Below are 276,054 nucleotides of genomic sequence, written 5' to 3' on the forward strand. Positions count from 1 at the left end.
GTGCTTTCCCAACACTGGTCCTTCTTGCAAGGCTCAGACTGCAAGGACTTGCTGCAGTGCCTGTATCCCCCCACATTCAACCCACAGGGCACTGACCCACTTGGCCCAGGAGTGCCTGCACCCAAAAATGGGAGGAAGCCCTGTGCTCCTCTTGTGCCCTTCAGAGTTGGTGCCCTGATGCTGGCTAGCACAGCTCCAGGAGTGCCCCACATCCACCCCCCACAGTGTGCTCTCAGCCCCTGCACCCCATGGCCCTCAGGGAACCAGAGGGGACAACCCCAGTCACCCATCTGCCTGCACCCTCCTGCTTTCCAGCAACACCCAGCCTGGCACAGCCACTTCACAGGGCCATAGCTCCAGGTGCTCAGCAGCTCTGCAGCCCCTGTGCCGCAGCAGATGACCGAGATGGGCACGTCTTAGGAACGCTGGGGTGGCACCAGAACTGGAGAAGCAGGGAGACATGCTGGATGGGGACAAAGATAGGCTCAGTGCCACCAACAGTTCTGTCCTCTTGGCACACTGCCATGCATGTGTACAAGGTGGCAGCGTGCAAAGGGGCATGCCTCGAGCCCATTAACCACACTGAGAGTCTGGAGCTAAATTTTTCCCCCAGTGCCAGCCCTTCAAGGCTCCCAAGTCCCAACCATGGAGCAGTGCCTTCCCCACAAATGCAGCAAAGAAGGGATGACCCCTTCCAACCCAAGGGAGCACAAGGAAGAGCATGTGGGGTGCAAGGACACATCTGTTCTACTCTCTCCTGTTGTGTGAGGGATGCCATGAGCCCCTCACAGCCTGGCCCCATGTAGGCCCCCTTGCCCCAGTCTGAATTACATTGTTGAGCCAAGCGGGAGGAGAGCCAGGGTGTGGAGAAACCCAAGCCGAGAGTTTCCCGCAGGGCAGCTTCCTGCTGCCAGAACAGCCCCGGCTACCGCAGCTCACTCTGAGCCATCGCAGCGTCTCTCCTGGTGGCGACAGGCCCCAGCAGAGCTGGAGGGCCAGTGAGTGTGAGCGGTCCCCGGCCGTTCCAGTGCAGAGTCGCCCGGCAGAACAAAATGCCACCTTACGGGTGAGCGTGCCAGAACAGGGACGGATGATCCCCTCACCCCGCTTCAGGCACCCCCCACACCTCGCTGCCCCGGTGCGCTTACAAACCGCCCTTGTCCTAGACTTTGCTCAGCCGGCAGCTAACGGGGACAGAAGGGCTCGGAGGCGAGGCGGAGACGAGATAAGGGGCTCCGGGATGGGACGGCAAACCCCAAGGAATTTGGGGCTCAGGGGACAAATCACACCTTATGGCAAAGGAGACAAAATCGCTGGCACTTCTGTCCCGCGCCACCCCAACCGTGCAGCCGCTCCGGGGCACCGCAGCCCGAGAGAGGGGGTCTCAGAACCTGGAGGTCGCAGCCCCGTACCCGCCGTCGCCCCCTCCCCTCCGCAGGACGCCCGGTCCGTACCCGCTCTCCGTTGCCGCTCCGCTCCGCTCTGCTCCGCCGGTGCTCTACCGCCAGCAGCCGCACGGAGCCGGGGCTGCCCGCCCCTCGGCAGCGCCTGGGCAGCGAGCCCTCCCCCGGCCCCCCGCCCCCGCGGGGCGCCCCCGGCCCCGCACGCCCCGCAGCCGCTGCCTCTCAAGGTCGTTTCGGATTAAGGTCACGCCGCTCCCGAGGCGGAGCGGGAGTGGGGGGGGCAGATAAAGAAGGCAGCGGAGGGGCCGGCAGGGTTGGGAGCACCCTGCGGCGCCTCTCATTTGGAGTCGAGTCCCCATTCTTATCCTCAGGTTGAGCCTGTCTGTCCCCAGACCCGCTTGCACCCGTAGGGATCCAAAGTGGGGCAGCTTTAGGGCAGGCCGAGCTGGGGGCAAAGCGTGAGGGGCAGGGACTAAACTTTCGGGTGGGTGATGCTCTTAACAGACCTGGACGCCGGAGGAGTGCAGCAGCGCTTGCAAAGACGCTTCAGAGAGCCAAGTGCTCTCTCCCTGGCACGCTCGCTGCCTTCCTGCAAAGCAAAACAGAGCAGCATCCCTCCACACTACCTGTCCCAGAAGAGATGCGGCGCCACAGGGACGCAGCCAGCTCCCGCTGGGAAAAGGCCACTCTTTCGCGCTCATATGCTCAAGACGGCACATCCCGCCTTTCCTCCCATCTGCAATAAACCCCCACCGCGCCGCTTGCCCCCACTCCCCCCGAGAGACCAGACCAGGACCAATCTGTGCTGGCTGGGGTTTTATTATTTATTAATCAGAATTGAAAAAAAAATAAACCAAACAAGCATTTTCATACCCTGGCAAGGTCAGGGTGAAAAGGAGGGAAAAGGCAATGGTTATAAAACAGGAACCCGAGGGCAAGGAAGAGGCTGTGCCCGTGTTATGCAAGGCTGTGAGAGGAGGAGGGAAGGGAAATGATGGGATTTAAGACACTGTTGGCACGACACTGCAGATGATCAGCAAAATGGGCTACTCAAAGAGGGGGGAGAAATTAAGTAGCTGCCCAGGCTTGCCTGTAGCCAAGAGCAGGCACTGCTGCCGCAGAGCCTGGGAGCTCCTCCACTGCTTCCGAGAGCCCGCTGCGGCCGCATTAGCCCCTCAGCACAGGGGGGCAGGTAAGTGGCTGCTGGTCCAGTTTAATTGCAATGAGGCCTTGGCAGATGCCAAGGCAGGTTTCAAAGCTGAAATGGATGCACCTGGCTGGCAGAGAGGAGCTGGAGGAGGGGGGAAGGGATGGGACAGGACTGAGAGGCGCGTGGCAAGCAGCAGCGGGTGCAGAAGGCAGCATACCTGGAGCCATCAGGCGGCAGGAGATCAGTTGGTGGCCTGACCACCACCTCAAGGCAGGTGCCCTCACACTGAGCTCCATGTGATAATCCAGCCAGCAGCCTTTCCAGTCTAGATGAGAGGCCAGCTTCTGACCGCTGTTCAGCTGTGGGAGTGAACTATTTACAGCACAAGAGGTACAATCCTGCTGTCTTCTCCTTCCCCAGAGCTCTGGGAAGCAACCTTGTGACACATGGGTTCATTGCAAGTAATCCACCCCTCCTCTTGGGGCAAGCACTGCAGTGGCGTGGCTGCAGACACTTCCTCCATGCCAAAGGAAAGGAAGAGAGAAGCTCACTGTGCCAGACAGATGCAGAGCCAGGAGCAAGAATGTGCTGGCAGGGAAAAAAGCTGTCCCTGGAGTACCTGCAGCTGAGTAGCAGTATTAGGAGGGGATAAAACAACTGGATCAGCTTTTATTCAGTTCACTCATCTAAACAGACATGTAAACAAGAACTGACAAGGAACTGGAAGGACGTGGTGCACATACCCGCTGTTGTGCAGCACTTGGGCAGAGGCTGAGTTTGCTGGAAGAGTGGACATCTGCACTACCCCCTGCCTGGAGGTAGGGGAAGAGATGCCACCCAAGCCTCCTGGAGAGACTGGGATCTACACAGATTGTTTTTATTGATTTTTTTTTTTTAAGCTGTAGTATCAGCATTTGCTGGTGTTGGGATCCCCAGAGGTTTGCTGCACTGCCACAGAGCAGCCCTTTGGCTGGGTGGGATGGTCCGACAGGCCAGCAGTCAGCTGGTGTGCCCAGTTTGTTGCAGAAGAGGTCACCTGTTCCTGGTTCTTTGTAAACCTGAGCTGTTTCTTCCCCAGTGCCCCACCTCCCCCAGCAGTCATTGCGGAGGAAGAGGGATGCCCCGTGGGTCAGTGACTTGACCCTCTTGCAGGTTCTTGACGAGCTGAGCCAGCCAGCGTTTTGTGGTGGTGTCATCCTTCAGGACCTGGGCGAAGGTGGTGTCCTTCAGCTGGTCAGGAAGGCACTGCCTGAGAGCTTCACGTGCCCTACATCAAGAGACAAGAAACGGGGCCCAACAAATAAACTCACAGGGGCAAAAGGGGAGAAAACCCCACTGGGGACACAGTGTTCCTTTGCCTGGAGGTCTCCCTGCCAGAGCCAGCCAAGGAAAGCACTGAGCAGCAGCACTGTAGCAGGTGGCACTCAGCCAGCCAGCACAGCTCCCACCCCTCACACTAAACCCCGCCAAGCAGCCCCCGCACCCCGATACCCAGCAGCAAAGTGATGTGATGCTAGGAGAGACTGAGGCAACAAATACACACCCAGCAGCTTTGGGCAGAGCTACTGGTCAGCAGGAGATCAATTTGTATTCTCTCAACTGAATTTCATCTACTGCTAACAGCCTGTCTTGATGCAGAAGAGGCAGAATATTGTGTACCTTCCACCTCAGGCCCTCCTTTGTATCATGTCCAAGCTACATATGAACTCAGGCAGTAGTAACCTGCATAGCTGGAATTTACACAATCCCCCAACAGTCACTGTTTCTCCCATGCACCATAAAAGCTCCTGTGACTAGCAAGAAAAAAATCAAAGCAAAAACCCCACTCGTCTTCCACACTGAGCTAAAGCTGACAGACCAGGAACCTTGATTCCCCCCAGGTAGGCACTGTGGAGAAGAACTGAAGAACTGTGCTTCCAAGGGCACAGGAGAAGCCCTTGCCCAAACTCCTAAAATGTTTACCTGGGGTTATCAGAAAGGCGAAGGTAGCAGCGGACAACATGTTTCAGCAGCCGTGCCGATGGCTCCTTGGAGAGCTGCAGGACCATTTTACCCTGTTTGACAGAGGCCAGTGCCACCAGTTAAAGTCTTTAAAAGAACAGCTTCACAATCAACAGAGACTGGGAAAGATCGTTAAATCACTTACTCTGGCTTCCCGTGCAGCACAGCCCATTACCTTTTATCTAGATACCCCTGCAGGGAGCCTGGTGCTGCTTGCCAAGATGCCTTTGACAATAGCAGCTTGCCATGACTTGGAAAGGGTTCTCCCAGCAGCTCGAGGAAAGCTCATTTCATTTCTGTTTACTTTTTACCTTCTAGGACTACTTAGCAACCCTTTGTGAGATTAAAGACAACCTGGGGTTTCCCCCTCATGGAAGACAGACACATTCCAAACACTGTGATACGCTCAGGCTGAGTGACACCATAAGGTGTGGTCCTAAGCTCTGCAACACCCCCTGTTCTCATATGCATTCCCTTAATTTCAACATCCTTTTAGGACAATAGCAATACCCTGGAAAGCCAGGCCATAGGACTGGGCTCACCCACACTTGTAGTAAGGTCCTTATCTGGTCTTAGCATGCATCCAAGCAGTGTATTTTTTCTTTCTGCTACATCCCTTGTGAAGCTGTTTCAGGGAAGCAAGGCATAGACAGATCTTCCTGGCCCAGTCTCTGTTTCTCACACTAAGTAGGACTTTGCACATGGCTGCACCTTTGAACATGCCCAGCTGAGCAAATTCGCACACCTGCTCTGAAGAATTTAACAGACTGTAGGCTTGTATGTAGGAGTCAATCACATCTGCCCAACAAGTTGTTTTTTTTCCTGTAAACTACATTGGCTAGCACTAACCATTTTCCCCATTAGCCAAATTCACCTGTATTTGGATATCCTGGATGTTAGCAATTAGCAGGTCCCCTCCATCTGCCCTTTTGCAAGCTTCCTGTTCTTAGCAACTCCCCAGGATTTCCAATTATTTCTTAAAAATAAAAACCACAATGTCCTCAGAGAGCTCCTGGATGGAAAATACTAACTTGCTCTTTTAAAAGTATATAATACTTGTGTGACATCTTACTCCGTTATCAGCAGACATGGACGTAAATCATCACCCTCATTAGACAGGAGTACACTATCCTGATTTTTGAAATAGACAATGAAAAAAGTCTGTTAACATTTTCATCTTTCTCTCTAGCACTATGGAATATTGATCCTGCCAGTGCTTCACGCAGTGCTGGGACTACACAGGCTAACACAGCTTTACACACTCACATCCTTCTGTGTTCAAGGAAGAATTCATGTCTGGGAATGGCATGGTCTCCTTCCCTCCCCTATCTCAGAGTTTCTAATTGCATCCTTCACTTTGCCCTCAAGTCAGATGTACTTTCATCAAAGCTGATCTTCTTGAATGCAAAAATCACATCACATTGGATGTTAGGGACATCAGCTCAAAATCACTCTTATTTTGTTGTTTGTGGGTGAATAGGAGGCAATGTGGGCAAATAGGAGACAATTTGCAAAAACAGACAAGTAAATATCCCTAATGAAAATATTAACATTTAGTCACAGAACCAGCATTGCAAAGTGCCTAACTTACTGCTGCATTTTTTTCTCCCAAAATCACCCTTTAAAAAGCAAACAGACAAAAAAGCATGGCAATAACTATTCCAGGGTAGATTTGTATTCCCCTTGGCAAACTCAAAGATAAAGTTCAAGCTGGGGTTATTATTCCTGGGATGAATAAATTTTCAGTACTCAAACTCATCCTTTAGAGGGATCACAGAACAGGCAGAACTTGTTTGCTCTCTTTGTATTATAACACAAAAATTAGAGTACATGAAGAAGCTAGTAGGAACCAGATTCAGAAAGGAAAAAAATTAGGGTGGCATTCCAGACAGCAAGCAGGAAACCCATGAAACCCCTTGGTCAAAGACACTGTAGGTGCAAAAACTTTCCATGGGTTCAAGGGGTGGATGAGACAAACACTGGGGGTTACTACATAGAAACCCCACAAGTGGCCCCAGAAATCCAAAGCTGAAAGTAGCTGGCAGCTGTGGGACTGTTATTAAGACAAGTATGATATATACTTGCCCTGCTCTTTCAATGTGTTGTGAGAGACAGGGATGGGACATAGAAGATCCATGATCTGAAGTGTGTGATCATTCTTACATAAAATTTAATCAATTCATGTCCATCAACAAATGGAAACACCCACAACTCTGGAATATCTTTTTCTTCTCTTAAGAGGTTTACCTGTTTTACCTTGGGGACTTAGTATATCACAACTAATATGTGTTCTCTTGACATGCAAACCAGAAGTATACAAAGGAAACATGGAAGCAGAGCTACAGTGCCACAAACAATTAGCCCAACAATGATTTGCCTCCCTCATCCTGTGCTCCAGCCAGCCAGCAGTAAAGTAGCTGCTGAAGAGGCTGGCTGCTATAGCATATTTTTTTCTTTTTTAGATATAAATACTTGAAAAACAAATAATTTTACCAGTATCATGGCAACGTGGGAAAACCGCTCGTAAGTCTGACAGATATATGCCAGCCCTGTGTCATCCAGGAGGATTTTCTGAAGAATAAATGTAGCAACCTAGAATGGGGAGAAAGCAGAAAACAAAGCATATAAACAACTTATCTACCCTGAAAAGGGACAGCCTTTGTGTGGTGCTCTTTTCAAGTCAGCCCGAGAGTTGAAAAGTCTTCCAGCAGGCAGCAAATGTTTTGCTCAGTGAAAGTTAGAAGCCAAAATGAAATGCAGGACAGTACACAATGCCTGGCATCTCTGACTAAAGAAAAGAGATGGACACAAAGCTGAGTGTACAAGATGACTGGATTCAGGTTGCATGAGATGCCAACTACTACCAGGCCACTCAGGCAGCCTCAGGTCTTGGTATGTTTGGTTTTTGAGGAGGTAAAAACTCCACCCAGACTTGTCCCAGCATTTGTAAGAGCAGAGAAGCCAGCTCTGCAGGGCACTGACTGCCTGGTCAGTCAGAGATGAACAATGATGTGTCTTTATTAAAGCAAAAAAAAAAAGGTACCGTTTTGGAGAGCTCACTGCCAGACTCCATAATACGTAAGCACAGGGGGATAATTTCTGTTGTCAATAAGAAATTTATCACTTCTTGCTCATCAGTTTTCACCAAGGCCCCTTGAAATAAAAACAAAATCCAAAATCAGTAAATGATGAACTGTTTCAAAATAATTACACCTTTCAAGGAGGGCCTGTGCTCTGCCCTCCCCAGAAACCATTCAGTCTGAATGCCACGCAGAGAACTGTCATCCTAGACATGTTGTAGCACATAGCTGGAGAAGAAATCATTTTGGCAGGGTAAAAGTAATCAGTGTAAAAGTAGTGTGTTTGGGAGTTGTTTATTTTTCAGAAAGGGGATGCACTCTTGACTCTCCCTCAGTGGTAACACAAACACAAAAGGATCATGGCACTCACAGAAACCTCTGTGAGGAAGAAATCCATTTTAAGACATTTTAAGACTCTTTATGCATTGAGAGAAAAATTATTTGGGCAGAAAGAAGAAAGTAAAAAATAACAAGATAAGGGGAAGACAGGGAAAATACACCCAAGTCAATCAATGACAGAAAACCAGAAAAAGCCCAGCCTTCACTCACCCATCCCATTGCCTAGCTGGGAGGGCTGAGAGTGAAAGTACAACAAGTCTGCAGGTACTTGCACTCAAAGAAACATATTTTTGGCAATGCATTTAGACTTTGGTGGGTTTTTATAAGTGAGAAGGAAGAGGAGTCTGCCTTCACAATGGAAAAAAAGCAGCTCCTTCTCTTACTACTACAGGACTTGGAAAATCCCAGTAACAAGAGACCTCTGACTTTGGCCATGCAGGTCTCTATGCCCACAGCATGAGCTGCTCTAACTCAGTAAGAGATCAGTGCTCCAGCGTTAGTCTGGCTGCTCACCAATGACTCCGAGGCTTGTGAGCCGCAGGTACTCAAACGGACGCGTCTTGCTGACTGTGTGCAGGAAGGGGTACAGGAAGAGCGGAATATGAGCTGCCAGAAAAGCTGATCTGTAGGAAAGCGAGAACACACAATGTTAACAACAAGGGAAACAAAGTAAGCACACAATCTGGCATTACCACATAGAGCTTCAGACTATTCCTAGTGGACCCCATTGCTACTGCTCCTCAAAAGTGGGTGGGTAACATTTAATTTTCTGATGGGAAGGCACAAAGCAAATCCTGCACTGGGCACAGCACAAAACCTAACACCTGATCTGTCAATTATCTGCATTCCTGCCTCAGCTGACCAGGAACTGAGCCCATCCTGTTGTTTTTATTACATCCTCCTGCCACCCAGACCCTCTGTTTTGTACATTCACTGCTGCAATTCACCTTGCAGGCTCCCAATGGCAAGGACTGTCAGCTGCAATGCCTGTGAAAAGCACCTCTCAGAAACACAGACTGGCTGAGTTTTAGGCATCACCAGAGTTTAAATGTGCACTAACACCTTTCCCCAAGAGTCCTCACACTGCCTTCTGGCAGTAGTGAAAAATAAAAATTGCAGGAAGAATGCTGGAGATTGCTTTGCTAACAGAGGGAAGCTCTCTTGCACAATCATACAAAATACTTCTTCCATTTTTAGTTTTAAAACTTTACATGTAAAGGTGAGTCATGTAAAACTACCCTATTTCTTTGGATATCATCTCATGGGGAGTTGCTGTTTAACACTGCTTTGCAGCAGCTCAAAACCAACTTCAGCTATGCTGCTGCTCAGCAGTAACAGAAGCATGAGATTGTGGATCTCTGGGTAGTTTCCTTCTGAGTTCTTGCTACTGATTTTGGCTGAACCAACATCATATTTTTCCCTACTGACATCTGCTGGGCACAGATTGAGAAAACATGAAGTCAGACACTGGCTGAGGACTCCAAAAATGGCTCTGCTATTGCTCCCTTGCCTCACACTTGCTGGGAAAGACAGTTCTGTTCATTCCACCCTTTCAGCAGCTGGTCAAAAAAACAGTAAGCTGAAATTTAAGGTTTTTTTTGACTTCACAGAATATTCTGAGTTGAAAGAGACCCATAAGGATCATAGAGTCCAGCTCTTAAGTAAATGGCCCATATGGGGACAGAACCCACAACCTATGGGGATAGAACCCACAACTTTGGCATTACTGATATTGTGCTCTAACCAAGCTCCTTGCCTAAATAATTGTAAGCTCAAGGATCCTGGCACACAGCACTCAACACAAAGGTAGCCTTAGCTCTGGCTGACCTCCCAGAAGCTGCCACAACCCAATGTTCTGAGAATTTGCAAGATCACAGGATGATCCAGGGAATGCAATGCATTTAGGACCATACAGGTGTCATCCTGATAATCCATGCAAACAAGTAAAAGCAGCAGGCAGCTGCCTATCTATCAGCTCTGTTGTCTTACTTCTCTCAAGTTAAAGAAAAAAAAAAAAAAAGAAAGGAGCTAAAGTGCTTCTAAAGTCAAACACATGGGCTGAGGTGTCAATATCAACACCTCAGAAAACTCACACAACTTGGAAACACTTACCTCGTTTCAGGGTGTGATGCAACACACTGTAGTAGAGCTAAAGCATTGCAGACTCTGTTGGACTGATGGGCTGTCAAAGTCGGAGGGTTGATTGATGGATAAATATTTACAATTTCCTACAAATTAACAGAGAGTGGAAAGTTAAAGGAGAAAAATATCAGAAAGCTACACCAAAGCACTTGCCTGGCAAGGAAGTGCAGTATCAGCAGATAACAGTGAAAGCAGATAGCTCTGCTTTCACAAAGTTACTTTCAATTTACATGGCAGCCACCGTGCTGCCCAGGCAAGGGCAGAGCTGGGTCAGAGTCAATTTGACATGGAGTCACAGGAGTGCATTCAAACATTAATCTGCTCCTCCCACCAAAACAAAGATCATACTCCCAAGCAATGGCAATAAGAAATCCCACTAGTTCCTCCCCAGATCCACCTCATGGATGCACAAGTTCTGCAGCACAGAATAAAGACACAGACAGCCCAACCCACCTGAAGGAGTGCTGCGATCGTGCCAAACGAGTGCCACAGCATTGGGGCGAGGTCAGGCACAGACTCGCGCTTCTTGCTCAGCTCCAGCAGTGCATTCTCCCGTGTCTCGGGGCTGGACAGCTCGTTGATCCATTGGTAGATCTTTTCACGGTCAACCTGAGCCAGTGCTGTTGGCACAGGCTGGGAGGGAGACAGGAAAGCTTCAGTCCAAACATTTTATCCAGTTCTCAGCCAAACCATTCCCACAACCTGACAGAAAAAGAAACTCCTGAGAGGGCGGGACCTAAAGCTCTATTAAGATGTCCTGGACATGGATCCATCCCTTCCTTAGATTAGTCTTAGTATTTCACCTATTTGAAATTCAAAGGCTTTATTTCCTGTCCTGAATTGTTAAGACAATCTCTCTTAATCCCCTTGTCAAGCAGTACCTTTGTAACTTCATTCAGCACTGAGAGCCAAGCTGCTGCCCATCTGTGCCAATAGAGCTCCTGGGAAGCAACATACATTTCAGCCAGCTATCATTTGCTCCACCTGCATTTAGCATGCATTTATTTCATGCTTCAAGTGCAAGATTTCACAGATTAAGGCAGAGGTTACCTTCTTCTCTCCACAAACACCCATGATATTGGAAACTGCCAATGAGATTCACCCAATACACGTGAGAAAAATATTCATACAAACACTAGAAAAATTTTCACTACTTGACCATGAGCATGACGCTGGCCACAGGCAGTAACAGCTGCTGTTACCAATGGCTTGTATTGATACCAGGTACATTGTTCACATGCATGGAGCTAAAAGGGAATTTTTCAAGAATTAATTTGTGCAAGATCTCAAGATGATATGATTCCTGTTCAAAATAAGCCCAGAGAAGGGTAGATCTGTATTCCTGGCCAAGACACATTTTCTACTACTCAAGGGAAATTAAAATTTTGCTCCTGCCTCTCTTGAGGGAAAGAACAGTATCAGGGAAAGAACAGTATCAAGATCAACAAGCTCTTAACACAAAAAAAATGAGGAAGAAGAGGGAAAAGAGGGACCATATCATAATTTCTGTGGAGAAGGCAAGGCACAAGCCCTTCACTGAAACTTTGTCTCCTGCCTCTGCTGGCACAAGCAGCACTTGGTGCAAACAAATGCTTTGCAGGTTTCCTAAGGAGAGAGTTTGGTGACTGAGATACAACATTTTGAGGAAGACAAAAACCATCACTAAAACCTGTGTGAACATTTCCAAAACCACGTCAGAACCTTTTCAAACACTGCTGCAGTGGTTGTTATTGAAGCTAAGCACAGTCCTGTTGGTACTTGCTGCCCCTGAGCCAGCCCAACCAGCATGCAACCAGCTCTCCATCCCACTGTGCACGGTGATCCCAGCTGGGATTTCTTTATTTTGTAACCCCAACTGAAACTCTTCATGCACTCCCCACAACAGATGCAAGCAGAGCCCATACCACACTGACAGCAACGCTGTCACCAAGCAGCTCACCACCGAGAACCGAACAGCTCAAGAACCGAACAGTGGCTGCAGTGAAACCTGCAGTCCCAGAAGGAATGCAGGAGGGACGGAGAGAGACTTCTCAACCTTTGCCAGACACTAACAGCTTTCTTTCTCTATGCCTGCAAAGGTTTCCCTCCTCTGTTTATCCCCATTTTATTTCCACAATCACATCCAAAGAGATTCTTCCCCAGCTGTGGGATTTCTCTCTGCTCCATCCACCTCCATTGTATTATTTAACTTAAATGTTCATACATAAGCCAATGTGGTGTTATCAGTCCCTGTACTCTAGGGCTCAAATGCTTTTTTAGCTGTTCATATTTCCTCCTGACCTCTTTTTTCTCACTGTCATGGTTTAGGGATGGTATTCTCCAAGTTAGTATTCCCACTGAAACCACTCCAAACCACTTGCCACTCACTCTCTCTCTCCTTCCCCTCCCAGTCCCCCTGCTCCAAGATGGAAAGGGGAATTGGGGGCACAAAAGGTAAAGATCACAGGTTGAGATAGCAACAATTTACTGGAAAAAGCAATGAGATAAGAAAACTAACTAATATTAGTGACAGAGGGTACAAGAAAAGAGAAGTTATTGCTCATCCCACAAATCCCCCCTACAATACCAACTGCTTCCTGGGCCACGTTGGCCCAAACTCAAATCAAATCCTTCCTTCCTCTCTGAAAAATGATGTGAGGTGGTTCAGAATAATCTCTGGAGCCTAGCTATGCTCCTTCCCATCTAATGCAAAAATTAACTCTGTTCTGGCCAGAACAAGGACACTTACCTACTCAATTTATAATTTTTTTCCCCAGAATCTCAAACTAAATTAGTGATCCTGCCAAGTTTCTTGTGCCCCTGCAACTGTGAGTGCAATTGCAATGCTAACTTCTACAATGAAGCTCAAAAAGAACAGGAGAATGAACAGAGCTCACTTGTTTTTATGTGGGATGGTGGATTGACAAGCAGTGTAGCAACAATGTTGTTATAATGGTGTTATCTAAAGCTTCCATCTATTTTTCTAGACTCACTGGAAGTTTCAGTTCCTGTAAGCTTAAATACATCGACCCCTTAAAAGCACAATCATGTGCTTGTGATCCCTAGAGAACACTAAGTAGATTTTCCACACAATTAAGTATCTGATGTCCAATATCTGCCTTAGCTAGAACAAACTGCTTTTCATAGGCTCTACAGTTGCTCTTTTTGTTTTAGTTTATATGGAAAGACATATTTTTTCCCTAATTCCCTATTTCATTATTGTTTCTTCTTTTCCCTCTAAGACCCAAAATTCTGGAGAACAAGGGCCACACAAATCCTGCAAGCTCTAGGACAGAACCACACCAGGCAGACTTTCTTTTGCACACAGGGAGAACAAAGCTTATCAACAGTATTAGATCAGAAAAATCTTGGAACACCTTTTCTCCTTCTTGGAGAAAAGATATCTCTAACGCTCACATAACAAATTGATTTAGGCAAAAGGCTTTCTCCTCCTAATTGAGCAGTTGCTGCTAGGCACACTGGTAAAAGTCCTGGTCAGCCAAAGTCTAAGCTCACTGACTGTGGTAGGAAACATTTCAATACAGAACTACCAGCTAGCATAAACTATGCATAAATTAAATATACATTCAAGTGAGTCCTAAAATAAAGTTGCTCTCTATTCTGAATTTTTTTTTTTTTTGGTTAAAATTGTCTTTAAAAAGGAGAGGTAACTAGAACACAGACAGAGGATTAATGGGAGATACACATAATGGGAGTCCTTCATGCATTTCAACAAACACTAAAGAATTACAGTGCTATAAAAATGTAAATGCTGATTAAGAAAGTTTACCTGATCTGGCACACCATTCCATGTTCTGGAGAACAGTACTTCAAATCAGAAGTATTTGACAGCACTCCAAGAACCAGTTAAAGTCACAAGCATTTAAACAAAGAGGAGAAACTTAAAGATTTCTTTATCTCCTGTTCATCAAAACTTTACTTACTCATTAGCTCGGCAGCCCAACCGGACCCTTGATCTAAGTTCATTTGAAACAGCTCTATCTGCTGGTTTTGCAATACACCTCCCACACTCAGTACACACAAGACTCAATCAGCTCTAGGAAGTCTTACACATGCAATGAACAAGCATTTGGAGGAGTGAAAACCAAAACACAAACCAAAATGTGGGACATACAAAGCAATAACCAAATCCTTCAAACCTGGCTTCCACCTTTGAACCCACCCAGGCCTAGGTACTCTTCCACTCCTGCCAGACTGATCATCAGGCACCATATCCAATCTTGGCAGCTTCCTGAGGAGGAAGAGGGCAAGCACCAGCTATGGCCAGTACTGCACTGCAATGGGGCAAAAGGGAAGTAGGAGCAGGCAGCACCTGCTGCCCTGAGGGGCTTTTCACTGTCTGCTCTTTCCCTCTGCAGTCAAGACCAGCAGTAAAACAGCTCCCCAGAGGGCAGAGGAAGTTGCTGGGCACGTAGGAGGTGTCGCAGATAAGTGTTTTAAGGTCACCAAAAGATCTACTCTGAACCCTTTGCCTCAGCGGGAAGGTCTTCCTTATCCCTTCTTATCCCAGCTTCTCCTGTCCTTATCCTTTTCGTCCCTGCTCTTCCCCCTCCACACTCAGTGAATAATTTTTTGGATTTATTTTGGTTGTAGATTAATCAATTTTAGACTTTTGTTTGCTTTTCCTCCATGTGCTTTTTAAAAAGTAGAGCAAACCTTATCAACAAAATTTGTCACGCTTCTGCTTTTGTATTAAACCTGCTCTTGCCGACACCTTTGCTAGTAGTTCTTTAAGGAACCTTAAACCACTGATTGGCTACAGGAGGCATTCAGGCGCAAGGAGGGAGCACGGCAGGCAAGGGGGAAGGAGCGGAAAGCCCTACGTGAGGCACACGAGGCAGAGCCGGGTCACCCAGCACCGAAACCCCCAGGCCCTGGACGAGCCACGCCACAGCAGAGCCCGCACGGCCGGCACGGAGCAGCCGGAGTTCGGCAGCTGCCAAACGGACCGCGCCGGTGATGCCGAGGGGACGGAGCTCACCGGGGCTCCGCCACCCCGCGGCCTCAAGTTCCCCCCGCAGCCACAAGCGGCCGCGCCCCCGCTCCCCGCACGGCCCGCGCAACGGGGCCCCATCCCTAGCGCCGTCCCGTCGGCGCCCGGCGGGGCGCGGAGCCACGCGCTCACCGCGGCCGTGGCCAGGCTGTGCATGGTCGGACGGTGGGAGCGGAGCCGCTGACGCCTCACGCCGCCGTCACCGCCATGGACTCGGCGCCGCCGCGACCTCTCACCCGCCGCGCGGGGGACGCCGGGACGGGGCCGGGCGGGGCCGGTCCGGCGCCGGCGCCTGCGCGCGGAGCGGGCGCGCGCGGGGCGCGCCGGGAAGGCGCTGCCGCGCTGACGTGAGCGGGCGCGCGTTGCGCGCTGTCTCGCGCTGCTGCGGCCGGTTCCCGCCATCCGCCGCCGCCGCCCCCTTCCCCCGCCCCCCCTCCCCCCGGGCCTCGCCCCGGGCCCCGCGGGACGCGCCGGAACGCGCCGGAACGCAGGTACCGGGGATCGACTCCTACCCGCTCCCGCCGGCCGTGTGCCCCTCCCGCCGCGCCGCGACCGCCTGCCCTCAGAGCAGTGCTCACCGTGTCCCTGTATGGGCGAGCGGCGGAAGCGGAGCGGGGCCAGGCCCGGGAAGAGCCGGGAGCACCGCCGGGCCGGGCCGGGTGTGGCGGCGCCTGAGCGCGGGATGCCTGGGGAACCTCCCCGGCAGCGCCTCCCGGGCTGCGCGCAGGGGCCGCTCCATTCATTCCTTCGGGGTTTTATCGGGAATACGCTTCGCCGTGCTTTCCGGAGCGCTTGGGGCTGTGTCTCTCGCCCCCGGGCTCGTGGCTTTCCCGGGCTGAGGACAGCGGGGGAAGCCGGAGACCCCCGTCCCGGCTCTGCCAGGTGGTTGCGGGTCCCGCGCCGTCCGAAACGAGCTCGTTTTCTTAATTTGGAGGGTTCCTCCAAAACTTTGTTTCCCATCTCATACTGGCTTTCCTCGGGCGCTTTTTTTCCCCCCCTTACCTTAAATCCATTGAAGTTAAGGGATTTTAAGGACTTTTGTGTCTGGAATTCTGTCTGCTCGCCTTTCAGCAGTCGGTGCACTGCTGTTCATACTGGGAGAGATTTTATTAATCTAAGTTGCCTTCACTGCTGTCCAGCTCTTCCTCACTGTGTTTAAAAGCAGTGAAACGGTTCTACTAAACTTCTACGGAAAGTTCAAGCCACACTTCCGTCTTCCTTTAGCCATTATTTGGCCCGCCAAGTTATACATTTCTCCTTTTTAACAGGTTTTTAAGGTGGAGCAGACTTACTGTTGTTAGCTCTTTTCTGTGAGAAAGCATGGCTCTGTTAAAGGTGCACGGACCTGTCCGGATGCGCAGCATGCAGACTGGGATTACGAAATGGAAAGAAGGGAGCTTTGAAATTGTGGAGAAGGACAACAAAGTGAATCTAGTAGTTCACTACAATGTTGGAGGAATTCCAACAACGTTTCAGGTATGCCAGACATTAAGGCTTTTGTTTTAACAGTGCATGGATTGTGCTCTCTTGTGAACAGCTGTCCTCTTCAAGGCTATTAAGTGTCCTGCAGACTTCCCTCTGTCTCTGTTTCTTGTTCCTCGTTTCCTGAACACTAATCCCTTTGTATAACTCTCCAGTAAATTATTGACACGTATTGTTAAAGGATCTACCAAGGTTGGCATTGAGATACCACTGAATGGGAAGCACCAAAAAAGCAGAAAAAAGTTACAGAAGTATAGAGCATCATGGTTCACGTTTTAGATTTTTGGAACCTGTAACCTTTCTCTTACTAGCACATTTGCATTCTCTAGAGGAGAAGTTCCTGACCATTTTATACTAGCTGTTTCCCCAGCTGAGGTGTAATGATGTTAATATGCCTAATGTTCAGACTTTGCTGAACATTACTTGTTACAGTTGTAGGTTTTTAATGCAGAGGCAGATCACTGTTAAAGATTCTCTTGAAATATTCAGCCAAATTTCTTCTCATTCTATAGTTGTTTTCAGGTCAGTCTTCCTAGATTTTGTGCAAAATGCCCCAAATCAAAAGCAGAGTGCTTTTTCTATAAGAAATATATACCTGTTTTAAAAATATGTAAATGATACAAGAGCAGTTGGAGGAAAAAAAAAATCCCAGCTTATTTAGCAACTTTGCAGCAGCCTAAACTGATCTATATGTTGGCTTCTGCTTTTTCACACCACTGTTGTTTTTTGTCAATAATGTTCACCAGGCTGTTCTCTGAGCCATTTATTTCTGTGTGCAGGTGCTATGAAAAAAAGTTAGTTTCTTTTTGAAAGGTTAGGTTTTTGCTGCCTAAGTGTCCTTAAAAGTCTCAGCAAAGAGTCTGGCAGCTGGTGTTGCCTGGAAATCAAGGCTGTCAGGAAATCATTAGTTATAGATTGTTCCCACCTGTGTTACTGTAGACTTGGAAAGAGTCTCTGCCTTCTCACATGTGCTGCTGTGGCTGCAGGTTTGGTGTAATCCACTGTTGGACAATGTTGCTCCTGAGGAGCACTCAGTAGAAAAGCAAGTTTCAGAAAGCTTATCCAGGACTCTAGAGACTGTTGAGCAATAGTGATACTGTCCTTACAGTTCTGTCAGCTGCCAAGGTCACAGATTGTATTAATTCTATGAGGTTTACTGTTTCCTTGAAGTGGAGCAAGGAGAAGTATTTTGGTGGGAATCTCTCTTATCCTGTCTTTTTGAAATATTTTGTTTGAATTTGTAAGTATTTTGGGCTTTTAAAGTTGGATTTATGCTTATAGTCACTTTCTTGTTTTCAGTTAAGCCATAACATTAAAACTGTGACCTTACGACCAAATGGCAGAAAACTGTGCTGCCTGATGCTAACACTAAAGGATACCAGCTTTCTGACAATTGATAAGGTACCTTTTAAAGATGCAAATGAAATGCGGATGTATTTGGATGCAGTCCATCAAGACAGGGTTCATACTGGTAAGTGCAATTGTTGTAAATCATGTTATAACATTATGGAGAGGTGTTGTGTTCTCTTTTTCCCATCTTATCATGGTTTAACCATATCAAACAACAGCTAAGCCCCAAGCATCTGCTCACTCAGTCTTCCCAGTGGGGTTGGGAATAAAATGAGAAAGTGAAAATGAGGAAACTTGTGGGTAGAGACAAAGACAATTTAGTAAGTAAAGCAAGAGCTGTACACACAAGCAAAACAAATGAGGAGTTCACTCACCACTCCCTGTGGACAAGCAAGTGTTCAGCCATCTCCCAGAAAGCAGTACTCTACCTGTGTAATGGTGACTTGAGAAGACAAACACCATCACTGTGCCTCCCTTACTTCTTCCCCAGCTTTATGCACTGAGCACAATGCCACATGGTGTGGGATATCCCTGTAGTCATTTGGGGTCAGCTGTCCTGTCTGTGTCCCCTCCTGGCTTTCTGTGCAGCCCCTGCTTCCGGAGGGGTGATGTGAGCAGCAGAAAAGGCCTTGACTCTTTGTGAGCAGAGCTCAGCAATAACTATAACATCTCTGTTATCAGCACTATTTCCAGGACAAATCCAAAACAGCCTTATCATCGCTACTGTGAAGAAAATTAACTCTGCTCCAGCCAAAACCAGCATACAGCTTCAGCACATTTTGTCCTTGTGTTCCTGGCTTTCTTTGCACTCATGTAAATGCTTCTTTCTGGCTTCAAACCCCAATTTTGTTTTATACCTTTCTCATGCTGAGCAATAATCTGAGATTAACATACAGGATTTGTTTGTGTTGTGTTGGTATTTGAAAGGCTGTTAATCGTCCATACACACTCTCTTCTTTTTTTATTTTACTTACTTTATTTTGCTTTTTTTTAAGGATAGGAAGTTTGCTGCCAAGTGGCTAAATGACCAGTATGAGGGATATCCATAAACACGTGCTTATGTCTGTGCATTCAGAATATTGTAGTCTGTTGGCAAGAAATCTGGCTTGCCCTTTCCAAAATCAACTCCAGCTAAACGTTTTGCAAATAAAAATCCCAGTCAGTTAAATGACAATAAGCTTGAATATTGTCTACTTTTTCTGTCAGCTGGGAAACCCTCACAAGGTTCTGGCAGTTTTGGAGGTGTGCTGGGCAGCAGGACCACACAGAAGGAAGCTAACAGGCAATTCTCTTACATAGAGAACCAGGTTTGTTAAACTGTACAAATTTTTCCTCTCCAATTTTATTCTGTTCCTCCCTTCCTCTCATTCTCTTTACTATATGTTGTAATGGCACTGTAAATACTTTACATCCAAAGTGTAATCTAGAGAGCTTGGAGTAGATGAGTATGGAGTGGTTGGCAATGCTGCATCTTGTTTGTGAGGAGACATCTGTATGAGTAAGAAAGGTCAGTGTCTGGCTATGGAAGTCAGACTGCTCTTCATATATGAGCTTTTAGGCATAGAAGAAGTAGAAATAGAAGGAGAGTACTTGACTGAGACTTGCTTTTCACGTAGTTCTGAATCTCCCTTTGTTTTATGCCAAACACCTTACATGTGTGGGACCCTGTGTTAGTCAGCATAGGTCTTAATGGGTGTAGCAGACTTCAGCCAAATGTGTACATTGAAAAGCAGAAGATCCAGGTTTATGTCAGAATAAAGTTACTGAATTTGTGGCATTCTGCTCACATTTTTGTGTCAATTTCACGGACTTTCCCCCAGAAGTTGTTTTCCTTCAAAATCTTTCTCCCCAGATTTCATGGTGTATCTACTAGCTTTAATTTACTTTGTTATCTCTGTGAATATACTTATATTACTGCCCTGAGGGAGACTATTTCTGACATTGTCCCAAAACAAATTCTACATGTTACCTTAAAGGCAATCTCACTCTAAAAACTTGAGGCTGTATATACAGTGGTGAGATTAGACATGTTCGGTCTTCAAGTCTAAAATTGACAACATTCCTCAGTCGAACAATTATTACCTCTTTCCATTGCATCACATATAGGGCTTGTTTGGCCCAAGGCAGTCAGGGCACTGTTTTAATTATGTGGGTTTCAGTACAGCTTTTTAATATTTTTAATTGTAATACCACCCAGGATTGATCTGGGGATAGTTAGGAATCACGCCTTGGGTTTTTTAAATGTCAAAGCTTGTAAAGGAGATTTTAAAAACTTAAGTTCAACTGAATTAGCATTGGAAAATGAGAAGGGAAAGTGGTTCCTGCAGTAAAGTTTAATGTTTATGACTTGTATGACTCAGTCAAAATTTTACCTATGTCTAATTAGTGTTTAAACTCTCTGAATGTCTTACATGTAGTATCTCTCCACTTCTGGATGCTACATTGTAGCAAATAAAAAGTGGTGGAAATCATAGATTAGACTAAAGATGGTCCTGTTTTTTCACTCTTGGGTTTTCTCCCTGGGCCACTCTGCTTGGGCTTTGCAGACTCCTCCCAAAAGAGTGACTGCGGAGAGTAAGGAGGAAAATACATTCCGCAAAGTGCTGGGTACTCCAACAAGAGGCTCTATTAAGAATTCTGCTGGAGCTGGAACACCAAGCAACAGGGTGAACATTTCAGCGTCTCCTGCATCATCAGTCCCTCACAGGACAGGCTTGTTGGAGAATCGGTAGGAGGGTTTTCTTCTTACTATGATACTGTAAAAATTCAAGTCTGTAGAGCTACAGGTGGAACTCAGTACACTGAGACATTAGAAGGGGATATAAATCTTCGTCTAGTTTTGCTGTTACTTCTAACAGGATGTTAATACATGCTTTTATAGCCTCTGTCTGGTACTGGCACTAGAGCTTTTAGTACAGCTTAAGAGTTGGGCAGACCATGTGCTTCTCTGTATGCTATAAAAGTGGAGATTGTAGAAGATAGGTCCAAAATGCATGGAAAGCATTGAGGAATTATGTTCAGTTGGAAGAGGGTCATTTACTAACCTTTCAGAAAGAATGACCACAAATTTTCCTGTCACCAGTGAAAAGAGGAAAAGAATGCAACCCCCTGGTTCAGAAATGAGTGAAGATTATCCCAAAGAAAATGATTCTTCAACGTAAGTAACACTTGTTTCTGATTTTAAATTGCTTTACAATTTCCATTTGTAAAGGTATATTTTTCTGAAAAGAATGCTCTCAGACACATGGACCAGGCCAGCCAGCTTTTGAATTCATTGGGTACTTGAAATGATGTATGTGTTCAGGGTTAGTAAGGGAAATCCAAACTACTCCAGCAGTTGATTTGCATGAACTGACATATGCAAATTTTGTGTCATCAATATTTTGTTGATTATGTCAGTCAGAGCTGCATGTGGACTATATGTGCTTTGACCCTTTTCAAAACAAAACTGATAAAAGGGAATTGCCATTTGAAGAAGCAGCTACATGTGTTTGGAGTCAGATTTAATTGTAAGAGAGCTTTTTTAAATGAATTGGTTAAACTTATATGAGAGTGAAATTCTACTGTTTGTGGTCAAGTATTAAAAGTTGATAGGAGAGAAATGCTTTAAAACAAGTTGTAAATATTGAACAGGAGTATCCCATATCTTCCATAACTGCACTGCCTTCCACTCTTCTCTCTGTAGGAATAATAAAGCCTTGAGTGATCCAGCATGGAAGTACTTGAATAGTAGCAGAGAGAAACAGTTGAACCTGAAGCAGGCTGAGGAGAATAGAACATCAGGTAAAAAATGAACATAAAGCCAAATGATACCTAGCCTTGACCAGTACGATTCTGCCCCTTTGGTACAATTTCAGCAAGTTGCTGCAGAGTTGTTTTTTCCTAATCTGCTATGCAATTAACTTTGTTGCTTCCTCCAGAGCCATACATGAGATGCAAATAACCTGCCTTCATTTTCAAAGCCTATCCTGCTCTAGTGTGGCCTTGACCTTTATTCTTCGGTGCTGATGCCAGCCCATGAGCCAGCTTGCTTGAAAATTCCAACAAGCAGCTTCAAACTGTTACAAGCTGCCCTTTCACTTGGGAGGGGATTTCTGTAAACTCCTTTTTTCTTGCTTTCTTACATATTTTTCAAACTTCCCATTGCTCTTAATGCCCGTGTGAACTGTAGGCTGGTTTTTGTGATTAAGATGTCTACTGTTTGCTTTTACGTCTTTATCTGTTCCCTAGAACTTACAGGGGGAGCTCATTGGGGCCAGAACTTTTGTCCTGTTTCTACCAAAGTTCTGTTGGATACTGCTGTGGGACAAGGCTTTACAGACAATACAGAAATACTGACAATATGTAGATAAGCTAGTAAGCAGCACTGTTCTTCAGTTTTATGAATAAATACTTAGCCTCTTTCCTCTTAAAGAGGAATGCATTCAAGATCTTGTTTTTATGGGGGAATGTTGGTGGATGCATTCTTTTTTTAGTGCATCTCTGATGGCACAAATGTGTTGCTGGAACAGCTGGTAAGGTGAATGTTCACCTGTGAATGGAAATCTGGTTTTATCTTCAGAGTCAAAATTAGTCTGTGTATCCCTGCAAGTTCTTGCAAACTTCTTTCATATATCTGCTTTTCTGAAAATCGCATGGCTCAAACAACTTCAAGCTGGAAAAGAATCAAACATTTATTCATTATTCAAACTAAATTACACTGAGAATGACTGTAATAGGTGGGTTTTTGACTCTTAAAAGCATTTTTTTAATGTGGCAGCATCTGAGGCATTAGACTCAGGATCTGTCGCAATGATATCATAGCAATGAAACAATCCTATTTTGCCCCAATAATATAGTAATTTACTGTGGGAATTGGGAGTGGGAAGAGAAGCTGTTTTCACTTCTGCATATTTACCTTGAATTTTGAGAGCAGTGCATTGGAAATCAGGAGTTTTCTGTACATGTGTCTTGTCTCCCTTAACAAGAGGTAGATATTTATTAACTTTCATGTAGTAAAGATAATGACTTTTTAATATTTCATATTGCACTTTGAGTTTGATGGAGACTGAATTGAATACCAGAAACTCCATCATGCCTTTACTTACATATCATTAATATTCACATTAGTACTTCTAAGCATATGTATTAGTCGTCTCTCAACCAATTCTAGAAACCAGTATTTGAGGATTTTTAAACCTTTTGACTAAATACTTTCAAACAAGTTGTTTATTGTAAAAATAGCTGTGTAACCTGGAACAAAATGTCCTATCTTTTCTTTTAAAGGTGTTTTACCACTGCAGTCGTCATCTTTTTATGGTAGTCGATCCTCTTCAAAAGAGTACTCCACTGGCAGTTCCTCCCTGGACAGGTAGGGCTGATTCACTAGAATGAACTGCAAACAGCAGTTGTTTCACAGGAATTAAGCTCTTCAGTTTCCTGTGTGTTGATGACATGGTGCTTAGATGCATAACATGGTGGGGTTTTTTTCCTTCAGGAGCACAGTCCAGTTCTTCAGTGTGTCTTTAACTGCCCTGCTTACATCTACAAACTCTAGTTACTGCTTGCAATAGAAAGACTTTGTAAAATCACTCGAGTCTGTTATAGTTGTTGTGAATAACTCTAGATGGTTCAAATTCTATATAAACTCTGGTAGTTAAGTCTGAACCCTTGCTTCATTTTTCCCAAGTAGATAAATGGCATACAATTCTGTATTTCAATAGCAGTATTTTAGCAAATACTAAATCTGCTGAGCTTGGGATTCTTCTTTGTCAGGTGCTGTGCAGTCAGACTCAAGGTCTCCACCCTAGATAGATGAGATACAAGATCAAGGGAGAAAAGAAGCATTGTCCATGTTTAAATGTTAGGAATCGAGGTCCACAGTTGGTGATTAGGTTACAAGAACAAGAGATTGAAAATGAAGAGACTGGCCCTGATGTGAATTTTAAGTATATCTTGGGAGCAGTGATCTCATACTATGTAATCATTCTTCCTCTCATCATACAGTGTGGAGAATTATTAAATGTTTATAAGACCAAAGACTTGGTTGTACTGCATGTACACCAGTGGGTATAAGAAAATTTATCCAAGCTAAGAATTTAACACTTCTGGAAAAAAGTGTTCTCTGTCACACCTCTTTTTCACTGTGATGCATTCCAGTTATCTTGTATGGCTTTACCAGTCCTTGTCTTCTATAGTGCTGCGATTCCAGTGTCATGGACTACAGCTCTTTAAGGCAGATCATTACAAATCTTACCCTTCTTATTCTTTTATGTTTCTAGGTCTAGTGTGTCCAGCCAGACCCCTTCAGCAAAAAGAAGCCTGGGATTCCTTTCTCAGCCTGCCCCTCTTTCTGTTAAAAAAATGAGATCTAATCAAGATTACACAGGATGGAACAAACCCCGAGTGCCCCTTTCCACCCATCCTCAGCAACAGTTGCAAGGGTAAATTTAATTTTCGTTATCTAGTGTGCATACTTTGATCATCAGAACATGCACATTCTTGTTGTAATTATTTAATTAAAAAATAATCCTGAAATTAATGAACACTGAGGGAGGGAACACTTTTCTTAGTTTGGAGGATATGTATTCTTGAATTCACATCCTGGGAGTTTCAGAGACATAATAATTTCAGGTAATTCATGTTCCTTTAATGATGATTCATTTCTCTGTCTTTGTGTATATATATATATATATATAATATACATGTGTGCACATTTTTTTAAAGTTTGATTGTAGAAACCTATGGGTGTTTTCCTGATAAATGCTGCTTCCCATGAGTTTTCAGTTTAGGCTGAAGGGCTGGGGAACAGCTCCAGTAAGATGCTCTTTGGGAAGTGGCTGGGGTGAATATCCTGTGTGTTAGTAGTGCTGTGTTTAACTCTGGCAGCAGGTTTGCACATTGACCATTAGACACAAAGTATTCAATTTTTTTTTTTTTTCAGGTTTTCAAACTTGGGAAACACCTGCTATATGAATGCCATTCTACAGTCCTTGTTTTCAATTCAGTCTTTTGCTAATGATTTGCTCAAACAGGGTATCCCATGGAAAAAAATTCCACTCAATGCACTTATCAGGTAAAATTCACATTCTGTGAAAGCTGTTTTTCTCCTTCTTTACTGAGAAATTGGTTTGGTAATACTGAAGCACCCTTGTAGAGGGTCATTTGCCTGTATAGATAATAAAAGAAATCCTAGAGCTGTCTGTATTTTGGAGCTTTACTTTTGAAATAGGAAATCAGCTCTTAAAACTTATAATATTGAGTTACAGGCATTCTTTCACTGTATTTCTAGTGGTGGAGTGAAATACTTCAGAAGAAAATGTAAGAAATTGCAAAATAAATTAGATGCAGAAAAGTTTCTTTTAAAAACTTTTCCACATAGAGTTTAGGCTGATCACTAACTTCACCTGATATGTGGGGGCTTATGCCTTTTGTTCGGTAGCTGTGGAAAGTGTTCAAGTTTTGCATACTTAATCTTTCTCTAAATTCAGCCATTTGGGATTTTTTATTATATTTTCTCTTGTGCATTTCATTTCTTTTCTGTCACTAAATAAGATGTGGGATTATCAGAACCATTTGTGTTTCTGTTCCATCATTTTTTATATCTTTTGAGGTAATTTTTTATTTTTGGTGTGTCATCTTGAACTCTTTCTACACTGCTTGGGATCAGAGGTTGTTCCATGTGCCTCTTGAAATGTCCTTTCTCTAATTTTTATAGAAAGACTTCTGAAGGTTGTGCTCCATATACCTAATGGGCAGTGTGTGATCCTGTACAAGTCAGAGTTGATACTCAAAGCATCTACTTTGTCTTCTCTTGGTTTGGCTATATCATCTAACCTGGTGACTGTTTTTCTGGTTGATCAGTGATTGCTTATCAACTGTGCTGTGGTTTCCTAACGTGCTTCACTGAGCAGCTGTAGAGGGCTGGGACAGCACACGCCGTTCTTGGAGTTGGGCAGAGTAGCAGAAACTTGTCAAGCTGCAGTAAACTGATCAGATTCTTGGGGTTAACTGAGTATTAGTTGTTGGGTTTGGGATGCAAGGGGATTATACAGGTTTTCCCTGTCTTTGGGTTGGGTTTTTTTTTGTGTCACAGAATGTGACATCTTCCTATCACCTTCCTGTGTATATAGCTTGACTGAAATTTGTGCTTGGAATATATTTGGTGTGTATGTCCTGTGAAATTATAAAGCAGTTGTAAAAAATAACTAAATCACAGTAGCTGAGAGGCACAAGTAAAGTCAATTTCAAAAGTTTTGTAGCAAAGCTAACAGAAGCACTAACTTGAACCAAGGAACTCCTCATGGCTCTTTGCTACAGCTTTTTTCTCTGTTAAAATGTTTTTACTGTTGAGAGATGTAAGGCTTGATAATTAGTGGAAGTTTAAAAATAAAACATAAATAGAAACCATTCTGACCATTCAAGTTGAATTTAGTGATTTTGTGTTGCTTATTTTGGTACTGTGTGATATCATATCTCCTATCAGTACAAATGTTTTCAAAAAGCATTATGAGGTTTTTTCCTCATTGTAAAAGAGGATAAATAAGTTTTTAGACCTTTATAAGGCTTTTCTCTTTACCTTAAAAGATTGTGGATTGGGTTTTTTTGTTCATTTGAGTGCTGTTTGATGATGGCTTCAAATGAGATCCCAAAATACTTGAAATGGAGAAGGTTAATTATATGTGGGATATTTTCATACAGAACCCCTGAACCACTTACCACAGGAGAGAAGCTTTTAGGAAGTCTTAAAATAAGGTATCATGAGCTCCATTATGTTTCTCTAAAGTCCTGGAAGACCAACCAGTGTTTCATTGCCTTGACTTCTGCAGACGTTTTGCCCATCTGCTTGCTAAAAAAGATGTCTGCAGCCCTGAGGTTAAGAAAGAGCTGCTCAAGAAGGTGAAAAGTGCCATTTCAGCTACTGCAGAGAGATTTTCTGGGTACATGCAGAATGTAAGTATCATTGTCTGGAAACAGTTATGTGTAATTTGTCCAGTGCTAGGGCTGTGTTGAACAACTGTCAAGCTTCAGCTGTGTTTGACAGTGACTTTTGGTTGAATGGCAGTGATTGTTAGAGCAGAACTGCCTCAGTATTACTGAATGCACTGAACTGAATGTAATTCCCTAGTCTGTGTGTGTTTGAGAAAAATACTGAATGAAGTTGTACAAAGCCATTTCATTGCATTTGCCCTGTTTCTAGGATGCACATGAGTTCTTGAGCCAGTGTCTGGATCAGCTGAAGGAAGACATGGAAAAGTTAAACAAAACTTGGAAGTGTGAACCAGTCCCTAATGAGGATAACTCACCAGGACGTGCTTCTGATGACCTCTCAGCCACCAAAGTTTATACGTGTCCCGTTATCAGTAACTTAGAGTTTGAGGTTCAGCATTCTATCATTTGCAAAATGTAAGTGTGCTTGACAGCTCTTTTCACACTTATCTTAAAAGACTAGGAAGTGTTCCCATCTCACGTGACTTCATCTGCAGGTTGTAACCAGAACAAAGAACTGTGTTTTATCCAAGGCTAGATATTTAGAAAAATAGGCTCTTGTCTAGAAATTCTGTAAACCTCACAGCATGCTGTCTGCTGCTGCAGGCCTTCTTTAGTTTCATACCACCTAGTTCTTCATTGCATGTCCAATGAAAAGCCTTTGTGCTTTGCTCTTTGTGTACCAAATGTATGGGAATAGAGAGAAAAGGGAGTTTCAGCCAAGTAATATTTACTCTTAAAGGAAAAAGGGGATGCCACATTTTTAATTTGATCTTTCTAAGGGCTTCCAGGAAATGGCATTTTCGTCTGTCTCTCTGCATTCTTGTAGAAAAAGATGTCAACTGATATGTTCGGGCATTCATTGTGCGTGACCCTTGCAGCAGATGTGTTCAGCCATAGCAGTCACTTTGATTTTCTGTATACCTGATCATTTGCCTCTCCAAAGCAATCTGTGCATTTTTGTACTTACCCTTACATAAATGTCTCAATTTTTATAGCATCAAAAAGAAATTGCAAGTTCCAACTTTGTCCTGAGCATCAAACAGTTCCATTTTGATGAGTAAAAATAGGATGATCAAGAAGTATATGTTTACTGGGAAGTCACTTTACTCTAAACCATGCAGTGTTCATTAATTTCAAGTTTATTTTTCATCAGACTTGCACAAGCATGTTTCTTTTTTAGGTGTGGTGAAACAGTCACTAAACGAGAACAGTTTAATGACCTCTCCATTGACCTTCCTCGAAGGAAGAAATTCCTTCCTTCCCGATCAATCCAGGATTCTCTTGACCTCTTTTTTCGGGTATGTACTTTGAGGGGGGTTTTTATGCATTGTGGAGTGTGTGTAGGTTATGCACCATATGGAAATTCAGATTGTACAGCTGATTATTAGTTTCTATGACAGGGGGGTTTTTATGCATTGTGGAGTGTGTGTAGGTTATGCACCATATGGAAATTCAGATTGTACAGCTGATTATTAGTTTCTATGACAGTGGTTTGCAGGCATGTGAGATAACATTGCACTTTTTTGAGGTTTGTCCATTAACAGCATATGGAAGTTTATATTGTAAAATGCTGTGCAGAAATTAAATTATGTAAAATAGGTAAACTTCCCAATTTTGTGATGGAAGAGTTGAGGTGTAAAGAAATACAGTGGAGAGGAGGGAGGCTGTCCGATTGGGATAATCACTCAGGAAGTGCTACCTCTCCTGGGCTAGGATGTTTCAACAGCTTGTGTACAAGCCTTAATTAGCATGGAGGATAAAGATCGTGCAGGTACAATAATTAAAAAAAATAAATAGTTGTAATATGTGGATGCTTACTTTGTAAGTAGAGCTTCAAGGTGAAGCTTCTAAAAGCTTAAAATGAGCCGTATGTCTGTGAATTGGTGTTGTATTTTGTCATATCTTGAGAGAAACCTTTTTTTTTCCTCTCTGTATAGATAGTACTTTCAACAGAGAGAATAGCTGACATGTTTTTTCTTCTAGAAGCTGATGGAGGTCTTATGATTAAAAAAAAAAATCTAAAATTGTAATGTTTTAATTTGACTTCACTTAAGGTAAAGGGCTGTAGGAATGTGTGATGGGCAAGTTATGTAGTATCAGGAAAGGAATGCTTCCCCTTTTGATGTCTGTTCACAACTCTACTCTAATGTAGGATACCCTTGGTAAGTTTAGATGAGGATACCTTTTGAGGAGCAAAGCAGAGGTTTTGAACAAGAGGGAGAAAATTTCATGGCACTACATCCACTGAAGATTATTAGGGTAAAAAAAAAAAGACAACAAACAAGTCCTGTGTATGGGAGAGAAAACTGTTAACCTCACAATATTTCCCCCTCTCTTTGGAAGCTATTTTGTATCATAATGGTAGCTAATTCACTGGTCTCCAGTAGACTTGCAAGAAGAATTCCACCTGTATTAGTGGATATGATGTGAAATTTTAAGGTCTGCTGCCTGTCCTCTTACTAAATTCCTCTTAGTAGATCACCTTGAAGGTGATTATAATTTTGAGTGGTTACTGCTGTTTTGAAGAGTTTGTGTGACAGATGCGATGTATTTTTTGACGAGATCTATTTGATTTCTCTTTTGTTCCTCAAGTAATTTCTCTGCTCCCTTAAACAGGCAGAGGAGATTGAGTATTCCTGTGAGAAGTGCAATGGGAAGTCTGCTGTTGTCACACACAAGTTCAACAGGCTTCCCAGGTAAATGTTGACACCTGTTCCTCTCCTTCCTGGAAGCATATGTTACAAAAGTGCAGGCAAAAATCCCTCAAAGAGTAAGGCTGGGAAAATGAGCAGGACAGCGTGTACAGTGGTCAGTGTGTGAAAGAGGTGCACCTACAGTGGGTCTTCATGCTGTTCTTCAGTTTCACTCTAAAGAAGCCCTTGGAAACCCTCAGCAGTACTACTGTCTTCCTCCCTATCCCTACACAAGGAGAACTAAGTTTTCCCCTTCCCCTTGTGGTTTCTGGGATGTGAACGAATCAGATACAGAAAATATTTTCTGGAATTTTAATATTGTACAAGCTGAGTGATGAACAGGGTCATAATGACCTGTGTCTCGCAGATAAGAGATGGTCAGCATTTGCCTACCACCCCAAAGTAATAATCTGGTTTGGTCAGGTGAATGCCTTTGGAAAAAATGCTTACTTGTTTTTTTAATAGGTTTTCTTCAACTTCTGTCTTGAGATGAACATTTTTCCTTCTCTCATCTCTCTCAGGGTCCTGATTCTTCATCTGAAACGATACAGCTTCAATGTAGCATTGTCTCTTAATCACAAAGTCGGGCAGCAGGTGGTTATTCCAAGATACTTAACCCTGCTTTCCCACTGTACAGAAAGCACCAGGCTGCCACTGACGCTGGGGTGGAGCGTCCATTCTGCCATGTAAGTGTGCAACTTTGGTCCCTGCTCTCTTAATCATGTATACCACAAGGTAGGCACTTGTCAGATCTTCTCCAGAGGATGTCTGGGGAAGGAAACATTACAGTTATGCAGCCTCAGATGTGTGCTGCTGGTTTGTAATGCTGCTGTCATGAGAACATGTTTGGAAAGGAAGCATGATAGAAGTAGTAGGAAGAGATAGTTGGGCATTATCTAGGGAATATTTGGTAAGATAATATTCTTCACTGTCCTTGAAAATAACTTTATATTATTTTTAAGAAGACTTCTGCTAGTAATTTTTAAAATGTAGGCCTCTCAGTCCAAAGTAATCTAGATTACCTTTCCCTTCAGAGCACTCTAACTCTGCTTAGAAGACAAAACATCCTACCTTCTTCTGCTAATTTCCACTTGTACCTCCTGTGCTGTCATTCATTTTTCATTGTCTTTCCTGTGCCACTGCAATATCTGAGCACTTTGCATGCTGAAAATACTCTCTCCTTTTCCCTGTGACTGTCATTTCTGTACAGCTGCCTGATGTGAGACACAGAGATTAAACGTGCCAGTTGTCACATAGGAAGCATGTGGCAGAATGAGGAACAAGAAGCCCTTAGGTCTCTTGTAGCCTCTGCTGAGTGACATAGCCAGGGTATCCATAGTGAGCTAGGACACATCTGGTGCATATGTTCAGCAGTGTGGCAGGTGTTTTGCCAAATGTTTAGTGGTGTTTTGAGATGTAAGTGTATGTTTCCCATGAGTTTGTTTTAACAGTAGACATCTCAAACACAACAAAGCTTATGCTAACCAGACCAGCAATACTTGAAAATAGGTTGGAAATAGTTCCCAATGTTTGGGGTTTTTTTCAGTCATGGAAACCATTGTGATTGACCAAGGAGTGGAAGGGGGAACTTGGCTGGAGAAAAGCAGCCTTGGTTTAGGGGGAAGATTAGAAAAGATTTCTGCAGTGGCTACCAGCTGTTTGATAGATGTGTAGTGATAGTGATGGACTTTGAGGAGCCCATGAAAGGATTAAATGGAGCAGGAAGTTGGTTCAGAGGAATCTAAGTAAGGCAGGAGAAATTAAGATGTGGGATATGCCAGAAAACCGGCTGATCCAGACAATAGCAGGAGACTGTGGTTTGGGAGCAGGAACTGAAGTAAGTGCTGGTGGGAATAAAATATAAAGGAATGAGTTGTCTTGACATGGGAGCTGAGAGCCTTTAATTTGTGAGCTGGTCCCTAAGGGTGCATCGCCAAGAAGTGACTCAAGTTTAAAGGATTGTACATGGTTTTGAACAACTGTTGTTTATTTATAGTGTGATGAAGTTATTACTGTAAATCTAAGCAATTAGCAAGTACATAATGGTATTCTGCTTGTTCTTTTGGTCATGGATTTGCATGCATAGCAGACAAGTAAATACTTATTTTTTAAAGACTGTAACTACTGCAATAAATTATTTTGCTCTTTTAATAGTTCCCGTCCATTGAAAGCCTCCCAAATGGTGAATTCCTGTACTGTAAGCACTTCCACACCTTGTAGGTGAGTTATAGCTCTGAAATATCCATGTCCAATGGCCTGGAGTTTTGTGGTGTAATTTCTAAGGCATTTTTAGATTTTCTAGTTCTTTCCTGGTTTTTATGTTGTAAATTATTTCAGCTATTGTCTTTTTTCATATCTGAGTTTTATTGGTATTACATGGTAGCTGAAATTAACATCAGTGGTGCAATTTGCCTAGTTTAAGAAGCAAAATGATTTCTACTTCTGCAATCTAGCTCTTTGTTCTGACTCTAGAGAGCCAAAATGGATGTTTTGGGAACAGGTGGTTGATTCCTTAAGTTTATTTGCAAAGATGAGACAGCCAGTTTTTGATACTGTGAAAAATATGATATCACACTGGATGGTTTTGCATTGAGGGATGCTTAAAGACCAGGTTTACTAATAAAACAGAAATCGTGACTTCTCCAGACTCCTTTGTCTTCTGTTGTAAAGAAGCAAAAATTTATCTTAATGGAAGAGCAAACAGGAGAAATTAAAAATTTGGTGCATTTTTTTTACTTTATGTGGGTGATGTTGTGAGAAGCCCTATGTCCAGCTTAAAAAACTCAAGTCAAATGATTTATGCCAAATTCTATTTGTTAATGTGGTCTTGTCTCAAATGAGTTCAGTCTAGGATTGCAAGGTAATAAAGTGCAGAATTCTTCAAAAGCAAGAGCCACACACTTACTTAGTTTTTAGTGTTGTAAGCTATTATTGCAGGCTTCAAGTAGACATGTTAGTTAACCCAAAAAAATAAAGCTTTTCTGAAAACCTTGTCTGCCATATTAATAAATTGTCATTGTCAGTTGTTGCAGTTTGTTCCCCAGTTGAACAGTGTGAAAGCACTGCTTCAACAGTTACTTTGAGTTGGGTTTGTACAATGCTACAATGCTGTGAAGTTTTATAGCCATTTTTTTAATTTACAGAAAATACACTTTCAAGTCAAAGAGCTCTGCAGCACTCTGTGTAGATTCTGACAGCGATGATGAGCCATTGAAACGCTCTGTTGCCCATAGCCAAAGGTTGTGTAACATACAGAGTAGAGATCAGCAACAACTGCAAGAAGAGCCAGAAAAGGTGAGGAAAAAACCCACAAACTTTCATGTACTAGATCCTGTATGTGCTCATGTCTGCTGTGTGCTTTTTTTAGCATAAACTGAGTGACATTGATGTCAGATGAGGTTTTTTTCCTCCTAATTAGCACTGCAATGCTGGAAGGGAGTGCTTTGCTAATTGACCTCTCTCTACAGTTGTCTTGGGTTCCCACTGGGAACAGAAGTAATTGCATTGCAGTTGAACTTGAGTTTTCAGGTTATGGATACCAGCTGCTTAGCAGTTTGGGCAGTCCTTTGGGTAAATTCCACTGATAATGTTCCAGGGCTGAAGTATAATGTGCTGTCAATAATAAAGTATGCAGTAAAGCCTTTGATTAAATTAGATCCAGTACAAGTTGGACTAAGCAAAATATTCATTTGAGAGAATTTCATGCACATCTAATCCATGTCCTCGTTCGAGTGTGGCTTTTAAATGCTTTTAGAATCTGAAGCCAACAGTCTTTGTAGGCGGACACATAGAAGTGTGAAGAGACCAAGTTCATTGATGTAATGGCACAGTTAATTTCAAATTGCCTTTGAGCTTTTCCTTGCGATTAGTGTTAATGTTGCCAAGATGCTTTTTTTGCCTCTGACAGGCCAGTGTATTAGCAGGTAGATGAGTTGTGTAGGAAGAAATGATGACCTAGAAGGGAATAGAAGCAGTTTAGAGGATTCTCTTGCAGTACCACTTTCTTCTGTTAAGAGTGCTGCAGGCCTCGTGCATAGGACAAGTTTCCTGCATCTCTGCTTCTATAAAGCTTTTGCTTTCCTAAAGTTTTTGACAATGCTCATAGGGATATTTTAATCAAGCAGAGGTTTGTGTCCTTGATTATGATATTGAGGGACAGGTGTAAATGTGGATGAATAGCAGTAGTGACAAGAGGAAGATATCTACAGTTTCTGATCTGATGGGAAAATCAAAGCAAGGGAGGATCCTGACCCAGTATTTAATAAATGGCCGATACTGAGTATAACATTTTTAGAAGATCCAGAGCTAGGCAGAGCTGCCAGGCTGATGAAGCTCAGAACTACAGATAAGAATGATCTTGACAAATCTGAGAAACTGCATAAAAATAGGAGAGGTTGTTCAGTAGGAACAGGCTAAAGGTGCTAATCTTATCAGGATTAATTGACTATAAATGTGGGATAGGAGCAGCTGGGAAAGCAGTAGGCCTTCAGAAAGGTCATGAAAGGTGACAATCACAAGGTCAGGCAGGTTGAAAGCAGAAGTATCTAGACAGAACCATAGCCTACATACACATTGTGTGAAGTAACCCTCCTTATTTTCCTCAGAATTGAGCTTTAGCTGGAGTTCTGTATCCATCTTTGGTCTCTGGACTGAAAAGAGTTATAGATTAACTGGAGGGGGTCCAGAGGAGAGGAACATGAATACTCAGAGGTCTATAAAAGGAAGATTTTAAGAGAAAGAGCCAGGCAAGTGCTCTTCAGTTTGGTCTTCAGTTTAAAGAAAAATATAAGCAAGGTTTGTGTCTTCAAAGAAGGGGAAGAAGTTAATAGAAAAACTTGAGTTGTTTCCTGTGCCTGTGGTGGATAGAACAAGAAGTAATAGACTAAATTGCAGACAGTAATTTTTAGATTAAATATTAGGGAACACTTCCTGATGGTCGGGATATGTAGGGATGGAACGGATTACTGTGGGAAAACGCAGAAAACCCTTTGCTGAAGGTCTTGTGAGTGCTGTCCTGCATGGCACATCTATGCCTGGCTGCAGCTGGGGGAAGGAAACAAGCTTGTCTTTGAAGTCCCTCTTATGTACAGAAAAGGTATTTCAAACTGTCCTAACTGATTCTTCCTGGAGTTTTGTTTGTGAGGAAGAGTAGGTAGTTCCTACTGCTCAAGCCCTGTAAGTGCAGAAATTGTGGGAATAAAGCATACAAATTGGAATAACAAATTAATTACAGGCTTTACAGCCTGTTGTGGGAAAGAGACACTAGTGGTGATGATTCACATAAATTATTTTATTCTGTGGCCATGCATATTGGCCACTTCTCAACAACAGGCCTGACCAGCTATGTGTTACCATTAATCAGGTTCTCTGACCTTCTCAGTGTTGTCCTGGTCCTGGTTTTTGGAAGTGGCAGTACTGTTGCTGCACCATTTCTCTTGGTATGATTCTCAGAAGAGCTGTGGATAGGGTTTCATTAAGGGCTTGGTCTGGCAAGTGCATCCCTTGCCAGACGCTCCTTGCAAAATGTCCCTGCTGTGTGGGAGAACAACTGGAACAGCATCTGTATATGGCACTGGGTGGTAGGACAAAGAGCACTTACCCAGCTAAACAGGGCACAGCTGCAATTCCTGTGATCTCTGCTTCTGCAGATGAAGGACTTCTTAAAAATGCTTGCTTAAAGCAGCCTTAGAGCCTAAGCTATTTAAAATCTATGCAAATAATGTCTAGTAGAAAAGTTGTATTCTAATAATGCACAGATGCTGCCAAGTCTTTAAAGTCCATCCACTAAATTAGTGGTAGTAGTTGGCAGAGAGCCTGGAACTAGGGTTTGCTGAAGAGCTAAACCAGTTTTCATGTTGGTAGCCTACAGGTGCAGAGAGAGAAAAATCAGAAAGCTTAAAAAGGTATTCTGCTGTATTTATCCAGTGCATAAATACCTGTGAGGAGGTTTAAATTTGGCACTTCTAATTCTTGGAGGACAACACATCTAGAACAAGCAGTTTAGTTAGCTAATTCATTCTATCAAACAACTAATTCATTACTTGTTTGATAAGGCAGTTTTAATACAAAATGCTTGCTGTATTTGAGTAAAAAGCAGCAGTAAAAATATTATTTTGTTCATTTTAACAAAGTTCTGGGATTCAACCTAATGCAGTTTGCAGTAAGATTTGGATATGTACATTTTAATAGAAACTATCTTACCCCATTTTTAACATAATATATGAAAAGAAATTCTAAGTATATGATAAATAGTGTAATTGTGTAAACATGCATACATGGAGGTTAACCTCCTGATTAATAGTTAATGTCAAAATGATTGAAATTACTATATTATTTGCAAATTACGATGGTGTAGGAGTTGATGAGCATCAGCTTTAGGAAAATAAACTATAAAAAGGAAAATTGAGATTAAGATTAAGGTGTTTTTTCTTTCTTCCAAATGAAAATTATTGTTTTCCTTGGGAAAGAATAATTCCCCCTTTCCCTGTTTAACTGTTTTCTTACTTGGTTTGCAACTCTTGCCCTCCTCCCTCTACTCACATCAAGGTTTCATATGGCAAATCTGCAGCACAAAATCTAATTTTAATTGCTCTTCATACCAGCTCAATTTTAGTTTCTGTTCCTCCATCCCTATATTTGAGTTCACTTACTCTCCTGTTGCTGCTTCATCCTTTGTTAACAAACTTGCCGTTTCCCTGCTTATATCTCAGCACTGATTTGCCAGGGGCTTGAGAATTCATCAGAACCTAAAGGGGAAACATATTTTGAAGGAAAGGAAGGAGAAGGGAAGAATTATCTTGTGTATGTTAATCCACAAAGCCTGTAAAAACTGGTTGTGGTGTGTATATATATATATATATATATATATATATATATATGGGTTTTGTTTTGGTTTTTTTTTTTTTTGTTTTTTTTTTTTTTTTTTTTTTTTTTTTCTTTTTTTTTGGTTTGGTTTGGTTTTTTTTTGGTTTGGTTTGGTTTTTTTTTTTTGGTGGAGTAAGTGTAGCTATAAAGGCTGTATCTCCATTGAGTCTCATGAAACTATGTTGAATTTTGACAGTGCCAAGCTCCCACTCCCTGGGGTTAATAAAAATAAATCTCCATGGAATTGTAAAACTTAATCATGACTCCATTCATCTCTAGGGTTCAAAAAGAAGTAAAATGGAGAGTGATAAACCTGAGCTGGGTAATGCTGGTTTTGATGGAATGAGTGAAGATGAGCTCCTAGCAGCTGTCTTAGAGATTAGCAAAAGGGAAGCTTCTCTCTCTCTGAGCCATGATGAAGATAAGCCCACAAGCAGCCCTGACACTGGTTTTGGAGATGATGAAATTCAGGAATTGCCAGAAAACCTGGAATCTATGGAGATGGAGAAGCCCAAAACAGTATTAGACTCAGGTAAGGCAAAGCAGCCATCTTAACTGGACTGTAGTGGGCTAAAGCAGGTTACTGATAACATCAGGTTGGTAATGGCTGGTGGTAGGAACTGGATGAAAGTGCACTGCTGAAACTGTCTTGACTTGCTCAGAGTTTTAGGACCTTAAACTTTATAATTTTCCCATGTATAAAGCATTTAATTCATCAAACTGTGAAAATGTATTTTCTTGTAAGTCTGTCACCTCCATGATTAAAAGTTAACTTCCATTTTATTCCACTCTTGATTAGCACATGCTTCCACAGGTTCCTGTGCCAGATAATTCAATTTCCTAATATTTGGCCATGTCTAGAACTGACTCTTCCATGAGCAGAAAGTATTTTCATTTCTGTAGCTGTTGTAGCCTAGGCAGCACAGTAGCAGTGTTCTCATGGCATAAGACTAGAATGCTTTCATAAATGCAGCTATTTTGTCACTAGTTACAAATGAATTTGACTGTATCTGTGTATTTTTTCTAAAGCTTTTTATGTGAGAGTAGATTTGTAAGCTTAAGAGACTCAAGTGAATTGTGGCCTCTGACAGAGAGATGTGGTTAAGTACAAGGAGGCTCAGTGTGGGGAAGTTGTGTCTTCCTTTAGCCAGGTGAAGGAAATATAAGTGGTTTATCATTTATTGTGTGCTACATGCTTTCCTTCAGGTTTTTAATTGCACTAGCATGGAAAAAGAGACCAACAATACACTCGTGTCCTCTAAGACCCAGGAGGTTAACTAACAACAGAATACCCCACTGTTACCAAAAATGACACTTGTTTCAATGGATAGCTCTTGACAGCCTTGATGGTGGAAGGCTATAAGAACAATATTGTGTATGTGATCAGCCTGCTTTGTGCCCTCCTTTTTATGCAGTAATGTTGCTTACGGTGTTGTGAAATAGAGTTGTGATAGAATGTGGCCACATAAATGTATTTCTGTCCAGGTTTTCTTTGGAAAATACATTGTAATGATTTGAAGGCTTTTTTGTGACTCTTAAGCAAAAAGTATGTGTTTAATATAAGTTCTGTATTTCTTCTTATACTGGAAGTTTTCAAAGCTCATGTAATACATTCTGAGTTTTTTTTTTTTCATCTTGAAAGGATTAGACTGATGGATTATGGTTCTAGTGCTGTTGGTCTTGTGTTTAAGGGTTCACAGATACTGAGACTGCATTGTATTATCCTTGTTAATAACTAATCAGCAGATGTTGAAGTCTGCGCAGGACAAAACCATGAAGTTTTACATGCTGCTGCCTGATAGCTGTTGGAGCAGGTCCTGACACTTTCTTAGATGCAAACAAGAATCAAAGTGTCCTGCAACTGCAGGAGTGTAGGCAGCAGTTGAATGAATGTTCATTTCAGATGTTCCATAAAGCACTTCTGCCATTATGTTTACTTCAGAGGTGAACTAAAAAGTTATCATCTTCATGCGCCTTTAAAGCTGTACGTGGTGCTCACAAGATGGAGGCTCTTAGCTGAAGCGAAAGGTAGCACATTTACACAGTGCTTAAGATTTGTGCTTTTTTTTAATCTTGCATTTGGTTTGGCTTTTATTGTGGCTTCATCTGTAGTACTCTGAGGTATAATATGCAATGCAAATTTTTATAATCCATGCTTTCTTACAGAGAAATTCAGATTCATGTCTGGAGAAACCTAGTGGTGTGTGGCTTCTGTAGTTAAACTTATTGTTTCTGAGTGAACATAAAAGGCTAAGAAGATAATAAGTTCAGGGATTAATCAAATGGTTCGTTGTGCACCAGTTAAAATGAGTATAAGACTGCACTTGGGAGCTTTTTCCATTTGACTCTTATGTGGGTGTTTTATGGCAGGTGAGCTCCCTGTCAATAGATGTCACTATGCTGCAAGGATTGTGGTGATTTAAAGAGGACTTAGCTGGTAACAAACAGAAGACCCATAAAAGTATAAACTGTACTTTGTGATTCCTCAGGTCCTGCCAATTTCACTGAGATAACTAAAGATTTTGATGAGAATAAGGAAAACAAAACTCCAGAAGGCTCCCAAGGGGAGGTTGACTGGCTGCAGCAGTACGATATGGAGAGAGAGAGGGAAGAGCAAGAGCTTCAGCAGGCACTGGCTCAAAGCCTTCAAGAGCAAGTAAGAAATAATTTGCTTCCTTAAGTTGTCTTCTCCAACACTGGTTTCCTGAAAGCTAAAGGAAAAACTTGCATTCAGGCAGTAACTGCAAAGGAATTACTCTGCTTTTTTTGAGATAACTAGATGGAAAAATGTTTGAGTTTCTTCTAGCTCTGGTGTCAGTAGAGCAATGACACTGGATACATCTCGGCACATTTTGAATGTGCTTTGAAAACTGTGCATCTCATCACAGACCCACAGATTTCTCAGAGCTCCCCGTGCACTTTTGTGCACTGGTTTGTCACATTATATTAAAAACTATGATAACCTCAACTAAACTCTTCCTCTCTGACATCAAGATCCCAGCCCACCTTTAGCTTCTCTGGCAGTTTCTTGCAGTGTGTCCTGTCAAGACTCAGTGAAAGAGGCAGGTTTCAAAGCCAAGGTTAAGAATGACCATGTCAGGTCAGGCTAAAGATGAGTCTATCCTGGGTGTGTTTCTGGTGCTAGTGAGTAGGGGATGCTTAGTGAAGAATGTAGGAACTGAGCATCTATGTGATCCTTCTCTATTAGTAAAGTAGAAAAAGGATCCCAAATAATTTTATTGAAAACAAGTCCTTTAAATTAGGCTTGGAAAGAATGGGGTTCTTGAGTTGTGTGCTAACTGTCTGTATTCCCCTTGAATTGCAAGACCTGTAACTGATTTCTACAAGTTTAACCAAGCAGCAGAGAATAAACCAAGCACTTAGCCAGGTCTTCCTTTAAATAGGTGCCCTTGTCTGCTCTCTATTAATACCAAAGTTGTCATGGTTTTCCTTATGAGATCTGATGTTTCCATGGCTCTTGGATTTTTTTCCTCTCCCATTGCTCATTATGAGGTGCTGGTTGATATGTTCCATGCCAGATGTAGCTTTGATTCATCAATGCTGAGTAGTTAACAAAGATTCCCAAATCCTTTAGAAGTAGTGAGATAAAAGGCCTCATACTAGTAATGTAAAACTGCCCTTTTAGTGTGTTTCTGCTACAGTTCTGAAGCAAAAATCTGCTATTCTAATGATTTGGGCATGGAAATTCGGTAGCTGTGGTTATCTTGATTTGAAATACATAGTTGGGGTGCTGCATCCAGGTGTGCTGAAAGCACTCAAACCCTAAATTAAGAAGCCAGCTCATTAAATATTATTGACTGGCTTGCCGTAGCTCTGGGCTTTCAAGAGTAGTGGGAGGAACAGGGGCATGATATTATCCAAACATTTGAAGTTTGTTGACTTGAGGTTTCTTTGCTGCTTGGTCATGGTGATATTTTTAATACCTGGTTGTTTAGTGATGTCATTTTGCATCCTGCCTTTGTGGATTGCACCTGTTAGATACAACCACTGGCTCCACTTTCAAATAGCTTAAAAATAACAAAATCTGTCAGGATTTAATGACTGTGTCCTCAGCTGGCTTTGGTCAGAAGTAGACTAAATTTTGCTGAAGTGTGAGGAGCTTTGTGTGTAAGTGACAGCTTTCCTGAGCACAGGGTTACAAATTCATTCAGATGCTTTTCAAATTAATGATCCAGGGAAAGCATTTGGTGTTACTGGAGACTCGCTCTGCTGCATACCAAACTTCAGGAGCTTTGACAAGCCTTAATGAAGGTTTGTCCCAGGTTCTGTTGCACGGGAACATTGGACTCTCGGTGGTTGCAAACATTCCTTCGCAGAACCTTTAATTTACAATGTCAAGTTTGTTGTAGAAACCAGAGCAGCACAGTTTCAATGGAAAAAGAGCACCACAAGAATTTTAAACAGTGAAATGTCTCAATGAGCTAAGTTTTGTTCTCTCCCCATTAGGAGGCACGAGAGCAGAAAGAGGATGATGACCTCAAACGAGCCACGGAATTAAGTCTACAAGGTGAAACTTATTTAAGTTCTTCCAGTATGTTGCTTTTAAGAGAAAATTGATATGTGTGTATGAGTGCAGCTCCTGCCTGTCAGTAAGACAGCTGGGATTCATGTTCTTTTGGTGTGTGCTTTGTTGTGTTTGGCGCTCAAGGTCAGTTTTTCTTGTTCTTGGTTGTGGAAGCAAATGCCAGGAAAAACTTAAGCTGAAAAATTACTTACTTCAGTCTCTTGAGCTTTTAGTTAGATATAGAGATATATAGAGAGATATGTGTAATATATTATAAGCAACACACATAATATACATTAATGAATAATATTAATTTAGAGAAAGCACAGTGGATCTTGAAACTTTGCATTCCCAGCAAAGCCAGCATGCTAATGGCCCTAGTCAGAACATAAGGATTATTTGTTACTTGCTTTGCTATTTTAGGGCTGATTAATGAATGCCCTAGCCTTGCCTGGAAAAATGAATCAGTGCTGTTTCTATCAGATACAGAATGGGAGGGGGACAGACCTCACTGCAGGGTATAGCTGTTGGGGGTGAGGAAGGAAACCCAAAATGTGCTATCTGTCTCCTCCAAGTCCAGACAGTGCTGTAAGCCTCCTCAGGCACTGTTTAACATTTGTGTGAGGCTGGCATGCAAGTGATTTCATACAGTCTGGCAGAGCAAAGCATAACTGAGAGAAAATTCCTGCTCCAAAGAGGGGAGAGGGAGGGATAATAAAGTATTGTGTTAAGATACTTGTAGTTGCTCAGGGCCTTTTAAAGTCCCTCAGTTGTTACTGGATGAACCTGTGTCAGCTCCTGAAGAGAAGTAGGGAGAATGCTGCTTAGGCATCCCTCACCCTGAGCTCTGGCAGACTAAGTGACCAGTCCTTCTTGGGTTTTCCTTGATTCATATCCAGGAAGAATTCAAGGCTTTCATCCCCTTGATTCGCAGTTGCTTGGCTTAAACACGAGCATTTCCTTGCTACTGTCTTGTTTGTAAGGAATCAGGAAGCAGCTGTTCAAGGAGATGTACATCATCTTGAATGCAGAGCTGGTCATATTTGTCTTATGAGGGATCCCAGTGATGCCATGAGCAGAGAACCAGTAGTCATCATGACACCATTGGTGAAGTGGCCTTGAGAAATTCTTGTGGCAGGTGCTTCATGCACAGACCTACCAAAGTGGCTGTGTTTCTAGGCTCTAGTCTACCCTACAGCCCAAATGAGTGTGGAAAGCAGCAGCAAAGGATTCCCAGTTAAGTAAGGAGTCATCTGTAAACTTCACAAGAAGATTATACTAATCCAGTGACTGATGATTTAACAGGACAAACTGTGAGAATCTCTTTGGCAAAACAACTCCATCACAGTTGGCGTGATAGTCTCTTGAAAACAGATGAGAAAAAATTCCTGAGCAGTGTCCTGTTAATCTCAACTTCTCATCCACCTGGGACTCCATAGCTTTAATTTAACTGGTGAAAGCATAGCTACTTCTCCTAATGAGAACTGTACGAAATCTTAAATTAGTTGGGTAGCTGCAGAACCCCGGGAAGTTTGGAACAGCATGTACAGGGAGCAGTGGTGCCTTCCGGCTCTCTACAGAAAGCTGCGTGCATTTTGCTCAGCCAAGCAAACTGGAAGTTCCTGTGGTGAGGAGCCTTCTTACCATTGAAAACAATGAAAAGATGCCTGCTGCCAGGAGTAGCATTTTGATGCCAGATTTAATTCAAAATTGCACTTTGTTAATGCAACTTATAGTTAAAACTGTAATTCATAGCTTCTCGTTGCAGGAACTCACAGCTCACTGACCAGACTGGCTGTCCTTCTTTTGCTGTCTGTCCTGTCTGCAGCCCACTGGTGCTCCAGAGCCAATTGGGTGTTAACTGCTCTTTTATTACCCAGCTGTCATTGCCATAGTGCCCTTCTGGGGAAGTATGAGAGAGACGGGTGCTAAAATTAATTCCAAGATACTTAACTGTTGTTCTGACAAGTTGGAAAAGGACAAGAGCTTTTATTTGGAAATTGCAGTATCCCCTTGTTTTCCTTAAAAATGAAGCTTGAAATTTTTTTACGCCTGTTTGTGTGGGTAGATATACCTCAACCTGCTGTAAATTCGTGTGTGGTCCACAGCTTCTCATGCAGTTATCATTGTTTCCTTGCTATCTAGAGTTTAACAGCTCTCTCCTGGACAGTGTTGGCTCTGATGAAGACTCTGGGAATGAGGATGTTCTGGACATGGAGTATTCAGAAGCTGAAGCAGAGGAGCTGAAAAGAAATGCTGAGGTGTGATCCATGATTTCAAAAGCCAGCTGAGAAATATAGCTGTTCTTTATAGTCTTGAAGGTAGTTTTACAGAGCAGGTGTAGAGGCTAGAAAGGTATTTTATGTTCTAAAGTGAAAACATGGAAAAATTCTATATGTAAGTCTTACTGTGTTACTTTAATTACAAAAAAAAAAAAAAAAAAACCAAAGCAAAGCAAACAAAACCCCCCCCCCCAAAAAAAAAAAATTAAAAATCAGCTGCAGAGACCTGAGTTACTCTAAGATACTCTCTTTAACAGTATTGTCAGTGAATTCTAGAAGTAACATTTCCTGGTCAAGAGAGTATTAAAAAATAACTCATCAAAAGCCATTGAATAGAAAGAGCATGTTTCCTGTATGTAAACAGGGTGTTGTCCACTGACATTACAGTTGCAGGATGAGAATTTGGGCTACATATCTGGTATTAGCAGTTGAATCTGTGTACCATTATTAATGGTATGTCTTTGATATTTCAGAAGTAAGCTTGGTGTTCCTTTTTGGCTTTTCTGTTTATTTGCTGGATTAATTCTGACATCAGTGGAAGTTTCTCAGGAAGTGGTTGTTTGGAAAACTTTGCAGTGTAGAGCTCATGTCAGCATCTGTTCTGAGGTCAGAGAGGCTCCTTGGCGTGCTCTTTGGCTTGCTGATAGATTAAATACACATTTCCCACTTCTGGAAGGACTCCTTGTTTGGTGTGAACCAGGGTGTCTGTTTCTGTAATCCTTCATTGGTTTGCAGCTTTGAATACAGTAGCCAAAGTTGATATCTCAGGTATAATTCATCTTGTCCATAAGCTATGTGGGGGGAAAAAAGAATGCCTGAAAGCTTTAATTGTACTTTTTTTTTTTTTTCCCCAGACAGGAGAGCTTCCTCACTCCTATCGTCTCATCAGCATTGTCAGCCATATTGGAAGCACATCATCTTCAGGTAAAAGATGCCACATTTTATTCTTCATCTCTTACCTAGCTTGAAAAATTTGTAATACAGAATTGCCATAGAATAATTATTTATAGGGAAGAATTCAGCCAGCAAAGCAAATCTTCTGTCATGACTTGCTGATGAGGGAGCAGGCTGGGGGATATCATGGTGCCTGACAACAGCACACAGGAAACTTACAGTTTATGGACTCTGTAGAATTGCTTGTGCTTGTTACCAGCTGATTGAGGGACCGGGATCTTAAGGGTCTTTTAGCATTTAAATCTGACATTAAATCTGACACCAATGTCAGATTTAATGCTAGGTAGCCAGGGTACCTAGCTAACCAGTTCACTGGCTGAAGTGTAGCATAGAAAGATGTGCAGAGAAGTTATGTCTGCCCCATTCCCAGAAGTGTTCAAAGCCAGGTTGGATAAAGCTCTGGGCAGCCTACTGTAGTGGAAGGTGTCCCTGCCCATGGCAGGCAGTTTGGAACAGGGTGACGTTTGAGGTCCCTTCCAACCCAAACCATTCTGTGATTCTGTTGTTAAGGTCATTATATCAGTGATGTCTATGATATCAAGAAGCAGTCCTGGTTCACGTACAATGACCTGGAAGTCTCTAGAACTCTAGAGACCACCGTTCAGTGTGACAGAGACCGAAGCGGATACATCTTCTTCTACATGCACAAGTAGGTGTCTTGGGGAATGTTGGTCCTAGAAATTACCTGCTGCTTGTGAGGAAGGGGGCTTCTCTTCTTCCTCTGGTCCTCTGCTCGGATGAAAATGTCTCCAGAATGACAAAATTAAAGTGCTCGGAGTTCAGAGGTGTGGGATTGTATGTCAATAATACATACATGTTTTAACAAGTACATTAAATTGTACTTTAAGAATGGGATTCAGTGTCTCAGTGCATGTGTTCCACCAGGAATCATAATGGAGCTTGGGTTTTTCCCTTAAGTGCTGTGATATTTGTAAATGCTCTTGCCCCTGTTGTTGCAGCCATGGTCATCTCATGACACAGCCAAAATGAGATTTGTAGGTAGAAATGTTTTCAGGCACACAGAACTGAAGAAAGTTTGTGTCCTCATCTTGTGTGCTGCTGCTTGGAGATGTGAGATTAGACATATCTCTTTGCCAGAATTTGTAATGCTTGAGTTTGTGGAGTAAATCCAGTTGCTGATTCCCTCAGGGCTATCTTACGTAATGATTTGTTGTTGTACAAAATTTTCACTGTTGGTCTTTCCTTCTGTTCTAGAGATATCTTCGATGAGTTACTAGAAACAGAAAAAAATGCACAGCCACTTAGCATGGAAGTAGGAAGATCAGTTCGTCAGCCTCTGTGAAGAGTAAAACACCTTGTTCCTCCTGAGGAGCAAGGAAGATTCTGAACTTGTGCCAGCCATGCAGGAGTAACAAACAGCTCAGGGCCAAAACATGAGACAAAAGGTAGAAATACGGGACGCTCGGTTTGTTGAACCATCTGTGCAAGTCCTGGGCCTGAACTTTGTGTTTAAACCTTGACATCCAGAGCGCCCCTCCTGTGGTGAAATTTTCAATGTTTCTCAAATGATTTTGTCAGCATGGAGCCTTAAAGAGTTGTAACAAGCCACAAGACTACAGCTGCTCATAAACTGGTTTAAAAAATAGTGCAAAAAGAGACTCGACTTCAAAAGCCCATTCACCTGTGAGATGTGAGTGGCGAAAATTTACATATCACTTGGCGCTTTTGTTTCTTTTCTCCAAGAGCAATTTAAGCAATAGATTGTAACCTGGCGTGTGTTGTGTTAGTAATATTCACTGGAAAGCCAGATCACTGAGCAGGCTCTTGCCAGTCATCTGGCTAACAGGCATTTTGGAATCACTCAAGCTGATGCGTTGTGACATTCATGGGTTTGCAAGCACTCTGCGATTTACGTGCGGTTCCAGGAAACAAACTGTCGGTGCTGTGGAATGTATTGATACCTGGTGGCAGCTCTGTTGTTTTTTTACACCATTCACTGTCATCCTCATTTAGACGTGAGATTATACATGTGATTTCTTTTGTTTTACAAGTTCTGTTATTTCATTGCATTTTCTCCACGAGGTCGTTGCATCAGTGCCGTGTGGAGAGGCGAGATCTCTCGTTGGGTGTGCTGTGTTTCACGCTGGAGTTGTATTGCTTAGAGCTGCTCCGATGTGACTCTGGGAGAGATGAGTACCTGGAGCAAACAGAGCAGTGGCAGGAGGTGAGCGACAGTTCTGGGAGGGAAAGGATGTTCTGGCATTACCCTTCCTGTGCAGCACCTGGCACTTGCACTGCTCTGTGGTTGAACCGTGGTCTTGCCACGGTCTTGTGTTACCCCAGGGTAAGAGGCTTTGTACTGCAGCCATGTCTCCATTCTCCTCTTTGAGGAGTGCAAGAGTGCTCAAACTGTGAAACTAAACCAGGTGGAAAGCTTTCAGAAGGCCCTTGCTCAGCATTAACAGAACATGGTTAGGAAGAAGTGATGCTATCTGGCTGGGTTTAGAAGCATGATGCTCCTTTTATAGCTTGTTTCAGCAATGGGGGGAGAAGTCTATTAAGTTCTTTTTTTTTTTTCAGCACCTTTGCACTAATTAGGCAGGGGCAGATGTTTCCTTTCACTGACAGGTACTCATTTCAGAGAAGTTGTTGCTGTAAGCAGAGTAGTTGCTCTTGTTTTGGCCTCTAGTTCTGATTTTTCAGCCTGAGTTTTAGAGATTAAAGACTTCTTTAAGGAAAAAAAGGAAGAAAATCACCTTTTTTGCCATTGAGATAGTTTCTGAGCTTTTTAAACTATCATTAGGAGTTTCTCAGGAATAAATTGGCTGCAGCAAAGCAGACAAAACCATCGATTTGGGAGACAGCAGGCACCTTTCACGGGCACTTCCACACTGGAGTTTATCTCGGCAGGGTGTGTCACTGCCATCAGGGGCCTCTTCCCACTTGTGTGCAGCAGCAGCAAGTGACAGCATTGGTGTCCTCCCCACCCCGAGCACTTGGGGGACCCTGGTGTGGTGAAGACTGACGTCCCTCCCAGTCCCAGGTGGGACGAGCCCAGGGGCCCTGGTCACGGTGGCATCTTCCTGGTCTCTGAGCCAGCAGCAAAGGCTGGGTTGTAGACATGCCAGAGTGTTTATCTGGTGAGATGCAGCCCAAAGGGGGGTGTTAATTTATTACAAAGCATTATACTTTTCTATTCTCAATACTAATTTTGGTCGAATTCTGGGCGACGGGAAGAGGTGGTGACGTGGGAGTTGTCCTTTGAACTGATCGCCCTGCAAATGTGATGGACTGCTCCGTCCAGAGGGCAAACCTGTTTTCCCCAAGCACATCCTATGCTTGTGCTGTAAATAACTGGTATACCTGTAGTATCAGAAGTCAGCTCTGCTTTTTTGGGTGGCAAGGTTGTTTTTACAAGGCGCTGCACTCCAGCTAATTTATAATAAAAGCAAACATAGCCTGATTTTTCAGTGCAGTAACTTTTGTTTAAAACCAATTTTGTTTGGATCAAGGTGCAAAAGCTGATGCTTGAAAACAGTGTTCCTTGTTTTCTGAAAAGTTCTTGCTTGTTATTCTAGTCATTAAGAATTTGCACACATATACTATAATTTAAGCTTTTTTGTTTGGCATACAGCAGCTCAGTTGCACCTTCACCCGGGCAGGAGTGTCCACAGAGCCCCTTCCTTGCAGAAGCCAGCTTTTTCCCTGCCCAAGAGCAGGGGGGAGGATAAGGTGTGTAATTCTCAAGAGATGTGCTGCCCACCAGTTGTGTCATTCCCACTGCTCACGCTGTTGCAGCAGCAAGTTCAGTAAGCCCTTCCATGTGGGATACCTGTCCTTGGGTATAGGTAGGTGAAGCTTAGTCGTGGGCCCTGAAGGTGTACTAGCTCTTCCTCAGTTAAACATTTACCCACTTCTGAATCAACCTAGTTTAGTACAAGTGTGATTCAGCAGAGAAACTCAAGGAACTCCCATCCCTCTGTTCCTTTTGTTGCTTCATTGTCTGACTGCGATAATTTGGTCTTGATTTACACCTCTAATCTGAGAGGGGCAGAACTTTCGTGTCACTGAACTGGAGCTTGTGTACAGGTCCCTGGGGAGCCCTGGCCAGCAGGGCTGCACAAAGGGCCTTTGCAAAGCAAGGACTTTTCCCAACTGGAGCAGCAGAGTGGGACTGATGGGAGGAGAGCGCGGAGTTCTGCAACACCTGTGGCCTCAGCCTCGCCTTGCCCCTGCTCCGTGCAGCACAGATAAGATCGCTCGTGCATCTTCCTTCCTGTCCTGCATCTGAGGAAGGGCTGATTGCCAGCTCAGCACTTCCTGCTTCAGTTCACCCTGGCATGAGGCAGGTGGGGAACATCTTGGGGCTGGGAAAAACTCATCTGCTTTGTTTTAATGGAGCTAATTATCCCTGTAATTGCCCGCCAAAGAGAGAAAAAGGGGTGCAGGACCCCTGGCAGCTTCTGTCCATGTGGTTTGCTGCCAGACTCTGGCCTTGCTTCCTGCTGGCTTCTGCCTGCACCCTGACTTTCTGGTTCTTTACACTGTTGATGTGGAGCAGTGCTTTTCTCTGTGTTTTAGCAGACCTGTTCCTCTCTATTCTTTACAGTTTTTGCTCTTGGGTTCCCCCTGCCCGTTTTTAAATGATGTGTAGATAGATTTTTGTGAAATTAAAACCTCTTTATTAACCCTCTATTGATTTGGAATCTTATTTCTGCTGGCTCTTGATGGGCACTGCACCTCCACCTCCCCTTTTGTATTGGGACTTTGCTCGGTTGCCTGGGAACATCCTGTGTGTGCTTAGTGCCCCTCAGCACATGTCCATCCTGGCTCCACTGTGAGAGGTATATCCCCATGGGGGACACCTCAGTGCCTCTCAGCATCCCTGTAGAGCCCAAGTAGAAGGGAGATGCCCTCCTCCCCTCCTGGGTCCAAGGACAAGTAATCCGTGGTGTCTGTCCCCACAGGCAGTGTCCCCTCATTTACCTTTGGTACCACACGTATTTACTGCAGTTCAAGTGATAAGGCAGGGAGTGGCTCCAGCTGTATACTGGACCTTTAGCCCGGAGCTGCAGGTGCCTGGATGGGAGAGTCCTGGCTCCCTGGGCATGCCCAGCCTGTGCATCACCTCTGAGCACAGCAAGGTCAAAGGAAGGCCTCAGGGAAAAGGAGTTGAGGGTCCTCCCTTGTGCTGCTGGTGCCCAGTGAAGACATGTGTCTGTGTGCTAGCTCTTAACCAAGTAACGTGCACACCTGGGGCTGGGCCTTGGGGTTGGAGGGGAGAGACCACAGCCCTGTTTTTCAAACTTATTTTATTTACTAAAGAGCTGGGATTGTCCCTGTGCCCAGGCTCCTACCCTAGAAGAGTCCTTTGTCCTTCTTGAGCTTCTGTTGTTTCCACAAGGGCAGGCTGCTGAAGGCAGAGCGGCTCATGCCAAAAACAGCCTGGAAGTCCGCATTGGAGAGGTGGTCCTGGGGCCAGAGAAAGGAGGCTGAGCTGAAGAACTGGGAGGGGCTTTCCCTGTCTCTCCCTCCAGCATCCCCCTGGCCTCATCTTACCTCCTTCCTGCTGGGATCCACACCCCGGGGCAGGTCCTCGGCTGCGGTGTTCACCAGCACATCCAAGGGGAAGGTCTCCAGTTTGGCGGGGACAAGGGTGGTGGAGGCAGTGAAGACCTCTTGCCTGGATGTGAGCACCTGAATGGGGGGTGCAGAGTCACATCAGGGCCTGGCCCAGGGATGGAGGCACCAGGCTGGCTCCAGGTGTCTGCTCACTGAGGATCTGTGCTTGCAGCTCCTCCTATCACCTGCCAAGGGGACAGGAGGGCTTTCTGTGCCCCCACCCAGCCCAGCTGCCTTTCTCCTTGTGCCACTTACTGAGGTGAGCTGCCCAAGGCTGCTCTCATCACCCAGCTCAGCTCTCAGCGTCTCATAGGATTTCTTGTCCTGGGAAGGAGACAAAAGTGCTCAGCCCCTCAGCATGCCCAGGGGTCAGGCCAGCTGCTGCCCGCACCCTGGAGATGCTCCTGGGGCCAGACCCACAATCTGGTCCCTTCTGCAAAGGGACTCCCTGGTCTTTCAAGCTGCGCCCCCCATGACTCACGTCCCAGTTGAGAGGGTCCCAGGCCAGGAACCAGCCGGTGAAGGTGGGGGGCTCATAACCCTGCTTCACCACAATGATGGGGGTGTCAAGGTCACGCCCACTGGGGTGGCTCCGCAGGTACTCCTGTGCCATCACTGCTGCCGCCTCCTTCTCTGACTCATTGGCGCCTTTCCCAAGCCAGAGGAAAACCTGCAATAAAGTTACTGTGTTCACTGCTGGGGTGAGATGGAGCCCTCTGGGGCCCTGGTTGGAGGCACATGGCCTCTGTCCATGGGGAAGGACTCTGGGAGTCCATCCTCAGCATTCCCTCGAACAAGAAGGCCGGAAAAAAGCATTGTGGGACCACATATAGGCAGGTTTCCAGCCTCCCATCCCACCAACTGTGGCTGATGCAGGTCCTCCAACCACAGGAACATCAACTTGTGGGATCAAAGGCCTGTCCCATGCTCCACGCTCCCCTAGCTCACCTGGTCCCAGGTGTCTAGTAGGTAAACATCACTCTCCTCCAGGTCATCCTGGGTGAAGTCTATGATCTCTGTGGCCAAGAAGGTGCCTGTCTTGTTGGAGCACTCAAAGAGTCGGGGGGGCACAGAGGGGTTCTCCTCCTGCAGCCTGAGAGGGGTCAACATGATGGGAATGAGGCTCACCCTGCTGGGGGACTGGTGGCCCATCTTACCCCTGGCCATGGGTAGGGACAAGACTGGTACCTCTTGCTACTGGCATACTGGGACTTGCCCCCCAAGGCCAGCCAGAACTCAGGTGTCTCCTGTCCTTCTGCAATCACTGGCTTCTCCATCTTGGAGATTATGTCAGCCACAGTCTTGGCCATCTCACGTTCATCCCCACTGCAGCCCTGCCAGGCAAGCACAGCTGCTCCATGACTGGCCCAGGCCAAAGAGGAGGAAGAGGAGGTGGGGACAGTTGTCTTGGAGGTGATGACACCCGTGCCAGTGCCCAGCAGTACCCACCTTCCCATACCAGAGGTAGCAGCAGCTGGGGGTTTTGAGCACAAAGACATCATTGGAGTTGAGGGACGAGGCACGGACAGGCACCTCGAAGGCCTTGGTGTTGTACTCATTGGTGCCATGCACTTGGAAGAGGCGGGTGGAGGGTGTGGGCTCTGTGCTGCCTGCCCGTGACGTGCCACCCTGGGGGACAGGGACAGGAGGTCACCACTGCTACCACAAGCTCACTCACCTGCCCATGCCCCAACATCCCTGTGCTCACCGCATACACCACCATCTTGCCCTTGAAGATGGCCATCAGATGGGCCGGCTCCTTGCCCATGGTGACGCGGATCTGCACGGGCTCGTTGTTGTACTTCTGGTCCAGGGCGACGGCTTGGTAGGCAGAGGCGGCCAGCTCATCTGTGCTGGCTTGGCGGCCCTGGGCAGGGCAGAGGGGGCTCAGCACCCATCACAGCCCCCCTTGCCCTCTTGAGAAGTTCTGTTCCCAAGGGGCAGAGCACCCCCAATCCAGGGAGGTACAGCCCTGTTCCCCACCCATGGGGCAGTGACCTGGAGGTCTCACCTGCCAGATGTAGATGATGCGGTTCACCTTGGGCCCCACAAAATAGGTGTAGAGCACCAAGTAGCAATCCCCGCCATAGAAATGGCCCAGCCACTTCTTCTCTACAGGCACCAGCTCATTGTTCTCCACACGCCAGACCTGGTGGGACAGGGATATACTGCTGTCAGAGCTGGTGCATCCTCCTGCCCTGCAGACCCTGGACCCCACAGCATCCCCTGGTATACCAAAGGTGGTACCCGAGAGGGTCATACATTCTTCCATGGCCACCCTACCTCTACTTCTCCAGATCCATCATCCACCATCTTCTGCTGGGCAGCCATCTGGGGCTTGGCGTGCAGCGTGGTAGCGTCAAACTTCACCTGCTCCACCTTGGCTGTGGGGAAGGGCAGAGGCGTGAGCCAAATCCCTTCGGGTCACAGGAGCTCCCCACAGCCTGTCCATCCCAATCCAAGAAGTCCTTCCACGTTGGAAAGAGACACTCACCCACTTTGCCCACAGTGTGGGTCTTGCCCAACCCACTGGTCTGGTTGGGAACAGTCCATTTTTGGAAGAGCTGCCTGAAGATGGCCGACTCGGACCCATCATTCTCTGTTTCCACACTGGTGCTGTCTGGATAGTTCTTGGCTTTGATGAAGCCCTGGTGGGATCCAAACACAGAGTGTGGGCATGGAGTGCCTGGCACTCCAGGGAGCAGTCAGGCTATCGCATAACAAGCCCCTAACCCAGCACCCACCAGTGCCCTGCTCATCGCCTGCTGCTTCTCCTCCTTGTTGGCATTCTTGCCCTTCCAGACGAAGATCTTGATACCTCCTTGATCAAGAATGTAGCAGTCCTGGAAGAAGGAGCAACAACAGAAATTAGGACTTCAGGCAACTCCACCAAATTCAGCCTTTGAAGGATTAAAGCTGCCAAGGAAACTGGGCACCCCCAAGCATCCTGTGGGTAACAGACCTCGTGCAGGAGCATGTCTTGAGTTAGGGGTCGAACTGCCACTTCCTGTATGACCAGGTTTCCACTGGCGTTGGAGACACTGACAGGAGAAAAAGAGATGAAAAAAGGCTTAGAAACTGGGTTGGAAAACCCCTTCCCCATTACAGGGTTTAGTGGGGCTGTCCCCTCCCCATCCCCTTCCCCAACCAGATCACGACACAGGTAGTACCCAGGGGCCCTCTGGCTGTGCCATGGTGGCAAACTAGTTTGCAGCTTGCCCTGCCAGGCAGCTCACTCATGGCCACAAGGAGGGACAGAGGGGTCAGATGTTATGGGGCCACTGAGGCACATTGCCACAGCAACCAAAGGTGATGCTTGCACGAGCATCTCTATCGGGTACCAGTCCTCTTGGCAACTGGGATTCCTCTTGCTCCAATGGCACCCAAAGGACTTATCCCCACCCCTGCTGTAGCTTTGACCCTTCTTGGTGTCTGTCCATGGGGCTGGGAGTTGTGGGACATAGCAGAGATGGCTGCTGGCTCCCTCTGACACCATGGAAAATGCCCCGTGCATAACCCACCCCCTACAACTCACTGGTAGAGCTTGAGGGAGGATTTGAGTGTCTGGTCCACTTTGACATCAGGGATGGCCGGCTGGATGTCCCTCTTCTCACCCAGCACATGCTTAAGGACCTTCATGAGTTCTGGTGAGGCATCCTCATCCTCACCATCCACTACGCCCACCTTGGCACGGCCCCCACGTTCCCGGTCCCGGATATCCTTGGCCAGGGTCATCGCCTGCAGCCAGGGGAGAAGGGATAAGCCCACATGAGGGAGGGGGTGGCTGGTGACCTCCCTTCCTCCAGGAGGGGACCTTGGGACCCCCTGGCCATACCCTCAGCCTCTCGTTTCGGTTGCTCTCAGGGCCATTCCATTGGATGATGAGCTGGCCCAGGTCCAGCAGGAATACGTCTCCTCTGTTGAAGCTTTTCCAGCTCATCTCCACCTGCAGCAGGACGGATTGAGAAGGGTGGGTGTCAAGCAGCAGAATGCCTGGATCCCCATGGCTCTGCAGCCTCTCTCACTCAGGAACATAGGCCTCCAGCCTATATTCCTCCTCGCTACCCTGAGAGGGGCTTTCTGGGGAGCAGTTGCAAGGCAAGGCAGCATCATCCCACACCCACTGTGTGCCCTGCTTGAAGGCAGCTGTGTCTGGGGGGAGCTCTGGCCTGATTCCAATCCAGACTCCAACACATCCCATGACTCACCTCTCCTGCCACCACATTCTTCTTGCCCTTCACATGCAGCAGTCGCTGGACGTGGTAGGTGTTTGTCTCCACATGCTTCATGCCTGAGGCCACCCCGCCCTTCTTATAGCTGGGAGGGGACAGACATGGTGTCAGCCCTGGGTCCCCCTCCTCAAACCACTGGGGTCTCCCTCCCACCTCTGTGCACAGGGAGGTGTTCGGGGTACACACACGTGGTAACAGATAGATGGAGCCCAGCTCCAGATCCTCCTTCTTCCTCCCCCACCTCACTGAGACAGAGCTGTCCCCATCCCCACTGGGGATGTCTCCACAGGACCCCTCCCCACTGTCACCCACCACAGGAACAGGTCCCCAGGGGTGACCGACATACACGAGTCCCTGCTTGAAGTAGGCGCGGAAGGTCTCGCTCTCATGTCCCTGGGCCTCGCGGTGCTGCACGGCCACGGAGCCCAGGTGATCATCCATCTGGGTGGTGTAGATCGCGGCCGCCCCCTGCTCATCCTGGCTTGACTCCTTGCCCAGCCAGTAGTGGATGTCGTAGCTGAAGTTGCTCCCGGACTTGCGCGTCTGCAGGACACCGGTCCCCGCTAGAAGAGCCCCTGTGTCCCCAGGCCATGCTGGCCACAGACATCCATCCCTGCACCCAGCCCCCTGAGGGCAGAGCCCATTCCCAGTTCCTGTGTGACCCCTGACTGCCCTACCGACAGCAGGACGTAGCAATCCCCCTCGTAGAAGTTGCCATAGCTTTTGGTGGGCACAGGCACCATCTCCATGTTCTGCAGAAGGAAGGGAGACATCAGCCCTGGTGGGGAAACCCCCAGCCCAGCCCCATGCACCCCACTGCCCCCAGCACCAGGACCTGCTGGGTTTAGCCCTGGATGCTGCACTGAGAGCCCCAAACCCAAGTACTGAGGACACAAAGGGAAGATCTTCCCTCACAGAGACCCCCTTCCCCCAAGGCAGCGACAATGATGTGTCCCCATTCTCACCTCAATTCGCCATATCTGGATGCCCGGCGTGGTCTTGTTCAGGGTCCTGGAGACTTTGGCGCTGAGCTCCACCATGGTGACAGGTACCACAGGGACCTGCCAGCATTGGCAACACCCTCGTTAATGGCAGGCAGTGTCATTAAGAGCTGGGACACAGCCAACCTGCTGTGCCATCTGCTTCCCTGCTTGCTCTGCAGAAAGGCCAGCTGTAAACCCATCCTGTACAGAGCTGCACAGGGCAAGGGGACCCCAGCACCACGGTATCAGGTCTGTGGGCACACAGGTGGGGCTGCCATCCCCTCAGCTTGGTTGGCACCGCAGCTAATGAGTCCGTACCAGGGTGCAGGTTGGGAAGGTGCAGGGTCCTATAAGTGCCCCAGTGCTCTGCCCTGCCTCCAAGCATAGGACATGCAGTGCAGGGCACCCACAGCACAGCAGCTGCAGCTGGGTGACACTGCTGCACGGTGGCCTGTTCCTCCCCAGGACCAGCAGGAACTGGCCCTGCTCAGCCTTGTCCTGGCACGGCTTGGCATGAAATGGAACAGCATGACATGGCCACTGCTTACACACACAACACACATAGATACACACAAACTCACTGCCTGCTTCAGACTCCCTGCTTCCAAAACCCCCAGCAGATCCATGCCTCACCAGGGAGGGCACATCCTGGCTCCACAGGGGTGCTGAGTGCCAGTGCTGCCAAGGTTGTCCACAGCCATCTCTGCCAGGCTGATAGTGCTCCCCTCAAGCAGGCAGAGGGGTGAGTCAGGCAAAGCCACCCTGTGCTCCCTGGCTAGAGGCTGGCAGGGAATCCTAGCATTGCCCAGATGGGAGGTCTCTGCTTCCCAGCCCTGTGAGACCCCACCTGGCCCCACTGTGCTGCCCCACAAGCACCCACATCCCCTACCTCAGTCCCAGGGGAAGCATCTCCCATAGCACAGCCCCAAGATGGGGCTCAGGTGGATCCCCAAGCCCATCCCCAGGTTAACCTGATGCCAGGAGTGATGGTGGCCATAAGACATGCTGTCCACCCCATGCCCACCCTCCCCTCAACCTACCCCAACCCCTCACCTTCCCTGCAGAGCTGGGTGCACAGGTGAGCGTACCTAGGCGGAATGCTCAAGTGCCAGCACCCAGGAGACCTTTGTTCCCTCATGTCTCAGCCTTTGCTCACCATATAAGGGCAGGGACAGCCCAGAGTCAAGGTCCCCACAGCCCTCCAGGACTTTATGGCACCTAAGAGCCCCGTTACTCATGGGGTGTTTCCCCCCAGATGCTATTGCACCCTGCCCACAGGCTGGCTCTGCCCAGGGTGGTTCCTCTGCCCTCCCCAGGCCTCTTCCCCTCTTGGCCCCTGGTACTGAGTCCATGCTGATTTTTTTTTCTTTTGCACTCCACCAAGAAGTTCTATAAAGTGATAGCGATGGGCTGGACCAAGACACGTAGGCATCAGCCACAAGCAGAGGTGCCTTGATGCCATGGGGATGGTCTCTGTTCCTCATTCCCCAGACCCTAAAATCCCCAAACCCTCCCAGACATGGAGCACTAAGACCATGGAAATGGGGGTTTTTTTGTGCCTCCTCCCCCAAAAAAGGTTCCATGAAGTGACAGCAATGCAGCATCATCTTCCTGGGGCATCTCCGTCCCACCCCCTAACTGGCACATCACCACCCTGACTACGGGACTGTCCCCAGGCTGTTTCACACCCCAGCTGGAAGCCAGATCCCTGGTCACTCCTGGCTTTGCCTCCCTGCCTTCGGAGTCTCCACAGCCCCAAGATCCTCTTGGGAATGGAAAGGGGGTACAGACATGGGACATGGGGCTGGGGCCTGGGGAGACAGGACAGGACATGAAGTGGTGGCACGGCTAAGCCCTATGCTCTGTCCTATGCCCCTGGAACCCAGTCCCAAGGGTTGGTATCTGATGATGCCCTTGATGTTGGCAGAGAGAAGGGACTGAAGTGGCTCCCAGTCCCAAAGGTGGTCATAGGGAACGACCACGGCATCCACAAAAGTGGGAGAGGCAGGTGTCAGCAGCAGACAGGTCCCCGGGTCTCCTGTCCTGCTCTTAAGTCTTCCCCAGCCCTGCAGGATTGCTGCAGCTTTATCTTGGCTGCCCTGCTGAGCCAGCAGTCCTGGCCAGCAGCGCTGCGGGCATCCTGCAATCCTGGCCTGGCCTGGGCTGCAGCGAGCCCCAAATCCTGCCTGACAGTCCCCCCTGCAAGGATCCCCAAAATGATGAGACAGGCTGAACCAGAGCAGGGGCTGTGTTAGCCGCAAACAAGGGGGTGTTCTGATGCCACAGGGGTGGGCTCTGCTCTGCCCTCCACTCCCTTGGCTCCCAAACCCTCCAAACCCTGCCATCCAGCTCCTACCTCCTGCACCCCCCACGAATGTCCCCGCGGAGCCCTTACCTGGCTGCAGAACCCCCAGTGGGGCTGAGTTTGGGGTGGGGTGGAACACCCGGGTGGCCGCTGTCACCCTCTGCTCAGTGGCCGTGTCCCAGGGCAGAGTCTGTCAGTGTGGCACAGGGGTAGGGGACCCCTCGCAGGCCCCAGCGGGCTCACCCCCTCTCTGGGCCCCCCAGCCGGGCCACTAATGAACTCAGTAATTAGTGCAGCCATCAGGGAGGACAGAGATTTCATTAATGAGGGGAGGCACAGGGCCAATGAGGGCATGGGGGAGGGGGGCAGCTAAGAGACATTCTCCCCAGGAACCCAGTGCCTTCATGTTGGCAGCAGACCGCCTGGGATGGCAGGGAGGGGGTCACAAGTTGTCCCCCAGGTTCCCCCCAGTCTATATGTGGAAGGCCTGACACCTTATTTGGAGCAAACTCATTTGAAGTCTCAAAGCTGGGAGGGGGGCACAGGCCATGTTGGTAAATTTACCCTCTCCTTGTTAAGGGGCAGGATACCCATCCCTGTGGCACCAGGGGCCTTTTCCCAGGAGGAAGGGGGAGGGAGTTTGGATGGAGGTGCCAGGGCAGCCTGGGGGGGCTGTCCTCCAGTGTGAGGGTGTCCCCTTGGCACCAGGCAAGGGGTGGCACCTCAACCCTGCAGTCCGAGGGTGCTTCTCTGGCACTGACCTACAGCATGCCCCTCTCCCAGGGGACTCAGGGGATCCCGGGGGCTCCGTGTCCCCCTCACTGTGTGCAGCCCTAGCGACACACACGTGATGTGTACCCGTGCCCACACATACACACACTCAGGACTACACTTTCCAAGATGGTTTGACAGCTTTAATCACATGAAGGCACTTGGATCTGGTACCCCAGCCCTCCCCAGACCCCCATGCTGCCTCTGCATCCCCCAGACCTCCCAAGGGTGCCCAGGGCAGGGCCATACTCCTCGGACGCCGCAGCACCCACAGGCACTCGCTGGGCAGCGGCTGTGCTGGCGCCCTTTGACTTGTCTAATATAAAGTGCTGAGTTCAACCCTCCTGGCAGGGCAGGATGAGGCCTGGGGCTGGCAGGGATCCAGGGAGCTGTGCTGCACCAGCCCCCAGCACAGGGCAGCGGGTGTAGGTGGGGCTGGGGGGCCCCTGCTTACCCCCGGGAGGAGGGCAGTGCCGGCAGGAGCCGGCTGAACAGCACCGGAAAGCTAAAACCCTTCACACCCACCCCCCAAATACTGCCCCACTCCCTCACTCCCTTTGCTGGCACAGCGGTAAAAAGGCACCCATGATTTTTTGGGAAACCATTGCTTTTCCCTCTAAAAAGATATGAGGCATTGTCCATATTGTGACATTAAAAAAGGCCTGGCTGAGCTCAGCCCCCCCCAGAAAAACCCTCCCTGAGAGCCCCCAGATCCTCAAAGCTGGGGGACACCCTGGCACAAGTCCAACCCCACGGGGGTCAGGGTAACCCCAGGCTATAGGGGAGGCTGCAGTGTCCCCCACCCCCTCCCAGCTGGGGGACTGGGGCTGGGGTAAGGCTGGGAGGGGCACATTAAGGCTGGTATGAGGGTCCCTCTCTCCCAGGACTAGCAGCCTTTGGTGAAGCTGCAGATGGATATGGATTGGAGGGTGTGCCCCCCCCCACCACCACGGGAGGGGACTCTTCTGTTGGTGACTGGAGTGGCTCCCAGTGACACAGTATAACTGGAGAGGGGGGAGGCCACCTCACCCCCAAAATGAGAAGAAACCGAAGTTGGAGGGGGTGAGTAAGGACCCCCCCACCCCGAGGCACTCCCCTTGCAGGGCTAAGGGGGAACAGAGACTCGGTGTCCCAAGGCACGTGGGAGGCATTTGTGCCCAGGGGCTCAGCCCTGAGGCTGGGCTGCCCCTGCAAAACACAACCCCTAGGTGGGAGCAGCAGGCATGAAGAGAGGCAAGGACATGCCCCCCACGAGGTGGTCAGCTGCACCCAGGGCAGAGTTAAGGGTATGGTGACAGCCCTATGCACCAAGGCCAGTAAGACTCCCTGCGTTTTTTGGAGGGTGACAAGGTGTTACCTGTCCTGTAGCCTCGGCAGATAGAGGCCAAGGGCTGCCAGCCTCCCAGCAGGCAGTCTGGATGGAGGGATCCAGTCCTCCCAAAGGCAGTGGAAAGCAGCAGCTGCTGACCCCACCCCCCCTCCCCAGTCGGGGACAGAGGGGAAAAGGACCTGAGAACCGTTTTGTGGAGGGGGGACACAGGTTGGGGGGGAAGGAGGCAGGAGCTGGACAGTGGGGGAGGATGGGACCCCCTCAATAGGTCCTCAGCACAGCAAGGCCGTGGATCACCCATGGCCCCCCCTCTCTGAGAAGGGGGGCACCCAGCTTCCTGGTGGGGGCACCCACATCTCCCACCACCAGCAGGCACGGAGGGCACCCGCACCCACCGGGGCTGGGGAGGATGATGCGGGGCACACCGGGACCCTCCCTCCCCCAAAATAAGGCACCTGGCTCCCCCGGTGGTGCCCCTTCGCAGCACCCGGAGGGTGGAGGGGCCATTAGCTGTTAGTCCGCTGCTTCTTGAGCACTGCATACACGTCCTCCACCTTGCTGAGCCTCTCGAAGAAGGGCAGCAGGTCCAGCAGTTCCGTGTCTGCCATGTTATCGAACCAGGAGGCCACCGGCACCTGCAGGTGGCACAGGGGACAGAATGGCACAGGGGACAACGCTGAGAGAGGGTCCCTCACCACATGACCTCCACACGCCGCCCGGCCTTGCCCTGCGCGTACGTACAGCATTATCAGGGTGGAAGATGTAGGATGCGGGCGAGTTGTCCACGATGATGATTCGGCGCAGGTCACGGCCCAGGCGGCTTAGGTCCTTCACATAGTTGCCGCGATGGAAAACACAGGATTCCCGGAAAAGGCGCGCCCGGAAAGCCCCCCATTTATCCAGCAGATCAGCCACAGGGTCTGCATACTACAGGCACAGGAGGGGGATTATTATGACACATCACACCACCCTGCCCAACGCACAGTGACAATGGCATCCAGCTCTCCACTGGTGCCAGGTCTCACTGTGCCTCAGTTTCCCTGGGCAGTGCCTTGCAGGGACAGGTAGGGAGGCTGCCCAGTACTGGTGCTGCCTGTGGGTACACAGGGGACAAGAGGCCAGTGATGCCTGCAGGTGGGCATGCAAGGGAGCTGTGCCACTCTAGGGGTGTCTGGGAAGGGCTGGGCGATGCCAGGGCAGGTCAGGGGCACCCACCTTGGCCAGGCTGGCAGTGAAGAGCACACACTCGAAGAGCTCGCCCATGCGCTGTAGGAACTCGTCCACGTGCGGCCGCTTGAGCACGTACACCTGCGGGCACGGACAGAGGGCAGCGCGCTGCTGGCACCGGCCGCGGCTCACCCAGCGCCCCCATGTCCTCCCCAGGGGACGCCTGCGACTCCACACCCAGCCAGCGAGCAGCTCCCTGGCCACACCTCTCGGGAGCTGCCCGTGTGGGCTGGGGGATGCCACAGCCCCACAGGAATGTCCAGGGTGAAGTGTCTGGCCGGCTCCAGAGCCAAGTAACCGAGAACAGGCTGACTGCCCAGACCACAGCCTATCCTGGATTACTTGAAACTGGGGCTGGCCACTGCAGGAGGGCAGCATGCCAGGACACCCCTCACCTCCCTGCCCTGCAAAGGAGAGGGGCACCCACCTCTGCCCTGCAATGTGCCAAAGCTGGCACCTGATACTCCCATTACCCCTTGGTGCAGAGCACTGGGATGGCTTCCAGTCCTCGGGGAAGTGGAACAATGCCCCCCTCCCACCAGGCACCCACCCTGCTGTTACCTGGTGCATGATGCCATCGATTTCCACAGGAATGATGAAGTCTGCGTTGTTCACTGGCTGGGGAAGGGCACACCAGGATGAGCACTGGGCATGCCAGGCACCCCCTGCCCAAATGCTGCCTGCTCTATGCTCACTACGCACCCCTGCCAGCCCAGCAGCCCCCTCACAGGGACACCCCAACCGACCCAGCCAGGCTGTGCTGGGTGCTGGGCATCACTTTGTGGGAAAAGGGTAGCAGAGCGGGTAGGGGAGCATGTGGGGGAGAGGTGTGGGGTGGGCCAGGGTATCCCCCACCTTGAAGGAGCTGTGTACCAGGGTCTCATCCAGGTCGATGACCACGCAGAGCTTGCTGGCGTCCTGTGGCTTGATCTCGGGCAGCAGGTGCTTGACAGCAGCCTGCAGCAGGGGGACACGGGTCAGCAGGGTATCCACAGGGTGGCCAGAGGGGGCACTGGGAGAAGTGACTGTTCACCCCCCCAGTCCTGGCCACACTGGGGAGGAGCAGGGGATGGTAGCCCATTGTTCCAAGCTGGGGTGTGGGGTTACCTTGGGCAGTGCCCCGTTCTCCTCCACCAGCAGCGGTGCGCCGGTGGTGCCAGTGCAGGGCTCCCCTTCATCGCGGCACAGGCAGCAGAAGAGGGACTGGAGAATGCTGCGGCTTCGAGGCTTCTTGGCAGGGGTCTGGGTACCTGCGGGAGGGCAGAAGGGGGTGAGGGGTACCCCGGGGTACTCCCAGCACAGCGCTGGGGGCGAGGTGAGCCATGTTTGGGTGTTGTCCCAGAGCCCCCGTGCCCTTATCAGACCCCGACACCCATCCGGTCGGCCTTCCTGCCCTGCCAAGCAACGGTGCCAGGGCAGCGTCGCTGACACGAGCGCTTGGTGACCACCCAGTCCCTCACCCGGCACATCCCATTCCACGAGTGGCCCCCGTGGGCCCCCCTGCGTGGCCAGAGACCCTACAGCAGGGCGCTGGGCTGAGCGCGGGGGCAGCCGTGGGTTCGGGGCTGTCCCGCCCGGGGGGCACAGCCCCACTCGGGGGGGCGGGGGGGGACATGGGGGCGGGGTCTCTCCGAGGAAGGCGGGGCTTACGCCCGTTCTTTTCCCCGCCTCCAGACAACTCCCTCGTCTCATTGGCCGACTCGAGTGCACCGGAGGCGAGAGGCCAATCAGGACGAAGCGCCCGCCCCTGGGCGCCGTTCCCGCAGCCCCCATTGGCGGAGCGAAGGGAAACTGAGGCAGAGGGGTTGCCCCTGCTCACCCCGTGCCCCAGGGGCAGCGCGACGGCTCCAGCGGTCCTACCGCTCCCGGGGCCGGGTCCTGCCGCGGCCCGGGCCGGGGCGCACCCCGCCCTGGCTGTGCCCCTCTTCAGACGAGCCAGGGCCCCGAGCCCTGTAGTGGGGAGCCCGTAGAGCAGGAGCTCCCCCCACTGGGGACGGGGCCCGTTCCCACGTTTGCTCCTCCCGGCCCTGGTAGCTTCCCAGTCGGGGAACACGAGCATCGGCCCCCGACAAACCCCCTTCGCGGGGTGAAGGGGACGCGGGGAACGGGATGCTGGCATGCAGCAGGGCGCTCGGCTCCCTTCCTGCCTCAGTTTCCCCGCCGGCGCTGAGCGCACCTCTCGCCCGGCTCCGGAGGAAACAGCGCAGATAATCCGAGCAACGCCCCGAGCCTTCCAGGGCACCGTCGGGCTCCGAGGGCCCGGACCGCGGCCCCCCGCGCCCGGGCGGGTGCAGACAGCCCCGCTCGCTCCGAGCTGCAGCCCCAGCGCATCTCCCCAGCCCTCGGCAGCGGGATGCAGGGGGGCGGGCTGAGGCGGCGCGCAGCTCATCACACCCTCCGGGAGCAGCCCCCACAGGCCCCCAACCCCCCAGGGACCTCCCCTTCTCCCGCACAGGAAGGGGGTGAAGGGGAGTGAAATCCCCCTCCGCGTTACCTTTCTCCTGAAGCGGGGCGCTCCCCTCCTCCCTGCTAACCTGGGCGATGATGGACTGGTGCTCCATGGGCTCCGGGGAGGGGGGGTGGGAGGGGGCGGCCCCCCCGGCGCGGCCCCCGGGGGGGGAGGCGGGGCGGGGGCCGGCGGCGGCGCGGGGCGGCGGGCGCGGGAGCGGCGCCGCGGAGGAAACTTTGTTACAACATGGAGTTTCCTCCGCCCGGGCTGGGGCTGCAAACATGGATCCCGGGCGCGGTTTCAAGGAACCCCTTAAAAGGGCAACGACGGCGGGGGGGGGGGGGCCCTCCTCCTTCTCCCTCCTCCTCCTCCCTCCTCCCGGCACCCGCGCCGCCCGGGAAGAGTGGGGGTCCCTAGGAGGGACACCCCCCTTGTTTCATGGTGACCGTGCAGCGATCCCCGACACGCCGCCGGGCTGTCCCACACTCCCCCGCCCCGAGTGAGAGACCATGGAGAGGGGATCAATCCTGCTGTCGCCCCGCATCCAGCTGGCAGCCCGGGGATCCCTCTGCAGCTGCCCCCGGCATATGTCCACGTCCCGCCATGCTGGGTGTCCCCTGGAGCAGGACCCTGAACTAGCGGCTCAAGGCTGGGGGGTCCCCATTACCCCCCGAGGGCACATCCCGCATTGCCTGCCCTGGCCAGCCGTGCGGGACAACGGGTGCTGGGGGGCTGCACCAATAGCCGCCGCTTTTTTCTATCGTTCTTTCTCCTGCGATCCCCCAATTATTTGGCCAATTAGTAAGTCCTATATTATCAATGCATATATTTTCCCCTACGATTCCTTCCCTCCTGCCTTCGGCGGGGAAACGGGGCTGTTTCCAGGCGCTTTCTGAAATGCGACTCTTGACAGGAGCTTGTGGATGGCACAAGTCTCTCAGAGGAAATCCGCCCCCCAAGCCCCTCGAGTGTAGCCTCCTCCAGCCCCCTCCCCTCGCCAGCCCTGCGGGGCTCTGCCGGGGCAGCCTCTCACCGCCGTGCCCCCCAACCCCGCCCAGGCAGCGTCCGGCCCTGGAGGGGCCATGTCCCGGTCACCACCGTCGCCACCTCGGTGGCAGGAGATGCTGTGCGCTCTGTCAGCGCTGCCTCGAGGGTGCAGCAGGTTGGAAATTTCCCATCTGAGCTCATTTGAAATCTTTCCACCTCTCCCACCTGCGGTTTGGGAGCTTCGGGAGGTGAGATCGCCTCTTCTGGCCCAGTAGGGACGTGACACGTGCACAGAGGTGACCGCGCTGGGGAATGGGGTCCGGGACTGGGAGGTGCCCCCACAGGGAACTGCGATGCTGCGGGGCTGCCGGAGCTCTGGCACTACAAAAGCCGATTTCCACCTGCAGTTCCCGCACTCTCAGCTCCACGCGGAACATCCCGGCACCACGTGCCCCTGCGGAGCCGTGGCAGGGACTGTTGGGAACAGGGACACTACATCCTGCCACCCTCTCCGCCGGTTCTGACGGCAGGCAGATGTCGTGCTTCAGTTTCTCTGCCCGTCCTCAGTACGGCAGCCGCCTCCCACATCGGGCAGCCACCGCTGTCTCCTGGCCCAGCAGGAGGAAAAGGAAGAACGAGGCTGTGATTCCTCTGGTCTCTATTTTGGGCTGATCTCTGTGCTCCTTTAGCCCAGGTGGAACTGGGTAGGTAGGATGTCTGCCTCGTCCCCAGCATCTGGCTGGGCTGGGCTGCTGGGGGATGCTGCTTTCTGTGGGGACAGCTGCAGAAGCCACACACTTGTCCCCTGCAGGACCCCTGTCCCTTCGGCTACATCCTCCTCTCCTCCTCCTCCTCCCTCCCTGATGAGTCCAGACAGGCCCTGTTAATTCTCCAGTTAATGCAATTAGAAAAGTCTCCGGGCCAATGCCTGCAGCGATAGCTGGAGCACCACTTCCAGTTCCACTGCCTGCCTGGGGGCAGATTGAGCTGGGGAGCTCAGGGAGACGCTGTCCCTGTCTTGGGGCTGTGGGACAAGCCCAGGCCAGGAGTAGGCAGAGCCCAGCTGGGCTGTTTGGGCTGCAGGGTACGGGCACAAGGCAGAAAAGCATCAGGCTACACTCAACCGGGCACTCAGGGACCCTTCTGTCCCACCCCACTGCTCCTGTACTGGGGTCCTGGATGATTCCCCCTATTCTCCAACCCAGCGCTGGCCTTGGGAGCTCTGCCCCACAGCCAAGGGACCACAGAGAGAGGTCTTGGAGCAGGACACTTCCTCCTAAGGGTAGGCTGGAGGCAGGTGTCCCTGGGCTGAGGGTGCTCTGGGTTGCAGGCTCCAGCTGGAGAACACCAAATCCCACAGGCATAACCCTGCAGACCCCAGTCCCTCCAGCCTTTTGCCTGCTGAGGACCATCCCGATGCCCCCCGTGCCCCTTGGTGACCTCGCCCCAAGGCTTGTACCCCCGGGCAGGTGCACCCCGAGCTAGGGGCGTCTCCTGCTGCTCTTCCTGTGGCTCGGGCCGGCTGCGCCCCCGGAGGAGGGGGGAGTCCCCGCCTTTCAGTGGGCCCCACCGCGCTGGCCCCTCCTTCAAGCAGCCAGAGGCCGGGCCAACGCGGAGGCGGGGGGGAGGCACCGCCCCACCCCGTCCGCCATCGCCCTTTTAAGGAAGGGGACATTCTTCACATAAACAAGCGCGGCCCCCGGGAGCGGAGCGGGGGGGGGTGTCCCTTCCCGGAGTGGGGGGCACGGCCTGGGAGGGGTGTCCGGCCCCCAAAATTCCACCTCCACCAGCCGGCCGGCGGGGTTCGGAAGTGGGATTTTGGGGTGGGGGGGGGTCCTGGGGAGAGGGGGGAGCCTTGAAACAGCCAGGGAGCGTCTCGCAAGTGCGGACCGCGGCGGGGGCCGAAGCGCGCTGGGACCCCCCCACCCGCGGTGCGGGGCCGCGGAGGGCCCGAGTGGCTTCGCATCCGCATCCGGCGGTACCGGCAGGCGGGAAACGGGGCATCCGGGGCGGAGAGGGCACGGAGGGGCCCCCCACGGCCCCGCTCCCCCCGGGGGCATGCAGAAAGCTGGCGCTGAGCCCCCCGCGCGGACACGGCCACGCGCTGGCAACCCCGGCCGCTCTCCCGGCCAGGGCAAAGGGGCCGCCCTCGGGGTACGGGAGAGCCCAGGGGGTCCCCGCCCCACACCGGGGCCACGCAGCAACAGCAGCGAGGCCGAGGCCAGGTTACAAACACGCCGTTTATCAGCCATCCTCCTCCCCCCAAGTTTCGGAGCCCCCGTGGGGATGGGGCCGGTCCCGGGGCTGGCCCCACTGGCGGCGGGCGGTGCGGGGTGGTTAGCGGTCCCCGGCGGTAATTAGCGGGTCCCCAGCGGTGATTAGCGGTCCCGGGAGCCGGCGGTTCCTGGCGATAATGAGCAGGGGAAGTCTCCGATGCGACTCATTCACTGAAGCGACTGTGCCAATGGATGGGGGAATCTCCCGCTGTCATCCCACTCCCGTCACATCGAGCCTGGACCAGCACCCCGGAATTGGCGGGGGTTGGGGGTGGGAAGAAGCGCTGAGCTCTAAGATCTTGGGGGGAGGGCTGCCTGTCTGTTAACCCTTTCCTTGCTGGGTGCATCTCTGGCTAAAACATGCCCGGACTTGGAGTGGCAGCAAATCTGTGTCCAGGAGGCCGCGCTGGGCAGGGACGTGGGGGATAACAAGCAAGGATGGGATCTGTCACCGTGTCTCTGTCGGGTCGAGGGCGAGACCAAAATTGAACCGGCTGTGGTGGCCTCGGGCCAAGAACCGGGCTCCATGTGCGATAGTGCACGTCCAGATCTGCAGGGGCAAAGAGGACAGGTCGATGAGCGCCCACCAGGGACACTGTCCCGCCCCTATCCCGCGGTGCTAGCCCTACCAGGTAGGCGACGAAAGCCACGTAGGCAGCCAGTAGCAGGCTCAGGGGAATGTGGTACTCCAGGCCACGCAGTGTTGGCAAAAAGTCCACCACGAAGTATACATTGATGGCGCAGACCAGCCCCGTTGTGAGGGTCATCAGCACCTTCCCCGGGCTGTGAACAGGGCAGAGGGAATCAGTGCCAATGCAGGGCCCCCATCCTTTGGGCCACTGGGCACAGAGGGCTGGGGGAACTGAGTTTGTAGGTGAACCAGACCCGAAATGGGACATTTCTGCACCCCACAGCTATATTTCACCCCGTGATGGGACTCTAGGTGTGGATTTTGGCCACTTTCCAAATCCAGGGCTGGCAGTGCCAGGAGGATGCTGAGGATTCAGGGGCTCCCCAAGGAACCAGATGTGTCATTGGGAGGAGGATGATGAGGGTAGTGATGGGGTCTGTTCCACTCTGGCTACCCTGGGCAGGTGGGAATGAACATACCCCTCCAATGTCCGTACACTAATTGCCCCATGGCAGGGTTTGGGGGGGCAGGAGGGGCCAAAGGGAAGGTGCCTGCAGCCAGAGCTCCCTACTCTGCCTCCTGTGTGGCTCCCCATGCCCTAGCACTCACAGGCTGTTGCTGAAATCCTGCATGAGCGGGCGCAGGCTGGTGAAAGTGAGGACAGGCAGGACGGCAAAAGGCAGCTGAAAGGAGAGCAGGATGAGGACATCATGGCTGCCAGGCTGGGGTGTTTGGGGGGCAGGTGATGCCCTCCCACCTCCTTACCAGGATGCTCTGCAGGACGTTGAGCAGGTCGTTCATGCCTGTGAGGTGGCTGACATCCTTGAAAGCAGCCACGAAGACAGTGGGCAGGATGGCAAAGGAGCGGGTGAAGAGCACCCGGGTGAAGCGGGACCAGCGGAGCTGCAGGAAGCCCTGGAACACGGCAGAACCTGCACTCTCGCTGTGCCTGCGGCGCCGTGTCAGGGCGAGCCCCGAAACCCTGGCTGGGAGGAACATGGGGGCATCTCCCCCTCCTTTGTGCCAGGGCACTGAGCGAGCTCTTGCAGGGCTGCCGGGCCCCACTAGGTGTCAGCTCCGACTCGTTAAGAGAGGATCTTATTAATGAGGGAAACATTGCGTAGGGCACCCACAGGGTGCAGTGGGTGGACACTGTCTCCATCCCACCTCCGGGGGAATAGGGACACTGGTGCTAGCAAGCTGCCACCCTGCAGGAATGGTGGGCAATTAACTCTTCCAAATACTCCTGGGGGGAATGTGCTGCCCATAGAACTCCTCCACCCAGGGCCCACCTGTGATTTCCCTGCTCTCAGCCCCTCCCTCTGGGGCAAGGGCCAGCATCCCTATCTCTCACCTCCATGACGAACTGCCCTGCATAAGTCCCGGTCATTGTGGAGCTCTGTCCTGCTGCCAGGATCCCGATGCCCCAGATGTACAGTGCCAGTGCCCCGAAATAGCAGCCCAGGATGACACCCTGTGTAGAGACACTCCAGTGGGCACCCTAAAGTGTCCCCTACCTCAGAAATTCCCATCAGCTCCCAGCCTTCTAGTGGAGTTATAACTGCTCCCAGCCCCAGGGGTCGATGGGGAGAGTGATATATCCCCCACATGGGAAGGGATGCTCACTGGACACAGCCTGGTGGCACTCACCCCCTGGTAGATATCCACAGACACTGTCTTGTTGTTGGTGGGGAAGATGCCGGCATAGTGACTGATGCTGCTGTTGACACACTTGTTGTGCTGTAAGGCAGAGTGTGACAGCCACCCAGCAGCTCCCACAGACACAGGGGATTCCCACACATCACCTCTCAGGGAATGAGAATATGCCAGGGGATGCTCGTCCCACCCATGTCCACAGCTGGGCACAGCCGTCATCTCCCTGTGGCCATGAGGTGGCACTCACCACGTCCTCATTTCGCTGGTGGTAGAAAGCCTCGCCGAAGACAGCCATGACAAAGAGGTTGATGAGGAAGGAGACAAAGAGGGCCAGGCAGGACTCGGTCAGGAAATACATATTGGCCTCCTGCACTGCCTCCTTCTTGGACCGGTCGATCAGCCGTGTCTGGGCATGGCCAGTGACATAGGTGTCATGGGGTCACGTGAGCACCCCTGTCCCACAGCCAGGACCATCTGGTCCCCACCAAGTGTACCCTGAGGCACCCTGGCAGAACAGTGCCCACGGCAGTGCCTTGATCTCACCTTGACCAAGGAGGAGTGGAGGAAGATGTTATGGGGCATAATGATGGCGCCGATGATGCCCATGGCCTGCAGCAGCTCCTTTCGCCCACAGCCTGGGCAGCTGGGCAGGAAAATGCCCTTCAGCACCTCCACCTGCCTTGGCCTCACCACCACGTACTGGGAAAGTGAGAAGGGGCACTGTGAGCTGCCAACCCCCTACTACAGGCTGGTAGCTGTGGGGACACCATATGGTGGGGTCCCTTGCCAGCCTCGCAGGAAAAGGGTTGTCCCCAGCTCCCCCCTTACCTCATAGCCAAAGGTCAGGGCCATGATGGTGATGAGGAGGCCGAAGAAAGCCTCCAGTTTGCGAAGTCCTAGACAGGTCAAGAGATGGGGTGGAAAAGAGCAGGGGACACTGGTGCCACATGGGCACCAGGGCTGCCTGGGTGACAGTACCCCCAGCCCTCATCCTGGCACTCACCGTACTTATCGAGGAAGAGGAAGAAGAGGGTGTCCACGATGGTGATAAGGACCCCACCCCAGAGGGGGATGCTGCAGGATGGCCAGGGCAGGATTAGATACATGGCCCTCTGTGGAGTAGGGCCATGGGGGAGGCTGGAGGTCCCTGGGGGGAGGCTCACCGGCCAGCTGAGAGCAGGCTGAAAGCAATGGCTGTCCCGATCACCTCCTGCATGTCAGAGCCGATGATGGCAATCTCAATCATGAGCCAGAGCAGCACACGGGGCACCTGGAGGGGACAGGGCACCATGAGGTGCCTGAGCCCACAGCGGTCCGTAGCTCTGGGCAAGGTGGCACAGCATCCTGGGTGCAAATCCCTGTCTCCAGGCTAGAGCAGGCCACCTAGAGCAGCATGGGGACCCCGGAAGACCCCTCTCAGCTTCTTTCACAACACAAAATCAGGATGAAAGATGAGTGCTAAATCCGAGCCTGTTCCCTCCCTCCTCATCCCTGCCCCAGTGAGAGCTGAGGATAGGACCCATCTGTCTAGATAGGGGGGTTTGAGGGAGGCGGGGCAGAGGGATGTGTCCAACCCTCCTTTTGGGGACCTGGGGACCTGTCATTCAGCCAGTGTCTCCTTGCTCAGGATCTTGACACTTATATGGGACCCCTAACCCCTGTCATGTGATCCCTCCTCTCGAGCCCCCACCACTTTCTGCCCCAGCACGCACAGGCTTTCCCGCGTCTCGGCTTCGCGTTGCCGCCCCGACGCCTGGGCTCACTCCCGCGGGGGACGCTCTCATGTGTCCCCAGGTCAGACCGGGACACTGAAGCAGCTGCTTACCACCTCTCACCCTGGGCTCCTGTACTGCAGGGGCGTGGGCACTAGGTGGGGGACACCGGGGCTTGGCAGGGGGGGCTTTGAGGAGCCCCTGGGAGAGGCAGGTCTCTCACAGCATCTTCCTCCTCCTCTCCAGCCCTGCAAGTCCCTGCTAGGACTGTCACCAGCCCAAGCACAGGGTCCGCCCCAGAATGTCACCCCCAGGGGCCTCCCCGTGGTTGCTCACCTTGGGGTAATAGAGATAGCAAATCTCGCCCAGGTCCTTCCCGGTCACCACGCCTAGACGGATGGCGAGGCGCTGGCACAGCAGCCCCAGGACGGTGGCCCACAGCAGCACCCACAGCAGCTGGGGAGCAGCAGGAGGGAGGGAGGCAGCAGGGACTGGGTAGTGGGCAAGATCCAGCCGCCCGGGGGTCCCCAGTTCAACCAGGGTTGCAGGGAAGAGAGGGGGTGCAGGTGCTCTGCTAGCCCAGTCAGAGGGGTGCCCCCCTGGCACCCCTGGGTGTCCTCACCCTGTGCCGAGGGCCCCCCTTGCCCTTCCTGCTCCCGGGCTGGGGAAGCCAGCTGCCAGGGGCAGCCGTTGGCGCTGGAGAGGTTACGAAACCCCCGCCTGCTCCCTGAGCCCGGAGCCGGGCTCACCTTGAATCCCGCCAGTGCCCCGCTCTGCAGGTCTGACTCCACGTTGCCTGGGTCCAAGTAGGCGATGCTCATGAGGAAGCCGGGACCGGTGAAAGCCCAGAGTTTCCTAAAGCTGAACCCAGGCTGGGACAAGGCAGCAGGTCAGAGCGAAGAGCTCCCGTTCAAAACCAGCGTCTCCTAATTGCACATCCAGCCCCCTTTAGCCCAGTGCTGCCCGCATGGGTGTGTTCAGCACATGGAGGTCATTTTCCTGACAGTTTTGGAGAGGAAACTGCTGCCCCCAGCCTCTTCCTGTTAGCAGCAGTGCTGGAGGGGCAGTGAGCCCGGTCTGACCCAATGGACAGTGATGTGCAGGGGGGTCCCAGGGCTGTCAGGCACTATTAATTGCATTCCATGGGATTCCACTGCTGTCCCCTGCTTTTGCAACTCCTCCTGACTAGGGAATACCATTCCTTCTCCTTCTCTGTTCCACTGCTCTGAGACCAAACAAGGATGGGGGGTGAGGGCTGGTGGGGTGCGAGCAGCCTTGGGGAGGCCCACTGGGCTCATCCGTGGGTGGCCCAGGAGGTGGTGTCTGAGCAGGGGGTGATCCTTATGGCTGGGTAGCACCTTGCTCCATTGTCTCAGTTTCTCCATTTGGAAAACTTTAAGTATGGAAACACTCAACCTAGGGGCTGTGACTTGCCTGAGCTGGGTCTGGGGGGCTGGAGGCATGTCCCCACGGTATGTCCAAGACACATATTCCGCACTGCAGTGGCCCTTTGCCTCCCCACCTCCAGCTCCCTGCACCACTGTCCTGCTGCCCTGCCCTCCCTGAGACAGCCTTGCAGCACCTACCCCACTGCCCTTGGGGATGCTGATGAGCTCATCCAGGTAGGTCTGGTCCTGAGTGCCAGGGCGCTGTGGGGGCATGGGGCCTCCATTCACGGACCTGGTGAGGCCTGGGGGGACAAGGAAGAGGAGGGGAGGTGGCAGCCTGCCAGGGGGACAAGGACACTGGTGGGCTGGCAGCCCTGGCACCGGCTTCCTTCAGTCCCACCTGACCCTGCCTAATGAACCCCATGAGGGAAAAGCACCAGTTTTCCGGGGGGGAGTGGGGGGTGGGGGGCATGAGGATGGCTATATGGGATCTATCAAAGACTGCCCAAAGGGATCAGATGCCACTTCCAGCTCAGGTGTCCCTAAAATCCCTGGTCTGAGCCCCGTCTTCACCAGTCCAAGACCCAAGTGCCTTTCTGGGCAGCAGGGAAAGGAGGGGACCCTAGTCCAGCTCCTGCTGCTGGATGGGCATAGAGTGAGGACAAGAAGCTGGTACTGGTCCTGGTCCCCCTTTGCAGTCCACCTACAACCTGGGAATTGGTTGAATCACATTCCCAGGCTTGAAGGAACAGGGGATGGGACAGGTGGGGAATCCAGGACAGGTTGGGGGGGGATGGTGCCCACTGAAAGATGGAGCACAGCCAGGGGTCTCAGGGTGGAGGGGAGGGGGTCTAGGGCATGAAAGGAGACACAAGGCGACCCAAGAAGTGTTGTGAGGCTCACCTGGCTCCAGTGATGCCATGTGTGGACCCGATCCAGCCACAGTGCTGAGGCTTCCTGAATTCAGCTCTGAGTGCAGCGCCTGCTGCCCAGCTTTTAAAGGACCCCCCCCCGCAGTTGTGTCATCCCTCCCCCTCCTCAGGAGGAGAGGAGGAGGATAGGAGAAGGAAGTGCTCCTTCCCTACCCTTATGAGCACACACAGTCTCGGTTCCCCCCCCCTCCCACCAGTGCCAGGAGGCCCCTTCCCTCCCCTTTGCCTCACACACGTGCAAACACGAGGCACCCTCACCGGGGCGTGGGAACATGGGGGGGATCGGGACCAGTACCAGCCTATCACTGTCCATCACATGCCAAAGTTCTGCTTGGGTGACTGGGGGACAGGGGACAGTGTCCCACAGAGCAAGAAGGGAGGGCTGGCCCCACGGGAGTAGGGGAAATGCCATAGAAGTGGGAGTGAGGAGGAAGCAGGCACGTGTTGCATAAGGAGATAAAAATGCAGCCTGAGCTGCTGGGGGAAGCACCCAGCCAGGCAGGCTCTGTGCACAGGGTGCACAGGGTGCTCACATCACCCTTGGGTGCAGGGACCTTCACGCCAAAGATGGAGTGCCAGTGTTGCCACTGTCAAGTTGTGCCAACAAAAGTGGCCAGCCTTCTGCCAGCCTTCTGCCAGCCAGGCTGTGTCCCACAGGGAGATGGGCAAGGGGTGTCCCCCAGGAACACGTGGGGTGGTGGCAGGCGCAGGGATGTGAGCCTGGCCCTACTCTGTATGCCCCAGGCACCCCCCATCCCCTAAGCAAGGGCTAGAACAGCTGGGAGAGGGACAGGGTCCCACCCAGAAGGCATGGTGGGGTTTCAGCACACAGCTCAGCTCCACCTGCCCTCCCTGAGCCTCAGTTTCCCCAAAGCAAGCAAGACTGGACAGGCAGTGCTGGCTGCTTTATTTGCTGTTAGCTGGAGGGTGACCAAATGGGGAGCTGGGGAAGGGGCTGGCAGCTCCAGTGGAGCCAAAGGGGCTCCCAATGGGCCGCTGGTGGGCGAAGAATTCCGCAGCAAAGGAGATGGTGTCATGTGGCTGCTGGAGAAGCAATGCCTGGAGGAAGTCAGACAGCAGTGCGCGGACCTCGGGGTGCTGCTGGAGGTAGGCAGCATGGGATAGTTGCAGCTCATCCTGCAGTGGGGTGACAGGATGGGTGGGGTGGGCATGAACACACATTTCCCCCCTGGGCACTGTGCCAGGGTGAGGGCGACAGGAGCCTGGGTCCTCTCCCACACTTCAGAAGGCGTGAGGAAGGATGTTGGTCTGCCTGCCCCCTCAGTGTGCCTCCTGGGCACACCAGGGGAGACCCTGCTGGAGACTGGCACAGCCCCATGTCCCCTTGTCCCCATGTCCACCCATCTTACCTTCCTGTCCAGGAAACAGGAGTAGAGCTCCATGTCCTCCTCCCAGTCCAGGGGTTCTTTGGGGAAGGGGAGCTGGGGCTTAAACCTACCTGGCAGCAGAAAGGCAGGGCAGGGTGTTCCCCCTTGATTTCCAGACAGTGGGGAAGGGCTGCCTGTGCTGCGGGGGCACAAGCCTCCCCTGCTCAATACCTGACTTGCTGAGGATGGACTCATCCTGTAGAAGCATCAGCACTGGAGAGCCAATCTGCAACAGCTGAGCCAAACGCCTGAGAGGGAAAGAAGAGCCCTTGACCTCCCCATGCTGGGTCCCACCAGACTGGCAGGGCTGGGGTGCCTCTGACCAGACCCCTTCCCTTACCCGTTGGGGAGGAAGCTGCTGTGCCACACAGTGGGGGCGCCTGTGCTGGCGTGCACGGCTCGCTCGATCACAAACACCTCAGTCTCTGCCGAGCCCACTGCCTGCCGCTGGATGCCCAGGGCAGACTGGGGGCGGTACGGCCAGGGTTCAGCCTTGTCTCAGAGTCCCCTCTGCCCCCAGCTGCCATCCCCATGTGTTCCCCCATGCTGTCAACCACATTCTGCCCACTCCCACTTCCCACATCCCCCCCTGGTATCCCCAACCTGACCCAGACCACGCCCATCCCACAGGCCCTCCTGGCTGGCGGCTCACATAGCTGGCGGTGCAGAGGTCGCCCTCGGTGTTGATGGCTGGGAAGACAAGGTCGTGGGGCATTGTCTGCCGGCGTGCCAGCACCCGCAGCAGCAGGAGGCTGGCACCCTCCAGCAGCCGCGCCCGCAGCTTGGCCCGGCTGTATGAGAAGCTCTGGCACTGTGGCTCTGCCTGCAGAGAGACCTGGCTACCTCATGGGACAGCCACAGCTCCAACATCCAGGGACAGCAACTCCCAGAGCCTGGGCACCCCTGGTGAGACAGGCCAGCTGTGCTGCCCCCTCCCAGGATGTGACCCTGCCCTCAACCTCACCTCTCCCTCCTGCAGCGTCTTTGTGACCGTCATCCCGTGCTCGTGGCTCAAGATGTGGGTCGTCTTCTCTGTGGGGTGTGGTCTGAGCTGTGGCAGGGGTGGGAGGCACAGGGTGGAGGGTAGAGCCAGGGCACCCCTCCTCTGAGGTGGCGACCCCAGCACCGCTGTCAGTCGGGGTACCATACCAGATGCATTGTGGGAAACTCCCCACCCCAGCTGCCACACAGAGGAGGGGATGGGGACCAGGCTGGTGGGCCAGAGCTGGAGTCTAAGCATGACAAGGGACACCAGGCTACCCACAGCAACCTTGCAGGGGGCACAGCCCCCAGGAGGGAACCACTGCAGGGCACACCCCAGGGCAGCGGGTGGGACACAGGGACGGGGACATGCCACCACCATATCAGTCACCTCCAGGCACTCCTGCTCCTCCTGCTCCAGGGTCTCCAGCTGCCAGGTCACATAGGCTGGCAGAGCAAAGCCATGATCAACCAATCCCGTTAGCACTGTCCCCATTCCCAGCCCCGGGGGCTGGTGGACAGGATGTTCCAGCCCTGGGGAGGAAGGAACCCCCCAAAAGCCACCCCTGGCTCACCTTTGAGGGTGCTGGAGGCAGGCACACCATCCTGCTTGCCTCGGAACCTGGTTTGCACCAGGATGCAGGTCTGCACCGGCTCACCTTCCCGCTGGTAGGGTGCCCACTGGGCTGCCATGCACCACTGGCCCTCTGCCTTGTCCCTCGGTGAGGCCCCCACAGCCACCACTGACAGCGTCTCCGCAAAGAGGCACCGCTCCAGCTCCTTCAGCCCTGCACAGAGGGATGGTGACCCCAACACAGAGGGACCGCGAGGAGATGGTCACTCTGGTCACTCCCTCCCGAAGTTACTGTCGCCCCTGCCCAGTATCCCTCCCGGTCTCTGTCCCCCCCCGGCAGCTGGGCCGAGTCCCTCGCCATTTATCCCGCTCAATCCCTCACTCTCCGTCCCCCTCCTGCCGGGCCCGGTGCACGGGGCACGGTGTGGCAGGACAAAGGGGAGGCTGGAGGAGGCACGCACCGATGAGGCTCAGGAACTCGGCAGCAGTGTCCGCCATGCTCGGGGGGTCCTGTGAGCTCTCGGGAGGGGGCTCCATGCCTCGCCGGGGGGCTCCTGCTGCCGGACCCTCAGGTGAGGGGGCGGCGGGGCTCCCCCGAGCCGCGGTCCCCGCCCCACGCGTGACCCTGGGGCGGCAGTGACACCCACCCCGCCTCTGCAGCCCCCAGCCCCTGTCGCCCCCGTCCTCCCCCCGGCCCCCGCCTGCCGGACCGACCCCGGTGCCCCCGACGCCTCCCGGCTCCCAGGCAACGCCCTGGCCCCACCTCTTAAAGGGGCCGCGCTCCGCCGCGGGGTTTAGCGCCGGGGGCTCCCCACCGGCGAGGAGAGAAAGGGACGAACAGGAGTAAAATCGATCCAGTCTTTTATTTGGGGCGTGGGGGTGATTGTGGCTCCGATCCCCAGCGAAGCAGCACCCCCATACCCCAGCAGTGCGACCCTATGGTCCCGTCCCAGTGTGTGTGTGCGTGTGTGTATGTACAGGGGGGCTCCGGCGTCAAGGATGGGGTGCTGGAGAGGAGCCCCTTGCCTGGAGGTAGTACTGCCGACCCGCCTCCCCTTGCTGGCTCCATCCCAGCCCCCACAAAGGATATACACAACACTGGGGGCTTAAGGGGAGGGGGCTGAGTGGTGGTGGTGGAGGGGAAATTGGAGATTCCCAGAAAAACGGGGGAGTGGGGGGGGGAGGAATTGTAGGAGAAGCCCTTGGTGCCATTCCTATAGCCCCAGCAGTGAGGCAGGTGGCTACAGAACCCTCGAGAGAGGATTGAGACAGCTGGTGACCCCCAAGTTCCAGGGAGCAAAGGCAAGGATCATTTATGAGGTGCCCACTTAAGGGGGTGTCCACTCTTCCCCCTCCTCCAACCCTGTACCCCAGGAGGGAGATTCACAGCAAAATAAACCACACAGTCTTGGGCTCCCTGTGCCCAACCATCACCCGGCCCTGTGGAAAGGGGGGATCCGGGGAGTGGGGGGAGATCTAGGTGGCTTGGTAGAGGTCCTTGCGCCTCCGCACCTCCTTGAGGACACGGGCACGAAAGGCATCGAGGTCCTCCCCCCTGCCCTGCCACAGTCCCAGGGCCTCCTGCAGCTCCGGACGGTGGGTCCGCAGGAAGGGGTTGTAGGTCTGCTCTTCCCCCAGTGTGGAGGGGCACTGTGGGGGCAGCTGCTCAGCTCCCCTGCTGGAGGCAGCACCCCTGGCAGGGAGCTGGGAATGCCCCCAGAGCCCCCTGCCCATATGGCACCCACCATGCAAGAGGGTGTTGGGGTGCAGCATCCCTGCCAAGGGAACCCCGTGAGGGGTCGGGGTGGTGGGTGTTGCACGCAGGGACCCCCATGCCTCACCGTGCTCCTCTTCTCCTGGCGTTGCTGCACTGCCCACTGCAGCTTCTGCTCCAGCGCGGAATTGTCCAGCTCCAGGAGGCTGGCGAAGGTCAGGCACTCCAGTGCATATTCGTGGCCTGTGGACCCCCATATGCAGCCCTTAGCATCACCCCCACCCAGCTCTCCCCCTTGGCAGTGGGGACTAGGGGGACACCAGCAGCTCTGCCCTGCTGTTGGGGACACTCACCTGGCCAAAGCAGTGTGTCCTCGCCCAAGCCCATGGCCACATCCAGGGAGGCGAGCATGGTCTCAGGGGAGCCTTCAAATGGCCTGCCTGGACCCCCACACAACTGCCTGTCATAGGGGGGGGTCTGGGGGGTACCCCTAAGCCCATCTCAGGATGGGGTAATCCCCCAACCCCCTGTCTGGGGTTGGGTGCACTCACCACAGCCAGCAAGGAAGAGGAGGTCCCCGGAGAAGAGGCAGGGGGGGCTGCCGAAGGGGCCCCCGTCCAGCACATACACCATGTGGCCCACAGTGTGGCCAGGTGTGGCGAGCGCCTCGAAGGTCAGGCAGCCCACGGTCACCTTCTCCCTGTCCGCAAGTGGGCTGTGCCGGGAGCAGGGGGCACCGTCAGGGTGCTCCCCCCAACCCCAGCACCTCAAAATGCGCGCCTCCCATGGCAACCTTTCTCGCACGCTGGTGTCAGGAGCATGCCAGGTCTCTGCCCAACATGGTACTGGGGGGATGGACTGGTGGGTGAGTGCTGCAGACAGTGGTGGTTGGGAAGGAAGCTCCCCCCAGATTTACAGGGGTGCTAGGGGGGTGCAGGACTTACTTGGTGAGCTGTGGGATGGCATCAAGAGCGCTGCCATACACCCTGCAGGAGTTGTGCTTCTGGCAGAGTGCCTCGTTCCCTCCACTGTGGTCCCTGCAGACAGGGAGGTCAGAGACCCTAAATATACCCCCCCATACCTCCCCCACTATATGGGGCAGGGCTGGGGGCTGCCTCAGGTGGGGCTGCCTTCACAGCAGCTACCAACCCTTCCAGGGCCACCTCTTGCCCCTTACCAGTGTTTGTGTGTGCAGAATATGGCCTCCAGCATCACCCCCTCATCTTCAATGGCAGCCTGGGGAGGAAATATGGACAGAGAAATTAGGAGAGACAGAGAACCCAGGTACCAGTTTCCCCCTAAACCCTGTCTCCCCCAGCTCCCCTGTCATGCTCCAGTCTAGCCTTGGGCACTAAGGGCTGCAGATTAGGGGCAGATTTGCTCCCCTCTAACCCCAAAATATAGAGACATGCCACCCCCTCAACTGGAGACAGCCAAACACCAGGTCAGAGTGGTTGTGAGGGTCTCACCTGTACAGCCAGTGGGTCAGAGGGGTCGATGACAACCGCTTGGCTGGAGCCAGTGTCGATGACCAGGTAGCTGTAGTTGTTGGAGAGTACAGGAATGGGCAGGATTTTCAGCCCTGGGGAGGAAGAGACAGAATCAAGGCATGATCCCCCCCAGCTGGAAAAGGGGGAGTCCAGGTCAAACTCCCCACATCTTACATCACATTCTTAGTTAAACATGCTTCGGGCATGGTGATGGCAACCCCTCCCCAACCCAAAGTGCCAGTGCTGGGGGACACCGCAGAGCGTGGTGTGGGAGGGGCTGGCCAGGACTCACCAGGGAAGCAGTAGGGCTGGGGCACGGAGTGGCCGTGCGGATACCGCTCCCGGGCCTTCTTCACCTGCCGCTGGTAGAAGAGGTAGCCCAGGCGTGTGCGGGCGTACAGGCTGTACCTGGGGAGGGCAGACACCCCTAGGCATTAAACCCCAGTTCCCCTAAGGAGCCCACTTGGGAAGGGGGCTACTGCTGGGGCTGTGACTCCCACAGGGAACACATACAGGGCCACTTTCTCATTCGGGAGGGCTACAGGTGGTGTGTGTGTGTACCCCACATCTCAGATGCATAGTGAGGGCAGGATTGATTCCCCGAGCAGGCACCCTCCCGCTATTTCGAGCAGCAAGGACTGGGGGGGGCACTGCTGTGGGGTGCTCACCAGAATGGGCTGGAGCTGGCTGTTCCTCCCCATGCTCCGGGGGGGGGGGAGATGCCCAAGCTTGCCATGCTCCGGGGAATCAGGAAAGAGAATGGGCCGAGGAAAAGGGAGGCAAGAAATGCCCCCGTGCCTGTGGGTGTGCAAAAGACATGAGGCTGCGGAGCTCGGAGGGGCCTCCCCGTTTGCACAGCACCGATTTGGGACGGGACGGGGAATGGTGCAATGACGGACATGTAAAGACCCGGGTTGCAAAGCCCATTCCCGGCCGAGGGCACCCCTGGATGGCACACCGGGAGCGATCCCTGCAGTACCCGGGGGTCCCCTGCATCTGTTGCGGCGGGAGCCCGAAACCGGGGAGCAGGGGCTCCTGCCAGCGCCGACTAGCCTGACCACGGCCGGGGCACCGGGGCAGGTCAGCGGTGACACCCGAGAGAAGGCGGCCCGCACGGGAGGCTGACCGGCACCGCGCGGGGGGAGTCGGCGTCTGATCCCCGGCCCCGGCGGCCGGGCTGACACCGCCCGCCCCCAGTCCCCCGGCCGGAGCGGGCTGAGCCCCAGCCCGTTCTCTCCGTGCCGGCGCGGCCGCAGGTTCCGCTCCGGGCGGCTCCGGACAAGCAGGGGAGGGTGGTGGGCCCTCCCTCCCGGCGGCAGCACAAAGGCGGGCGGCGGTGGCTGCCTCCCTGCGGGGGTCCCGCAGCGGCGACCGCTCACTCTCTCGCTCGCTCGCTCACTCACCCCAGGCGGAACAGCAGCGGGGCGGCGAAGGCCATGAGCGCGGCGGCGGCGCGGCGGGCGCGGCGGAGGAGGCGCAGGCAGGCGGCCCCGAGCCCGCGCGCCCCGGCCGCCGCCGCCGCCGCCGCCGCCGCCCCGCCGGGCCCCGCGGCCATGCCGCCGACCGGCGTCACGCGCCCGCCGCGCCGCGCCCCCTGCCGGCCCCGCCGCCGCGGCACCGGGAGCGGAGGGGGGGGGAACACACACGCCCGGGGGACACACAGCGCTCGCGTCATCCGCCGAGAGGAGGGGATTCCCCCCCCGCCGCTGCGAGGGGTGTCCCCCCGTTGACGTCACTGCGTGAAGAAGGGGGTCCCTGAGTGACGTCAGAGCCGGCGGGAAGGAAGTCCCGGGGGGACGGGCAAGGGCCGGCGGGGTCCGTCCCGGGGAGCAACAGGCGGGAGAGCGCACCCCGCTGCCGGTCCCGGCCGTCCCGGGTGCAGGGCGCGGAGCCGCCGCGGGGGGGCGCGGTGGGCGGTGGCTGCCGCCGCCCCGTCAGACCCGTCCCGGCTCGTCCCGTCTCGTGGCGGCCGCAGCCCGGCGGAGCAGCGCGCAGCAGGTAGGGTGGCCCGCCCCGCTCCGCGCCCCCCGCCGCTCCCGAGTCCCGCCTGCGACCCCCGGCGGTCCCCCTCGTTCTCTCGACTCCCCTCCGCCCGCTTCGACCCCCCACCCCCCTGACCCTGCGCCCTCCGGTGCCACAGGCGGCGAGGGGCTGTCCCAGCGCTCTCCCGAGCGTCCCGGAGGCCGACGGGGACTGGGCGAGAGTGGGCGGCCGGTCGCTAAATCCCGGGGACCCGCTGCGACACCCCGCTCCCCCGTCACTGGAGTGGGTAGGGGCACGTCGGGTTGAGGTCCGGCGGCGGGAAGAAGGGGGACGGAGAGCGGTCCCGCGCGGAGGGACGCGGGGGGACGGGACCCCTACGCGCGGGGTCCCTCTCTAGCACTGGTGCTGTTTTCCGGACCCCACGCGATGGCGTGGCGCGGAATTGGGGCGTGGTGCGGGGTGGTTCGTGGGAGGGCAGCGATACTTCTGCGGTGGAGGGTGTCACGGACCCCGTGGGGTGTCTCGGGAGGGGTGGGCACGGGTTTGTGCCCGGCAAGGTGTGGAGTGACAGCATGGGGATGCGTGGGAACCACCACTGGGCAGTGTGGGGGTGCCGGGGCTGGGGCACAGGAGGACGCCTCTGTCCCCTCTGTGCCCCCGGGAGAGAGCTTGCAGAGGGGCAGGGATGTGGAAAGTTGATGCTGAACCCCAGCAAACTTGTGTCGTGTGTGAGCGATGTGGGCCAGCGGGGACATCCGGCCTGGGTGGGCTGTACTGACCCTCTCGTGTCAACTGAGCAGGACTGGCCTGGGCTGGGCTGGGCCGGGACAAGTTGTGCTGTGCTGTGTTGGATTGTGCTGTACTGAGCCGTGCTGTGCTGCAGGAGGCAGCTGTGCCCTGTTGAACTGTACCAGGCTGTGCCATGCCATGCCAGGCTGTGCCACTCTGTGCTGTGCCATACTAGGCTGTGTTGTACTAACCCGTGCTGTACAGGTGGGAGCTTCCCAGTTCTTCAAGAGTGAGGTGCTTTCTCAGGCAGCCTGAATGTGGGGAGCTCTGTCCCCTGCCCCAGTCCATGATCCCCTCCTAAGGTGGTTGTGTTTCCCCCAGGAACCTGTGGAGCTTTGTAGCAGGGGCCTGAGCCTGGCAGGGGTGCCACGGTGGATGGTGGGGACACAACCCTGTGCTACCCATGAGATTGTGGAAGGGATCATGGTTGGCTGTGCCCCATGTGCCTGCTATATGTGCCTTATCTGTGCTGAGTCACGGTGTCAGTGCAGAGTAGCACCCTGTCCCCAGGGACCGTGTCATGCCACTGAGCCGGCCCTGGGTTGCCATCTGCCATCTAACTGGTGACCTCAGTTTTGGGGCCGTGCAGTGCCATGGACCTAGGAGGGTTCGGCTGCCTGCTTCCCTGGGTGTGGCAGCTGTTGGGACCCGTCAGGCTGGTTCCTTCCCTGTGCCCAAGGCTACCCCAATGCCGTGGAAACAGGAGGGGCTGGAGCAGTCACAAGGTGCTGGTCATGGGCACAGGGTAGGACCCCGCTGATCTGGTGCTGGCCAAATACACCCTGCTTTCCCCAGACACCTGGGTTCCCTCCTGGGGACTCTGGTCCCCCTGTAACTTGAGTGTCAGTCACAGAGGCTTTCCTAGGGTCAAGGTCCTATTTTGGGCCCTCCCCTGACCCCACAGATGAGGCGGTACCAGGGGGCCCCCTGTGCTCTCTGGGAAACCACAATGTAGGGAAAGTGAACTTCCTGTCCGTATGGTCACTGCCACAGTGGTTATTTATTTTTGGCGCTGTCGTCATCACGATGACAAAGGGCAGTGTGACCGTGGCAGCTCTGCCATGGCTGTCACGGTTGGATGCCAGGAGGGATGGAGGGACAGACACGGAACTGCTCCCTCCAGCCCTGCACGGCTGGCATGGGTGTGCCCTTGACATCACTGCCTGACCAGCCTGGCTGAGGGAAGCACTGGTGTCGCACAGGAGGAAGTTCCCAATCCCCTCCTAGCCTGGTCCTGGTTAGGATCAGATCCTAGTTCCTTCCCTGGGATGGTCCCAAGATCACATCACAGCTGAGGGCAGGAGGGTTGTGGGGGGTCCTGGCACCTTCCTGGGGTCTGGGATGCCAGTGCTAAGGGGGTGGGAGGTGAGTAAAGGCCTGGCACTCTCTACTGGCAGCGCTGTTGTTTTCCTGGCCTTGGAGATCCTGCTTTCCTTCTCCTCCTCCTGCTGGGACCAAGCCCAGCTGGCCCTGAGCCCGGGCTGCCTGCTCACAGCTGCCGGGGGCTCTGTGAGGGGGCCTGGTATGGCCGAGGAGGGAAGCTCAGCCCCAGGGGGGGTCCCAACTCCACTCCCCGAGGAAGAGTCCATCTCCTACGGAGGTGATGTGGGTGTCACATCCCCTTGAAAGGGGACTCAGGAGCTCTGGAGCCCCTGTGTGACGCATACAGTTGTTGGGTGGGGGACACCCCCGAAATGGGAGGGGCAGTGGGATCTGCATGGCTGTGATGAGGATCAGACCCTGTGTTTCCATCCCAGGCAGTTGGCAGGGTGATGCCATTTGTCCTCAGTGTGGTGCTACCAGGAGCCACAGACCTGGTAAACTCAGGGTGGGCTTCAAAGACTGGAGAGGTCAGATCCCTTCTGAAAAGGTCATGTCCTCGACGCAGCTTGAGTCAGCGCGTGGCTGTGCCCTGCCCGCGGCTCATCGCTGACGCAGGTGCCGGGGACTCAGGGCACAGGAATGAGGGTGGTCCCAGCCAAGGGACAGTGGGGACATCCCTCGTCTATTATTGACCTGCTGGCATTGAGGCCAACTTGTCCTTACTAATTAGGAGCCACTATTAAAGTGGGAGGGGGAGGCTTTGTGGCTGCATGATCCCCTTTGTCCCTGCACCTGTGGCTCCACTCACCAGGAACAGGTCCTGCCCGGGGAGGGTGACCTGTGCTGAAGCCCCACGTGTTCTGTCCCCTGCAGGTGCCGTGGGAGACGCAGGGAACCGGCATGTCACATCCCAGCGCTCCCCCGCTCTACGACGACAAGAACCCCCTGTACCCCCCGCCCCCTGGGGGGTACCCCCAGCCCCCCCACTATGCCGGGGGGTACCCGCAGCCTGGGGGGTACCCTGCGGGGGCGGGGTACGCGCAGCCAGGGGGGTATCCAGCATCAGGGGGGTACCCTCATCCGGGCATGGCCATGCCCACCATGCCTATGCGGTTTGGTAAGTGGGGCACCTTGGTTTTTTTGGGGGAGGGTACTAGAAACAGGGGTGCTGTGAGGGGCTGCATGGCTGACCCTGGTGCTGAGGAGTGTCCCTCACAGGTGACAACGGCCTTGGGGATGGCTCTCCTTTCCAATCAGTTGACTGGGACGATAGGAAAGTCCGGCACGCCTTCATCCGCAAGGTGAGTCCCAAGGGGCCAGGGGCACCTGTCAGGGTGGGGGGCCAAGTGCTGACCCCCCTGTCTCTTGCAGGTCTATGCCATCATCTCCCTGCAGCTCCTAGTGACGGTGGGAATCATCTCTGTGTTCACCTTTGTGTGAGTAGAGGGATCCTCCTTACCTCTGTCCTGAAAAAGAGAGGAGCTTGAGTTCCTCGGGGGGTGTTCAGAGGGGACAGTAGCTGCTGTCTCCTCTCCCTCACACTTGTCCCTCCTGTCCCACAGCCACCCTGTCCGCTCCTTTGTCCAGAAGAATGTTGCCATCTACTACGCCTCATAGTGAGTAGGGGCTCTGCTGGTTCGTGCCCCCCCAGCTCGTGCCCCACATCCACAGCCTGCCAGCCCAGGGGCTGATCCTGGTGGGGGGTTGTGAGGCTCACACCTGCTGTCTCTCCTTGCAGTGCTGTGTTCCTGGTGACCTACCTGGTGCTGGCCTGCTGCCAGGGTCCCCGGTGAGTCCCTAGGACCACCAGGGTGGGGTGTGTGGGTATGGGGGGTGTTTCTAGAGCATGAAGATAGGTTCCTGCCTGGGGCTGCCCCTGGGTGGTGGGGGCCAGGGGGACATAACATGGTTGTTGTCACTAGCTTACCTCTTTCCTGTTTTGTCCTCAGGAGACGCTTCCCCTGGAATATTATCCTGCTGAGCATCTTTGTGAGTGGGCTGGGACTGGCAAGGGGTCCTGGAGGTGTCCCCATGGCACCCCAGTTCTCCCTGGGTGTGCTGGAGGGGATAGGAGGACATGTGGGCAGGTGGGCAGCCTACTGAACTCACCCTTCTCTCCCACAGACGCTGGCCATGGGGCTGATGACAGGCACCATTGCCAGGTACGCCCTGGGGACCCTGCGGTTATAGAATCTGGGGTCCCTCCTGTCCTCCACTATGCAGCCAGATCAGCTGAGAGGCTGCCAGGAGCCAGGGGATGCTCCAGTCCCTTGGGCTCAGGGACCACAGAGTTCCTGTCCAGGTTTGGGGCTGGGGGGGAGGGTCTCCAACACCCCTCTGGCAGGAGGATACTGAAGTGTGAGGTGACTTTCTTTGTCTGCAGCATGTACCAGACGAAAGCTGTCCTGATTGCCATGCTCATCACCGCCATTGTGGCCATCGTTGTGACCATCTTCTGCTTCCAGACCAAGGCAAGGAGAGGGACGCACCCTGCCCTGCCCTCTATGGGCCAGGTGTGAGGAGCTGGTCAGCGGGGACACCCTGGGCTCTCCTGTGACATATGTGTGTGTGTCCCCATCAGGTTGATTTTACTTCGTGTCCAGGGCTGTTCTGCGTGCTGGGCATTGTGGTCATGGTGACCGGGATCATCACTGCCATCGTCCTCTCCTTCAAATATGTGAGTGGGAAGGAGAGAGGAGCTGTGGGGTGCCGTGGGTATTCCCGGTTGGCTATCCCCAGGGCTGGTGCAGGCAGGGGGTTTGGGTGGTCCCTTTGCTGGGAAGCAGGGTGTGGAAGGCAGCTTGCCTGCAGGGAGAGCATGTGTCAGCATCGGCAGCAGCTCCTCAAGAGCCGGGTGCGGGCAGGGCCTGCCCTGCCTCGCCTGCTGCCTGCCAGCACCCCGGCTCACCCTGCTCGTGCTCCCTTCCTGCACAGGTCCCCTGGCTCCACATGCTGTACGCAGCCATCGGGGCCATCGCATTCACGCTGGTGAGTTGACAGCTGGAGCGGGCAGAGGGCGTGGGGCAGGGACTGGGGAGGGAGGAATTCCCCCTTGGTCCTTGCCTGACACTCTCTGTCCCTGCAGTTCCTTGCCTATGACACCCAACTTGTGCTGGGAAACAGGAAGAACACACTGAGCCCCGAGGAGTATGTCTATGGTGCCCTCACCATCTACACTGACATCATCTACATCTTCACCTTCATCCTGCAGATAGTGGGCCGGGATTAGCTCTGGGACCCCTCCTGTCCCTCTCCAGCTGCCCCTCACCCCTCCTCTGGTCTCTGTACAGGATAGTCTGCTTACCGTGACTCTTAATGCTTTGGCATTCCTACCTGTAGGCTGCTAAGGAAAGGGCTTCCCTTGATCATCCCCCAACAAGCCTCTGAGGGCAGTGGGGGGGACTGGCTGCCAGCGTTAAGGCAGTTTAGCCCAGCTTTGGCACCGCTTCCTGAGGCTGTGCCAATGGCATTGGGCTGGCAGCGGAATGTCACAGCCCTGCCTGGGCACAGGGAGCTGGCAGTGGCTGCTGGGATCATGTTGAGATTTTTTTTGCCAGAGAACATTTGGTGTCATTCACTCTGTGCCTTAGATGTGGCTCTGGCCATGCCCCCTCCCTGAGCTGTGGCTGTGCCCAGGGTGGGCAGGGGGCAGCTGGGACCTCCGTGGCAGAGCTCACATTGCAGAGGCCCTGCAGCCACAGATGTGGGCAAAGTTGCACTTGCTAAATAAAACACTTCAGTTTTCCAGACAGTCTCAGTCTTACTTGTGTGGCAACTCCCTCAAAAAACCTGTGGGCAGACTCAGTGGGGGCTGCGGCCTGGTGCAGCACAAACACTGCTTTGGAATGGGAAAACCAAGGTCAAACTGCTCCAAGCCTGGCCTCCCTCCCCTGCCCGTAGCCCCTGCTGTTGTGGGCAGAAGCCCAGCTGCAGAACAGCTGGGGCCCCCACTGCTGAGGCAGGCGGAGCCTGGGGCTGAGCACCGAGGGAGCATCCACAGTGGCAGCGAGCTGTTTCACTTTATTTGTCCCTATTCAGCTCCACAACCACTTCATGGTCTGGATAGGCAGGGCAGATGCCACTGTCATGCATTCCACGGGGCTGGTGTCACCTTGGCCAGTCCCCCCAAGGTGCCGCAGCGACAGCCTGGGCATGGGGGGCAGCGTGGCTATGCCCCCCTGACCATCCTGTTGTATCGCTCCGTCTCGTACTCGCCCTGGTTGGCTTCCATCATTGTTCGGCGGATTTTGAGCTGCTCGAGGCGGTTTTTGTCCACCTGCCGTTTGACCAGGAGGAAGAGGATGATGCCGGAAGGCAATCCAATGGCCCTGCAGAACAGCCAGAAGTCAGGGAGATGGAGAGAGTGGGTGGGGAAACAAGGGTGCTGTGCCACGCGGGGGCTGCATGGACAGTGCCCTGTTCAGCGCTACAGACCCCCATGACCCCTGTTCCACCCCGGGCCCCACAGAGCAGCGCAGCCTCCCAGTGCCAACCCTCTCCCACCAGCTGAGCCACTCACCAGGCCACCCCCACCGGCTTCATGGGGTTCTTGCCCTTCTTGCGTGTGGGGATGTACTCCACCCCTTCGGGGAGCCCCCCGCTGCCAGGCTCCTGACTGGCCCGCTGTCCCGCTGGCTGGGGGCAGCTCTGCCCAAAGAGCCGTGCGCCCCGGGCATCCGGCCGCCCCCAGGCCTTGGCAGGACACGCTGAAGCTCTTACTGCCACCAGCAGTCCTGCGGGGAGAGAAGCATTAGGGAGGGGCAGCCATGGCGTAGAGCGTGGGGGGCCCAGCCCGGGCTGCCTGAAGCTCCTGTCCCTGCCCTTGTCCCTGCCCTTTTTCCTGCCCTTGCCCCAGCTCTATTCCCTGCCCTTTTTCCTGCCCTTGCCCCAGCTCTATTCCCTGCCCTTTTTCCTGCCCTTGCCCCGGCTCTATTCCCTGCCCTTATCCTTGTCCATCCCCATTCCCCTGCCACAGGCCCTGCCCTTCCGCCAGAGGGCGCTCGAAGGCGGGGCCTGAGCCGAGGGCGTGACCAACACAACTGGGGCGTGGCCAAGCGCAGCGGGGGCGTGGCCCTAAGGCCTCTCCTCAGCGGGGCGGGGGTGCGTCTCGGGGCGCTTGTGCCGAAGGCCGCGGAGCAGTGCCGTGAGAGAGGTGGCGGAACGGTCCCGGTCCCCCCGCCCCGGGGCTGCCCCCTGCTCTTGCCCACCCGCTCGCCCGCCCGCCGTTACCCCGCAATCCGCCTCGCGCCGCCGCCATGGTGCCGGTGTGCACCAGCGGCTCCGCTGCATGCCGGGAGCTGCAGTCTCGTCACTCGGAAACCGTCGGCCAGTGGCGCCGCGCGGTATGTGCGCGGAAAACTACATCTCCCAGAGTGCGCCGCGCAGGGCGGGGCCGGCCCGCCCTCCTGGCGGAAAGGGCGGGATCCGCGCGCGGACTCGGGCCGTGGTTGGCTGGGGCGGGCGGCGATTGAGCGGGGCGGGGCGCGCGGCGGAAGCGGCGGCGGCAGCGGCAGCGGGGTGGGTCGGCATGGAGCCCGGGGAGGACCCGGGAGCGCTGGACCTGCACGGCGACGAGGAGATCATCGAGGTGGTGGAGCTGGGCCCGCCCGGGCCGGGTGAGACGGGGCGCCCTGCGCCGCGCACCGGGCAGGGCTTGCGGGGGCTCCGGCCTCCCGCCGGGGCACCGGGAGCGCTGCGGCCCCACCCCAGTGCCAGGCCCGGCCGGTGCATCCCCCCCGGCCCGCGGCCTCTCCCCGTGTCGCGTCCCGTTCCTCTGCGGTTTCCCTGCTCTGGGACTCGTGGCCGCGGCGGCATCGCGCATCCCCCCGCTGCCCGGTCCCGCAGCGACCCCCGCTGTCCCTCCGAACCCGGCAGGCCGCGAGCCGCGCCCTGACCTTCGCCCTCTGCAGATGACCTGGCCGAGGAGATGGAGGACGTGGACTTTGAGGACGAGGGGGCAGAAGAGCCCGATGCCGAGGCTTGGGAGTCAGAGGATGACGAGGGGGTGGAGGACGGCATGGAGGCACAGGACGACAGTGAGGTCACGTTCTCGCTCCACTCGGGTGCGTGCTGGGCACGGGCAGAAGCAGTTGGGACCCCCCTCGGGACCTGGTCTCATCTTGGCTTTCCCCATAGTCCAGGGGCGCAGAGTGCCTTGCTAGGCTGCTGTCTCTCAGCCTTTTTGGGACGGCCATCAGGACTCAGAGCTGCCCTGGGCTTGTTTCTGCCTTATGCTCTGGCAGAAGAGCCCTTTGGACCTCCCATCATGGCAGCTGGCCTTAAGCTCAGCAGAAAGCCTCTGCCGCTCCTCTTCCACGTGAAGAATTGATTCCCACTGGGCTGGGTTGAGAGTTCAGCTTGCTAACGTCCCACCCAGACCCAGTGCCGCACAGGGTTTGGATCCCCTGGGAACGTCAGACGGGATTGGCACCGTAGCCATGTAGCCTCTCTTTGCTCTTTTGTCAAGATTCTGTCTTCTGTGTGAGCCTTGACCCCAAGACCAACACGCTGGCAGTGACAGGCGGAGAGGATGACAAGGCCTTCGTGTGGCGTGTGAGTGATGGGGAGCTCCTGTTTGAGTGCTCAGGTGAGGTGCAGTGAACAGCTGTGTCCCCTCTCAGCAGTGTCTATCTGCACACATCTTTCTCCAGCTGATGCTGTGTTCCTGACCATCTTCCATAGCTTGGCCTGAGCAGTCTCTGTCCCCTGATGTTTATAGGACACAAGGACTCGGTCACCTGTGCTGGCTTCAGTCACGACTCCGTGTTCGTGGCCACAGGTGACATGTCTGGGCTTATCAAAGTGTGGCGGGTGGACGCCAAGGAGGAAGTGTGGTCCTTTGAGGTGGGGGACTTGGAGGTGAGTGGTGCTGTGGGGGCTCCCCAGCCAGCAAGTGGGATGGCAGCACTTTGGTGACGCTGCCTTTGGTCTCTCTCTCTGCCCAGTGGATGGAGTGGCACCCTCAAGCCCATGTTCTTCTGGCTGGTACAGCTGATGGCAACACCTGGATGTGGAAGATCCCCAGTGGGGACTGCAAGACCTTTCAAGGTCCAGCATGCCCAGCCACATGTGGCAGGATCTTGCCTGATGGTGAGGCGTGGGGTCTCTCTGGAGTGTGGAATGTCACCAGCTGTGTGGGCCATCTGCCCTCCTGCTTCTCCCAGTCTGTGCTGAATGGGAGGTAGGGGGATGGGGGCCCCTGTCTCTATCTGCTATCTCTGTCTCACCCAGGGAAGCGAGCAGTGGTGGGGTATGAGGACGGGACCATGCGCATCTGGGACCTAAAGCAGGGAACCTCTCTGCATGTCCTGAAAGGTAAGGAAGAAGGAAGAGGTTTATCACCTGGGCTACTCCCTAGCTGGCAAACAGCCCCTTCTAGTGTGCTCTGACCTCTGTCTGGGTGGACAGGAGGCATCCTGTGAGGGCAGGAGGGAGCCTGGCACAGGATTTTTCTCCTCAGCAGTGGCTGTTGCTTGCCGGGATGCTGGCAGAGCCAGGCAGGGTGGAGGCTGCAGGATGGTGTGTTTCAAGGCTCACTGGGTCTCTGTGGGGAGGGCACATAAAGCTCATACCTGCTGCTCACCCCCCAGGCCAGGATGGCCATCAGGACCCCTTGACGTGTGTAGCCAGCAACCAGGATGGCAGTTTGATCATGACGGGCTCTGTGGACTGTCACGCCAAGCTGATCAACTCTGCCACGGGCAAGGTGCGTCTGTATGGGCAGAGCCAGGCGTGCTGGGGACCCCCCAGGTCCCCTGTCCTGGGTCGGGGGCAGAGCCAGGCGTGCTGGGGACCCCCCAAGTCCCCTGTCCTGGGTCGGGGGCAGAGCCAGGCGTGCTGGGGACCCCCCAAGTCCCCTGTCCTGGGTCTGGGGCAGAGCCAGAAGCACTGGGGACCCCCCCAAGTCCCCTGTCCTGGGTCGGGGGCAGAGCCAGAAGCGCTGGGAACCTCCCAAGTCCCCTGTCCTGGGTCGGGGGCAGAGCCAGAAGCGCTGGGGACCCCCCCAAGTCCCCTGTCCTGGGTCGGGGGCAGAGCCAGAAGCGCTGGGGACCCTCGAATCCAGGGCCGGTGTGCGGCCATCGGCAGCCGGCAGGTGGCGGCCTCGCGCTGCGGGTGGAGCGCGGGCTGGGTGGTCCCGCCCGGCTCCTGGAAGGAAGTTCCTTGTTTGCTCCCAGGAGTTGAGGCTTTGGAGCCGCACCTTGTTCTAATGAGGGCGCAGACTCGGTATCGAGTACAAACGGGACCTTTGTGCGTCTGAGTCTCCTTCCCTCGGGGTATAGTCACCCTCCCTCTACCCAGGTGGTGTGCGTGTTCAAGATGGAGAGCGTGACCCCCAAGGCACCCATCAGCGAGGGTGAGGAGGCAGAGTCCAACTCAGTGGAGTCGCTGGGCTTCTGTAATGTGTGAGTGTTGGGACAGCCGCTCTTCAGTGCTACATCTTACCGGGCTTGTCATACAGATTCATTTGCATCCCTTGCACTCAATCTGCTGCATTTCTCTTGCCTCTGTCCTCCCCAGCTGGGTGTGAAGATGCCAGATCCCTTTGGTATGAGGCCAAGGGTCTCCAGCTGCTCAGTCCTCCCTGCAACTGTGGGGATTCTGGGCTAGCCTGATTGACCACTGCTTGGCTGGGATACTCTCCAGACAGCTGTTTTCCTACCAGGACATTGTCATCTTCACAAACCATGGGCTGATTGCTGACTTGCTGTACTGTTGGATTTCCCAAGCGGGTTGTTTGATGGCTCTAGCCATCAGGTTGTCCCTTAGCCTCTCAGTACATTGTAGCCTTCAGCATAGGGTTTGCCTTTTACCTGCAGCCTTTATGTGTTTCCATCCCTGCTTCCGCTTGTGCCATGTAATGCCTATTCCCCTGTCTGTAGGATGCCACTGGCTGCTGTGGGCTATCTTGACGGCACACTGGCTATTTACGACCTCTCCACACAGAGCCTGAGGCATAAGTGCCAACACGAGGTACTGCCCTCCCCCCTGCCCCACCCAGGCCTGGGAGGTGGGCTTTGGGCCTTTTGGAGATCTCCCTTGAAGCCCAAGGGCCAGTTCCCAATTTGTACTTCTCCCTTAGCCTTGGGCTTCCCCAAAGGGCAGCCGCAGTCTCTGCAAAGCGGATGTGCTTGGCCCTGGTGTCTGCCTGTCCTGGGGGGATGGCCGACACCATGAGGGGGTGGGGGTACAGGGGGGGAGCTAAGAGGTCCCCACTGTGGTTTCCCCCTGCCCCAGTCAGGGATCGTGCAGCTGCTCTGGGAGGAGAGCTCGGCCGTGGTGTACACCTGCAGCCTGGATGGGGCTGTGCGGCTCTGGGACGCCCGCTCGGGGAAGATGATCAGCGAGTACCGAGGGCACTCTGCTGAAATCCTCGACTTCGCCGTCAACAAGTGAGCAGGCAACCCCTAGACCCCTTCCCTGCTGGGTGGAGGGAGCAGCGATAGCAGGGGCCTCCAGCCTAGGAGCTCAAATCACAAGCTGCCTCTTTGAGTGCCCTTGTGGTCTGGTCCCAAGGTGGGGGACAAACCTAGGTCCATGCTGAGACTTGAGGGTCTCAAGGGGGAGCGCAGTACTTCAGAGCTGGGCTGGGGGTGATGCTCAGGGATACTGAAGCTCCCAGCCCCAACTCTGAACCCTGTCTCCCTGCAGGGATGCCTCCATTGTGGTGACCACCTCTGGCGACCACCAAGCCAAAGTGTTCTGCGTCCAGCGGCCCGACCGCTAGAACTGCGTCAAGGGATGGCGTCCCGGCGCTGACCTGCGCCTTGTGTACAGAGGGACGAGGGACATGGTTTCACCACCCTTCTCCAATGTGTGCTTTGTAATTTTTCCAGCCTGCCCTGCTTTGCCCTCACCATCTAGGGGCCAAGTCAGGGGTTTTGTATGAAGATGTCTTTAATTATATAAATTATTTCACTTAACTGGATGCCATCTACTCTGCTTGTTGGGGGGAAGAGGATCTGGGGAGCTATGCTCCCTCCTCAGGGATCTCCCTGGCATCCAACCATGGCCTGAGGATCAGTGGCAGAGATTCCCATCCTAGCTCTCCCTGCTAGGGGGAATCAGGGGTCAGGATAGGAGGGAAGGGTGCAGGTTGCTAGCTGAAGGTAGGAGAATCCTGCTCTGTACAGTCTAGGAGCTCCTTAACAGAACAGGCTATTCCCAGATTTGGGTACTGCACTCCGAAGTTCACCAGAAGGCATATGTTCCACAATACAGGAATTATCTCCCTTGGGGCTGTGACTAAACACCCCTTCCAGGGCAAGGTCATGTGCATTGACAAGCCAAAGCCTCAAAGCCCTTTAAGATAGAAAGATCTTCTTTATTAATGAACCCCAACAGTATTTCTTCAGATACAGGAGTTTTGAACTCAAATACTCAGAAGAAAACAAGTTAATATTGCATTATTCTCATAAGAAATACTGCAACTTATTTCCGGTAACATATTGCAAAGCGAAACAGCTTGAAAAGAAAAAAAAATTAAAAAAGAAAAGAAATTAAGTCAATCAAACTGGAATTAAAGTTTTGTTTCTTGGAACGATCGAGTCCTCGCAAGCACAGCTCGTTTCTGCAGATTACTCCCCCAACTGTTGTACAAACAGACCCCGATTGCTTGAATTCCTTATGAGCCCACAGAGGTGCAACATTAAAAGCTACGATTATCGGGTAGCAAGTGCCTCAACCTTCTTCCTCCACGGCAGCCTCGGTGACTTGGCCTTAACGGGTTGTGAATGTCTTCCCCCTGAAAGGATGGAGAGAGGAGTCAGCACAGCCCCAGGGGCCTGTGGGGCTTGTGGTGGGGCATACGTAGCAGAGCTCTCAAGCCAGGCAGGCAGTGCTGGGTTGGAGCAGTTGGAGCTCACAGGGTCTATGGCTGCAGAACCATGTCACAGGGCTGTGGAAAGGGGCTAACTTAAGCAGAGGGGACAACCCTTCTGCCCCAAAGCAGCATGCAAAGGGGACATGACAGGACAGAGAAAAAAGGACACCAAGGGGCTCTGGGATAAGCAGAAGGGAGCTGAATGAAACATGTTCACTCAACTGCTCTCCTCCATCCACTTCACTGCTTGTTCACAAGAGGGAGCCAGCCAGCATGGTGGCCTGGCCCCAGCCATCGGCTGGCAAAGGGCAGCCAGTGACTCTGAGAAGCTGCAGACACACTGGGCAGCAAGACTTAGGTCCAGTGCCCACAAACCCCAAGGAAGGACCTGGCTCTTCTCCCGCAAGCTGGAGCTGCCCCCAGAGATGGATGAGGCAGGTCTAATGTAACAGGGAAAAAGCCGCAGGAATGCCACCAAGGGCTTGGTGGGGGGAAATGGAGACACCAGGGCTTGCAGGGCCATGTATGAACCTTTTGTGAAGGACCTGCCAGCACACGGTTTTACCTCAGACCCAGCTCCTCACAGGACATCTGAGGCAGTAAGCTGTGGCTCACTCCCATGGCACCCCAGCCTGCCCTGGACTGCAGAATGCCAAACTGAGCAAGACTCAGCTCGTGGCTGGCAAAGAAGCCCAGAGAGCCATGCCCTGCTTTGCTACTCACGTGATTGTTTTCATTTCTTTCTTCTCTGCGTCTGGACGGGCACGGTTGAGCACCTTGAGGAAATCTGACGTTTTTGCCCTCATACGTGTGTGAATATAGGCCTGTGTTTCATTAGGACAAAACGGGGACATGTCAGGAGCCTTTCTTCGTAGCTCAGATTTCAGGACACATCACAGCCAGGTCACTCTGAACAATTACCCTCATTTCTGTTCTCAGAAAGGAAACAAACCAGATCCAAAAGGGAAAAATCCTACTTCACTGCTAGAATGGAAAGAAAACAGTCTTGTGTCCAAGTTCAGGGAGAAGGCAACGATACTTCACTTGCCACCCCTGCATGACTGCGGAGGGCTGTGGCAGACCCTAATGAGTTCTCAAGGGGCACCCCTGTCCCCTGCTTCTCCCCTTCAGCACCCAGGTTAGATGGGCTGAAGCCACCCTGTGTGCCCCGACCCTCATACCTTTGAGCACTTGATGTGATAGTGCAGGTAGTCCCGGAATGTGTGGATCAGGTTTATGGTGTTGTCTCTGGCTGCAGCATTAGTGTGACGGGGGAACAGCACTGAAAGAAGAGGCCAACACAGACTTTTAGTACCCCCTGAGGCTGCACAAGGCCTTCAGGATCAGTTCTGGAGGCTTCAGGGTGTGCTGCATTGAATCCCTGCCTTGCTCTCTATAAAGAGCCCTTTACTCTTGACACGTACCAAGATTAAGCAGCACTTGTGATTTTAAATAAAAGGTTTAAGAGCACTTTTCTACATTTCCCACAGCAGCCTGTGCACTCTGCAGGACACAGGCAAGGCCAGGTGTCCAGAAACAATGGCACTGTAGGAAACTACATGTTGCTGTATCAGTGCTTGAGAGATGCAATTGGAGGAGCAATCTGGGAGGCAGACCAGAGCGCCCAGACTGCTCAACCAATTGCAAGATCCAGTCTGCCCTGGAGTCTTGAAATTGGTTCTGGATCTTTGCCTGGCAGCTTGCCAGTCCTGTAACATAGACAGACTTGGATACAAGCAGGTAGCTTGCTCTTTCCATAAGCTGATGCTCTGTTAGGTGTCCCAGATCCAAGGGCTGAAAGAACATTTTGTCTGGGTGATGATCTCACCTGAGATCAGGTAACAGGGAAATTTAGTCTCAACAAGAACAAAAGTATGTGCCATCCTGGACCTCTTCTTTCCATAGCTGACAGCTGCCCAGGCCTCAAGGCACCATTTCCAGCACAGGAGGAGGGCAATGCTATCTTCACCTTTCCTTGCAGTGTCTGTGCTCCATCTCTGAGCTCCAAACTACAGGAATGCTGGCCTGAGACACCCTAACAACACACCCAAACATCTTGAAAAGACCTATCCCTTTCAACAGGGCAGGGTTTAGACTTCTTGACACTGCTACTCAGGGGGAAGTCATGGCTCTGCTGGCCAGCACCTCTGTCAGGGTAAAGTGGCTCATCAGTGTTTAGCCCAGAGCAAAGAGGCAGAGCTGGAGAAGCAGAATGCACTGCTCTGCTGCTGCTCTCTGACTGCCTCTGCTGATCAAGCACTGCACAGCTCCCTGCAGCTGGACTACCTACAAGTACAGTTGCATGAAAACTTTCACAAGAAACCTCCAGTTTCCAAAATATCACAGCAAAGCCACTCTTCCCTTTGCTTCCAAATACTGAACTTATTTTGTAGGCGGACACTAAACAACTCACTGTCCACTTCCACATCTTCTTGCCCACAGTAGAGCTGAGGTGACCTGATACAGAAAAGGGACACTCCAAAGGGGGCACACGAGACAGAATGCAACCCCGGAGTCCTTGCAGCCCCAAACTGCCCACTTCAACACTCAGGGAAGGTGAATTCCTTCCTGTTTTTCATGCAGCAACAAGAACCTCTCTCCTCCCCAAGCCTCAGAGCTGCCTGCTTACCAAAAGTGATGTAGCCAATATTATCGCCAACAGCTGCGTCCGTGTCTTTCAGCTCCAAGGGTGGCTCCCTGTGGCTGAAGAGCACCTGTGGGGCTGTGTGACTGGCTCGGCGACCCTCCTTGAACTCCTGAACAAGACAAAGTGAAGGTGATTCCCACTGTGGCCCTTCAGCAACATGCTGGGAAATCAAATGGGGTTTCCTCACTCCCAAAGGGCAATGAGCAGAAGGTGGCCCAGCTTTCCCTGAATGGATTGAGCTCATCAGGCCAAACACCCTGAAAGTAACCCTTTTTCCCAGCAAAACCAGCCCAAAATGCATGGCTGTCCTGGGTTTATACATGACCGTAGTGCAGCCCCTCAGCTGGGGTGGCTTTCAGTGTGTCACACCCCTGCCATGGGTGTTTTGTGGAAGGGATACCTCAGTCTGAGCAAGTACACGAGACAGCACAGTTCCTGCTGGAACTTCAATGCTTCCAGTGAAAGTGCACAATGCCCACCATCCCTGAGGAACAGAAATTCTCAGGAAGGGCAGCAAGGTCTCCATCACACCTAGTGTAAAGGTTCTGCCATTTGAGAAACCATCTCCCACCAGGAGTCTGCCTAGGCATCAAGATGCATCTAGGGACTTGAAGCTTGTATGTGAACTCTGCTCCTCTTAACGCTTCCCCTACACCTTGAAACAATACCTTCAGGCAGGGAGATCCATTCCCCCACCTCTGAAAGTAGCACAACCCCCACCTCACAGGAAATGTACTGGCTCTGCATTTCAGGAACTCTAAAGACCATCTCTGTGTGGGCTGGGAATGTCCAGAGACCATTCTCCTGCCCCAAGGCAGAGCAGTCTTCCTTCTGCCTCACTGACCTCCATCCCACCCTACACATTATCAGCTACCCTTGGCCTCTCCTCTGAGCACAGTTTCCCCGGGAATGGCAGGGGCATCCATGTCCCTTTTAGAGTAGATCACTGGGCTTTCCTTAATGAAATGCTTAGCTTGCACTTCTGCCTGCTTATGCCAGAGGGTGAAATGGTTCAAATGGCTTCACTGGTTAGTTAATGGTTACATTTTCTCCATGAGAGCCTAGATGAGCAGACACCATGCCCAGCTGTGTTATGTAAGAGCAATAGCTGGAGGGAAAGAGCCAATGTGACTCAGAGTGGAATTCCTGTGGCTGGGCAGAGGCAGGGTTTGCTGTTGTAAAAACCAAGAAGTTGGGACATGGAGACTCCAGGACAGCTGCTGCCTTGAAGCACTGCCATCTTCCCAGGAGCCTCACTAACCCCATTTTGTTCATCATGCTTCCCTTCCCATTTTAAAAGCTGAATTCCAGGCTGAGGGATATGCTTGGTGGAAGAAAACCACAAAGCCAGAGCAGATGCCCTGTCTGTAGCTAATGAACACAGCAAACAGAGCTGTGAAGACTTCCATTGTAACAGACACCCTTTTGATGACACCCAACACAGGTACACTGGTCTCCAGTAAACTGGGCCAGTAACTTGCTGTCCATGAGCCTGTCAGCAGCATGGCCTGGCACCCTTGAACAGGTAGGTTAAAGATGCCTGGAACATCCTGCAGGCCCTGCTCCATGGCCATGCCCAAACAGGAGGCTGGCAGCCCAGGAGCTTAAGCAGATGAGTGAGGTGGGCCAGTGGCACAGATGAACACAGGTACAAGCATGCATTGAGCCTCCCCAGCTGCACATAGATGTGTCATTTTCCCCAGGCTGCACACAGTTGTTCACAGACATGCAAAGTGCTTGCTACAAGTCTCTGAATGCTTCCCAGCTAAACAGCAATTGGAAAAGGTAGCTGAGTCCAGATTCAGCTGAGTCCAGTCCATAACCTGGCATTACGATTGGTTTAAGCCCACAAATTCAGTATATTCATAGCTCTAAAAAGTTGAAATTAGAGAGCTGTCACACTGAGCTGCTGAGTGTTTCTGCAGCATTTGAGCATTAGCAGGATGAAACTTCAAGGTGAAGACCAGTTTCAGCTCCTCCTCATGCATGGTATGACACTGTCTCACCCTTCCTACTCCCTTTACTCCTCAACATGCTCAAGTCCTCAGCTGGCTGGAGATCCTTACACCATAGCTATCCACATTACAGGGCCTCAGTGTGGGGACTGAAGCATTCACTGTGGTGTTTCTCATCTGTAATACATAATATGCTTGATTGTCCAAATGAGCAAGACTATTGATGATACAGATGCCAATGCAAGAGCCAGGAAAATACACTGTCTGTGCCTATTAGCATGTTCTTCCATCCCAGTGCAGCATGGAGCAAAGCACTTCCATGTGTTAAATTTCCTTTGTGCTCACTCCAGCAGCATATTTGGCAATGCTGCTTCAAGCAAGCAGGCATCTGAATTGAGGACCACACCCCTTCCCTGTAATTCAGTTTCCATACCTGCATAAACACCTTTCCGATCACCACATCATCATCGTCCTTAAATACCGTGCTGAACACAACCGTGACGCGGTCCTTCTTTGCCTCAACATACCTGCAGGTGGGAGAGAGAGAACCCACCTGTGAGCCAGAGCTAAGAAATTCAACTGGACGAGGAAGCAACTGCGTGACAAGGTCAAGTAGATACAACAGCCATTCACAGGCCTGGCTGCTGTAAATTTCCCCTCCCTTGAGACAATATTTACAGGGAGCACAACATTTCTGTTGGGAGTGGCCAGTTCCTCTCCTGCATGCAGCCACAAGTGATGCCACTAACAGAGACTCTTGTGTAACATCTCAGCAGCCCAAGGCATAAGCATTACCCTCATGGGATACTTGTGGCAGCCAAGAACAGGCCCTTATAACCCGGGCCAAAGCACGGAGCAGGAGGATTTCCTGACTTTCCACCAAAACCTACAGCTGTGCACAGGAGCAGACTACTGAGCACTGTATGACCCCCATGCTGTTTGGTTTGAACACTTACATTGTCTCATCATCCCTGTAGTGGATGACTGCTCTTTTTTCTCCTTCTTTGCCCTCTTCCTGGAATTTGAAATACTTCTCAAAGACTGAAGCAAAGCAGTTGCGCTTCAACATGCCGGCTTGGTGCACAATGGCATCCTTGTCTGCAGGAAGGTTCTCCAGGTCGTAGAGCAAAGAGACATTGTAACCTGGGAAGGGGCAGTCATTAACCTTAATAATCTACATAGGGCCTTAATGAAAGCAGAGACATTTTTTTAAAGAGATACCTACAGTCCCACTTTTGCCTTAAATCCTCCCAAAAGCCCCAGGGGTGAGTTCTTCCCACTCCAAGCACTTGCCAAAAACCATGCCTGAACTCGGCGCGTGGCCATGGCAACGTTCCTGGGGCTCCTTCTCAAGCTCCCAGACACACGTGCTGGCTGAACTGCTCCCAAGTTTTTGCAGTGAGTAGGAAGAGATGTTGTCACAGGTAACCATGGTTTTCCTGTGTCTTACAAAGCATCTTTGAGAAGAACAAAGACCCCAACCGTGAGGAACAGAGGCTTCCTGGAGGAGGACTGCATAAAGAATTACAGTTTGTGCTGCAAGCTACTTCATCCCTGACGTGTCTGAGCCACTTTTTAAATTGGCAATTTCAAATTGCAATTCATTGTATAGAGAGCCTCAGATATCAAGCTCTTCAAGTGCAGCCTTCATATGAGCATTTCTCAGGTAACTTAAGTAACTTTGGAATTGCATTCACACACACATGCACAAAGACACAAACACATAGAGAGTGAATGCTACTGCAGGGTTACCTGATTCAGGATTTACCAAGTAGCTTCCATAGACTTTCTTCAATACCTAGAAAAGAAATTAAACATTGAGCACACAAGCTATCAAGACTTGTTTCCTCCTGCACAGTCTAGGCCATATTTGGTCTTCTTTTAGAAGTATCAAATTACAGCACCTGCCTCCCCTAGTCTAAGAGAACTCAGACAAATATTAAGTCATCAGCTTCTAGTACTATTGGCTATTCCTGCTCTAGGGAGGGCTCCCTGAACTCCACTGACAGGGGACATACTGCAGGAGAGGACTCAAAACTGGAACTTTTTCAAGTTCTTGCTAGTTGGATTTGTGTGGGGAAGAAGCATTATAGCTCATACCTTCAAAGGAGAACAATCAGCAGAGTCTGACACAACAGACCTGAGGGCTACCACTTTTCCTTCCATTCAAAGGCAGATGCAAAGCGTGCCCGGTCCCTCTCCTCACAGGACAGCAATTTCAGAGCACACCACGGCCTGGTGATCACATACTGTCTCAGCCTATTGCACGAACAGATGGGGATCGAGAGGAGACTGCCACGCAGGCTTGGATGCCTCCCAGAAGCAGAACCGCCTACAGCACAGCAAAAACCTTTCTTCAAACGTAATTACTGCTGAATTTTACATCAATGGCAATTTCCAACTGAGCCATAGCTCTGTGTCAATGAGGGGGCTGGAAACAGGCAGTATTTCAGAGAGAAGAACACAACAGTGTTGGGGCAGAACTGGCCCTCCTGGGATGACACCCACTACCACGTGGAAAGGAATACACAGACTCTCTGCATGCCAAAACCTCCTCTCAGCAGAGAGCCTGCCTGCAGCAGTGCAGGAAGATGCCCTGTCTTAGCAGGAAGCCCACTCTGCATTCCTCACAGTGGGGTTTCACCAAAGACAGAGCAGAAACAAGCAACATTGTCTGCGGGGAAGTACAGAAAGCAACATTATGACAACTGAAGATTGAAAAATGTAATTTCTATTTAGTCAGTACTTCCAAGCCAGTTCTGCACAGATCCCATTTTCCTCTAAAAGTTTATAGAAATTTGCCTTTCACCACCACAATGGCTGCTGGTGCACAGTGCTGTCAGCCACTCGTCCACCACAGTTCTCTTGGGATCACACACTACACTGAACCTCACTACACATGCTGGGAAGGCTCCACCATTTGGGCTGCTTCACACTCCTCATGCCAGCAGTGGTACCTTCAGTAGCAGGCAATGCTGCACCTAGAAAGCTCTGCATTCAAGGAACCAGGAAAGCAGGACACTCAATCATATCTCTTCTGACTTACGTGGGTCTTATGGCAATTTGCAGGAATTCACTTTGGGTTCAAATCACCCATTTATCACCAGACTCATAATAAACTGATGGAGCAGCTTCCTTGTTTTCTTCCAAGGACAGACACCCAGAGGCAAAAGCCTGCTGAAAAGCCCTGAGTGAACCCCATTTGCTACCATGTGGAGATTTGAAAACGGACTCAAGAACTGAGTCACACTTCCTGCCTCGCCATCCAACCACAGCTCAGAGAGGCTCCTTTTTTCTACCATAAATGGCCCTCCGCAGCCACAAGGCCCAGTCAACAGGAACTGAGCTTGCGACTTCACACAGCAGCAGTGAAAAGGGAACCAATCTGTAAACCAAGGTCTGCACACGCAGCAGGAGCCCAGCACTTGCTCTCAAATGTGGTTACGAGTCAGAAGAGAAGCACCACAGATCTGTCTTGATGCCTTCCTTCACTTGTGGGCTCAACACATCAGTCAGGGAAACTTATTTCTACATGGTCAGGCTTCGCTTTGAACTTGCAAAATTAGTGGTGCCTTCTGCCTTTCAGGCTGCAGGGTCATAGAAGATTACTTTTTCACGAGAGAGTGTGAACACACTTGCCCTTGTCTTTCAGCAAAGTGGGACTCCTGGTTGGCACAGAGCTGCTCCTTTGACCAGTTAGATGGGAGCACAGATGCTTCTCTAAGGGTCAGATGTTAGATCCATCAACATCATGAGGGCATTGCCACCAACACAGTATTTGTAGGCAGGAGGCCTGGAGATGCTTACTTACCTCATCAGCACCATGTTCCTGGAGTTCCTTGTAGAATTTCAGAGAAATACTGACCATCACTTTTGTCTTGTCTCCATTGGGGTTTGAAATATGGTAAAGGACTCCATCAAAGTCTAAGAAGCAAGCAAGAGAAATGTGAGGGAACAGGAACCATTTATTTCTGAGGAATGTTTTCCCTACAAGTTCTAGTGACTGCATAAGGCGACACTGCTCCTCTTGCTCCAGCCCTCACACGCATGGCAAGAGGGAAACCCGCAATTAAGGAAAATGGTAATGTCATGTAAGGACACATGCTATCATTCACAGGGCTGAAACAATTTTGACACCTGTCCATCACAGAAAGCTTTAGTCTAGTGTCATTTACCATCCCTGGCAAATCCACTTGTGCTCAATGCACAAGGATACAAACATGCAGAGACGGGAGCCTTCTGGATGGCCAGCACAGAAAGTGACTGACATGCCCACCAGGCCAGAGCTGCAGCCTGGAGGAGAAAACCTCTCTGCCAGCCTCTGCCTGCTGTGAGAGCTTCCACTTCACTGCAGAACAGGCAGGGAGAGCAGGAGGAAGGGAAAGGCAACCCTCCAGCTACCTAGCAAGCTCCACTTCCCCACTGAGCTTTGCAGCTTACACAGATTCCTGATAACAGAAGCAAAAATTCAGTTGCTGAATGAGTACTTTAACTTTGTTGGTATTTCTCTTCCTGAAGAGCAAACTTGAGGTGATGAATCCATTTTGCCAGTCACTGTAAGTCAGTTTCATAACAATCCAAACCAGATGGTGCTAAAGACCTCATAACAAGTAGCACCAAGGGCAGGACTGGAGAACGGATGAGGTAAAAGAGAAGAGCTGTGTAGCAGGCACACACCAAAGCACTACCACCAATGAGCTCAATGCTCTAGGGAAGTCTCAGGGAAGACAGACAGACAGAGAAATAGTGGGGCAGCCAAAGAAGCCCCAGCTCGGGGATACTGCAGGGTCTCCACACCACCCCTGCCCAGTGGTGTGGGCAGACCGTTCAAGCCAGCCCTTGGTTCAGAGAAGTCAGAAGAGCTGTGGAGCTTACCTGCAAATGTTACTTCTACTGCCTCTGGTTTATTCCTAAAAAGCAAAGAAAACAAAGGAGGTAAATGAGAACTCTAACAGCAGCTTCCAAGCTGTGAAGGAAAGAGGATTAATTTTCAACACTTTATTTTTCACAGGCAGCTGTTCCTCAAAACCCTTTTATCTCCTGCTGTCCGACTAGTAGTAACCGCTGTCAAGAGATCTTAGACTTCCCCCCCTTCCTCTAAGCACCAGTTTTACCCCAGATGACATAAAATAGACTTTGAAGCTGGCACAAATTTCTGTTATTTCTAGTTTATTAATAGATTTTGACATCGCAGATTTCCAGTTAGAAATTCCTAAGAAAGTTACCCCTTACTAAGAAGTTTGTTTTCACAAGCACACGCTCTGTACAGAATGGCCATGACACAGATTTTGGGACAGAGGATCTTTTGTAAGGTCCTGCAATACCAGTTCATGGAAGGAGCTGAGTAATCCTTCCTGACACAGTGCCCCCTTCACCATCAACACCAGCTCTACAAATGCCTTGATATAACTTGCTTGCAGAGAAGATCCTTTTCCAAGTTAGGAGATTGTTAGTAGTGTCAGGAGCAGGTCAAAGAAGGAAACTTTCCACATGTTCATTTCATCCTGTTTCCCTTCCAAAACACCCCAACATTTTGCCAACAGCCTCTGCAGAAAAACTGTAGCTCTGGATGTGCTCTAACACTGTCATGAGTGGTCTCTGGGACACCAATCAGCAACAAAACCCTTTGCAAGCCAAAGGCACATCACATATTACACTGTGATTATGAAGATTAAACTGCTTCTTAACAAACCCTATTTTGACATTTGTTCATGATCTGTGAAAGAGTAGGACTCCATGAAAGATGTAACTGCTTCTGGAAGGTCATTTCATTGGGATTGGCACTATATAACTGCTTTCACAGCTCCAAGGGGACTGGTATTAATAGGTCATTCTCCAACAGGGAATTGATGCAAAGGTATCTCCACTGCTGAGAGCAAGCATGGAAAATGAGAACAGGATAAAAATGCCAGTCTGCTAACTGCTGTTTCACACCACATCTCCATTTATTTTTCAGAAGTAGATGATGTTCAAATACAGGCTAATAATGCTGCTGCTAACAGAAATCTAGTCTCTAACAGAGACTGTCTGAACTAACAGACTGAAATATGTTCCCCAGAGTAAAGTCAGTGGTCTCAACTATGCTGCTGCTGCCCAGAGACCAGCTTCAACCGTTTTGCCAAAACTTGCTCTTCCACACATTCGTGTGCTGTTGGGTACTGGCTACACTGTGGTATATACACTGAGGAAGGTGGGGGGAAGTGATGACTCAATATCTATTTTCCCTGACAATATTCTGTAACAATTTAAATTATTTTATCTCAGCAGCAAGCATTGTTTTTCCATCAGCTTTTCTGCAGCCAGCCTCATTCCTGGAAGGCAGAAATGACCACAATGTGATAAAACTCAAGCTGGGCAATACAGGGAGACCAAGACACTGCACTGCACTGATACCAGACACTCACCAGGTCAACAAAATTTTACTCCAGCAGAAAGGGAGGAATTAACCGCCAGATGAAGAACCTAAGTGAAAATGAGGAGGTGTTCCTGCTTCTTGAAAGTGATCAGCTGTGAAAGGCAACAGCCCTTTTTTTGTCTGAAGGCTGGGGAGCCTCTGTCTTTTGTGCCACCTTGCTGAGAATAAAAACTACACACTTGAAAGAAGTGGTGCGAGTGCACCCAAAGCAGGTCCTTTTGTTTAAAAGCTGTGCCAGCTACCTGTAACTTCTCTTGCTTTCATCTCCCCTCCCCAGCTGGGCCTGAGACAGGCTCAGCAGGCATCCCTGGCTGCATATTTAGCTTGGGCTCTTGGAAAGGGGAGCAATTCCACAAGTCATGTCCAAGCCACTTCTGCTCACTGAGGATGGCTCAGAGCAGAGATGAAAGAAAATCCCAGAGATCCTACTCGGTCAGTTGATGCAGACGTGTTCCTCTTTTAGAGCACCACGCTCAGATGTGGGAATCAGCTTGGATGGCAGTATAAATTTTTATAAAAAAAGAAACCTATGTAGGAAGCTTTAAAGATAGCACAGCCAGGCACATGAGAGCTAGGAATATTAAACAGGATGCATCCTTAAACCTCTGTTCCATCTTCTCAAAATTACACTTTCAAATCCCATTCCCCACACACATAGAGCTGACACCTCCAGAGCCCACGTTCCCAGCAGAGCCTTCCAAATACAGCACCTCCCTCTGAGAAATGCAAGGAAGTGGCTGACAGTGCGCTGGAGAAAGGATGATTCCCCATTTGGTTGCCCTGTACCCAGGGAATGGCAGGAAGATCACTTATCATATCATTGAAGAAGCCGAGCAAGACCATGTACAGGAGCCCGTTGATGGCTCTGCACGAGAGCCTTTGTTCTGCACACAAAAGCTCATTGCTAACACAGCTGGGTTCGAGCCTGCCTGTTATTGTGCAAACGTCATTTCTTAGAGAAGTTATTTTTACGCTGATTTCCCAAGTGGCTCAGTTCCGGTACTTGGGGATGGTGAGGAGGGGGAGTATTTAAGGGAAAAAAAGGTAACTGGGCAGAACTTTGGGTGCTGAATATTCAACCACTTCCCAGCACAGCCTCAGTGAAGCAAGAGCTCACGTGAGCTGCATACAGAGCTCCTGGCAGCCATGCTGGCCCTGTCACCTACAGCACAGTGGGTTTTCTGCCTCACCAGGCACACACTTAAGTAACCCAGGCCTGGCCTGGCCCAGGGGAGGACAGGGAAGGGCATTGGAAGTGTGGCTGGGAGCAAAGTGAGCCCCCTTCGCTTTTCACAGTTCAGGAACTTTACAATCACAGTGTTTAAAGTGCTTCTATTTATTTCTCTGGCTCACCTCATCAAAACTACCCTGGCTACTCAAAATTTTTCTCCAACAGAAAAACCACTCCTTTTGCTACCCAGATTATTGCTCCTGCCTCAAGAAGTCCCCAGGCAGAACAGAGAGGAGCTCTCACCTTCAGTGTTCCATAGTTTCTGGATGAGCAACAATGCTGCAGGTCATACACACATGTTCACTTCCTCTTGACCTTTCAGTAACCCCATCTTCTACCACTGGAAATAGCTCTATGGAGGCACAACGTGTCCTCTCTGTGTTCTGTCCTTCCTGCTCTCGTGCCAGCGATGGCTCAGTGCAGAGGACTCACAGCAGGCCTGGGATGGGGCCTGCACCACTGAGGGTGGGTACCAGGTATTGTCAGGTTACTGGCATGATCCCAAAGAGCTCTGTCTGGTCTAGCGTGCTTTGGTGTCCCTTGCCTCCATGAGGAGACTCTCCACACCCATAGCAAGAATTAGCAGTTTAGCAGCTTGGTGCTGAATGACTAAATCCCAGCCGGACTGTAAATTCCAACTGGGAAGCCAGGAGATCTTTTGGGGTTCACTTCTACCCCTGATCCAAATCTCTGAGAAACAGACTAAGCCTAGCTATACTCAGAGGATTTTAGACAAGACACCTCATCCACTCCTGGGGCAGAGAGCTGCTGTGACCCCTGCAAGCTCCTCACCTCCAATGCTACCTGAACCACAGCATCCCTCAGTGATCTTCCCGGCTTGCTACCCTCTGCCCTGAATGGACAATAAAACCAGCTCATACCAGGAATAACTGAGATGGCTTCTCTCTGCACTGAACACTGAATCCAGACCAGACCTTTCTGCAAACCCCTGCCTGAACTCAGATGCTAAAATGGCAGCTGTTCCCAGCAGCAGTCTGTTTTGTGATAACAGTTATCAGGTCTGAAGTCAAACCCACACCAAATCCCATTTGCCCTCTGCTTGTAAGAATAAAAGACCCTGACAGGTTTTATGTCTTCTTGCCTATGTTCCTTCTATTCATCTCCAAATGGCTCCTACGCCCTGTCTATCTAATACAGAGCCAGCTCCAAATCAGATTTTTCACCCCAGCAGAACATCCGTGAAGAGCCACAAGTGCCCATAGAAAGACACCAGTGAGCATTTAAGAGCAATAGCAAATATTTTTTTCTGACAGCACTCCCTCACTTGACTCTGAGAACTTCCCTGTTTCATTCTCAGGCCACAAAGGCTCTTAGCCGTATATTACAACAAATTTAAGATCTTGGCTGATAACCATACTGAAGCATCTCCCACACCACAGTTAAGGCCTCTACCAAATAATGGAGAATGGCAATTATTTCAAAAGCTGCAAGCATGCAGATACTCTTGCCCCACAGGAGAGGGAAAAAAATAGAAAGGGGTATTTCAAAGCTTAAAGCTCTGAGCAGAGCTTTCAGATCACCAGAGTCAACACACGATTTGGATAAAGTGAGCCAGATCCAGTGACAGACTGCAGGCTCTCGCTACAGAAAGGTCACCTCAAAAAAAAATTATGAGCAATGTCTAAAATTCTCTGAACAGTTCCTCCACTTATGGGCCCCACTCAGCTAACAAAAGCCCCTCTGCATAAACTGCAGGAGCATATGCAATCAAAGAGCTCCCATAGTTCTGGCAGTACACCCACCATGAACATGAGCAGGAGTGCTCTGTCAGGTGGGTGGTGCCAAGCTGTGTACAGCACCCTATATGCGCCAATTCTCCCCTCCTGGTTAGGTGATCCCTCCATGCCCAAGCTTTTCCCTTGCTGTGTGCCCAATAGCCTGGAGGAGTGGGTGGGTAGGAATGCAGTGGGAGTCACAGTGGACAAAGCACAGATGGTCCTGCAGCATGCTGGCACTGGCAGATCCCCTTTCAGACAGACCTTTGTCTGGTGCATCCTCAGCTATAGGCAGCTAGCCTGTGGTTCCCCACCAGAGAGATCCAGGGTTGTGCCAAGTCTCTCAGTAAAAACCTAATTTTGCACACATTTTTACTGTGCTTCTTTAGTACAGTGATGGACACCTATTCTCCTCTGCTGTCAAGCATTGGGGGCTGCAGTGAGAACAACTCTCTGAAGATAAAACAGAGCTCCTCCTAGGAACCCAAGATGAAAACTGAGGCTGGAGTGATGACAGAACCACCTGTGAAAGCCTAACGCTTTTCAGATCTGGCTTTTCTTCCCTCCTGCTCCCTGTGTTGTTGCACAAAAGCAGAGCACTATCTACTTCCAGATAAAGGTGGTTCACAATCCACTGTTAATGCTAAGTCACCTTCCCTGATGTCTGAAGCAGGATGTGCTGTGACAACCCAGGAGCTATGCTCCAACACCTACAGCACTCTCAAGTCAATGTGGACAGCCAGGGTGTACCATGAACACTGCCTGTGCCAGCAAAACCCAAACCTGCTCTTTCTGCCAGCCGCAGTCAGGCAGAAGTGAGGTAGGTGAGGTTGTGCCTGGAGAGATGTGCAGCTCCAGGCTGGGCTTGTGAGGACACTAAGCCAGCACCTGCCACTGCTGCTAAAGGAGGGAGATCTGATCCCTGCTCCATGGCTGCACCATGGTGAGCAGCCATGACACAATGAACGGGATGAGGAAACTCATCTAAGCTAAAAATACCCAGTTTTGCCTGTTTAATGTTAACCTAGGTCACTTCCCCAATCCTGTTTCCCTTGAAGCCACAAAAATGTCTGTGTCAGCAAGAACAAGGGGGTGGCAGAGGAACGATCTGGTTTTGGTGGGGTCTCTGAGCATCCCTGAAGCACTGGAGCCACATATAACCACAACCACTCCTGAAGAGAGTTCCTCAGTAGTGCCTGGCAGGATTCAAAGCTCCTCTACCCTCCCAGCACATCAACAGCTTCCAGACACTCCTGTCTCCCCATGATGAACTCACTTCAAGTCACACCATGAACACAAAGTTCTCACTGCCTAGTGTCAGCCAGGATTCAGCCTCAGGATTCAGCTGAATGGCTCAGCTCTGCAGCACACAATCAGCAAGTGACTGCAGGTGGGAAATACCATAAAGCCAGAGGGTGCAGCTTCAGCCCAGCTCCTACTGGCTCACAGGAACCACTCTGCATCAGGGAAGTCCAAGCTTCGGTTGATTTCCTATGCAGCTAATGGTCAGGGAGCCCTGCAGAGCTGTACCTACTAACGGCTGTAAAGAAACCAACAATTTAATTTGAGATTCTCTTCCCTCCGCCCCCAACCTAGGAAAAGGCATGCTATACCCCAGCTATGCCAATTTGTGTTCTTTTACACAGTGGGTAAATAATAAGTAACAGTTTGAGACAGATGATTAATTTACTAAAGATTTTGAGTAAGCTATGCATGACTGGAAAACTAAACCCTAAGACCAAAGCCCTGTGCCACACTTTCCCTGGGGTCAATTAAATTAGAGCAGGACAAAACTGGATGTCAAATATGTTAGTGTCAAACAGAATGAGTATTCATCAGACACAGAAGACAATCATTAAAATGTTTTACACTTAAAGTGTTTGTGGGGTTTTTTTAATGCCTGTATGATTAGCAAAGGAACGCAATGATGAGAAACAGGATTTTTCAACTGGTAGAGCTTATCTCCTCACACACATTTCTATCATAAATGGGAAAACCCACCTGTGACACCAGCTTCCAGGCAACATCTCATGTACAAATGAACTGGTCAGAAGCTTATGGAAGCTTTCTCTTGACATTTAAAAAAGCTCATGAGCCAACCTCATTTCAATAAACTTATTTCCAGGTACTGACCAGATATTCCCACATTGCAGCAACAAATTCCTAACTCAAGTTATTTCAACAGATTCTGGTAACTTTAAGCTTTTATTTTAAAATGTGGTTGGTTTAAGAGAATAGATTTAAACACAGAAATTACTAGAACTAAGTAAGGAAAAAAAAATCAGATGCATTGAAGTCCATCATATGTTACCACCTTGATCTAAACATCATGTTTCAACAGGGGCTGTCCAAGGAGGTGAGACTTCCATGGGGACTGTCCACAAAACCAAATTAAATTTCATATTACCCTATTTACAGGTGGATGCTGCCAAGCCCCAAGGACCTTGTTCAGGGAGTACTCTTAGAGGTGGGTTTGGCCCTGTCTCAAATGCTGATCTCTGTCCGCAGTCCTGCTGAGGTACCTTTCACACTGAGAACTCCGGGGACAGCTGATGGACCTCCATACAGAGCAGATTTTGACATATATGACAATAATGGCAGTTAATGAATTCCATCTTCTAAATGTGACCTCGTTCTATATGACAATGTGAAATGTGGAGTGTCTCCCACCTGATAGCCCAGGAAAGCTCTGCAGGAACCTGCCAAACTATGGCTGCACTGCAGTAGAGGGGAGCGACAAAGCCCACGTCACAGGACAAGTATCTGGCAAAGGATTTGGAAATGAACCCTGCCCTGCCCCATTTCCAGGCTGGTGCTGAAGCCACCAGGCACACCTGGCTCTGAAACAACCACTACTGACAAATCCTGCATCGCATCTGCTGCACTTCTGGGTTAGAGCAAATAATGTAAACCCAACTCTGCCCCAGTGTCCAGATTCACTCCTCCCAGTCACCAAATTCTTCAAGCCTTGACCTTGCCATGACTGTCCTGTGTTCAGCCCCAAGATACACCTTGGAAAATCATCACCAAAATAGCGAAATACAGGAAATCCCTTCCTGCCTCCAGGCTGAGCACCACAGGAATAACCCGAGAGCTGTGGCCATAGGAAAAAGAAATATCACTTGAATAAATGTTTTGTAACATCCATTCCTTAGAAGACCTGAAACCAGGAGAAACATCCCTGCACTCGCCTGGATGGGGGACCCCAGAACAAGCACAGAAGAAAATTCAGAAGTAAATGTCTTCCTCACCTTCAGCAACACACTCAAGGCACAAAACTTATCTAGAAACGCCATCTAAAGAACAGAACATGCCATAGATGACTAACAGGCAGAAGCAGAGCACCATCAGCCACCCGACGAATTGATCCAGGAACAATCAGTATGTCAGGCACACTTGCCCACACACAAGTGAGGTGGCTTTGCCATACAGCAAAATGGAAATGTCAGGGGGCTGCAGGCTGCTGCAGGACAAGCAAGTGCAGCTCTGCTCACAGAGTCAAAGTTTTGGGGTGCATCTAAAACTGCAAACTGCCCCTCCACATCAGATCAACACAGGGACACATGCACGTTCTTCTCTCTCCATCAGGAAGAATGCCTTGGCACAGACTAGTGATTGACAAGCTGTTCTGACACTCACTGTGAACCTCTGTACATGCCATATTTTCTAATGGATGTGGCTGCAATATCACAGAGGTCACCTGGGAGCTCTCTCTGCCCAGTGCTGTGCCTGTACTCTGGGGAAACTTGTTGCATTAAATGATCAGGACCCAAGACAAATCAAAATCTGGAAGAAGCTCAGCTGTCCTCCACAGCAGAGCAGCCTGTATAATTATTTTATGGAAAAAAAAAAAAATCCACCAAAACACGAATCTGAGCAACAAGTCAAGAGAGTGGGGGGAAAGCAAAGTAAGCAGCCACTGACAACGTTCTGCGCGTAAAAAAGGCTGAGAGCTTCAAAAATCGCTGGACAAAAAATAACACAGAAAAAGGCACCTGCCTGGGGGGTCCTTTCCTGGAGCAGCCCGAGCCCTGACTTGTGAGGCGCCAGGGCAGGCTCCACCCCAGAGATAACACCGCTGTGCTCTGCCTCTCAAGGCTTTGTCTGTGTACAAAGGTGTCTCAGTCAGCAGGCAGTGCATCGAGCCCACAGGACACTCGGATGCAGATAAGGACATTCATTCTTAAGGGACTTCCTTCAAAGCTAAGCTGTGTCCTCACAAGAATCTTTACAGCCCTGGTGCAACACTCGCAGCAAAAAAAAAAACATTGGCTCCCCATGGACTGAAATGTCCCAGCCATAGATGTGGGCGTGAACTAGACCCCCAGGCTGCTCCCCGAGGCCAGGACACACACCAGGCTGGCATCAGCAGCCCTGGCTGACCTGTGCGCCTGTATCCCTTCTGCTCGAGAAAGCAAAGAGGGAGCAAGCTGGAATTTGCTCTTCACCCCAAAGCAAAAGGCCGAGGCCATGACTCCACACCCAGGCTTCCTGTTCCCCGCCTCCCCCTACACATTCTGTACCAGCGCTGGCAGCACGCTGATGAAGCCCACTTTACCCAAAGCAAACACGCTGCAAGTCCACCTTCCTCCCTTCCCAACTTCCTCCTTGTCCAGACCCTGTCCTCCCGTCCACCTCAGCAGGGCAACCTCCGGTACCCTTCCCAGATCCGTTCTGCTCCCCCGGGGCTCTCCATTGCTCTAGCACTAACGACGCCATCCAGTCCCTCTCCCCTCCGACACTGCCCGGTCCCACTCTACTCCCTCATTCCCCAGGCTTTCCCTCTGCCCAAGCTCTCTCCATCCCGCCGCCCGCAGCTCAGTTCCCGCACCCTGACCACCCCCCTCCCAGCCCCTGCATCCTGCAGGCGCCCACCCCGTGCCCGCTCTGCCCTCCTCGTTCCCGGGCCGCCAGCCGGTAGCACACTCCCCGCTGGCTCAGTGCCGCTCCCGCCCCTCTCCAGTCCCGCATCCTTCCTTGTCACCATTCCCCGGCCCCCACCTTCCGCCCCTCTCGGCCCCATCCTCCCCCGGCACCACCCGCCAGGCTCTACTCTGTGCCCGGGCGCCGGGCACGGCCCGGGCCGCGCCAGCCACCGCCCCCTCGCCCCTCCCTCGGTCCGCGGACCCGTCCCCGCCCCGCCCCGGCTCCCCTGTTCCTACCCGGCGGCCGCGCCCTCGAACTTGAGCGTGAGGGTCTCCTCGATGATGCGGTTGTTGACCTCGAGCAGGATCATGTCGGTGCCGGGAGCGGCTCTGAGGGAGCCGAGCCCGCTGCGCGCACCGGGGACCCGCCCGAGCCTGCGCCGCCGCTTCCGCTCTCGCGCCCGCGCGTCACTTCCGGCTCGGCGCCACCGCCCCGCTCCGCCCTCGCCCCGCCCACCCAGGATGACGTCAGACGCAGCTCCGCTCCGCGGCGGGCGGGAAATGGGGGAGTGTCCCCTAAATGCGGCGGGAGCGGGGCGCCCGCAAATGTGGCGGGACACGAGTGGAGTCCTGCACTGGGGAGGGTGCTCGTGGTATGGGCATCACCGCCAGCCCGGGTGAGGCAGGGGTATGTGGTGTGAGGTTCCCCCCCTGCCCCGTTAATTGAATACTCACAGTGTTGGAGGTCCCCGAAACAGTGGGGTGACCTTAGGATCATAGGGACGCTCTAGGAAGTAGCAGATGTGCCCCATTGTATGGGGGTCTGTGTAAGGATTGGTGCCCCAGCGATATGGGGGGCTTACGGGGGAAAATGGTATCTTGCAAAATGGATAATTTCAGAGCTACAGGGCCCCAAAAATGTGAGGTGACATAGGGAGTGGGAGTATCCTAGGGGGGCTGTAATGGTGCCCTGGAGCTGGGGGTTACCCAAAACTGGATAAGTGGTCCCACAGAGAATAGGAGTGTCCTTGAGTCTGTGGGTATACTCAAGGGATATGATGGTGGCACTTATCAGGTGCCCCAAAAACGTGGGGTACCCCTATGGGTGACAAGCATGGAAAGCTGTGAGGATGGGGGTGCTCAAAGGGTTTGTGAGTGCCCAGAGTAATGGGGGTGCCTGGGGAATGCCCTTGTGTGCAGTTCTCCCCTTAAAGCAAAAGGGGTACTCGGAGCCACAGCATTCGTTAAGTCTGCGGGGCTGGCGCAGGGGCACGGCTCTGTCTGATGGTATTGATGGCATGGCTTGACTTGGCTTAGCTTGGCAAGGCACAGCCAGGGCAGGAGGGACATAGGACTCTACTCTGGGGGCGTCCCCCACAGCAACCCCCAACGGAAGGCAAGCCAGCCTTGCAGTCCCCCTCTGCATCCCCTAAATGCTGACACCACCCACCGCTCTATCAATGGGGAAACTGAGGCACAGAGCCCTGCATTGCCATCACCCACTGACCATGGCCTCAGGGACCTCTCCTCTCCTGGGGGGACTGCAGCACACAGGGGTGCCTTGAAGGGGATCCCCTCATCCACTGAGGGCCTGGGGACAAATTGGAGACCCCAGCTGGTGACCCCCGGGGTGTATCATTGCAGGGATGACAATGCACTGGGTGCACCCCCAGTGCAGCGTGGCCTGGGACATCCTGGGACAGGAGGGTGACAGGGGTCTGCGGGCTCCCCTTGGACTGGGAAAGGCATCTGGGGGGACCACGGAAGGGTCCCTTTGGCTGCCACTTCCGCTTCATTCTGGAGAAGATTTTGCAACATTTCCTCCCCGGGCAGTATAAAGCAGGCGGTGGAGGAAAGGGGTACTGGGAGGCAGCACGGCAGCAGGCGCAGGTGAGGGATCCTCCGGCTGGCGAGACCCCTGGGTCTGGTGCTGCCCTGCATCCCACCACACTTTGAGCCCTTTGGGGGTGACATCTGGATTCAAACCCATACCTGTATGCTTCCCACTGAGAAACAACTTGGGATCGGGAGAAGACTCCACATTTGAGTAGACGGCGACAGCAGCAAGCAGTGAGTCCATGGGGTGCACCACTGGAGATTGTGGCTTTCCTGGGGCTTTGACAAGCCCCACATCACTCATCTGAGCCCCTTCACATGTTGAGCAGCCTGGGACTGGGGTGGGTTGCTTCAGCTGCCCAAGAGGCTGCTTGGTAGAGGGAGGTGGTGGGTGAGAGCACCCAAGGCTGTGCTGAGGGCTCATCTGGGGTGCAATCCCTCCATAGTCCCCAGGGATATCAGCCTTGGGTGCCGTGGGGAAGAAGTACCTGCTGTCATTTCCTTGCACAGCGATGAGCTGAGGGGATCCTTCCCCATGGCATGTCCCTCTTTCCTCCCCACTGGGAGCCCCAGTGCCACCCCATTGTCCCCCAGCCCTGCCAGGGTCAGGAGGGGAAATGAAGTGCTGCTTGTTCCCCTCATCTGGGCCAGCTGTGGGGTATCTATCTGTGTGTGCTATAGCTGGGGAATACCCGTTTCCAGAGGAACCACCAGAATTTTGGAGCAGGGAGGCAGAAAGCAGCAGCCAGAAATAGATGGAGGGGAAGCACTGGCATCAGGCTCTGCCCCGTGCCTGTGGGAGCCCCACTTGGGAGGACATTCCCCCATTAGCACTGGCAGCATGCCTGGTTGCGTTCCTCTGGGATGCTGATGTCTCCATATCCCAGCATCACCACCCTGGGGTCACCATCCCAGGATTTCCATCCCTGGATCCCTGCAAGAGAGGATACAGCAGAGCCAGGGAGAGATTTTTCTGGGCAGCAGCACCAGCCCAGCTACAGCAGGGAATTCAAATCAGGCAAAAGGGAAAAGTTGGTTCCAGGAATGGTTTGGGTTCAAACAGGGCCAGCGCGGAGCCGGGGGGCCCCAGCACTGGAGGGGGGGACTCAGCACCCCCAGCAGTCCTGGCATCTCCAAGCCCTGAAGGGGTTGGGGGCTCAGAAATGGGACCAAGGGGTGAAACTGGAGTGAAACAAGAGTCCAGATCCATTCTGGTAGAAGACTGAAAGCCAGTGGTCTTTGGGGAGGCAGGAACAGAGCAAGCTCACCATCTTCTATGTGTGAAGAGACAGGAAAAGCAACTGCCACCTGTGATTTCCCCATTGAGGGCAAGGACGGGGGGACATGGCAGTGCCCAGCTGAGCAACAGGAAAACCAGAGATGTAGTATTTCCAAAGCTGCCTGCAAAGTGTGACACGTCTTTCCGCCTGGGGCTTGAAACCACTCCTGCGGGAGCAAGACCAGGAGGTGAAAGAAGGGCACAAAAACACTTTCAGACCTTCTTGAGTGCTGCCTGCCCCAGGCACCGTGACCATAGATAGCCTTGCTGCTGGCTGATGTGGCAGGAGGGGCAGCTCTGTTCCAGGCATCACAGCAGCAATGCTTGAGGGGGTGGAGAGGCTGGAGGGATGCAGGGGTACTTGAAGAACTTTGGAGGTGCCTGAGGAGCTCTGACATGCCCAAAGAGCTGAGAGGCTTTTGAAGTAAGCAGGGTAGCCCAGGGTTTCTGGAGGAGCCAGATGTCTCCTGGAGGGATGTGATGCTACATTGATGGGGAAGCCCCCCCAAACTGTGAAGAGGTGATCAGTCTATGGGGGAACCTTTTCTTCCACAGGAGTCAGGAAATGGACAGGATTGGGGTGAAATGCAGGAGACTGAGGCACGCAGGGGGTGTTTTACAAGGGCGTATATGAAGAACAGTGTCTAGCTGCAGTACAGACCATTACCTGGCACAGTGTGGATGCTGTGTCCTCCATCACAGTGGAGTGATGAAGGACAGCTGCCCACTGGCTGGGAGAGGACCTGGGCACCGACAGAAATCACAGAGGACCCAAAGATGCTGTCACCCCTGGTCTACAACACTGCCACCCCATGCTCATGCCATTTTGTGCTCCACAGGCAAAATGGAGTCCTTGTCCTACAGTGGAGATTTTTCCAACATCTTGTTCCTTTACAACTACACCTATGACTACAGCACAGCCATGCCTGACACTGCTATCTCATCCTCTCCGTGCCGGCCTGAAAGCTCTGCCCTCAACAAGTACCTGGTGGTGGTGATCTACTGCCTTGTCTTCATCCTCAGTGTGGTGGGGAATGGGCTGGTGGTGCTGGTGGTGACCTCCAGCCACACCAGCCGCTCCGTCACTGATGTCTACCTGCTCAACCTGGCCGTGGCAGACCTGCTCTTCGCTTTGACCCTGCCGCTTTGGGCAGCCTACCGAGCCCACGAGTGGGTCTTTGGCACTGTGATGTGCAAAGCCATCTCTGTGCTGCAGGAAGCCAACTTCTACAGCGGCATCCTTCTTCTGGCCTGCATTAGTGTGGACCGCTACCTGGCCATTGTCTATGCCACACGGGCTGCCACTGAGAAGAGGCACTGGGTGAAGTTTGTCTGCTTGGGCATCTGGGTCTTCTCAATACTGCTCTCCCTGCCCGTGCTGCTCTTCCGTGAGGCTTTCCGCTCTCCCAACAATGGCACCGTGTGCTATGAGCGCATCAGTGGCGAGGACACGACCAAGTGGCGGGTAGTGCTGCGGATCCTGCCGCAGACATTTGGCTTTGTCTTGCCCCTCCTGGTGATGCTCTTCTGCTATGGTGTCACCATCCACACCCTCCTGCAGACCAAGAATGCTCAGAAGCAGCGGGCCATGAAGGTCATCTTTGCTGTGGTGCTGGTCTTCCTCATCTGCTGGCTGCCCTACAACATCACACTGGTGAGCGACACCCTCATGAGGACGCGGGCCATTGTTGAAACCTGTGAGAGGAGGAACCGCATCGACACAACCCTCTCTGTCACGCAGGTCCTGGGCTTTGCCCACAGCTGCATCAACCCTATCATCTACGCCTTCATTGGTCAAAAGTTTCGCAACAGCTTCCTCAAGATCCTGGCACAGCGTGGGCTGATCAGCAAGGATGCTGTTGCCCGCTATGGCCGTGCCTCCTATGCCTCCACCTCTGGCAATACATCCACCACCCTCTGAGCCCTTCTGGGACCCAGCCCTTGTGGGTACCAGCAGGTCCCAGCACTCCACACACCTCAGCATCCTCATCCAGCCCCCTGGCATGTGGGTGGTGAGGCCATAGGGATGGGCAGGGCCACCACTGGATGCTGGACCCCAACTGGAAGAGGGCTTGGGTAACACGGTGGTAGGACCCCATTTCCAGGGGAGTGATGTCAAGTGTCCACCCTCCCCCTTCTTTGGGACAAAGCTTGTGACTCTGTGGATTCTGTGAGGCTGCTGTGAGGATGGTGTATTTACCCAATGACCATCAAGCAATAAAGGAGTTGGTGGGTTGGTCACCCATGTCTGGCTCCTCTTTGCCATGGAAGGGACACAGCAGGATAGGGCCAGGGCACCTCTCCAGGGACAGTGCCAAAACAGTGCTGCCTGCTGAGCCTGTCAGAGTGTGGGTAACCCTTCTTCCAGGACAGGGTTTGGCATCCTGTGCATCCCCCACAGGGGACCCAAGCCCAAGTTTTGCTTCCTACAGTTCCCCAGACAGGTCCTAGCACTTCCATGGTCTCCAGGTGGAGTCTATCCCACTTGAGGACAAAGTCATTCCCTTCTCAACACCAATCTCAACCCCAGCAGAGCAAATCACTGAAAGATCTCTGAGCAGCCCCTCACACTGAGCCAGCCCTGTGACCGCTGCCTGAAGGGTACCGGCATCCCCACTCCCCCCCTGCCATGGTGTCAGAACATTGTTGTGCAAAGGGCTGGGAACCTGTCCCTTACACAACCGGGATGTTTCCGCCCTGGCTTGGGCAATTGGGGCTGACACTTGACTGGGGTCGAGGAGCTGAAGAAGGGACTGTGACCCTGCCGGGGACTCTCCTGCCACTCAGTGTGCCAGGCCTCAGGATGCCTGTCCCGGCACACCTACACATCTCTCCATTGGAGTCCCATATTGCTCCTCTATTGACCTTGATCCAAGTTCCTAGGGGTTCATAACCATGGAGACATCAGCAGATGTCACTCATGTGCTGGCTCATGGGAGGGTAGGGGGTCCCCAGCATCCAGGTGGGAATCCTGGGGATTTGAGGCAGAGCAGAGTCAGTGAGGGTGCTGAACAAGGACAGCCCGTCACCTTAGCATCTGAGAAACCTCTTGCACAAGTGTTTCCTTGCAGCATGGTAGGAAGCCAGAGCTGTTGGGCAAGAGCTGTCTACTCTCCCCACTGTGGGATGGTGCAGGCAACGGCTCACCCTGGCTGCAGCTGATACACCCTTTTTGGGGATGGTTCCCCCCCCAGGAGGACTTGAACACCTCCATGCCAGCATTCCCCACCCTCCACCCAACCCCAGTGTCAATCTGGCAGTGACTGATAGATGACGCAGAAGACACAGGGGTGACAGAAATTAGTAGTTTTCCTCTTTGTGGACCAACCGCAAGAAAGACACGTCAAACCCAGGAGGTTGGGCAGCAGGACCTGGACGCAGGCCCTGGACATCTGGGTACCCAGTAAATCCAAGAGGAGGCAGCCATGGCAGGAAGCATCCCACGCGTGGTGCCAGGGCTGCTGTCGCCACTCATGTAGCCTGTGGGTGCCTTTGCTGGTAGCAAATCAGGCAGCAGCGGCCGTGCTTGCCCATGTCCACGGAGCACGTGTGGCACACCTTGCCCTGGCACAACCTGCTGAGAGAGCAGGAGGTGAGAGCTGAGCCATCCCCACACAGTGCCAGTGCCACCCCTCATTCCCCTCATAGCCCACCTGCAGTTGTACCGCCGGGAGAGGAGGCGGAAATCTTTGTGGCAGCGGGCACACAACCCTGGGTCGCGGGGCACCGGACTGGGCATTGGGGTGTCAATGCCCTCTGTCTTCTGCCACAGGGCATCCTTCTCCCTGCGGGAGGGGAGACGTCAGCACTGGCTTTGCCTGGGCTCTGGTGCCCTCCTCTGGGCAAAGGGGTTTGGGTCCCCTTGCCCTTGCTTGGAGTCCCCGGGGCTCTCACCGCAGCAGCTCCAGCAGCCGCTTCTTCATGTCGCGGATGAGCTCCTGCTGCCGTGCCTGCTCGGCGCCGCGCGTGGCCTCCCGCTCCAGGGCTTCTCGCTGCGCCCGCTGCAGCGCCGATGCCCAGCGCTCACCGTCCTGCCGGGCCCTGGCGCGGGGCAGTGGCGACATGGTCCCCCTGTCTCTCAGCTGGTCGTCTCTCCATCCCTCCATGCATGCGGATAAACCTCCCGCCGCTGGTTCCTCCCTCCCTCTCTCCCTCGCTCCATCCCTCTTTTCCTCCCTCCCTTCTTTTCTCTGCTGTTGCCCATCCATCCTCAAGCTCTCTCCCAATCCTCACAGCCACTTTGCCATCTGCCACCCATCCGTTTTCCCACTGTTCACCCATCCTTCTCATATCCATACTCCTGGCGTTCTGCCGACCCACCCATCTACTCACCCCAAATTCATCCCTGTGTCTCTCCATCCACCATCCCATCTCCATCCATTCATCCTAAATTGATCCCTCCTTCCCTCCCTCTATCTACTAACGCCAAACCACTCCAACTTTCTGCCCACCTACCCTTCCACCCGCTTATCAGTCCCAAATTGACCCCTCCCTCCAGTTCTCCCCCCTCAAATCCTTCCCTCCCTCCCCCTGCCAATCCCCAGCTGCTGTTCGCCTGTGTCCAAGCAGGACATCAGTGGGAGCCCCAGGGGACACCATGTGGTAGGTGGAGATAGGAGATCCCACTCTGGGGTGATGGGTGGTGGAAGTAGGGGTCCCTGCCCAACCTGCAGAGCTCCTCCTGCAGCCGTGCCATCTCTTGTCGCTGGGCCTGGAGCTGCTGCCGGCTCTGCCAGGTCTCCTCCTGTGCTGTGGCAGCCAGGCTGGCCAAGCGCTGGGGGAGAGTGGGGGCTCAATCCTGGACCCCAAACCCCACCACGGGATCCCCTTGGACTTGCCCATACCATAGCCATGCTGGTGACCGTGCTGGGTTCCCCTTCTGCATGAAGGCCTCGTAGGGTCTCCTGGGGACCACGGGCGAGCTCCAGTGCCCGCCGCAGCACCTCCTTCATGGCAGCCACCTCATTTGAGGTACCGGCATCCTTCGGCATGTCTGTCCGTCCTGCCGCCACCAGCGCTTCCTGGCATTCCTGCAGGCGTGCGGTCAGCGCCGCCGCCTCTGCCAGCACCCTGGACAGCTGGGTACCCCTCTCCTCTGCCACCTCTTGCCAGCCCCGTGCCTCCTCCTGCGCCCGTGCCAGTGCTCCCGGGTCCCCTGCTGCTACCGCTGCCTCCAGTGCCCGCTCCAGGAAGGTGTTGGTTTCCCGCAGTGCCTCAGCCTCGTGTGCCCACAGCTGGGCCCGCTGGGCACTGTCCTCCTCCTGCCGCCGGTGCCGCAGGTCTGCCTGTGCCAGCTGTGCCACCAGTGCCTGTGCTGCCACCTCACGCTGACCCAGCTCGGCCCTCAGTTGGGACACCAGTGCCTGCAGGGATTCTTCTGTCCCACCCGGCTGCCTGGGCACCAGTGCCAGGGACCCCAGCATGCACCTTGGGCCAGTGGACAGTGGGGACATGCCAGGCTCTCTAGAACCACCAGGCTGGCCTGCTTTGCCAGTGCCATGTGCATCCTCCAGTTCCTCTACATCCACATCCTTCATCTCCTTCTCATCCTCCTCCAACTCTTCATGCTTCTCTTCCAAATCCTCCTCCATGTCCTTCTCCACATTCACTTCCACATCCTCCACCTTCACATTCTCCACCTTCACCTCCTTTGTATCCTTACTGTCGTCCTTCTCCACGTCCTCTTCATCCTCCTCTTCTTTGTCTTTCTTCACCTCCCCATCCTCTACATCTCCCTCTCTATCTTCAACATTCCCTGCCAGCAGGGCAGCCAAAGTGGGTGGGCACAGAGGGGCTGGTGCCCCATGGAGTGCCACAGTAGGATGGCCAATGCCATCGGACCATCCGTGCGCCACAGTGCCGATCCTGTCTGTCTGCAGGGCTGTCTTTGCTGGGCTGCTCCTGATCACTGGGCTGGGCCGTACCAGTGGCCTAGAGGGGACACAGGGCTCAGGGCTACTAGGTCACCCCCAAGGTGAACAGGGCATCACCACCCTCCATTTAGGCTCGCTGGGCACAGCAGCCTTTAGGAATTTAGGGGGCAGCAGGGCAGGGGGTCAGCAATGTTGGTGCCACTAGCCTGAGCACCCACAAAACATGTGGCACCCATCGACCCAAGCATGCATGCTTGTGACAGTCCATGTACACAAGCATGTGAGCAGCAGAATAGGTGTGAGTGTGCTGGAGTGTGAGTGAGCTGCATCCATGATGCCCCCCACAAGTGTGCCCGGGGCAAGGGTATGCAAGCACATACATGTGTCCCTGTGTGTCAGATGTCACAGTGTCACGGTGTTGCAGCAGGGATATACTTGGCAGATGATGGCTCTTTGTGTGTGTGTGTGTACACATGCATGTGACATGTTTGCAGGCACAGGCATGGTGTGCATGCTGGTGCCAGTGACTGTGCCCCCGTGGGGCCATATATGGAGAGCTGGCACATCTGGAGTGCTGTGTGGGGTCCAGGGCAGTGGGGCAATGCACACGTTTCTCTGCAATGCTAAGCCCCAGGTGCCTCCGATGCCCTTGACACCCCCAGTGCTGCCAATGCCCCTGGTGCCCCCAGTGTCCCCAGGCTCACTCTGAGAACATGGGCCAGGCGGTGTCCAGGTCACTCCTGTGCAGAGCCAGGTGGAAGGTGACACAGTCCAGCTCATAGAGGCTGCCCAGGATCTCTGCTCGCCGTCTGGGGCTCAGGAAGGGGCTACGGGCGTAGTACCACTCGCTGCAACCACAAAACAAGCTCATGCATCCCTCTGTGCCCTGGACAGGTACACATGCCTGCAGCACCTCTGCAGGTGGCTGGGTGCTGCAGGGCACTGCCCACCCTGGCCATGTCCCCCACCACCAGGAGCATCCCCTCACTGTGCCCCTGCTCTCACCACAGGCTCTCAGGGTCGAGGAGGCAGAGCTGCAGGGACTCTGCCAGCTGCCGGTGCACCAGGCAGTACCGCAGAAAGGCTCGGCCTCTGCCCACAGGGGTCTTCAGCTGTGGGGGAGACCTGTCACTTCAGTCTGCCCCTCCACACACCTCCCTCCCAGCCTGTGCAGGGAAAGAGGGCCCCCAGGGCTAGGCTTGGGGTGCAGTGGGTATCCCACAGGGGACAAAACCGTTTATAGCACCAGTGGGTGAATGCTTGGTGCCCAAGTGAGTGTGTGCCTGTGCAGAGGTGCATGTGCACCCACAAGCAAGCAAAAGCTCGTGTGTGTGCACAAGTCCCTGGGTAGCCCACCAGCCCATGCCCACCTTGTCCAGGGAGGTGACGAAGTGAATGCCTTCATGCTCCTGCCGGCACCGTGCTAGGCCTTGGCACAAGAAGTCCCAATAGTCCTTGCGCTGCCCAAAGAAGCTCCTCTTCTCCTTGAGGTCAAACTGACAGAGGACAAACTTGGACTTCCTTTTTTGGGAGCATCCCCTGTTCCACCCAGCCTGTTCCCTGTGGGGCTGGAATCCAACCAGCTCCCCCAGCACGGCTGGTCCAGGTGTCCCTCTCTTCACTGGCTCCATACCTCAGTTTCCCTTTTGCAGCACATGTAATTACACATGTGGACTAGGGAGAACCTGGTAGGTGGCTGGGGATGCCCAGGGTCAGACAATGCTGGGCGGGTTATTCCATCCCCTGAATGGTTAGCACAGGGTTCCTTCTGCTCTCAGGTGTGCCTAAGGGGAGACAAGGCAGGGAGCAGCAGAGATGGAGGAGCAGCAGTACCTGGAGGAGGAACTCTAGCTGGGCACAGAGGCTGTGCAGCTCCCGGCTCCCGTCTGTCACCGGCAGGTTCTGCTCCTGGTAGCTGCATTTCAGCTCAGCCACGGTCTCTGTGGGATGTCAGGGCTGGGCTGGCATGGCACCTTCTCCCATCCTACCCCTCTTCCCTCAACTGCCTCACAACTCCTGGCCTCAGGGATTTCTCATGGTGGATGAAATCACAGAATCATAGAATCTAAGTTGAAAAAGACCTCCAAGATCAAGTTCAGTCATTAACCCAACACTTCCAAATCCACCATTAAACCATGTAGCCAAATGCCACATCTACAGGTCTTTTAAATACCTCCACGGGTGGTGACTCCACTACTTCCCTTGAGTAGCCTGTTCCAATGCTTGATAAACATTTCCATGAAGAGTTTTTTCCTAATATCCAATCTAAACCTCTCCTGACACAACCTGAGGCCATTTCCTCTTGTCCTAGCCCTTGTAACTGGGGAGAAGGGACTGACTCCCTCCTGGATACAACCTCATTTCAGATAGCTGTAGAGAGTGATAAGATCCCCCCTCCTTTTCTTCAGAGAAAGAGGAACTTGGGATGAAGGAGGGGAGCAGGGGGAGCAAGGAGGACAGCCACCTCCTGGGCACTGCTGGTTCCTAGGGGCTGGCAGTGAGGATGGGAGCAGGCATCAGTGACAGGGTTGGCACGTGGATTCTCTGGAGCACCCCTGGCAGTGACACCCCCCACTGCCCATGACTTGGGTGCAAGAAGGGATCTGGCATGGCCAGGGTGAGATGTGCCATACAGGGAACATGCTGGCAGGGAACTGGTTGGCACACTTACTCTGCAGGTCCTTGATGACACGGTTGAGCTCCCCTTCCCCTGCCATGGCTGTTCACTGGGATCTGCAGAGGCAGGGGCAGTGATGAGAGGTTCTAGGCTGGCACTCCCCTGGCACCCCCAAACTCTCTGTCCCAGAGAGAGCATCTACCCCCCCCAGGTCTACCCAGAGCTACCTTCTGTTAAAGTGGGAGAGGGTAGGTTTAGGCACCCCTTACCCTGCCCATGTTCTCCCACTACATAGGCCAGAGCAGATGGGGTGGACAAAGGTGTCCCATGCTGCACCCTCTTAGTTGTCCTTGTGCCCTGCCCTTGTATGTCCTCTGCTCCCATTCTTTGGGGGGTTTCTGGGGCTGAGCCCACCACATCCCTATTGTGTCCCTGTCCTTATCCCTGTCTCTGTTCGCCAGGATTCAGGATGTGGGTTTGGCGCAGGGGAAGTGCTGCTTTTGCTTCTGCTCTCGCTTCCCTCACTCACATCATGAACAATGTGGGGGCTTCTGGGTGGTTGAGCGAGGGGGCACACCAACCCTGATATGCAGCCCCCCTAAGCTCAGCTCCCTAGGCAGAACCCTCTGGCACAGCATGTTGCCTGCACAGCTGGCATGGGGTTTGGGCGAGCTGCGGGCATGAGATGAGGAGCCACAGGGCACAGTGCAGTGGAGTGATTTTGGGGTGGGTGGCAGCTTGGCAACAGGGTGAGGGAAATAGCTCACGGAGGTGGCAGGTCTGTGACTTGTCACTATGGCTGGTATCTGGCTGCTGTGGGGCAGCACACGTGTGTTGGGGTGGGGGTGTGCCCCAGCAGGGTACATGTGCACTCCTAGGAGTGAGTGCACCAGTGTGCCCAAATATGCCCAAGCGTGTGAGTGCCCTGTGCCCTCCACTACAGCACAGTGAGGGAGCAGGACGCAGGCTGCCTGCGTTCCCATTCCAGTGCTCTTGAGAGACCTCGGATGAACTATCTTTGCATCTGCCCACCCTACTTGTACCTCAGTTTACCCTGGGAAGAGAAGCCCCTTACCTGTGTCCAGGAGCTGTGGGGTGCCCCGAGGCGGTTGCTGAGTGCTGCGGGTGCTCTGGCATGTCCCTGTGCCCACGTTGTGCCTGCCTGCTTCTCCTTTTGTACCTTGGGCAGGAGGAAGTGTGGGAGGTCGGTGGGGCTGCAGAAGCCACAGCCTGCCCGGCCCACATCACATCAGGCACTGCAGCTTAGCCCCCAGCACCTGGCTCCCTGTTTTGGGGGGTGCCAGTTCTGGGGAAAGGGTCAGCAAGGCTGGTCCCCCTGTGCAGCTTTTGCAGGGGCAGAGGAAGGACAGTGTCAGACATAGGGGGACCCTAATGCTCTCCAATAAGAATGGAAATTCGGAATGTTCTGAAGAACCTGCCCGCAGTTTTTGTGGAGAGGGTCCAGGACCCATCCTCCGCTAGAAGCAGCCAGCAGCAGACCTTGGCACAGAGGCCACTCCCATGCACAACAGCCCCTGGGCACAGAGACCCCTGAAAGAACTGCAGCCCCCCCTAGCAAGGACCACAACCCTCCCCAATCATCTGGCCTCCACATGGGGGCTATACCCAGAGCCAATGTGTAAGCTCTTTCCAGAGCATTCTGGACAAGGCTTCCTCTTGTTAGGGAGCCCCCAACCCAGCAGTGCGCCTTATTCACTATGCCTGGACCCCTGTACTGTGTCAGCCCTGTCCTGCAGGCTCCTTCTTGACTGGGGGCTGAAAAACCCCTGTGGGGGGGATGTCAAAGGTGATGCCAGCCCCTTCCATCAGTCCAGGCAGGGAGACCCACTGCCATCCCATTCCCCACCACCATCTTGGTGGATAGCCACAGCGGTGCCCATGTCCTATCCTCTGCCATGCCCCTCCTTGTAGAGCACGCTGCCCCTACCTGTGCCACCTGGATGTCTTCGGGGGCACCCACGTCCCCCAGCCAGGCCTCGCTCGACACCGAAATGAAAGTAGGAAGTGATGCTGAGTGGGAGCCTGGGCCTCCCAGCACCCTCCTGGCTCCCGGGTGGGTGTTGGCCTGTAGGTGCAGCTGGGGAGCATAGGGGAACCAGTGGCAGTACTTGGGGTGACCCCAGCCTCCTCAGCACCCCATTGCCCTGTGCCATCCTGCAGTGTGTGCCACTGTGGGCATGGGGCACAGCACCCCGTATTGGACAGGGATGTGGGGAGGGTGTTGGATGGCAGTGGAGCATCAGCCCACTGTGCTGGGGTCGTGTGTGTGTGCATGCGTGTGCAGGCATGCATGTGATTGCACGTGTGTGCAGGCTGTGTGAGCACAGCTTTGTAGTTGCATGTGTGGGTGCAAGCTGTCCACGTGTGGCTGGTGTGGGTGAGAGGCTGAGAGGGCACCGTGTGTACCCTTCATTGCACCCACCCATGTGCCCTGTGCCAGGCACTGCAAGGGCAAGACCCCAACACCTGCAGGGCGGACATGCCCTTGCCCGCCGTGCCACTGCGGCAGCCTGGGTCCCCTCTCCCTGCCCCAGCCAAGGGCCAGGGTGGGGGTGCCGGGGGCTGGGGGGGCAGAGAAGACTCTCATCCATCCTTGGCGTGGGTGCAATTCAATTAATGAGGCCTGGCCCTGGTTCAGCGCAGCCAATAAAGCTAATGGCCCCGCACAGGCCTGGCGCTGCCTGCCGGGGTGGGGGGGCCAGGGGGGAGCCGGGGGCCATCTGCTAATTAAATGGGGGTGAGGGACCATGGAGCCAGCAGTGATGTCACCTCCCTGAGGCTCACTGGCCCCCTCTGCCCTCCAGCCTTCTACCACCCCCAGGATGTCAGACAGAGCTGTGGGGGACAGCTGTGAAGTGTGGGGGACCACCCAAACTTCCTGCACCCCACCCTGATGCTGCTGCTTGTTGGGAGGCTTCCCAAGGCAAATGCAATTAGTGCCCATGCCTGGCATGGCCGCTGCCCACGCTTGGCACCAGCAGCTGCCCCGTGGGGATGGGTCCTTGCCCGGCACCAGCACGGCATCATGGCAGCATCCAGGGGTGCTGCTGCCTGCTCCTCTTGGCACTACCTCGATGTGTGCATGGGGGATGTGTGGTGCCCAGGGGGCTGCAGCCTGTTACTCTGTTCCCCTGCCCTGTGCAAGCCCCATGGCGAGGTGGAGGTGCCCGCGGCCGGCTCGAGCTGTCCTGCAGTGAGAGGTTCCCCATGGTAATTCTGTGCCCACAGCACGGTGCATCAATCGGGCAGGCTTTGGGAAGAGACCCCACCGGAAGGGGACTGTGTCGGAGGGAGTCCCTGATTGTGTCCTCAGGCTCCTGAGGAGAGGCTTGGTGGGATACAAGGAAGACTGGCAGAGGGGGAGGGAAGTCTCCCCCCCGCCCCTGTGTAGGCGCTGCAATTTAGGGCTAGAGGTGGGCAGGGGGTATTGTAAGGAAACTGAGGCAGGGTCGGGGCGAGGGTCGCGGATTGAGCTGCGATCGAACCTACGGTGTGCGACCTCCTGCACCCCCAAAACTGACGGCGCTGGAGTGGGGGACCCTGTCAAGTTCTGGCATCCACCCGAGGGGATGCCGTGCCCGGAGGGCAGGCGGGTGAGCGCCGGAGGTGCCGAGCCCCGAGCCCCGTGTGCGGGAGGAGGAGAAGGAGGAGGAGGAGGAGGAGAAGGAGAAGGAGGAGGGGGAGGAGGGGGAGCGTGTCGGAGCTGGCTCCCACCCAAGCACTGCAGGACAGGGGCGGGCACGGTGCTCCCTGCCTGGCTGCCAGCGCGCAGGCGACGCTGGGGAACCGGCGGGGGGGACAGGGCCCGGTGGGACCGCAGCCCCCCAGCACATCATTGTCGCACGGCCCCGTGCCCAGGGCTGGGCACTTCGGGGGCACTGCCCGGGCACCGGAGCTTGTTGCGGCCGGCGCACGGCTGGGTTCGGCCGCTCGTCCGAGCGTGCCCTGGGCAGGGGTCGGCCCCTGCAGCCTCCCCCCGCCGGGTGAGCCCCTGGCAGGGGCATCATGACCCGGCTGAGCTGGTGCTTTGCCACCTTGGTTGGCTGGGGGAAGTCCTTGGTGTCCTGCCTCCTGCCCCTCCGCGCCCGCCGCCGCCGGGAGGTAAGCGGGCATCGCCGGCCACGGCGTTAGGGTTAGGGGCTGCGGGGGACACGGAGCTGGGGGGGCTCCGGCGTGTGGGGAGTGGGGGTATGGGCCGCCGCTGGCCCTGCCTGCTCCGGGCAGCTGGGGGTTAAACCCTGCATATGCATGCCAGGGTGCAGGGCATGTCCTTTGTCCCTCCTTTTGCCCCCCCCACAGCGTCTCACTGTGACCCTCTCTTCCCACACCCGAGGAGCCCTGCAGTGCCTGACTGGAGAGGATCTGCTGTACAGCCTTTCACTCTAAGGGATCTGCTGGGATCCCTGTGTCCTTACAGAGAGACTGTAGAGGCAGGGGGTGTCCCTGTGTCCTTATAGAACCCACAATGGGAACACTGTGCCCTGCTTGAGAGGACTCCAGTGCCCATAAAACACCCCCCAGGTGAAATCCCTATGCCCATAAAGTGGTCAGTGTGTGGGATCCCTGTACCTGTAAACACCTGGCACTGGGAAGCACCATGCCCATAAAGCACTCAGTCAGTGTGGGCTCCCTGTGCCCAACATGAGGAACCCCTGTGGGGTCACTCTGTGTAGGGCACCTCTGTGCCCGTCAGCACCTGGCATGTCTAGGATCCATGTGCCAAAGGACTGCCCCACAGGGGATCCCCGTTATGGGTCACCCCGTGCCCATGCAGCACCTGGTGCGGGGACTCATTCTGCTCTGCCACACAGGCTGCAGAAACTGAGGCGGGGATGGGGGGAAGGTGTTGGAGGGTGCTGGACTCCCACTGCGCCACCCAGACTTTGTTCCTCAGTCTTTGGGAAGCTGCCCCTGCCTGGCAGGATGGCATGGGACACTTCAGATGCACCATGCCAGAAAAGCAGGTGCCAAAGCCACTGCTGGGCAGCGCCTGAGGGAGTCACTGCAGGCTGGTGACAGTCCAGTATATGCCAGGACAGGGACACAGCGTGGAGGAAGGAGAGGCCTCTGACTGCTTGGGGACCCCAGAGTGCGCCGGGGACGCAGGATCATGAACTGATGGGAGTACTGGGGTGTGGTCAGGGCTGTGGGTGGGTGGGTGGCATTGGTGAGACGTGGGTTGGTGGTTGTGCAGTCCTATGTCCACCACATTGTGCATGTGTTTCTGATGTGGGTGTGAGAACATGGACTCGTGGGGGGCTGTAGCACACGTGTACTTGTGCATGTGTGTTCATGGGCATGCAGGTGGGGCTGAGGTGAGAGTGAACTGCAGCTCACATGGGTGTGGGTGCACAGGAGGTCTCTATGGAGCTGCCATGGAGTGTGTGTCCCCTAACACATGTGTGTATGCTGGGGCAGTAGCAGCAGGGCTTTATGTTGGTGAGAGCTGTTACAGAGGGGTGTCTCAGTCCTTTCTGTGCCGACGGGTACCCACGCATATGGGACCCACCCACCATGTGTGACATGGACTGTGTGTGTGGTGTACATGAGTGTGTCCTGGCATGTACACAGTGGGACATGTGTGATGTGTGTGTGTGCCCTGTGCACCCAAGAGCAGTGTGGGGGACAGCTCTGCTGGAAGTAGGTGTGGGGGCCTTGGGGATGTGGTGACCCCAAGACACAAAGGAGTCCTGCCAAGGCTGGCCATGCACTGAGAGTACATGCCTACACCAGTAGAACCCGTGAACAGGGGGTCCCTGTGCTATGTGTCCACCTGCTGAGAAAATGAGCCTTAAATGATGGTGATGGGCTGTGTCCCTGCGGCCACCCTGTCCCTGTTGTATGACTGATCCTTGTCCCTGCTCTTCTGAGGAGCCTGGGATTCTCACGGCAGTGAATGGGAGGAGGTGATTTATGGGGGGGTGTGGACACTTCTCTCCACTGGGGCTTTCATTTGTGGGCAGTAACGAGGTTGATTAATAAGGGCTGAAATGATGGCGGGGGGTATGTGAGGGGAGTGGGCAGGGATGGCTCTTTGCTTGTTTGGTGCTGTGAGCAGAATCAGTCCCTCCCTCTGCCCCTGGATCTGGTTGACATGGAGAGGTGGGAAGTGTTGTCCTCCATCCCAGCTGGCACATCCCTACAAGGGTACCCCTATCCTGGGCCGGGTGAGCACAGCATAGTGGTGGGGTGGAGGACAATGGGACAGGGATATTTTGGGGATGGGATGCTGCACTTTGGGAGGAGCCAGATGCAACCCCAGTCTCCGGGAAGGGCAGCCTCCCCCCACCCCCATCCCATCCTGCCCTTCCTTTCTGGGCTGGCGATTTTATGCAGAGTGTAGATGGGAAACCAGGGCGTGGGGAGGAGGGCATTACAGTGCCCACGTCCTCTCCATGCCCAGGTTTCCATGCCAGCCGTGGCTCGTCCTGTCGGTGTGTCCTTCCCCCTGGCACGTCCCGCACCCTGACTCACACCCTCATGGTCACGGCCAGCTGAGCACAAGTTTCCAGGCTGGAGCCGGAGTCAGTACTGGCGGAGACAGGGAGAACCGTGTGTCGCACGGCCAAGCCCCCCAGGAGGGGCTGGAGCACCCCTCTGCCAAATCCATTCCCGTCAGGGCCACAGGCTGCCAAGCCGCTCTCCGTCCCGCCTGGAGGTTGTCCCCCCTCACTGAGGCCCCCCAGCTCCGCGCATGGATGTCCGCTGATCCCTCCCCGTCTCCCATCCCGGGACCACCCAGGGGATTCGGCTGGGGATGGGGGGGGTGCATCCCGCCGCAGGACCCGCTGGAGGCCGGAGGAGGGATGAGGGTGACGTGGGTGGCGGGTGTCCCCCGGTCAGCGGAGGAAATGGATTCCAAATGTGTGTGAGTGGGGAAGAGGGGGCCTGGGACACGCACAGCCCCACTCTGGGCCCCCACAGTCCCCGCAGCCCCTCTGCTGGCGGTGGGGGGGGGGGGGGGTGTCCCAGACGCCTCCGGGCTAACTCGATTGGGGCGCTGCGGGGTCGGGGCTGGGGGGTTGCCGCTCCCCTCCTCCCCCCGGCCGGAGGGGCGGCGAGGGGCCGGGGTGGGGCGGGCGGGCGGAGCGAAGGGCCGGGGGGCTCGGCCGGCCGGGGACGCGCCGCGGGCAGCATGACCGGGCTGTGTCTCTCCTGCCTGCTCTGGGTACGAGCCGCATCGGGGGAAGCAGCACAGCAGCGCCGCGGGGTCCCGGGGTCGCGGAGCGGGGCTGGTCCCGGGAGCGGGCGGTGGATGGGACTGGATGCGAGGGGAGCGGGACGGAGCCGGGGGCGTTTGCACCGGGACGGGCTGACTGGGAGCAGGGGGAACTGGCGGGGCTGGACCGGTACCAGGACCGGCTCTGGGGGAACCGGGACAGAGCGGAGACCACTAGGGACGGCCGGACATCGGGGTGGGGCTGGGGGGACCGGACCGGGAGCGGGGCCGGGCGGCGCCCGGGGACTGTGGGGAGCAGAGCGGGACCCAGCCCGAGAGAGAAGTGGTGGTGGGCAGTAGGCTGGGGGTACACGAAGAGGGGACCGGGCTGGGATGCGGGACGTACTGGGCTGTAGAAGGATCTGTGTGTGGAAGGGTTGTGGGCTTGGGGAGGGTGGGAGGCTGATCCCCCACGACGCCCAGCCTGCGTCGCTGGCCGGGGCTCCACCATTCCCTGGGGCAGAGTATCTGCTACTCCACTGAAGGGAAGGGCAACTCGGAAAACTGGGGGGATCCAGTTAGTTATGGGGGTTTGGGACTCTGCATTCTTCCCGGTCACCAAGCTGGGTCCCGGGGCCCAGCGAGTTGCAAAACTCGGGGTGGACCTGAGCCTACAAGACTGCACCCAGGTGTCCCGGTGCCCTCCACCCACCCTGGCTTTGCAGCCTCAGGGGAACTGAGTGTCACAGGTTCCCCCCCCGCCATGCACTCTCTGCAGTGCTGGGCAATGAACCCAGGTCTCCCAGCTCTTGATTAATTTGGCATCTCTGTCTGGTGCCTCTTCCAGCCCAGGACACCTGGGTCCCCTTCCAGCCTCCTTTGGTCTGCATGCTGGGGGTCCCCATGGCTAGGGATGCCTTTGCACCCCTTCTCCTGCATCATGTGGGTGCTGGTCCCTGGAGATGGGTACCCATGGGTGGGTATCCACGTGGCATGCCCAAGAAGCCCTCCAGCCCATACCCCTGCATCCCCCCAACAGTTTCCAGCCTTGGGAGCAGAGAGGCTAATTGGGATGTTGCCAGTATGGAGCTGGGACTGGATTGTTTTGTGGGATGGGCTGGTTCCCTGGCTGGCAGAGTGGCACTGGGTGGGCAGAATGCCCCTCCAGCAGCAGGGTGCTGGGGGGGCCATAAAGCTGGGTGCTGGGTTGGTCCCCCTGTGGCACAGTGATGGTGTTGGCAATGAGACAAACAGAAGAGACTCGGGGGGTGTGGGAATCAAAGGGCCAGCTTTTTCAGTGGTGAGGATAATTGCTGTTAATGAACCCATGGAGGCCAGGGCAGAGTGGGGGGTATGTGCATGGGAGATGTGTCGGCATCCCAGTGGGTCCCTGGGAGCGGGGGGCAAGGCCTCTTCCCGGGGCACCCTGCAGCAATGATGCTACTTTGCATATGCAAAGGAGCTCATGGCATCATTAGGTCTCACTGTCACCCAGCAACTGCGGCGTGGGAGCCCCTGTCCTGGGGGAGCTTTTCCCACGGCCGCTGGGTGGGTGATGCCACGTCTGAGCACACAGACGTGTGTGGGTGTGGTGGGGTGGCAGCAGCTCTGGGGGCTGCCAAGGGACCACCCGTGAGTGGCCCTGCGGGAGCAGGTGCCCGGGGAAGAGGGGCTTGCACGCACATGAACAAACCCATGTGAGTGTGTGCATGGTGGCACTTGGACCTGCCTATGGGAACAATGAGCCCATGCCACTGCTGCAGCTGTGGCTGGTGGGGACAGGCGAGCCTGCAGGTGTGCATGTACACGCAGTGCCGTGACACATGCACTGCATGTTGCACGCGCAGCACCCTCAGAGCCCCGGACGTGTTTGCACATGCACGGGCGTGCAGTGCACGTGCATGCCCATCTCCCGTCTGTGTCTGCACTGGGGAAACTGAGGCAGAGAATTTTGTGGGGAGGTACCTGGCCCCCTGACACTTTGGCACCATCCCTTTTGGCTCTGGTGCAGTGGGCTGGAGGAGAGTGGGGAGCCAAGGCAAGGGGGGGCCACTGGGCCTCTGCTTAATCTCATTAGTCTTGGCATGAAAAGGCGGATTTACAGGGGCTCACGTCTTCATCTGGCAGCGGGTGGGTGGGCAGGGCTGGCGTGCTGCCAAGGGTTGCCCCCCTCCAGAAACAGTCAACTGGGAGGTTGGGAGGATCACTGGCTGCCTGCAACTGTGCCAAGACCCCTCCCTGTCCTCAATCTCCATGCATGAACACACACACATGCTTGCACAGATTGGATCCATCCTGAACTCAGTCACACTCGTGGCATCAGCTTCCTCTTGCTGTGGGTTGTGCTAAACAGGGTGGGCATGGCTGCTCATGCTCAGGGGACTCTGTGCCCTCTTTATCCCCCTCGAAGAGACACCTCAGCACACGCTGCCTGGCATGCACCCCAAAACACACCATGACAGTGAGACACCCCTGGCATGGGCACCCTACTGGCAGCACTCACACGTACTCAGGTGTGCACATACGTTTTTGCGCGCGTATCTGTGTACCCACACACATGCAAATACATGCATGTATTATCTACATGTTTATCTATGCTCATTCACATGTGCTCACATGCACATGAGTTTGCACACACATATGTGCATTCAAGCATCTTCACCCCCTGTATGTGCAAACATACACAGCTGTGCCCACACACACGTGCTCACAGAGACGCTTGTGCACGGGCACATATTCACAGGGACACACGGAGATGTACCGACATGCAGGGAGGCACGAGTGTGCACACATCTGTGCACGTGCACACACATGTATGTGCTCACACACATACATGCACACACCTGTGCACACCTGCGTATGTGCACACACGCACACCGCACACGCAGCACGAACAGCATGGACGCACACACGTGCACACATACACATCTGTGCACACAATCTGTGCGCACACACACACACATACACGTGGACGTGCACGAATGTGTGAACACACAAGTGTGTGCATGCGTGCGCTCACACACACACTGCACATAGGAACGCACCGCCAGGGGGCGGCAGAGACTATTTAAAGGGGTGGCGGCAGTGCCCCAGCCCCCCTTCCCCTGTACCCCCCATCCCCACTCCGTACCCCCCTCATCCCTTGCCCTGTACCCCATATTCTGTAGCCCATACCCTGTACCGCTGCTGCAGAGTTCACAGGTGAAGGGGTGTGGGGGACATGGGTGGAGGATGATCCGCCCATGGGAAACGGGCAGGTCAGAGTTGAGTGCCTGGGTCTTGGTGCCACCTTGTTTCCGCTGATGAAGCACCATGTTCCCCCCAGCCCCAGGACCTGGAGGCACCTCCAGCACACACCTTCAAGATGACGAGCTTCAAGAAGGTGAAGGCATGCGGGATCTGCCGGCAGGCCATCACGCGCCAGGGCAGCACCTGCAGAGGTGAGCTGGGGCTGTGGGAACGCGTGTGCACGGGGACACCCCACGGAGGTCAGGACGTTGGGGATGTGTGTGTATGCCTGCATACATGAGGATCTGAATGTGGGAACATGTGCCCGTGCCAATCTGCACACACACGTGAGCCTGTGTGTTAAGAGGGAGAGCTGTGGCTGTGAGAGAGTATGTGCGGTGCCTTTGTGGGTGGGAAGGTGGCTGGGAGGCCAGGGTGGCCCATGGAGACACTGAGGTGTCACACGTGTACGTGGCCGTGTGTCAGCTTCGCGCACATGCAGTGAGTGTGCAGTGGCCACCACGTATGTGCATGTGGGTGGGGGTCTGTGCACACATGTGGGTGCTCACCCCCTGAGCCGTGCTTGCTGCCCATGGCACCCAGTGGGTCACCGGTGGGGCCGCGAGCCCTCGCACGTGTGCGGTGTCGCTGAGCCCCGTGCGAGGGGCAGACAGAGGAAACGGGAACAATGAGGCTTCCTGTGCTGCAGGAAACAGGCCCAAGGGGAACAGGGATTGGGGTGCGGCTGTGGCCATGCTGCGTGGAGACCCTTGTGTCCCCTGGGAATGGGACGTGTGTCTTTGCAGGGCTACTCAGGCAGTGAGTAGTGCCCTGTGTAAGTGTGTGTCCCCAGCAGTGGCAAACAAGCCTGCGCTGCCCCTGAGCACGTGCCCTCCATGGGGAATGGGTGAAAGTGGGCAACAGCAGTGCACGGGGAGGAGGGAGGGAGCACAGGTAATGGCAACACCCCTGTGGTGCTCTCAGTCACGCCAGTGTCCGTGAGAGGCCACATGAGACCTGTGTGTGCATCGTGTCCCTCCACAGTGTTCACCCTGGGCACTGGGGCTTGCACGCACACACACTCACTGGCACGTTGGCACCGTGTGTGGCCCAGAGCCACATTTTGTGTGCCTGCTGCTGTGCCGTGCTGGTGCCAGAATGTGTGCGCACCGATGTGAGGTGTGGACGTCCCTGCACACGTGTGCGCGTCCTGGCAGCCAGTGCCCAGTGCCAAGGTGCTCTGTGCCCTGCAATGTCGGGTGCCCCCCCTTCCTGCCCTGCATGTGGGATGCCTGCAGACTGCCCCCTGGCACTGCTCCCCCTCCTGCCTCCAATAACCCTCTCTCTCCTCTCTCTCCCACAGGCTGCAAGCTCTCCTGCCACACCAAGTGCCAAGCCAAGGTAAGGCCAGTGCCCTGAGCTGTCCCCAACCCTGCCTGCGGGTGCTGGGGACTCAGAGGGAGGATGCTATGGTCCATGCCAGGTGACCCCACTGGATGGGCACCCAAATGGGCTGGTGGCTCTGGGCTGGTCATGGTGGCACTGGTGTCACCACTGGGTGACAGTGCCATCCTGCTGCTTAGTCACTGACAGCATGTGCCTGTCTGTGTATGAGGCTGGGTTTTGGGGCGCAGCCCTTCTCAGAAAGACCAGCAGGTATCTGTGCCCTAGTGCTTGGGGTGGGGTGCCCTTTGCCAGGGTGAGTGCTGCTGCACGTGGGTGCCATGCGCCGTGGCTGAGCGCTGCCAGCTGCGTGCACACAGGCTGAGCAGCTCTGCCGATGCCCAGCCAGGGGCGGATCTTCCTGGCAGGAGACAGTGGAACTGAGGATGCCCAGTGGTGTCTGTCTGTCCAGCTGCTGCACCAGCAGAGGGGGACCCTACAGCAACCCAGGTTCTCCGAGGAGCTGGAGGTGGGCATGGTGCCCATTACTGTGCTGCCAGGGCAGGGGAGGCTTCGTGTTTTTAATCCCTGGGGAGGTGTGTATGCCAGCTATCTCTGGGGCTGGCATCCTGGGCGGGAGGAGGCTGGCATGCCCCAGGCACACAGTGTAGGCTGGGACATGCCTGTTCCTGTGCCCATTGCCTGTGCCCAGCTGGGCAGGGAGGGAGAGGAAAGGGGGGGTGCTGTGTCAGGGGCCGGCACAGGTTGGGCTTTGCAGGGTGCCACGGTATGGGTGGCAGTGCAGGGCAGGGCTGGCAGCAGCCCTGGCACCGAGCCCCGGCTGGGCTCTTGGGGGAAGTGGGGGCCGTGGGGTACCCTGGGCCTTGAGCGAGCTGGGCGAAGGTGACTGGGAGGCTTAGTGGAACTGTGCCAGCCTCAGGACCTTGTGCCGACTCTGGGCCACCCCAGGACCCTGTGTCACCCCGGGCAGCCTGTGCCAAAGATGCCAGGAAGGCTGAGGCCAGAGAAGGTGGCGTTGCCGGGGTGCTGTGGGGAGAGCTGGGAGGGGCGTGCAGTGTGGGGATGCCTGTGGAACGGTGGCAGGGAGCATCTGCCAGTGGTTTCCAGGCAGGAGGGAGTGTCAGGAAGTGTGTGTGTCTGGGTGTGAACCCGGTGGGGATTCTCTGATGTCTGATAGGGGGTTGTACACCAAGAGGGGGGTCATACCAGGCTCCCAACATCTGGATAGGCTGTGCGCATGGGCAGCCCGTGGCTCGCTCTCGCGGCCGGCTGCATTTCATTAGCCTCCATCACCCTTCCCACGCTCGCTGGAAGCTGGAGCCCCCTCGGTGGGGCCAGCTAGCCGAGGGGTTTGCTGCTGGGGGAGCGTGCATGGGGCCAGGGCCAGGGGCCTTCCGCAGAGCTCCTTTGGGCCAGCGCCCAGGGAGGGGCTCCTCCGGTCGGGCAAATGGCCAGCTGACTCACACGCCGGCTTGTTATTGTAGGGTCTCCGGGGAGGGTGCATGTGGGGAGGGGGCTTGGCATGGAGCAAAAATGGCCTCTTGTTTACCTGAAGTCCCTCATGTTTAACCCCTGCACTTCCAGGATACTTTGGTGGGGGAAGATGGACTCACCCCCAAAGTGCTGGCAGCTGCACCCTGCAGTGCTTCCTCTTCCTGCCATGGATATGCTGCCAAGGTCCTGGTGTCCCCTGGCTCTGGTGCCTCCTGGCCCTGGAGTCTGCCTCACCATGCTACTGGCAGTGTTTGCTCTTTGGTCCCCATATTTACCCCCTTGGGACTTGTTCCACCTCTTTGTTCTGCCCCCTAGCATGGCCAGCTCCCAGCCAGCTGCATCCTGGCCCAGCTGGGGGAAAGCCCCCACTTACAAACCTCAAGTGGACCAGGTATAGGGGAGGGGGGAGAGATGGGGGTGTGGGTGGGGTGTAAAGAGTTGTACTCCTGGTACCAGGAGGTACCAGGGTGTGATGGGTGCCAGGGGGTACTGTGGGTGTGATGGGGATAAGGGGAGGGGGGCACTGGAGTGTGTGTGGGGACACCTGGGAGCTTTTGGGGTGCTAGTGAGTTCCCCCTCCATGAGAAGGCAGTGAGCAGGCAGAGCTGTAGCAGGGAGGGCAGGACCTGTGCCCTGGCAGTGACCTGCATCCCTCAAGTTTCCATCCTGCCTGAAAGAAAATGGGGCAACAGTGGTGGAACCCACTGCCCTGTGCTGGCAGTGATGCTGGTGGGACGCCTGGTGCCCATGGGTGGCTGTGGAGGGGCCAGGGCAGCTGCACACTCATCAGCTGGGAAGCACAACACTGTTCCCATGCCCATGTAAGGCCCGTCTTGCGCCCTGTGCCTCTGTTCAGGGATTTTTTTCCTTGCTTAGCAAACCTCCCTCCCTCTCTGTGAGAGGGGTGGTTGGATGGATGGACACTGGTATGTATGTGACACACACAGCTTGCCCCTCCCTCCTTCCCTGCACCAAAACTGCCTACCCGAAGCTGCGGGGGTGTATCTTCCTTTGTAAAGTGGGGAAACTGAGTCACCAAGCCCTGTGTGGGGGCAGCAGGAGGCAGGGAACATGGTGTGGGGTGCAGGACTTCTGTGCCTGCGTTCAGGCGTGGGTGAGCCTGTGTTGTGGGTGGCACGTGCTGGCAGTGGCACAGCCAGGATCAGTGGTGACACTGCTCTCTGACCGAGGACGCTCCGAGCAGTGGGGCCATGCAGGCATGTCCCAAATCAATGGATATCCTAGGAGTGTCTCCATCCCCCGGGATGCCTTTGCTCTGACTGTGGCCAGATTTTGCCATGATGCTGGTTGGAGAGGCTGAGAAAAGACGGGGGACTGTGCTGCTTCCCATAGTGGGAGCTGGCCCTGTGACGGATGGTTTGGCTGGGGGACAGGGAGCGTTGTGGTGTTTGGCTGCCGAATCGGCTGGCGATTGCTGGTGCTTGGTTCTGGGAAATGGCGCCTGTGCCAGCCCCTGGGCTTGGCAAGGCTCCAGCCTGCCCTGCTCGCCCCTGCCACACAGGGGCCCAGCAGTGCGGGGGGAGTGGGGGTGCTGGGCTGTGCCAGGAGGGGAAACTGAGGCACATCACATTGCATGAGGCCAAGGGGTCTAGGGGTTGTTCCCCCAGTGTCTTTTCCTAGAGAGCTGAAAGTGTGCATTGGAGCCATGACGGGCTGCTGGGCCATGTGTCTGTGTGCCTGTGTGTGTGAACATGTGTATGTGTGACTGTGTGTGCTCACAGATGCATGCATGAGTGCATGAGCTGCAGGGAAATGCACGTGTGTGCAAGAACATCTATCTGTGTGCGTGAGCATGCTCGCACACAGGCAGGTGGTCACATGCATGTGCTCCCAGTTCACTGCCACCCACCCCCGCTGGCCTCATGCCAGGCCTGGGTTGTTTTTCAAGTGCCCCCTGTGATGGGACTCCGGGGGGGGCAGGTTTGTCCATCATTAAACCGGGGGCTGGAGCAGGGCCAGGGCCGGGCAGCGAGGCATGTCCCGGCCAGAGCAATCGCTCCCAGTGCCCAGTGCGGCGTTGATGGGCCCTTGGACGGCTGTAGGACCCATGGCAGGGTGTTGTGGTGGGGGTGAGGGGATGTGCCACCCCTCAGCTAGTGGTGGGGATACCCCCTGCTTGTTAAACAAGTCAGAACTAGGAAGGGAAACTGAGGCAAGGAGTGGTTGGACACTTCCAGGAAGGCTTGACTCCTGGTGATTGGCACCCTCCAGCCTTGCCATGGCCAGGGGCCTAGGCAGTGTTGGGAGGTATGGCCAGGCTGTGTATTGCAGGTTCCCGGGGGCTGCAAGGAGGGGACATCCATGTCCCAGCTGTGGTAGACTCTTGTTATGGGACTTGTGGCTGTCTGGTCCCTGCTCTCTGCCCCAGACGCTCTGCTTCCTCCCCGTGCTGTCGAGGGGATGACACTGGTCACAGGGCAACTGCCCATCAGGTCCCTGTCCTGATGGCCCTGTTCAAAGCCACCCCCCCAGTGCTTTGACACAGGTGATTAGCAACACCCCTGGTTTCCACAACAGAGGGGGCAGGGTGGGGGAGGGAAGGAATAGAGCAGGAATATATCCTTGACCCTGCCATGGGCCCAGCTGGGGTGGAGGGATGGGAGGCTGTGGGGCTCAGCCCTGCCCCACTGCTGTGCCAGGTCTTATTTGTGCAGCAGGTCCTGGAGGGGGTTTTAGTTTTTTTTTTTTTTTTTCCTTGCCTCTTTCCTTTTTCCCCTTCTTTACGTCACTGCCCAAATATTCGGCCTCTCAGCTCCGGTGGGGGGCCGGCTCGGCTGCTTGGAGGACTTGGGGCCCTTCTCTGCACCCTCGGGGTGCTGCATAGAGAGGATGGGCAGGGGAGAGGGGATGCTGAGACTGCTCGTGCTTGCTGCACTGGTGAGCACTGGCCAGGACTGGCCTGGGAGGTGTCAGATGAGGCAGCAGGGACCACCAGCCTCCCTCCTTGGCAGCTCCTGGGGCTGCATCCATCTTCCCCAGAGCCCTGTTATGGTGGGAGGAATGGTCCAGGTCTGCCTCATTTCCCACTGATTTTCTTTCTTCGCAGACCAATTTGCATCCCCCATGGCCACTCCTCCTGATATGTGCCCTGGGAAGGATGCTGGGTCCCTGGGAACTCCCAGGACCCTCCAAGAGGTAGCAGAGATTGCAAAACAGCTGAAAGGTCTGGTTCAAGACGGGCTCTACAGACCCTGCATTGGGGCTTATCTCCTGTGTGCTTTAATCTCTGGAGATGAACCGCACCTGGGTGCCTGGTCCCCAGGTCTCCTTTCTTCCACTGACATCTGGGGTAATGATGCTCAAGGGTGTTTGTTTTGGGTCACAGAGGAGCTGTTTCATGTGAGGGGTGGTTTGTCTGGGGGGGCTGGGAGTCACTGGAGCTACTTTGCAGACCGCTGGACTTGCTCCCACTGGCACTTTGACCCTATGGCTCTGGGAGATACTTTGCCAGCTGTAGCTCAAGGATGTTGTCAGGACTTCTCTGTCCTGTGAAAGGGACACGTCATGTCCCCAGGGGACAGTTCCTGTCATTGCCCTGGGACCAGGACAGGGACGTGCTATCAGTGCCCTTCGCTCACCCACTCATTTCCATCCCATTCAGTTGCTGATACTTTCCCATCTGGCCACAGCTCTTCCTCTGCTGATGTTTCTCAGGGCCTGGGAGCCATCCTGTGGCTTCCTCCTGAGGAGTTTGAGCTCTGGGGCCTGTGCAGGGGTCTGTGCTGGAACTGGGCTGGGGTCCATGCTGTGCATTGCTGGTGCAGGATGTTAGTTGCCCCCCCATCCCTGTTGCAGCACTCCTATCTTTTTGGGATGCCTGGTTTTTGTGGGCTCTGGGGATGGTGGGACTTGTTTAGGGGTGTCAGTGGATCCTGGCCATAGGGTTTTGTCCCTAGAGTGGTGGCTGTTAGGGTCTGACCCTGTGCTCTTGGGTGCTGGGGAGGGCAGAAGGGCTGGCTGGTGCTTGCTTGGGAGGGGGATGAGGAGATGCTCTCCAGAGATGTTTGGCTCTGGTGCTTTGTCCTTGGTAGCAGGAACGGTCCACAGTGCCTTTTGGTGCTCCCATCCCATGGCACTGTTGGGTTGCTGTGGGAGCTGAGGCATGGAAGGGCTGGGAAAGATCTCTTTGAACTGGAGTGTATGCCTAGGGGTGATGTCCCTTAGGGGGACTTGGAGGTAGGCAATGGGAAAACCCCTTACCACAGACCCCTCCCTGGTTACTTTAGAAGAGGTGGTGAGGTAGGAGGGGTGTTGGGGTCCTGCACTGCTCCAGCAGAGCCAGTTCCAGCCTTTTGGCTGAGCCCACAGCTTCAGGACGGAAATGCAAACAGGAACGGGGAGGCGTTGGGTGAGAAAATGTCAACAGTGCTGGGCCGGGTGCCTGGCTCACCGCCTCCCTGGCCAGGTCGCCACTCTCTGGGCTGCTGCTGGTGGGCTTCCCCTCTTGGCTGTGGGGTCTCCTGGCACTGAGTACTTGCTTGTTCAGCAGGGCTGGGGCTGGGTTGCCCCAGAGGCAGCAAGGGAGACCAGGGCTCCATCCATCGACATGCAGCCCCCCGAGGAGGAGGAGAAGGAAGGAGGAGGAGGGGAGACAGGAGGAAGGCCAGGGGGATGCTGGGCACACGCCAGGTTTGGGACAGGCAAGCTGGGACTGGCATGACTTTAGGTGCTCAGGGACATACGGGGCTTTTCCAGCATTTTGGCTTTGATTTTTAGTTGAGAGGCAAGCTGATAAATCTTTACATCCTCTCCAACGCTGGGGGTGTGGGACACCCAAGGACCACTAGTTGGGCACTTGGTCCTGCATATGGCAGGGGGGCACCAAGTTGTGCCAGGGGGTGCCAGGCAGGCCCCAAGCAGGGCCCCACACACCGGTCCCTGCCACCCCCCCGCCAAGGGCACAGGGACGCCGGTGGCGTCACGCGGGGCGATAAGGCCCCGACCCCGCTGCACCCCGCCGCCCGCCGCGGCCCCTCGGCACCGGCTGCGAGGGGCTTTCAAGGGGGAGGCGGTGGAGGTGGGGGGGGGGTAATTTTCTTTCTTTGGGGGGGGGGGGGGGGGTCTGCCCACCTGCCGGCGCCCCTACCCCAGGGCCAGCTGCTCGAGTCAGGCTCCCGGTTGCCTTTAAGGGCGTTTTTGGGGGAGGCGAGGGGAGCGGAGCGGGGCCGGACTTGGAGCGCGCCGTGCAGCTGGGGAGAGGGAAGAGGAGAAGAAAGAGGGAGAAGAAGCGAGAGAAGGGAGAGGAGCGGTAGAAAAAGTCGACCGGGACCCCATTCCTCCCCAGGGCCGGGGCCGGCGCCCCGGGCTCCCCAGCCCCCGGCCGCCCGGGGGTGCGGAGGGGAGCGGGGAGCCGGCGGGACCTCCCCGCGCCCCTCCAGCGCTGGGGTCCCGCTTCTGGGGAACGAAACCCTTCGGCTCTCCCCCTCCTTCCCTCCCCTCCCTCCTCCCTCCCTCCTTCCTTCCTTCCTTCTCCAGGCTTGGCCCGGGGAGGGAGGGGGGCTCTGCCTGCAGTCTGCCTTCACTCCTGCCCGCCCGGGCGACGCCGGGCTCCCGCCTGCCCCCCGCGGCCCCTCCGGCCGCCCCCCGCGCCCCCCGGGCCAGGTGAGGCTGCGGTGCCGTCCCTCTCGGATGTAGGCAGGCGAGACCCCGGATGGATTTCGGGAGCGTCATGAACCAGGTACGGGCGGGAGGTGAGGGCACAGGGGTCCCCAGGCCCCCCGGGAGGGGGGGTGCTGGGGGGGGTGTCATCTCTCCAGGGGGCGGGGGCCACGCGTGACATCCGAGCGGTGATGAGGTGGTGCGTGGAGGGGGGGGGTGCTGCCCCCCCGTGTTGGGGGGTCCGCAGCTGTCTGTCACCAGAAGGGGTCTCACCGTGCGGGGGGGGCTTGAAGAGGGCGATGCGGTGCTCGCAGGAAGGAGGACTTGGGCAGGGGGTGAGGGCCGGCTTGCTGCCGGCAGGGACCTGTGAGCGGCTCCGGGGGCCGTTTCCTCCCTGCCCCTCTCCCACCTCGCCAGGGCCGGTGACTCTCAGGGTGCTCCGGAGGGGGGGACACAGGCACTGGGGTTTGCGTCCCCCCCTCGCCTCCCCGAAGTGCGTAGGGACGCGTCCCCGTGGAGCGAGGACTGCGCGGGAAAGCGGGGTCCGCCCCCGACACCCCGCTCCTGCTCCGCGGCCAAGGGGGCGATGCCGGGCTCCTGTCACCCCCGCGGGGAGCACATAGTGGGGGGCTGCCCCTCGGCCGGGACACCCTGGCAGCCTACGGGTTAACCCCCCCCCCCCCCCCTCGGCGGGACTGTCAATGGTTAAACTCCGGGTTAATGAGTGGCGAGGCAGCCCCGGCGGGTGCCAGCCCCCCCGCCGCCCCCCCCCCCGGCCAGGGATCCCCGGCCCCTCGGCGCCGCCGGGCCCGCAGAGGGTTAACTCCGTCAGGGCAGGTCCCAGCGCAGATGTTTTTGGGCTGTGCTGCTGGGAGAGGAAACGACCGAGCGAGGGAGGCATCAGCCCGCTTGCGTTTAAGGGGAAAACAAGGAAAAAAAGAGAAGTGCTCCGTTCCCGGGCGCCTGAGCCCGCTCTGCGCTGGCGTCAGCCCTGGTGCGGGACCGGTGACCCCGGTGTGTGTGCTGGGGGACCTGCAGGGACAGGACAGATGGCAGGGACAGTGGGGTGACAGCGGCTGCACCCTCTGGGTGTTCATGGCACTTGAGTCTGGGCGTTCTGGGGAACAACCAAGCAGGCACTTGTCCTTACAGCATGATGGCACTGGGAAGACAACGTGTGTCCTGTCAGGAGTCTGACGCCACCCCCAGGGAAAATGTATCGGTAGAAAACGAGCCTCCAGCTCTCACCCGCTCTAGCGAAGCCTCTTCCTAGTGATCCTGCTGGCCCCGGGCAGGGTATTGGGCCTTGGAGCTGTGCTCACCCACGTGCCCTGTGGGGTCCTGAGCTTCAGGGGGGTCCATTTGCCCATGCCCTGGGCGACCCTCCTTGCTTTGCCGCTATCTGATTCCTAGCCTTGTGCAGCCCGTCCCCGGGGTATCTGGTCACAGTGCCAGCAGACCCTGATCAGCACTGGAGTTTCCCTGATGGGTTTTAGGACACGAGAGAAAGCAGTCCCACAGCACAGCTCCTGGGTAGGGGGAGTGTATCTTTTTCTTCACTTCTCCCTCCTATTTCCTCATCTCCTCAAAACTACAGACTGGGGGGACACCAGTTTTGGAGGTGCTGCTCAGCATTTCAGGTCCCCTGTAGTTCTTTCAGCTCTGTCCTGCAGGGCGAGGATACAGCACTGTCTCCAGTCTCCATCTGCTTTGGGCCTTTCCTACTCTCCCAAGTAGAGCCCCTGGGCTCAGTAACCGGGGGACTAAGACCCCTCAGGGCAGCCAGGGCTTATCTTGGCACCTTAACCACCCCTCGAGGTGGGTCCCAGACCCATGAGCACTGGCAGATGCCCCTGATGCTGGGAGGCTGCCAAAAGTGTGCAGTGAGGTCTGAGTGCACAGAAAGGGGTTTGCCTGATGTTCCACCAGAGTGGATTGGTGGGAAGGATCCCACACTGGGCTCAGGGTAGGGCACAGACTGCTGACAGGCTGGTGTGATGACCAGTCCCACAGGAGTGTCCGTGCTCCATGTCAGAATCCCTTTGTTGATCAGTTCCATGTGAGAATCCGTGCGCTGGCCAGTCCTGTGTGGGATTCACTGCTCTGACCAATCCTGCATGAGAGTCAGTGCTCTGACCAATCACCTGTCAGAATCCATGGCTTGACCAGTCCTATGGGACAGTCTGGGGAGTGATTCATCCCGTGTAAGAATCCATGTGCTGGCCAGTCCTGTGTGAGAATCCATGCATTTACTAATCTCAGGTGAGAATCCATGCACAGAGCAGCCCCAGATGAGAATCCAGTTGCTGCCCAATCTCATGTAAGAATCCATGCATTGACCAATCCGATGTAAAAACCTGTTCATGGACCAGTCCTGATGAAACCCCCTGCAGCAGTCTGTCCCAGACAGTCCTAGTGTGCCTCTGCTCCCAGCCTATCCCTGGTGCAGAAGCTGTTCCCTGGCCAATCTTGGTGCCTGGTTTGGCTCTGGGGGGTGGGGAGATCCTGGTACTTTTTCTTGGGGAAGTCTGGTGCAGAGCGGGGCAGTGACCCCATGCTCTTCCTTAGGCTGCTTCTGGGGTCCCCACGGGCCTGGGCTGAGGGGTGTCCCCGCATTGGGGTGGCAGCACATGTGTGTGGTGCTGGTGGCAGAGCAGGGCAGAGCAGGGCAGGGCTGGGGCTGTGGGGCCAGAGCCAGGCAAGCGCGTGCTGGCCCGTGGGGCTGGATCCAGACCTGCTGCCTCCAGATGTTGCCTTTTTAGGCACTGGAGCACAGCATATCCCTGCCTGTGGCCGGCCCTGTGCCGAGCCAGTGCCTGTAAGCAAAGTAGGGACAGTCCCTGTCTTGGCCATGTGGAGGCATCTCTGTCCCCCTCCTGACCCCCAAAACCACCCTTCTCCCCCCAGACAGGGTCAGGGATGCTACCTTCTCTCCCTTCCCCTCATCTGCACTTGGCAGCACTGAGGCTGACTGCTGAAACCGCCCCGGAGCCGGGACCTGCCCTTATTTGGGTTGAAACCAGGGCTATTTTGGTGCAGCTGCCTCCACTGCAACTCCTTGAAGCGTCTCTGTACGTTGTTTTTCCTGTCCTGTCCCATACCCCTGTGCCAGGGCTGCTGGCCAGGCCAGCCATGGGCTGCTGGGGACCATCATCCTCCCAGTGTGCTGTGTATCCCAGGGTGTCATGGGGTGCCAGTGGTGGCCCCCATGGCCTCTGTGGATGGAATGGCTGGTGTCCCCTTTGGCATTTCATCCCTGATTTGCAGGGCCGTGTGTACTGGGTAACCTCTGTCCTGGTCCTGCTGCCGCCTTCCTGGCGGGGATGGGCCACAGGGCGGCTCCTCATCAACATACCAGGCGAGAGACAGGAGATAGTGTTTGTCCCAGTTCGGGGGACATCCCTGAGTGGCTCTTTTCCCTGTGGTACTCTCCCTGGTGCCCCCAGCATCTCTTGGGGAATGCAGGGACAGGGTAGACTTGATGGCCTCTGCCCTGGCATGGGTGCTGTCCAGGCATCCAGGCATGGAGAGGATGGCACAGTGACAGTCCCTGACCCAGCTGCAGGGTGGGCTGGGGATGCTTGGAAGGAAGCCTGGGAGCAGTGAGACCTCTGTGCCCCAGCATCAGCCCAGAGTGACTCACCCTGAGCCTCTGGCCAAGCCGCTCCCCTGCCCTTCGGCGCATCTGCCAGTTACCCCCACCTGATAGAACAAGTCCCAAAAGCAGCACCCCTGGATAGTGGTGGGGGCAGAGAGGGGCTGTGGGGTGCACGGGGTGCTGCCTCCTCCCAGGGCCCCCCATGCCAGGGGTCTGGGGTTCTGTGTGGCTGCCCTGTGCCTCACACACCGGGGCTGTGCTGGGCAGGGTGGAGCTGGAGTGGGGGGGGAGCGGGTGTGCATGGAAACATGCCGTCCTCCTGGCGGGGACATGTTGCATAAACAGGAGTTTTGCCAGAACTGCAAAAAATGTGAGGGCAGGAGCAGCCAGCACATGGTGTGGGCAGAGGGTACCTGACCCCTGTGCAGGGCAGAGGGGTGACCAGAGCACAGACACCACGGTCCCTTATTGCCTGGCAGGGGAGAAGGATGCTGCAGCTAGAATGGGGAGCAGGGGTGCTGGAGAGGGAAAAACCTTCCCCAACATCCCCAATTTAGTGATGCCAACCTGTCCCCTAAAAGTGTCTTCTGCTATGAGGTGCCTGATGGCAGCTCACACTTTGCCCGACACTGTGGCTAAGAGAGGGCTCGGTAGGGCTTGGTGGCTGTGGCTGGGCTGGAGGGACTGGTGAGTAGGGGAAAGACTCTGGGAATGGCTGGGGAAATTGCTGTGGCCTGTGGCTGTCCCTGGGATCCCCTTTACTTGAGGCAGGGTCTTGAAGTGAGCAGAGAATTGTGGGGTGCATGGGGAAGTGATTCACAGCCCAGTTGGGATGTAACTGGCACAATGCTGAGATGAACTTGCTTGGGAGGAAGTGGTCCCTCATGGGGTAATGTGGGACCCCAAGAGGTGGGATCACATGGGCTGAGCAGGCATTTATGCTGCCCAAGCATTGTCCTGTGGGACGCCAGTGTGGTCACTGAGTCACATTCCTCTTTGACAACTGCATTTCCAGACCACAGGGTGGCTTGGGCAGGGGAACCACTTACAGGGCTGGAGGGAGTAGGGTGCCTTGATGCCCTCTCTTGGGGTCCACATTCTTTCTAAATAGTGGGACTATGAATCTGGCTTGCTTTGGGAGGGTCTGGGATGTCAGTGTCCCTTTTGACAGTGTGTCTCCAGCTCCAACCATGCCAGCTGGGCTGGCTTGCCAGCATCTCAGTGCCTGGCCACGGGAAGCAGGGGTGTGCAGGGGTCTGTGTGAGGGCTAGGGTGGCTAGCGCTGCATCTGCTCCTGGCATAGTAAGGGTCAGCACCAGCCCGGATATCGTCCAGCTCCGGAATGTTTATCGGAGCTCCTGGGGAAGGGAAAAACAAAAACCGCCACCCAAAGGAAGGGATATGCGTCAGAGATGGGCCTGGATCACCCACCGGCAGCCGGACGGGCCATGCTGTGGGCTGTGGGCCAGTGCTCGCCCGGCTCCAGCAGCCCAGCTGGGGAGACCCCAGCGCGCCCAGTACTGCACTGATCCAGCCCGTTCCTGAATTGCAGGGCTCCTCCATGGAGGTTTGTTCTCCCCGAGCCCTGCTGGCATCTTGCAGGTTGGGGCTACAACCCACGGCGATGCTCCGCTGGAGCAGGACCTGGCAGTGGCCCTGGGCACTTCCATGGGTGCAAGGGTTGTTTTACTGAGGGAGGAGGAGGGAGAGGAAGGAGGTGCTGAGGGAGGGAGGTATGAACAGTGGTTGCAGCATGAAGAAGGCTCTGGGGTGTCTCATCCCTGGATAGGAGGTGGATGTCTGCATTCCTCCAGCCTCGCTCAGTTCTTGTGAAATGGTGCTGAAGTCCTGTCGGGATCTGTGGTGCAGAGGTCAGTCCCTGAGCTGCAGCTGGAGGGGTTAGGTGGAAGAGGGATCTCATGAGCTACTCTGCGCTATGGCGGTGTGGCCAGGGACTGTCAGGGGTTTTGCCAGGCAGGTGTTTATTTCTGGGCTCGGACACGTCAAGGGTATCGAGTTTCTCTAGGTAGAGTGACAGCTGGTGATGAGCAAGAGAGCCCATCATCGCTTTCCAGCGGAAGGCTGCAGGGTGTGCCCAACCCTTTATGAGACATCAGAGACTCCTATCACTCGTGGCCACGGGGCCTCATTTGCTGGGAAAGTGATTTTTCTGCTTGGCAAAACTCGGGTGTCAAGGCAGCAGCTCGTGGGATGTGGCTGCTGGGAGGGATGGGGCTACGACCTGGGGGGCCGGGTGGGGGACCATGGGGGGCTGGTGGGGTGGGCGGCAGCCCTGCTGCGCCTCGTTCCTCACATTCCTGGGCAGGGCTGCTGGGCGGCGGGGTCGGCGGCGGGGGCCAGCCGGCAGGAATGCAAACACCGGTGAGGGGAGAAGAAAGGCCGCTGTGTCTGCCACGGCAAAGCAAAGCCTGGACCAGAGGTGTGCGGGTCCCCCTGCCTTTTGCACCCCTCCCTGCACGGACGGATGCAGGAATCCCTGAGGACAGAGATGGTGGCTGTTCTGGGGGTCGCTGCAGTGCTCTATGGAGTGATACTCTCCCTGGTCCCGTGGGGCAGGAGGGGCCTCGTACACCTCGAACACCTCTAGGGCAGGAACTGGACTTCCCTAGGGAGGGGTCCATTGTCTGGGGCAGGGTCTTCCTTCTTCTCCTTCAACTGGGGGCATGTTTGAGCCAAACTTGAGAGAGGGAAACAGCTTTACATTCCTGCAGTCCTTGTAAAACTGCCTTTCTGGGATGCGAGAGTGCCATACAGCCTCAATTGCTGTCTCCTGTGGATGGGAAGAGTGATGCTGGGTGAGCACAAGCCCATATTACACATCAGAGAGTCCTTAAGGGCAAGGAAATGCAACCACAGGCACCTCAGTTTTTTCCCTTTTCCAGCCAGAGGTGCATTTGTAGCCTGCAAACTTCCTCATGTGGACAGCAGAGGAGGACTGGGCATGGACCCTACCTGGCTGTGGGACCAGTGTGTCCCATTGTGGGGGAGCTGCACATTTCCCCCCATCACTGGCCCTATGGCTGGGGCTGGGCTGGGGTCAGGGGCGCTTGTTGAGCATCCCTGGGGAAAGAAGAGCACGGCAGCGTGCGGGACACGGTACGGCACAGCCCTCCTCGGCTCGGTCCGCAGCAGCGGCTCGCTGCCGGAGAACATTCCAGGGAGGCTGGCGCGGGGCCAGCGCCGCGGGGCAGGGAAAAGGGCCTTTTATGGAAGCGTTTCTGCATTAGAATAAAATCATAATAATAATGCGCAGGGGAAGGGAGCGGGAGGAGGAGGAACCCCTGAAGAAAACAGATGGGAAGGGAACAGGCTGGCAGCCGGGGAGGGGAGCAGGCGCTGGGCATCGTGCTCTGGGGATCAGGATGGGATGGGATATGGGTGCTCCAAGTGGGTTGCTTGGGGCAAATCCTTATTTTTATGGCCCGGGGCAGGAGAGGCAGAGTGGGGTGCAGTGGGTCCCCTGCTGCCATGGTAGGGGACCAGCCCCTGAGTGGTGTTTGCCATCTTGGCTCCATCCTGGGATGGGGCAGGGCATGGCTTACTAGGGGTCACCGCTCCTCATGGGATTTGTAGAGGACAAAATGCCCCGAATCACACCCTCCCACTACTGCTGGCATCTCTGGGCCAACACAGAGCTGGAGTGCCTGTGCCCGCTGCCCCAGCACCAACGAGGCGCTGCCTCTCCCGGACTGGGGTGCACACAAAACCCAAGGTTAATTGTCAGTAATTGCCGCTGGTAATTAAGGTAACAATAGCCGGGCTGTTCAGCTGGCGGCTGCAGGAGCTCACGAGGCTGGGCTGGGGTTTGTTCCAGGAGCTGCTCTTGGCATCAGGCACCCGCCCTGCGCTGGGCTGTGCCATGCTGTGCTCGCCATGCCCACCCGGGCTGGGGCTGGGCCTGACCTGGCTCCCTGGCCAAGGATGAATGGCACAGCTGCCATGGCCCTGAGCCTGCTCCCGCTCCCATTTTGGGATACTGCCTGTGCTCCTGCCTGGGGTGGCAAGGCTATGGATGCCCCTGTCACATCCTAGGATGGGTGCTGTATTCCCTGTGGCATGGGTGGGGGGTAAATGCTGCATTCCAGCCTCTTCCCGTGCCCTGTGTTGAACACGGTGTTCAGGGACTAATCCTGGCTCTCTTCTGCTTCCTTGCAGGCTGTGACCCCCTGCTCCCCCAGTGTCAACTATGAGCTGGTAAGTGACACATCCACTGTGAGCCATGGGTGACAGCCAGGGCTCTGGGGATGCTAGAGCATCCTGCTGTGGGTATGGTGCTTTCTCTGTCCCAGGGCTTCAGGACGTGAATCTTCCACCCTCAAAACCACAGGGGTCCTGAGCAGGGGGTAAGGGCACCCCCATTTTGATGCTGTGCCTCCCACCATTGCTGGCTGAAGGGCACCTCACAGCTGAGCAGCAAAAGCTGGAGCAGCCCAGCCATCACTCCAGGGACTCCTGGAGCTGGAGCTTTCAAGGAAGTGGGGCTTGCAGGGCTGCTGAGAGGGACAGGGAGATAGGACGTGACCATCCAGGGCTATGGGGTCCCCTGGCCTTCCCTCCCTGGCCAGAGCTGGGGCGGTTTCTTGCACACCCGGAGATGGCTGTACCAGATGTGGCTTTGGCTCGGAGCGCCCAAGGCCGTGCATTTGAGCTCTTGTTATTGTCACCCTGTCCTATTGTCTGTCCTAGGGGCCTTTAATAATCTGCTGGGGCCAGGGCGACGCAGGCTGTTCCCACCCTGTCCTCTCAGGACACTAGGAGAACAGCTGGATGCATCATCTCCGTTCACCCCGTCCTGGGGACGGCAGGTGTGGGGGCACTGGGCAGACAGCCACAGTCCTTTGCCACACTGCTCCAGGCCATGGCTGGGCTCTGGGGGCACCAGGGCACGGGGATGTCGCCTGGAGCAGGGCCATGCGCAGCAAGAGGTTTGGGAAGCATGACATGATGGTGCCTACCAGGCAGCATCTCGCAAGCAGAGCAGCTCCCCTGCCCCGTCCCCAGCCTGGTGATGCCTGTGGCAGCAGGCAGAGCAGGCACGTGGCAGCAGGGAGACTGGCAAAGCCCAGGGCCGGTGCGGCAGCCCTTCCTTTTTGCTCCAGATGTGTGCCAAGGCTTGCTGGGGCAGGCACTGGGGAGAGGAGGCCCTGGCAGGGTTTCAGCTCAGGCTTGGCAGCCTGGCAGTGCCGCAATATCCGTGCCCCACACGGGGCCCTGGGCCGGGCAGCCCATAGCTGGGCAGAGGTCTCACCTGAAACGTGAGTGTAGGGGATGACCACCTGCAAGCTCTGAGAGCAGCGTGAGAGCCCAAGTGAGCGAGGCCATGGGGTACGAGTGGAACATGCTGCCTGCCCTGGGGCCCCGTGGTGGTTATCTGCCCCGGGTTTAATCTCTGCCTGCACCCCGCACCCCTGCCAACCTCCCTGGGCACTTATCAACAGCAAAAATATGTTAGCTTCGAGCTGGGACCGTTACTGTGGCTTTGGGAGGAAATTGAAAGGGTTTGCCCTGTCTCATGGATGGAAATGTCTGCTCTGGCCCTGCTGCCAAGAGTAGAGCAGCCTGGTTTTGGGGGTGACCTCCAACCTCCTGGTCCCAACACTCCCATCTGGGGACCCACCCAGCTGGGTCCTTTTTCTCTGCCATCCCCAGGCACCACAACCACCATTCCCAGATAGAGGTATCTGTCTCCTGCTTCCTATATTTGGGGTCCCCTGCCCCACACTTTCCCCCACCCCAGGAAGTTAATTCCTGTCCCCAGCCTCCTTTCAGAGCTCTCTCCAGTGGCATGTCACCAAATTTCCCCCTGTTCTGAGCATCTCAGACCCTGGCTCTGCTCCCACTGGTGTCCTTCACTGGCCGTGTGGGATCAGGCTTATCTTGGGGAGCTGGTCCTGCTGGTGGCCAGTTGCCAGGCTGGGTGTGGGACTGCACCGGGCTTGCGCTGTTGTTTACTTCCCAGCTGTAGGGTCTGACCATGGAGGATCCATCTGGAATCCCAGAGATGTGAGGGGCACCAGGTGTCCATCATGGAACAAGCTCAGGATTCAGCCAAATGCTTCCCACTCGCAACAGTGGTCCAGTGCCAGTGGTGGTGGCTGAGAGGCAGAATGGCAGCATCCTTGGTACCTGAGTATCCCAGCTCTGCACTTGCGTTTTGGGTGATTCCCAGCCTTTAGGAAGAGTGGACATGTTGGCAGGCAGGGAAGGGAACAGAACCATGATACATTTCCTAGGAAGCACCAGAAATAGCCAGGGGGAACTTTTGACCCTGGCCTTGCTCTGTGTGTGTGTGTGTCCCTCTCTCAACCTCTCCTCTCTTGCTTGCCTTTTTCTCACCCTCTCCTTGCTCCTGTCTGCAGCCATCCCTGGGGGAGAGCATCACCAAGCAGGTAGAAGTCCTGGTAAGTGCAACCAGTCATGGAGGCTGATCACTGCCTCAAGATCTCTTGGGCGGGGGGGGGGGAGTCACTCGTACCTGTGCCATTGCTGCAAGCACTCCCTGCAGACAAAATCCCTCAGCCTGGAATGCTCCTGTAGTTTCCCAATGGAAAACTTGGGACCCTGAAGTCCTCTCTCCCTGCCAGCCAAGGTGATGGTGGCCATGCCAAAGGCCAAGTGAGATGCCCAGGGTTGGTGGCAGAGGTGGTGGTGGAGCCCAGCATACTGGGGGCTGAGGCTTTTGCTTCAAAGCTGACTTTCCTGTCTTGGAGCTGGGGATCTGTTATTTAATCTGTGGACATGAAATTGCTAAGACAGTGTAGACAAGTGCACTGCCAAAGTCAACGTGGACAGCTTCCCCTCCGCCTGCAGCCAGCTTGCTGGCTTCTCTGTGTGTTGGGACTGGTACCCAAGGGATGGAGGCATGATGGTTCCCATGAGGAAGAGGATGAAAGCCTTCCTCATCTGAGATCTGTCTTTTCCTAATCCCTTTGGTTGTCCAGGACATGTTTCCAGCCCTGAGAAAGAGCATCCTCAGAAAAATCCAGTTAGAAGCCTTCTTTGCTGTCTTTGCTGTCTTTCAGGGAAGTTTCTTGATATTTCTGAAGCCTTTCTTGTGCCTTTCTTCACCCTTTCCAAGCAGAAGGGACCTGCAGGTTTTGGGTGCTGCCAAGCTAGCTTGGGACTGGAAGGCACATTCTTGTTGGGATTGGCAGAGGGATCTTCAACCCAACAGGACTGGGACCAGCCTGTCCTGTGCTGGGCTGGACTGGGTTATACTGGTTTGGCTGGAGTCTCTCTCCATAGGGGACGTTTGCAAGGTCTCCCAGCCCACTGGGCAGGAGTGTTTAATAACAGGAGCGCTTGCTCCTATCAGCTGATTGCAGGCTGACTCTTCCTCGTGCAGGGGCTGGCGGCAGAGACGCAGCGCGGCTGCGGCTGGGGGGTGGGGAGCATGGCAGAGCCCGGGGAGCAGGGCAGAGCTCAGGGGCTCTCGCCGGGGCAGGGGACACTGGAGGGCCCTGGCTGTGGGCACCCGCTCTCCTGGGTCTGGAGGGCACCAGGAGTGGACCTGCCATGGCGTGGAAATGGATTAGCAAGGGGCTCACTGCTATCCAGGTATGGGGAGGGAGAGGGGCTCTGGTGTCCCCACCATGCTTGCCCTCCTGTGCCTCAGTTTACCCATGTGGGAGCTGGGGATGATTCCTGGTTTCCCCATGTTAGCTCTCTGTTGGGAAGGGCGGTTGTTTTGGGAAGCTGCTGCAGCTGATGGGGCTCCCCTGGCTGGGGGGTGTGGGTGTGGGACCCCAGAGATCTCCATTATGGACGTTTGAGGCACTGCACAAGCCATGGTGGGGATCCCATCCTGATCACTAGTGGATGATGCAGGGATGAGCCCATATGCAGGTTCAGGCTTGTTCCATGCACCTTGGCTCTCCCAGGAAAGGTTTTACCTCTCTTTTTGTTGCATTTTAACTCCTTATTTGCCCTCAGCAATGCTGGAGGTTTTCTGGGGTGAGCAGGCAATTTGGGACACCCTAAGGAAAAACTGGAGGGGAATTGTCACTACTGTTCAAGCACCTCTGGGCACTGAGGCAAAGCTGCTGCCTTCTGGAACTGCTTTGGCTGGGAGGGGTGACATTGTCCCCAGGCCCTAGAGTTGCTGAGCCTGGCTCTGCTCTGCAGGGCAACCTGACCTTGAGAGGGCCATGTAAGCCTGGTGGAGGGTAATGCTGGCTGTCCATGGCAGCAACTCTGGGAGTGTGCTGGGTGGGCAGAAGGTGGCAGGTGAAGGATGTCAGGGAAACTGCTCTCCTACCTCGTCCTGTGCCCTTTGGTGTGCTGGTTGTGGGATGCTGCAGCCCTGAGGAGAGTAGCAGCAGTCTTGCAGCTCTGGGGACCAATGGGGCTTCCCAGAAATCAGCTGCAGGATGCATCTCTTATTTCTGATCCTTCCAGGCGTGTTGCCTGCATGAGATGAGTCTTTAAATGACTTCTGCTTATTAGCTAGAGATACTAAAACTAATGAGGTGCAAGTGTGTTTTTCCTCAGCAGCTTTTTTTGGAAACCCTGCTTTGTTTTTCGGCTGAGGTCACAAAGTCACAGAGCAAGCCGGCTGCAGATGAAATTTTCGAGGTCGGAGAACATGCATAAATAGAAGTTTCCTGCTCCAAGAGCTCAAACATTTCCTCCAGGCGTTTGGCTTGGTGGAGCTGGGGCCAAAGCAAACTGTCGTGCCTGGCTGGCTCCTCGATGCCGCTTGGGCAGCAAACCTGCCCTGCTCCAGCCAGGGCCAAAGCAGCTCTGTCCCACCAGGTGTGCCCCCAGCCTGACGGACACAAGAGGGACTTGTGACATGCCTGAGACTGTGTCCACCTGCTCAGCATCCTCCCAAAAGGTCCTCTAGGACCCTTTGGCAAGGCACCAGCCCCACAGTGCCCGTGGCAGCTGGTCCCAGCAGCACTGGGGTTGTGAGAGTTGGGTTTTGCATGTGGGATACGTCAAGCTGCTTTGCTATTGGGATGCTTGGTGGGCTTTGGAGGCAGCGATATTTTGGGGGTGTTAGGATGCTCAGTGCAGTGTGGTGGAGCTGGGATGCCTTGGCAGCACCATCACACCCAGGTCTAGCAAGATCCCTGTGCTGGCTGTGGCTGGGTCATGGCAGTAACTTGCTTTTCCTCTCTGGCTCTTTAGGATGCCACAAAATCCCCCAGGAGTGGGCAGTCATGCTGCAAAACATCCAGGTACTTGCCTCAGTTTCCCCTTCTGATGACTATCTCTGCTCTGCCTGAAGCTCCCTCCCACTGAGACCTGCTTCTCCAGAGGTGTTATACCTGGGAGATGCTCCAGTGAAGAAGACACAGAAGTAATAACCCATGAGGGTCCCCAAGATACCCCAAGAGGACTGGGAGCAGGGGACAGGCTGCAGGCAGCTGTGTTCCCATGTGTCCCAGCCTGTCTTGCAGAGTGGGGAAGGGTCCCTGTGTCCCGTCCCCGTGCCGTGTCTTGACAGTGGTCCCCTTCCTTGCCCAGAAGCATGAGCCTGACTGCAGCCATGGAGAGCAGCTGTGAGCTGGACCTGGTGTACATCACGGAGCGGATCATCGCTGTCTCCTACCCCAGCACAGCTGAGGAGCAGAGTTACTCCAGCAACCTCCGTGAAGTGGCCCACATGCTCAAGTCCAAGCATGGGAACAACTATGTGGTGAGGGGCACAGCCAGGTCCCTGTCAGGCTGCTGGAGGGGCTGGGGTGCTCAGCTGCTGGGGATGGGTACTTGCAGGGGATGGATACTGCATCCTTGTCTCCGTCTGGGCTCTTTTGAGGGAGGGTCTTTGCACTATGCTGGAGAGATTTTTTCTTCATGGAAGACTACCCATCCCTTTCAGACCTCCTGGGAGTTTTTGGTCATTGTATTGCCATGTGGCAAAATGTTACTTGGGGTAATGTCTGGGGAAGCCTCTCATAGCAGGATTTGGGAAGGCTTCGGTGTGAGGAAGAGGTGAGGTGCCAGCAAGGAAGATGTCCTCTCACTCTATTTTTCATCTTCCCTAAAGCTTTTCAACCTCTCTGAGCGGAGACGTGATGTCAACAAACTTCACCCCAAGGTGGGTCACAGCTGTGAGAAGCAGAGAGGTCTCAGGGGCCTCAGGGTAGGCCTGTCAGCAGGACCAGCTCCCTGCTACAAGATGTCTAGGGGAAAAATAGCCACCTTTTCTAGCTATCTGGGAAAAACCCTGAGAAAAGCACTGAGACTTCACACTGTGTTTGTGGTATTTCAGCATGACTCCCATTACCCTCCCAGTCCCCCCTGCTCAGCCCAAAACTGGCTGTTTGGAATCTCCTGGAGACCTCCCTAAGGCATTGTCCTCATCCCTCTGATAATGGGGGAGCCCTCAGAAGCTGAGCCAAGTAACCTGGGGTGAGGGGCCTGAGATCTGGGACCACGGTGGCCTCCCTGGGCCAGGGATCTGGGCGGTGGGGTGCAGGGTTGGGGTTGGGAGGTTGCATGTCAGAGCAACACAGTAATGCCTACCCTGCCTATGTGCCCCGGGCTTTGCCACTGGCAGGCTGGGAACTCTGCATGGGTGTGCCTGTGACCCCAGGCTGTTTGTTCCCCTGTTCAGGTGCTGGATTTTGGATGGCCTGACATGCACACCCCTGCGCTGGAGAAGATCTGCAGCATTTGCAAAGCCATGGACACGTGGCTGAACGCAGCGGCACACAACGTGGTGGTGCTGCACAACAAGGTGGGCAGGACCCGTCACTGGGGCACAGCGCTGGGGGCACAGGGGCTCTGTGGGGCTGCAGGGGTTAGGCTGAGCAGCCTCAGAGGCTGAGAGATGTAGAGAATGCAGTGGTTTGTGCTTTGGGGTGTGGGTAGGTCTCAGCACATATGTGTAGATTGGTGTGTGTCTAATAAGGGTTGGGGCATCTGTGGGCTGGTGTATGCTTATAGGGATCAGCGTGTGCTTCTGTGAGATGTCTGTGCCTGGGTGCTCACAGGCCCCGCTGCCCCTGTGACACCCCTTGTGCTGTGTGCCTGCAGGGGAACCGTGGCCGGCTGGGGGTGGTAGTGGCTGCCTACATGCACTACAGCAACATCTCAGCCAGGTGAGAGAGACATGAGATCCTGGAGTGGCCTTGGGGCTCACTCGTGACCTCCATGCCAGTGGTGCTGGGGTGCTGGTGCCAATACTTTCCTTCAGCTGCATCTGCCCTTTCATTCCCACAGTGCTGACCAGGCTCTGGACAGGTTTGCCATGAAGCGCTTCTATGAGGACAAGGTGGTGCCAGTGGGACAGCCATCCCAGAAGAGGTGGGTCCTGGCATGCCTTTGCAGGCTGGGTTTTTCCCCATAGGGTGGTTGGATGCAGGGGTCCAAGGTGGATGTTCCTCTATGGGTTCTGCCCCTGAGCTGCCTGTCTGCTCTCCAGGTACATCCATTACTTCAGTGGGCTCCTCTCTGGCAGCATCAAGATGAACAACAAGCCCCTCTTCCTCCACCACGTCATCATGCACGGCATTCCCAACTTTGAGTCGAAAGGTGGTAGGTGCCCCCAGCTGCTTCCCCATCCTGCTTCTTCCCACACCACCATCCCACACTGCCTGGCCAGGCTTGTCCTCCTTGGGGGATATTTTCCACCATTTTCTTGGCAATTTGAATTTCCCTTTTCCTCTCAGAGACTGTTCACTCCTAATAGCAGGGTGCTACCCTTTTCTGGCAGAGATGCCCTCAGAGGATGCCCTCCCGGTGCTGGGCACTAACCTGAGCTGCGGGGTGACAGTGTTTTTCTGACAGCTTTTCCAAGGATGGCACCAGACTGGGGTTTGGGATGCAGTACTCTGTCTGGTGCTGGTACCTCACCCAGATCGTTATCCCGCCCCTATCCCCAACACAGCACTTGCCCTAGGTCCTACAGGACCCAAACTGTGAGGGCTTTGCCCTTTCTCAGCTCATCCACAGCATCCTTTCTGCCCGTTGCAGATGTTGCCCTTGGTCGGTGCGGGCTGCCTGGGGCAGGGAGCGGCTGTTTGCTTTGGCTCCCTCCCTGTTTGGATTTCTCCCCCGTGACTAATCCCTCCCCTGGCCCCTCCGCCCAGCCGGCTAACAGCAGTGTGCCTTTTCTCTCTGCCTTGATGTCTTCCAGGTTGTCGGCCCTTCCTGAAAATCTACCAGGCCATGCAGCCCGTCTACACCTCGGGGATCTAGTAACTATCTCCTCTCCATGGGGCTTTCCTCCTGCCCAGCATGGGGGGGCATGGCAAGCGGGGAAGGATGGAGGGGATCAAGGACAAGTCCCCTGTGCTTTTGTGCTCTGTGCTTGGTCCGTTTGGGGACCAAGGAAAAAAAAGGGGGTTCCTTTTTTTCGGAGGTTGTAACTGGCTGTACTGGGCCATACTGGACCCTTCTGCTGAGAGGGCTGTAGTGACTCCGCATATCAGCAGAGGGAGCCTGGGGCTGCGCGGAGCCTGGGGCTGGGTGTCCCCAGAGGGAGTGGGGAACGGGATGGGGACATCTGGGAGATGAAGGTACCTTGGGAGATGAAGGCATTTCTTCTCTCCCTGCTTACAGAACTGCTCTTCCTACCTGGATTAGTCCGCACAGATCACAGAGTATTCTTAGCTGGAAGGGACCCACAAGGATCATTGAGTTAAACTCTGAAGTAAATGGCCCATATGGGGATTGAACCCACAACCTTGGTGTAATTAGCACCATGCTCTGACCAGCTGAGCTAATATCCTTTCTTTCTCCAAAAAAAGTTTTTCCCCTTGTTTTAATCTCCCCACAAGTTTTTTTCTGATGCTGATCCTGGGAGCAGGCACTGATTTCTCTGGCCTCCAAGACACTCTGCCAGCACCACATCCCAGTCTGGGTGGGACCACTGGCTCCTGGTCTCCCTGGAGGGACCAGAGCACCTCACCTTTAAAATATTACCATCTCAACCCCCAGGACCAGGATATCACTTCTATACAGCCATGGGTCCCTGTTAGCTGAGATTTACTGCCATCCCAGCCTTGCCTTTCAGCTTTTAATAGACTGTTTATGGGATGCCTGTAATAAACTCCAGGTTTATCTTGCCTGTGAAATCCAACTCCTTTCTTCCCTTGTTCCTCACTGCTGACGCCACCGCCCGTCGGCAGCCTGTCGGCAGTGCACTGGGAGGGGAGGGGAGGGCTTCCCGCAGGGAAACTGAGGCAGGGAGAAGAGTCTTCCCAGAGATTTCTCCCTCTACGTCCTAAGCCCCAGCTGAGCTGGGTGGATGGCTGATAGCCTAGCGTTGGTGCTTGGAACCTGGGCAAACCCTCCCATCCAGCAGTTTTTGCACCCTTGCTGAGCTCTGCCTCAGTTTCCCCTTCCCATCCTCCTTCCACCTGGGAATGGGTGCCCCTTGAGATGATGGATGGGACCCCTCCCCCCCCCCCCCCCCCCACTCCCAGTCACAGGGAGGGCAAGCTCTGTGCTTTGCACCTTTTCTGCCTGGATTTGGGTGGAAGGGCTGGTTGAGGTGGTGCTAGGAGTTTTCTTGGGGGGGGGTCTCTGCACCACAGCTCACATCCTTCTGCTGTTCCTCTCTGCAGCAATGTGCAAGGAGACAGCCAGACAGGCATCTGCATCACCATTGAGCCTGGCTTGCTGCTCAAGGGCGATATCTTGGTAAGGATCGTCAGCTCAGCTCCCACAGCATAGGAAGGAGACAGGGGTTGTGTGGTTGCCTTGCCTCAGGACCCCCAGATTCCCCCTTGCCCAGATCTGGGGGCTTATCCTGATGGCCCATCCCTGTTACCCTCTGCAGCTGAAGTGCTACCACAAGAAGTTTCGCAGCCCTACCCGTGATGTGATTTTCCGTGTGCAGTTCCACACATGTGCCGTGCATGATCTTGACGTCGTCTTTGGCAAGGAGGACCTGGATGAGGCCTTCAGAGGTAACTGCCCTGGCACTTCCCTGCTCCAAACTACCTCATCCTCCTGCCCCCTGTAACTCTGGTATCATCATGGGGACATCTGGGCACCCATCCCAGATCCACCCATGCCAAAACAGGGCACCCCTGCTCCATCTGCAGGGTGTGGTGCTGCTTGGGAAGTGGTGGCACCATCATCCCTTTCAGTGCCAAAACCATTACTGATGCAGAGGGGCTGCCTCGGGGTTGTTCTGGAGGGGAAGATGCACTGCCCCATGCAGGGATATTCCCTAGCAGCTCCTATCCTTAAGCTGGTCTGCAGGCGTGTTTGGGGTGACTGGCTACTCCTGGAGCTATGGATGGAAATAGTCCCTTTATTCTGCTCTCTCCTTGCCAGATGACCGCTTCCCTGAGTATGGGAAGGTGGAGTTTGTGTTTTCCTATGGCCCTGAGAAGATCCAAGGTATGGCTGGCTCAGTGCCGTGGGGGTTTGGAGATGGATGCTGTCTCCTTTCCCTCTCCTCAGCTGTATCCCTTGCTCCCTCCCTTGCTCCCTCCACCTTCCCCATTGCAGTCCCTTTGTCACCAGGGTAGGGTGAAGCATCCAGGCAGTAAGGCTGATCTAGGAGCACCCATGGATGCCCCATCTTTCTCGCTCTCTTCCCCAGGAGGCTGCTCTCCAAAGCCCTTGCTGGCCCAGGAGAGATGGAAGGAATGTTTGGGAATGAAGGACTCCCTTGCTCAGAAAGTCCAGACCCATGCACACTCACTGCCAGTCTGTGTGCTGGTCTCTAGGCAATCCCAAAAGCCCCAGGCAGTCTTGCACACCTTGTTCGTGAGTCTCGATGTACATCTTGTGCTCATCCATCTCGATGCTGCCTTTCTTACAGGAGTCTCCTGCTTTGCCCTATGGCTCCTGCACTTCTTTCCTTGCATGCACTTTTCTCCACCTATTCCCCCATCCCATCCTTGCTGGTTCCATTGTCATCCTACCTGACCATCCTGCCTCTTTCCAGGCATGGAGCACCTGGAGAACGGGCCCAGTGTTTCTGTGGACTACAACACGTCTGACCCACTTATCCGGTGGGACTCCTACGAGAACTTCAACATCCAGCGAGAGGAGAGTGCAGAGGGGGCCTGGGCTGAGCCGCCCCTGCCCAGCAAGCACCTGGAGAAAGGTTAGGGCTCACAAGATGGTCGGCCAAAGTGTCTACATGGAAATACCCACTACCCCAGGACAGGGGATACTGCTGGGCAGCAGAGCTGGGGACAGGTGGCTGCTGATGGGAGCAATGTGGCCATGGGTTGGGAGAGCAAGATCTCGTGGACTTTGCCTTCTGCCACAGTGCCAGAGAGCTTAGGTTCTTTGCAGCACTTAGCTGTCAACGTGCTGTTTGCACAAGCAGAGTCCAGCCTTAGTTTATGCCCCAGAGCTTTAGGAAATCCAAACCCCATGTCTGTAGGACCATTAGGTATCCCAGCTACTGCGTCAAGCTGCAAGCATGGCAGGATGTAGATGTACCTTAGTTATCCCTAGGGATGAGGATGTCTTGCTGGCCTTCGAGGGTCTGCTGCATCTTTCAGAGCTGGAATAAGCCCTTTGTGCACCCATTTTGTTGCAGCAAGTTGACTGCTGTCACCCACTTGGCAGGAATGGGCAGTACTTGTATGTCGAAGGGTGATGGGCCCCTGTCCTGGAGGCAAGGCCACCCTTGGCCAAGCAGATGCCTGGGCTTTCCTGGCCAGATCTGGAGAGACGTTCCTGGAGCAGGGACAGCTGCAGTCCCTGATGTCCCTGAAGGTCACTGGCTGCTTCGAGTGGGAGCAGTGGATGGCAGCGCTCACAGCGGAGGGTGGAGGCTCTGGGTGCCTGGGGCAGGCGAGAGTGTCTCTGCTATGGGCGTCACATGGAACCAGACCTGGGGCGGCAGTGTGGAGCTGGCACGGGCACTTGCCTTGGCGCAGGGCAGTAAACAGGCAACTCGTGATGTGCAGGCTCAGCTGTGGGCTATGTGCAGGCTGGGGAGCTGTGGGTCCAGCCCACAAGACTGCCTGGCAGTCCCCTCCTGCCTGCAGAGACCTGAGTGCCTCATTGCATGTGTTCCCCTCTGGACCCTGGGCCAAAGTCTCTGCACCCCAGCCCCTCACACAGGACTGCAGGGGTACCCCAGGACTCACCTATGTACTTTTGTGGGGGTCTTGGTGAATACTGGGGCTGCAGAAGTACCCCAGGGTTCCTCTCCATTCCCCCTTAGGGGTCTTGGCAGGTGTCAGGGCTCCATGCACCGACTGAGCTGTCCTCTGTGCCAGGAAGGGTGGCAATAGGGAATGAGGGCACCTTGAATTTGTAAACACTGCCCCAGTTTGGAGATGAGCTGGGACTGTGAAAGGGTGAAGCTGCAGGCAGAAGCTGCCCTCTGACCCCTGCCAGCAGAAGCAGCTGCAAGAAGCCCATCTATAAGGGGTCTTTCCCAGCTGTCCTGTGGGGCACTTTGAGCAGTGGTGATGGGAGTCAGAGTGGGCTCGAGGGGTTCCCATCTTCTTCCCTCTCTGTTGTCACTTTCCCTCTTCTCCAGCCGGTCCCAAGCCAGGATGGGGACTCTGGTGTCTGGCTATGCAGGGGGGTCCCTGTTTATGGTCGTTCTTGCCTTATTTGGTCAGGGAATTGCACGCCACATTTTTGGCACCACCAGGCGTGAGCAAGCGGCGTCCGGGGGCGGAGGGGGGTGAGGTTGGCACCAAGACCCACGCTGAGCTGGGATCAGCCGCTGCTCCTTGTCCCCGCCACTGCCCGTCCTGCCACCCGCCGAAGGCTCCCCACAGACGGTCGCTGCAGCCTGGGCCAACGGGATCGGGATCGCCTGCCAAACGGTGGGTTCCCCCATACCGCGTCTCTGCTGGCCACAGCCGCTCTCAGTGGAGGTGGATGCCCTTTCTCCAGCAGCTTTGTCTCAGCATGGAGCACCCATAAGGGCTGGGGGGTGCCTGCCAGGGTGGAATGGTCCTGTGGGACCCAGAGCTGGAGGGGCAGGCGGGTGGCTGGGGATGGTGCCTGTCCTGGCGTTCCCCTCACCTCTGCTGTGCTTATCTGTGGGGACTTGGAGAAGGGAAAACTCCTTTGCAGTGGGGTCATCGGTTGACTAAGTTCTTACAGAGCAGGGGGCATGAGAGGGGGATCTGTACCATCATATTTTGCTCTCTGGCTGAGGGGACACAGCTGGATTCAACGGGCTCTCTGTGAGCCACTTCCATGGGACAGGCTGGCACCATCAGCAAACTCGCCCTCCTGCTTTACTTGGGCAGGGTTTCTGCTGCCCATCATGTTTGGGCTGCCCCGTGGCCTTTAGGGAGAGTGGTGTATGGTGGGATGCCCCCACAGCCTGTCTTTCTGCCCCTCAGCCATGTCTGCACAGCCTGGGGAAGGCAAGTGCTCTGCCTGCCCTCCTTCCTCCTCCTTGAAGGGGCTTTGGGGTCAGTGGTGGCTGTTTGGCAGGTTCCTGCTGCAGTCCCGGTGGCCATTGATTGGCTGAGGGTGTTTGAAGCCTGAAGGTGATGGCATGCTTCATCATCTGGCTGTTTTTGTGGTTGCCAACACTGTGGTAGTTCTCCTTGGGGTGCCAAGCTGGCTTCAGAGAGGCAGGAGGAGGCTGGCAGCTGGATGTGGCACTGCTGGGCTTGCAGCTGGGTGGAGGATCACTGCTGAGAAATTTTGGTACTGCAGATGCTTTAACTCTGTCTGGAGATAATTTATGGCCTGGTTTGATTTTGCTGAAGAAAAACTGAGAAAACCAGTGCTGATGGAGAACAGGGTGCTATGGCTGGCATGGAGTCAGTGGGCAGGTTGTCCTCAAGGTCTGAATGTGTGACTGTTGTGGGGGGACCCCAAGCTCTGCCATCCCGGGGTGGTGTGAGAAAATGTGAAATAGTTACATCAGCTCCTTGTAACCACTGGTCCTTGGACCCACCCTGGGATGGCACTGCCTGCCCTGTCTCTTTACCAGGCTGGGAAGAGAGTGGCCAGGGCCTGGCCAAATCTAACATCTGCGAGAGAGTTGCTAAATCCCCACGTGAGTCATGGTTCTGGCATAGGGCTCCCCTGCAGCTCATCCCTGTTTTACCACACATCCCCACTCGCAGGACAGGGCTGGCTGGGGTGGGGACTGGGATGAGCATCCCACCCTTCCAGTGAGGGGAGGTCACATCAGAGCCTGAACCACATATGGCAAAGGTCAGGGGGTCCTGGACCCCACAAATGGGGCTGGATGCTGATCCTGTGCTTTTCCATGCAGGAGAAAGTCCCTCAATGGGGTCACTGTCATCTGTTTGTCCCCCAAGAGGGCCACCATCTCATGGGGTACACCTTTTGTAGTGGGGTCAAATCCTGTCCCACTTATCAGGAGGGGCTGAGGCTGCCCAGGAGGGCAGGCCAGGCTGTGCAGAGGTGTAGAGCCAAATGGTCCAGGCCAGAGCTGTTAAATCCATTGCTGGAGCTGCTGGCAGGCTGCTGCTCTTCCCCGGTGGCTGGATCGGTCCCTAGGTCCCTAGGCTCGGTGGGGAGGGGGCCACTGGCTCTCCTCTTGCTTCCACCAGCTGACTAAAGCTGAAGGAATTCACTTCCCCTTCCTTATTCTGCCCCTCTTCGCTGCTCTCTGCTCCATCTGCTGCAAGGTACCGGTGTGTTGAGGTGAGCATTTTGGAAGGCAGTGGGGATCTGCATAGGCTGGATGGGAATTCACGGGGTGTGTCCCCCTTGCTTCTGATTATTCCCCATGGGTGAAATGTTGGAGCATCTACGGGCTTGGCTAGACATTTCAGCTGGAGTGTGGCTATTCCCAGGGCAGAATCTGTCCTCTGACATGGTATTTGGGGTTGCCATGTAGGGTGGGGGGTAGGGTTTGTTCCCACTGGGACCGGGAACCAGGCAGGGCTGGGATGCAGGGAAAGAGAGACCAGCTGGTAGAAACTCAGCCCCTTCTCTTCCCCCTTTAAACTGTCCTTGAAGTCAAAACTTGTAGCAGTTCTGTGCTTAGGGCTGGGGTTGTCCCACGGCAGGAGTGGGGAGCTCTGTCTCTGTCCTCCTGCAGCCGAGACAGCCGGGACAAAAAATAATCAAACATTGGAGGTTTTGGAAGGACGCTGGCTTGGCATGTGGTATCATCTGGGAGCAAACAGGGCTGTGAGTCAGGGGGCCGGCTGGAAACAGTGCTCTCATCCCCTGCCGTCATCCTTGGGGGTGTGGGAAACACGCGGTTTGGGGAATTAGAGTGGAGGGAGCCTCACGTTTTGCTGAGTGTATTGGATCAATTGAGGAGTGGAGTCCTGAGCATGGGTTCACGCAGGGGCCTGGATGTGGGGTGGGCTTGCTGTCATCTGGACGAGCAAATTGTGAGCACCATTCCAGCATGGATTTTGCTTGGGGTGGAGCAGTTTGGTCTCAGAGAGCTCTGGAGTGGATAGGATCATGCCATACCTCCTGTCACAGAGCAGGACAGTGTGTACATCCCGAAAACAGGGCTGGAATGTCTGTGCTACGCTGGTGCTGGCAGGGCAGGCAAGGGGATTTTGAAAATGGGTCGGCAGGGTTGGTGGCTTGTCCGTGGCTGGTTTCCACCCCCTTTAGCTGTGTAGTTATTTCAGATGGAGAAACTCAAGTCTCCAGCAAGACACTTGCATTTGCAGACCCGTCTGGGTATCAGCATCGTGTGTGCTTTGGAAGGACATCCCCACCCTGAATGTGTCGCTGCTCTTTGGGGACAGGTGTGATGCATGCACACAGGAGCTGGGAAGGGCTGGGTGTCTCAAATGAGGGGGTCACCCCAGTGGGGTGATGCTCAGTGGACAGTGCAAGGTGGGCAGGCTGTCCAGCTGTCCGGCTGTCTGTCCTGCCTAGGAAACAGTTAACGCGGCGGAGCCCTGCCCGTGGAGGAAGTAGTTAATATTCATAGCTGGAAGCTGTCTGTCTGGCTGTCCTCTCTCCATGGCTCCCACCCTCTCCGCACCTCACTGAGGTTAACTCGGGCTGGGGCTGGAGCTTGGGCGGCCCCGCCGCCGTCCCCGCGCCGCTCCCCTTCCCCTCCCGCTCCTCCCTGTGGTCCCTGTGTGGTCTGGGGCGGAGGGGAGCACAGCCGCACCTCCTCGCCTCCATCCCATCTCCGGCCTCTCCCACCTTCGGCTCCTCCATCCTCTCCTCCAGCTCCCCGTGTCCCGGGGTTCCCGTATCCCACCCCTTCCGGCGCCCCGCCGCCGTCCGGGTACCCCTCTCGCGGCCCCGCGGGACACGGCGCTGGGAAGGGAATAGCTCCCTCCGCGAGAGGGAAAGCAAAGCCAAAGGGACAAACGCCAACCCAAGCCAGCTCCAGGCCGTCGGCTCCTGTCCTGGACGGACACACGGGGCTGGCTGTGGACGCCGTTGGAGCTGCCACCACACCGGCTGCCCCTGGAAGGCTCTGGTGCTGGAAGGGGTGAAGGAAAAGGATTTTGCTGCCTGCTCCTTCCCTTCGCCTCGGATCTTTTAATCCCCGTCCCTTTTGGTAAGTCCTGACTTTGCTTCTCTTTGATCTGGGGGCTCGGTGGTGAATTCATGGTTGTGGCGACCCATGGCTTGGACTGGGGTTGCTCCGTGCCGTCATATCTAGTTACAGGATAAAACCAGAGATCAGGAGGCTAAACTCTTCCCCGTGAGAGTCTGCTCACACCCTACATCCTGCAAAGGGTCCCGGGACCCCAGGGTCTTCCCTGCAGGCTGATGCTCCACAAATGCACTGGGGCCAGGGCTCTAAGTGGGGAGTGGAGGCAGCAGGTGGGATGCTGCTGGGGGCACGACAGGGGGAGACACGGTGATGCCTCAGCCTTATCTTCTGCACCGTTGCAGATCCGTGGACAGGATTTGGGATTCTGGGGATGAGAGCTCAGCCCCTTGCTACTGTCACACTTGTCCTGGACCAGTTGTTTTACTAGGTGTAGCCACAGAGTGCTGGAGAGAGAGGACAGAACATTTATCCTCTAGGGCAGCGAGCCTGGCAGCAGGGCTGGGACCAGGCTGGGCTCAGCGCTTCCCGCAGCTGCCTCTGTACAGCTGGAGCAGATAGAGCCATGGCAGAGCTGCGTCCGGGGCTGAGCCCAGGGCAAACCCAGCCCACGATGGGATGGCACAGTCTGCCAGGCAGGAGCTACTCCGACCTTCAGGAATGAAATCTGACCTTGCTAGGAGCTGCAGACTCTTTGTAAATGCGTTGCTGAGAGCCTGCTGCTTTGAGGGCGGCTGGTTTGGCTAAGATGTACTGTTCCATTATCCCTTAGTTTTTATTTTATTTCTTATTTTATTTTATTTTGTTTTGTTTTGTTTTATATTCAACTTCTCAGGTGACAAACAATAGACAGTCATATGAGAGATAGTGTGGCCCAGGGATAGTGGAGGAGGCTTTGGAGTGGCAGCAAATAGCAGGATTTGTCTCGTGGCATCAGAGCCCAGGAGGTACATGATGAACAATCAGGTGTGGGGCAGAGCAATTGCAGGACAAGGGCTTGGCTGATGGGTGAGCTGTCACAGGCTGTTCCTTGCTTACTACTCTGGTACTGCTCTTGAGGGAGTGGCCACCAGCCCCTCTATGTCCCTTCTTCCCCGGAGTTTCTGGGGAAGGTGGGACATAGCAGTTGAGGCTTTCTGTCTTTGCCATGAACTGCATTGTGCCCCATCCTCACCTCTCTTGGAGACATGTCTCCCAGCCATGGGGCAGTACCCAGCCCAAAGAGTAATTAAAACCTTTCCTGTCTATTTTCTTCCTTGGCAGCATGTGGTTATATTTATATTTATTTATTTCCTTTTCCTTTCTATTCCTCTGTCGTCGTTCTCCCAGCCCCCATCCTGGCTTTTGCCCTATTTCTCGAGACCAGCCAGCACCCATCACTGCCTTCAGAGAGGAGGGATGTGCCTTTCCCCTGTCTCCAAGCAGTGTCTCAGCCTGTCCAGCATTGGCACTGCCCCTGGATATGCTGCTTTTTTCTTTTTCCCTCCATGGAAAGGGCTTCCCTGCCTCTCTTCCCCTTTTCCCCAGTATGAGAAGTATTGTGGAGACAAATGCTACTGGCTCCTGGCTTTACTGGCTGGATAAAGAAGCTCTGAGTCTCTGGGAGAAATTCTCACTCTTTCCCATACCAAGTGCCCAGAGAGGACCTTGCTGCGTGGTCCTGAGACATCTTCAAGCCAACGGGAGGCTTTGGGGCTCAACTGCCTCCTTGGGATACTGCCAGTGGGGAGTGGAAAATCAGCAACAAGGAGAGATCCCTGACTTTGTAGGACTTGGGCTCAGTGTTATTACCCTCCTCTGCTTTGTGGTGAGGGGGGTTGTTGGTGTGGGAGCTGCCGGGGTGCGGGTGCGGCGGCGTGGGACTGGTTAAGCTGTCCCGGCTCGGAAGTGTTTTGCTTGCAGATAGGACCGCTCTGATTTCACACTATCGTGTTAGGGCCGTCTTCCGTCCCTGAGTCAGCTGCCTGGCCCCCCGCCAAGGAAGAGTCATTTTTTCCTCCAAAAGAAAGTGTTTAACACTGCTCACAGGACCTTCCAGGAAACCTCGTCAGGGAGCTGGAAAAACAAGAGTCTGCAGCCTGGTCTGTGCTGCTTTGGCAGGGAGGGATGTAGCTTGGGAACTATTCCCATTGCTGTCAGTGGCCAAGGTCCCTCTGTATCCCCAAAATCTGTCTGCCCCACTTGGAAAGGTTTAAAGGGTGCAGCTGATTGTGGTGTTGGTGCTGACAGGTGTGATGGAAACTGGGGGGCTCAGAACTGGAGTGCAGGATTACTGGTGATGATGCTGCCATGCCCTGGCTGCCCCCCAGCCTTTTGGGGCTGTGGAGCAGAGCCAGCTGCCCACACTGGACTTGAATCACGGTGCCAGGACCTTCCCATGGAGAAGATGCTGCATGCTCAGGATTGAGCAGCGGCACTGTTGGTGTGGAAGCTCTAGGGCAGGTTGACCTGGCCTGAGGGAGGGAAGGGAAAGAACAGAAAGGGTGGGAGCCTTTCTGTAGTCAGGGAAGAAAAAGTCAAGGATGTCTCTCTGGCTGGATCCATGCATCATCTGGGAGGAGAGTGGGCAGGGAGAGGGAAGGTGGGTCTGTGGTTTATCTGTCCTTCACCCGTGGGCTGAGTACATCTATCCAGCTGGAGACACAAAGAGCTATGAGGCCACATACTGATTGCCTCCACCCGTCCTCCTACAGCCTGTGGTGCATCTCCTCCACCCTCCCTTTTTGCCTCCCTGGTGCCACATGGCCCTTTGAAGCTGGATGAGCCCTGCGGAGCAGCGATCACTGACTGTGTGGGTAGCCCCGGCCCTTGCCAACCTTGGAGGAGAATTGCCAGGAATGATGCCTGGAAATAGTGCACGGGATATTTGGTGGATCCCAGTGGAGCAGGGAGTGCTTGCGTGCGAATTGGGGGGCTGTGGGGGCATGGGGTTGGGGAGGACCTGGCTGTGATGTCTCTGCATGGTGGCGCCGGTGGGAGTGTGGAGGGTGCCGAGGAGACATCGATGTTGGTCATTAAGTGTTCTGGCACACGGAAGAAATCGAAATCACCGGCTAATGGGACCCATTAGCTCCATGCAGAGAGCCAGCAATTGATCTGGGGTCTCGTGTTCGTTTCTCCCCTTGCAGAGGTTGGGCACACACAAGGGCCCCTGGATGGGAGCCTCTACGCTAAAGTGAAGAAGAAAGACTCCCTCCACGGCAGCACCGGTGCCGTCAACGCTGCCCGACTCCCGCTCTCGGCAGCACCCAACCACGTTGAGCACACACTGTCAGTGAGCAGCGACTCGGGCAACTCCACTGCCTCCACCAAGACCGACCGGACCGATGAGCCGGGGGTGACCGGGGCACCCAGCGGCCAGGCGGTGCTGAGTCCTGAGGAGAAGCAGGAGCTGGATCGTCTCCTTGTTGGCTTTGGCTTGGAGAGTGTGCCGCCCATGCACAACCACGTGCCCGGCCCTGTGCCGGCACGCCTGCCCACCATGCCGGGCCGCCACGTGGTGCCGGCTCAGGTGCACGTCAATGGGAATGCTGCAGCGCTGGTGGCCGAGCGGGAGACGGATATCTTGGATGATGAGCTGCCCAACCAAGATGGGCACAGTGTGGGCAGCCTGGGCACGCTCTCCTCCTTGGATGGCACCACCACTGCCAGTGAGACCGGCTACCAGGAGGCACCCCGGGTGGGCAGCCTGTCCTCCCTGCCCAATGGCCCCTCGAGCTGCAATGGGGCTGAGAAGCTGCTGAAGGAGGGGCTGTATGATAGCGAGCCGCTCTCCAACGGTGGCTACCCCTACAACAACCAGAACACCCTGATGGGCCACCACCTCCGTGACACACTGCCTTCCTTGCGGCCCTCGGCATCCACTCAGGAGCACCTGGCTGGCTACCCACAGCGCCTACCGGGCTCCCACGCCCCAGGGTGGCTCCAGCCTCAGCCACTGCCCAGCTCCCAGCCCTACCTGTATGCCTGCGACCACCCTGGAACCTACCGCTCCCGGTCCTTCCCGGCAGTAGACACTGCCAAGTATGACGTGAACCCGGCGCTGCCCCAGGCCCCGGCTCGCAGTACCAGCAGCCGGGAGGCTGTGCAGAGGGGCTTGAATTCCTGGCAACAGCAAGGAGGAAGCCGGCCACCTTCCCGGCTGCAGGAGGGCGGCATGGAGAGCCACAGCCCCAGCATCTCTAGCTGCAGCCCCCAGCCCAGCCCGCTGCAGACGGTGCCCCCACACAGCCACAGCATGCCTGAATTCCCTCGGGCGCCCTCTCGCCGGGAGATTGAGCAGTCCATTGAAGCACTGGATGTCCTCATGCTGGACCTCGCACCTGCCATCCACAAGTCGCAGAGTGTGCCTGCCACCTCCCGTCAGGACAAGCCAGCCGGACCCCTGCCCTCCTCCCTTTCGACCCAGCCCATTGCTGGTCTCTACGCCCGGCCAACTCCACAGGTGGCCCAGCCGAGGTCCTTTGGCATGTCCGTGAGCCCCGTGGTCTCTGAGCCCGGGGGCAAAGCCTATTCTCCCGGAGAGCTGGACTATGGGGTGCATGATTATCGGGAAACCTATTCACCCTACAGCTACCAGCTGGCACCGCTGCCAGAGCCCAGGAGCTACAGCCATGCCCCGGCCGGAGCACAGACGGGCACTGTCCCACTCAGCACCTCGTGCTACAGCCCTGTGGGATCTCAGCAGCAACTCACCTCCTCCCCACCTTCCCCCACTGTCCCAGCACAAAACCAGATGCCCCTGAAGGGACTGGAGAGCTATGAAGACCTATCGAGGTCGGCAGAAGAGCCCTTGAATCTGGAGGGTCTGGTGGCGCACAGGGTGGCAGGTAGGATCCTTTGGTTCCTTGGGGGGATGGGGAGGATTGCATGTCCCGAGGTGCTGGAGCACACGGGGGTGGCATGCATGGTAGAGCTGGGGATAAGTGTGTGGAGACTCCTTGTCCGTGCTGGATCTGGGCTTGGGACTGAGCCACCTGCCATGGAGACATCCAGGGCAGGGGAGCAGCCTGTACTGCTCTTCTTCGCTGAGATCCTCCTTCGCAGCTTGCTGTCTGCAGCAGCATTGCCCAGAGGTGGGAAGGGGTGGCTGAGGGTGTCAAATTCCCCACATCCTCTTAGGGTAACAGGGCTGGTCTGTCCCTGGTGGCAGGGCCAGTCACTGGATCTCAGGGGAATATCTTTCTTTTGGGGAGAATACGGAGAGTTTGGGAAAATGTTTTCATCTCTGGCTGAGGTTGTCCTGCCTGGACCCTATTTGGACATGGTGTTCTCCCTGCCTGGAGCGTGATGGTGTAGAGTCTCAGCTGAGAACTTAACTTGCCTTGTGTTTGATGTTGCTGTGCTCATCCCTGACTTCAGTCTCTGCTTTCCCCTCTGGATTGCTGGGTTTAGTGCTCAGACCTCCTCCTTGGGCAGCTGGGGTGGTGCTGGAGTGGGGACTAGGCTTTTGGGAACTAGGCTCTTGTCTGTCAGCTGTAATTTTGCCCAGCTTGGCCCAGAGTGGTTTGAATCTGGACCTAGCCGTGGGGCAGTGGTGAGGGACTGGGAAGACATTTCCCGGCCCTTCCAGAGAGGTTTGGTGCTTGGCTGGGTGCACTGCCGAGTGTTGGTGCTGTGGCTGGATGAAGGCATTAGCTCTGTGCTGTGGAGGGCAAGCTGCATCCACCAATCCCCTGCCCTCCTGCAGTTCTGGCTTTGGGGACACAAGAGCGTCCCAGCCACCCAGAAAGAAGGTGCCATGGCGCTGTGGCAGCTTGGTGCCCTCCCTTCCCACTGCTTCGGCTGCAGTTGTTCAATTGTGGAGTGACATTTGGGAAGGGTTTGGGGCTGTGGGCCAGCTCGTGATTCTGGGGCTTGGCAGCTCCGTCCCTTCCAACTCTGTGCTCAGTCCAGAAACTCGCCCGGCATTAGAAGGAGGGGGAAAAGGCTTGGCTGGAAAAATCCAACAGCATCAACCTCCCAGGAGTGGAGACTGAGTCACAGGGTGGGGGACAGGAGGGGTGCAAGTGGCAGGAATGGGATTGAGGAGGGTCATAGAGTTGTTGGAGGAAGTTTGCATCCGTCTGAATCTGACCTCTGTGAACCAGATCAGATTCACAAAGGGTCATGGGGCTTTTGCAAAGCATTTAAACAAACCTAAGGACACATGGATGCCCAATCCATGCTGTATGTCTGGATTTAATATTATAAACAGCACATGCCTGCCCTCCCCTGTTGCCCCATATGAAGAATTAAAATGGGCTGGAAAAGTAGACAGTCCTAAGGAGAGGAGGAAGAGTATTTGCAATGTGTGGGAAATGGATTTTTGATAGTGTCTACCAGAAACATCCATCCCCCCAACCTTGAGTCAGGTCCTCAGGGCTGGGCTGGGTTCACCGTTACCCCCTTGTAGCCACTGGGTTTCCCAGGGAGGAGAGAGGCATATGGGAGATGGTCCCCAGCCTGTAGCCACCTGTCTCTGCTGGAGCTGGGCCTTCTGTGCTGAGGTGGGGACAGCGCAGGCGGGTGGCCTGACCTCTGGCGGGAACGAGATGTCCTGAAGCCAGCGTTGGGAGGGGACAGCCAGCGGGGACCGTGGGGCATGGACATGTTTGTTTACATTCCCTGCTGCTATAAATTGCCTGTGTGTCCTGGCGCAGAGATGAGGAGCATCTCACACCTCCTCCATTCTTGGTGGGGGGAATGCTTCCATTCCTTTTTCCCACTGATGATGGAGGGGAAGAGATGGCACAGGACAGTGCTGGCATGCCCAGCATCTCCCCACAGAGGGGAGGTGGTCCTGTCATCCTTTAAGACCCTCTCATCTCCTAGTAAAGGCATCTGGAATGACCCCATCTTGTCCCAGCCCTGAGCATTTTGTGATGAAGGGGACCTGCATGGTGCCATCCCTGAGAGGATGGTGATGGGGCAGTATATGACTGGGAGCCACCATTGATTTCTCATATGGATTTATGTGGTGCCTGGAGCCAGGCAAGTTGGCTGATGGAATAGCAGCTCCAAGCAGAGACCGAGCTCCTTCAGACCCCAAATAACCCCAGACTCATCTACTGGAATCCAGCTAATATTTTCTCTTCTTTCTCTCTCTCCCCCCTTGTTGTATCTCGTGACATTTGTCCTGTCTGCCCCTTCCTCTCTCTGTGGGGGACTGTGTCTGTCCTCTGTGACCTCTCACCCTCCTTGCACTCCCTGTCCTGGTATGCTGGCAGAGTACAACGCCAAGCTCAGGGAACTCAACAAGAGCACCAAAGTTCCCCGTCCTCCTCTGAACCAGCAGCGGTCCTTCTCCGGTTCGTTCATTCCACCTCCTCCCTTTTCCCTCCTTCCTTGTTCTCCAACCTTCTCTTTCCCTCTCTTGCATTCTTCCCCCCTCTCATCTTTCCTTTCTTTCCCCATCTTCTCTCTCTCCTTCCCTTTCATCCCTCCTTCCCTCTCATTCTTCCTTCCTCCTCTATGCATGCTGAGTGATCTGTGTGTTGCATGGATGTGGGATGGAGGGAGGCTCAGGAGACCATTTCCATGCAGGATTGATCCCTTTTCTCAGCAGAGTGATGGTCAGGGCTCCCATTGAGCTCATCCAGTGATGGGGGAGTCCCTGGCCCTGGGTACAGACTCCCCTGCCCACGCTTGGTTTTGCATCTCATCCAAGTCTGGCACTGCGTGCTGGGCCAGTTCTGGACCCTTGCTGCATCCCCTCCAAGCTTTGCCCTGACCATGCCTCGCCCCCTTGGGAAGCAAGGGCTGGGGTGCAGCTCCACAGAACCCAGATATAGCCAGTTGTCAGCCCAGGAGGGTCTGCTACGTCAGTTTAGGGATCCCCATGTCTTGGTCTGCAGCTGGAGGGTGTGGGCTGCTGAGGCTGGATTTTATGCAGTGTGACTTTTGCTCCTTGAAGGTGGGTCTGCCCTGGGTGATGTGTGCTGGTGACCTGCTTGGTGCTTGTTGTGCACTCACTTGTCGCAGGGCAAGGAGGAGGTGGGAGATGGAGTGGGGCTGGGGAGTCACCATCTTTCTGTGTGACCTTTCTCTCCCCACTGGCACCTTGGGTTTCTCCCCAGGAGGACCAAAGAAGTTTGAACCTTCCCAGTCCTCAGCACAGAGTAAGGTATTTTATCGTACCCATTTGGGGTAATCAGGTGGGACGTGGGGAGCAGTCTGTGCCAGGATGGGGTGAGTTGGGCCCTGATGAGGAGCAGCACAGGACAGTGTCTGTTCCTCATGCAGGCAGGGAGTGAGTTTGCATCCCTGGGTGTTGCATCCCTGGGTGTGTCCCCGTCCACATCCCGAGGGCCTTGGGATGCTTCTTTGTTCTCTCCTGTCCACTGTGGGGATATCACCTGGCTCTTGCCTGGCAGTAGTTCTAGAATCTCATGGCCTAAAAGCAGCTGCCTCCTGATTTGGCCTAAAACCTGTCTCCCCAGCTGCAAAATTACCTGGGTTTGCCATTGCTCCTGTTCCCTCCTTCCCCAGCTGTTGTGCTCCCTGCCTTTCCCCAGCCCTAGAGCTGTGCTGAGTCTGAGGGCAGTGGGTTGGTGCTAGGTTAGGTACTTAAATGAGCAGGTGAGGAGTGGGGTGCAGGTTGCTGCTCCCGCTTTGTGAACAGGAATCTGCCATCCTGCAGCCAGCCGTGGGGTCCTTGGGAGTCCAGTGACAGTACCATGGCTAAGGGAGGCTGTATGTCTGCTGAGGGGGCAAAGCAAGCTGGGGAAAGGAGAGTTTGTTTTTCAAGCATAGTTTCCATCCCATAAATCACCCAGGGGGCCGGGGAAGCCATGCTCAGAGCCTGGGTTTCCTCCAGGCTTTGCTCTGGGCGGCCTGTGAAGTTTCCCACTCTCCGCTCCTGAACAATGAGTCCCTTTTTTCCCTTCTCCTCCCTCCCCTCCCTGTGGCCCCGTCCGCTTTCCATGTCTGGGGAGTGGAGCAGCCAGAGCTTGCTGAGCTCCTGGGTGTCCCAATGGGCCAGATCCAGCACCATGTGGTTAGGTGACGTGAAGCCCTGGGGATGGAGCAGGGGAGGGAGTCCCATGCTGCAGATGTGTGATGTGCACTGATAGCCAGGCTCCATCCATCTGCCACATTTAGCACTTCCCAAATGAAAAATGCAAAGCAAGGCAGGCATGCACAGCTCAAGGAGCCAGTCCCTGCCTCTCTGAAGTGCTTGGGCCCTGCAGCTCCCTTTGGAATGGGCCAAGGGATGCTCCTGCTGATGTTGCTGCAGTGTTCAGGAGAACCCATAGTGCACAAAGTGGAAGAAAAAAAAGAAAATATGGGAATTTGCTTTTTTCCCCCGCCAATATCTTTTTTTTCTCTGTGCTCACAACTGTGGGCTTCAGTCCCTTAAAATGAAGAGCAGGACAAAAGATACGGGGTGGCCCTATGCAATGCTGCCCATATCTGCAAGACAGCTTTCCAGGGACCTTCTCGGTCTCCCTGTTCTCTCCACGGGTCTTTTTAATGGCCATCTCCCATGCCGGTGAGCACCTGCAGAAGGGATTGGGAGTTGTGTTTCAAAGCTGCTCTTAGTGGAATTTTCCAGGCCGCCTCTGCGGCTGGAGCCAGCCCCGTTGGCTCGAGTCCCCCGCCTCGCAGCCTGGCCGCCTCTCCCCCCGAGCCGCGATTTTATTGTTGTTGCCATTCACTGGGTTGATTATTTAGAAATGTGCCCAGGCCACCTCCTTCCCTCCTGCCCTCCCAGCCCTTGCCCCGGGCCGGGAAAGCTCTGGTGTGTGTGCCGAGCAGTGAAGAGGGGAGGTCAGCGGGTGCGAGGCATGGGTCCCATGTGGAGCCCCCGGGAGTGAGGGGAAGCAGCTGATGGCTGGTTTTCCTCCGCCACTCCGTGGGAAAGGAGTTGGTGTTTGAAAAGTGCATTTCCTGGAGCGTGATGTTGGCCTTTCTCCTTTTTTTTTTTTTTTTTTTTCTCTTTCTCCTTTTTCTCTTTTCTTCCCTAATGTGCTGACCTAGGGAAGCATGAGTGTCCAACGATTGTGGGAAAAGTAGAGGGGACAGTGTTGTCACCTCTGCTAGTGGGTAGGAGTGTGAATCCCACGGGGCTCTGAGCTGTGTCCATGGTACTCTGTGGGGTTGCTGTGCACTCGGCACCATCGTCCATGAGCCCAGATTAACCTCTTAACCAGGCAAGATGGGATAGAAAGTGTGTTTGGGTACTGTCAGGTGCTGGGAGAGTTGAGCTGCCCTGCCCTTTGCCAACTTTGTGTGTTCCTGGGCTTTATCCCAGCCAAGGAGATCTCCACAGCCCAAGAAACCATTCTCCTGTGATGACTTGGTCACTCTCTTCTTCCCCCCAGCCTGTGGACATTGGTGGCTCATTCTGCTGGGATCAGGGAAAGATGTTTGGGGGGAGATAGAAGGGAGATGCTGATCTCTCCTTTTAGAGAGGCTTTGCACTGGGGACAGAGTAGCAGTGTTTTTTTAGGGCTCCCTGCACCATTCCTCTGTTGCATTCTTTCTTCTTGATCCAGTGCTCCCTCTGCCTTGGGGATTAAAAAAAACCAGGCTTTTTCCACTGCTGTGGTTGAAGCCACATCTGGCTGTGGGTGCAGGGATGCAGGCTGAATACAGCTGTCCTTGTGCTGGATGATTTGGTCATTTCCCACTATGATGCTGTTGGGAGGCCCTGTTGCTTCCCCGCTCTGCAGGCCTGAGCTGTCTGGACTAATCTCAGGATGCTCTTGCCCCTTGCACCCACTGGTGGAGGTTGTTGTCCCTGAAAATCTAATGGTGCTTGGGAGGGCTAGTGCAGCAATTCAGCCACTAGCCACAACCCTGCCTTCCTCTATCACCTGGTCTGGGGTCACTGTTGTAGGGTATATCTGCTCCAGCTACCCATGCTGGTCTGGGGTTTGATGCAGGTGAGTGCTGACGCTGAGACCTCTCAGGTCAGGCCTGAAGCATCTCCTGCTGGTGCCCATCTCAGCTGGCAGCTCCTCACCCCTCTACCACCCTGTACTTGCCCTGCAGGGGTGCAGTCCCGGGAGAAGCCTCTGGAGGAGAGCGCTGTTCCTGCCCGCAAGCGGACTCCCAGCGACAGCCACTATGAGAAGAGCTCACCAGAGCCCAGCTCGCCCCGCAGCCCCACTGTCCTCTCACCTGAGGTGGTCAGCACCATCGCAGCCAACCCTGGAGGGAGGCCTAAAGAGGTGTGCTGGGGTTGGGGGGTGGCTGACTGGGGAGACGTGCCTCCAGGGAGGGGCTTGGTGGTGGTGATAGGTAGCAGGGGGGAGGTGAAACCCTTCCCTTTGCTCCCTCTGCCCCCTCTGTCCTCTCCTCTAGGACATGGGGTGTCCTAGAGATTTTGCCCATCATAGGGATGGGACTGACTCTTTCTCATGCTCTTCCCAGCCTCACCTCCACAGCTACAAGGAAGCCTTTGAGGAGATGGAGGGTGCCTCCCCCACCAGCCCACCCTCCAGCGGCGGTGAGATTTCTCCCCCTACCCCAGCCTTCCCTGTGTCACCACAAACCCCTTACTCCAACACCTGTAAGTGCCATGCCTCTGGGAGGCAGAGGGGCTCGGTGGGTGGCTCTGGGCAAGCCAGAAATTTGCCAAGGGTCAGACAGCTCCAGGTTCCAGACACCCACCACCGTGTTAACCACTCCTCCTCTCCATCCTCCTTTCTCCTCCACATCCTGCCACTCCATGCTGCTATCAGCATCCCACCTAATTCGGCATCACATACTTGGCACCCTCATCTTGGCTTTTTCCCGCCCTCCACTCACTGGGGTATTCTTTTGATGGGATCCCAAGGTGGGATGAGGAGAGAGGCATGCTATGACCCCAACCCATCCTGCATCTCCTCATTTTTCCTACTGGCATGGCATGAAGAGAAGCAAAACTGCAGTGGCAGGCGAGTGGGAGGGAGGCAGGAGGGACTTAAGATCAGGAGGCCAGACTCACGCCATGTCACTTCTTGCTCGCAATTTCAAAGTCAGGAGGGGCAGAAGGCTGGGGTGCATGCTCTTTGCATGCAGCTTGTCTCTGCTTCTCCAGCGCAGCGTCTCTGTTCTGACTTACCCTGTCTCAGTCGCGGTGGGTTTGTGTGGACTGGGTTTGTGTGACCAGCTTGAGCGACGAGCCCTGAGGAGCAGCCACACGTCAGCACAGCACGACTCAGGCCAGAGCAGTGCAATGGAGCAGCCAGTCAACTGGGAAACCCATTGAAAAGATGACACACCCCCCTCCCCTTTAAAGCAGTTCCGTAGGCTGAAGGCTGAGGGATGCTCTAGGGTTGGGGATGCTTGGGCTGAGCACAGCCCCTTCTGATGCCATGTCCTGGTTGCAGTGAAGCCACCTGCCCCCCACAGCTCAGCCTACGGGGCTTGGAGTTGTTTTCTTCTGTACTGTTGCTCTTCCTTCCCTACAATCCTCTGATATTTGAGCCTTGTCTCTTGGGATGAGGAGACAAGTGTGGGAGCATTGCAGGGGTGCTTGGCAGCTTGGAAATGGCCCTGTTGTTCCTGGGGACTGAGAGCTCGGCCCTGGGGCAGCAGCAGCTCCTTTGGCAGTGGGTCAGTGGCTTTGGGAGATGAGTCACTTGCAGAGGTGACGGGAACAGCCTGGCTGGGGTTGTGGCCCCGAGACAGTGCTGCTATCCAGCACCAGCCAGGGAAGCCTGGGAAGTTTGAAGTTGCAGCTTTCAGGCTTTGCCAAAGTGGCCCTGAGGGATACAGGAGCAATTCCTGTTGGGAGATGGTGGTCCTGTGAGAATTCCTGGCTCTGTGAGGACCCTGCTGCTCATCAGCCAACTGAGATGTGAGCTGACATTGTGGCTTGGGGTCAGCTGGACTTGAGGGAATCAGACACCCACTGGGGAAGGTGCTGCTGTCTTAGTTTCCCAGGAACTTGGCTGCTCGGCTGCTCCAGCCCCAGGCTGCTGGGTGGACCTGGCCTCAGGGCAAGGATCTGGCTTTCCTCTGGACCTCCCACTACCCACTGCCTCCCAGCCTCGCCATAGGCCCTGTGCCCGTGCCACCAGTCAGAGACATTCAGACACTGGTGGAGGCTTGTGCCCTTTGGTCTCTCTTGCTGAAGATGATGCCCTGAGGTTTCCCCTAATACGGGAAAATACAACATCAAGGAGATGGGGCAAACCCAGTGGGTAGGAGGGGAGAGGACAGGCAATCTGCTTGGGGCGGTCTGCCCTGCCCTGTGAAACCCCACTGCCATCCATACCATAGCCATACACACATACGCAGCTCCTCCTGGTGTGTATGGGCACAGGGGTGCAGAACTCACATGTGCATTGCCACCCCTCTGTGTGAACATCCTCATCCACCCACTGAGTTGGTCTGGAGGGCAGGGGTTTTTTGGCAGTCCTTCTGTCCCTTTTGTGGGGGTGATGAGTTGCTCTGGGACAGCTGGATTCCAGCTCAGCCAGATGTGGGGATTGGCAGAAAGGAGTTCAGGTGTGGGAGAGCTGGGTTGGGATGGCTGCTCACATAGGGGAAATGAAAGGGGCTTCATGTCTTTATGGTGGGGCTTTATGGGGATGGTGCTGGGAGGTGGGGTCTGGGCCTGTCCTGATAGGAGTTGCCCTCTTTTTCCATCCTGCCAGCTTTGCAATGGGGCAGGGTGCTTGTTCCCAGTCACCTCCAACCCTGCGTCCTCTCCCAAATGAAGAGGGGGATCAATATCCTTCTGCAGGGTGTTGCTTCATACGAGGGCATCTCGTGTTCTCAGCAGCCCTTCCTTGCAGCCAGTGGGTGGGATGGGCTACGGGGTTCTGAACCCATGGGCAGCTCCAGCCTTTCTGAAGCATCACCTCCCACCCCTCCACTAACATTCTTGTGCCCACTGTGCCAACAGTGCGTTCTCCCCCTGGTCTGGCCAAGACCCCGCTCTCAGCATTGGGGCTGAAACCCCACAACCCGGCTGAGATCCTGCTGCATCCAGTGGGAGGTGAGTGCGGACACAGGGACTGCAGGCAGATTTTTTTGTGGGGGCATCTGTGAGGATACCCTGGAAGGGCCCCCAATTTGGAGACAGCACTTCCACCTCCCTTTTGGGGCCAGGTGGGGGTCCTTGTCACCTTTTGTGGGGCCTCTGGGACTGTGTAAGCATGGGGGATGTTGGTGCTGCTCTGGTGGGCTCTGCACAGCAGGGTCTTCAGTGGTGAAGGCTAGTAGATAACCCTGTGGCCCTGTTTCCTGCCCAGCCCCATATTCTTCCCTCTCCCACCCCCTACATTCCTTCTCCTCCCTAGGACAGCTGGAGACAGTTTGCTCTCTGGGAGCTGAGCCTGTCAGCTAGAACAATATCCAGAGCTCTTTCCATCCTGGACAGCAGTCTCTTAAGTGCAAAGGCCCTGCTGTCCTGGGGATGTGTCCTGGAGTAGCCTGCCAAGCCAGACCTTACTGCTCCCCAGTACCCAGGGCCCTTCCTGAGCCAGCTCAGGGCTGAGTGTGACCTCCTCCAACCCATCTGAGCCTGGGCGCCACAGGTTGATTGAGCTCACACTGCAAGACCCTTATCCCTCTGCCCACAAGGGTGAGCTGATGCTTTTTTGGTGCTTGCTGGGCTTTTTGGAGCAGCCCTTTAGTTACTCTCTTCTGCACTGTTCCCTCTTGCCCATCTGAAGCCAGCCTCCTGTGTTCTGGACATCACTTCTGGGATGCTGACGTGATGTGAGGGTGCCTGAGGCCGGGTTTCAGTTCGGAGCACTTCCAGTGTTGGGAGGTGTGGGGCTCTCCTTTGTGCTCTGTGTGCCCCTGCTTGAGCAAGGCAGAGCTGCTTAATTCTGATTTCTCTTTCTGTCTCGCACCTCCATTCATCCTCTCCCCACTCCCATTACTCCCCTGCCCCTCCATCTTTCAGAGCTAGAAGGGGAAGCGGGCGGTGACTCTGAAGAAGGTAAGAAAGGCTTTTCTTTCTCTGTATCTCTCTTCCTCATGCAACCTCACTGTTGGGACTGTCACTCAGAGCGGGCCCAGGTGTCTGTTCCAGCAGCCTTCCCTTGCGCTGTCCCTCAGGGATGTAGGAGCCTGAGTCTTGCCTGTGCTGCTCCCTTTAGGGGAGGGGCACAGCATACCTTGTGTCGTGGTAGGATTTCTCAGTGTCCAAGCTGGACATGAAGGTCTGTCACATTATGTGGCAGTCATCCGTGGGGACTGAGAGCTCTTTGTCAGTGAGTCGCATCCTTACTGGTGGCACGCTGGGGATGCTGGCACGCTACGGCCAGCTTTGGATGAGCCTGGCGGGGATCTGGGAGCAACAGCCCCAGTTTTAGTCTCCTTCCCTCCCCTTTTGGCTTTGCTGTTGCCATTCAGAGCGAAAATAAACCAAAGTGCAGCACAAAAGGTCAGCAGGCGCAGAGGCCACCAGTGTGTTGCCAGCACAGCCGGCTGGGCAGTGGTGCAGCACCAGCAGCTGGTGCACATCTTCTGCCCGTCAGGCAGCTGCCCAAATTCCCCCCACCTCTCCTGTCTCTGGGTTGTGCCACTTTGGGGATGCCAAGGATGGGGCTGAGGTGGGACATCAATTCAAGTGTGGCTGTGCTGACGGCACAGGCACTGTGGGCTCTGAGATGACACATCTTATGTGGGGACAGAGGATTTGGGAGTGGCTGTGATTCCTTGGAGTGCTGCCTGCTAGGTAACGGTTGTTGGGTGGTTTTGCTTCCTCCTTTAATGAATTTTTGCACCCTCAGAGCTGGGATGAGGAACTGTATGTTCAGGATGGGTTTTGGGGAAAGAGCGTCTCTTCTTGGTGGGTGTGGTACTTCCTCTAGCCCTAGCAGCCATCAGCATTTCTCCTTGGAAGTTTCTCAAAATGCACACAACCAAAACCTGAACACTGTGTGATACTGGAGAAAGTGTTTGCTTGAAAAAAAAGTTCTACTTTCAGAACTGATTTTTTAATGATGGCTTTTTGGATACATTAAAGGAAGCAAAGCTGGGATAAAATGAGGTTTTTACCCCATAAGTTCCCCCAAGCTTTACCATTTCTGTGCAGCTTTAAGCCTCCAAGGACTCAAACATTGCCTCTCCTTTCCTTCCCACTAAACCCTCAGGAACTCAAGCTGTCTTGCATCTCTGTCCCCTTGCATGATGGTTGACCCCCAAGCAAGGCCGAGTGGCTGCCATGGGCCTCTTGCCCTGCTTCATCCTCTGTAAAATGATATTTTTGGGCATTGAATCTACAGTTCTGAGAAGGGACTGGTGTTTTGGCTTACTGCTGGCTTAGGACCCTCTGCACTTAGCCACACATTCCAGGAGTCACACTCCAGGAGGGGCAGTTCCTGCCCCTCCATGCTCTGCCTAGCAGATCCTGGCTGGAAGGGCTGCCCTGTGTATGGGGTTGGAAGATGCTTTGGCAGTGTGGGAGCTCAGGATGTGGCTGTTAGCTCTGAGGAGGCTTTAAAACAGCCTGACACAGATGCAGCGTTGGGGATTTCTGGCCAGTGTGCAGCCCTGCTTGGATTTGGGATTCCCAAACAAATGCCCATCTCCTTGGTGACTCGGAGCTTCTTCTATTTTCCCACCCATTTTCCCATCTCCAGAGTCCCTTCCAAGAAAACACAAGGAGGCAAGATCAGATTTTTCAACCTAAAAAAATCCTGCCTGAAACTTCCTAACTTTTCTCCTGTCCTGTATTGAATCAATGTACTGGAACCTGTGACCAGGGCCACACACCTCACTGTGGCACAGCCCCCAAGCCTCCTGCTCCTGCCTTTTTAGAAGGAGCTGGCATTTTCACAGCCCAATGGTCTTAACCTCTTGCAGGCTGACTCATATGTACTGTCTGGCTAATTTTAGTCTGGGCTGGGGAGCTGGGAAGGGGAAAAGTGAGTAGCTGCAAAATTAATTTAATTACCTAAGCTGCAATGGATTTCTTGCAGCTGCCCTGGGTAGTGCCTCATCCCTGTCACTCAGGATGTCCTGCCTTAGATGCTGGTACCTAGCCTGTGTAGAGGTCCATCGTGTGGTTTTGGCTCAGATCTTTCCTAGGGTTGTTGGCTGGGGACATCAGCCCACGGGAGGGACTCCTCCTCCCCTCTCCACAGACAGATGGGGCACAGAGATGCTGTGGGGGAAGGAGTGGGACCTATGACAGTCTTTTTCCTTGCATGTCTCTGCTCCAGCTCTGAACGTGGAGCTGTGCATTGGCGTTGCTGACTGTGAGCAGGCCAGCTTGCCAGCAGGCTGAGCCAGAGCCCAGCTGTTATGACTAATAATAACAATAATAATGTTTGTAATGCTAATTACTACTGCAGAACTGCTTTGGGCATGGCCAGCCTGGAGCCAGAGACCAGCAAGGCTGCCTGGCCCATAGGATTTGATGCCAGTGGATTTGTGTAGGGCAGGGTGAGGTGTGACATGGCTGTGGGGCTTGGGGGAATGGACTGAAGTTGCAGCCCCTTCCTGTGGTGCAGCTTTTGGTGGGGCCTGTGGGGACTGTCATAGGGATGGGGTCCCTTCGGGGTGGAACAGGAGGTAGGGACTAAGGTATGAGAGGACTGGGTCTGGTGTCTGCCATGGCCAGCCCAGCCCGCTGCTCCTGGCACGGGACAGCTTGGCGGCTCTAAAGGAAAATTGCTTTTCTGGTCGTGCTCATGGGCTCCGGTTTCAAGCTGGGCTGGGAGTGAAAGTGTTGGATGCTGCAGTGGAAATAGCTGGAGTTGCCCTCTGGTCTGCTGCTGGAGATGGCTGGCAGAGGTGGGCCGCAGAGGGCTGGGACCACAGGGCATTGTCATCAGTCCTGTGTGAGTCAGCGCAGGCTGGGCAGTCACTGGCTCTATTTTTAGGGGCTGTGGATGAACAGGGAGCAGAACGTGTTCTCTATGGCATCCTGGGTGGGAGGGACGCTGACTCAGAGCAGGGTGAAGGGGCTGTGGCAGGCAAAGGGATCATGGCTGGAGGAGGTCAGCTCAAGCACCTTCACTGGCTGAAATGTGGATCCTGGGAAGGGTGTGGCCCTCTTCCCATGCAAAGTGTAGGCTCATCTGTTTTCACTTCTCTCTTGCTGCAGAGCCCAGGAGCTATGTTGAGTCAGTGGCCCGCACGGCCACAACGGGCAGGGGAGGGACACTGCCCGCTGCCCAGCCCGCTGCCCAGCCCGGAGGCCCAGAGGTGCCCACCAGGAATGGAACTTTCTCCAACTCCTTCGTCGCCCCCAGCCCTGTCTCCACCAGCAGCCCTATTCACAGCATGGATGGGTAAGGGAGTGGGTGCAGGTCCCAGGGACTGGTGGGGCTGGGGCTGAACCCTGCCTGGTGCACAGGCTTAGAATCACAGTCACAGAGTCACAGAATCATTAGGGTTGGAAAAGACATCCAAGATCATCACAGAGTCCAACCTTTGACTGAACACCACCAAGCCAACTAAATCAGAGCACTAAGTGCCATGTTCAGTTGTTTCTTGAACATCTCCAGGGATGTTGCTTCTTCCCACATGGAAACTGCCTTTGCAAAGACCCACATCTCTCTATGCAGGGTTTGGGTATCCTGGCCAGCTGTATGCTTTGGCGCCCTGAGAGCAGAAATCCAGGTCACTGCTGGTTGCTTGGTGGTTACTGGACCTTAGAAACCCCTCCCTGGGAACCTGGCCCCTGGAGTGGGAGGAGGGATGATGTTGCAAACCCCTAGCCCTGGGTAAGGCTGAGCATTAGTCTTCTGGGGTGAGATGGAGCCATTGTCCTGTCCCCTGTCTACCCTGCCCAAGAGGTGTTCTGCAACCACACAGTTGCAGAACAGGCTGCAGGGCAGCACAGGCTGGCAGGGCAGAATAAATCAGGTATTTGCTGGGAGCAGAACTGGAAAAAGGCTCTGTTCCCCAGAGTCATATTTTGAGATGGAGCTGAGATTCATGGTGGAGTTAAAGCTGCCTCTAGTTGCTTCCATGAAACTGGCTGGACCCATCCCATGGTTGCTTCTGAACAACCAAGCAGCAGACTGGCTCTGTGCCTCAGTTTCCCTGTGTGCCACATGCAGGAAGGTGCTAGTACCAGTCAGCAGCAGGAATGAGTGGTGGAGCTGAATTCTACCTTTCTTTGTCTCTCCCTAGGGCCTCCATCCGCAGCTACCCATCAGAAGGCAGTCCCCATGGCACGGTTACACCTCCCCATGTCTCAGCTGAGCCCTTGTACCGGTCGCCTGTTGGCTCACAGATGCCCTCTGGTCACAGCAGCTATCAAAACTCGTCTCCATCTTCATTTGCAATGGTCCAAGGAGGGGTCCCGGGCTCAGCATACAGCAGCCCCGACTACCCTGATGGCCGAGCTGGCCTCCAGCCAGAACCTCAAGCTCGGCCACAGCCACAGGTCAATGTGGTGGGGGTCCACACTCTGCCAGGGAGCCCCCGCAGCCTGCACCGGACAGTGGCTACGAATACACCGCCCAGCCCTGGCTTCGGGCGAAGAGCCATCAACCCCAGCATGAGTGGCGCTCCTGGCAGCCCCGGGCTGGGCAGGCATGCTGTGGTGGCCCATGGCAACCTGGTGGCCCCACCAGGGAGCCCCAGCCTGTCCAGGCACCAAGCAGCGGCAGCCACATCCCTTGGCAGCCCCCTGTATGGCTACTCCAGCCCAGAGGAAAGGCACCTGACACTGTCTCGGCAGAGCAGCTCCTCTGGCTACCAGCCTCCCTCCACGCCGTCCTTCCCTGTCTCCCCAGCGTACTACCCCGGCACGAGCACGCCGCATTCCTCCTCTCCAGACTCGGCTGCCTACCGCCAGGGCAGCCCCACGTCGCAGCCTGCTCTGCCTGAGAAGCGGCGCATGTCAGCTGGGGACCGCTCCAACAGCCTCCCCAACTATGCCACTGTCAACGGCAAGGTGTCCTCACCCCTCTCCAGTGGCATGTCCAGCCCCAGCGGTGGGAGCGCCGTCGCCTTCTCCCACACTCTGCCGGACTTCTCCAAGTTCTCCATGCCAGGTAAGGGATGCTCTTGGAGGTCCCCGCGTCTCCCTGCCCTACTCAGGGCTCTCTCCCCTCCTCCTCCTTGCTGGCCATCAGGAAAGGGATTGCAGCCATGTCCTGATTTACCCCTCCTGTCCATCCGCAAACCAAAGGCACCGCTGGGGCTGGGGCCATTTCCTGCGCTTTCTGACAAATCCAAACAGGAAAAACACCGACTAGCATCTCTGGCATAAACAGCTTCCAGAGATGTGAATGAGGAGATCAAAGCTCCTGGAGGCAGTTTTTCTCTGCCGTGGGGATGCACTGACCTCTTGGCCCCATTCCCAGAGGGCTTTACCCCACTGGGACCGTGCTGCCTCCTCATTTCAAATGGTGCCGTGCCCTGGGTGCCATCCTGCCGGGTACGCTTTTGCCAGCTCTGGTTACAGACACCTTGGTGACGTCAAGATTGGGCTGATAGGACCAGGGAAATAAAGCTGTGGGGCAGCGGTGGCTCTGCCTGCTGGGCCAGTTTCTCTGCTGAGCAGGCAGCCCTTTGTGGGCACTCTGGCACTTGCCCTGGCCCTGTGACTCTTGTGGCCAGGGACCTTTCTCAGCAGGGAAGCACGAGCAATTAAAACCCTTAACAATTAACAAGCAGCTTGGAGAGGGGAGTGAACCCCCTGCGTCTCTGAAGGTGACCAGATTGCTGAGGGCTGATAACATGTCTCCAGCAGAGATGCTATCCAATCCTCTTGGTTGTTTGCCTGGTTGTTTTTGGAAAGCAGGTGGTTGTAACTGTTGCCTGAGTAAATGACAGCTTCACAGCCATAGGACCAGCTCCCAGTGGGGCTGTGCCACTGTTGGGCCCTGAACAAGGCACAGTCAGGTTGAGGCTGGGGCTGCTTTGCTCAGGGTGTCCAGTTCCTCTTCACAGAGCAAAGATAAGGGAAGAAATTTGTTTTTATGAAGTGTGATCCAAATCTTGAACATTGGAGAGCAGTTAAGGTCCTCTGAAATCAGGATCTCTCCAGCATTTCCAGACATACCTCTTTCCTCCAACAGTTTTTATTCCACCTGGCCAGCTTCTATTAAATGAAGAATTCCCATTTCATCTCTGGCTGTGTACCATAGGAGCTCATCTGACACACAGCCCTTTGAGGGCCCTTGAGCTTGGATTTAGCTTTAGATGCCCAGCAGCCCCATAAGCTCCAGGTAGTGATCAGCCTGTCTGGGTATGGGGAACTGGGCTGAGGTTAGTGCAGTGTGCTGGATCTGAAAGGAGGTGGATGTATTAATGCTTTGGCTGGATGGAGTTTCAGATACAGCATCTTTTAACTTTTTTCTTATCTTTTCTTCCATTTCCTGCAGACATCAGTCCCGAGACTCGTGCCAATGTCAAGTTTGTGCAGGATACTTCCAAGTACTGGTACAAACCAGACATCTCCAGGGAGCAGGGTAAGTAAATGATACAGGGTTGGGAGTTGGGATATGTCTGGGATCATAGGGATTAGCAAGGATTTCCTTTATGGATTGGGTTGAGAGTGAAGGTGAATAATGACTGCTCAGGCTGCTGCAGATGGGGGTTGAAGCCCCATTCAGCTGCAGATTTGTGTGATGTGGGCTCTTCAGATCTTCTCTTGGTAGAGGAGCTCCAGTCCATGCAGTGTGCAGTGGATCTATGTTTGCAGTTCAGGGTGCAAAACACCTGGATCTCGAGTTGATAATGCTCCGAGGTATCTTGGAAACATGGCTAAAGTCAGTGGGGAGAACAAGGAGGCGGCAGGATGACTTCAGGGGGATGATCCCAGCATTTGGGCCTTGGCTCCTGCTTGCTCTCCAGTACTTGTTTGCTCAGAGATAGGCAGAGTGGGAACTGGAGATGCCCACGCAAGGGCAGTGGATTTGGGGGAGATGAGCCTGCCAACCCACTCAAATGTGCAGGAGGTGTGGTAACGTTGTGGTGCCTGGCTATGAGATGTGGAGCTGGGGCACCCTGTCCCAACCCACACCTGCTGGTGTCTTGAGGGTGTGTTGGTTCTCACTATGCATCATCCCTGAGCTCTACCATGCTCTCCTGCAGCCATTGCCCTGCTGAAGGACAGGGAGCCGGGGGCTTTCATCATCCGAGACAGCCACTCCTTCCGGGGAGCCTATGGCCTCGCCATGAAAGTTGCTTCTCCGCCTCCCACGGTCATGCAGCAGAACAAGAAAGGTATTGTGTGCCCTTCTCCTTCCCACGCTGAGATGCTTTCCATCGTTCAGCCAGGGCGAGCGGGCAGCTGGGGCTGCTGAGCCGGTTGTGCCCTTGGGTATGTGCTGATGTGGCAGGATCCCTGCCTCCCAGTGCACAGGGAAGCACCAGACATCCTCTGCCCTGAGCTGTGGAGGGCTCAGGAGCACCTACATCTTGGACTTTGGTGTAATAAAATAGATACAGCCTCTCCAGCCTACCAGCACTGTGGGGGAGTTTGGCTTGGGGTTGACCATGTGCAAAGGGACAGATTTGAGGAGGGTGTGTGTAGTTTAAGGGACCCGTCCCTTGAGCTGGAGCACTGGTTCCTTAATGGTACTGCATAGTAATAGGAGGAGGGTGGCTCTGGTGTGAAAACATCTCGTCTCTTCCCAGGAGACTTGACCAACGAGCTGGTGAGGCACTTCCTCATCGAGACTAGCTCACGAGGTGTGAAACTAAAAGGATGTCCCAACGAGCCTAATTTTGGTAAGTGCCCCCAGTGTGCTTCCCACATGTGGGGTTGGGTTGGGAGAGTCTTGCCTTTGCCATACTGTCAAAGCAGAACTGTCTGGGAGAGCCTGTTACTGCCTCTTTCCCTGTGTAACTGAATCCTGTGGGCATTTGGAGCCTCTGTGTTCATGCACACTCATGAGAGCACACAAACGTGCCTGTATGCATAGGTACATACCTTTCTACACACACATGTAGGACAGCCGATGCTGCTGGGAGGGTGGAGGGCAGGGGCTCCCCTTGTTCCATTCATTCCATGACTAATGTCGTCTGAGGAGCTGTATGAAGACCTTTGTTGCATTTTTTGTTCCTAAAGTGGCCCTGGCACCTCTGTCCCCTCCCTGAGCCGTCTGTGGAGGGCTACTTGGTGGTTTCAGTGAGAGGAATTTCCACACGTGGCATTAGGACTCACCTAAAAGCCTGCTTCCATCCACCCAGAGCAATGGTGACCTAATCAGGGAGAGCTGGAGTTTCTTATTCCTTTCCTTGGTTAATGGTTATCGTACTTTGAATTGTGTCGTTCCATAGCCCAATGATTTTGCGAGAGGATCATTGTATTAACCCAGCAGGTGCAAACAATTCTTCATCTGGCAACACTGGCCCTGTGCTGACCACCTTCCTTCTCTCCCCAGGCTGTCTCTCAGCACTGGTGTACCAGCACTCCATCACGCCCTTGGCCCTGCCCTGCAAGCTGGTCATTCCTGACAGAGGTAAGAACTAGGACCAGAAGGCTTTGCATCTGTCCTCACAGCCTGCAGGGAGGGGGTAGGTTTCCAAGGAGGGAGCACCAGTAACCGTCCCATGTCTTCTAGATCCCATGGAGGAAAAGAAAGACTCTGCGTCAGCCACCAACTCAGCCACAGACCTCCTCAAACAGGGTGCAGGTGAGTTGAGAGGGGTTGTTCTGGTGTGAATTTGACTTGGAGTACTGCTTGACTCCATGTCTGCTGTCTCCCTTTCCAGCCTGCAATGTCCTCTTCATCAACTCAGTGGAGATGGAGTCTCTGACGGGCCCCCAGGCCATCTCGAAGGCTGTTGCTGAGACGCTGGTGGCTGACCCCACACCCACAGCTACCATTGTTCACTTCAAAGTCTCCGCACAAGGCATCACCTTAACGGACAACCAGAGGAAGTAAGAGCCTCCGTGGCCACCTCTCTGGCCAAAAGCCAGTGTTGGCTCATTCCCAAAACCAACAGGACTGTGATTCAGGAAGTGTGTTGGTGAAGGATGTCCCTGGGATGGCATCAACCTGGTCATGGACTTGGCTGGGTTTTGTCCTTGACTCTTGGAACACCCTATGGGAGACCTGTGGCAATGTCCCCTGGCCTGGTGGAGCTGGGTTGTAGTGAGACACAGTGGTGGAGCTTCCCTGGCCCTGATATTCCCCGCTTTGTGTTTCAGATTGTTCTTCCGAAGACACTACCCCCTCAATACCGTCACCTTCTGTGACTTGGACCCCCAGGAACGAAAGTGAGTGCCCTAACCTGGGGGGACCATGTGACCCCCCAGCCCTTTCACTCCTTTAGCCTCCTGGGATGCTTGGAGCAGGGTGTTTGCTTGCTCTCTCCTCTGCTCTTGCAGAGAGCAGGAATGCAAGGTCCTCTTGGATACTGTGGTGCAGTGCCAGCTTCTGGTGACTTTTTGGTGTCTCCAGGCACCTTCATGTTGAGGGAGAGGTGCATCATTTTTCCATAAAGCCAAGCCTGTACAAAGACAGGCTGGCCTTCCAGCATTGGTGTGGTGGCCCCCATCATGGCCCTGTCTCTCTGTGGGGTGCAGGAGGGACCATCTCTCACACCTTCTCTTCTCCTTGCAGGTGGACTAAAACTGATGGCAGTGGCCCAGCCAAGTAAGTACTTTCTGTGCTTCCCAGCAGATTCCTCCCAGCTGCTGTTGGGGTGGGTTCTGCCTGTGTTTGGGCATTGGCTGGGAGATGCCCTGTACAGGACATCCTGGCTGTGTTTGATATGGGCTCAGCTCCTCACTGCAGGAGTGTTTCACCCAAGCATGAGACCATAATCTTGGGGAGTCTGGATGCATCTTTTAGCCCCAAATTCCTGGTCAGAGCAGGCATGATTCTTGCTGAACTGACCAAACCGGAAACTCTCCCAGCATCGGGAGAGCTGGGGACTCATTGGGAACCAGCTTATGGAGCAGAGCTGGGGTTATGCTGATGGCATGTCAGCTACTGGTCATCTCTTCCCTTTCTTCCTGTCCTGACCCATGGGAGCACAGAGCTGTTGGCTGAGTCCATTTGCAGGGGCCAGCTCCCACTAATTTTAGCCATTGTGTGAGCGAAGGGGTTTTTATTAGGATGTCCAGCTGCTGGGATATTTCCCCTCCCCAATTAGAAATGCCGTAGCCTGGGCCTGTCTCACATTCTGTTCCCCCTGTATTTATAACTTGAGTTTGCACATTCTCATGAAAAAAAAAAAAATAAGGGACATTTTATTCATCAGGGGAGAGACAGACAGAAATAACCAGATGGTCTCATTCAGCTTCCTGTGTCCTTGCATGGCCTTCATCTCTTAGAGGGTCTACCCCAATGGCCTGCCCATCTCACCTCTGGCTTCGAGGCCAAACCAAGTCAATGCTGTGATCATCTGGAAGGTCCCTTCCTTGGGACGGACTTGGGAAGGGTGGCAGAGATGTTCAGAGCAAGGGCAGTTGGGTCAAGAAATGATTTAAACTTGGCCTTCAAAGAAACTGCGGCAAGGAGGAGATGGACCTTCATGCAGGCTGGTTTGGGATGTATCCCTCTGTGTTGTGAGAGATGGATGTTGAAGAGGGGAAGTGGGACAAAACCATGTTGGAGGAGGGTGGCGGTAATCTGTGCAGGAGCAATATTGAGGCTCTTGCCTTCTCCCCACACAGGCTCTTCGGCTTTGTGGCCAGGAAGCAAGGGAGCACCACAGACAACATCTGCCACCTCTTTGCTGAGCTGGACCCAGACCAGCCAGCTGCAGCCATCGTCAACTTTGTCTCCAGGGTCATGCTTGGCTCCGGCCAGAAGAGATGAGCCGGCACTGGCGGGTGATTCTTGAATTTTGGAGAAGGACTTGGAGCTGATCCGAGAAGGAGTGTGAGGAAGTGCATTGTGGGAGAGGGAAGTGAACTGGGGGGGGGAAAGGGTTGGAATTTTGGAGGAAAACAGCAAACAACAAAAAACCACCAACAAAACCCCTAAAAACTCAACACAAGCTAAACACACACGTAGAGGAACCAAAGCCACGCACCTACGAAAGAGAGCCACAAAGTCACGCCAGACAGGATGCATGTCCCATTGCAGGGAAGGGGACCAAAGCAAAGGCGGCAGTGAGGGGTGTGTTTCCAGCTTTCAGCATCACAGCCTCAAGTGGTGCCATCCATTTGGGACTGAATGTGGGACCATGACTGGTGTTTTCCATCTGGAAAAAAAGGCAACTGGCAAAACCCATGGAAGAAGCTTCATCCCAGCAGCTCCATCTGCTGTGTGTTTGAACTGACCCATAGGAGATAATGGCATGTACTGGGTCTATGGGACACCAGAGAAGATGCTCTCAGAAACCCTCCCTTGTCCAGCTGCAGAGGAGGGTCCTCACTGGTCCCTGTGCTTCCCCTAAAACCTGCTCACGATCTGGTAACTTGCTGGGGGAATGGGGAAATTGGTCCTGAACCTCCAGTCCCTGGGGAACTTGGCCATGGGCTGACCTTTGCTGACCCAGAGCCCAGCACCAGTCACAGGTGAGCCCACTGTGAGCCCACCTGGAGAAGGGGGGGTCACGCTGTTTCTCCACTTCCCCAGGGGTTCTTGTGCCTGTGAGGAGGTGTGGGGGTTCCTGCCACCCAGCGCCTGGGAAAGGTGGATACTCCCCAGGAACCTGGAGGATGCAGAAAGTGGCCTCCTCTCCCATCTTCCCCTTTTCCCTCCCATCACTAGTCCTCTTTGACAGTTTTCTCCTGCAGCCTGTCACATTCTCTTAAAAAAAGCAAAACAGAAAGGAAAGGAATAGTTGTAATAATAATAATAATGATTATAATAATAGCGGATGCTGGCACAGGTGGGTTCCCTGTGCAAAGCAGCAGACCCGTGGCTACCCCTATCTAGCTCTTTGGAGACACGCAAGCGGTTTTTAAATTGCATGGACATTCAAGTTGCACGAAAGGCAAACGACTACAAGTAACTCAGGCGCTTTTTTTTCTCCTTTTGTTTTGGAGGCCACGTTAAAAAAAACAAAGAAAAAGAAGGAAGAAAAAAAAAGTAAGGGACCTGCAGTGGCTGGGCAGCTTCGGCTCAGTGGGGAGGTAACAGGTCCTCTGAGAGCCACCCTGGTTGACGCATGTGTACCCCCTAAACCATCCAGTTCGAGGCTTTTGCCCCTGAAATGCACCATAGTTTTGCAGTGATTTCAGTGCTTTGGCTTTTCCCTTAGGTAGGTGAGGAGGGCAAGTTGGGTGGAGACAGGGGCAAAAGGCCCCTGTACCACTGCAGGGGGAGAGATCATGGTGGGGGTGCAGCAGGTGGAGGTCCTGGCCCTATGGTGCTGGGGAGGGGGCAGAGGATGTTTCGGTCACATGTGCAGGTTTAGGGCAGGGGGAATTGTCCATCTGGAGCTGTGGGGTCATTGCTGAGCCCTCTGCTGCAAATATTCCCCTGAGAGATTTTTTGGGCAAAGTTTTCAGTGCAAAGTGGCCCAGATAGTCTTTTGGGGACAAAAATAAGACACATAGCACTGCAGTCCCCTGGAGAGCTTGTCTCCTGTGGACCACCCTTGCCTTGATAGCTATATTATATATACAAGCTATACTGACAAAATACTGTAAGCTAATGAAATTTTAAGGAGGAAAAAAAAAAGGTTAAATTTACGCTCCAAAAATATTTATTTTTGCCATATCGCTTTCTGCGCATCATATCTCCCCCACTATATCCCCCCCTTTCCCCTGCCCTGGGGAAACACCTGCATGTTAAAAGAAAATCCAGAGCAAGGCAAAATACAGATGGGGGAAGAGGCGGGGGCCCCTGTGTCGGGGTGGCTGTGTGACCGGTGCGTGTGTGCGGGGTGTGTGTGTGTGTGTGTGTGTGGGTGGGGGGGAGTGAGCGGCGTGGGCCTCAGGCTGTACTGATGTACTGAAGTGTGAAAGGAGGGGTAGCAAGGAGTTGGTTGTGAGATGGTGGTGGGACAGGAGGTTCTGGGAGGGGGCTTTCCCCCTCCCCGGCTCCCTGGCCGCACAGATGCAGAGATCTTTTAATTTTTGATATTTCCAAAAAGTGATTCCCTCCTTCTGCGAAATTCAAGCGAGACAAGAGACGATCTCACCCGTAATCTCCTCACCCTGCCATTCACCCATCAGAGAAAACACTGTGTTTATAGATATATAAAGATATATTTTTGAAAGCCTCTATTTTTCAGACTTGGTTTTCTCACTGCTAAGAAAAGAGATTATAATAATGTAATTTTATTTTAATCTGCTGCCTTGGAAACTGGTGCTTGGAACTCCTATTTCTCTTTTTCTCCCCATACAAATGAAGCAGATCTAAGCACCCCAGAGATGTTGCATAGAAGCCAACCCCAGCAGATACCTGCCAATAGCATCACACTTGCTTCGGGCCCTGAGCCTCTCCCGGCTTCCCCACTAACCCACTAGCTGAAAATTTAGACTGTATCCAAATCTCAAACACTAACAAAATCATCTGATGATTGTATTATTTTTTTAACACACAGCTAATCACCTTCCAATGATGTAGCCGGGTGTTTATCAGCTCCCTTTAAAGGCACTTTTTTTCCCTTTAGCTCCTTTTTTAAAGGTTTTAAGGTGTAACAACCCTTTCTGTCCCCAGGAGAGACCATCAGCAGCATTTAGGACTGCCCAGGTCCTGGGCTGGTGGGGACCTAGTGTTGATATTTTTTCCTTATGAAAGGGACAGAAAATACTCTTTGGGTTTTTTTTTCCTTTTTTTTTTTTTTTTTTTAAAGTGCAGTCATACTATTTGAGATTCAAGCTTGCACGAGTTAAGTCCAGCATATGTTTCGTTGTAATCACACTGCCGTTGTCATCAGCCGGATGGTATCTCTCTCTCGCTCACATACATACACACACACACACACACACACAAACACACACATCCCTCCTTCCTGCACAAAGAACTGCATATATTCTTGCCAAAGATATCCTTAAAAACGCACTTTCCCCCATATATATATAGATAGATATATATTATTTTTTTTTCGTGTGTGTGTAAATTTATTGTACGTGTCCTTTTTGTGTCAGTTTGTTCTTTGGAGAAGCCCGTCCTGCCTTTGCTGTTGATATTGCTGTCTATTGGGAAATGCTCCCTGGGGAGGTAATTTGCTGTCTGTCCCGCTCAGTGGCACCTGCGATGCACAAAATGTGGGGTTCCCATTCAGTGGGGCTGCCTCTGGCTCTGCCCCTGGGGAACTATTTTGGGAGATGAACCATGTTATCAGCTGCTGATGGGATGTACCATTGCATGGCCTTCACCAGCCCCTCATCACCGCTGGAGACAGCAGGGCTCATGGTTTTGAGCAGAGTTTGGGGTTGCTCTGAATGCAACATTTGCTGGCTGCCTCCTGGTCAAATTACACATGGAAAACAAACCAGGCAGGGAGAAAAACCCAACCCAGCCTCTGGGCATTGATTTTTCAGTGAATTCAACCGCCTGAACCAAAGCGCAAAGTAAATCCCCACCCAGCAGGTCGGGCAGGTAAAGAAACCAGTTGCCCAAAAACCCCAGACAACAGCATCAACAAAAGGCAACCCTTCCCATTGGAGCAGGCAGGATGATCAGACAGCAAAGGAGCCCGCAGGGGCTTGTTTCATTTTGTTCGTTTGTTTTGCAAATTGCGAGGTTGGTTTGGGGTTACTATTTTTTTTTTTCTTTTCCTTAAAAAGGAAAAAAAAAAGAAAGAAAAAAGGAAGCAATATGACGTTTCTGTTAGCGGATCCTGTGCCGCCCTGTTATGCGTGGGGTTTTTTGTTGTTGTTGTTGTTGTTGTTGTTGTTGTTGTCTTTGTTACTTTGGGAATGTTACAGATTTATTTGCTAATCAGTGTTAACAAACAGTTTCAAACTTTTAGACTCGCCCATTTCTGTGTATTTATATAGATGGAAAAAAAACCCATTATATTTTGTATCTTTATGCCCATAATGTTGTCGTGCGTGTAAGGATGGCTTCGGTCGCACCATGTCCGTGTGTGAATGTCACTCCGCTGTTGTCTTCCCATTGTACAGATGTCGGATTCTTTGCAGTTCATTGTATTGCTTTATAAAGTGGTAAAAACAACAAAAAAAGAACCAGTTATATAAAATATACTGTTGCTTGGAATGCCAGCTTGGTGTTTGGATTGCTGGAAGTGTATCTTGAAATTTAAGGGAGCACAGGAATAAATGCTCTGGGTTTTTTGCACAGGGGGAAAAAAATCCAAAACACAAACCCATATGAAAAGCTGGTGGGTGGTGTTTTCTCTGGGCTGTTGTTCCCCCTGTTCCTCGATGGCAGACTGGGGCCCCCGGACAGACGCCGGGCGGTGGGTGTGGGAAGAAGGAGGGGTTGTGCTGCTGCTTGTCAGCCTCCAGCCGCAGCTTGTGTTCACCAGATGCTGGCTAACCAGACAGCCCCCAAACTTCCGACATGGCTCCAGCTCCGGCTTGGGCTTTTGTTTACCAGCAGGGATCTCTCTGGCTTGCCCTGCAGCCACTGGGTGCTCTTCAAGTCCTATTGCTTTTTCCCAGGTTGCCTTTAGGTGCTGTCTGTCCAGCCTTGGGCAACCCTTTTGGGTCCATCCCCCACAAGGGAACAGGATAGGATGATGCTTGTGTGGGGTCTTTGCCTTTGCTGAGGTGGCAGTTTGGGCTCTGCTCCCATTAAATCCCACTCCCTATGCCTTTCAGAGCCATCCTGCTCCCTTGTGCGTGGCAAAACTTCCCCCAAAGTCTCAAGCCAGGCTTTTCCAGCATTTGCAGAGCATTTCCCAGCATCTGTCAGAGCACTCAGCCCCTGGCTCTCTGGCTTCTCTCCTTCCCCTCCTTGCTGAGTTGGTGGCCAAGACCCAGCCCCCTGGATGGATTGAGTTTAATTATACAAGAAATGTCAGCCAGAGCAGCGGCAGTTTCTCTGGCGCCAGCACTGCTGTGGCTCAGATCCTCAGAGTTTCTCCTGGGGGCCGGCAGCACTAAAAATACCTCCTGCCTTTCTCTAAAATAGCTGCAGGGCGAGGGGCGGATTGCGGGGGACTGCTTGAGTGGGGACCCCGTGCTGTGGGGCTTGTGCCGGGAGGCAAAGGCAAGAGAGGTAAAAAAAGAAAGGGGCGGAGATGGAATGGTTTCGCTGAAATAGCTGTGGGGCTGTGGGTGGGCATCCAACCAACCAAGCGCCCTCCAAGCCAGGCTGCTCCACGGAACCTTGTGAAGTACCTGGCATCTGCCAGCCTTGGCCTCAGTTGTTCCTTTACCTGCAGGCAAGACAGGACCTGCAGCCTCCTCGCCCTTTCTGACACTGCAGGGATGGTATTTTCTTTCCAGCTTCTCTTAGTTTTGTTTCTTCCCTGATTCCTACTGGAATCCCCAGGGCCCAGCACCAGCCACTTTCCCATTCCTGTTGTTCCTGCCTAGCTGGGATGGCCACTGCTGAGTATTCCTGGGCAGGGAGGAGAGGCAGTGAGTGCCTGGCGAGGTGGCGCACACAGGCTATTTGTTGCAAGCCATAAACTGCCTCTCATTCCCACCCCCCGCCTTTTCTGCAGTTAATTCCCCATTTCCTTTCCAAAATTCCTCCGGAACTTCTGGTTTGTGTTTTTCCTCAACATGTTCTTATCTGCCACCCATTTCCCCTCGCCAGCTCTGACAGCACAGGCTTTTCAGGGTCTCTCACTTTGCAGATTGCTGCTGTACCCAGGCCAGGCTTGTGGTTCTGGCGTGACCATTGGGAAAAAAGGCAGGTCTCACCGGCTTCATGTTGCCCCTGTTGCATCTCCCCTCCTCTATTGAGTCCTCATGTTCAGGTTCCTAGATCAGTGTTTTTCTTGTTTCAGCCCCAGCTCTGGGGACCTGGGGCCATCCAGGGAGTGTTTCTTGTGGGGCTGTGAAAGGTGGCAAAGTTTCTCTCTCCTCTCTGCCTGCTGTTTCAAGAGAAAAGGATGGGTATGCTGCCAGACAGTCAAGAAACCCTGGGTTGAGAAACTGTGGTAGTGGGTTTGTTCCCCTCTCCCCCCATTATTTTTGGTTGACTAAACTATAAGCACCGCTCAGATCTGGAGCAAAACTAGGCTCATGGTGATGGGGATGGAGGGGTTTCATCTCCCTTCACTTCTTTTATTCTATCCCAGGCTTCTCAGCAGTGGTGGGTACCCTTCAGGAGCGTCCTCAAGGGAAACAAGAAAGTATGATACAATATGGCTTTTCCTGAGTATCATGTCTGGGCAAAGGCCAGGAACCAGACAAAAATTCCACAGGATGGGAAGGGTGGAGCAGACCTCATGTGGGCAAAAGCCACCCTGGGGCTGGTGTTACCTGTGCTCATGCTATGCCCTTGGGAGCAGAAATGTCTCCTTGTGAGCTTCAAACCCTGCTGTGGTGTCCAGAATGCTGCTGCTGAGTTACTGGTTCCCTGGGTGGCTCAGCCACTGCAATAGGGACACTGACACCGACTGATAGAAAGGCAAAGGGCCCCTTGCCCAACTGTCTGGGGTTCCTATGGCCACACAGATGGGGGCTGAGCAGCACCAGACCAGGAAGAGGGCTGCCATCCAAACCAGCAGGGCCTGGAGAAGTCCATCATAAGAAAAGGAGGTAAGAAAAGACAGCCCAGAAATGACTCTGGGGGCATCATCATCATCCCAGGGTGATGCTACTGCTCAGAGAAGGGCATCAACATGCAGCCTGTGGTGCAGGAATTACCCACTCTCCACGGCTGTGGACGTGAAAAGGCAACAGAAAGGAATTTGGGTTAAATATGGAAGAAAGAGGGACAAAGAAGAAAGGAAGTGAGAGTGACACTCGGGAATGGTTGATCTGGAGAGGGAAAGAAGACAAAACCCTCTATGTGATGGAGGGAGGGAGGGAGGGAGGGAAGAAGAGAGGGAGGGAAGAAGAGAGGGAGAGAGGGAGGAGAGGGGCTGGGCTGGTCTATCTTCAGAGCAGAGTGATTGGAGAAGGGTGATGGGTAGGACTGGGCTGTGCTTCTGCTTTGTGAGGTTCTGGCTCCATCTACAGGGATGTGTCTCCAAGTGATGGAGGCCTTGGACTGCTGCATGCCCAAGGCCGGGCAGGAGGTGATGGCTCCTCACCAGCAGCCAGCTTCTTCTGTGGCTCCTTTCCTAAGCACACCTCTGACTTGTGCTCCTGCTGCTCTGCTCTTATCTCACCTGTACAAACCCCGGACACATGGGTTTGTATAGGTGAGATAAGGAGATGTCCTGAGATGGAGAGATGCTCAGAGGCAGATGGGTTTGTACATCTCTGAGATAAAAGGGCTGGGAAGCCAGCCCGGTGGCTGCAGGATGCAAATGCAGTCAGGGCACTTTGAGCTGGTTGCAGAGCACTCACTCCCAGCACTGCTGGTCCCAGACTTGTGTGCTTTGCACAGCCTCTGCCAGAGCCTGCTTGCCTTTCACAAGAGTGCAGCCCAAAGACTGTCCCTGTGCAGGGCTTCAGAGCCAGCAACTTTTCCCACTCCATAGCAGTACCATGCAGCCTTGGCTCCCATAGAACCATGTAGTCCAAGCAAATCAGGCAGGCAGCCTAATTCAAAAGCTTAGATGAGTCAAAGAAGCACTTGACAGATCTCTTCTCCCTGGTTAGTTGATGCTCACCATGTCCAGTGGCATTCCCAGAGAAGGGCAATGAAGCTGGTGAAAGGTCTGGAGCACAAGTCCTAGGAGGAGCAGCTGAGGGAGCTGGGGATCTTTAGCCTGGAGATAGGAGGCTGAGGGAGGACCTTATCGTTCTCTACAACTACCAGAAAGGAGGCTATAGCCAGGTGGGGAGAAATCTCCTTCCCAGTTACAAGGGATAGGACAAGAGGAGATGGCCTCTAGTTGCCCCAGGGGAAGTTTAGATTGGATGTTGTGTAAAATTTCCTCACCAAAACGGTGGTCAGGCATTGGAAAGGCAGCCCAGAGCAGTGGCTGAGTCACCATCCAATGAGATATTTAAAAGGTGTGTAGATATGGCAGTTAGGGATATGGTTATGTGGTGGACTTGGCAGTTCTGGGTTAATGATTGGACTCAACGATCTAAGGATTTTAGGATCTTAGGATCATTTAGGATCCAACCTAAATGATTCTATGATTTTATGTCATTGTCCTTCCTTGGATGCCCCTTGTGCTGGCAGTTTTAGGCAGACATGAAGTAGTGACAAAGAATAGTCCAGGTGGTCCCAACATGCTACAGCCAGGCTAAAGAAAGCAAAGAGAGTCATGCAGGGATGTGAAACAATTTGTTCACAATCTCTGTGCCCCAGCACAGGACAAGAGTTGTTTTCTAACATGCTCAGTGGTTCTTCATTTACCACCTCATTAATGCTCTGCCTCATGTCTGCTTTCAGCTACCTCACAGACGGCCTCGAGCTGGCTGTACCCACATGTTCTTGGAACTGTCTGCCTCCTCATGCCTTGATGGTCACAGGGTGAGTCACACCCTCTTGCCTCTTGGCTGCCACCCCAAATTTGCCCTGTTCCTTTGCTTTAACCTCCCATCCTTACACAGAGCTCAGGCAGAAACAGGCATGAAGTTCATCTCCAGTCAAAACCAATCCTTTCTCACACATCACATCACCTGGGGCTAGGGGTATCACCGTGTCTTAATGACAGCTGTTCCCAGCAAAAGTTTCCCAGTCGAAGGCAGGGAAGAGAGCATTCAGTCACAAAATGGGAGTTATTCTTTTGGATTCCAGGCTCTCTCCTCTCCATGTCTGGGCCTGCCAGAGTGAAAGCACAGAGGAATGTGCCTCTGTCCTGATGACACTGTGACAGCTGTGTGGCTTTAGCATGGGGCATCTTTCTAGTGGTGGTGACAAGGGGTCCTGCTCTAAGCTTTCCTGCCTGTGTCAGGGCAACAAACGTGTGCAGTTTGTGATGGTGCTGGACAGCTGGGAGAGTGCATGTGTGAAACACACACAAGTGTGCTCACATGCATGTGCATTCACAACAGGAAAAAAACCCACCCTTCTGATCTCTTTTCCCTCATCCCTCCTAATCCCAAGATACAGTGCTATCTCCATCTCCCATGTACCTCTCCTTTCTCTCCTCAAAAAAAAAAGAAAAAAAAAAAAAGAAAAGAGAGAGAGAGAGAAGGAAAAGAGAGGAAGTAAGAAGCAAGCAAGAAAGCAAGAGTGCGGGGGAGGAATGAAATATTTGCAAGCTCATTGTTTTAAGCCTCCAACAACTGGATAAAACAAGCCACCAGTGAGCAGCTTCTCATGACTGCGCACAGTGCCCTTGCCAGAAGATCCAGGCTCTAATGAAAACAGCATGTGGGAGGGGACATTGTGTTGAATCAAAGCAGAGTGCAGCAGCGACCTCGGCCGTGCTATAGTGCAGCTCTACTGGGATGCACTGCACTCACTCAAGAGGGCTGGGGGGGAGAGAAGAGTGGTTTATTGCTGAGGCACCTCGTTGTCTTGGCTGTCTGTGGGGCAGCTGTGTGAGAGCACTCTCCTAATAGGAGATGCTTAGCAAACGCCTTTGGCTTTGCTGAGATCTCTGTTTTTCCAGTGCTGCTGGGTATCTTTGTTGAATCAATCTTGCCTGTTCCTCCAGCTGGGAGAGCAGGGGGAAAACACTCACCCACTAGCCTTGGGGTAATCTTGAAAGGCTTCTGCTCTTGTGGGCTCCCTCTCTGGGCCTGGATTTTGCAAGTGCACTAGGTTGAAAAGGGCAAAACCAAGGAGGAAAGCCTGGGTGGAATGGGAGAAAATAGTTATGGTTATTCTCCTTTTGAGACAGCTTGGATTGATCTCAGGACATGAGGAGGGTCTCTATGGTCCCTCTAGGGTTTTACTGTGGCACTTTTCAGGGTCCCTAGGAGATACCTCACTTGCGCTCACTCAGGGTGGGAGGGAAAAAATGAGTCCCTGTGGACAATTTGCTTAATGCTGGTTTTAGAGACCTTTTAATGTATGTTCTCAGCCCTTGTTTCTGGCACTTCAGGGAAGATGCTCCTCTCGCTCCTCAGCTGGGGAAATGGCGCTCAGGGGCCACTGGGACCCTCCACAGCTGTGAGAAGAGGCTTTTTGTGGAGGCAGCGATCTCCCTGGGAGCACCGGAAGGGTTTGTAGGACATGCCTGGGATATCTGGGACATGTGGAGTAGCCAAGCTGACATTTTGGCAGAGTGCCACTCAGTAAGACGTGAGGAGAAGCAGGAACCTGTGCCAAGGTCCTATTTTAAAGCAGCCCCCTTGAAATCTTTGATATGGATAGCGCTGGAGATAGGGTTTCATACGTCTTTATAGCTCACACTTCCACGTGAGAGAAACCTCAGCCTTGCTCCGTCAGGCTGTTCTCTGCCTCAGCCAAGCAAGGGCTGTCCTTCATTCCCAAGGACCCCCAGCTCCAGCCTCAGCCCCTCAGAGAGAGATCCTAAATACCTTCCAGACAGGAGAAAATGTTTGGCTGTGAGGCTTCTCGGAGCTCTGGTGCTCATTCCTGGCTTCCCTCCTCTTCACACTGCTGAGAGCGAGGGAGACACCCCTCCTTAGACGAGTCAGAAACTGCTGCATGAGGGAAAGAAAAATGTACAGAGCAAGGGGTGTGAACTTAGGGACCCTGAATATAATCCTCCTGATCTCACAAGCCCCCTGCGAAGTCAGCATCCTGTTGTCCCATTTCTGTTCTCCCTCTCAACCTCTTTGTAACCAAATGACCTCTCAGAGCCACTAGTCCTTGGGGAACATCTGTGGTGGAGATGCTGAAGGGTTTGGTTACACAAATCCCAAGGTGATACTGGAAATCTGAGCTTTTGTGGCTGCTTTTCTCTGGTCTCCCAGATGCTCTCCCACCCTTTTCGGTTTCTCCAGTTCTGTGGGACTTTTTACAATTCAGAGACGGAACCCATGCGCGCAGAAGGTGGTGGGTGTGCTCTGAACGCAGGCTCCTTCCCCGCTCCTCCTTGCCAGCACTGTGGGCTCACACCACTAGAGGTCGGCCAGTCCCCACCGATGGGATCGCTGGAAGCGGGAGAAGGGAGCCGCAACCCAGAGATGACTGCAAACAGCTTGGCTAATGGAGCTTTGTGTGTGTGCGTGTCTTTGTGACAAACACTTCCTCTCCTGTAGGCATTTTTTCCAGCCCGGGACCAGCTTTCCAGGCTTGGTGCTGCTCCTCTTATATATTGGTGTATTTATTTGATACACTAGGAAAAAAGTCAGGTCTTTAGGGACAGGAGCGGGCTGGAATAGCCAGAGTGGCAGATTTCCTGGGAAAAAAAAAAAAAAAAAAAAAAAAAAAAGCAGTCAGCTGGTCACACAGAGCTCTGGCAGCCTCAGAGGCAGCCCAGCCATCGTAAAGACTGTTGCCCCCAGCCTCATGGAAAAGGGTGTGCTCCTCCATTGTCCAGTGACTGCAGGAGCTCAGGACCTGGCCATGCTCTCAGGACAATTTTGTTGAGCATGAAACTCTTATAACCACCGGCTCTGGGTCCCACCTCCTGTCAGTGCGATTAGGATTAGGAATTCAGAGCAGGGGAACAGCCAGGGGCTCTAATGAAGATCCAACTCCTCCTTTTCTCAGTTCTATGGAGCATCTATATGTAATATTTGTAGTCCTTATCCAGTTCTACAAAACTGTGAACAGGCAGCAACAGGTTTGTTGTGAATGTTGCATTAACTGGAAAATGAAGGAGGGGAACTTTGCTACATCAACTACTCCCTGAAACCATCTTTTGTACTACCCTCCTCATCCTCCTGTCTAGCTGGCTCATGTGACCCCAGCTCTTTTTCTTGGCACTTTATCTAAATAACATGTGAGACATGACCAGCAGGGCTGCACTGCTCTGTTGGAACCAGAAATTTAAGTACAATGAGGCAGAAAACACCAGCAAGAGTGCAAGTGACTTCTTGGGCCAGCACCCAGCCACCTTCCAACCTGGATGGAGACAGGCTACTGCCACAGGCAGCCTAGACCCACACTGCTTTATTTATGTGAACACCACAATGATCTTCCTCACCAGTTCTTAAAATTAAAGATCTCTCTCCCCTTTAAAGAACATTTTACCCCCAGCTGTCTGCACAGGAGCTTTCCTATACTGTTTGCCCACAGTTAGACTCAGTTTAAAGAATCTGGTTTTACTTTTGTTTCTCTATAGGCTGCTTGTTTGGTTGCATGTCTGGGGTTGTATCTACTAGTGTCATAGGTTTCTCAGTGGCCTTGCAGGATGCTATACTCCAGCAGTGTTGATGAGCCACAGTTCCAGGATTTTTCACCAGATTTTCAGGTCTCAGGGAGTTTTTGGAAGGGGGATGTAGTTCCCTTATTTACCTGTCTAAGTTTTAGGTCACTGCATGAGTGAACCACTAGGAGGATGTGACTCAGCCACCCTCAGCCACAATGATTCCCTCCCTTAATGCTTCTCAGATGTCTCTCCTTTAGGAGAATAGCTTGGTACCCAGTTTGATGCATGGCTCAGACAGGCTGATCCCTGTCCAGTGCTTCCAAGAAGTCAGCAATCCAGAGGCTTCCTCCAGTTGCTGGGCATTCAGTCCTGCCAAGCCTTCTCCGAAGAGATGGTGATGACACAGTTCACTTCACTGAAGGGGAGAAGCCAGCCTAGTTCCAAGTGTCATCTGTGCTAGCCACAGGGAAGTGGGTGAAAGAAACTGCAAAGCACTGGAAAATTGGACCTCTCCCCTTGTCATTACTGTCCCAGAAGTGGAGGGAATCTCAGGGGATGGAAGTCAACATTCTGCTGCTGGACTTGGCTCTTAACTTCCACAGGGGCTGAGCCTTAGCTGGTTTGAACTCAGTATCTCAATTCTTCCATTTGTTACCTAAACCAGGCCAATGTTTGTCATTTTTGGAAACACATTTCATATAATCATAACTCCATGGTACAAAGAAAAAATACATTAAACAAATACCAGCATGTTTTGTGACACAAAAACCAGATACACTATATGGAAAATATAACCTCCTTCCATCTGGAAATGGCTTGGGATTATCTACTTTTTCTTGTTACTCATTTTCTGTGTGTGTCTACTTTGAGAGTGATTTACTGCAAACATCTCTGAGTTTTTTTGCTGTATTGATTCATAAGAAATCCTTTCACAATGAAATCACATTTTCCATGCACCAAAAAAAAAAGTCAGATAGAAAATGAAGAATATTATTGTAACAGGAAAATGGTTAGGACAAAGAAAGCTTATAATTTTGTAAACAGAGGTTGGGAGGAGGCTTTTGGGATTGAGTTTCTGGGCAGTGATTCAGAGGGTTTTTCTTTTCTTATTCTAAGGACTCTACTGGCAAGATCTACAGCCCTGAAAAAAAAACCCAAAAACATAAACAATTGTCCCCTCCAACTCGAGTTTGATAGCTTAATTAGCAGTACTGAGAATTTGATGAAGGATGTGCTGAGGAACCTTGGCCATCTTGGAGAAGTGTTACAAACTTAGAGGTCTTGTCTCACCACTCCCAGTTTGCCACTGGGGATTTAGATACTGTCTTCTACTTTTGTAGAATGTTTAAGTGACCAAAGCCAAAGGATTTCGTGCTGCAGACAGGATGGTGTCACCCATCCTGGGGGGGCAAAGAGGAGGCGAGGAGAGTGTGTTCCAACTAAAATGAAAGTTTTTGGTTAAAATCCATTGGGGAGAAAAAAGGACAACAATCTCTTTCCCCTCCCATTAGTCACAGTGAGTAACTGGGAGAAGGGAGTGATGGTTGTGGAAAGGAATGACATTTGGCTAAGAAAACCAGCTGATGTTATTTACAAACACTTAGCAAAGCAGGTGATTACTGATGTTTTGCTTGTTTAAGCCATTCTTCTCTTTTGGATAACCCAACATTTTTTTGTGGAACAATCGGGAAAAATATGCAGGAAATTGTGAAATTTTTTTCTGCTATTTTTGTCTGTTTCTACAATTGCCAGTGATGACCAATTTGTTTTCTAAACAACTGCCACTCTGCTTATTGGGAAGGCATGTGTGGAACGACTCCTCCTGAGGGAACTGTTCTGTTCTGCCTGTGAATCTTCACTTCAATGCATTTTGGCAACAGGGAATGGAGAGAGAGAGAGAAACTGGCAAACAGCTTCTGGGCAGCTCCACACAGCTCACCTGGAATTAATTTTCAAGAGACCCATCTTCATCTGATGTAAATCAGTGCAGCTCTGTCATATTTGCTTGGTTGGGTCTTTTCCAGAAGTCTTGTGTCAATGAAGGCAAAAGGTTTACATGTCAGAGGCAGTCTCTATGTCCCAGTGTCCTGCCTTTACCCCCTGAAGCTGTGTCCTCCAGGATGGCTGGAGATGCTTCTGAGTTCTAAGCATCTATTTCAAACTTCTACACCAGTGTGTAGAGTACTTGTAGGGTGACACTTGTAGGGTGACAAGTACTTTGCTGGGAGATTTTATTTGTCTGCTTGGGCAGAACCAGGGAAATTCCTTTCTGGGGAATATGGCCCTTCTGGGTTCATTGCCAGTGACACATTTGAAGCTGCTGATCTGGGGCCTTCTAAACTCTGGCTCTCGTTTCACAGCTTTTGTGAGCTGTCTTAGAAAAGTCTCCAACCCTCTTGTCCAGGTTCACCACCTCCTTTCCCAGCTGTAAAAATAACCCAGGGTGGGATGGAGAGCTACACCCTCTCCCCTTCCCATGGACATCAGCAGATGTCGTGATGGATGGTGTAAGTCAGCTTTGTGGAGGTGTCATGGAATTTGGCTGCAGAAGGAACTTGGTTATTTCTGTCATTCATCAGTGCTGTGATTGCTGCCTGACAACTGGCAAAATCAGCTCATTTTATTCAACCAACACTGAAACTCAAGATCTCTCCCTGAGCTCTGCTTGGATGTCCTTCCAACAGTCTGCATGCCCCTGTTCTGCAGACGGCTCCAGCCACCCAGGCATGGCCAGTAAGCAAGATTTCAAACTGATGATGAGGTTTAGTTCTGACCTAGGTAGACGTAGGGACAATTTGCCTCAGATCAGTTTGGAAAAATTCAGAAATCAAATTATTCCTTGTGTTTTGCCTCCCTCCCTGCATCTGCAGGGAGGATATTTGTTGCTGTCAGCTGTGATCCAGTAGGATGAAAGTATTTCTGACCGGAGAAAGACTTGGACCAATAGAAGTAAAAGTCCCACATCCATGTGTTCTTGGACCATGTGTCTGCTGTTAAACTACAGAGCAGCAATGGGGATTCACCCCAGGCACCAGCGAGCTCTTGAAGTCACTGGTCATTTGGAAATATGGGACAGAGAGGGTTCCCTACACATTTGGGTTGACTCTGAGAACAATTTTCTCTAAAATTTCCTCTACTTTCCTGTGCTATTTTTCTGATCTTCCCAGATGTGCAGGCAGGAATGAGAAAGAATATCTCAAGAGTGAGACACAGGGGACAAGTTCCATGTCATACCATCATTTTATCTTCCTTGGAAGACTCTTTGGGTTAATCTGGGGTCTCCCTCTTTCATTTCCAGTGCAGAATCCATGCTCAGGAAGAGGACTGGAAATCCTGAACTGTGGTAGGAGCAATAAGTTTCTTCTAGCATCAATCTCATTGCGAGCTGCAAGATGAAACAGTACTTCCCATGGTCACTTGCCAAGACTCTTGAGACAGATTCTTGTCAGATTTCTCTGCCCTGCTCATCCATCTCATATCACAGTTGATACACCTGATTTTGACTTGACGAGACAGTTGTAGTTGTGGTGGGCAGTCCATCAGAGAACTTGGGGAAGCTGCCTAAATCCTGTGGCAATCTTCATGGCTTTCACTCTTCAGCTCCTTTTCCAGTTGTACTCCCTCTCCCTGCCATGGGCAAGTTTCAACATCCCACCCTAGTCCCAGACAGAGCACTGAACAAAGCACAGTGTTGCAAGGGTTTACAGTTCCTCAGCTCATCCCAGCACCTCAGCATCTTTCACTTTGTGCATCCTTGGAAATGGTGATATTTTGCTCTGTGAGACCAGGCTGCCTAGCCCAATTCCCAAAGCTTGTAGTCTCAAGCTCCAAGCGCCAAGGGATCCTTGCCCCTTCTCCTGCCATCACTTGTGGTCAGCACCCAGGGTTTTGAGAGAGGGATAGAAATACCATGATGCATAGAAATGAGCAGCACGATAATATCAGAATAGGGAAATCCTCTGATGATGCATCTTGTGCCCAGGATAGTGGTTTGAAAAAGGTTCGTCAACTTTGGATGGTTTTCAGGGTCTGAACAGCTAATAACATCCCTGTTCATGTCAGAAGATGTGTCTTTTGGTGGATGTGACAGGAAATGTGTGTTTGTGGTCAGAGCACTTCCTCCTAATTGCCCTGACTCTATCCATGACCCCATCTAGGCTTGAGCCACCCACTGAACTTCATTATTTTCTCAAGTATCTCCTTGTTTCAGCTGCCTTCAGCTCCAAAAAATGGGGCTGCTTGAGCAGTGTGGTTTCTTTGACTGCATGGCAAGGGCTTAAATGACCTGACAGTAAGCAATGAAGTGAGGTTTCAGTTGTGCTGTCCTTTATTGACACAAGGTTGGGGTGGAGGAAGATGAGTGCTCCTGTGCAAGCTGGATAGTTTTGCCAAAGCTGCATGTGCATCCCAGTTGTAAAGATTTGATGGACTTTGCTTTCTGAAATGGTTCACTTTTAATTTCCCAGTCCTTCCAGTCTTCTCCCTCTGTTTCCCATCCCACCGTGTGCCTGTCAGTCTCACTGTCTGCACAGATGTTTCTGGGCATCTGAGCAAGCAGCGTGTTCCTGCCTGCAAAATGCAGTCCCACAGCTGTGTTGAAAAGAGCTGAGTGTATGACAGTGCCTGACCAGGGGATTTCTCCCTGTGCTGAACCACATTTCAAAGACAGACCCTTCTCCTGACCTGGGGTAGGACTGAGCTGGGCAAAACCATTCAGATATGAGGGATTTGCACAGGTGAAAGTGAGAACCTTCAGGCCCTGGACACAAAAATGTCTCTTCTCCTGAAACTGAAAATGCCAACCTACATGACATCAGACTGATGTTCTTGAGCTTCCCCCAGGAGAGGATCTAAGTAAGCAATCATGAGAGATTTTGCTAGGGCTTCAGTGGGACCAGGATTTCACTGACATTGAAAGCCTCATCCTGCCAGCACTGCTTTGTGTTTCCTCCCCCAAGCACCTCTGTGTTCCTTTCTCTTGAGCACAGTTCCTGCCTAAGCCTAGGGGCCATTGCTAGTGTGTGTTGTGTCATTAAGCATTAGCACATTTGCTGAAATGTGTCAAATATATTTTTGGAGGTCTTAATTAATTCAGGCCTGATTTTGACTCTAGACACAAACTCCCAGTCACCTGCAGAAAGCCCTGAAAACATGACATGGAAGAATGAGCTCCTTACAAGAGGATCTCTTGGACACTGAGATGTGTCCTTAACCCTCTAACCCCCCTGAAGGTAGCAGCTGTGTTCAGGGAGGAGGAGTACACAGAATCTGCACTCCTGCAGCCAATATTGGGGGAAATGGCAGCAGCTGCATTGGGAGATGTCATTCTCCTCTGGGGATGCTTGAGATGGTGGAGATAGCATGTTCTTATGACCTCTTTGCTTTCAGACCCCATCTCCACACAGGGGGAAGTGGAACCTGCTGGCCCTCAGATGCAGAGAGGGGCACTCTAGCCAAGGAGCACCCAGGAAGATGGCATTGCCATGGGCTGGGGAATGTCTCCCAGGAGCAGATGACTTTTAAAAAAAAATAAAGTCAACCAAAATCCTACGTGTTGGAGGAGGAAAGCAGAGAAGTCCCTCAGCTGTTGAAATTGCCTTGTCAGCATCTGTGAGCTGTTGGCTGGCTTGCTGGCTCTGACAAAAATTGATGGGGACCATGTGGCAGTCAACACGGGAGAGGGTGGGAGGGTGCCAAGTTTTCCTACGTATATGTGTGTGTATATATGTGAGTGTGTGTTTATTATCCCATCTCTTCTGCAGTTGCCTGTGTGACTCGTGCCAGCAAGCTGTGGAGATGTGGCCTTTCCCTGGAATGAGGAATGCGTCAAGGAAAGTGTGGTTGCATATACTTCTGAACATATGGAGGCCCTGGAGTCACACCACACGGTTTGCCACTAATTGAAATAGGCTGACTAACCTCTTATTGTGGCCACCAGGAGCAACCCTGGGGAGGGGCTGGCAGAGGGGGAGGGGAGTGCTGTGCATGGGAACAATACAGCTCCCAAAGCATGACTGGGAGAAACAAATATCTCCCCCTTCTCCTCCACTCTTCCAGTATGGAGAGAGGAAGCTGCAGGGATACAGTGAGCAGGTTATCTGCACATAGCAAAAGCAGCACAGACACAGATAACTTCTGGCTGCTCCTATACAGCTGAATTTCCAGGGTATGCTCATGGGCAAATGCAGACTGTCCTCCTTGCACCCACACGATGTCCAAAGTGAGCTTGCAAGAATAAGCTGGGTCTAGGCTGAGGGACTTCTAAACTTCAGTGGTGTGGAAGAAGAGTGCTTGTCTCTTCCTCCAGGTACTCTTCCTTCAGATTGCAATGCACCTGAGCATTTTTCATCGCTGCACTTTTCTTAAACAGCTTTCTGCTGCTAGATTCTTCCTCCAGATGCTCACATGGCTCCTGAGTGCTCAGACACATCCAGGCTGAGATGGTCCAGTGGCTGTTAGAAGGGCACCTGCTTTGTTTCTTGCATGTATTACAAGAGGTGGCATTTGAAGTGGTGGAGGTTTAGTATCACCTGTCCTTGGGTCATACTGGTGATGTGAAATCTTGATGTGAAGACAGCCAGAGATAAATACCTCTGTATATTTTAACCCAGATGTCTCTGGATTGCCCTGGATCCAGCATCACACTCTGTTCACTTTTTTTCCTAGCTATGGAGTGGAATACCTGCTTGAACAGCTGTTACCATCTCCTGACTGCAGACTTCTTGTAAAAGTGTCTTGCCCCTCAGCTCTCAGAGGTTCAGTCTACATTTCTTGGCCATGAGGGGACCTGGGTATGCCAGAAGACTGGCTGCCTTGGGGAAAAGTCTTCCAGGTTTAGGTGGTATGTCGAGCACAGTGAAAGACACACATCACCCGTACTTCTTTTTAACTATATTGGCAGGGGAATCCCTACCAGCTTCTCTGATCTTTTCCCCCATGGCTTGTGTTCATTTCAGAAGAATTTTGTCTGTCCTTCAGGAACAACTGTGGGAAAACATGGATGAGAGGACTATCAGCACCCTTGTGATTTTGTCAGATCCATTGCTTCAAAGCTCTTATGAATACCTCAGCCAGCTAAGTCTGTCCATGTTCAAAGCACCTCCAAACCCAAGTCCAGGATTTTTTTCCTGTAGAAATGGAATAGAGAAAGTAAGCTAAAATTTAGGAGGATAAAGCTAAAATTACAGTGAGGAGATAACATGCAAAGAAGCAAAGAAAGATATAAGGTTTTCTAGAAACAAAATTCACAAGAACATAGGGAACTTAGGGAATTTTCAGCAATAAAATGGGATGCCACTGTTACCACTGTTATTAAAGGAAAATAGAACTTAAAAAAACAATTAAGACAAAAAATGTTTACAAGATATCATCAAGAATACATTGCACTTGTGTAATCAATTTTTCAAATGGAAGCAATCATAAAATGTCCCTCATTTTGTTAATTGTTTGGGTCTAAGGGGAAATAATATGCAATATGCTTTTCTACTTTATTTATAGTTTTCATAACAGGCTAAATGAGTCTTTTCTTTGAGTTGTTCTAGGAATTTGTTTAACTGGTTTTGAGGTGTAATGTTGCGAGAATACTTTAACAAAGGTTCAGAGGGTTTTCTGAAATGGATCTTCAGACTGATCCATTCATAATCATACACTCTGGATGGGCCCAGAATATCTCAGGGTACCTCACTGCCTGTGGTGTGAATCTGTACTTTATTGTTCCTTAAATCCATTTTCCTAGGGCTGCTGAATCTTGGGTAGATCTCTGACTTTCTGCTTATGTATATCAACATAAGAAGTTAAGTTTGACAATGCCTTTAAATGGGAATGAGCATGTAAACACTATTACAAATATGTGTGTTAGGAGGCAGCTGAAGGCTCATACATGGCTATAATCATCTTAATTGGATCTCCATGTCCTAGAGATCTAAAAGACGAGACACAGCAGCTGGACAATGGGTAAATAGAAAGGGGGAGGTCACAGAATACATGTGACCAATAAATGTGACAGGAGATGTGCAATTCCCAGCTGGCCAGGGACAGTGACCACAACTTGCCGTCTGTTCACAGCTAACCCCACACTACACCACTGACAGCACATGCTGACAGAGCATCTTTCCCAACTGAAATCTTTAGATGATAAAAAAACCCAAAAAAACCCCCAAAACAAAAAAACAAAAACAAAAACAAAAACAAACCCACAAAAAAAAACACAAAACAAAGAAAACGAGTATCTCACCATCCTCCCCTCTCTTTCCTGCATATTCCTCCCCACATATTTGTGCCAGGTCCAGAAGGAGATCAGGGAAGGAAAAGGCTTTTTGTGCCTGGCATAGCTGGGCAAGGAAGCCCAGGATAAAGTAGCAGAGGTGGCATTCCAGACGTTAATACATGAAGAGTATCGGGTGTGTGATGGGGTGCAGCAGGTGGGACTGATTAATGCTCACTGGGTACGGCTACGCGCTAACTCTGGTGGATCTCCTCTTGCATCAGCCTCTGGAGTGAAAACTGCAGACACCTGTCCTCCAAACCAGTGATGTGACCAGTGAAAAGAGGGGTGTTGGGAAGGGGAGAAGACTGAGGCCATTTTAAAAACAAGCAAAGAATTCTGTTTGGCATAAGCGCTCTGGTACCTCCCCAGGCATGTGGTGGTGCCAGGTGCTACCAGGAGAGCAGTGCTTTAGTGTTCCTGTGTTAGCACCAGCTACAGAAATTGACACCAGTGCTGATCCCTTGGGCACTGGCATTTGCAGCTTCCATTCACTTCCTGTGTTTCCTTCCTCACTATCCAGAACACAGTCTATACCAACGAGCACACACACATGTGCTTGTGTCAGGACATTCTGTCCTGACCTGAATAGTATGATAAAGGGGGCAAGGACACCCATTTATGGAAAACTTGAAGCCTAAAGTTGTCCTAAACCATTGTGTGAATGGGAAAACTGAGGAAGCGTTGTTTCTAATGCAACTTTAAGGTGAGCATCTCTGTGGATTCTCTGAAGCCCTGTAAAGAGTTGAGCTCATGCAGCAGTAGGTGTTTTTATTAGAACTATACTTTTCTCTTTTTTTCTTCCACTTGGTCAATCATTTCCATAAAACTCAGAGGAAGCTTCTATTTTGGAGACTTATACTCCTCTGTTATATTTTCTTAAAATTGACCTGTGAGTTAAAAAGCTATTAGGAAGGACCCAGACAAATGTATTGGCAGACTAAAAGACAATGTGATCTCACATGCCTGGTTTCCTAAGTAAACCTGTCTAAAAGCCCCAAGGATCATTAGTACATCATCTGTTACTTCCATCAGCATTTTTTGAATGCAGGAGTGTGATTTCTCCCAGAGCAGATGGGACCTGGCATCTTGTTAGAAAGATTTCTTTGTTGTGATCTGTGCAATATTTGTTCATCCCAAGGGAAACAGTGAACAGGAAAGGTAGCTCTATTTTCCACATGTCCAACTACTCTGAAACCAATGACATGGTCAGCTGAGGTGGCTTGCAGACCCAGCCTGCTTGAAAACTGCAGCTCACCACAGGCCCTCTGGCTCTGTGATAGCTCAGCAGCCGCAGAGCATGTTTCTTTGGGTGTTGTAACAGCAACAGGCCAGCCCTCTGGCTCTCCGTTCTGTCTGGAGATTTCCCCATCAGGCTTATTTTTGAGCTCTGTGCGTATCTTTGCAGGAAAAGTCCCTGCAGAAATGGTACAACAAGTGGCAGAGGTAAGGCTGGCTGACAGGTGCTCCTGTAGGGAACTTCAATTGCTTTGGATGCAACTCCAAGAGAAAACCATGTCCAAGATCTCTGAGATGTTAGGCTGCATTAACATCTCTCAATCTCTCTCAAAGCAGGGGGTTCATAGTGTTCCAGCCCAGAGTAGGCTGCTTCCCACTGATCTCAATGGGAACCAGAGTAGTGCCTGTCACATAAAACACACAAGGAGGCCCAATAGTGGCAAAAAATTGAAATGAAAATATTTCCAATGGCTTTCGCTGAGGTTTGAGCTATGTTGTGGGCAAAACTTGTTTCTGATTTTCTGACTGTTTTTATCCCTGCCTGATGAGCACATTACATAGCAAAGCCAAATCCTTAGCCCTCTGGCCTCATACGTCTCCTCTTCACCTCTTGTTTCTTCATACGCAGATCTCCTCAGTTCCCAGCCAAAGCACACCCTGATCCAAACTCGCTCAGGAGGTGCTTTCTGCCAGAAACTTCCCCTGGGAGATTTAAGAAACAAACAAACTAACCAAGCAGCCTTCACAACATCCCAATGACAAACAAACAAACAAACAAACAAACACACTCACACACATGCCTCTGTGTTCCTGAAACAGCATCTGACCCTGCTCTCCAGAGCCTGGGGACAGGAGGTGTACCGAGGTGGTAAACACAGAGCACTGTGTCAGGGTGAATGCTTGGAGCAAACGGCAAATAACTGACTTCTTCCCTGTGGAGGTAAGATGAAAACTCCAGCAAAACCTGTTTTGTGCATCCAGTCCCTCTAAAAAAGCATGGAGTCAGGATGTTGTTCCTACAGTCATTTCCTACTCGACAAGTGTCTGTTTCCATCCTTCTCCTTTCCTCTTCTGTAAGCAAGACAAAAGCATTTCAGTGGTGTTGGGTGTCTCTTGGAAACTCTTCGGCATGGAGGAGCATGCTAGCTGTGTTCTGTGGGGAGGATCAGACAGGGTACATTAATGACAAGTCAGGCAAGTAGTTGTCTCCCACAGGTCTAGCTGGAGGGCTTGGAGATTATGCTGAGATGAATGAAATGATTTTGTGAGTTGTTCCAGTGCAGACTCAGGGCTTTACTCCATTGCTGAAATTACTCCTCCACTCACAATAACCCTGTCTCTGGCCTCCCTTGGTACAGAAGCTCTTCTGGCAGCTCCCTCCGTGCACTAATAGGCATAAATTGCCCAAACTTCTCCTGGGACCGCCACCCACACCCTTGGGCCCTGCCCCAGGAGCCCAATTCCAGCTTGTCCCAGGGTATTTAGTTCTTTCCTGTGCTTGGCTATAGTCTTGCTTCTGACCCTGCCTTCTGGACAGACTGAACTTGTGCTCCAAGTAACTTGTATCCCGTATCTGTCCTCTGATGTGGATTGTACCTTGTCTTTTGCCTATTAATTGTTCCTGAGTTCTTTGCATGAACTCAGGACTGATTAATTGTTGTTGTACTTGGTGATCAGCATGTGGCCCTCCTCCTGGACATAGTCCAGAGGACAAGCTTCTCTGGGGACCTTCCTTAGGTGGATAGTCCTTCAGCTGTTCCTACAAAGCCCCTTCATCCTAAACTCTGCCACTAACAAGCACAAAGCCTAGTCATATATGGTTGTGGTTGTTTTTTTTTTTTTTTTTTTTTTTTTGGGTGTTGATTATTTTTGTTTTCTGCATAGAAAATATTAACATACTTGTAGGATTTCCTGTGTTAAAGTAGGATTTCCTGTAATATTTTTGACAAAAACTCTTGATAGTTCTACATGCAAATTTTGGTATGTTATTCCACCAGAGCTGCCTTGGGACAAGTAATATCTGGTGGCATCCGTCTTGGTCTCTAAACACTGTGTCAGAGTGCAACACCTCCAGGAAATGTTGGATTTATCAGTCTAGCATTAGCTGGAGGTGGGTTCTTGTCTTTCGTGTTCCTCTTCTGATGCTGACCCACTCCATGCTTTTGCAGTGTGATGTGGGGCTGCAGCACAGGGCATGGGTCCTGGGATCATGCCATTGTGGTTGGGGTGAAAGAACCCAGAGTTCCTGGTCGAATGAGGCTCACTGAGTGTGCTTTATGTATGCTGTGGGCACTGGCCAAAGCTGAAAGTGGGGGTGCCTGGGTGGTTTACACTGGGAGACAGAAAAAAAATGTGGACACTGCAACAGAAATACCATGCAGGGATGGATAGAAGGCAGGGGGATAAATAAAATAATAAGGAGTGTGTGGACAGACCTGTAATGTAGGAAGAGCTGATCACTATCACCTAGAAATCCTACATCAGCACAGACCCCCTCCATCCCCCCCAGATCATGCTCCTTCCAGACTCTGAGTCTCAGCTGGTGTTGCCCTTTTAGGGGCAGGCAGGGAGAGCAGAGATAAGCAGATGTGGAGCACACAGTGGATTTTATAATAACATGGTGGTTATAGACAATTGCCTAATGAGGACCAGATGGTCAGTTTTATTTTAAGTTGCCCTTTAACAACATTCCTATCTAAGCTGTGTTTTTTAAGTAATAGGTTTTTAATGAGATGCCCATAAGATCTTACAACACATCAGGTTTTAATCATGCCGACCTATTTAAATGGCAGTGTGTGTCTTTAGCACTCCTTTTACGTTTTTATAGTGTTTAATTCCTTCTCACCACTGTTCCTCACCCCAAACCTCAAATGAGCTGTGTCAAAGGGATTGTTCCTCTCAGCAATGGATGCTGCCCCTGCTGAACTCATCCATGCTATTCCAGACTGAGACTGGGAACAAACCTTCTTCTAGGAGAGAGAAAGCATCTTCCTCCTTCCCTCTGAGCTCAGGGTGTAGCTCTGCTTTGCAAAATAAAAGCTCTGATTATAAATGCTGCTCTTGGATGGGGAAGGCAGGGAGCGGTGTGATTTATCTTGCAAAGATACTGTTATGAAGCCAAGCAAGCATTTGCTTTGGAATGGTGCCTCTAAATTTCCTGGGCAGCACTATGTGGTCCTACTGCAGAGGATGTCTGAGAGCACAGACACATGGCAGACATTTTGATGGTGATAAGCCATGATGAATCGCTGAAAGAATATCTAAACCCTTTGCTGTGTTTGCACATCAGGAGGGGGATGTAGCTGCAGATTATCTGCACTTCCTAGGTGAGGGCACCAAGGTGAGTTACCTGCCCAAGTGAGGACAGGGCAGAAACCTGGGTTTCATGCTTCTTTATTTGTTGTTTACCAGGCTAGGTCCTGGATGGCACAGGTAGCTCATCTCATTTCTGAGAGCCGACTTATGGTAACCCCATGTGCAATTCCTCAGTCATCTGAGCAGGTAGAACATGTGTGAAGGGGGAATTGGGAAACATGGCCTGATGACACCCCCAGGTGAACAGAACTCTCCAGTTTCATATCTCACTGTGAGGCATGTGGGTTCCTGTGTTCACCTTTATTATCTGTGTCAGCCCTCCAGCCAGGCAAGCACTCATTCCATGGCCTTCCTGGTAAAGATCAACATGAATTGTGTTTCCCATCACTGTATTGTAGATGCATTGCTGGTGCTCAGTCCAATAAAGAAAAAACACTCTCTTGTAAAAAAGTCTGCTGTCAGGACTCAAAATGGTGTTTTTTTTCTGTCCTGTTCTTAGAGGCTTCAGCAAAAACTGGACAAAACAATGCAGGACTTTCACCTCACCTGTCTGGGGATTTCATTTTTCCTGCTAATGTCAGAGGCTCTGTGAAATTGCAGGTGAGATTAAGCTCTGCTTTCCTTCCCAGATTCTTGGTTGCCCTTTGGTGGAGCTTACATTGAGACTGTGACTGTGCTGGCTAAATGACATCATGTTTCAAAATTTTATTTGCTTAGTGTTTTTTTTTTTTTTTTTTTTTTTTCCAGTGGTATTTTGTATGTTTACCCAGTCACCTTCAAGCAGCTGCAAACTTGGACAGTTTCCACTCATGGAGTGGAGGGGAAGGCGTGCTGGTAAATGACTGAGATCTGGGGGGCATTCACAGCCTTCCTGTATTTGAAGTAGTTCACTCAGGCAACTCCAGCAAAATAAATCTTCCCCTTGTGCCAGAGTCCACCATGTTTTCATGGCAGTTCTGTACTTAAGATTCCTCGTGGGTAGGCAGTGGAAGGCACCAAGAAGCCCGTCCTGTGTAGGACATAAATCAAAAGAAGGACAGAAGAATCCCTGTAAGGGATTATTTACTTGGGAGTTTAAGTTCAAATGTGACCTTGGTCACACACAGAAGTGTGTTTCAGGTGGTCACTGTATATTCACTTCTCAAGTCTCAGCATAGAGCCCAAGTTGTTAGGTGCTTACCTGGAGAATCCCAGGCTTTGCTGATTTAGCTCTGAACAATGGCCATGCTGGAGCATGAACAACTGTGGAAGACACAACAATGCAGGTAGGAAAAGCTGGGGTGTGAATCCAGCTGGTAAAGGGCTGCTTAACACTAGTCTTTACTCTGGGCTGGACTTGGCAGCAACATGTGTATATAAAAGGTTTCAGTGGTCTTGGGGAGACACCAGATTTTGCATTTAATCTATTAAAAATATAGATCTGTTGACAACTCCCCTAGCCATGTCACATTCACAGGCAAGATATTTTATCTGGTCCTTCCTAGGAGGGAAGAGAATCTGGAGTCACTGATGCTGCTCAGTTTTAGTCTGTCAAGTAGGATGACCACCACAGATCTTCACAGGTAACCTCTGGAAGAATAGTGGGCACAGTGTTTCTCCATAACACTAGGTGAAGGCTAATGGTTATTTTGTCTTTCCAAGGGTCCCAGCTGAAGCATGTGCCCTCAAGCTCAATTCCAGTGCCATTTTTTGAGGAGACAAGAGAGGAGCAAAGCTCCAAGTGGTGAATCTTTTCACAGCTCTTTGGTAAAACAGCAGCAAAAAACTGGTCTTCTCCATTTTAGAGAGGCCAACAGGTACCTGAAGTTCCAGGAAAGGGCTGATGGGTTTCAGCAGGTTGCTGAAAGTTCTCCCAGGGAAGAGAAGGAAATGTAAATACTGTTGGTGATGGAAAATTGCTCTACAACAGGAGTGGGGAGGTGAAGTGGCTGCAGATAGAGGTTTGTTCTTGAAATTGCACCATCAGGAAGATAGTGAGAGGTGCCTCCTGTGCTTGTCAGGCACCTTGTCAGGCAGTGCTGCTCCTTGCTGAGAGGGATGCTCAGGCCAGAGGGGCTGCCTGCCCCTGAGTCTTCTTCCTTCCTGCCCTTGCCTTCGGAGGTTTGCTTACTCCTGCAGCCTGGCCTCTGGTTAGCTGAGCAGCATCTGTGAGAAGTGGAAAATGTGTGTGAGTGCAGGGGCTGGGGCACAGAGCCACAGATGGGCTTAGGGCCCTGAAGCTGTGTTGTCTGAGCCAGTAGCTGCTCTGTGGGTTCAGGGAACTTTCCTTGGAGCCGTGGCAGCCTTGCAGGGAAAACAACTAGAGTTGCAGGGTGTGTGTGTTTGGCACAGAGCTGAAGACTTCTTGCCCACCCCCAGTGATGGAGCATGTTTCTGCAGACACTGGGAGTCAGCAATTTGTGGTGAGCTCCACTGCCTGATAGTGGATGGAAGAGCCTTAGCACAGCTGGGAATGAGAAGACACATAACAAAGTGACAACTAGAGATGGAGTCTGGCTGGCAGAGAGGCAGGAGTGGGGAAAACATTGGGATGCCATCTGAGTGGGGGTACCCTTTGCCAGGAAGTTGGCTTCTCAGAACCACAGAGATGCTTTATGCCCACAGCACCCGATCCTTGGTGGGTGTGGAGAAAAGGGCAGGGGTGCTCAGATTTGCACTCCCATGGTAGTGTGAGGGAGCTGATGGGCTCAGCCCCTTCCCTGAAGCCAAGGCTTGTTCATTTGGTTTCTTGTTGCTGCAATAGGGGGTGGCAGCCTGAGAAACTTGGTCTCTGCTGGTGATTCGGTTTGGGCACATCAATAATTTCCCCCAGGGAAACAAGAGTGCCTGAAACAGTCTTGCAAAATGAGGGAGGCTGCAACAAATCTACTGGTGTCAATCCCAGTGTTTCTGGGATCTGAGCATTGCAGCTGAAGAAGCAATAGGATTCAGAGGGCTCTGCTGGAAAAATGAGGCATGGAGGGGCTGGCGAGTTGTTGCTAACAGTGTAAGACCTCTGGCTGAGTGGCTCTGAGTCCAGCCATGCCATAGATCCATGGGGAAGCTTCTTGTTTTCCCCTTCTGTGATGCTGGAAACATTGCATAATCATATCTTCCTTCTGGGAAGAGAGGGGAACTGTCACCTCATCAAAGAGACAGAGACCACCAGACACAGCCCCGAGGTACAAGAACATTAAACCAGGCTGTGAGGAACATTTCTATGAACTGTTCCCTAGGGGCCAGGTCAGGAACTCAGTGAAGAGTGCTTACTTCTCTTCTCCAGGGACTTGTACTAGAGACACACCCCAGAGCACAGCACCCATACAAAGCTTTGTAATGCCTTTGATTCTGCTCTGCTGGAGATGACCTTCTCTCAAAGAGTGAGGCCAGCCAAAAGCATTTACCAGCTCCTGCCAGACTCTTTGTGAGGAGGCATAGGTCCCTTTCTATTCCCCGTGGGGAACACAGAGACAACCCTAGCAGAGCAGTTAGGATGTTCAAGATGAAGTCTCACAGGCTGTGACTTCTTTGGCACTGAGTTTACATTCTGCGTGTGGCTGTTGGTGAGGTTCTGTTAGTTGTTTTACTCCGACAAAGCTTTCTTGCTTTCTAGTGTTCCCATGGATATTCCAGAGGCATCTCCAAGCCTAACAGCATCTGGGCTCAGAGGGGTGCAGCACCTCAGATGCTGTGGGAAGTGGGGTTTGATATTGTCTTGGTGCATAATTAGCTCTTGCTAATCCTTAATCAAGGCTGTGACCCTTGGGCAGCCTGGCCTGAGAGCATAAATGTAGTGTAGTAAATGGTGGTGCACCTGTATGGGGATTGATATGGTTGAGTTTATCTCTCCCTACTGTGAGATCCCTAATACACCCAGATCCCTAATACATTCTGTATCCTCTCTCTAAATCCTTTTCACATGTTTGACAGTAGCTTCCTATCTTTGAGATCTCTTCCCTTTGAGCAAACTCAGTGGAAAGCACCTATGGGTTTCAGAGCTGCTAAGGGGAGGGGCAGATGGAAAAATGAGTGAGATTGCATAAGCCTGTTCATTTAGGGAATAATGTTAAAAGTAAAAGGCACTTTGTATAATAGAAGGGATGAGAAGGTGGGGTTTGCAGGCAGTCTGGCAGCCCTCTGGGTTCTTGATTGGTTGGTTTCAGAAATACAAAGCAAAGTTGTTGGCAAACAATAGACTATGAGCCCTTGCCACCCATCCCTCTGTTTATCCTGAGAACAGGGTCATGGAAACTTTCCCTTTCTGTTATTGTTTCAATGGAAACACTTTGCCCTCTTCAGTGTTCCTCAGAAAGGACGCATCATGCGTGTAATTAAGCCTCCACACAAAAGATTTTTCCTTTCCTAGCCAAAGCTTTTCCACTGCAGCTTGACTTCAGGAGGCTTTCTGTCCTTCCTCTACATAGCCCTGGGGCTGAGCCACTGGAGGGTAGGTTGTGTCTTCCCATGCATGGCTCTTCTTTCATACTGTTTGAGTATGCTTTGGTGCTACTGCTGCTTCCACTGCTCTGCCTCATCCTTCTTCCTTCTAAGAGGTCACTCTGCTCTGTGTTGGAAGGAGACAGGGCAGGATAATGGGAACCAAAGTGCCTGCAAAGCTCTGTCTTACATCTGGCCCATTTTACTGTCTCAGAAAGTTCCTGCTGAAGCTTGTCCCATGGTTAAGGCCCTTCAAAGAGCATCTGGTATCTCATGTAGATGCTCTGGTGGGTAATCACATTTCTCTTATAAGAGTAGGATTCAATTTTAGACACACAGTCCCAAATGTCAGTGTTTAGCTATCACCCTGAGCTCCCATTATGGAACTTGGTTGAAAGAAGCCAACTGGGTTAAAAATTACACATGGCAGAGCAGACACACATCACACCAGTCATGTTTCTTAGGAAGTCCCGGTAACAGGGGGTGACAGACAGAACCAGGTAAATCCTGGCTATGGCCTGTGACTGCATGGCACAAAGTGAGCATCACCCTCTGAGATGACTGTACAATCCTCCTGTAGGCTTGGAGGTGATGTAGTTGTTGTCCAAGAAGAGCAAAGCTATGGAGATTTTTGTTTAATCTGTGTCCTCATAGATACATGGCATTTCCCCACCTCAATGATTACACAAGGGGTTTGGCTGGTGCAGCGGATCATGGCAGCAGGGGATTGCGTTGCATGCAGGATGGAGAGCAGACACCAAAAATTTCAGAAACCTGGTGGCTTTCAACACAGTGAAGTGCACATACAGATGTGCTTGCTGTCATGCAAGAGAAGGAGGGAAGTAATGAGATCTCAGGCATCAGCAAAGAGATCATCCTGGAAGCCAGGAAGGAAATAGCCCAATCCTCTGCTTCTTTTAGCCACACAAAATTGGCCCGGTGTGCTGTGGCAGTTTATTGCTTTTCTCTGAGGCATTAAGTTTTGGCTGTTGTCAGAGAAAGGATCTCATATTGGTTTGGGATGGAAATCTTCATTCCTGTGACTGGAAGTGCCAGTATTTCATAGGATGAAAATGTGCTGGGGCCAGAAAAGCTTTTGCCTCAATGAATTTGCTTTTCCTGGGAAAAGTCATTCTGAAGGGAACATCCATTTGCATCCCATAACTTTCTACCTGCCTTGCTGCTGGATGAGTGACTGTAGAGCATAGGGACAAGCAACCCCAAACCTTAGTCCTCATCTGATCCTAGTTAACCACCTTAGCAATGAAACTGATCCCCTCTGGCTCCTGGTGGGAGCTGTATGGGCAGAATTAGGTTCAACTGCCAAAGTTCCCAATGCTTTGAAATACCTTTGTTGTAATGAAAAATGTCTGTGCTTACGTTGTGGGTTCAGGGTTCAGGCGCATGAGAAGTTCAGGACATGAGGGAAACCACTGACTGGGTTTCCCATTCCACTCCTCTCCCTTTCTTTGGCTGACTTTTTTGGAGTTACTTTGTTGTTTTCTTCTGCTCTGTGAATCAGATTCAGACTTAGTGTGACTGAGTAGGAGCTGATGGAGTTACTCCCAGGCTGAACATTTATTTCTTTAGTCTTATCTGAAGAAAGCAGTTCATATGCCTGTAAATTGAGGCTGTGTATCCTCTTCTCATGTGTTGTAGTTCAGCTCATTAAAAAAAAAAAAAAAAAGGCTTTGATGGAAAAATGCAAGATGAGTCAAATGAGTGCTCAGATGATCCCTTTTCACTGCAAAATTCACAGCTCCTGACTTTTCCTCCCTACTGCATGCTTACCTCGTGAAGCTGCAGATTGAGTTGGTTTCATCACTGAATAGTGATAGTGCCTCAGCTGAGAAAGAAGAGAGTGAATGGTACAAATCAGGCTCTGCAGGTGGTTCATGTACAGCCCCAATTTCTTCAGCTGACCTATTAAAGTGGGACAGGTCCCACCTCTGCAAGGCCAAGGGGCTGCCACTTCCCTGTCACTTCTTTTAATTGAAGAACAGGTCCCCAGCCCTCATTTCAGTGGGACTGGAAATAAAAATGCCCCTTGAAAGTGGCGATGTCCTTCTGCACAGCTTGGAATCAACACTATGGCAGTGATGGTGGCATGAAGTGAGTTTGTCTTCTGTCACCTCCCAAGTGTCACTGCACCAGAAATTCCTTGCACAGCAAGTCTGAAAATAACTGGCATGCTGGGTCTGGTCCCACTTAGCCTGGACATCGTACTCATCCAAAATGTCTTTGGTAGATTGGGCACCAAATATTGCAGACCCCAGATCCAGTTCCAGGCCCACCGGAGTGGGTGGGCACAGCCCTTCAGGCTGTCCAGGCCACAAGTCACTAAAACTCCTGTCTGGACTTTGTCATGCTCAGGTACCAATCTCATGCATAACTAGAGCAGAACTTGGGACACAGAGATCAGCAGCAATGTGAGGTTCCTGCCTAGATCTGGCTCATGGCTCCTTGGATTTTGGGGGCAGAAACTCTCCTGTTATAGGAGGGCACAGCGACCTACTGCAAGAAGGCTCTAAGTAATTGCATAGCACTAATGGTTGGCAATGAACAGGTTAAAAGTCAATATGCCAGCACAGCCTTGACTGTACCTCCTTTTGAGTTCACAAGCTGGTGCAGTTGCAATATTTACAGACCATACTGGAGCATAGCATCATGTCATACAATCTTGGAGCAAAAGAAGGTAAAAAAGGAGGGAAAAAAAAAGATGGGTAATGATGGAAAGTAGAGGTCTAAAAGGGAGAAAGATTGGAGAGTAGGCATGAAACAGCAAAAGCTTGGTTTGGAAGAAGAGTTGCCTTGCCAGGTAAGGAGGTTTTTTTCCACTCCAGTTGCTCCTCAGCTCTAATTTATACAATATAAATAATTAAAAACTGTGCAGGCCCAGTACTAATCCTTGTGGTATTCCATAAGCAACTTCCTTCCCGCTTAGAAAGAATTCCATTGAGAGTTATCTGTCAGTTCTTGCTCTGCAGCCAATTTTCCACTCCTGTCAGTGCATGGAGTCTGAGCTCTCCTTTTCCTCGGTTCAGCCTGCCCCAAATTGCATGGCAGAAAAAACCCATAATGTGAGGTCCACTTCCTTTCGTCCTGGAGTTATCTGTTCTGCTAAAATCTCACTGCAGACCTTGAGGGGAGAGGAGGAGGTCTTGTGGAAAAGCTGTGATTTCTGAAGGCAAATTCAACCACACCACATCCATTTGGTCACATAAATCAGTTCTACAATGCTCCTGCCTTACTACGACAGCCAAAGTTAGACAATCTAAATTGTTATGGTGCTGTGGTATTATCTCAGCAGCACAGGGTGCTAATGGAGGTCAGTTTAACCTGCTCAAATGCATTCTGTGGTAGCAGCAGTAACAGGAGGAAGACCCTCAAATAAAGAAGTTGTTCTTTCTTCACTGTACTAAATTGAATGGATCTGCCTTGCTGTCACTGGCAATATATGGGCTTAGAGGAAATTACAGAGAAATAGTAAAACTCAGTGGCATGTATCCCCTGCATAAGATGGAAGATTTCTACGGTGCTTTAGGCAAGATTGATTATTTGTGGCCTGTAAAAGTTGGGATGTAACTCTGAAAAATGCTTCTTAGCTACAATCCCTCCTTAGCACTGTAGGACAGATCAACTCTGGGCACTCTTCCTCCAGGGAAGGAGCCAAGCCTAAAAAGCTATCAGCCATGTGTTGCTGGAATGGCACACATCTAGTCTGGATGCTAACATTTTGCAATGGAGAAGGGAGAAAATAAGAGTGTATTTGGGGATATGGATTGTAAAAGCTGAAGGAAACTTTTCAAGCAAGAATTACTTGACTGTGAGCAAAGGTGTAAGATTATCACACATTTAGAAATTCAGGATCCTTGCAGAACTACTATGCTCGAGCTTTCTAAGAGGAAGTGAGTGAATTCCTAGTCACTGAGTTGTAGGTTAGGACTCAAGAAATTGATACGAACTGGCTCAACTGCAAGAAGTGTTTTCAATAGCAGGATTGAAAACTAAGTATAACTTCAACAGCCAGTTCTACACAACTACACCAACTAGTATTACCCTCTGCCCTTACTTACTGTCCTTAATTGTGCCAGAGCAGAGGAGCCAAGGAGCTTGCTTCTCCATCTGGGCTGACAGGCTGTTGTGGTGTCCCTACAGGTACAAACAATGAAACACATACTTAACCTACAGACCCTGGATAAGACAGTGGTAGTCTGCATTTCATCTGACCTCAGACAGATGGTCAGGTCACCACATCATCCCTGCAGACGTAGGTTTTTTGGCAAAGGGGTGTGAATATTTCAATTTCTTGCCTAGTGTGAAGGATACACAATTTAAAGGGGAACCATGGGTGCATGTTTTCATTTGACATTTGAGACTCTATTGTTTGATGTGCCACTAACAGACCATGACCTGTTGGTCCAGCTTTGCCTTTGGTATTTCCTGTCATTGAGATGCTGAGCAAAGCAAATTTAGGGGGAAGGCAAGATCTTCCCAGTGAAGATTCAGTAAGACAGCAGTGAGGCAGCTACGAGGTGAAACTCACAGCAGCGTTTCTGCAGTGAGGACAATACTCTGCTACTGACACAACTACTCCCATAAAAACACAGGACATGTGCTGCTGCTGTGTGCTCTGGCCAGTCGCCGCTAATGAATCATCCAGCTCCTGGATCACTCCCATGAAGGGGATGGAAAATGGATCCAATCCAGAGAGATCTTGGAGTTCACTGCAATGTGATAACCCTGTTTACAACTTCAAGAACTCCAGCAATTCAGGAGGTGCTGGCAGAACATCTGCTCATTGTAGGATCTTGCCAGCCACTCTTTGGAAATACTAGATCTGTGCTTCATTTGTCCAGTTGAGATGCCTCAGAAACAGCACATTGTTATGTCCTAAGAGTAATGGGTCTAGAAAGAAGCAACTCCATTTCCCAGTGGAAACTGAAAGCTCTGATAAACATTCAGCAAGATTTAGCTCAAGTAACTATCCCAGGGCAGAGCAGCTGGGAGTCAGGTGCTATACTGCCACTAGGATTCCCCTATTTTATAATTTTTCTTTTCTTGCTGATCTACCTGGAGAGACTCTGAAATGACTGGAGGAAAACATATCTGAGGAAGGTTTATGATCAGGCCTGAAAAACTTCCCCAAGCATGTGTATTAAGCTGTTGGTGCACATTTTCTGCAGGAAACAGATATGGAGAGGAGGTGAATAGGAATGAATGTGGGGCTCACAAAAGAAAATATACTATCCATGATTTAGGAATAAATGAAAACCTTGGCTGAATGAGTTGCTGTTACAGAGTTACCCAAGGGCAGATGACCAGCCCACATTTCTGCTGTGGTGGAAAACTCTTGAAGCCCCCAGCCTTTCATGTCTGAGTAAGAGTAAGAGTAAGAGTTGAGTGGCACAGGCAGGACTCTGACAGGGGACCAGCCTGAGGCTGGTCTGGTGAGCTGTGTTGCCTCTTGCAGCCATTCAGTGACCAGAGAGAGACTTCAGTCTGCTTGTAGGGAGAGGCTGGTACAGAAGAAGAGCTACAATTGGAAAGGGAGCTGCCTGCTTGCCCTCATGCTGCTCCTGGCCACTCTTTATTCTCAAGGGATGGTGGGGATAGGCTGTGCCCACAAAAGGAGGAGAACTGCAAGAAGGCACACCATGTTCCACCAGTAATGCCCGCCCCGTCCCCATGGCTGAGCTCCTGACTGCTCCCAAGCTGTTGCGGATCTGGTCTCCTGTCAGCCACAAGGGCAAAGCCAACCTGATGTCTGCGGGCAGTCTTCTTCTCTCAGGGAGCTGCTGGTGGGAAGCAGGGCCCCAGAGGTGAGCCTTGCAGAACTCAGGGTGACACGGCTGCGTGCTCCCCCTCCCTGTTCCAGGGACCAAGAATGGGATGCTGGAAGCACAGGAGCTCTGCTGCCATTTTGGGGAGCTAACATATCATTTAAGGTCAGCCCCAGTGCCATTTGGACAGGAGCTAGTATTTCCTTGACTGAAACAGTGAGTTCTGAATGTAATTACAGGATTAAAGGCGTGTTCTGGGGCTGAACTCATGATTTATAAGCAAAGGTTACACTTTCAGTCTGTTTACAAGGTGCTCTTGGCCCTGCTTAACCCCTTCTTTGCTGAATACAAATGGTGGTTGGGTTATTCCTGTCATGGTGTTCATGCCTGGAGTGGAGGGATGGTCACCAGTGGGGACAGATTAGGGAGCTGTTGGATATGTTCATCCTACAGAAGGGGGAAGTGACTGTTCTGGTTTTCTCCTTTACTCTGTCCTAGCTGACAAAAACCCCAAAGCTATTGCTCTAGCAAAAAGTCCCCTAACAAACTTTTAGCTGATTGCCATTTATCTAGTTGAAAATCCCTACGTTATCCAAGAACCTTGGTTCTTCCCAAAGGCTATTTGAGTAGTGGTCCCTGCACAGTAATAGGGTTGGAAAAGACAATTATGAAGATAAATCCTGACACGTGGCAGATAAACCAAACCCTGTAGAAATTTCTCTGGTGATTAATTTGTTGAATTCACCAGTTTGAGGTAAAGCCAAAACCTGTCATGGAGAAAGGCTGCCACAACAAAATGCAGGCCAGCAGTTCCAGGAAACTGACCTAATGTCATGACTATCTCTCTTCCCTGACTGCATAGGTATCCAATGATCTTATAGCCCTGGAGAGAAGACAACCAGAATTTTTTTTCTTTAGTGCACAGTGTGTGCAATGACTAAATGAAGCATCTAGAGTAGGTGATCTGAATATGGGTTCAGTCTTCCTCTGAAGACTTCAAAGGATGGAAAATCTGCTGCAGTTCCAATGACATTATTCCAAAATGGAGTGCACCGTTTTTAAAATTTGCATTTTATATCCACAGAGGTGTCAAATTTAATTTCCTGATGTTAGCTCTAAGAATGACTGTCCCACTTTGCTGCTTTACCATAGCATTTCTTTAAGGGCTCTGGTTGAATTAGAGCTGCTCACAGTCTATGTCACTGCTGCTTTAGATGGAAGTGCACTTGTTGGAGACCTATGGGTTATATTTTTCCAAGAGTATACACAGAGTAAAACTGACACTGTTCTTTTTATCTAGTTTGCAATTTGCTGTTTCCAAAACAAATCAAGTATTTTTCTGCAAGTGCAGCGCTTTGAGTTCAAATTTTCTTTCAGCAAAAGCTTCCAACCAAACTGTGAGTAAAGAGCTACCTTGTGGCTCTGACGGGGCAGGTCAGAAGTGCTGGGGATTACATGTCTCTTGTCTTTGAGGAGCAGCAAATCTAGTAGTCAAAGAAGGTCTGAAAAGAAATATTATCTACAGTTTACAAGTGGAAATTGGTTTTATTTACATTCCTCGAAATGGTTTGTGGCCCACTGAGGAATGGACCTGCTAAGCCTCAGTCTTGTGTCCCCAGAAGCAGGGGACTCATGATCTATGAATGCAGCCCACGGTGTGGGCAAACAGGGAAGGAAACATTCCTGCAGGAACATCCTGCCTAAGCTGGGTAGACTGGACACTCGTGTCAAACAAAGAACAGCTATGCCAGGTCTTTCCCAGAGCAATTGTGATCTTTCTTTCTTTCCTCCACTTGAACAAACTTACCCATTCTATATTACTACTCCGGAGTTGCCTTAAGCTTGGGAAATAAACACTTCTGTCCTTGCTTTTGTTTCCTCTGCAGTCTTTGAGGAATGGGGGAAATGTGGGTTTTTCTGTAAGCAATAACCCAAAAAGCAAAAAGGAGAGGGGAAATGAGGTCTGGAAATTCATGTGACCAATGGGCCAAATTGATGTCATGCTCCAAAAGTGTGAATTTTTGTGTGGAATCAATGCCTAGAGCAGTTTACCATGTACTTAATGTGTCCTTACAAACAGAAAGGATTTATGGAGCTGGGAAGCCTTGATGTTTTTTATCCAAGCTGAAGAGCATTGTCAAATGAGAGAGGAAGCTGTATGTCATGATCACTTTCTCTGTTTAGATTGTTTAGGTTTAACTAACAGACAACCCAAAAGCTGGATGCAGGTCCCAGTACCCAGGTCACAGGAGGGCCTACCATCCTGGGAGTGGTTTTTTTGGGAGCAATATAGACCCATGCTAGGTTTGGTAGGGTACACTGATAAAGTTGCAACATTAAGCTGCATTTACCTTGAACATCTAGCAGGCAATATAAGATTTTCTTAAAAATTTAGGAGTTATCCATTCTTGGCTTAAGCTGTGGTATTGCTCAGCTATTTTTGTTGGCTTGGCAAATCTCCAGCCATCTAGACACCCATCTATTTTCCTTCTGTAGTACCAATGCCCAAAGTAGCCTAAAGCACTGCGTTCCAATCTGGAAGACCTAGACTTCTAGGGAATGATGAAGCAGAGGACATTAGAAACCCTATCATTTGTGTGCCAGGGCAATGTTGTCATTACCACAAATGTGCAGTGATGTGTCCATCTGGCTCAGTCCCTTTGCTGCTAATAGCCAGCTGAACAGTGATAGTTGGTTGCACATGGAAGTGGGTTTTAACAGGGCTGCGTGCATGTATCTATGACCATATTATCTCTGAACAAAAAGGAAAGGCAAAAAAAGGAAAAGCTTTCTCCCAAAGATGGTGACTATGCAAAAGACAGAGTTTATGGTGAATGTCCAGCTGAACACACATTCCTAGTGCAATGATGTGGTTAGAAGAGCTGACACAATCCTTTGAGTAGTAGAGACATGGAGGAATTCTGCTGATAGTACACCAAAAAAAACTGAAATGAATAGAGTACTCTGCTTGCAAACTTAAGATCAGGAGATCAGAAATATCTGGAAATAGTCTTCCTGTGCACCATTCATTTAGACATGGTGGTATGGTGTTGGGTGTTGCTGTGGTGTTTTTTTTTTTTTTTTTTTTCTTTTTTTTTTCTTCTTGTGAGATTCCTGAATGAGTTGGGGCACAGTGGACATTGCTCACTGATACATTTGAAATCCATCTCCACTTCAGTTCAACCTCAGAATGAGTACTTGCCATTGCACCTGAGTGCTTCAACAGGGCTGTTGGGAACCAAAGAGAACACATGTGACTGCTGCTGGAAGCTCTTTTTGGTCTGGCCCAGCTTGATGCTTTCCCATCCAGGGCACTGTACATTTCAGCTTCCCATTGCACCTCCTGAACTCTGACACTGACACCCTGATGGGCTGGTAGGCTCCTTCTCTTACTATGTAGGTGAAATGGGATGTTTGCACTTATAGTGGTGTGGGAAGAATCTTTGTACAGGATGAAGGAAACTGGACTGCCTGGGTTTCTAATATCTGAGAAAGAAATCTGATATTTGGAAGGCTGAAGTAACTGTAGCTTCCTTGGGCTCTGCCAGCAAGCGTGGCACAGAAAGATTGTCTTGAGTGCAAGTGAGAGCACATTCTGTTCTGCAGGGACAAGGCCCAGCCTTGCTTCAGTCTTTCTGGCAGGGATGTTTTGGAAATCTACTTTGCCTGTGGGGTTCTGGTATGGCAGGGAACTTGCAGGCCCTCAGATGGGGCAATTGCAGGAAGGGGAGAGGAACGATCCTGTGGCTCAGCCGCTAGTATGGGTCTTGGGAGCCATGGGTTTAATTCTTGGCTCTGCTGCTGTCTCCCAGTGGGCAGGGCTTGGAGTGGCACTCTCTCTAGCTCTGTTTCCCAACTGCTCATTGCACGGTATCATATTATTTTAAAACCCCAACCCATCTGCAGTAGAATTCTTCATATCGCATGACAGCCCACAGCTTTGCTTGTGTCTTCAATGGGTAATTTGCAAGGGGACATAGGCCCCAACCAAAATGCTGAAGCCCCAGGCCCCCCAGCATTGGAGTCTGGATCCTGCAGCTTTTGTGAAATTGAAAATGAGGTGTTGCAGCAGCTGAGTCAGCGATCTCTGATAATGTTGCTGTGGTGAAACTTCCTTCTCAGCATGGAGTTTTCATAAAGCCTGCTCAGTACTTAACTGTCATTTAATGCCACAAAGTATAGCTTGAGTCAGACTTCATGTGAAGCTTAGACCCTGCTGGGATGGGGTACCCAAGTCTGGGCTGGTGAGGTGGGGTCCTCCCTGTAAATGCAAGAGAGATGAGCAGTTTGTGTTTTGTCTTACTAATGTTCATTGATGCGGAGGGAACACTGAGGAACCAGACTCATTCCCTTCCCCACTCCTCTTTCCTTTTGCCTGTTGCTATTTAAACTGCAAAATTAAGAGTAAGCCAGCAAATTTACAGTCTCCTGCAAGACAAAAATAGGTGGATATACAGAGATGAATGCAAAGGCACAAGACCATATGGTCTCAGGATTTCATGACAATTTTTGCAGGAATCTGTCTTGGAGAAATGTAAGGAAGGATTTGTCAGGACTGATGGTACAGTCACACCTGTACCACAACACTTGGCCTTGCACATGCTTTTGGCAGCAGTACATAACCAAACTGGGAGACGGACAAATCTGGAAGTGAGCTGGAGAAACTGTGGAAGTATGAGAAGATCACCAAATTGAAGGACAGCTGGCTGGGGAAAGAAGTGACAGAAATCTGTGCTGCAAACAAAGGACATAACCTTCTTCAGGAGATGCTGAGCATCCAAGAAGAACAGCATACAGTTTGAGGAAAGGATTGCACAGCTATATATCACAGTGGGACAGCCAAACTTCCTCCCATATAAGCTGCCACCTGTTGGGCAATATTTTTGCACCATGGTTGAGCCTTTAGATCCTAAATGAGACCGGGGCACTTTGCAGCTGACACTGGAACACCCCACAGCTCTGGAGCGCCAGCATGTGAGATGTGGCCCCATCAATGTGGAAGAAGGATGGTGGGAGAGAAGCCTTCCCAACAGACACCCCAAAACCCTGTCCCAGTCACACTGTGTCAAAAAAGTGAGGGGTCATCAGGTGAGTTAAGAAGTAACAAAGTTTTACCCCAATGAAGAGAGTCAGAAGGCAAATCTCTGGCCATTACATTTTCTGTTTTTCAGGGAACCACCATCATTTGAGCTATTTTAATACCAGACTGGATTGAGCTCTAGGAAATATACAGTAAGAAGCTGCCCCAGGACTGGCAGGGAAAGATGCCAGCTGGTCAAAGTCTTTTTAGTAATGTCACTGTTTCTACAAATGTTTATATTTCTTTGCCAGCCCTGTGGACAATTAAGAAAAGGCTTGGCTGAGATGTGAGCTGTCATTATTGGTCTAGACGTTGGATTGGGTCCACATCATAAAAATCTTGAAGATGGAGCGAGCTGTATGAGGCAGTCATTTGCAGACTGTAGAGAGCATTCTGCAAATCTGTAAATACAGCTGGTGAGATAAACAAAGGAAACGATGCACAGGAATGCTCCCTTGTGCATCCATGGCCAATGGCTTCACCAAGCGATTGCATGTCAGTCACTGGGACACCAGTCAGCAGCTCTGCTCTCTATACATATGCTACCACTGGGAAAAAAAAAGGCAGCGGTAGCTCAATTTTCTTTTCTGGCTTTGCTTTAAAAGCTTGTTGAGTTTCTCTGAACTCCTGTCGCCATCAATTGGTGCTTAACACTTCAAAAAAATTGCTAGCGCAATTGCTGGAACTTTGGCAAATATCTGGACTGTTAGATTTGACCACTGGAGAGTGGTTTGTGTCTTACCTCCACCAGCCCAACATCTAACATAAGGTGGAGGAAAGTTGGGAGGGGAGGCTGAAGGGAAGTGACTCATTGCAAGTCACTCAACCATGTCAAAGCACTGCTGGGGACTAGAAGATAGTTCTGAGATAAATGGGAACCTGATCTTTTCTCCCCTACTTGGCCTCTTCCTTGGCTTTGGGGAGACAGTTGTGTTAGCACTCAGTGGTGAAATTCATGGGTTGGAGGCTTGTTTTCAATTTCCTATTTCCACTGTGCTGGTTAGTGAAACTTCCGCCTGAAGAGAGATCCAAAATTTGCCTGGGGTGAATGACATCAGCCTGATCTCATCTATGCTCATTTATTTGTACTGGTTATCTCTGGCTTCAGTCTTACTTCATTCAGATAATTGCATACACTCTCCTTAGAGACTCACTAGGTCTGTCACCAGCTTTGCCAGCAACGCCCCCTCCTCGTGTTACCTCATTATTATTCATGCTAATGAGGAGCGGGAGGAAATAAACTGGGGTAGACTGAGGCTCAGGAACTTTTTCTCCCTGCCAGTATCTTTCTAGGCCCTGTCCCAGTATTGCTTTGTCCAGTGGAGAGTGCTTTCCCAGTGCCTGCTCCTAAGCCTGTGCTTGGGTCCAGGAAATGGTTTGGGTGGATGTCTCCATTAGTGCCTGGATAATATATCTTAGGCATTTGTTTCTTTAACCTATCCTGCAGATGGACTTTGTAGTCACCAGGTTATCTGAGGAAAGTGTCTTGCCCTCTGCTTTATGACTTGTGTTTTCTTTCCAGTTCCTATCTGTGTTTTAAAGCCACAGAGGTTTTAAAAAAGATGCCCTTTGTAAACATGTTTGTGCTGGATAGAGATACGTGTGTGTACAGACCCATCAGGTAGTGGGACTGACTGATGGGATTTCATACCTGTGTTCCACACCCCTTTGACAGAGGTGGTCAGAAGCAGGGAAGAACTTTTGTAAGAGAAATAAGCAGACTAGAGCTCTTCATCTGGGAAGCAAGGTGGCCAGGAGAAGATTTTATAAATATCTATAAAAGCAGGAAAATCATGAAGAACACAAACAAACAAGGAGAAAAATATAAACTTCCAAAAATTAACCAAAGAAGCTCCTTGCCACAGGAAGCTAGGAAGGGCAAAAAGCTGACATGGATAAACAAAAGGCTTTTAAACACAGAGCCACTGTCTTACTGGGGAGTGGGAGAATACTCCAGGGAAGCATCACTGTGCACTTGCTTGGCCCTTATATTCTCTGGGCACCTGTTACAGCATAATGTCAAAGAAAAGGTATTGGGTCCTTTGGGCTGATCAGATCTGGCTGTATTCATGCACTAACGAAATCGGTGCAGTCCCAATGGTGTAGTGAGTGCCGAGGGTCTGGTCCAGAGCGCGGTCTGCAAGGTAGCTTGGAGCAAAGCAGGGAAATCAGATCTTGCTTGCTTAAAATCAAAACCAGACTTAGAAAGCAATCCCAGAGCAGGAGCGCTGTTCTCCAGGAAAGTTTCCAAAACCAACTCCTGGCCTTGGAGAGTAAGATGGCAAGCCACCAATAAATAAATAAGTAGATAAAGAAGTAAATGCAAAACCTGTGAAGAAGTCTCCCAGAACAAATGGCAAGAATATTTCCAGTTTTCAAGCCACCTGCTTGTCATCTATCACTTAAAAAAAATGAGTGTTCTTTAAATATTCATATGGGGAAAACAGACCCACCCTCCTGGATTTCCATGTTGATTTATGCTGCGGCATTTTCAAGGTCATCCATTGCCTAAATCTCCTGTCTGTCTGAGGCTTGGGTCCTGCAAGGAACCCGATCCCCATGATCATATATATTAGAAGGGATAGAGCTGTTTCCATATGTGTCTTAGTGCTGGCATCTAAATTTTAAATGAATGTGCTGATTCCTCAGTCTGTACTCAGACACCAGCATTCTCCTTTGGCTGTTCCAGTTAAGGTTTTTATATGAAGCATTTTCAGTTGAGGAGCTTTCAGTGGCAATATTCTCAAAGACACATCTTGGAGTCGTGTTTCAGGCTCTTATGGATGGCTCATAAACCCTCCCTGTGGGTTGGAACTTGATATGTCCAAGTTGTGTTCCTGTTCCATAAGGAAACAGAGGTATATTACAGGAGTCCTGCCACTCTGGGGAATCAGGATTAAGATAAAGTCAATATATGCATCCACTGGTGTTTTGTTGTTGCTTGCTTGTTTTTTGAAATAAAATTGAGAGTATATAGCATGTGATGCTTAGCATAGGAAAGCTTGGGATCAGTGAACAGAAAATAGATTTATTTTCTTTTTTTAGACTAGAAGGGTTCATTGCCTTTCAGGAATGAAGCAAGAAAGGTTGGATAAACTTATCTCTGGAGATGCTCCTTTCCCCATCCACTAACAGACCTTGCACGGCCAGATATGACAGTAATCAGTCCTGCCCTGGCCAAGGTTAGGTCTCTGGAATTCTAGTGTGATCAAGGACCTGTAACAGGGTCCTTAAATCTCTCTCACCTTCAGCCTCTTCTGGAACAGCTAGAGGTTCTGCCTTCTCTGGCCTGCACAGACCAGGCTTTACCCTGGAACTCTTGGAAAGTGGGAGAAGGGCATGACCAAATTCAGCTGCACATTTAATATCTTCTGTGGTTGTCTTTGAGGTTGGCACATAAAGCATTGCCAAAAGACCAAAAAGAAGCCATGGGTGCGTTGATTTCAGACAGCATCTAACCATCCTGATCAGAAAAATCCCAAATGCTGTACCAAAGTTACTTTGTTTCTTTGAGTGGAAAAGATAATGAAACTATAATGGATGGGGATTCCCCAGGGTTTTTTTTCTCCCTCTCTTTCTTTCCCTCATTAGGCAAAAATACGCTTTGTCAGTACCTTTTCTGAGCACCCTAACAAATATACCAGGCCCCTCAACACAGGCTTTTGTGTTTGGCTTTGTATAGAGGGAAAAATGCCACAGCAACAGGGCAAATCTATTAACTCTTTTGGGACTGACTAAGACATCAGGTTGTGATGAGGTGCAAAGCAAGGGAACCTATGCCACACATCCCAAGGAGCTGATCATTAACAGGGGGAACAGAGCAGCAACTTGGCTCCAAGAGCAGCTAGAGGCTGGGTAACTTGGAATTGCCCACTGCAACTACAACCTCCTTTGCCTTCAGCATGGAGGTGGGGCCAGAGCAGGCCTGTGCTGACAGATGTACCCTGCCAGGGCAATTGTATGTGTATGAACAGGAAGGAGAGCTCCTCCTTTGAACTCTGCATACCCACTCTGCACCTCGAACGGAAGGCACACCATGGCATAGAGGAGTGACAGCATGAATTCTGTATGACTGTGCTCTCTGTATTAGTTTTTCTCCTTTATAAATCAAGCTTTGAAAAAACTGGCTTACTTAGCTGAGTTCAGATCTGAGAGCCTTCCAGCTGAAGTTGGAAGAAATGAAGGAATTTCTTTATTCTTAGTGTTGTTTAACCTTAGCAGCAGAGCTGAAGTGAGTTGAGAGAGCTGGAAGGGAAATGCTATTTTTGCTGGTTCTATACCTACTTGTCCTGACCTCATAAAAGGAATTGTCTTGGTATCCCAGAATACAGGCTTATCTATTGCCATGAAATTCACCCCATAAAACATGAAACCAATGTTGAATTCTGATTTATGTTGTCTGAAATGAGGATATATCCTTGTCTACCAGGATACCTGTGTCCTGGTGGAGAACTTTTTACCCCATTTATTCTTGATATAACAAGCTCTCCCTACCAGATTTCCTTGGTTCTCTCTTGGGATGGATTCATGATAGCAACCATCTTCTCTGTCTTCTTAGTTCCAGGTGTGTCAAAAGGGTAGGGAACAATATTCAGGTGTGAACAAGGTGTGCATGGGGAGAATTGGGTAAATTAGCAAACGTCAAACAAAGCTGTCAGAGTCACCCCTGACACCCATGACTAAAAGAAACAGAGATTGCTGTTCCTACCATGTTGAAAAGCCAAGGATCTTGCTCAAGACTTGGAGTTAGCAAGGCAAGCATCCTGTGGGAGCATGAGCTGTAGGCATCAGGCACTGCAAAATCCATCTCCTTTCTCTACTCCAGATGAGGACATATATTCTGCTGCTATTCCTCTGATATGTACTTTACTCTGAGCCATCTGCAAATGAAGGAATGGTCTGTTGCTGATAAACTTAATCCAGAAAGCTGAGGTGGGATCAGACCACAGTTGTGCTGCATGCCTTGTGGGTCTCTGCTACTTCAATTAGAGTAGCAAACCAACATAGTGAGGGCCTATATCCTGTCTTTATCTCTTTGCCTTTATGTGTATGTGGAACAAAACAGAAGCCAAAGAAAATAATCCAAAACTTTATACACAGTTTTTTTCTACTGTTTTCCTCCAAGGATACACCTAGAAAGACTGTTCCTGCTTTCTGTAATGTTGGATGAAAATCTGAATGGAGGACTTAGGCTATAAATCATGCACATTTGGTCCATACGTGCCTCTGCCATGGCATCGGCTTTCATTATGAACACAACTATCAGGAAAAAATTGTGAAAGCCAATCCATATTTTCTTCTACACCAAGCCGTTCTCTTTGATTTCCTCACTTTTTTGAGTTTCAGCTTTTAAACCAGATATCTGGAGCACAGGACTAATCAAGCCAGGCCATCATGGAACTGACCATAGCCTAGAAAACTCACCTCAGAAGTAGGGTGGATTATGCTGAGGTGTGTGTTGTCTCAGCCAGCTGGCACTGACCTCTCTGCCTGCTGCTGCATCAGTTTGGGAAATAGTGCCCATCCCTCCAGAGCAGAGCAAAGTCAGCAAAGGCAGACCAGTGCCTTAGGATACTGTCAGTGTGTGAAGTGCATGGCCTGAATTTTCCTCTGGCAGGTACTGAAGTATTTCCACTGGCTGAAAGAGGTGCCTGAAAATGGGCCGTGTCTGAGCACTGGTGTTAGAGAGAACAGCCCTTCGCTGGGAGATGAAGTGCCTTGCCAAGTGGCAGTGGGGCTGAGTGCTCTCTCAAGGCATGCAGGATGCACTGGCATATCTGGTCCTGGGAAACAGGACACCAGTTTCAGAAGGCTGGAAAAGACCAAGTCTTGAAATATTTGAATATGGAGTTTGAGACCAGGACACAGTCCTTCTTGAAGACAGAAAGAAGGTAGTCCAGGAGATCCATTGCATGGATGACAGTATCCCTGGTGATGCCAAAGAGGCACAGCGTGGAGTCAGCAGACAGGTGCATCTCTTCACCTCATAGCACTCCCATCACCCAGCAGAGAGAAGAGAAGAAACATCAGAAGCAGGTCCTTGGTGTGCCTCAGTGAACCTTGCTCTGACTTCCCGGGCTCCCTGGTTTGTTTTCCCTCCAGTTTGGGATTTGAGCCAGATTGTGCTTGGACTGTGAATGCTTCCAGATGTTCTCAGTCCTTGGGGAGGGGGGGGTGGGCAGAGGCATGCCAGGCTGTAATTGGTATGCAAGCAAGCCTATGTAAGGGGCATATAAAACATTACCTATCCCTTGGCCGGTGCCTGGAGGTCTGCTGGTCGCCAGTGGCAAAGGGGAAGGAAAATATAACAGCCTGGTGGAATGGTTTCTTTTATTGCTGTGTCCCTTTGGCAAAATGGCCAGTGTGTTAAGTGGCACCTGGATGGAAAGGCAGGAGAATGCAGTAGGAAGAAGCAATGAGAATGCAATCTAAGCCAAAAGCATTAAAAACCTGAAGGAAAACATTGCTTCTCTCACTGTTGCCAAGTTTATTTCAGTATGTGGCAACCTGGTGAAGTACATTCCTTTATAGGGGAGGAATTACAGAGGACAAGACCTTAAATTCCTCCCATTTGCTCAAGAACTCCAGCAAACACCTCCTCCTTCTTCCCCCTCCTGCTGGTCCAATTTTAAGGAGATTTTAATTTGAGCCCAAAGTGCTGGAACATAGACAGGAAACGGCTTATAATTTGCAAAAGTGTATATAGTTTCATGGAAAAGCAACATATATACTGAAACCTATGCCTTTCAAATTCTTCCCAGCAGCCATCTCTTCTGGCCTGGGGACAATGGAGTCTCTGTATTCAGGTCTGTTTTCGGTCGAAGCGGTCCATGACTGCTCTTTTGTGACCAAACAGAATGCGGGAGTGAGCCGCTCGCAGCACTCGGTGCTTTAATTACTTGGGTCATGTGGCTGCTTCCACTGCTACAAGGGCAGAGGATATGCAACTGAGGAGCATCATTTCTGCTAAAGGGGAGACTTGGAACAAAAAAACACACTAGGGAAGTTCAGGCATCTCCCAGAGATCAGAGGCAGGGCTCCCATCAGCTTGGAGAGGGCCAGGACTTCAGCCTTCATGCTTGGATGGATGGATGGATGGATGGATGGATGGATGGATGGATGGATGGGTGGATGGATGGATGGATGCATGTGAGTTTGCATTGACTGCAATGAAGTCATTGTGAGTTAGAAATGCATTTGGCTTTGGCTGGTTAGAAAGTTAGGAGTCCCAAAGGCTCTTCTGTTCAGCCTTTGCATTTGCCCTAGAATTTTTGCAGGCACAAAGACAGGCTGAGCAGACAATGGCTTGCTTGACTGGCAAGCACAAATGTGAGATTTTGTGTGTACAAAGGATTGTTTGTGCAAGCAAAAATGTCATGCAAAATGAGGAGCATGTGGCCATGACAGGAGGGACTTCAGAGTGAAGAAATCATAACCAAATGCATCACCAGTTTGATTAAGGAAATCAGGGCAAAATTTTGAAGCATGTATGTTGGCTTTGGAGTGAGAGAGAGGTCTCTTGTCTTGAGTGACATTAGCTCTTGGACAGCAGGGCCTGCAGTGAGCTGGCAGTGCTGCTGTTTGGATGTGGACATATAAAAGAAGCCACGTGTATAGAAGTTAGACATATCATCTGAATCTGAGCCACATTGCATCCTGCTCAAACACTGATGGCCCAGTAGTGTTGGCAAGCATTAGCCTGGAACCACCTTCTCTAGGAGTACAGACATGGACGTATGCATGCAAAATGCACATCTAATTGCTCTACTTATTGCTTCTAAGTTATCAGAATTACTTACATGTAAAACAGGGAATTTATTTACTTTTTATCACCTGTACTTGTAGCAGAGACCAAATTATGCTAGTTGTTCAATTGTGACCAACATTAGGCATCTTGGCGAAGATCTGGTTGGCCCAGAGGATTGTACTGTTTGTCATGAGTGAGAAAGCCTGGACTTGTTTTCTGAGCTGTGATGTTCTTTGGTTTACTGAAGATACTTGCCTGAAAACCCTTTCAAATCCCAGTTTTGAAACCACTGCTTTAGAGTCCAAACTCAAAATGCTGGTCTTTGAAACACTATATAATATAAGTGCCCTTGGGCAAAAATCTTAATCTACATGTTTTTCTCCCTTTTGAAAATTGAAGGTAATTATTCCTAACTATCCTTGTCAATTAGGCAAGGCCTAGAAATGGGTGGAATTTAATGTTTTACCTTTGGAAGGGCTCTATTTCTCTTCAGTTTATAATCCCCTCTCTTTGCAACGGAAACTCACGTAGCTACTGTTTAACCATAGCCACCCATGGTTTTAGGCTGCTTTCTGTTCTCCTGGCAGCCACCTCTGAGGCCACATAGGCAGCACCATAATCTCATTGAATAAGAATGCAATGAGATTATGAATGCAAGTACTTTTTGAATGCAAGTGCTGAAACTCAGATGGAGCATGCTTGGTGTCTGCAGATGACATTTTGTGGGTGAGCGCTTGGGACTGCTGCTTCACCTCGCCTAGAGGATGGTGACATTGGGATTCTATGGCTTTCCTTGAAACTGCTCCTCCACCTAAGGGTAGATAGAGCATCACCAGTGCATGACCTCCAAATAAGGAATTTAAAGCACACATTGAGGAGAACTTGCCCTGTACAGTGGTCAAGGTTAATGAGGAGTTACAGAGAGCTGGATCAGGAATATCATAACTCATTTTGTGCCTTGAAAAAGACACTTGGACCTATTGGTATTTTTCCAGCTAATTACCTGCAAGAAGAAAGGCTAGGGCTTGGCTTTTGAAATGCAAAATGATGTATTATGCAGAAAGAACACAGAATTTAAATAAAAAGAACAGTCAGATCCCTGTGGTTTGAGGGGCACTTTGCTTGGATTGTCTGGGCTGCTCCTGTTGGGATGAGAGGCTTTGTCCTGCCTGAGCTTGTGACCAGAGCACCCGCTTCAGGATTAAGTTGCGTAGCAGACTAACTAGGGACAAGCAGCTCTGTGTGTGTGCAAGAGATGAGCAGGGCACTGATGAACCTGGCTTGAGCAAAACAGCTCCAGGCTTTCTGCAGCACTGAAGAAAAAAAAAAAAAAAAAAAAAAAAAATAATCAGGGCACTTTTCTTGTAGCACACAAATGGTAGAGGCCTCCTGACTCTCCCAGTAGCAGCAGGCATTATGTCCCTTCAGAAAATATCGTGCTTTGGCCTGATCAAGCAGGAGACTGCCCTAAATCATCTTCTCTGTTCCTCCTGGATTGATTTCTGCATTTCTGGGGACTGCTGTGGGAGAGCAGCAAGAACACCAACCGGAAGGGGGCCTCAGGAGGATTTAGGGAAGTTGCCATATTCTGCAGATGCTCAAATGTGTCACAGCACTGCTACAGGAGTCTCTTTTAAATGCAGCTGTGCTGCAGGCAGCACAGTCCCTCTTTCCAAGACCTGTCATGAAGGCAAAATGTGTGTAGAGGCGAGGTGAAAAAGAAGTCATAAGGGCCTTTCAGTACATGGTCAGATGCAGAGGTTCTGCAGCTGGGACAGAATACATGCCAGCAGTTTGGGAATGCTGATATGCAGGAGGAAAATCAGTGGAACCTAATGAATCTGGTCCATTTTGACCAGATCCTTTCAGCTGTGAAAGAGCAAGGGTTGTTCATAGTTTTGGACATGAGACCAGCCAACTCATGAGTCAGGTCTGATTCCATAATTTAGAAAGTTGGAATCCCTGGGTTCAGCTGTGTCATTTCTAGTTAGTATCATGTGCTTCAGATCTCCAAATAAGCCAGATGAGTCCCAGCTCTAAGAAAAATTCAATATATCTTTCTTTTGACTAAGGAGATGGGACAGTCTTTCTATTTGTAATTGTCTATTACAATGAGAGAGAAAAAAGGGATCAAATTCTAGCTCTAAAGATCCACGGGAATAAGTTTTCTGGTTATTATTTCATTAGTCTGCTTTCTCCTTAGAAATAGATATGAGATGATACACATTTTCCCAAGGAAGAGCTTGTTGATGTCTATGGGACTTCTGCACAAGTCACCAGGTACAATGAGATGCTGGTGTTTGCTGGCAAGGGACATGGGTTTTTTTGATGCTCTAGTGACATGTAGCTATCACGGAGATGTTGGGAGTTTGAATGAGTGTCTTTGAGAACAATGTCAAAATGGCTTTGGTCCTTTCATAGTGAGGAGCTGGAGTTTTGGAAGTGCCATTTTACCTCTTTTATTGTTAAAAATAGAGAAACATATCAATTCTGCTCCAAGTCAAAAGCTACGTATTATCCAGTCTTCTTTCCTCACTGACCCCAAATAATTTAATTTTTGGAATTCAGCAGAAAAATCCAAGCCATTTCAATAAATATACTTGCCAAGGAGACATTATTTAAGTTCTCTAGGAGATTTAAGCTCTGTAGGAGATTTTCCTTTCAGCCTTCTCTAATAGCAAGATTTGAATCAGGAGAATGAACATTAGCTTCTTGGAGATCCATCCTGTGAGGTATTTTAAACATAAATAAAGAAGTCTTCTGCTACTTTCTTACAGTAGTGTGTTATACATATCTACAGCACCATTAAACTGAAATATTAAATGATGTAACTCTCTCCCTTGGCCCCCACTTTCAATTAAACAGGTTTTTCTGGTTGTATTTAACCCATAATTAATTAATGGACCAGACTCTAATCTGTTTATTAACTGCCCTATACTCCCTTGTTGTCAGGAAAAGCTGTAGAAAGGGATACACTAGGATCATAAAAAGCCTTAGCTCTCTTATCAGAGCTAGGATATTCTTGTGTGATGGATGTGGATAATTTTATGGTGAGGATATGATTTGATGACCTGCCAATAGCAGAGATCTGGATTTTGATTCACAGTAGGTTTCCTCGCATCCTTGTGCTATTGCAGATATCAAGTATGGCTCTGGCTATCAAATTCACAATATTTTCTTCAATCAACAATTAACAGAGGATCTGTGAACCTGTAGCAGAGAAATTCCTGTCTCTAAGGTCAGATAAAAGATGGAGGAGGGACTTCTGACTTGTTTCTAAACACAAAATAATTTCATTGTTATTGCAAGCAGGATGTAAAACTATATTCCTAAGAGAAGATGGGAACTGGTGGGGGGAGACAAATAGCTGTGTTCCTCATTCCTGAGTGTAATAGCTTTTGGTTGTTACCATGAAGCTGCAGCTTTGAGAATCATGTATTCTTCATAAGACAGGGTTCTTTGCTTTCACTTTCTAATTTCTGCAACAAGGCAGAAAGGCCCAAGTTAGTAAAAAAGAACCACCCCGAGTCCAAGAAACAAATGAAACATTATTTTGCATTCCCTTGAAGTCTCATGACATCCAAGACAACTCTGTGATTTCCTGGTACCCCGTGTGTAGGAGAGCCCACCTTGGGATGCTCCAACACTTATCTTTGGAAACACTCCAGAACCTGAATAGTTAGACTAGTCCTGGGCTGGTCTCAGCCCTTGAAGTTGGTACAGATGCTTTTCCGGGTCAGAATTGTGATGAACCAAAGTGATTGTCAACCTCCCCCGAACTCCAGGCCCTCTGGCAGTGGAGGCATCTGGAAGCCTACACGTGTCTCTGTTTAACAGGTCTGAGTCCTTCTCCGGAGGCATCACATCATGCTCCGTTCCCAGCCCGCCTGTTCTCTGAGCAATCAGCTGCAGAGGGTGCTCTTGCTCTGCCTGAAAAGAAAAAGTTTGGGTAAGTCCCGTCCCTTCTTCTCCCTACCACCCCCTCCGTCTCAATAGAAGCAAACAAATGAGTTTGCTGCGACCTGAGTTCTGCCTCGGGACGAAGGAGGCAGCTGTGAAGAGCCATTTCAGAACGTGCCCCTCCCTGCCTGCCTGGGGAGCCTGGGGTCGAGCTCGAAACTTCGAGGGGCTGCATGGATGGGGCCAGGCAGGGAGGGCAGGAGGCTGCTGGAGAGAAATGCTGTCAGCAGTGGTGCGGGCAACAGGAGACCTGCTCTTCTGTCACATCTGGCCCGGGAGGTCTTGACCTGGCAGCTCAGTCTTGGGCTGAGGGTGTCCTCCTGTCATCTTGCTCTACAGGAGAATTAGGCTGCTTTTGAACCAGATTTGGGTCAGGATGTTTATTAAAGCATTCCATGGGTGCTTCAGCGTTTCTAGCTGCTTGGCACAGAGATGCAGACAAGGCAATCTGTTGAGAAAGCATTTACTTGATGTGCTGCTTGCTTCTGGAACACCTGAGGGCACGGCGGGTCTTGTGTGCAAATACATCTCGAGTGTTTCAGAGCACAGGAAACTTTTGTAGCCACAGAAAGCAGATGGGAGGGATTCTGAAAGGCAGCTCACTGCACTGACCTTCCCCATGACAATGGCAGCTCAACTGAAAGTAGCCTTTGCCTGGGCTGCTCTCAAAATCCCCCAGTGATGGAGATTTCACAAACTTTCCAGGCCATCTGTTCCAGAATTTTACTCTTCTTGCTTTGGTGGCAGTATCTGGATTACATTTCTCATTCCTAATGGCTAATCAGTCTCCAAAGAGACAGAGGTTTTTCTCTCCTCCATTATGTGAATATGCACAATAATTAGTAAATAATAAATCAGTGTTGTGTTTTACATCTGTGTATTGATTTGAAGACAGGTTTAATAAGCTTTGTATGCACCTGCTACTTGTGTTTCTCCCTGTGGAAAAGTACATGCCACTGAAATGCAATGCTGCTGGCAGCATGGACACCAAATAGTGAAGGGGCTGGTGTGGTGAGGTGCTGAGGGTTTCCCTGAGAGCTATGGAGGCTCAGCCTTTCTTGGAAAGGTTCTCCACTAAGATCTCAAATTGGTTAGGGACAGTCATGTTTGATGGCCATGAAGTAAAACTTTCCTGCAGTTAAATCCATTTAAGGCTGAAGTACAGCATAGGATGAAATTAGAAGTGGAATTTGTTTCACAACACTTCATCCTGAGCTTTAAGCAGATGTAATCTTTTCTTGTTCTCTAGCCTCTTGCTATAATCAAAGGTGAAGGACTGGTGGCCCTAGAGGATCTTCTGCCTTCTAAAGCAAATTTTTAAATTGGATGGTAATGGGAGAGAAATATAGTCACTTCTCATTTATTTTTCTTTTGTTTTACAATGCAGACTTGCAGAATTCATAAGGCTTCCCATGCATTGATGTCAGGCTAGCCAAAAAGTATTTGTATTCTAAAACAGTTGGAGATATTCATAATATGTGTAACAGAATTTGCTTGCCTAGGAAATTCACAAATAAATTCTCCATACTGAACATTTTTGAGTATTCTGAAGTCTTGGTCATGACCAGTTCCTAAGACAAAAAGCCGCAGTCACCAAGTAAATCTCTTGTGCATCATTTGGACTTGTAATATGTGTAACTAGCCCTTGAAAGCAAGCTGCTTTCTGCCATCCCCTGAAGACCTGTGGTCATGGAACATTTATCCATTTTTCTACATGATTTCAAAATGCATTATTATTTACTTTGATGAATACTCAACATGAGTACCATGTTTAGGAAATTACAGATATCAAAGTGGAGATGTAATAAAACTATAAATCTCATCTGTTCTCTCTGTCCACTGAAAAGATAAATCAGTAATTATCACAGCTATATGATTGGTTTAGAATGTTTTAGAAAATGAGACAGTTTTTTTTTTTCTCTCCTGGGAGACTAACCTAAGGTTAAGTTGTTAAGTCTAAGGATGTTTGTTTTAGATCTTCTACCAGAGGCACACTATGCTACTGCTGGTTAATCCATTTTGTAAGTGGGACAGATAAAAATATTCCTTCCAGAGAAGGGGATTCTTATGAAGCCCAACATTACACTTTTGAATCTTCCGCTAGTCCATTGCTCAATCTCAACTTGCTTTTATTTGAAGAAATAAGGAATTGAAAAACCAACACAACCGTTTTTCTCCTCCAAAATTTTCCTTGCCAGTTCTGACCAGCTGGCAATTTCCATTTGGATTTATTTCTATGTATTTCCATCCTGGTGCAGAGATTATGGCAAAATATTCTTTTATATCCTTTTACTGCAGAAAAAAAAGTTATTTTCTTGCCAAGTCAGACACACATTTATGGCAGAAACTGTCACACCTACCTTCTCTCAGCAACTTTCAGTCCATCATGTGAGCTGTAGCTGGTAACCTACACAGGGCAAACACCTCCTTTGTATTGTCAAATTTTATATACCAGAGTCTTCAGCTGGAAGGTCTTAATTTAGCATTCTGAGATTGGATCTGAAATACAGATATTCCATGGATATCTACCCAAGCAGTTGCTCAGTCCTGTTCAGTGTCCTTTAAAATAACAAGTGGATCTCTGAACCACCTGTGCAGGACATGAGAAAAAAGTATGGCATTTTTAGTGGATGGATAGATGGATGGATGGATAAGAGCCACAATTCTAGGGGGGTGCTAACTGCTTAAGGATGCTTAAGTAATGACATAAAGACATCTCTTGTATCTATTTGTCTAGAAGAACTGTGATTAAGAGAATGCTTTCTGTATTAGCCTTGTTCTTTTTGTTCATTATGTCTGTTCCCTCTGTCTGTAGAAGCACCATGTCAAAATGGGGTTTTCCCCCATTTTCACGTCACCACTTTGCCTATGTTGGCTAATGACAGATGCTTCTTCACAAGAAAAAATGATATCTAGATGAACTGGTCACTGGGAAGTCAGAAAGGCTTAGAAGAATTCAAGTCTGGTGACTGCTCTTGCTACACAAAGTTCTTTAAATACTTAAAGCTTGAATATTGCAAAGCAAATAGAAGGAAGGTGGGGATGGGCTGTACAAGTTTACCTGCTTTCTTACCCATTCAAAATTACCATAGCCCTTCTAGCAAGGGGAAGAATTCAGTATACCTCACGTTTCTAGCCCAAGCCTTTTGTTTGTTGAGTCATTATATCTCAGTCAACAGCTTTCTCTCCACAGCTTTCCAAAAGTAAAGATTGTCCTTGAACTCCAAACCCTGCTAAGGAAACATGGAGCAAATGTCAACGTTTCTGAAGTTATTCACCCTCTGCCAAAGCACACACATGGCTTGGACAGCAGAGCTGTAGCAATGAAATCCACTGAGGTCAACAAATAAAGGCAACACAAAGTCAGTGTATTTTACTAAGTCCTCTGACACAGGTACAGGTGAAAGATCAATAAAAGTTGGCCAGGTTCAGCTCTCTCCTATGGGAAACATTTGAACAAATCTTGTTAGTCTGGGTTACTAAAGATCCTCCTAAGTGCATTGGTGAGATGGAACTGGAAAAGTGACAGAACATACATGGGCTTAAATTGTAGACAGACCAATGTTTTAAATAAAGTGTTCCTGGAAGACCTTTTCAGTCTTTTTCTCTGTACCAAGTTCTGAATCCTACCCCATCCATCCTGTCCTACTTGAAATTTCCACACAATGCTTACTCAGGCATCTCTGTAGCTGGCCTCTAAAGTGCAGTGTTTCTATGTCCAACACAGCCTTGGGAGAGGAAAGAAGGACAAGTCTCTCTCAGGTGAGAACATCTCTGCCCAGAGTTATTTTTTTGGGCCAAAAGGACCTTAAAGAAAAAGCATGAAGAAAAGCAGGTGGAGAAAGCATGGCTGCTCTTAAAAGAAAGGAGCAAGGAGACATGAAGTTGGCCATGGATTTGTCATCTGTTGACAGAATTTTCTCACCTGTCAGGCAAGTTTCCTACGGGCAGCTTCCTTCCTGCTCTTAGCTCTTTTTAAACTCAGTATCTTTTCCTCAAGCTGTTAAGTCTCTCCCTCTTTCATGTAATACCCTTATGATCCTCGCAAGTAGTGGACCAACTTGGATGCGTGTTACTCAGGTCCTCACACTCCCTCTCCTCTTAGAAGCCTGTTTCAGTGATTGATAAGAAGCAAACTAAGCAGGAATTTTCTCCGTCTCCCTACCTTTTTGATAGCAATATATTGCTGAGGACTGGGCACAAAGACAAGAAATAAATAAAGATATTTAACACTTAGGCTTTCCTTGTGCTGAAGAGTCTCCCAGACTCTGGATGCAGGAATCCTTTTTCAGAGTGGAGCACTGCTGCTGGGTGGAATGTGTCAGCTGCTTACCAGGTCCTGGGCACGCTGGCGAGCCGTTGGAGGCGGTGCTATGAACGCAGCCATATGCTCAGCGTTAAGCCAGTGAGAAATTCCACTGAAGTCAAGGGGGTTTTTGCATGTGCTTAAGGGCTTTGCTGGACTGGGGCTTACGAAGAATGGACTATGGGTTCATCAGATGGGATTGGACCAAGAATCTTACACCCCTTCTCTTGCCAAATCCTGGAGGATGCCTCTGATTCACAAGTGATAGGAGTAAATTGGGTCATTGAAAAGAAGGGAATTCAGCTGACCAGCTGGCCATAACACTGAGGCTGCTGAGGCTGAAGGCTGCTGAGAAAAAGTGACTTTCTCTTACAGCCTCTTAGGTCCTTGCTGTAGGATTTGTGTGTGTATTGTGTGTATAGTTTTTTTTTTTTTGATCCAGCTATTCAAACTAAGGTAATGCATGTGATGGAATAGGATCCCTGCTCATGTTTTTTTGGCCGTCATTATGGATGAAAACCCATTAAATAATGATTACGGACAATATTTGCAGAGTCAGCTGCTGAGTTCCCTGACTTACTGCAGTTGCAGACCAACAACATTGCAGTGGGCAAAAGATTAACCATAAAGACTGTTAAAAAGAAAAGAAAAAAAACCAGTCTGGATTTGTCAGATCAAAAAAAAAAAAAAAAAAAAAAAGTGATGATACTTAGAGATTAAATTGTCTCAAAATGATAAATGTAGCCATAAAAGCCTATAGGAATAAACTGGGACTCAGCTGCTCAGGAACTGTCAGCAGCCTAGAGGACATTGTTTGGCCTTGACTGAGACAGAAAATTAAGAGAAGAAAGGGCATTCATAGTCTTATATCTGGAACTGAATCACTCCATGGCTACAGACACATCACTTCTGACTCTTATTCTCCTCTCACAGGCAAACCGGTAAAATACAGAGATGGGAAAACTGATTCCAACAGAAAAAGTGCTTCATGCTTCCTGATCCTTTGAGTGCAAGTCATCACATGATACATCTCTATTTCAGTGACACTGCTGTGCTTAGAGCAGTGATTGTCTTCTGGGTGCTTTGCAAAACTTTTCTTAATTCCCTGTTAGTCAAACCTTGTTTTCCCTTTCAGTGTTCAGTTAGAGAGAGAGAGATATTAATCCCAACAGCAAGATTTCAGCCAATATCCTAAACCAGGAGGAAGGTCTGGGGTCAAAGCTAGCAAATGATGTTGGAAGAAATAAGTTCACAGTCAGTGTGTTCTTTCATGAGCAGATTATGGAGGTTTGGAAACTCTGTCATCGCAGAGGTAGTGAAATACTGCTAGTTTGCTATAGGCAATGTCTAAACTCCACCCCCTCCATTCTCTTGTGAAATGAAAAATACAATCACCAAGGTTTCAAATAACTGATGAAGAAACAGTCCTCCTTTTCCAGTGGTTTTGAACAAAAGGAAAAGGCGAAGTGTTGGCACTGCGAGCAGAAACATAGACCTATGTGAGCTCAGCTTTTGGAGTTGGAAGTCAGCCATGAAAACAGAACTAGCAGAAATTCAGCAAGCCATTTAACCATGGTACTAGCATTTGTGTGGGACTGACTTTCGTCCTTTGGGGACGCTGTGGTGCTTAACGAGACAGGGCTTTAAATGCTAAGTTTTATTCATTTTCAAGAAACTTTGACAAACTGTCAAACTCAGGTGATGAGAGGGATGGATAGACTTAGAAAGAGGTGAAAAGCAGAGATCCAGGTCATTATTCAGCCAGGCACCTAATTTGAGCTCAGGAAAGTCACTTAGCTGTGGGATCTGCTGTCTAAAGACCAAGTGCCTAACCTAAGCCAGTATGGTGGACTCCTTATAGAACTGTAGGATGGGTATGGTTCAAAGAGACCTCTGAGTTCAAGCTAATGGAGAGGGACAGGTACCTCCAGAACCTCCTCTCACCACTGTTCCTACAGTGGGGCATTTCCCTTGGGGAAATTATCCTCTCTGTATTGTTATCATGCTTTCAGTGCAAAGATAGTCTCTTGCTTGGTCTGCTTAGTGTACAACTCATTTAGACCCTGGATATTTGGTGGCATTTTGCCATTACTTCTCTTAAAGTTAATACTTCTCCTGCTGGAGATGAGTGCTAGATTTGCTGGGCTGTACTATTCTGTAAGTCAGTGCATCAGTGGCTCAGTGGTTTGGAAAAGAGAAGGTGCTGTCTCTCAAGACATCACAGTGTATGGTAATACAGGCATGCATCACACTGTATGGCAATGTGAATGGCCTGAGTATCCTAAGCTGCATAAATATTTTCAGGGTAGATTGCAAGGAAAGTAGTTTAGTCTTTATCTGGATAGTGAACAGCAGGTAATTCCATGAACTCTGAGCTTAATTGTTTTTCTGCATCTAATTCATGTAGATGGGCATTCAGCATCTCACTGCAGCTCCAAGGGCTCTGCAGTTTGTGTTGATATGACCTTTTAGTGCAGACTCAGATCTTCATGCAGTGGATGGGAAAGAGAAACGGATATTTGCCTTAGAGACAAGCATCAATACATAGCAAAGGGACACAGTCTCCTTTCAATCCTAAAAGGAAAGGAAAGGCTTCTGTTGCCTTTACCTAACTCCTGCTTGGATAGCTGCATGCTGCTCTTCCCAAAGACTTCCTGCATCTTTGGCTGGGGGAAGTACTTCTGACCCCTTTCATTAATCTGCTCTAAAAGGTCAAGACTATGTTTAAACACCCACCAAGTTTCACAAGCATGAGATAGTTGGTATCCAGCAGGAAGGAGAGGGTTGCCATCAAAAATGTTTTGTGGGATCTCTTGGGAATGAAGGTGTTGTAGGAGCTCGGTTCACTCACCAGCCTGGAAGGAGAAGGGAAAGGCTGAGGAACACAGATCCTGCCTCATAGTCAACTCTGACATGAGTGCACAAGGCATAAAGCAATCTTGGACCCCACTGGACTTACCTAGTAAAGCCCTGTGCTGTGGTATCCTGCAATGATTTGGTCTCAGATACCTATTTCCTCCTGGAAATACCTCCATCCTGAATGTCCCATATCCTGCCCAGACTTTTTCAGATTTAGCCTATGATACATGTGAGAGCATGGACAATTGGAAATTACTCAGATGCAGAGCCGTAGAAAGCCACTGCCTCTCTGTTTCACACAATAATCCCCTGAAGCCTCACATCAGAGAAAATCCATGTGATTTCTTGCAATGTGGTGTCACATGAAAAGACATCTCCCCCAGTGCTGTTTTGGAAATACAATAGTTGTTTTTGTTTTATCTGCTGTGCCATCGGCCCCCCCAGCTGGGGACTCAAATATGCATTAATTCTGCTTATGACTGCCAGGAGAGTTTATTATGGCCAACAGCAAGAAGCATGTAGGAATCTGCGAGGTGTGTGCATTTCTGCAGAAAATGAGCCTTGGTCCCTGTTTGCTGTCAGCTTTCATTACAGCAGGGGAAACTTCTTGCTGAGGAGGGGATCATGTAGTAGGCAAACATTGCACAAGAGGGAGAGAGATGCCAGGACTGGCTCAAAGACTGTTGTAATGGGACAGGGGGGAAAAGAGAAATGCAGAATCTGAAAGTCAAGAGGAGAGATGAGGTGCAAGGTAGTTCTCAGGAGCTTCAAGTGTTAGGCTGACAGGATGGTTAGCTCTTGAATGAGGGCTTAGGAGTTTGCTTTCTGTCTTTCTTTCCTTTCTTAATCTCTCTTTTTTTTTTCTCTCTTTTTCTTTTCTTTCCTGCTGAGAGAAGCTCTTTTGTGTTGATTGGCACAAGTTTTGGAAGGATTAAATAAACCCAGCAAATGGAGATTCCCTTTTCCACCTTTGCTGGAGGCAGCTGTCTTTCAGCAGTCAAACCCGTGCATTGCTGTGGACGTTCATCCTATCACTGCCTGATTGCATCCCAACAGGAGGAACATTGTGGCACATCTCCAGTGGTGTTGTCCCCTTGGAGGGCTGTGATCTATGTTGGGACAGTTTAGGTAGAAGGGAACTTAAGAAGATCTCTAGTCCAAACTTCCGCTCAAAGCAGCGCTCATTTCAAAGTTAGGTCGAGTTGCTCACAGCCTTGCTGTGTTCAGTCTTATGTTTTCTTCCTCAAGTGGGCAGGATAACACTGAAATTTTACAAGCTGCTGGGAGAGGCTGGAAATGCATCAAGACTATAAGTCCCTAAGGGCAGACCAAGGAATTTGTCTTGCAAGGGTTTGCAGAGTTGTCTCTGTCTTGGTTGCAGACCAGGAGTGGGTGACTTCTCAGAGGCAGTGATTACAAGGAGGGCCGTTATATTGTTCACCCTGGTTCCTAAAGCAGCAAGACTACCCTGTGTGGGGTTTGTCTCTCTTCCCTCATGACATAGTCATTAAGGTTGGAAAAGACCTCAAATGTCATTAAGTCCAGCTGTTAACCATTCACTGCCATGCTCACCACTAAGCCACATATCCAAGCACCACATCTACATGTCTCTTAAATACCTTCAGGGATGATGACTCTACCACTTCTCTGGACAGCCTGTTCCAATGCTTGACCATCTCATGTGTACACAATCAATTACAAGATGAGAATTTGACTGAAGAAGGAACCTCTTTCACTATGTATGCCTGGGGAAAGCTCAGTCTTTTCTAACACTGGCTGCTTGGGTTGGGTGGTGACTCACAAGGTGCAAAGCCATAGGAGCCCAGGATTCATCAGTCATCCTGTCTGCCAAATTACTTGCTTAGCTACTCTTTACCTGCTAGCTAAGCTAGCCTGACTCCATCCAGCAGTGCCAAGGACATGACACTTGCTGGGGCCTGAAAAGCTGAAAGTTGTGTCTCGTTTTGTCTGATCAGAACTGGCACAAGGTAGATAATCTCGATCAAGTCCAACAGCACTGTATCAGACCTAACTCTTTCTCATCTATCAGGTATGTAACCTCTCTCCTTCTGAAAATCTCAACAGTTGGTCTCACTGCCGCTGACAAGATTTCAGGAATCTAATGCCCTATTGTAGATGCAAACAGTCAAACAAAGTTTGATGAATATCATGGGGTGTTTCCCGCATCATCCAGTGCAGAAGTTCATGGAGTTGGAGAACATGCATTTTCTTTCTCTTTTCTAAACATTATCTTCAGCAAACTCCTTTTCAGAGTGAGGAATTAGTCAGTGGGAACTCCTGGGCACTGCACTGCTCCGTGGACCAGGCCTTTATTAGAAGGTTATATTCAGTCTCCCATTAGTCAGCCCCGGAGGTACAGCTCACACCCCACAGTGCTGGCTTCTTTTCTTTCTTGGTAACTATATTGCATCTTTGCAGTTTCTTCTCCTGCAGACATGGTTTCAGTCTCCTCTTTGTCCCGACTTGCTGCTGTGGAATGTAAGGCTTTTATTTTTTTTCCCCTCTATAAAAGAAAAATATGAACCTAAGCACATCATGTCAAGACTTTGAGCTTGCATTTTCTGTCTGGGTCCTTTAGAGAAAATAAGAGCAGCACCTTGTTTTTCCACTTCTTTTTACCTTCCCTTTGTCCTCTTTCTCTCAGAGAAGATTTATGCCCTGTTGTGAAAGCACTGCACCTAACACAGCCAGCTCTCACAGTTTCACTTGCTGTGCAATTCCAGTATGATCTTGCTTCAATGCATACTTGATTCAGGAACAGTGGGGTGTGTTCAGATGGATCAAACATGAGCCAAACTCTTTTTATTTTATTACAGTTTATTTCTTCAGGAAGAGCCAGAGTTGAACTAGAAGTTCATTGAGTTTTAAGGTAACACATTTTCTCTCTCAGCAGGAGCAGGCCATCGACATATACGGTTATTTACAGCAGCTCAGCTGAGGGAGAGTAACCCATAAATAGCAACTTCTTCTGTTTGCTCACAGGCACATATTCTTAGAGAAGGCAGAAACCTCACGTTCCTGCCTATTTGCTAGCATTCAGCAATAGGATTTTTGAAGGAAAATGTCTCCCTAGGTAGGATATCCTATAACTCCTGACCACAGGGGTTTCCTCCAGCTTCACCTCCAGCATCTGGTGATGTCTGTTCTTGAAGACAGGCAGATGGGGTAGATGGACCCCTGATCTTATATGGGAGGACAGCAATTCCCGTGAGCCAAATGCAACACCGGAGAAATATGTCAGATGCATTCCAGATGGATATCCCTGGAGAGCAGTGCCTTAATTCATAGACCAGGCAAAGAGACTCAAAAAGGAAATGTCTTTCTCCCATCGCAGAGGGGAGCCTCAAGAAAGGAAGGGTAGATCACCTTCTTAGGCTCAGCTCACAGACTTGGTCTCACATCTTTGGTGATAGAGGTGTCTCTGATCTGGACTGAGTAATCTCTTTCATCTCTTCCTTAGCATATTTCATAGAGATGCCTTCAAACAGTCCTTAAGGGTGTCCTTTTCCCATTACTGCTTAATGCAGAGAAATAATGTAACATCCTCTTCTATGAATGAGCTGTCTCCCCAGTGAACTCTGCCTGTCCTGCATTTTCAGATCAACAATACCAATTTTTGAAGTACACTCCAGTAAGGCCAAATATATGGGCAAAGTTCTCTTATCTCAGGATGTCACATCTTTCCCCTTTTTACAGTGACAGTACTTTATCTTCTCTGGGAAAGAGTTATTCTGCTGCCATGTCTCTATCTACCCAATATATTTGTTTCACAGATCTGTGAGATATCCTAGACATCACATCCCCTCTTTCTTTTCTCTAAATGATGTATTTGTATGCTTTATAAAAGGAGGAGACACCTAAGACTGGTCATCTGAAAGTTTTCTGGTCGTGTATTGACAGTGCTTCTTATGTTTCAATTAATTACTTGGGAACTTAATCTCATGTCTTTCTTGTAGACACTTTTTAGGCTTCACAGCAACCCACCCTGAAAATACCCAGACCATCCCCAAGAGCAATCACTGACATGATAAAGTATTTCAGTATTTATATAACACTTAAAAGCTCTAGTGATCAGTAAAGCCCCACTGTGCTAGACCCTGAACGCAGATAGGGAAAGAAAACAAACTCTTCATCTCAGCATTTGTTGCTCGAACTGCTGGAGCCAGAAAGAAAGAGGTTTGGTGCAGGACTATCAAATTCTGCTGCTCTGACAAGAACAGCGCTTGCCCAGGGAACTGTAAGATTGTAAAATATACAATCTATTGCAAAAGTCCACCTCTGTCCAGTGACAAATGCAGAAAAATTCCCTCGTGAATGGACTGCTTCCAGGAATTTCGTTGCTGTCTTCCAGAGAATTAAACTGCAATCCTAACAGCTGGTGATTGACGTCCATCCCTACAGAAAGGCAAGGCAAAGCATAGGCTCACCTCAACATTGTGCTGTGGATGAAGAACAGATTTTGCATTGGCAATATTGATTCAAGCTGTGCTGAAAGCTTACAGTGGGAAGGACTGAGGGCTCTTAGGAATCACATGTTTTGGAGACACTCTTACTGCTGACTAGCCTTGAACATATTTCAGTCCTCTCTCCTGAAGGAAGCATGTTTTTATGTGTAGTAACAATGCATTTTCCTTCCCACAGTGTATTTACAGATATGTGCTGCTTTCTGGCAGGTTGGTTATGGATGACAGATTGGGAAGGATTTCACATCGCCTGTGTTTTCTCTGTGGGGTTAGACAGCATGTGGGTGTGGTGTTAGATTCCCCATCTCTTCACTCAGACCTTGTGTTCGAGGATCAGGAGGATCTTTGACAGGTGCTACAAGACAGTCCTCTAAAGGGGATTCTGTTTGTGTAGTTGTCAGGTCAAATGGTGTTATTTAAGCATATGTACCATGGTGGGTGTTGAAAACAGTTCCTTTAGGTTGTTCACAGCCATGAAACCATTTCAACTGACTTAGTAGAGCTGCAGTCAGGCCATCTGCTCAGCCAAAACTCTTGACTAGGCTACAAACATTTTATGCCTTTTTTAATAGTCTTTCTCTCTGACTTGTCAAGTGCCATGTTGCCCTGTTAATGCCCATTCTCAGTGCCTTTGTGGTGGCTTCATTTCTACCTTGACCAGGTGGCCAATCCATTCAGAAGACAAGAGAGATTATCTGCAGCCTCACCCAACCACACTCTTCACAGCTGGCGAGGATCTGTAAATGCCAGAGATAATATGGAGATAACTGGTGATTTAGTGAGCTGAATCTCTAAAGCTTTGTGTACCATAATGATTTGTGATGTGCGCCCAGTCCCTGGAAGTTCCACTTCTTAAGTCCAGATCCTATTCTGTCAGATGCAGGTAAATTTGTGGTTAAGTTAAATTCACAGGCTAACAAATGACATGTCTTTCTAATCACCTGGCAGCTTACTGTTAAATAAGAAGAAAAACTGAGGAAGTTAAGGATGCCTGTCTAGTGCCATTGTACCAGGAATTGATTTTTTGCCCATATGAATTCCCAAAGGAACTGACAATTTGCCCATATGATTTTGCCCATATAAAAGTACAGAGATGTTTCCTGTCTCTAAACAGACCTTGTCAAAATTAATCCAATAAATACAGAGAATGGGATCCTTGCAGCCACTGAGATTACTAGGACAAGGTGTGAGAGCTTAAAGAAAATGAAGGAAATAATTACTGGCTAGAGGAAATAGCAAAATGACCAGGAAAAGCCCTTTTTTTCCAGCCAGTCCTGATGACAGCCAGGAAAATTTCATTAGTCTTAAGAGCATTGCTTTACCCTTTTATTTCTACCAGAAAGCTGAATTCCCCCTGCTCATGTGTGGTTACATTTCTTTACTGAAACTACACAGTGCTTGTGGTATTTCACTATTTCTAGTGCTGAGGAGCCAGTGCCTCTGTGCTCTGCATGGGGAACAGCTTTAGCTGCCAGGCATTGGAAGAGCACACAGCAAAACCTCATCCTCTGTCTAAAGATTGCACATACAATACCATACAACACTTAGGGCACAGGGCAGTCATGGAAAATAGGGGAAACAGGACAGTGGGTGAAAGGATCACCTGCAGACCAGTCTTTGTCATGGATCAAGAGCTCCTTTCACCACACCAGGGAAATATAAGAATTAGGGGCTCCCTTGGCATTCAAGGGATTGATCCCTGTGGACCTCTGCTGGAACTCCAGAGAAAGGACCATCCTGTCTGTCGTCCCAGGGAGCTGGAAAGAGAAACGTAATGTTTTTAGATACATGTCTTGCAGCCACCTGCAGCCATACTGCTGCTGCAAGGCTTGGACATCCCAGTTTTGTGCTCCATCCACCCTGTTACACTGTTTTTGATGGTGAGCCAACACTGGATGTTCCAGAAGACAAAGCCCTTTTCCCCTATACTACTCAGCATAATAATTCAGGTCCTTGGCACCAGTTGTGCGTGGTGCAGGGGAGGAAACTCTTGCTGAATCCCAGCTGATGGGCTGCCCAGCCCTAGAAATGGGAGGATTGATGGTCTCCATAAATGCCTTTGCCGTAGCACTGCTGCCTGTGCTGCTGAGTGATCCCTGCCTGTCCCCCCAGGGCCTGATTATCCTTTTCCTTGCTTGGTGCTGATGCATTTTAGCAGCTGATAGATCACGATTTCTTTACCTCTTGCCCCAAGGGAGACATATTTTATTCGTGGGGGGTTTCAGTGTGAGGAAGGCTCTGAGACCTAAGCCTCATTCCACAGGGCACTGCTCTGCACCTGGGGTTATTTTTTCCCCCCTTCTGTTCTTTAACCAGTGCCTTTAAGAGGGATAGGAGATGAGCCCAGAATGTATTTATTGAGCCCAGGGGAGGTGCAAGCATCTGTTAAATATTATGAAGATATCATTGATGAGTTGGTTTCACCTAAAGGCTGAGAGGTATGATATTTACATGTCTCCTGTGAGATAGTGCAGAGCAGGGGAGAAAATGCTGCTCAGTGATAGCTTCCCTTATCCAAGGGTGGGATGTCACACAGACTCAAAACAAGAGTCTTCTGTGTCTTCTGGTTGCACTGGATGTGAGGAAAGGCTGTGTGCTAGGCTTATCAACATCATTCATGGCAAGCATTCAGTGACTCTTCCTCTCAGATAAAAGATTTGTGTTTGCTTCATCCCTCCTGTGCTTTCTACAAAGATTTGCCTGCTTGCTAAAAGTGTGAACTCCTGAGCTGTTTTCCTAGGGAATTAAAGGCACATTTAGATTTTCTCTTTTTCAGCTGCTTCTTTCCCAGCTGTTATCTTCTTGAGCATGACAGCAAGCCTCACTGACTCTGACTCTCAGACAGTTACCTGGGAGCAATCCATCATCCCCCTCTGTCTGTGCTCATCCCAAATGATCACCCAGGTTTGGTACAGCTGACCCACCTCAGTTCCACACACCAGTCCCTGGTCAAACCATTGCTCCACTTTTGGAAAAGAGCAGAGAGAGGTCCTGGATCCCAGGCTGAGATATGAGACAAGCTTTTCTTGGGTGAGACCACCATAAAACATTTATGCTTTCTATCCCTCCCCTGAAAGTTAAATAAACAGCAACTGCAGTCCTGTTGTGACAGGAAAAAATTCCAGCCCTCTGCTCAGAAGGGAAAGTGTTGTCCCCCATTGGGCTTTGATTCCCTTTATGTTTATGTAATGACTGAAGATCCTGACAATAAAGTATGATATCAAAACCAGAGGGAGCTTGGAAAGGAGCAAGAAATTAATTTTTAAAATGTCCTCAATATTCACTAGATCCTTTCAGTCCTTCTGGGGGAGGGGGTCCCTGTATCCTATCACACACCTGACATTGCCCCTAGCAAAATTAGTCACAATGGCCCCATGCAGGTTTTGGATTTATTGTCTGCAAATTTGGCTGGTCTGATCACTGGTCTGAGCACCTGTGGAGCCTCAGAGTCCAGACTATTAGATTAATCTGTCAGTCACTCTATATAACAGCCTGTCCTCCTCTCCATCCCAGTTCGACACTCCCTTCCCAATTTTGGTGTAGAGCTCCAAGATCCAGTTTCACCGGAATGTAAACAGTGTCTGAATCCCCCAACTTCCCTGCTTTGCTTCCGCTGTGAGTGCACATCGGCTATATTGGCTGCTTGAAAAGTAATTATCCTCACTTCCCACCTGATAAATTAAAGACCCCCAGGTTCTTTGCTTAATGGTGCAGAGCAATTCAAGAGTGGTTCTTCTGCAGAAGCTGTTAGGAGAATGTCCTAGCAACCTCACACCCTTCAGGTCCTCATTGTGCTGGGATGACAGCCCATTAATCAGCCTGACCCGGCTTGGAGATGGCAAAGGTCGTGCTGCGTCAAGTCTAATCGGAAAAACAAATTTCACCCCTCTGCAGTGCTTCCTGGCAGGGACGAAGGGGAAGACTCGCTTGGTTTCACACTTAAGCACCTTAAGTATTTTTCCAAGGCTAGAAGGCAACTGATATGAAGGGTTTGTACTTCAAATAGAGGAGCATGAGTCCCTAGGGCTGTGTCCACATTGCTCTGATGTGTGGTTTTGGGAATGATTGGGAGAATGATCCCAGATCAGCCCACTTCACATCTGTTCAGCCACTTCTGTGGGAAGCAGGGATTAGGTCTGATGGAATACATGATGCCCCCACCCCAGATTCAACCTTGGAATATGCTGGCAGATCCACTGCCTGTAGGCACAGATTAAAAGCCTGCTCTCAGGCTCATAATGGTCCTGAAAATTCAGTGTGCCTGTCAGTGGTTTCTGCACAAGAGACTGAGCCATATCCACCCAAAAGCCCACCTCTCCCAAACCCTCTCTCTGACAGAAGCCCACAGTGGGTGCCTGGGCAGGGAGGAGCCATCATAGGTAACTCTGCTGGCATCTGGTGGCTTGGAGGTGCTGTGACTGGGCATCCTTGATGGATGGTTTTTCCATGAATCTATCCATTCAGTTATTAAGTCCTTGCAAGCTTTTAGTTTTCTCTGTGTCTGGTGTCAGACCTGAACTGTTCAATGATGAATTGCGTGAAGGGCTTAGTTTTCTTTGTTATGAGTCTGTCTCCTTTCAGCTTTATATTATGAGGGCCAAGCTACAATCATCTCCTATTAATCTTCCTTGTTTAGACCTCTGTAATGCCCTTTTGCAGTTCTGGACATGTGCGCTTGTTCTACTTTTGGTGGTATTCTTGATTATAGTCTGTATTGCTAATGAAACTGGAATAGTTTATTGCAGTGGATCTAAAATCCATGAATCTAGGAAATATAAATTAGATGATCTGTCTGTGAAAACATCTCCATCCTGGCAGGTGGTGAAGTTCACAATTTGATAAGCCAATGTAAAGACAAGCCAGGAAAAATAATGCATAAACTGCAATATATCCTTGTGTTGGCTTAGTACAAGAAAAAGCCCCCTAGCATCTCTGGCTATCTAATATCATGCTTGAGCATTCTGGCCCAAGATAGCAGTCCTGTAGATGTAGAATTGATTTCATTGGCAAGCAAAGAAATAACTGCCATTTGGCTCCAGGACAAGAGCAGCATTGTGCTATAGTTTATTGTTTTCTTATGAACTCTGCAATGGCAGTACACTGTTAATCTCCTGATCCTTTGGTGTGAAGTAGCATATTCCTTCATGGGTGAGAGAAAAGCTGTTTAGCACTGACACCACTACAGGTGCAACATTCTACAGCACCAACTTTACCTCTGCCAAGGGTTTGTGCATATTTAGCAGTGAGCCAGCAGTGATGTTTTCATCTTTGCTACAGGGAACACAAATCAGCAGCATGTAGTTGTGCTGATAGTTTCAATTTACACCTTTCCTTTGGTAGTTTTAGCCTCTTGTTCTTGCTGTATGAATATTGCTGTATATATAATGTAATACTAATCATGTTTGTATCACAAACAACTCTGTTGCCGGTTTGTGATATGGAGTTGTTTTATCCACATGCACTCTAGTAGTGTAAAGAGAATTTTAAGATGAGACACAGGTGCCACTACTCTGTGTTTTGGCATATGCAAAATCATGTGCTCAGCCTTTTAGTCCACAAGAGCTTCCAGCTTATTCTGGCTGATTTTACTTTTTTCCCCATCTCTTTTTGTAGCAGGGGTGCTTCTGTTTGGCTTTGTGGCCATCTTGAAGTAACGCGTTTTCTTGTGTACCTGAATACACAAATGTTCAGGAGATGTTAATAATCTCCCAGCTCTAGAGCATTTGAGACAGCAGGGCAAGATATGAGGACCATGAATGCAACCATGAGCCCTTTGAGCAATCCCAGACGTGATTCAAGTTCCCCAAAACCCTGATGGCAGAAACTTCCAATTGGTCTCTTGAACTTTCACATCACAGTAGGATTTAAAGTTTATTTCCTTCCTTCCTTCCTTCCTTCCTTCCTTCCTTCCTTCCTTCCTTCCTGCCTGCCTGCCTGCCTTCCTGCCTGCCTTCCTGCCTGCCTTCCATGAAAATGTTGCGTAAGTCTCACTTCATTCCTTTAGCTGGAATAGGGCAGCATGAGACAGGGTACAGCAGGCAGGCACAGAACCAGGAGTTACATATGCACTTACATATCCACCACCTACTAGTACCACCAAAACCCAGTACACTTTTACAGCAGGGAGAGGAAACCCATGCCTAGCCAGAGCCACTCCATGGAACATTTCTGCATGAGCCTCTCATCCATTGAACTAACACAGCCTCTTCCTCCTCATTATTCTCTCATGCAATACCTCTATGAATTCTGTTCCTTGCTAATTTCTTTCCCCTCTGTTCATTCCCCTGCATGATGGGTGGCAAAGTCCTAAGCTCCAAAGATAATGCTGTGCCAAGGCACTTAGACACGGCTGTGTCTGGACATAGAACATTTCTCTCTGATTCTCAGCAGTGTTGTCTGAGTATGTCGCTGTTTGCATGGAGACAAGACTTCTCAATCCCTTTATGAAACAGGAAAAGCCTTTTTCTCACCCAGGGAAGCTGAGGCATTATAGAAGCTATCCAAATTGCCTCCCAAAATTTTTCTTTTGTGTAGGTCATTTGGAAAATAGTATAATTGGGGAAGGAAGGGAGGAAAGGAAGGGAGGGAGGAAGGGAGAAAAGAAAAGAAAAGAAAAGAAAAGAAAAGAAAAGAAAAGAAAAGAAAAGAAAAGAAAAGAAAAGAAAAGAAAAGAAAAGAAAAGAAAAGAAAAGAAAAGAAAAGAAAAGAAAAGAAAAGAAAAGAAAAGAAAAGAAAAGAAAAGAAAAGAAAAGAAAAGAAAAGAAAAGAAAAGAAAAGAAAGAAAAAAGATTTTATACTTTGATTCTACATGACTGAATTATCACCCACATGATTTCTGTGGGTTGCAACGCCAGTGCTTGGGGATCACAGTCCTTCTCAGCTAGAAAAATGTTCCTTGTTGAACTTTCAGCAACTTAGGACATGTTTCAGGTGCACAGAGCTTAGACCCTGCTTTGATCCTGCTGCAGAGGCTTGTTTCTCTGCTATTTGTCCTGGCATTGGGATTATCTCAGCAAAGTCTGTTCCCAGCCCTAGGGAATGGCAGTAGGATCTGTTCTGTAGGCCAAGCTGAAGCCCCTTTTTCTCCTCTCCCCTCAGCTGAGTTGAGGCCACCAATAACTTTCATGAGAGTCTGCTACAAAAATGTGCCCTAAGCCTCCTGATTGTAGGCTGATCTTTCAGTTGAGTGGGGACATTAATCCATGGAAATGCCATGCACCTCTTAGGGAGAAGCAAATGAGGCTCTCTGGGGCTTTACTGATGAGCTTTATCAGTGAGCTGACCTGAAAGGATTGGAAAAAGAGCTAAGTAGAAGGTCCATGAAAGCAACTGTTGAAAACTTTTGGAGAGAAGGCACAGCAGAGGCAGTATATTGCCTAAAAGAAAAGGACTGTGGCAGATGCTTCTCAGCTGGAAATGTGCAGCTCTACAAACTCATGTTCTCCTGCTGTAAGTATGGAGAAGAGAAGCCACTGCTAGATATAGTGCCTTCAGCTCTGCCACCATGTTCTCGGCCTCCTCACCGTAGTGGGATGTTCCTCTGTGCCAGCAGCATCACTGTCCATAGCTTGGGAGCAGGGTGTGGAGTTTTGGAGTACATGATACTGATACTCATCAGTACTGGCACAAAGGGAATTGGGTTGTAGGCAACAGAGTCATAGATTATATTCTCTACTTCTGACTCTCCCAGCTGATGGCTCACAGAGCACTGATGATCCATGAGAACTCAGAAGATGGCTTGTGAAACAGCAGAGAAAAAAGGAATACAGCAAACCCAGAGATGCCTTCTTGCACAGCCAGCATCCTGTTTCTGTACTGGGAAAAAAAGCAGAAGAAACTTCAGACACACTGGAACTTGCTGAATCCGAGGGCCAGCAGTGAAGGGGTCAAGGTACCCTTCTTTGTGGAGAGCATTGGCACCGTCTGAGTGAAAGGGAGTAGTGAGAGGGATGTGATGAAGTGCCTGCCAATAACTGAGGGAGCCAGAGGGAGATTCCTGAGAAGTACAGAAAAAATTTTGAAAATGGGGACCCAACCCAGCATGGCAAATGCAGCATGACCCTTCCTAACACAGCATGGGGAAAACAAAGAGCATCCCAGCTGCTTGGATACTTGACACCAGGATCACACTCAGCAGCTCTGTTCTCTGGTGCTGCTTGGAGTTGATGACTGAGGGTCATTTCCAGCATGAGATTTCATGTGTGAAGCCTATTCAGTGTACAGCAACTGCTGAGACTTTCAGAGGGTGTGACTCAAGTTAAAGGCCGGGAAATGAACACAAGAAACTGTTGCTAGAAACCAAGCTGTAGCACGTGAAGATAATAAAATGGATGTCCAAACTGGGACCTCTTCTGAGGCTGCACAGCGCTGACAAGCTGACCTGGATGTGTCACATCTCTCAGCTTCACAGCTCCTGACACACGGCACCAGCTCTCCCATATGTCAGGAGTCACATTCCCCACTGCTGGAATGCAGCCACCTCTGGAGCAGAACCCAGCAGCTGTTTAAAGAATTGACAGAAACAAACCAGGGACAGGATGCAAAGACACAGCCAAAGTGCAGAGGAAAACAAGGAGGAAAAAATGTCAACCAAGTCCATAGGGTGAGTATGGTGGTCATAATCAAATGATAAAGAGCATGACAATTTACCAGGCATCAGCAGAGCTAAAGGAATCACCTGGGTGTTTTCTCTTGTTCCAAACCAAACACAGTAACACAGCTTATCTGGGATCCTTCTTTTACATATGGTGCCCTGCCATATTCCCTTGTGTTACAGCTGATGTAGATTGATTCAATAGTTTAGCTGATTCTTAGTAATCCATGTAGCCATGATAAAGTGGAAGGAAGCATCTTCTAAAAGCATCTCTTTGTCCTTGGTGGATAAAGAACATGAGATATGTTTTTTCTCCTCAAGCCACTCTCACCATTGGTTCAAGCTGTTAACCTCTTTCTGCTTTTCCAGCCCTGTTCCTCAGACCATCTTGAACACTAAAAGAGAAATAATCTAGAAAATAATCTAGACACATTTTAAAACGCTATCAGAAAAATCAGGAATGGTTAAAAGCATGAGCACCTCTGTGGTTCAGAGGTGTGTGATTTATCTGCTGAGATGTGAAACTTGCAAGGAAGGACCACTTCATGTGAGTCCTGTTCTCCAGCCTAGGCCTCTAGATGAGAAGAGATTTCACTGGATCATCAGATGATGCAATTGGAAGTGTCCTCAAGGAGTTCTGTGGATCTACTTGTTAATTCGGGGGCATCAGTGGGGTGTTGGTTTGGCACAGCAGAGCTACTCTTACCTCCTTCTCTTCCAGCCCAGTACTGAGTATTCATCTGAGCTAGTCAAGAGTATCTGGACTGGCAATTGCCTCCAGACTCCAGCTCAAAAGTAATTAATTAGAACAAGCCATCAGCTGAATCCACCAAGGAGACTGCTGTGCAGAGATATCCGGGCTTTGTGTGGTGGCACCAATCTGAACAGGCTGACCTGTGAAAGGAGGTGGCACAAGGGAACAGAAGCGTAAGGTTTTGAGGTAGATAATGGAAGAATGAAGAGACAGGAAACCCTGAGTTCCCATACTGTCATTGCCTCTGCCATTTCTGTCCAGAGAAAGCTCTCTGCTCCCCCCACACAGATTGCCCCTTGCTACCATTGTGTTTGGCTACTTGGAAAGCCATCTAAAAGCTTCCCTTCATTGCATTCAGTGTGCAGCCACAGGAACAGCAGCCATCTGGATTCTATCCAGCTGTCCAGTGAGAGAAAGGGAAAATTATTTAGTAGTAGCAGAGAAGAGGGGGCAAAAAGAAAAAAACAAAGAAAAAGAAAAAGCCAGAAATCATTTTTTTGTGGCACACTATGACGCACAGATTTGGGAATGAGGGTTGTGAAAGCTTTTTGTTTAGCTTATTCTTTTCTGGTCTGACAGCTGATAAGTCCCACAGCTCAGAAACATCTGACAGGACTGGCTGAAGTAAATTCATCTTTCATCTGCCCATCATGCTCCTGAAGTGGAGAGTGACAGAACTGTTTCTCCTCTGTCTGAATGCTGCTCTCCTTCCTTTTCCCTCTTTCGTGTGCTGTTGTTTGGAGCTTGGGAAAACTGGTTTCCTTCCTGCCTACAGCCTTCTCCCCAGGTTCAGGGCAGCATCCGTCTGCCCTTGCACCTGCTCCCTACAGCTGCAAGCTGCCTCTGCTGAAACCATTTGCACCCGACCAAGCAGCAGGCTGCTGGGGCCCCTCTGGCTTTGCCTTGACTCCTTTCCCTGTCATATTTTCCTTGCTGCTCTTGCAATTAGCGCGCTTGTTCGCTGCTCTTCTCGCTAGCACCTTCTGCTTTCCCAGAGCACTGCTCTTCTAACCCTCCTCGAGTCCTTGTGTGCTTGCTGCAGCAGGGCTTCTCAGCGGCAGCTTTCGAGACACAGCTTCTCTGCTTTACTCCATGTCCTGTCCCCAAAACTGCTGAGTATCAACATCCTGAGGGCAGAGATGTATTCTTTGTGTCCCACTCATTTAAAATGCCAGCCTTTACTGGTGGTGGCCCTGCCTGACAAATGACATAGACACTTCTCAGTGGGGAGACAACCCTGATGTCTACCAGCCACTGCCTCCACAGTGGCCCAGAGAAAGCAGATCCTCTTCATAGTCGCCAGTTGGTTATCACAGCTGAACTGGTGGGGAAAAATGTGTATGTTTTGCAAATTGCCACCCCAGGTTATCACTGGTAGTGGGTGGCACATAGTCTGTGGCACCTGTGGGGTTTGTGTGCCGCACCATTTGGGGTGCTACAAGCATTGCCCTTTCATGAAAGGTTACATCAAGACAATACACTCCTGGCAGACCACCAATTGCCACGGGCTGGGAAATCTGAGTGTTTTCACAGTGCATGCTGAGATGACAGCAGCGAAAGACAGCAAGGAACAGTGTCTGAATTTGGGTGACCTGTATATCTTTCCATGTGGGGTAATAATCTGGTGTCCTCTCTGCTTTTTTAGTACTCATCCATAGTGCATTTTTTATTGTGGGGGTAAGTAGCAACCTCTCTGAGGCAGAAACTACCATTTCATTTGAGGTCATGTATCATCTAGAGTGAGATGTAGGCTTTTGATAAAGCACTTACTTTCTAGCCTGTTAGTACGTGACAGAGAAGTATTAAAGGTTGCAAAAGAAGACCCCAAACTACTGAAGGTTTTATTCCAAATGTGGGGTTCTTTCCCATAGATAGGTGAGAAACAAAATAACAATTAACAATTGTTAACAATTTATTTAATTGTTAACAAGGAACAATTAAATAAAAAAAGAGGCTATAAATTACTTGTATGACAAATGGCATTGTATTCTGACATACATTTTAACAGCAAGGAAAAATATGGATTCTAATAAAAATAAACCACCAACCCAAACAAACTACCCTCCTGACTGCTGGGAAATCTTGCTGTGCTTTCTGCAGCAGAAAATCAATGATCCAATTTCACTTGAACTCGACAGCCTGCATCTCCGAAATAAGGCATACCACTGGACACACTTGAAAATGCAAAGTCGTTTCGGCAAACTCTTTCCTTTGCATGATAAGTCTGTCATTTTGGTCTCCAGTGATTTGTTTTCTCATGCATGTGTTTTGCTGAATTAAAACAAGCACCTGTTTTGCAAAATGGGACCTCTAACATTTTATTCACTCAACTCTTGTAATATGCTGCACATAGTGATTTTTTCTGCCATGGGTTCTGCAGTCCTTTTCTCCCACAGCTCCCGGCTCATCCCTTCCCAGATTCAAAACAATGTGTCCAAGTTACGTCTGGCCACCAGCTGGGCTCCGAAGTCTGTGCAAGAAGCTTAGCTGAATCCTCCTCGTATATCATGGCTGGTCTCACAATATCTGTTTATGTCCTGTAAATTAGTGCAATGTGGTCCCTAACCAGGATCCTCACAGTTTTACAAGCAGTTACACAAGTCTTGCCAGGCCAGTTGAAAACCTGGAAGGGATGATAAAAGCTCTCAGCTTAGTGTGCCTGGTGGATCTTTGCAATTCAGCATGAACAACAGAGGAAAAGAGGTAAAGAAAGAGGAGGAGCGGGGGAGAGGGAGAGAGAGTCTCAACTATTTTGTTGAGTTCCCGGATCTGGTTCAGCACCATTAAGAAAGGGGATATTGAAGAGTGCTTTTCATTCCACCATTTTGCAGTGGGTAATTGCTTTCCACACGGTGCATTGGGTTTTGATGTGAGTCCAGCTGCAGTAATGCAAGCTACGGCAAGGGCTGTTCCAGTGCAAATGTGTTATTTGAGTGTCTCTTTACTCACACTATGACTAAACAGAAGCAGCTGTGGCCAGAGGGCCATCAGTGCTTTGTATCACACAATCTGGCGTTTAATGGAAAGTTTTCATGTTTTCAGTTGGAAAAAACTTTCTTCCTTCCATTGCTGGAAGTTTTGAAGAAATTAATATTTTGCGTGATGCAGAAGACTGCCCTGAGAAACAATTGTCCTTTCCAACACAAATACAAGCCTGGCACCATCTCTGCCTCCAGTATGACTTTCACATGCTATGAACCTCAGCATGCCAGGGAGCCACCAATGTGTGTCAGCCAGGGAAGCCACCTGTATATTTCTGAAGGCCATCAGTTTAAAGAAAATTATGTAAAACAGGAGTAAGGACACTTTGGAATAAAAAGAGTACATTGCTTGGCCAGGGCAAGAAGATGCCATCAGTCTTCAGCCTTATAATCTACAGGGATGAAAATTCCTTATTACTCAGCTATTCAGAATTAGCCTGAAGAAAGCACTGAAGGGGAAAAAGACTGCCTTAGCACAAAAGTACGATAAATGTCTCTTACTCTGCTTCTTTTGGAACTTGAACAAGGTTTTAGCCATCAGCAACAACGGGAAGCTCAGGACTTCGGGTGAGCAGCCCTGACTGACTCCAGAGAGTCAGGCAAGCAGGGCAAAGATACATGTCTGTGGTAGTTGTAAGATTTGGGATTGTCTCACAAGAAGCAGTGGCCGCATCTTTGGGGAGAAGTTTTTTACTGGGCATCTCTTAAAACCTTCTAAAAATTTGTTTTGAGATATTTTCAGGCCTTCAGGAACAAGCTCTTCTCAATAGGGCTACTTGCAGCCTGGGCCAGGTGACAAAGCAAGCAAACTAGTGAATGAATGGAAGCATAAGGACAGACCATCTAAATAGGGCCATTTTGTATTTATTGCCCTCCTCAGAAAGAAGTGAGGAAACAAGAAAGATCTACTCAATAAAAAACATGGCTCCCCAAAGGTCTCATATTCCTTAATTGCAGCTAGAAGCAAGTGACTTTCTCAGGTTTGGTGCAAGGAGCCTTTGGGAACCACTGGGGTTAAAACTCAGGATCTTGAATCCAACTTTTATTTCCCTGTTGAACTCCTAGACCACACAACTTTCTGATTATAAGTGTATGGGCACATCTATGCACGTGGAGAGGAAGCTCAGCATCACATAGGTGGTCTGCTCTCTTTCTGAGAGGATACAAATGGTAACAGAGGTGAAAACCATGAGTCACTCAAGAGAAGAAGGATGCTGGTTCTGACAAGCCCATCAGCTGCCTGTAACTCTCACCATCTGAACTTTATACCTTTCATTTTCAAATTAATTCTGGTTTTTTGACTGGTCTTGATGCTTAAACCATAATTTACCAATGACTTTCCTTGGTAAATAATTTCACACGTTCATTACAGACCATTTGGCTATAAACACGTGTGGATTTCCTTTTTAACTCTTCATTTCCTAAGTTTTCAATAGAGAGGTTCCAAAGCTAAACCACAGGAATGGTCTATGTAGCTCAGGTTTATTAAATCTACCCCACCGTGTCAAGTGTCTACAGTGCATACAATTATTTGGGCTCAACTACAGTTATGAGAGAATTCATTTCACCCAAGGGTAGATTAAGTCTCTAGGTGTTTTGTATCAGAATGGTGACACTCATGTTGCAAAATGAGATGGAAATGCTAAATTCCTGGACTCTACTCAAATCCCAGTACATGCTCTGGAGTTCATGACTTCCAAAGCCAGGTTCAGTCAACTACTTCCTTTCCACACATACTGCATAATCCATGTGCATAAGACAACACTAAAAAACCTGTGTAGGTGCCAAAGGTCAAGCTCCTTTGGATTCCCTGTGGGAAGTAAAGCCAAGGTACAATTAACCCTAAACAGACAGAATGTCTACGTTTAAGAAACAACAGATGGAAATATATACAGTCAGTTTTACCAGCAACTTTTTTATACCTTCAGGTAATGACTGTTTCAGACTACTCAGGTAAAAATAGTCAGGAAAGAGAGGGCAGGGAAAGTTGTTATTATCTGTCTGTTAATATATGGTATTAAGAATCCAGCAGGCAATTGCTATTGAAGATTAGAGAAAGTCCCAGACTCCAGAAGTTGTCCTGTGGTTTGTGCCTGAAGGTGTTGGAGCCCTAAGGAGTAAAATACTGAAAGATTCATCACGACACCTCAGTTATCAGATATGACTGTATGAAGAATTCATCATGTTTCTCAGTCTTTCCATTTTGGACACCTACTCTGTAAAATATAGTGATTGTAAAGCAGCTCCTTACAGTGAATAGATTATCTGTCATTAAATGAAAAACACTGTTTGTTTTTCCTCATTTATCTTAGTTTTATTTTCTAAGGAAAATGTTGCAGTTGTCCATCAGTTTTATCCTAATTAAAGAAGTTTTTACAGGAGAGCTCCTGTGAGGAACTGCAGAAAGGAAGTAGTAGTTTGCTGTAGTTTGTGAGATCAGAGTGGTTGGCAAGTCTAGAGAGACGGCTCCTACCTAAACAGTAGATTGAGACACAGGAGATGCAGACTCCATGAGGGTCTGCCATGGGAGACAACAAAACCAGAATCAGATCAGAAAAATCTCCTTTTGGAAGTTCTCCACTGGAACCCAACACAATCTATCCAGTGGGAACTTTGGGGTTTGGGAAGATAGCTTCCTCCTGTTAAAGGATACTCACCAGCCTGTCTCTTATGCTCCGAAGCAGATGGAGGCCTCAAGCCCAGCCTCCTGCCTCTGCTCTTCCTTGTACATTGTGCTCATGCCCTCTGGCCATCTCAGGGGCTCTCTGCTGATTCTTCACCTGCTCTAAATTTCTCTCATACTGGGGGCCCATAACTGTCAAAGTATTTCACATGGCTCTTGAATAAAGAAAAAAGGGAAATTATAACTTTCTGTAATAATTTAAAAGTCCTTTGCCTCACTGTCTCCTTGGCTGTTTCTCCTTTCCATAGAAAGTCACTTAGAGCTGCTAAGTACTGTGCAAATCTTTTCTTATTTGCCCCTGAACTGGACTGCCAGAGAGTACCTGTCCATCATTGTTACAGGCTGACAACAGCACTGCAAAGACCTGAGGATTTCCCAGTGGTTTGATGGTTTTATCTGGGCTGACTTTTGCTGTTTGTATGCTGCATTATAGCTCATTAAATCAATAGCAGTAATTCACCAGGGAGGAGACATACCAGGCAGTTGTCTAAAACCTAACCTGTAAATATCATGGGCTGTGTTTTGCTTTGCTTTTGGCTGACAGACAAGACAAGTAAAAGGATTTTTTTTTTTTCCTCTGTGTCATTGGAGGGAGAGAGATTTGTATGGACAGCTCATACTGCGTAGAAGTTAACCTTTCCCCTCAGGTTGGACAAAGTTTTGTGATAGCCTGAAATCATCTTAACAGCTCCTTCTGCCCCCAGCAGCCACAGATCCTCCCAGCCACATCTTGAGAGCCTGCCCTTCTCTCAGGAAGTGTCCCACTGCCTGTCAAGCAGATATAAGACAGCATTAAAGAGACAACATGTTCTCAGATAAAATGTTCCAAATATAACAAGTCTATTTTTATTAAATTCACCAAAGGCCTCCCTGCTTCCTAATCAGAGAGCCTGATTTGCTGACTCCCCCAGACCTAATTGCCCTGGCTCACTACAGCTGTATCATGAGATAGAATTACATTTTCATAACGATTCAAATATTTTCCCAGGTCCCTAAGTATTTTCACAAGAAGGATAAAAATAAGGAAAGTAGTTAAAAAAAAAAAAAAGAAAAAAGGAAGAAACCCTCTACACATTCTCCTGTAAAATCCAGCCTCCAACCCTGAATTGTGTGTGGTCTTTTTTGTCTTTTCTTTTGGCTTCCCTCAAGACATGGCTTATTGCATTGGTCTGGATGCTGTCCTACCAGCACAGCTTGCTGGCCAAGCCCAGATCCCAACAACAAAGTCACCTTGGCAGGTGCCAAAATAAACATCAGCCTCCAGCTACCTGCACTGACTGCTGGTGCTTCCATGTGTGTTGTAGGCCGTGAGGCTGAAAGGCAGCGTCTTTTCCCTCTGCTCCTCTGATCTGTATCAGCTCTCAGCCCTGGTCTTTTTGATTCAGGGCAGCCTTCAGGAGAACTATTTTTAAATGCTCTTTATTTTGAAAAATGTGAAGTTGTCTAGAGAGAACTGACTGTGAAGTGGACAGAGGCTGAAAACTCTGTGTGTGATATGGAAGCTGCATGTACGCAGTTGTGGTTCATACCTGCAGCTTCAGCTTTTGCTGCAGCTTTAGCTCATGTGGGCGTGCATGTGAGTGTGTCCTCATGTACACAGTGTGCAGGGTGTGCATCTGTGGGTTAATTCCAATGGGACTAATTTTTGGTGTCAGGCATATTGCTCACAACTGGAGTAGCTCCTCTGGGAGCCAGTCCAAGGTTTTACGATCACACAATCACTTCCATTGGATTTATAAGGTGCAACTAAAATTAGGAGGCATTCAAATTCATGAGTGATGTAAAAGGGGAAGTTACAGGTCATGCTTAAATTGGTCAGAAAATTACAGGAGTCAAGTAGGGAAGGGGTGCAGTCTGGCCAGTTGCAGGCACAGAAGGGGCAAAGGAAGCAGGAACTGGCAGGCGCACAGGAACATTGCTTTGTTCCCTTTCTTTTTATTAGCTGCAGTGGTTGTTTTTCCACATTCCACCATATAAACCAGAATAGGTCTCAGAGACCTGCTTCAAAGTGAGTTGAAAGACTGCTAATGACTTGCTTGGGCTCCAGAGCTTGCTCTGCTCAATATGGCTTGTGCCTTGTGCTTTTCGATTGTGTGAGTGGACACACCTGACCTGTTCAGGAGCCTTTCCTGCCCTGGATGCATGCCACACACACCCAGCTGTAGCTTTCAATGTCCACTAGAATTATTTTCTATAAAAGATGAATTAAAACATAAAGATGAGTTAAAACAAAGAAATGCATGGGGTCTGGAGGAGCCCAGTACTTTCTCTGCCTGCAGCACAGTGGATCTACGTAAGGTTACCAGATTTCAATGAGCAAGGACAAAACTAAACTTTGGAGATGACTTCCAAAACATGTACAGATGTTAAAGTACAGAGTCTAAATAACTAAAAATAAAACAGAATAAATAACTGTCCAAAAATACAAAATGCAAAAGAAGGAGGAAGAAGAAGGGAAGAAGTAGTAGTCCTTTCCCCCCAAGACTTGTGGAAAAGCTGACTGAAATGTCAAAGGATACAGGTTTTGGAAGTTGTATTTCAGCTCTGCAGACTTGTTGAACCTTTTCCTGGTTCAACATCTGTGGTCTTTATTTCATCCCTGCAGTGCTCATTGGAGGACTTCATTTCCCAAGAGTGGAGAAGGTAACACCTTGTGCTCAGGGTGCATGGGTTCAGATGTTGATTAAGGTTCACAATTGTTTCAGATGAGCAAAAAAACCCTCAGCTAATGCTGGGCCCAAGCATCATGCTCTAAAAGCAGGTTCAGAAATGCTAGCACGAGTGGATGCTGTTCATTATTTACACTGGGTTCATGTGTAAATAATGTACTAGTTGTTTTAAGCCTTGCTTCCTAAAGAAGCAAAGTTTGTGCTATCCAGCTCTTTCTCTTTGTGCATGACTGTGTGTCCTTGCCATTTCCCAGGACTTTCTGAGTCCTGGTTTGCCTCCCATCTGTGAGAGAAGCACAGCTACAAACAACGGTACATTCTTAAAAGCTCTGAGAAACTTGGCAGCTGGACACCAGGACTCTCACTGCAGTGTGGGAGGGAGTGTGAGGATACCTCTTCTCACACACCACAAAGACACTTTGTTTCATCCACAGGGAAAACTGTGATGGGAATTTGCACCTTAAGGCACAGTGATGAAGGGAAAAGTATGCGAAATCATCACTGGTGTCAGTCCTTGCAGGACTGCTGTGAGCAGCATGTTGCAGGAGTTACAAGAGTATAAGGAAAATGGTCAAAAGGGCACTCTGGGTGCTCAGCTCAGTGGGTGGATGGAGGGCTTATGTTCCCAGGCCACTAAGATGGTTTGGAAATTTTTATTGCTGGTCCCTACAAGCCTAGAAGCAAAACTGACAGGATTTATTTTCTTCCTGGAGAGGTGCAAAAGAGCAAAGTCCAGAGGCAGTTAACCTGGAGACACTTAACTTAAAAAAAGATAAATTTGTTGAAACTCAGTATTTCCCTAAAACAAAGGACCGGAGGGAAGGATTTTTCTTTAAAAAGTAAAAAAAACCCTCAACATTTTGCCATAACAGCGCAACTATTTGTTTTAAAAAAAAATGAAGCTCGTCTTAACCTGATTTTTACCACACATTTTTTTCCCTCAGCAAAATAGAAAAAAAGGTTAGTGTTTAAATATGTGTTTTAATTTTCTAAAGTATGAAGGAAGAAATAATTCAATGTTTCATGGCAGGAAACCACAACAATTTTAGGGGCAAACGGCTTTCTCCCTGAAATGAAATATTGGATAGAAACATAATAAAATGATCTACCTTTTTCACATAAGAAAGCCCTGAATTACTTCCTGATCAGAATGAACCTACAGCTTTTCTGGTGGGGAGAAAACCCTACAGTAAGTTTTTTTGCTAAACACTGCTGGACTTCCCTCCCATCCCACCTTCAGCTCAGATGCTGCATCCTTTGTAAGGAAGTGGAGTCAGCCTGGCAGGTGGATGTGGTTAACTGCACGTCATAAGCAAACGTGGTGTGTCTCTGGGGAGAAAAAGGAAGGAGAGTTCATTTCTGAGACAAGAGGCAGCTGGCAGGCAAAATCCAGGAATAGCCACACTGTCTTCTCCAGGAGAAAGTTCAGGCTCTCTCTTTGCTTGGCTCATTGGGTTTGTTGTTGTTATTCTTGTCTGAGAGACCAGAAAAGTCCCAGAAGGACACAGAGGAGCTGTGATGAGATGCCAGAGCAAAAAAGCAATGGTATAAAGTCCTGCAGCATGGAGAGGCATTTACAGGGATGTCCAGGTTTTCAGAACTGCACACGAAAGTTCCTGTTTTGGGAGTTGGGTTTTGGGAACCCGGGCTGGCAGCTGTGCCTCCTGCGTGTGCATTTCTCTACCCAAACATGGGGTTCTCTGCATTTCTGTAGAGAAAGCTGATATTGCAAGAGAGGAAAAAACAAATCAAACGAGGGAAATGTGTTTCATTTGACAATGGGTCTTTAGAGCCTGCATTTTTTAGAGCTAGGCTTTTGGAGTATTAAAAAAAAAAAAAAAGAACAATGTAAGTCTGAGATATGTGCAAAATATAGCTCAAA

At 51.6% G+C, this 276,054-nt stretch overlaps 13 protein-coding genes across 26 annotated transcripts; 5 read left to right on the forward strand and 8 right to left on the reverse strand.

The window, feature by feature from the left end:
- Positions 1-2,206: 2,206 nt before the first annotated feature.
- On the reverse strand, positions 2,207-15,369 carry CNOT9 (CCR4-NOT transcription complex subunit 9). Its single transcript, XM_053947975.1, has 8 exons — positions 15,241-15,369; positions 10,569-10,748; positions 10,086-10,201; positions 8,487-8,596; positions 7,598-7,707; positions 7,048-7,146; positions 4,516-4,607; positions 2,207-3,820 (listed from the first exon to the last, which is right to left on the reverse strand). Exons 1-8 carry the CDS (start codon positions 15,262-15,264, stop codon positions 3,652-3,654), a joined length of 900 nt encoding a protein of 299 aa, XP_053803950.1. The 5' UTR covers positions 15,265-15,369; the 3' UTR covers positions 2,207-3,651.
- Positions 15,370-15,556: 187 nt separating this feature from the next.
- Positions 15,557-48,882, forward strand: USP37 (ubiquitin specific peptidase 37). Its single transcript, XM_053947864.1, has 24 exons — positions 15,557-15,599; positions 16,377-16,584; positions 17,890-18,061; positions 19,147-19,247; positions 20,487-20,668; positions 21,023-21,097; positions 21,626-21,723; positions 23,206-23,290; positions 24,201-24,362; positions 24,863-24,994; positions 26,748-26,871; positions 27,119-27,324; positions 28,091-28,208; positions 29,527-29,606; positions 30,125-30,289; positions 31,758-31,823; positions 32,747-32,897; positions 36,747-36,999; positions 38,957-39,123; positions 40,935-40,995; positions 43,138-43,253; positions 44,129-44,198; positions 44,739-44,877; positions 45,444-48,882. The coding sequence occupies exons 2-24, from the start codon at positions 16,429-16,431 to the stop codon at positions 45,529-45,531; spliced, it is 2,967 nt and encodes a 988-aa protein (XP_053803839.1). The 5' UTR covers positions 15,557-15,599; positions 16,377-16,428; the 3' UTR covers positions 45,532-48,882.
- Positions 48,883-49,522: 640 nt separating this feature from the next.
- Positions 49,523-55,096, reverse strand: VIL1 (villin 1). Its single transcript, XM_053947514.1, has 19 exons — positions 55,009-55,096; positions 54,721-54,795; positions 54,390-54,586; positions 54,020-54,128; positions 53,647-53,757; positions 53,347-53,549; positions 52,774-52,852; positions 52,556-52,654; positions 52,306-52,459; positions 52,095-52,195; positions 51,823-51,960; positions 51,520-51,678; positions 51,261-51,440; positions 51,000-51,145; positions 50,760-50,904; positions 50,293-50,481; positions 50,067-50,135; positions 49,749-49,886; positions 49,523-49,661 (listed from the first exon to the last, which is right to left on the reverse strand). The coding sequence occupies exons 1-19, from the start codon at positions 55,081-55,083 to the stop codon at positions 49,548-49,550; spliced, it is 2,481 nt and encodes an 826-aa protein (XP_053803489.1). The 5' UTR covers positions 55,084-55,096; the 3' UTR covers positions 49,523-49,547.
- Positions 55,097-58,233: 3,137 nt separating this feature from the next.
- CTDSP1 (CTD small phosphatase 1) lies at positions 58,234-63,302 on the reverse strand. The gene is made up of 7 exons (XM_053948251.1): positions 63,154-63,302; positions 61,767-61,909; positions 61,515-61,616; positions 61,221-61,277; positions 60,648-60,740; positions 60,174-60,359; positions 58,234-60,067 (listed from the first exon to the last, which is right to left on the reverse strand). Exons 1-7 carry the CDS (start codon positions 63,218-63,220, stop codon positions 59,939-59,941), a joined length of 777 nt encoding a protein of 258 aa, XP_053804226.1. The 5' UTR covers positions 63,221-63,302; the 3' UTR covers positions 58,234-59,938.
- Positions 63,303-66,316: 3,014 nt separating this feature from the next.
- On the reverse strand, positions 66,317-72,712 carry SLC11A1 (solute carrier family 11 member 1). Of its 3 annotated transcripts, XM_053948378.1 has the most exons (15): positions 72,662-72,712; positions 71,957-72,060; positions 71,120-71,242; positions 70,707-70,826; positions 69,822-69,928; positions 69,662-69,732; positions 69,487-69,554; positions 69,202-69,357; positions 68,906-69,064; positions 68,653-68,742; positions 68,357-68,476; positions 67,768-67,917; positions 67,612-67,685; positions 67,001-67,154; positions 66,317-66,921 (listed from the first exon to the last, which is right to left on the reverse strand). In XM_053948378.1, exons 1-15 carry the CDS (start codon positions 72,678-72,680, stop codon positions 66,820-66,822), a joined length of 1,617 nt encoding a protein of 538 aa, XP_053804353.1. In that variant the 5' UTR covers positions 72,681-72,712; the 3' UTR covers positions 66,317-66,819. The 3 variants fall into 3 exon arrangements, with proteins under 3 accessions (XP_053804353.1, XP_053804354.1, XP_053804356.1); XM_053948379.1 differs by lacking the exon at positions 70,707-70,826; XM_053948381.1 differs by lacking the exons at positions 70,707-70,826; positions 71,120-71,242.
- Positions 72,713-73,523: 811 nt separating this feature from the next.
- Positions 73,524-76,295, reverse strand: CATIP (ciliogenesis associated TTC17 interacting protein). Of its 2 annotated transcripts, none has more exons than XM_053947802.1 (9): positions 76,095-76,295; positions 75,635-75,847; positions 75,451-75,506; positions 75,043-75,129; positions 74,731-74,901; positions 74,419-74,543; positions 74,250-74,326; positions 74,061-74,145; positions 73,524-73,827 (listed from the first exon to the last, which is right to left on the reverse strand). In XM_053947802.1, the coding sequence occupies exons 1-9, from the start codon at positions 76,168-76,170 to the stop codon at positions 73,524-73,526; spliced, it is 1,194 nt and encodes a 397-aa protein (XP_053803777.1). In that variant the 5' UTR covers positions 76,171-76,295. The 2 variants fall into 2 exon arrangements, with proteins under 2 accessions (XP_053803777.1, XP_053803778.1); XM_053947803.1 differs by having other exon boundaries at positions 73,581-73,827; positions 74,061-74,149; positions 76,095-76,294.
- A 182-nt stretch (positions 76,296-76,477) lies between these two features.
- PNKD (PNKD metallo-beta-lactamase domain containing) lies at positions 76,478-88,250 on the reverse strand. Of its 4 annotated transcripts, none has more exons than XM_053948108.1 (10): positions 88,162-88,250; positions 87,452-87,665; positions 79,130-79,245; positions 78,817-78,929; positions 78,525-78,583; positions 78,292-78,384; positions 77,899-78,062; positions 77,701-77,787; positions 77,475-77,590; positions 76,478-77,283 (listed from the first exon to the last, which is right to left on the reverse strand). In XM_053948108.1, the coding sequence occupies exons 1-10, from the start codon at positions 88,187-88,189 to the stop codon at positions 77,110-77,112; spliced, it is 1,164 nt and encodes a 387-aa protein (XP_053804083.1). In that variant the 5' UTR covers positions 88,190-88,250; the 3' UTR covers positions 76,478-77,109. The 4 variants fall into 4 exon arrangements, with proteins under 4 accessions (XP_053804083.1, XP_053804081.1, XP_053804082.1 ...); XM_053948106.1 differs by lacking the exons at positions 87,452-87,665; positions 88,162-88,250 and adding exons at positions 79,506-79,635; positions 80,241-80,285; XM_053948107.1 differs by lacking the exons at positions 87,452-87,665; positions 88,162-88,250 and adding an exon at positions 80,241-80,326.
- TMBIM1 (transmembrane BAX inhibitor motif containing 1) lies at positions 80,756-86,679 on the forward strand. Its single transcript, XM_053948109.1, has 12 exons — positions 80,756-80,835; positions 83,806-84,049; positions 84,151-84,233; positions 84,304-84,368; positions 84,495-84,548; positions 84,671-84,721; positions 84,882-84,921; positions 85,057-85,094; positions 85,316-85,403; positions 85,514-85,609; positions 85,867-85,920; positions 86,018-86,679. Exons 2-12 carry the CDS (start codon positions 83,833-83,835, stop codon positions 86,159-86,161), a joined length of 930 nt encoding a protein of 309 aa, XP_053804084.1. The 5' UTR covers positions 80,756-80,835; positions 83,806-83,832; the 3' UTR covers positions 86,162-86,679.
- AAMP (angio associated migratory cell protein) lies at positions 80,801-92,852 on the forward strand. Of its 2 annotated transcripts, none has more exons than XM_053948102.1 (11): positions 80,801-80,835; positions 88,842-88,994; positions 89,399-89,518; positions 89,651-89,790; positions 89,877-90,021; positions 90,163-90,246; positions 90,522-90,637; positions 91,231-91,334; positions 91,812-91,902; positions 92,167-92,321; positions 92,581-92,852. In XM_053948102.1, the coding sequence occupies exons 2-11, from the start codon at positions 88,859-88,861 to the stop codon at positions 92,654-92,656; spliced, it is 1,167 nt and encodes a 388-aa protein (XP_053804077.1). In that variant the 5' UTR covers positions 80,801-80,835; positions 88,842-88,858; the 3' UTR covers positions 92,657-92,852. The 2 variants fall into 2 exon arrangements, with proteins under 2 accessions (XP_053804077.1, XP_053804079.1); XM_053948104.1 differs by lacking the exon at positions 80,801-80,835 and adding an exon at positions 88,220-88,547.
- A 380-nt stretch (positions 92,853-93,232) lies between these two features.
- ARPC2 (actin related protein 2/3 complex subunit 2) lies at positions 93,233-113,062 on the reverse strand. Its single transcript, XM_053948110.1, has 10 exons — positions 112,898-113,062; positions 103,229-103,263; positions 102,165-102,277; positions 100,106-100,151; positions 99,310-99,496; positions 98,787-98,880; positions 96,381-96,507; positions 94,933-95,033; positions 94,475-94,575; positions 93,233-93,673 (listed from the first exon to the last, which is right to left on the reverse strand). Exons 1-10 carry the CDS (start codon positions 112,969-112,971, stop codon positions 93,649-93,651), a joined length of 903 nt encoding a protein of 300 aa, XP_053804085.1. The 5' UTR covers positions 112,972-113,062; the 3' UTR covers positions 93,233-93,648.
- Positions 113,063-113,132: 70 nt separating this feature from the next.
- Positions 113,133-117,932, forward strand: LOC128790783 (C-X-C chemokine receptor type 2-like). Of its 3 annotated transcripts, none has more exons than XM_053947854.1 (2): positions 113,133-113,288; positions 116,555-117,932. In XM_053947854.1, exon 2 carries the CDS (start codon positions 116,560-116,562, stop codon positions 117,634-117,636), a length of 1,077 nt encoding a protein of 358 aa, XP_053803829.1. In that variant the 5' UTR covers positions 113,133-113,288; positions 116,555-116,559; the 3' UTR covers positions 117,637-117,932. The 3 variants fall into 3 exon arrangements, with proteins under 3 accessions (XP_053803829.1, XP_053803828.1, XP_053803830.1); XM_053947853.1 differs by having other exon boundaries at positions 113,133-113,277; XM_053947855.1 differs by lacking the exon at positions 113,133-113,288 and adding an exon at positions 114,507-114,670.
- Positions 117,933-119,077: 1,145 nt separating this feature from the next.
- On the reverse strand, positions 119,078-126,187 carry RUFY4 (RUN and FYVE domain containing 4). Its single transcript, XM_053948329.1, has 12 exons — positions 126,154-126,187; positions 125,281-125,385; positions 124,260-124,321; positions 123,422-123,528; positions 122,959-123,084; positions 122,594-122,700; positions 122,293-122,436; positions 120,560-121,646; positions 120,383-120,489; positions 119,610-119,756; positions 119,369-119,500; positions 119,078-119,292 (listed from the first exon to the last, which is right to left on the reverse strand). Exons 3-12 carry the CDS (start codon positions 124,303-124,305, stop codon positions 119,187-119,189), a joined length of 2,109 nt encoding a protein of 702 aa, XP_053804304.1. The 5' UTR covers positions 124,306-124,321; positions 125,281-125,385; positions 126,154-126,187; the 3' UTR covers positions 119,078-119,186.
- Positions 126,188-134,774: 8,587 nt separating this feature from the next.
- TNS1 (tensin 1) lies at positions 134,775-197,038 on the forward strand. Of its 5 annotated transcripts, none has more exons than XM_053947361.1 (30): positions 134,775-134,825; positions 135,977-136,014; positions 150,905-150,943; positions 155,882-155,931; positions 156,221-156,392; positions 156,744-156,794; positions 157,314-157,436; positions 157,736-157,800; positions 157,922-158,005; positions 158,124-158,236; positions 158,838-158,898; positions 160,270-160,345; positions 160,485-160,614; positions 160,988-161,053; positions 161,607-161,768; positions 170,246-171,946; positions 178,095-178,273; positions 178,476-178,551; positions 180,940-181,032; positions 185,101-185,287; positions 186,135-187,003; positions 188,339-188,425; positions 189,051-189,182; positions 189,597-189,689; positions 190,346-190,423; positions 190,526-190,597; positions 190,677-190,845; positions 191,116-191,184; positions 191,531-191,563; positions 192,589-197,038. In XM_053947361.1, the coding sequence occupies exons 5-30, from the start codon at positions 156,225-156,227 to the stop codon at positions 192,731-192,733; spliced, it is 5,082 nt and encodes a 1,693-aa protein (XP_053803336.1). In that variant the 5' UTR covers positions 134,775-134,825; positions 135,977-136,014; positions 150,905-150,943; positions 155,882-155,931; positions 156,221-156,224; the 3' UTR covers positions 192,734-197,038. The 5 variants fall into 5 exon arrangements, with proteins under 5 accessions (XP_053803336.1, XP_053803337.1, XP_053803339.1 ...); XM_053947362.1 differs by having other exon boundaries at positions 156,224-156,392; XM_053947364.1 differs by lacking the exon at positions 180,940-181,032.
- Positions 197,039-276,054: the final 79,016 nt, after the last annotated feature.

Source organism: Vidua chalybeata, chromosome 7 (assembly GCF_026979565.1).
Source record: "Vidua chalybeata isolate OUT-0048 chromosome 7, bVidCha1 merged haplotype, whole genome shotgun sequence".
In the NCBI taxonomy this organism is placed as follows: domain Eukaryota; kingdom Metazoa; phylum Chordata; class Aves; order Passeriformes; family Viduidae; genus Vidua; species Vidua chalybeata.

Bases quoted from the DNA above. Each gene is read 5' to 3' on its own strand.
- CNOT9 (XM_053947975.1), bottom strand. From the start codon at position 15,264: ATGCACAGCCTGGCCACGGCCGCG. The intron at 10,202-10,568 runs GTGGGTTGGGCT...GTTAATTTGTAG, and splicing joins CGATCGCAGCACTCCTTCAG to GAAATTGTAAATATTTATCC. The intron at 4,608-7,047 runs GTAAAATTATTT...TCTGTCAAACAG, and splicing joins CCCACGTTGCCATGATACTG to GGTAAAATGGTCCTGCAGCT.
- VIL1 (XM_053947514.1), bottom strand. From the start codon at position 55,083: ATGGTGGAGCTCAGCGCCAAAGTCTCCAGGACCCTGAACAAGACCACG. The intron at 52,460-52,555 runs GTGGGTGCTGGG...GGATCCCACCAG, and splicing joins AGGCGATGAGCAGGGCACTG to GGCTTCATCAAAGCCAAGAA. The intron at 51,146-51,260 runs GTGGGTACTGCT...CTTGCCTGGCAG, and splicing joins GCTACCTCTGGTATGGGAAG to GGCTGCAGTGGGGATGAACG.
- RUFY4 (XM_053948329.1), bottom strand. From the start codon at position 124,305: ATGGCAGGGGAAGGGGAGCTCAACCGTGTCATCAAGGACCTGCAGA. The intron at 121,647-122,292 runs GTGAGCCTGGGG...TGTCCCCTCTAG, and splicing joins GCCTGGCCCATGTTCTCAGA to GCCACTGGTACGGCCCAGCC. The intron at 119,501-119,609 runs GTGAGAGCCCCG...CCCCTCCCGCAG, and splicing joins CGGCTGCTGGAGCTGCTGCG to GGAGAAGGATGCCCTGTGGC.
- ARPC2 (XM_053948110.1), bottom strand. From the start codon at position 112,971: ATGATCCTGCTCGAGGTCAACAACCGCATCATCGAGGAGACCCTCACG. The intron at 102,278-103,228 runs GTAAGCTCCACA...CTTGCTTCTTAG, and splicing joins AGTAGAAGTAACATTTGCAG to ACTTTGATGGAGTCCTTTAC. The intron at 95,034-96,380 runs GTAAGCAGGCAG...CTCTTCTTTCAG, and splicing joins TATTGGCTACATCACTTTTG to TGCTGTTCCCCCGTCACACT.
- SLC11A1 (XM_053948378.1), bottom strand. The intron at 71,243-71,956 runs GTAGGTGCTGCA...GCCTTGTCCCAG, and splicing joins GCATCCCCAAGGGCAGTGGG to CCTGGGTTCAGCTTTAGGAA. The intron at 69,358-69,486 runs GTAAGGGGGGAG...TCACTTTCCCAG, and splicing joins CCCTGACCTTTGGCTATGAG to TACGTGGTGGTGAGGCCAAG.
- PNKD (XM_053948108.1), bottom strand. From the start codon at position 88,189: ATGGCGGCGGCGCGAGGCGGATTGCGGG. The intron at 87,666-88,161 runs GTAACGGCGGGC...CTCTCCCCGCAG, and splicing joins GGCGCGAGGCGGATTGCGGG to GACTGCTGGTGGCAGTAAGA. The intron at 77,788-77,898 runs GTGAGTGCACCC...GTGGGGGTCCAG, and splicing joins CCTCTTCCTTGCTGGCTGTG to GCAGGCCATTTGAAGGCTCC.
- TNS1 (XM_053947363.1), top strand. From the start codon at position 143,183: ATGGATTTCGGGAGCGTCATGAACCAG. The intron at 155,932-156,220 runs GTACTTGCCTCA...TTCCTTGCCCAG, and splicing joins TCATGCTGCAAAACATCCAG to AAGCATGAGCCTGACTGCAG. The intron at 157,437-157,735 runs GTGGGCAGGACC...GTGTGCCTGCAG, and splicing joins TGGTGGTGCTGCACAACAAG to GGGAACCGTGGCCGGCTGGG.
- AAMP (XM_053948104.1), top strand. From the start codon at position 88,220: ATGCCGGGAGCTGCAGTCTCGTCACTCGGAAACCGTCGGCCAGTGGCG. The intron at 91,335-91,811 runs GTGAGTGTTGGG...CCCTGTCTGTAG, and splicing joins TCGCTGGGCTTCTGTAATGT to GATGCCACTGGCTGCTGTGG. The intron at 91,903-92,166 runs GTACTGCCCTCC...CCCCTGCCCCAG, and splicing joins GGCATAAGTGCCAACACGAG to TCAGGGATCGTGCAGCTGCT.
- LOC128790783 (XM_053947853.1), top strand. From the start codon at position 113,181: ATGCGGCGGGAGCGGGGCGCCCGCAAATGTGGCGGGACACGAGTGGAG. The intron at 113,278-116,554 runs GTGAGGCAGGGG...TGTGCTCCACAG, and splicing joins GGGCATCACCGCCAGCCCGG to GCAAAATGGAGTCCTTGTCC.
- CTDSP1 (XM_053948251.1), bottom strand. From the start codon at position 63,220: ATGGAGCACCAGTCCATCATCGCCCAGGTTAGCAGGGAGGAGGGGAGC. The intron at 61,278-61,514 runs GTGGGGGATACC...GCCCTTCCCCAG, and splicing joins TGGTACACAGCTCCTTCAAG to CCAGTGAACAACGCAGACTT. The intron at 60,741-61,220 runs GTAACAGCAGGG...CCGTGCCCGCAG, and splicing joins TCGATGGCATCATGCACCAG to GTGTACGTGCTCAAGCGGCC.
- TMBIM1 (XM_053948109.1), top strand. From the start codon at position 83,833: ATGTCACATCCCAGCGCTCCCCCGCTCTACGACGACAAGAACCCCCTG. The intron at 85,404-85,513 runs GCAAGGAGAGGG...TGTCCCCATCAG, and splicing joins TCTTCTGCTTCCAGACCAAG to GTTGATTTTACTTCGTGTCC. The intron at 85,610-85,866 runs GTGAGTGGGAAG...CTTCCTGCACAG, and splicing joins TCGTCCTCTCCTTCAAATAT to GTCCCCTGGCTCCACATGCT.
- CATIP (XM_053947802.1), bottom strand. From the start codon at position 76,170: ATGGAGCCCCCTCCCGAGAGCTCACAGGACCCCCCGAGCATGGCGGAC. The intron at 75,507-75,634 runs GTGAGCCAGGGG...TTGCTCTGCCAG, and splicing joins TGCCTCCAGCACCCTCAAAG to CCTATGTGACCTGGCAGCTG. The intron at 74,902-75,042 runs GTGAGGTTGAGG...GTCTCTCTGCAG, and splicing joins AGACGCTGCAGGAGGGAGAG to GCAGAGCCACAGTGCCAGAG.
- USP37 (XM_053947864.1), top strand. From the start codon at position 16,429: ATGGCTCTGTTAAAGGTGCACGGACCTGTCCGGATGCGCAGCATGCAG. The intron at 43,254-44,128 runs GTGTGATCCATG...TTTTTTCCCCAG, and splicing joins AGCTGAAAAGAAATGCTGAG to ACAGGAGAGCTTCCTCACTC. The intron at 44,878-45,443 runs GTAGGTGTCTTG...CTTCTGTTCTAG, and splicing joins ATCTTCTTCTACATGCACAA to AGATATCTTCGATGAGTTAC.